At 42.5% G+C, this 211447-nt stretch overlaps 3 protein-coding genes and 1 pseudogene across 4 annotated transcripts; 1 reads left to right on the plus strand and 3 right to left on the minus strand.

Moving 5' to 3' along the window:
- Window positions 1-12190: 12190 nt before the first annotated feature.
- KCTD21 (potassium channel tetramerization domain containing 21) lies at window positions 12191-26355 on the minus strand (the record flags this gene model as incomplete). The annotated part of the gene is made up of 2 exons (XM_080911125.1): window positions 26322-26355; window positions 12191-13002 (listed from the first exon to the last, which is right to left on the minus strand). The coding sequence occupies exon 2, from the start codon at window positions 12971-12973 to the stop codon at window positions 12191-12193; it is 783 nt and encodes a 260-aa protein (XP_080767251.1). The 5' UTR covers window positions 12974-13002; window positions 26322-26355.
- A 7864-nt stretch (window positions 26356-34219) lies between these two features.
- USP35 (ubiquitin specific peptidase 35) lies at window positions 34220-49039 on the plus strand (the record flags this gene model as incomplete). The annotated part of the gene is made up of 10 exons (XM_080913091.1): window positions 34220-34892; window positions 35842-35974; window positions 38491-38620; window positions 39006-39107; window positions 40413-40571; window positions 44342-44535; window positions 45371-45464; window positions 46159-46265; window positions 46701-47973; window positions 48875-49039. The coding sequence occupies 10 exons, from the start codon at window positions 34220-34222 to the stop codon at window positions 49037-49039; spliced, it is 3030 nt and encodes a 1009-aa protein (XP_080769217.1).
- A 2111-nt stretch (window positions 49040-51150) lies between these two features.
- Window positions 51151-208632, minus strand: GAB2 (GRB2 associated binding protein 2). The gene is made up of 10 exons (XM_080911813.1): window positions 208478-208632; window positions 99719-100019; window positions 73535-73775; window positions 59712-60286; window positions 58732-58802; window positions 57526-57790; window positions 56752-56842; window positions 56086-56188; window positions 54979-55104; window positions 51151-54353 (listed from the first exon to the last, which is right to left on the minus strand). The coding sequence occupies exons 1-10, from the start codon at window positions 208553-208555 to the stop codon at window positions 54210-54212; spliced, it is 1995 nt and encodes a 664-aa protein (XP_080767939.1). The 5' UTR covers window positions 208556-208632; the 3' UTR covers window positions 51151-54209.
- LOC308416751 (large ribosomal subunit protein eL19-like) lies at window positions 149665-150222 on the minus strand (annotated as a pseudogene). Its single transcript has one exon. The product of its transcript is annotated as a large ribosomal subunit protein eL19-like (transcript).
- Window positions 208633-211447: the final 2815 nt, after the last annotated feature.

Here is a 211447-nt window from a genome sequence, read left to right on the forward strand (position 1 = left end):
CAGTCTTCAGTATATTTTGAAGAGAAGCCACATATTGAACATAGTTCTAGATTTCATACTTTTTGAAACCAGAGGAGAAAGCTCTAGTCATCTCCCACCGAGCTTGGTGGTATTTATTATTTATTTCTTTTCCTTTCCCCCTCCTTCTTCTTAATTGTCTTCCTCTTCCTCCTCTTCATCATAATCATCATCATCATCATAATCATTATTATTATTGACAGGTCTCACTTTGTAGCTCAGGATAGCCTTGGAGTCATTGAAGACCAGGATAGCATCCTCCTGCCTTAGACTTTTAAATGCTAGAATTTTAATAAACTGTTTATATCTCAAATATACCCTCTCCAGCCTTCTATTGTAACATGACACAGTCTTCCAGGGAAGCTATGGACTGAAAGTTTGTATCCCAGATCAATATTCATATTAAGACCTTAATCTACTCCCATGCTCATGGTATTTGAAAATAAGCCTTTGGAACTTCTGTGATGAGATTAGTGGAATGATGGTGTTTGCCAACACAGAAGTGGGGCTTCACTAAATATCACACATCTGTCAGCCTCCAGAACTATGAGAAATATGTATGTGTTCCTTAAGTTACCTAATCTATGTTATTTTTAGTTATATAGAAGCCAAAGTTTACTAAGACAGCATTTAGTCTCTTTCATAGATGAAAGTGGAGGTATAGCCCATGGCCCAGCATGCCATGATGTCAAAACCAGGTTCCTTTTGTTATAGTCCATCGTCTGAGTATGCAGTCTTCACAGTGGTCCCTGATTACTGCTCCTACATACACCTGACATTTCAGGTAGCAGAAGGAAGGGTGGGGCAATAAAAAGAGAGTCATATTCCTTCACAATAGAGATGTTTTCCAGAAAAGTTGGACATCCCTTCATCCATCCATCCATCCATCCATCCATCCATCCATCCATCCATCCATCTACCTAGCTACTTATCTATGACAAATGTGTGGAGATCAAAGGACAATTTGCTAGAGACAGTTCTCTTCTACCTATGTGGGTACCAGGAATAGAACTCAAGTTGTCAGACTTGGCAGCAAATGTCTTTATCTGCTGAGCTATCTTGAAAGTTCTGCACCATTCTTCAGCCATGTGGCCAGTTTGCTGTAAGAATTCAGAGGAATATGATAATCACAAATGCACATATGTAAGTTTGGGGGGAGAGTGTGATTAACTACTGGTTAAAATTTGTGCTAATACTGAAGGAGTTAGGTGGGGGATGGGCTGTCATTTTCCTTAGTTGCCTCTTATGAGTTGCCCATGTTTCAGTAAATAAACCCCATTAATGCACATGCAAGCAATCATAGTTAAGCTTAGTGGGTCCAAAACAACGAAAACCATCAAAGCAGGAGAGGCTTGTTAGGAGAAAGAAGGGCTTCAGAGGAGAGATGAGGAATGAGAAGGGCCATGGGGGTGAAAATTCCCCTACTCAGTCTATACATGCATGAAATTGTCCAAGAGTAGAAGTTCAAAAGGCAGGGGGAACAGATTGTGGAAGTATATTGCGTATTATCCCAAAGAACTGCTTATGCCAGACCAGACATTAAGGTCCCTTCCTTGTGGGCAAATGAGTCTTCTCTTGGATTCTGTGTGATGATTTTGGGAGTGCAAGAAGGAACATCAGTGTGGAACATATGCCCAAGGGAGGCAAGCGTGAAGCTACCTGTGTCTCTGGTCCTCTTTCTGGGGTCGAACTCTTGGGTGGGACCTTTGGATGATGTTTCTGACAAAAGCACAGGTGTTTGTTCCAGGCTACAGGACTTCTGCCTGTGAGGATGGTCTAGCCTGTGCTCTTTCTGGTTAGTTTGATCCCATCCTCTTTTTTGAAGAAAGGTTCTCACTGTGTGGAGAGTCTGGTCTTGAACTCTCTATGTAGTCCAAGACAGCCTTGAACTTGCAATCCTCCTGCTCCTGCCTCCTTGGGGATGGGATTACATGTGCACGCCACCATTCCAGACCTCATGTGGCCCCTCGTTTCTTTCCATTTGGCCAGCCCTGACCCCTAGGGGAAGTAGTGTGTGGATGAGTGAAGTCTGGTGACAGCTGTGTCATGTTGAATTATGAGGAGCAGAGGGCTCATCTGCTCACATCTGGATGTAGGCTCCCTCAGGCGAGTCTTCTTCCTGTTGTTGTGTAATAGCTGCACGAGGAAGGAGGATAAAACCTGAGTGCACTGGTTCCACTTCCTCTTTGCTGACTTTCCTCATTCAGCAATGGTTTAGCAGCCCAGTTGGAGGCAATTACTTAGAGACAGACTAAGGCTCCATTTTAGCAATGTGTGCCTGGTGATTGAGTTGAATTAACAAGGCACACAATCCTCTCCAGAATCTGCAACGCTGTGTGCACATCCATGCATGTGTGTACGCGTTGAATACTATTGAACTAGGGTTTCTCACATGCTAAGCACATAGTCTACCACTCAGCCAATGAGAAAATCAGGCAGAGAAGCAAAATAACTTGTAAATCCTAGAACCACATCTAGATGCAGGTGGTCTGCCCAGACGGTTTTCCATCTCTAGCACTGCTCTCCCACAACTGTTGTAAACTCGGCTTTGCTCTTTCCTTAAAGTTCAGTCCAGATCTGCCCTCCAGACCCACCTAGCTCTCCAGCCTGGCAAGGGGGCTGCTCTTCTCTCCGCTTTGCTTTCTCACTGGTTGCTGCCAACCTTGGTCTAGGATTTTTCTGGAACTGACTATATCCTAGGACCATGCCCAGCCTCCCTAGCACACATTACAGGGCTTGAATGGGGAAGAGCCTGTTTATATATATGGATGACTTACTGACCCCGCTGCTTCCCACACACAGAAACAAGTCCAGAGAGGCAAACAATGGATCTGCATTACACAGCTTGTCAGAGAAGAGCCAAGGCCAGGCCCTGAAACACCTGCCTCCTGTCCCTGCTGTCTTTCTCCTACCTGCTCATGGGCATGAGACGTTCAGGAGAGCCTACGAGCATCTTTGAGCCTTTTAGAATTCATCTTGGCATTTTATCCCTAAGAGGACTTTTTGGAGCCTGCTGGTGGGAGAATGAATTTTGCCAATCTTGTCTGGAGCCATGAGGCAACAAGGACAAACAGACAAACAATCCTGGGATGTATTTTGCTCACCCAGTCCTCAAAAACATGAGCATAAACCACTCCAGACTCAAACTGGGGACCCACCAGCAGGGCACTGAGCCAACATGGACAGAAGTCACCAAACAGATGCTCTGCTTTTCTGCCTTCCTCTTTTTTTTGGAGAGGAAGTTTTCTTCTGGCTTGTCTAGATTGATACACATTATTTTTCTTTTTGAGACAGAGTCTCTCTCTATGTAACCCTGGAGTTTGCTGTGTAGACCAGGCTGGCCTCAAACTCACAGGGATCCACCTGCCTTTGCCTCCCAAGTACTAAGACTCAAGCCCAGCTAGAAAACCTTTCAAGTAGAGCAAAAAGCATAGCCGATTTCATCAAACCGTAGAGTTTTTTTTTTTTTTTTTGTGGGGAAAAGCATGCATTAGAATTTAATCAGATTTCTGATTGGGAAAAGTAGATACATAGGGTTCTGACAAAGAGAAGCTGGGGAAAATAATGTTGGCCATAGAAGATTGGCTAGGTTTAGAACTGAAGAAAAAAAATAAGGCTTGAAACAGCACAATTACTCAATAGGATGATAGATACGTAGTCAAAAGTAATGACCAAAGAACCTGGAAGAGCAGCTATTAAACCGTAGAGTATTAATGGGAGCTCCAGGCACAGCTTTACTTGCTCTACCTCACTGTGTCCTGGGGCCTGGGCATAGTTTACAGCTCAGACAACTGAGTGCAAGATTCTCCCTCCCTCTCAGTCTCCTCCCACCTCCCTCTCCCCTCACAGGGCTTGTAGGTCCAAGTCTTTAAGGCTGGGTGGCTTAAACAAAGCAGGAGGTTTCCTTACTTTTCCGGAGTCTTGGAGCCCTTGAACAAGATATCAGCAGGGTTGATTTTTTGAAGGCCTTTCTGCTTGGCTTGCTGGTGGCCAGCTTCATGGCCCAGGTGGGAGAATGGGGAGTGATAAGACCTAGCAAATTCAGGAAGAAGTGAGCTTAGATAGCCTGGGGAACTGCGCGAGCTTGCAGTGAGTGTTTTAGCTAGCCCACGATAAATTTTACTTCATTTATGATAACTGCAAGACACAAGTTTATGGTTCTATCATATAGAAGTAGAAGCTGACAATTACTCTGATTTTACTGGCACTAGAATTTGAAGCATATGTACTAAATGATGAGAGATAGTATATCCAGTTTTCTGGCTCTTGGCAGCAAGATCTACTGAAGAAGGAACAGTTCGAGTGCTTGGGTGGGGCCTAAGATTCTGGCTGATATTCAGTACCGGGTTTCTGCGGAGAAGTAGATAGTGAAGGATCAGGCTTACTGTGGATTATCACTGGCAGAACTGTCCAGATGTGTGGCTGGCAGGGTAATCCTGCTTGTGCCCCACTTGAGTTTTGCTAGGTCCTAGGAGATGAACCTATGGCTTTGAGTTCTTGATTCAGAGCTTCTAATCACTCACTGACCAAGGGGTTGAAAAGAGAAGCCACCACAACTGAGGCAGAGGGATGAAGAGGCTTCCTTAGGGAAGTTCTGTCCTAGAGAAAAACAAAGAGAGCAGACAGGAGGCAGCCACACTCTGTGCCAGCACCGGATGGCCTCAGCCTCCTGACTGCAGGCATTTTCATGTCCATTTCTACACACCGTCTTTGGGACTGAACTGGACAGCGCTGCTGGCTCAAGGTGCATGGCAGAGCCAGCGTCCAGGTTTCTCTGCTGGACTTATGGCTACGCTCTCTCCTTGCCATCTTAAGTTGCCTGTCACAAGTTTGCTTTCAACAGTGTTTTTGATTCTGTGCCCGAAATAGCCAACGGATGTCACATTCTGGTAATTTCCCGAAGGTTCTCCTTACTGTCATTAATGAATTAAAAAAAAAAAAAAAAAAAAAAAAAAAAAAAAGAACCCATCTTGCTCAGCAAAGCTGAGTCAGGAAGCTTTGTCTACTTTGGCTTCCTGTCACAGAGGCAGGGACACCATGAGCCACACCCTTACAAAAGCTTCACATAGTCATGGGAGGGCTCCTGGTGTGACCTACCCTATGAATGACTTCACTTTGCCTGGCCACTCATCCCTTGCAGCACTTAGTACAGTCTAGTTCACACTGGGAAGTACCGTGTGAAATACAGTCCAGTTCACACTGGGGAGTACAGTGTGAAATACAGTCCAGTTCACACTGGGAAGTACAGTGTGAAATACAGTCCAGTTCACACTGGGAAGTACAGTGTGAAATACAGTCCAGTTTGCACTGGGAAGTACCATGTGAAATACAGACCAGTTCACACTGGGAAGTACCATGTGAAATACAGTCCAGTTCACACTGGGAAGTACAGTGTGAAATAGTCTTACAGTGGCTCTGCCAACTTAGCATCTTGGTTACATGCTCATACCACAAGATGAAAGGCTGACTGAAAATGTTAAGAGTCTAGTCCTCTGCCTGACAGCTCCATGAAACCAAACATGGACTTTTCTGTTCAATTTCCTGGCATTCTGTACATCTCCTCCCATATCTGATTCTGCCCCTCTTTTTCCCCTTCCCCTCCTCTCTTCCCCCCAAGTCCCTCCCACCCTCTACTTCCCTTGATTATTTTGTTTCCCCTTCTAAGAAGGGCTAAAGTACCCGCTCTTTGGTCTTCCTTCCTCTTGAGCCTCATGTAGTCTGTGAGTTGTATTGTGGGTGTTCTAAGCTCTTTGCCAGATATCCAGTTATCAGTGATACATACCATGTGTGTTCTTTTGTGACTGGGTTACCTCACTCAGGATATTTTCTAGTTCCATCCGTTTGCCAAAAAATTTCATGAAGTCATTGTTTTTAATAGCTGAGTAGTACTCCATTAGGTAAATGTACCACATTTTCTGAATCCACTACCCTGTTGAGGGACTGGGTTCTTTCCAGCTTCTGGCTATTACAAATTTGTCTGCTATAATCATATTAGAGCAGGTGTCCTTCCATGTTGGAGCTTCTCTGGGGTATATGCCCAGAGTGGAATACCTGGGTCTTCAGGAAGGACTATGTCCAATTTTCTGAGGAACTGCCAGGCTGATTTCCAGAGTGGTTGTACCAGTTTACAGTCCCACCAGCAATAAAGGAGTGTTTCTCTCTCTCCACATCCTCACCAGCATCTGCCGTCATCTGGGATTTTTTCTCTTAGCCATTCTGACTGGTGGATTTTTCTGAGCTCTCCTGGAATGTCTCTATGGGTAGGAAGGTGATATCCCATCAAGCTCTGGCTAGACAAGACTTTTAGCTCGTAGATCGGATATCTGCTATGTTGCACTTTGCTGAAGAAGTTTGCAGGCCCAGGACAGCAAAGAGACTCACTCAAAGTCATTTGGAACAGCAAAAGAAAAGCCTGGATCTGAGCCGTGACACTGGGCATCCTGTTCTGTCCTTGGCCTCATAGCTGAATGGACATAACCTTGAAGAGGGATTCAGTGTGTCTGATCAAGTCCCAGGAAGATTTCTGCCCCAACTTGGCCACTTAAATTTAATGCTACCGAATTAAATGTAATCTTAGCTAAAAGCATATTATGTGCAGGACACTGTACTTACAATGTGACCACAGGCGAGTCATTTCACCTGCCTGTACCCCAGTTTCTTCATCTATGAAATAAAATGCTGCTGGTGCAGCTTCTCCCAGGAGGGTAAATGAGGACAGAGAAGGAAAGCACGTTGTAAACAGCGAGGTGGTTATGCCCATGGGGAACACTGCCAGGTTGGCCAGCCGGCCTGTGAGGTCCCTGCTACCTCAGCCTGCCTCTCTTTCCCACCAGTCTTCCCAAAAGTGGATCTCACAGAGCACATCTCTGGGATAGATATGTTGTTTAACAAAGTGTGCAAATGTCATAGTTTGGGGGGAGAGGACATGTGTGTAGTCCTAGCACATAGGATGCTAAGGCAGGAGGATTGTCACTTGGAGGCAAGTCTAGGCTTCCATTAAATTAGAGGCCATACTGGGTTACATAGCAAGCTCTTGTCTCAAAAAAAAAAAAAAGTTTCCTTTTGAGTGTTGCCTATAGTGGGGGTAATATGTCATGGGAGAGTACACATTAGAGTAAGAAGCTACATCTCAAGTCAGGAAGGAATACAGGCAGGCAGGCAGCTATAGAGACATAGACCCACAATCCCTTTCAGTGAACTAAGGACCTCCACCACTTACCTCTCAAAGGCTCCTGCAATTAGTGGACCTTTGTGGAATGTTTATCCTCCGAGGTGGAGCTGCTCACTCCTTGGCCGATACTTGGCCATCTTTTCACTGTGCTCTCTCATCTAGAGAAAGGGCAAGGGGGTCCTCTCCAGCCTCCCTTAGAAGGTCACTCAAAGGTCACTCATGACCCAACCACCTTTTCAAAGGTCTTACCTTAGAAAGCAGACTCCTGCCCGTAAAGAGCTTGTTTTAGTTGGGGTTACTATTGCTGCAATGAAATACAATGATCAAAACAACCTGGGGAGAAAAGGGTTTGTTTGGCTCACACTTCCATATTGCTGTTCATCAACAAAGGAAGTCAGGACAGAAACTCAATTGTTAGGAACCTGAACTGAAGCCGGAGCTGATGCTGAGGCCATGGAGGGGTGCTGCTTACTGACTTGCTCATCATGGCTTGCTCAGCCTGCGTTCTATAGAACCCATGACCACCAGCCATGGGCTGGGCTCCCCCATCAACCACTAACTAAGAAATGCCACCGTGGTGTGTGTTGGTGGCACACGCCTTTAATCTCAGAACTTGGGAGGCAGAGGCAGGAGGATCTTTGAGTTTAAGGTCAGTCCGGTCTACAAAGTGAGTTCCAGGACAGTTGAAGGTAAACAGAGAAACTCTACCTCACCCTCCAATCCCCCCCCAAATGCTATACAGCCTGATCTCTGGAGGTGTTTTCTCAGTGAAGCTCCTCCTCTCTGATGACTCTGTAGAGTTGACATAGGATGAGTCAGCACAGGGCTAGCGACCAGTTTATTTTACCTGTGCTACAAGAGTTTGAGCGGACTTCTGATCTGAAAAGCAAGACATAGCTCCTTCACTTACAAAAAGTGGCAGAAATAGGGGCATCTTACTCTGGGATCCAGAACTCTGTGCGCCTCTCTTCCCCGCGTTTCAGTGACACCACATTGGTGACTTGAGATTCACCACCTGAGCACACTCGTGCCTCGGCAACTGGGGAAGGCTACAAGCCACCGATGTGGCTGTTGATGGTTTACCATCACCACACTGAAGGTGAACTGTGATGATAAACATTCCCGAGGTACAGGGTGGCTCAAGGGGGTCGGGACTCATCTAGTGGAGCCAAGAAAGTGGAGCCCATGCAGAGTGCTGGAATGAGCAAATGCTTGCTGGGAAGAAAAGGAGGTAGAGGGGCAGCCCAGACAGAAGTGCGAGATAGCACACCACGTCCCATGTTTCTGGAGGAAACTAGATATGAGGGAGCTTGGAGTTAGCAAAGGGCGTTATTACATAAATTCAATACAACCCTGGGGCTGGGGAGAGAGTGCACCCTTTGTTCTGTAGCTGGATTGATTCCCAGAGGATTTCAAATGTGGCTTAACTAGGGCTTTATCCAGCTTCTAGTACAAGGGAACCTAGACCTTGGCAGGCTGAGAGGGAACCCGGCATATGGAAAAGAATGGTTTGGAATTCTCTAGGCTGCCAGCGAATTGGAAAATGGTTAACAGAAGCTTAGAAATACTGTGGGAATTGGGAGCAGGGATGAGGGTCAGATACCCATGGTCCAGATTTGTTACCCATGTGATTGGCTGGCAGCACCCCTCTCACAGCCCAGCCATCCAGCCTTTGGGTCAGGTGGAACCTGGGAGCTCCTCTAGTGCTGACTGACCAATCTTTCTCCTCAGTGTCACCAGACTTCTGCTTGGGCTGTACCACAGTGTCCCAAAGGTTCTGAAGGAGACCATGGTACCCAGCTGTCTGGGCAGAAGGAGTGGTTAAAGCTAGGCTCTCCAGGACCTGGAAACCACCCTTTGATGGGCCTGTTATCAAGGTTCCCTCCCCCACCTCTGGGAAATGACCACAGGGCCTCCTTTCCCTGCCAATCACTGCCACCAGCCCGGAGGCCCTGGGGACCTGGGCTTCACAGATGGTCACTGTGAAGACACTAGCCATAAGCTGACCTTGGCTAACCCACCATTCACACAGCCTGTTGAGAAGAATTCATAAAAGGAAGCTGAAATGAGGTGAATTCTAATAAATGCTACTGTTCAGCCCATTTAGTGGCTAATGAAACATGGGGAAGGCTGCACCGAGGGGGAACATGGCGGTGCAAGCAAGAACCCCGACCAATACAGGACCCAACGGCAAAGTTGGGAGGCTTGGCCTCCTTAGATACAGGATCATTTGGTGGTCCTGAGGGTGTCAAGCCATAGAATGGTACCTAAGGGGGCAGCTACTGCTGTCTTCAAGCGTGCAGGAACCCTTTCTGACCACATGCTGCATGTGTGGGAACGCCCTGGGTCAGGAGCAGAGAGCCGACAAGCCTCAGAAATGGTAAAGCGAGGTTGAGTACGTGGAGCTCCCTCTGGGAGTGAGGGCTCAGAAGAGCCCAGCCCTGCTCCACGCTCACACCCACTGCACCACCCACACTCTTCCCTCTCAGGGTTTTGCCAGGCACATGGCTGAACTCAACTGTCAGGTGTGAGCCTGGAGAGACTGTTGACCTCACCGCCGTCCTCATCCCTCCCTCGGGCAGTGGCTATGTGGGAGGCCCACCATCCGCACATACCTTTCCTGCCTACCTTCGGTGCATTCCTAGCACATTCTGTCAATGGCTAACCCACGCTCCATCACCACTCAGGCTCTTTGTGGGAGGGACTGACCTCTTTCCCACAGCTTGTACAGGAAGCGGATCTCCAGGCTTGTTAGCCATATGCCTGCACCGTGGTCTACCGCGATTACTGGACAGGGCGTCAGCTGAGCTGTATTACAGGACCAGCTGGAATTCCTACCAAGTCTTAAGATGCCTGGTGCAGGGGTGTTATCCCAATGAAGAAACAAATCAGAAAAGCTCAGTGACATGGCCCAGGATCTGACAGAAAGCAATGGAGTCAGTTCAAACCTGGCTTTATGTGATTTAAGACTGGAGACTTCCTCCTTTGGAAGCAGACACAAAGTAATTGTCATTTGTCATTTATTCTCACAGACATTATTTTGTTTGATCCTCACAACAGTCCTGTGAGGTAGGTAGGGTTATGTATTACCATATGCCCATTTCACAGATGAAGAAATGGAGGTGGCTCAGTGAGGCGAGTGACTTGTATAGTCACATAGTATGTTAGTGGCTTGACAGGTTTTGTACTTGCTCTAAGGTCAAGCTATTGAATTGGGAAGCACCAAAAAAAAAAAAAAAAAAAAAAAGTTTTATGGGGAGAAAGGGGGGCAGTTCTCTGAGGAACTTTCCAGAGTACCACTGGTGCAGCTGCTCACGACAGCCACAGAACCCCCTGAGCCCCACTGCAGGGAGGGAAAGGCCTTTACTATCCCAGGACCAAGTTTTGCCTCTTTGTCAACTCCCCCTCACAGGTGTAACTATGGAAACCCTTTGCTCTGTCCACCTGTGGATGCTGGTCCCAGGCTTACCTAGCTGTGTGCTTCTCGGGTGGGGACACTGTAAGACTCTGCTATAGTCACTCCAGGAACGAATCACAGCAGTTTGGAGGCCTCCAAGGCTCCTCACCTGCGGGGGGAGTAGTGGTCTGGGGTTCGTGTACCCCAGGATGGCCCATAGGTAGTTAGGGCTGGGCAGTACGACAGGGAGGAGTGTTGGGGGCTGGGCATTTACTCAGGGGCCCTGTGATTACAGAGCACTCCTGTACTGCCTGCTGAACTGTTTCCCCAAACCCTAGATCTCCTCAGTCACTGATCGACTTCTAGCCAGGAATAAATAGGAGCAGGCTGAGCTACGCTGGTGGGGAAGGCTGATACCCAAAGCAAAGCCATGTGAAAGATGTTTGACTTACAAGGGTGGAAAGGAGCTGATTCTGCTAAAGTCAAGCTGCAAAGGGGAATCAGTTCTAAGTAATGATATTTTCAAAGTGTCTGGTCAAAGCAGGAACATATATCTGTGTTTAAAGGAAGGTCTAACAGCAAACCCTAGCCCTGGACAGATTTGGGGTCAATACTGAAAGAATTTTCTAATAGCCAGCACTGCTCAACCATAGCAGGAACTGCCTTGGGGACAGTGAACATTCTGTCACCAGGGATATGCAAGCCGGCATAAGTGACCCCTCAAGAAGAGGCACTCACCCCCATGTACTGGGGTGTCCTAGAGGAAGGGAGAGATCTAAGAAACTATCGGATTATTTTCCAACCCTGAGAGTTCATAGTGTGTTGTTGGTTTAAACTGACTGTTGTCAGTGGAGCTTGCTATCCATGGGGCAAGGATGACAGAAGTCAAGCAGCAGCTGGATCATGAAGTGTCTTCCGTCCTCTTGGCTTCACTACTAGCACATCTTTGCAGGGAAAGCAACCCATATCTGAAGCCAAGAATCCTTCAATTCAGCCTCTTCAGGAGGGGCACCCCTCTGCCTAAGCCTGGACACTCACTCCCCTAGGCCATGCCACGGCTCAGCTTTCTCCCTGAGTGGAGACACCAAGGGTTCTGGGGACATATTGCATTCTAAAACACCTGTGGGCAAAGGTCCTGGTGTCTGGGAGCGTCCTGCAGGGCAGACGGCAGGCCTGAGGGGATTTGCTGTACACGCTGTGGCCTGGGAAACTAAAAGTGGCTCTTGTTCCCATCCTGCCCGTCAGCAGCCAGGGCTCGCTCTGGAGATGGGTTAGCAGGGGGCTGACTAGTGGTGGGTGATAGCCCACAAAAAAAAACTGCTGCTCTTTGCCCTAGCCAGAGGGTCCTCCTGTGGGTTCTTCTTGTGTTTCAGCTGACTTTTAGCTTGTCATCATAAGCAACCCATCGCTGGTTCAAAATGGCAGGAAAAGGTGGTTCTGTTCAGAGGACAGGTGGATTCCAGAAGGTGGACTTTGTCATGGGGAATCAGGTCCTGCTATGCAATTAATACAGATTAGTATAGCTCCCCGCCTCGTGCCACTGGCGAGCCTTAGCTGACGCGAGCTCCTTGGGAACCCCTTCACCGGTGAGACTAGGGTCTTTTTTACCTGTACCGTATTAACCGAATGATCTTATTGTTCACGAAGTCCAGGGCATGTGGGTGGGAGGAGTCAATGCAGAAGCCATCACTCAGGGCGATCTTCAGCACCTCCTCCACAAAGACCTGGAAGCTGTTGATCTGCTTGTTGGCAGGGACCACCCACAGCCGCTTGAGGTTCTGCTTGGTGTACTCTTCCTCTGGAAGGCCTTCTACATTGGCCACCCAGTCGAGAGTCAGGTGGTTCGGGTCCTGCAGGTGGCTGCTGATGGAGGAGAGATTGCCATTGGAGCAGTAGAAGAGCTTAGAGCCAAGCAATTTAAGGAAGAGGCAGGACGTGCTGAAGATGCTGGCGTTGAAGACCTCCATGCTGGAAGACGACAGGCTGTAGATCTGGGGTGCCTCCCGCACGGTGAAGTGGACGGTCTGCACGCGCTGCTTCAGTGTGATGTTGAGCATGGCGTTCTTCTCAGCCTTGGAGAGCTCTACCTCCTTTTCCTGCAGGGCCTCAATCAGGGGCTGTACCTGGTAGAAGTCGGCTTCCCTGCGGAGCAGACCCATCTCCTGGAAGTCCTCTGGCAGATCCAGGTGAGAGGTCCGCAGGAAGTTGAGGATGTAGCGGAACACTTTGCCGTCTCGGTCAATGAAGCAGTTACCCTGGCTGTCCCTCTTGGTGGGCATCTTCCCACTGAACATGGCACCCAGCATAGAGTCAGGGAAGCTGGTCAGGGTTGCCAGGGAGGTTGTGTAGAGCTTCCCCCCAACATTCAGTGTAATGGGGTCAGACATGGTAGGAGGCTGGGTGCCTGGGAATAGTTCTAGATGGGTAAAAAGAGGAACGATTATTACTCACCATATCTACACAATCTCAGTCCTTGATTCCTAATTATAGATCAAGTCTACATAGAGGGTAAAAGGCACTAATGGCTGAGGAATGACTGACAGCCACCGTGCTATGTAAATTCACAAGGGAAGGTGCGCACACACACACACACACACACACACACACACTTGCACACACAGCCTGTGTCCTAGTCCCCAGAGGAATCTTTGAAAAGCTTCCTTGGTGATGTCAAATGTTCAGTGAGACCAGAGAGCCACTGGTCTGTGGAAGAATGGAAAATGTGTCTGGGACAGAAACGCCTTGAATTTTTAAAATGAATATTAATTTGCCTACATAACAGTCCTATCATCTTTGACACAATGTCATTATTCATTCATCGCAGATGAGGACAGCTGGGCCAGGACTTATTCCTGGCTTAAGAGAAGTGAGTGCTTTGGCAGGATTTGTACTCAAGTTCCTAGCTGGAGAATGCTAATCTTTGGAGCCCTTAACCAATGCCACATGACTGGGCTCAGTACTCTCTGCTCATCTGAAAAGGATTATTTTTCTCTTTCAAATTACAAATAATTGTAACCAGAGCCATTTCCATGTATCTGCCAGAACTGTCGGGGGTCACTTAGTTTTTGGTCTCCAAACGACAATCTTTTCTGGACACACACACCCTGTCCCACTGTACCCACCCACTTTGTCACGAAGATGCTCACCCCACCTCATTCCTCAGCTATCTGAAGCTGACTGCCCAGCACCGTTGCTTTACCCTTGGCTGGAGATGGCTCAGCAGTTAGCGCATTTATTGCTCTTGCAGAGGACCAGAGCTCAGGTCTCAGCAATCTCCGTGTAGCTGACTGCTTGGAACTTCAGTCCCAGAGGATCTAATGCCCTCTTCTGGCCTCCGAGGGTACTACATGCAGGCAGAATATTCACACATATGCAATGAAAATAAACGAAGTATTTCTGAAAGTTAGGAAAAAGACCCCTCACTGCCTCCAGAAACAAGGGCATTATCCTCCTTTAACTGGAAGCCTCGGATCTAAAGTCTTTTGAAGGTTCTAGAGAGCAAGAGCTGTATATAGCCTCCCAGCTTCTACAGGGAAGCTGTAGAATGGGTTTTTACCCTGACAGTGGAGTAGGGAGACCAAGAGAAGCAAGCCTCAGTTCTGCCCTACAGAAGAACCATGCTGGTGGGAGTGGGGGGAGGGCAGACAAGCCACAGCGAAAGTGTACTAACACAGATGTGTGAAGAGCTGGGGGGGGGGGGATGAGTCCCGGCACAGTTCCCTGCTAAGCATACTTACTGCCCAGATAGGGAACCGGCTCCATGGAGGTGTGGAAATGGGCCAGCAGCGGCAAAAAGCACTTCTCTGTATAACTCTACTTGAAGAGGCTATCTCCTTGAGACCCTTTCTCTCCCGAGATGGAGCTAGGATGGACCAAGATGCTCAGCTGCTTTGTGCATCTGGGTGGGGAATGGTCCCTTTCAAGTCCTTCTCAGTCTAATGGGGCGTTCTGAGACTGCAGAAAAGCATTAACCATCTGGAGTGTCTGAAGAGCAACCAGCCCACGGTGAAGCTACAAAACTCTTGGCAGAAACATGGAACAGATGGGCTGTGAGACATTGGGGAAGTCCAGCAGAGCTGGGTGGGCAAGCAGCCGCGGAAGGGGCGGAGGCTAGCAATGGGAAACAGCAGCTGGGAAGGGTGCTTGGGCTCACAGTTGAGTCGGACACAACCTTTACTCTGCATTAGACGAACTAACCTAGAATCTTCTTTCTCTTCTTGCCTATTCCCAAACTCTGGTCTCTTTTTCTTTTTAGACAACAACCTGCATATTTTAGTTTTTTTTTTTTTCTTATCCTTGAGAAACGTCGCTCTCTCCCCCAACCTTGCCTTTCTAAAACTGGATACAAGTCTAGGCTTTGTGAAGTAGTTCAGCTCCACAGGCTCAAGGATCAGAGGGACTGGATTCTCCTTCCAGACAATTCTGTGGTCTAAGACTCCTTATCTCCTCTAGGTGTTAGTGCGGAGCGGCAGGAGACATGGGCTCTCCTAAAGACCTATGGCTGGCGCCTAAACACTTTTCTCTGCTGCACAAAGTAGCAGAGCGTGGTTTCAGGACTATCTGTCCTGTCTGGGTAGGCAGCAGTGTTAGATGGTAGGGGCAGAGGTATATGAAGAAGGCAGGCCTCCTGCCCTAACCTAGGGAGCCCTCTATGGGGTCTGCTGCAGACCCACTGTGAATTCTTCTTGGCTACCAGCTGCTGAGGTCAAGACTTGGGAGGCTGCTTGGATTCTTCAGAACTACAACACATCTTGAAGCCACTTCTATAAGTACTGCAGGAACTTAGCCCAGGCCTGCTTCCTAGTCTACACCCTACACCTTCCCTTGGCTTTGTCTTTTGTCTATTCTCTCTGCTCCATAGGCCAGACTTTCCCGAAGCACTGTTCCTTGTCACTGTATCCTTCTTCTCTCTACATTCTGGGCTCTGGCACTCACCCCCCCTTCCCCTCCCCGTCTCCACCTGCCTTTCTCTCCCTCCATCGTCTACTGTCAATGTGTAAGGCCTGAACTAGGATCCAGTTTATCTGTAAGGCTCTGCCCAAATTCCTACGTTAAGAGTGCTCTTCTCACTGAGTGTGGTGGTCCAGGGAGGCAGAGACAGGAGGATCTCTGTGAGTTCAAGGGCAGCCTGGTCTACAAAGCAAGTTCCAGGCCAGCTAAGGTTATACAGTGAGTTCCTGTCTAAACAAAAAACCTCTCTTCTGAGGGCTTCAATCTCGCTCAGTCCTGTAATCTTTGCTAGTTGACAGCTAAAGCTGGAGAGTTGTAAGTTCAAGGCTAGGGCAGTCAGCTTAGTTAAGTCCTTGTCTTACAATAAAAAAAAGGGCCAGCATATAACTCATGATAATAAGAATGCTTTCTCAGCATGCAGAAAACCTCAGTTCAATCTCCAGAATGGAACAAAGGTCCTCTTGCCTCCCACCATGTCTAACCCGTTCTCTACCATTGCAGAATATCTGATGAGCTACAGGTTTTATTAGACCATGAAAATGATGTTCATTTTCAGAAAAGCAATTTGTTTAGGGAATTAAAGGTATTATTCCCAGGGGGTTGAAGTTGTTTGGCTAAAGATGAAAAGACACACCCAGGGTGAGGATAAGCCCTGTCTTGGCAGGCAGCCTTCCCATCCCTGTTTCCATTCATCTTTTCTCTGTCTTTAAGAAGCCCCTGGGATGGCCTATCATAATCTTCTCAAGAGTTTCAGCTCTTGAATAAACCCTGACTTCCTGCTCACCATATCCTTCTCTCACAAGTATTGGCTTTTGAGAGGTGAACATGCGTAATCTTGGAATAGAAACAACAGGACAAGCCCCAGACATGACAGCGTATGCCTGTAATCCCAGCTGTTGGGAAGTGGAAGATTACTGTTCAACACCAGCTGTTCTATGGTAATTTCCTCTGAGATAAACAATCCACCTAGGAAGGAAGGCTAGACTGGAGGGAAGCTCCCTGAGAGGCAGGATGTTAACAATGAAGATGACAAAAGGATGCTCTCAGGGGAGGTGAAACTTGTATCCTGTAGGGAAGTTTGCAAAGCCCCCAAAATAAATAATTCCAGCTCCCGGAAGTCCCTGAAACCGACTGTTCACTGGGCCTCTCCTTCTTCAACTTTACATTAACCACAAGGACCAGAGGACCAGTCAAGCTAACTGGAGCTTGGTCACCTGAGATAATTTCCAACCTACCAAGCTGTCATCAGGTTGTGCAGTGGGCTTCAGCTTTTTGTCCCATCAGGAAGGGCTTTGAATAATGCAGACTTCTGCTCCTGTAAATTACTCTAATAAAAATCACTGGCTCACCACGTGGCACTACTGTGGTTTCCTATCTGAACTGAGTAATGTTTATTCACATTCTCCCAGAAAAAGTGTCACACAACACCAGCCTAAGCTACTAGCAGGTTCTAACCCACCTCTCAAAGCAAACCCAAACCAAAGAAAAAACTATTATTCCACTACTCATTAGAATTAAAACCATAAACACCATTGTACGTCTACAAAATAAAAGTGCTCAGTTCTAAATGCCAGAGAACACGCAGCGGTGGAGTGTTTTTAAGATGTGCTGCTAAGAAGGTAAGGATGGTTCTGCTGCCACAGGACCAAGTGACTCCACTCCTGCAGAGAGGAGGTTGTATGCCCATGGAGCTCTGCATGGGATGTCTAGTGCAGTTTTACTCACGATGGCTGAAACCCGGAAACTACTAAAATATAAACAAAGTGTGCTACAGTTATATAACACAGTATGACTCAGAACTATAGATAATATAGCGCTCTCTCTCTCTCTCTCTCTCTCTCTCTCTCTCTCTCTCTCTCACACACACACACACACACACACACTCATGCTCACCACATAGATACAGATGAAAAGCATTGCCACAGGTGGAAGAAGCCAGTCTCAGAAATGTGCGCGATTCTGTTTGTATACTATTCTGACAAGGAAAACTAGAGGTAGAGCTCTGCGAGTGGCCAGGGTGGGGAGAAGGCACGGGCTATGAAGATAGGGAGATACCCGCCTGCTGAGCGCTTTAAACTAAAACCAAAGTCACAGGATGGCTGTGACTCTCAGGAAGAGACAGAGTTGAATCTGTCAGATAACTGACAGTAGATAGGTTCATAAGGGGAAAGAGATGTAAATATTCAGTTGTTCCACAAACAGACCCCAAAGAAGACTCAGATTACTAAGGTTTACACAGTGCCCCCAGTAATAAGTGAGAATTGGGACTGGGGGGGCTTCCAGCCGGAGTTGTGTGGAAGGTCATCTGGTGATCTTGTGTAATAAGAGCTTTCTAGAGCTATCCCCAGAGGAACGGGTGACAACCTGTGATGAAATTTGTTTGGGCATTGGTGTGGTGTTCTTTAGTCTCTTCTGTGACTCAGTTTATCTTCTGGGTTAAGGAGCCAAAGCTAGAGAGCTGTTAAGAGTTAGGAGCTAGAAGGGCAGGAAGTCAGAGAAGCTTTTTATTTTATTTTATTTTTTAAGTTCAAAGCATTCTGCATGCTATGCCACACTTTGGGGAATCATTTTCTGAGCCCCTAGCCTTTTAATAACAACGACAGGACTCATGTCTGCACGGTGATTGGCCAGCAAACAGTAGGTCCAGGTGGATCGTTGGAATAAGAAGCATGCTTCCTGGACATTTCTCCAGCATATTTTGTTCTAGTGTGAAAAAGCCCTGGAAGCTCCTTTGGGTGTCTATTGATCCCAGCCCCACTTCCTGATATACATGTGATGGAGCATTTCCGTTGCCCTTGACGACAGCTGCCAACAGCAGCAGGCTTTACTGGGCAGTGACTGGTTGCCAGAAACACCAGCAATTCCAAGGGTGAACTTTCACCCCTCACCTTTCAGCAGGGACAGAGTGACAATCACGATGGATAAATAGTCTAATCAGCCATGTTCACATATTGGAGCCTTCACAAACACCCAAACAGGATTATGAGCTGGCGAAACCAAAGAGGTACTGGAAGGGTGGGGCAGGTGGAGGGAATGAAGCTTCGGGCCTTTTCTCCCACCCAGCCACATGCAGTCCCTCCTCTGGCCGTTTCAGACTTGCGGAAGACCCACTGAGCAGACTGCCTCTCCATGCATTCCCTCTGCAGTGCATTCTTACATCAGCCTGGGCAGGTCCTAGACCTCTGACTACAGTGAGCTGGTTAGAAGCACACTGGCATCTGAGGAAGGAGAGCAGAGCTCTCTGAGCCTGTAGGGTCTGCACTAACTCTAGGCAGACAGTGTCAAAGAGTTACTATGTGTAGGAAAATCCAACATTTTTGCTATTGGTGTAAGTGTAAAGGGTAGGGTCTTGGGGGGAGGGGCATTGAATGATAATGAGCCAATGGGGTCATTTAGTTGAATGTTTAGTCCCCAGGGAGTAGAGCTGTTGAAAGGATCAGGAAGGATGGCCTCACTCTGGAAGTGTGCCTGTGGGAGTGGCTTTGAGTCTTTGAAAGCCCAGGCCTGTATCTTTCACTACCTGTTGTGTGTAGATGAGGATGTAAAGCTCTCAGCTCCAGGGCCTCATGCAGACATACTCCCCTGTGATGTGAACTAACCCTCTGAAGCTGGAAGCCAGCCCCCAACTAAAGGCTTTTTTGAAATGAATGTTGCATCCAGGTGGTGGTGGTGGTGCACACCTTTAATCCCAGTACTGGGAAGGCAGAGGCAGGGGGATCTCTGAGTTCAAGGCGAGCCTGGTCTACAGAGCAAGTTTTAGGATGATGACAGCCAGGGCGACACAGAGAAACCCTGTCTCAAAAAACCTCAATGAATGAATGAGTGTTGACTTGGCCATGTGTCTCTTCATAGCAGTGTAACTCAGTGGTAGAGTACTGGCACGTGAGGCCCTGGGTTCAGAAAGTGGTTTTAAAGGGTTGAGGTGTACAGCTCAGGAGCATCTGGCTTCCATTCCTAGCACTACAGACAGGCAGACAGACAAAACTGGTGATGAAAGCTATAAGCAACAGGTGTAATAGCCTTAAAAAGTCTGAAACCTCCTGGAGCAGCTTGTTCAAATACCACTCTGCAACCTAACCTGCTTGGTGGCCCAGTGCTGCCACCTGTCCCTGGGCCTCACTAACATCTGGCGACTCCTTACTCTTTTTAATTAAGCACTGAGCATGTGTGTGTGCGCGTGCGTGTGTGTGTGTGTGTGTGTGTGTGTGTGTGTGTGTGTAAAACAATGACATCTACAACTTTGGGATGTCTAGATGGTCTCTCTACCACTGTGTTCTATCTTCAGCCCTACTTTTAATAATGTGACATAGAAAAGTGCAAAGAATGATTCGGTTGTGCTAAGTGCCTTCCTTTTGGTGGTGGTCTGGACACAACACCCTCAAGTACAACTGCACGAAGCCAGGATTACCATGTCCCCTTTGGCATATCGACTGTTTAGTTATTTTGAGAAAGTGCAGACACAGGACTACAGAGGAACCTCATTCAGACCCAGAAGAGAGCAGTTGGGAGATGGCCATGGTCACTTGAGACTTTCATCTGTATGAGAAGCCAACCCATATTAACTACACGTCTCCTCCCCATTCCCCACTCTCCCATAATTCCCCACTCTCCCATAATTCCCCACTCTCCCATAATTCCCCACCTTCCTTTCATCCGCTTTGTCAGTTTAAGTTGAAGCCATCGTAGGCATCTAATAACCCATTTTTTTCTACAATACTGTTACCCTCTCCAGTTTGTAGATGAGGAAAAGTTGAGGCTCAGAGAGGGTAAGAAATAGTTGAAGATCACCTATCTAGTCAGTAAGGGATCTGCAATCTGAATCCAATGCTGAATTTCATACCTCAGTTCATTTCCGGCTATCACAAGATCCCAGTTGTAACGAAAGCAAGAGATGCCACACCCTCATGTTCTGTGTGGAACTTTGCCCAATCACATCTGAGGCCATGGGGCAAAAGTCCCAGGATAACAGAGAGCTCCTGCATAGTACAAGTCTGTGCAATTGAAACCTTTCTACTTCACCAGAAACCAAGATGTCTACTGAAAATGCAACATTCAAAGAGCAGGTCTTTAAATGTCAGATTTAACAGATGAACGCAAACCGAATCAGGACAGACAAGTTCCAAGCAGCAGCCTTGTTTGTGCGGATCAACAGTTTTCTTACGAAAGCTTTCCAAGAGGCAAATCTGAAGTTCCAGTATGCCTGTCCAGTCAAAACCCAGGGGAAAAACCCACCCTCTCAGCCTCTGAGCAAACCACACACATCAGACTAGGAGACGGTAGTACCTTGATCCGTGGGGCTAGGGCACCCTACCTGGCTCTGTGGAAAGGGGTAATTTCAGTCTAGGGCCTGAAAGTCATCATTTGCAATGTTTAATTAAGACCCTCGAAATAGAAATCTTTGAGGTGTTCTGGAACGACTGTACCCTGCAATCCTCAGTCCTCGTAGACTCCAGGAGGGTAGTCTATGCAGTCAACCTGGTTGTGGGTTTGTTAAATATAGTGGCCCCTATATAAATATATAAGCTTCATGATAGTATGTCACAGAAAGTATTACACATTGGCAGGCTATGTGTGCAGGCTACTCTACCAGCAGGATGTGCACTCTGTGGCCTTTCGAAGTGAAGACCTTTACTCCTGGGGGTATTTTCACGTCTGCCAGGGGCTGGAGAGTGAGTGAGCCTATGCCATGCTGAGGGCCTGGTGAGGCATTTCCTGAAGGTTGTTTCATTAAAATGGCAGAGCAGCAGTGTGAGAGACTGTGATTATCATCCTGATTCTAGAATGACAAGACCAAAGCCCAGAACAGTGAAGACAGCTCCTGAAGACCACACTGAGAAGAGGCTCGGCTGAATTTCTAAATGAGGATTCTTGAGCTATGCCCTGGCCAGTTCCATTAGCTATAGTATTTTATTAAGGACCATAAACAGAATTTGAATAAAGGCTCGTAATGCTTCTGAGAGGAAAATGAAAGACATTGATTAATTGATTGTTTTGCTGAAGTACTGAGTTACTGAGCCCAACCCAAAAGAAATTACTTTTGTTCTAAAATCATAAGGAATAGAGATGTAGAACCTCTAATGTGCTATCAGTAAACACCAACCATTGTGACAACTCTAAACCCATGAGTAAAAATCTCTCTTCCCTCTGGTTCTTTCACTCTGAGAGCCTAGAGATGATCTATTATATGGGCACACTTGCATGAGTCTTCATAGATAGCTCGATCAGGAAGAAACTAGAACTTTCTGGAAAAATAGATTGTTGCTGGATGTTTTTTAAGGAAAAGTTCCAGGTGGGCCTGGAACTTCTTTTGCCAGATAATAAAGAACAAAGACTAGTAAGTTCATGGTAGAAGCATATAGGAGCTGGCCTCAAGATTTAATATAACCTGAGTATCAAAAATAACAATAGATTTTAGCACATTTGAAACACTTAAGGGGTCCATACTATTACTGCAAGCAGAGAAGGGGGGGAGTGAGGAGGGAACAGGGAGAAAAAAGAAAATGTTATTCTATAAAAAGGAATACCAGGCGGTGGGCGGGCCCTGACGGTGTCTTAGCTTCTTTTCCTGTCACTGTGATAAAATATCCTAACCAAAAAAAAAAAAAAAAAAAAAAAAAAAAAAAAAAAAAAAAAAAAAAAAACCTCAAGAGAGGAGCTTGTTTTAGATCCTGTTTGAGGTGCAGCCTGTCACAGCAGGGGAGTCTGTGGCACACCACATGGCCACACTCATCTACAGACTAGAAGCAGAGGGTGACAAGCAGTTCCATTTCTCCATTTGTATAGTCAGGGAATGGTCCCATCCGCCATCAAAGTGGTCCTGTGGGTGGGTGTAGCGGCACTCGCTCTTGGTCCAGCACTCAGAGGGGAGAGGGAGGCGGATGCCCTTGAGTTTAAGGCCAGCTGGTTGAAATACTGAGTTCCAGGACAGCCAGAGCTACGGAGCTACACAGTGCGACCCTGTCTTAGAAAAACAACAACAACACACACAGACAAAAAAACTAGAAACATGGGTCTTATGGTAGTTGGGATGAGGATATGTTCGACAGGCTAAGGTGTTTGAATATCTGGTCTCCAGTTAGTGGTCTTGTTTGGGTAGATTTAGGAGGTGTGGCCTTGCTGGAGGAAGTTTGTCACTTGGGGCAGGCTTTGAGGGTTTAAAAGTTATACCTCATTCTTAGTCTGCTCTCTCTGCTTCCTGTTTGCAGTTCAAGACGTGAGCTCTCAGCTCTTCTTACTGCCAAGATGGACTCTTATCCCTCTGGATACGCTCAAACAAACTCCTTTACAAACTGCCTTGGTCAAGGTGTTTTTCATCACAGCAGGAGAAAAGTAACTAACACAGATCACCCCACACTAATTAAGACAACCACGAGGATCTCCTAGAGCATGTCCAGGAGCCTGGCTCTCAGGTGATTCTAGATTTTGTCACGTGGACAATTACCACTAACCACCATAGTGTTATAGGCCTGCTTTTCCCGTACTTGGGAGGTTTAGGTAGGGAGACTAGGAGTTCAGGGGTCACCTGAGACAGCTCAACCTATGCCTCTGCTCAAAATGAACATCAACCAATACAGACGTGTAGGGAGCTGTTTGTGCTGCACCCAAACATGGTTCCGGCTTCCCGCCGAGAACTCAGCAAACAGAGCTGTTGCCCAGCCAAGAGACTTAATGCGCATGCACCACATAAGTCACAGCCCACTCTTGGGGCACGTGATTGAGCTACAGGAGGATGCACCAATCAGGTAGCAACACGGGTCTCCTAGGCATGTATAGCAGTGCATTTTCTCCCCCACGTGAGAAGAAGAGGAAGACAGTGGAGAGATTGCGGGAGACCCCACGTGGAGGGATGGCGGAGAGAGACTCGGTAAAAGAGATTGCAGGAGGTCCCGCGTGGACAGAGACTGGACAGAGAGATCGTTCGTGGGGGACTGCGCGTGAGAGGCCGTTTAGACAGTAGAACTCGGTAGGGAGTCCCCGGCTCAGAGACAAGTTTCCTGCTCAAGAAGCCCCTGCTCAAAGTGCTGTTCAATAAAGGTTATCCGCAGAAGAAGCTGTTTGTTTTGTTGCACGCCTGTTCCTAGCGGCGGGAAGCGTGGGCGCGTGACACAGACGGAATAGTACAGTTAGAAAAATACCATTTTGTAGCCTTCCGTGTTACAATTCAGGCAAAGATCATCAGTGGTTATGGCATGGAAGGAAGACATAGGCTAGAGCAGCGTTCTCAGCCTACGCTGGGACCCTTTAACACGGTTCCTCGTGTTGTGCGGACCCCCAGCCATAAAATTACTGCATTGCTTAACTTAACTTTGCTATTGCCAGGAATTGTAATGCAAATATTGTTCCCAATGGTGACCTGTGAAAGGGTCATTTGACCCTCACAGGGTCATGACCCACAGGTTGAGAACCACTGGATACTAGAGACTGTATCACACACATTTTCCTTGTTACCAAGGAGACTTATGCTGTCATGACATTAACCCCTAACCAAATGGCTTCTTGAAGGCCCCTGATATCTGCCTTCTAAAATGATGGAATCGGAAGTCTACATTACCAAAAAGCCAGAAACAGAAATAGCCAGGATCTTGCCATTACGGAACGAATTAAATATAAACAGGTGAGAAGGCTCTTATCAGATTAAATGATTTGCTCAAAGAAATGTTAACAGATACAGTATGTGAATCTTGACTAGATCGGCTCATTAAAGGTAACAATGAAAGGTTTTTGGAGAAGGGCAATCTTGAAAAAAAATTAATACCAAGTGCTTATTTGGTAACACCAAAGGTAAGATTACAATTATGCAGGAAAACACCACTCTGATGAGTTGGATATGTATATTGGAGAGATAAGGTCTTACTATGTGCCCCAGGCTGGCGGAGAATCTTTCTGCTTACTGTGCCAAGTGCTGGGATCATGTGTCACTACGCCCGGCTGAGATATCCATGTTCTCTCCCCCGCCAGCCCACACTCTCCATTTCTCCCTCCTTTCTTTTGCATGACAGGTCTTCATAATGCTGCTCTTCCCTAGCCGGTTTGCAGCTCTCTCAAGTGATCCTCTTGCCTTGCATCCTGAGTAGCTTGGACTGTAGGGGCAAGCTATCAAGCTTGGCTTGTACGTTCAAGCAGCTGGGAGATGTGTGTGTGTGTGCCTGTGTGTGTGTAATGGGAAAATGTGTTCAAGCACGGACAGATGGATGCAGGCCGTACCTGAGATTTAGGATAGGTTTGGCATTGAGAGGCTAAGATAGTCAGCAAGGACCAAAATTGGAGAAGTCTTTTGAGTGGGAAGTTCTTCTAGATTGGACTTAGTCCAGAGGATCAGCCTGCCCATCTTCTGTTCTGGGATCCAGGGTTTGAGATATGGCTGTCTGAGCCTTGTTTCTGACGCTTCCTCCTGAGCCTAGAGTCTGCTGCTGTGAGGAGGCGGGAAGGAGACTCCCGCTGTGTAAATGGAGAGGTACCTCTGTAGCTAAGGTGCACTGAGCACGGGCAGAGAGAACTGGTGGAGTTTCTGGGGTAGAGGACAGTATATGCTCTTTGGCCAGAGTCACTGTTTGAAGTAGGTTCTCCGAGGGAAGATGATGGTGGTCACGAAAACCATGATAGTTCAAACTGTGATAGCTACTCAACATGCTAACTTCTACTCTCCTCCCTCCCACTCCCCGTCTTGGTTTTTCAACACAGGGTTTCTCTGTGTAGCCCTGGCTATCCTGGAACTCGGTAGATCAGGCTGGCCTCAAACTCAGAGATCCTCCTGCTTCTGCTGCCCAAGTACTGGGATTAAGGGTGTGAACCACAGCTGCCCATCAGGGTGTCGGGGGCGGGTGGGAGTGGGCTGGAAGAGACCAGCCCGAGGCAGTTCCTTGTTTGCACAGAAACGCTTTGTTGAAGGTGGTCCCAACACTATCCCTCATCCATAGGCCAAACTTTCCTTGGCCACCTTGGCTCACTCTCCGGCCTCATCTTGTGGTTTTCCTCGGGCACCCACACCTCCTTCCAACTTTCCCTTCTTGTGGTCTTCCCACTCGTCCCAACAGTGGTAATTATAAACAAAGGGCTTTCCAACAGCTCCAGCCTGAAGATGGCGTAGAAGGGGGTGCCTTGTAACTTGGCGTTGTAAGTGCTAGGGCACAGGTCCTGAAGCACAGCTCTGGATGGGTGGGGCATCGCAACGCTTACTTCTTTCCTATTACCCCAGACCAAACCTCTGTTTCCCCTGCGGGCAGAAGGAGGCAGGGTCTCTGAAGTCGTTTGGGGCAAGTCACTTAGCATGTGTGTTCCCCAACTGGAAACAGATCCGGCGAGGCCTTTGCAGAATGCGAGTAGAATGAGTGTGTATGTGTGTGACGCACTGAACTCCAGGGATGGGCTCTTTATTTCTAGTCACAGGGAGAGAATGGTGCTGTGTACATCCACACGCCCTGGGTTCACTAGAGCTTGTGGTCCGCCGTGCACTCCTCGGCTCTAGAACTGGTCCCCTCTGATCAGACAAGAGGCCCCCTTCTCACCTAGAGACCCCGCCCCTCTCCCTACCCACCAAAGGCTCCTCCCACAGCGACTCTTTCTACAGCCCCGCCCCTCAGATAGTTCGGTCCACCCCGCTACCCCGAAGCGCACCCCTCCCCCGCGGCCACGGGCGGGGCTACCCCACTTCACAGATGAGAACAACGAGGCTGAGAAAGATGACCTTTCACGGCAGGACAGCTGCCCCGAGAGACCCGTATGCGTCCGCTGGGTTTCGAGCACCCAGCGGTGCTCCAATCACCCACCCCGGCGCACCGCACCCACCTCCTGCCCTCGCTCAGCAGCCTCCCCTCCAGCCAGCGCAGCTTCGCTAGGGGGTGGGCCGGGCGGGGGCAGGGGCTGGTCGTCCCGGGCCGTGCGCTGGCTGCCGGGACTTGTAGTCCCCTCTGTGCTTCTTCCTGTGCCACGCGCCCCGCCCGGACTCCACCTCCCAGGAGGCTATGCGGAGAGCCAGCTCACTCCACCCGCCCCGCCGGCACAGAGACCAGCTGGTCTTAAAGGGGACGCGGCCCGACTGGGAGCTCTTAGGGTAGCCCCCGCTCTTGCTCCGCCCCATTTCCCCGCACCTCACCCCTCCCCCAGCTCCGTCCCGCAGCCCTGAGACCGCGCAGCAGAGTTACACTGCCCAGGTCCATCTAGGGTTGTGCGGAGCGGGGTGGGTGGAGTTGGACATCACAGTATCAGCAGCATCCCTGCGGTCTGGGACCCCTTAGTAGGGGACGAAGGACCCGCCCTGACCTAGCCTGGCCCAGCCTAGTCTACCCTGGCCCAAGCGCCCCGCCCAGGAGTGGGTTCTAAGGTAAGGCCCTCTGAAGTCTAAGAGGTAAGGGGGTTCTGGGTGTGAGCGCTCGTGTTAGGGATGAGGGCAGTGTCTGCACCCTGACATTTTGAGCGCCCTATACTTATCTTTAGGACTCTTGAGAGCACGAGATTGTGAGGTGGGAGATGTAGGTGCTTCTGGGCCTTGCTGTGTGACCTTGGGCTACTATCTGCCCCTCTCTGAGCTTTAACCATCTCCTTTATCAACTGAGTAGAGAGGTGGTCCAGCTCCTGTCCCCCTCAGTTCTGAGAGCACACACATCTAATACCATGAAGCCTGGCAATCTTTTTGCGGAGAACCCCCAGTCTGGGCTGAACAGGGGTGCTGTGACGGGCGTAAGGAAGGGAGAGAGGGGGCCCAACTGGAGTACACATTGAGGATTCAGAGGCAGTCTGGTCATCTTGGCATGGGGGGGGGGGTGTCTGAGGCCCTTGACAATGCTTGCAGATTGGAGAATTGAAGCTTAAGCTCTTGTCCTTCCTCACAGAAAGTCTGGGCTGGGAGTGGGGGCTGGGTCAGCAGAGGTTAGTGAGCGGTGGTTCTGTAGGCAGGGGTGAGTGTGGCCAATCCCAGAGGGGGAAACAATGTTCTGTCATCTTCCTTTGCAGCTCTCTAATTCCTCTTCAGTAACAGGGCTCTTGCCTGTCACTAGCAAAACCCCACTCCTTTCTTTCCAGGACCTGGCTTGGGGCTGGCTGAGGCCTCTTAGAGGGAAGGGTGCCATCCTAGGGCTACCTTGGTAAGACACCGAGTCAAACCTCTGCTGCCCAGAGACCTGAGGGAACCCTGGGGTCCATGAGAGTCAAGGTGTGGGGACATGAATGTGAGGGGCCGAGAGGGTCCCTCCTCCCTAATGCAGGACAGGGACCCCTGCAGACCCTCCCTCCTCCCTTTTGAGGAGATCTGGGAAGAGCTGATGGTGGGGCTAACCAGGCTAACTGGGGTTTCATGCTCCTTTTTCTGCCTTGCTTGTATCAGCCATTTCTGGAGTGGCTAAGTCCTCTTTGGCCTCCGTGAGGTGTCTCAAGATGTTCAAGGGTTGTGGATGTTAGAGACCTGGCCCAGGCTGAGGAGGGGGCAGGGACTTGACTCAAGGTTAACCCCATCTCTGGAAACTACTTTTCTGCTCATATCCTTGATTTTATCTTGGTTTGCTACTACATCTCTCATCAATATCTAGGCACACCTTCTTGGCCACCTCTGCCCCTGGGCACACCACCATCCTGGGCACTGTATACAGAACAGGATTGGATCTACTTCCTACAGAGTCAGACCCTAGCCAGGTAGGAGAGAGAGTGCTGGACCAAGTTAGACTGCAGAGGATGAAGAAGCCAAGGCAGCCAGGGAGCCAGGGCTCGGAGACTTGCTCTGCGGAGGGACAGGGAATGGCTTGCAAGCCAGGCATGGCAGGATGAGTCAGAATTAGCCAAGAGAGAAGAGGCAAGCCCTTTCCCACAGAGAGGACAGCAGGGAAATAAAACAAAAACCAAGCCCTTCTCGAATTCCCATCTATGTCCAATATCAAAGTGGCGTCACGTAGACAGCCCTGGTGGCAGGCTTTGTCTGAGGGGGTTAGTGGCCTGGAGGGTCTGAGTAGCCAGGCAAGAGAGAACTTCTTATAAATGAGGTTAATCTGATGGTGTTGCTGAGGGAGTTGGGGAGAGAGGCTGAGGAGGTGATGGAGGTTGAGCTCCCCCCAACCCCCGCCCTGCTCCCTGTGGTGATAGAGAAGAGACGGGTTCTTCCAAGCACAGCAGAGGACTGTCAACGCACAGGTGAAATGCCAAGGGTTATCCACGAGGGACAGATGAAGGCTCAGGGCCTTCTGGGAGGGGTGTTCCCTCTCTCGGGTCCCCTGAGTATACATATAGAGAATGCCTGGGCACCCAGGTTGGCAGGCTTAGGGCTTGGGCAAGGGCACCAGCCATGCTGGGGAAAGGCCAAGAGGTAAGTGGCCAGTCATCTTCCATTTGGGTTTCAGAGCTGAGTTGAAGGAGTCTCTTCCTCCGTCACCACGGCCACCATGGAGGTGGTGTCCGACTCAATTCAAAACCTGGATTACTGTCGAGAAGTAAATGATGTGGGTGAGGCTGGGGCTGGCAGGGAAAGAGTTGAACTGAAATTCCTAGGGGCAGCTGTCAGCAGGATGCTAGCTTTCTCCCCCTCACAGCACCGGTGTGTTCCCTCCATGACAGATGACCAAGTCCTAGGAGTGGCAGGTCCAGAACAGCTCCCATTTTCCTGAGCGAAAGCTGAGATGCTAGGAGGCATTAGCCCCAGGCGAGCTGGTGGTTTCTGAGCCGAAGCTCTGGACACAGGCTCTGGGAAGGGAGGAGGGCTGCTCCACTTGCTATGGAGCTGCTGGCTGGATTCAGAGCCTGTGTAGACAAGCCATCCCTGCTGGGTGACCCAGCTTCTCCTGCGGAGGGCCGGGTGGCCTACAGCTCCTTCTGGGAGGGAAGAGTGCCGGCTGCCTGCAAATGTGTCTACCCTCTCTTCCCTACTCCTGCCATCCTTCTCTGGCCTGCGATTGGAGTCAGGTGAAGTAGAAACCTCTGAAGCTCGTTTGCATAAATGCGTCCAGGATATTGCAGAGTGGGTTTACTGGTAACCATAGTGACAGCTGACCTGACGGCTTGCGTAGGCCTTGTGGCAGGTAGCAGGGCTTGTGCAGAGGCCAGAGACTGAGGAAGGCTGGCTTCTGCGGCTGGAACTTCAGGTGCTACTGATGGGCTGGGCTGCCAGCTGCCTGCTGGAGCCCGCCTGATGTACCATCGGGCAAAAGGCAGGGATTTGCAGCGTTCGGTCATTCCGATACTGGGCTTTAATCAAATGCCATTTATCTCCATTTTCAAAATGAGAAAAACAGCCAGTGCATATGCCTCACTCAAGGTCACACAGTGCAGGTCTCCATTTCTACTCTGACTTCTAAACCTGGTCTTCTAGAACCTTCCCTGGCTCCAGAATTCCATTCGTGCCTGCCCTATGCCCTGGCCCTCTATACATGATGCCAAAATCTCATTGATTAAGGTTTCTTCTTAGTGGCATGAATGCTGGGCTTTCTTGGCAGCCTGGGTTAAAAAGCATGACCCACCCACTGGTCCACGAGGCAGAGGACGTTGGTGACAGCAACTGTCTTGTCCTACGTCCTGCCTAAGAAAGGGCCAAGGCTGACAAGGGAGATGGGGCATTTTATTTCTTGTTAATTCTTTTTGTGGCGATGGGGATCCAACCTACGGCATTCTACATTCTAGGTTCTATTACTGAGCCACACCTCCAACCTTGAGACTAGTCTTTAATTGTTTTTAAAGATTTATTTATTTATTATATATAATTATACTGTAGCTGTCTCCAGACACATCAGAAGAGGGCACCAGATCCCATTACAGATGGTTGTGAGCCACCATGTGGTTGCTAGGATTTGAACTCAGGACCTCTGGAAGAGCAGTCAGTGTTCTTTTTAAAACATTTTTTTAAATTAGGTGCTCTCTGTATTTACAAATGTTATCCCCTTTGCCCACCCCGCTCCCTTCCCTCCTCCCCCTCTTCACAAAGCACTAGCTCCCAATCACCCTCTCCACCTCAGTTCCTTGGCTTCCCCTACATTGGGAAAATGTGCCCTCACTGGACCAAAGGCCTCTTCTCACATTGATGCCAGACACTGCTATTCTCTGCTGCATATGCAACTGGAGCCATGGGCCTCTCAACGTGTGCTCAATGGTTGGTGTTCTAGTCCATGGGAGCTGTGGAGGATTTGGTTGGTCGACAATGTTGTTCTTCCCATGAGGCCGCAACCCCCTTCAGCTCCTTCACCCCCCCAACCCCCAACACCCCCACTGGGGTCCTTGTGCTCAGTCTGATAGTTAGTTGCAAGCATGCTCAGCTGCATGACTCTGGCAGAGCCCCTGAGGAGGCACCCCTGTCTGGTTCCTGCCAGCAAGCACCTCCCAGCCTCAGCTATAGCGCTTGGGCCAGGCAGTGTTCTTAACCAGTGAGCCATCTCTCCAGCCCAAGACTAGTCTTTAATTGTCCCTGGGGATCACATTTTGCACTGCCTGGTGCTCTCTATAAACACATTGGTCTCTACCACCAGGCTGGCACTTCCTTGAGGACCCAGGACTTTGCTTCCAAGGCAGTGGGAATTGGTGTTTGTTCTGAGTTCCTTCTTGTTCCTCACATCAAGAACCACGTGGAGTGCTTCTTGTTCCTTTCATAGCTCATTCAAACCAGTGGGAGTTTTACCGAACCAAGTGATGCACCCAGATAAGCCTCTTTCAGAGTAAAAGGGGAGCCTTGTCCACTGTTTGAGGGGATCTGGGCATTTGACTTGTTTTCTGAGGTGAAATAATTATTCACAGAGAATAATGAACACCAGCTCTGCTGGGTCACACCTGTAATCCCAGCACTACGGAAGCTGAGTGGGGACACACAGAGACACAGGTCCACTGGTGTTGCAGAGTAAACCCTATCTAAGAACAAACAGAAAAATCAGAAGCCAGACACGGGCACTGCTGTCTGTGATTTGGGAGCGCCTGAGAGGTGGAAGCAGGAGAATCAGGAGTTCAAGACCAAGCAGTTTAGGCCAAACAACAGCTAAATGCAAAGAGCCAAAGAAGCAAGTGGCAGACTGGAAAGCTGGCTAAGCAGTGCACTTTAGAAGTAGAGAGACTGGGGTATAGCTGAGGCCAAGCTTAGCGAGCCCCTGTAGGATGCCTGAGGCTGTCGGTTCAGTACTAGCCCTACCTAACAAATGAAGCTCACAGTGAGTTGCTAAGTGCCGTGTCAAAGTCTACGGCAACCAGGCTAACACTTGGGGGGTCTGATCTGAGCTGCGATGTAACCTCCAGTCACTGAACTCCTGAGATTCTAACTTGGCACGGGTGATGCCAGCCACGGAGAAGCTTGCCCCATGAGACACACTTTTAGACAAAGGGGCCCCTGACAGGAAGACAGGCAGCAATGGGAGGTCACAGTCCAGAGGTAGGACACAGACGTGTGCATCTCCTTAGAGGCTGTGTAGTTGGTTCCAGAACAGCTCAGATCCTGAAACAATTTTGTTTTCGCCTGGTGTCCATAAATGTCTGGCTGTCTTCACCTAGCTGTAAGTGTTACCGTGGACTCTGTAAATGAAGCACCTACTATGTTGGGCTTTGCCTATTCAGATTAGCAAAGAAATGGCCCTGCCTTCTCTTAAGTGAGAGCTGGATAAGGAAGTGAGCCACCTGTCCCCGTGAAAACCAGCCTGAGACTTAAGAGTCAGAATGGATCAGTGTGGAAGTTTCCAGAGAACAGCCTATGTGGACGCTTATACCACAGGGCAGTACCTTACTCACCCAGCACATGCCTACTGTGTGCTGGGCCAGGGCAATGATGACCTCACTGAACATAGGCCTACTGTGTGCTGGTCCATGTGCTAGGTGCTGGGGAGACCGATGAGCAAAACTCAACCTTAGGAACCACATACTTAATGTGGCGGGAGGCCGATGTGAGCCAAGTAGCTGTAGGGCAGTAGAGGAGCTGGGCAGGGTGTTCTGGGTGTGGTACTCAGTCTGCAGCAGGTGAGGCATCCTTGAAGTGCCAACCAAGTCTTCGTTCCTTCTCTATTGCTGTGATAAGACACCACGACTAGGGCAACTCAGGAAAGCAAGCAGTTAATTTAAGCTCTTGGTTTCAGAGGGTTCGAGTCCTTGGTGGGTGAGCAAAGGGATTCATTCATTCTGTCAGGAAGAGCTGCGAGCTCACATTCTGTTCTGCAAGCAGGAGGCAGAGAAAGCTAACTTTTGAAACCCCAAAGCCCACCCCCAATGACACCCTCCCACAAATTCTTCCTAGTTAGAAGACCACGCCTCCTAGTTCTTCCTCAGTTGTTCTTTCTGTGGAGGCCATTCTCATTCAGACTATATAGTCGGCAAGGAGAGGAGGCGGGCAGAGGGAACACAGTGGACCGAGAGCAAGAGCCTAGGCGGGAGAAGCAGGCAGGGTCCTAGGGATGAAGGGCTGTGGAATGAAGCTGGAAGGGAGGGTTCATGAAGAGCATTGGGGTGTCCCTAGCATGGAGTGATGGCAGCTCATCAGGGTAAAAGTCGGATCCTAGTATTTTCCAGTTGCCTTGGTAGAACACAGAAGCGGCCCGAGGGAGAAAGGATTTCTCGTGCCTCCGGTCTGAGGTCTAACCCGTCAGTGTGGGACAGTCAAGGCTGCAGAACCCTGGAGCAGTTGATTGCTGCACCCAGGACTACAAGAGCAATGAATACCCCTGCTTAAGTCACTTCCCCCCCCCCCCCCACAGCCTACCACCCCGAGCATAGAATGGTGGGTGAGTCTTCCCATTTCAGGCCAATCAAGATGACCCCCCACAGATGTCCAGAGACAGGAATCCCTTACTGGTGTGCCCAGAATAGTGTCTTGCAAAATGATTCTAGATCCAACCAAATTGATAATCTGATTTCAAATGGTTTTGTTTCAACTTGACACAAGCTGGAGTTATCACAGAGAAAGGAGACTCCGTTGAGGAAATGCCTGCATGAGATCCAGCTGTAAGGCATTTTCTCAACTAGTGATCAAGGGCGGAGGGCCCAGCCCATTGTGGGTGGTTCCATCCCTGGGCTGGTAGACCTGGGTTCTATAAGAAAGCAGGCTGAGCAAGCCAGGGGAAGCAAGCCAGTAACATCCCTCCATGGCCTGTGCATCAGCTCCTGCCTCCAGGTTCCTGCCCTGTGTGAGTTCCTGTTCTGACTTCCTCTGGTGATGAACAGCAATGTGGACAGTGTAAGCTGAATAAACCCTTTCCTCCCCAACTTGCTTCTTGGTCATGTTTTGCGCAGAAATACAAACCCTGACAGCATCCAACATCCATCACAAAGCTGTGTGCGTTTGTGCGCATATGTGTGCTTTCCCCCACCCCCCTTTGCAGGACTAGGAGTGGGCTCACCTAGGACTGGTGTTTTAGGCTTTTAGGAAAAAATTTTTGCCCGGGACTGGTGGTGGCAGAGGCTTAGAGAAAGGATGAATCGGGCAATGGCACAGCTCTCACCAAAAGGAGTTTGCAAAGTGGCCGGAGTGATCTGATGAAAGGGTTATTGGGTGTGGCTTACCCAAGACTACTTACGGTGGCTCAGAGAGCCAGCCCTCACAGATTTCAGAGTGTCTGTGGTCACCAGAGAGATGAGAAGAAGGCGTCCGGCAGCCAGGGCTGGGCAGGTACCACTCGGTTCTACTTTATGATAAAGATATTGACTGGTGTTCCATTTTACAGGCAAGAAAACTGAAGTCCTTGCACAGTGTCAGCGCCCACGGATCTGGACCGGGCTGTGGGTCCTGTCTCCAGCCGCGTGAGGCCGTCATGGACAAGATCCTAGAGGCCGTGGTGACTTCGTCCTACCCTGCGAGTGTGAAGCAAGGGCTGGTGCGGCGCGTGCTGGAGGCTGCGAGGCAGCCCTTGGAGCGGGAGCAGTGCCTGGCGCTGCTGGCCCTGGGCGCGCGCCTCTACGTGGGTGGCACGGACGAGCTGCCGCGCCGCGTGGGCTGCCAGCTGCTGCACGTGGCGGGTCGCCACCACCCCGAGGTCTTCGCCGAGTTCTTCAGCGCGCGGCGCGTGCTGCGCCTGCTGCAGGGCGGCGCGGGGCCCCCGGGGGCGCGCGCGCTGGCCTGCGTGCAGCTAGGGCTGCAGCTGCTGCCCGACGGGCCTGCGGCCGACGAGGTGTTCGCGCTGCTGCGGCGCGAGGTGCTGCGCACCGTGTGCGAGCGTCCGGGCCCCGCCGCCTGCGCGCAGGTCGCCCGGCTGCTGGCGCGCCACCCTCGCTGCGTACCCGACGGCGCGCACCGCCTGCTCTTCTGCCAGCAGCTGGTGCGCTGCCTCGGCCGCTTCCGCTGCCCAGCCGAGGGCGAGGAGGGCGCGGTGGAGTTCCTGGAGCAGGCCCAGCAGGTGAGCGGGCTCCTGGCGCAGCTGTGGCGCGCACAGCCCGCCGCCATCCTGCCCTGCCTCAAGGAGCTGTTCGCGGTCATCTCCTGCACAGGTGCGTGTGCAGCCGGCGCTGGGGCGGGACCTCGGGCTGGCCCCCTGGTGGGTTGCGGACGCGATGGAGTGCGATGCTCATTTTTAGTGAGAAAGTCCGCCTTGGGTGTCTAGTGTGCTGTCATCCTGTGGTGGGGCTGGGAGTGCAGGGGGCACTCCACGTGGCCCGGAGGACACTGTCAGCCCTGGAGAGCAGAAAGGTGGGTCCTGGCCTTTGGGTCAGGTAGGCTTGATCTGGGGCGATTAGTACCTGGCGGCAGGCGATACCTAAACTCTTAAAAAATCTATCTTAAAAAAAAAAAGATTTATTTTTACTTCATGTGTGTGAATGTTCTATCTGTGTGTATGTTTGTGCACTGTGTATGTGCTTGGTGCCCGCCGAGGTCAGATTTAGGCATGGATCCTTTGAACTACGGAAGGATTGTTGTGAGCCTCCATGCTGGGATGCTGGGAACAGAACCCTGCCCTCTACAAGAACAGCGAGTGTTCTTAACCACAGAGCCATTTCTCCAGCCCCTCAACTCTGAATCTTGATATCCAGTTGCCAGCCAGCAGTGTGGATGACTGAGCTGAGACCTGTGTCTTCCCCGATGGTAGGACTCTACAGGGGAGAGGGGGGAAGAGCCAAGGCCCACTAGTGTACCAGGACCTGCTTCCTGTACACCTGCGTAAGAGTTTGATAGTAAATGTACTTTCTTATGTCTCAACCTTTGCGTGTGCAGCTGCAGCTCCAGCCCGAACTCTTCCGAAGGGTTTCTGTTCACATGCACAGTTGGGCCTTAGCACTTCCTCTTGGTGTCAGAGGATGGCCAGGGAAAGGTTGTTGAATGGATGTATTACAGTGGAATCAGACTTTGATGCTGTCAGGGGAGAGGAAGTGGCCCCACGTGCTGTTTACAGAGGCCTAGCCTGCATAGCAGTACACCAGAGCTCAATCTAGCCCATTCCAGAGGAGGAGCCACCGTCCAGCGCCTTGGCCAGTGTGGTCCAGCACCTCCCATTGGAGCTCATGGATGGTGTGGTCCGGAACCTCAGCAATGATGACAGTGTGACAGACTCCCAGATGCTGACTGCCATTAGCAGGTGGGTGCTGAGGGTCAGCTGGTGGGGATGCGTGCTATCCATGGTTAGAGGTCAGGCGCTCATGTTTACTGTGAGGTCTACAGTCCCACCCTGCTTGGCTTTGGGATAGATATCAGTAATCCCAAATCCTGTTCCAGTGACACCATCAGACTGTGTGACCCCCAAATCCTGTTCCAGTGACACCATCAGACTGTGACCCCAAATCCTGTTCCAGTGACACCATCAGACTGTGTGACCCCCAAATCCTGTTCCAGTGACACCATCAGACTGTGACCCCAAATCCTGTTCCAGCGACACCATCAGACTGTGTGACCCCCAAATCCGGTTCCAGCGACACCATCAGACTGTGTGACCCCCAAACCCTGTTTCAGCGACACCATCAGACTGTGTGACCCCCAAATCCGGTTCCAGTGACACCATCAGACTGTGTGACCCCCAAATTCGGTTCCAGTGACACTATCAGACTGTGTGACCCCCAAATCCTGTTCCAGTGACACCATCAGACTGTGTGACCCCCAAACCCTGTTTCAGTGACACCATCAGACTGTGTGACCCCCAAATCCGGTTTCAGTGACACCATCAGACTGTGTGACCCCAAAACCCTGTTTCAGTGACACCATCAGACTGTGTGACCCCTAAATCCTGTTCCAGTGACACCATCAGACTGTGTGACCCCTAAATCCTGTTCCAGTGACACCATCAGACTGTGACCCTGGAAACCCTTGTGAACTCTCAGCCTCAGTTTCTCCCTCTGCAAAAGTGGAAGTGGATGGTAGTATGAGAAAGCAAATAGGGGCAGAGGAGATGGCCCAGTGGCTAAGAGTGCTTGCCCCTGGGGGCCTGGGTTCAGATACCCACCATCTGGCATGGCCATGCGTACAAGTGACTTTAGTGTTGAGGAGGCAGAGATGGGCAGATCCTTGGAGCTCACTGGCTAGCCAGCTTCAAGCTCGGTGGGAAGGCCCTTACAAAGGTAGTAATGGGGTAGAATGTTGTCTGTCCGGTGGACTTCATTCTGTAGGTGCGTGAAAGCATGCGGGACCACGCACACGCACTCACACACATGCACACGCACAGAGTGAAGGTAGTTTTTGGTGTGGTTTATGAGTCTGTAAAAGATCATAAGCAGAGTTTGGGTACTTTTCAACTCACTGGACCTGTGTGCATCCCCTCATTTGAATGTTGTCACCTGTGAGCCAGCTTCACCTGCCTGTGACCCCGACTATGCCACCTGCACTCTTCCCCACAGGCCTTTGCCTGTGCCGACCCGTCTCCCAGCATGCCTCCCTCTCCCTTCCGGTACTCCTGCACAGACAGCATCTGATAGGGCCTTATGTGCTCCCTGTCTTAGTGGGCAAGAGTGCAGTGGGGGGTGGGCAAGAGTGCAGTGGGGGATGGGCTAGAGTGCAGTGGGGGTGGGCAAGAGTGCAGTGGGGGATGGGCAAGAGTGCAGTGGGGGATGGGCAAGAGTGCAGTGGGGGTGGGCTAGAGTGCAGTGGGGGGTGGGCTAGAGTGCAGTGGGGGTGGGCTAGAGTGCAGTGGGGGTGGGCAAGAGTGCAGTGGGGGGTGGGCTAGAGTGCTGTGGGGGGGCAAGAGTGCAGTGGGGGTGGGCTAGAGTGCAGTGGGGGGTGGGCTAGAGTGCAGTGGGGGTGGGCTAGAGTGCAGTGGGGGGTGGGCAAGAGTGTAGTGGGGGTGGGCTAGAGTGTAGTGGGGGTGGGCTAGAGTGCAGTGGGGGTGGGCTAGAGTGCAGTGGGGGGCGGGCAAGAGTGCAGTGGGGGGCGGGCAAGAGTGTAGTGGGGGGCGGGCAAGAGTGCAGTGGGGGGCGGGCAAGAGTGCAGTGGGGGGCGGGCAAGAGTGCAGTGGGGGGCGGGCAAGAGTGCAGTGGGGGGCGGGCAAGAGTGCAGTGGGGGGCGGGCAAGAGTGCAGTGGGGGGCGGGCAAGAGTGCAGTGGGGGTGAGCAAGAGTGCAGTGGGGGGTGGGCAAGAGTGCAGTGGGGGGTGGGCTAGAGTGCAGTGGGGGTGGGCTAGAGTGCAGTGGGGGTGGGCTAGAGTGCAGTGGGGGTGGGCTAGAGTGTAGTGGGGGTGGGCTAGAGTGTAGTGGGGGTGGGCTAGAGTGTAGTGGGGGTGGGCTAGAGTGCAGTGGGGGTGGGCTAGAGTGCAGTGGGGGTGGGCTAGAGTGCAGTGGGGGTGGGCTAGAGTGTAGGCAGGAGAGTTGTGTCCTCCAAGAGCCAATCCAGCCCCATGTGTCTCACCCGTGTGACTTTATTTCAGTTTTCTCAGCTCTAAAGTGGTCATCCTTGGGCCCATCAAAGAAAGCGTGGAAGATTAGGTGGAAGTGAGCGGCTGTGCGAGGGCTGTGGGAGCTTTCACAAGCAACCTCGTTCTTCCTCACTACTGTAGCACAGTCGGTCTGGTAGCCTAATGAGTGGTGCTGTTCCTCCTAGCACTTACACATCTGAGCCCCGCGCTCCTCCCAGGGCAGGCCTGGTCCCTGTGTCACTGTCACTCCCTCACCAGGATGACCGACTGGGTGTCTTGGCCCCTGGGGAAGAACATTGACAAGTGGATCATTGCTCTGCTCAAGGGCCTGGCTGCCGTTAAGAAGTTCAGCATCTTGATCGAGGTTTCGCTCGCCAAAATTGAGAAGGTTTGTGGCCCCTGTCCGAGCCTGGGCATGTGGCCTTCCCACTACTCTCTTCTGGGAGCAGTGCAGGTGTGGGATACAAGGTCCTGGGGTCCCAGTGGGGTTCACGGTGTGACAGGGATAATTCACTGCCCCTCTCTGGGCCTCGGACTCCAGCTCCATTCCTCTGACCGCTCATTCCACTGCGTGTCTGCCCACCGCCTTTCACCAAACGCCGGATGCCGGTTTCACGGTGTTCCATCCAGCTCTGGCGCCCGTGTTCTCGCTCCCACTGTTGGCCAGCTATTTCCACTGTGTCTCAGCTTCCCTTCCACCATCCATGGTGGTCACGCATGGCCCTGGGTGGCTCAGGTCCGGGGGACCCCAGATATAAACTCTTTTTTTGCAGGTTTTCTCTAAGCTGCTGTACCCCATCGTGCGGGGAGCTGCCCTGAGTGTCCTCAAGTACATGCTCCTGACCTTCCAGCACTCCCACGAGGCTTTCCACCTGGTGAGGCCCCGCTGCTCTGCTGGGGCTGGTGAAGCACAGCTCTGGATCTTAGCACAGGAAGCTCCAGGCCCCAGGGGACGTGGGACTCCCATGTGCACACTGGGTTGGTGACAGGTGTTAGGACTAGTGACTAGGGCTAAGAACAGTGCAAACGCTCAACTCCCAGACTGACCTTCCTTCTTCAGATAAAGAAGTGCAGTGAGGAGAGGGTAAGCAAGTCACTGGTCCCAGGTAGGTGGACAGGGAAGGTTCCCGCCATGTCGCTCTCTGTCTTTGCTGACCCCAGCACTCACTGATCTGACCTCTAGCCCAGGCTCCTTTGTTGTCCTCAGGGCTCTCTTGGGGGAGGGGTCCTCTGCTTGGCTGAAACCCACATGCTGGAGTTTTACTTTTCATGGCCTCTGGGCAGGGCAGTATCATTGTGCTTTCTAGTTTGTTGCAATGAGAAAAAAATCAGAAGCCAAGATGGGGACCAAGTGTCCCTATGGTGATCTTAATTTGGAATGGGGTAAACCCCAGGGATGGTAGGAGGGGAACAGATGGGCTGAGACTTGTCTAGAGCCTGCCATATATAAACACAGTTTTCTTCCTACGAATCTCAGGTTTCTGTAGCCCAACTATCCATTCTGATACAGAGATACAATGTTTCAAGGCAGTGGTTCTCAACCTGTGGGTCTCAACCCCTTTGCTGGGGATTGTTCAACCCATTTACAGAGTCACCCAAGGCTATTGTGAAAACACAAGACATTTATATTACGGTTCATAACAGTAGCAAGATTCAAGTTGTGACATAGCAAGGGAGATAATTTTATGGTTGGGGGTTCACCACATCATGAGTAACCCCTGTATTAAAGGGTCTCAGCATTCGGCATGTACAAGGCCCTGTGTTCTGTCTCCAGCATCACCAACCCCTCCCCCAGTTATGTAACAGAGGGTAGGTGTTCATGCTGCTGGGCTCGTCCAGATGACTGGTGTAGCACGAACATCTGCTGTAGGGTAGAGACGCCCATGGCTGCTCAGACCTTTGGGTCTCAAGGTGGGGGGGGGGTAAAGCTGAACAGCTGGCCTTCCTTCAGCCACGAGGGAGGCATTACTTGTCTTGCCTTGCAGATAAAAAAACTGAGGAGAGAGTCATAGATTATACATCTTGTAAAGAAAATTGCTTCTTGTGGGACTCAGCTCCATGCAGTGGGGGGTGACACTGGCTACGTGGCTGCACCTTCAGTGTTCAGAGGCCTCCCCTTTCGGCCCCAAGCTTCAGTTAGGTAACCTGACACTTGAACTAAGCTGCCTCTTCTCTTGCAGCTTCTTCCTCACATTCCCCCCATGGTGGCCTCCCTGGTTAAGGAGGACTCGAACTCTGGGACCAGCTGCCTGGAGCAGCTCGCAGAGCTGGTTCACTGCATGGTGTTCCGGTTCCCAGGCTTCCCAGACCTGTATGAACCTGTCATGGAAGCCATCAAGGTGAGTGGACAGCCTCTTTGGCACAGGTGTCAGTTCGCGCCCTCTCTGAGGTTGAACTGTGGCTTGTCTCCTCTCTGGGGGCCTCTGTGTGTATCAATTACTGGAGGTTGCCATGGCTCCCCCCAGTGTCCTCTGTTCTCCAGTGTGCCCTGGGCCTTTGTGTATGTTACTGGGTCTCTACAAGTCCCTCCTCCACCTGGCCCGTAGAGTATGCTTTATTTTATTTGAATTTTCTTGTTTTTTTTTTTTTTTTTTTTTAGTTAGCATATGGGGTAATGGGTCATGGGACCTACTTAATGTTCAGTAAGGTCTCTAGGCTCTAAAGGGTAACCTTGAGTGGCCTTCTTCCCTGCTGTCAGTGTCCCCTTCCCCAGTGTTCCTTCCCCAGCAGGGCCTCTTGATGGCTTCTGCAGTACCCTGTCACATGTTGCCACTGTGTGACCTGAACGGTCCAGAACAGGAGTGACGTCTGGCTCATAGGACTAGGCTGGAGTCCTGTAGCTTCGGAGCTGCCTTCCTGGAGGAGGCTTTGGGGTGACAGATCTGCTTACAGAAAGTGTGTCTAAGGACCACTGATACTGAGGAGGACCCACGTAGGGGTGAGGGTGCCTTTCAGAGCCTGACTGAAGTCCGTTCCCACAGCCCAGCAGACTGATTCTCCAGCACGGCGCCACAGAATATCTGGGCTTGTGTGTTGAGACATAGCAGACATCTTTTTAAAAGGTTTTACTTTTAAGTGTGTGTGTGTGTGTGTGTGTGTGTGTGTGTGTGTCTGTGTCTGTCTGTCTGTCTGTCTGCATGCATACATATATGAAGAGGCTGGAAGAGGGCATCAGGTTCTCCGGAGCTGGGTGACAGTGGTTGTGAGCTACCTGCTGGACATGCAGGAAGTGAACTCACTCCTGCAAGAGCAGCTCGTGCTCTTAACTGGTGAGTCATCTCTCCAGCCCCATGGCAGACATCTTTTAAAGTACAGAGTTGATTTTGCAAAAGAGTGAGGAGGAATCTCCAGGGATTCCCCAGAGGAATTCAAAACCAAGTTCCCAAATGGCCATGGGGGAGGGGCAGAGGCAGGAGATGATGACTTGGGTGCAGGTTAGGAGGATCGGTAACATGGCCGTCCTCAAATACAAAGGGCTTGAACTGGTGTCGACAAGCCGTGATTAATCGCCATTATGACGTGGTGCTATGAAGCCCCCTGAAAGCCAATAAAAAGGCTTCTCCGTTAATAAAAAGTATGGTTTAGAAAAAAAAATTTACATGGAAATAGAACTGGGAATTTTTTTTTTCTAGCTTGATGTAGACTTTAGGAAAAAGAAATTTGTAACTATCAGCTGGTTTAGAGGTTGAAATTCAGACCACTTGGTGGTGAAATTGCTCTCAGCACAGTATTCATTTTAAAAGTATTTAAAAACTCGTAATACCCCAGGGTTGTCTGGTAAACACAAAACCAAGCCATAACAATAAGCTTGTGTTGCAGATGAGTTAATCTAGAAACTTCTGTTGTAAAGATCCCTTCCCAGGGGAGATAAAAGCTGTATCCACTCCTCCAAAAGTCCCAGTGACAAACTCAGGCACCTGAGTTTACTCTGGGGAACCAGTGTGTTATGCTTTGTGACAGAGCATAGGAGATCAGCAACTAGCAGGATGTGGGCGCACCTCCCCCCAGCAGGCCTCACCTGGAACACCTGTACCAAGCAGGGATGAGGGCCACATAGGTAGAGCCCCTCCCTAGTTGTGCAACAGGTGGTGAGTGGTAAGGAACTTTCTGGAAAGCCTGGTAGAGCAGAGAACAGGAGTTTGGCCTTGACAGTTAGTGTCTGACAGGAGGAGGATACTTCAGATGACTGGTGGTAATATCTCTGTGGTGTGCAGGGGACATCAGAAGGACCTTGAATCCAGGCAGAGTCACTCTGCTTTATCCAGTAGATCTGAGTTGCCTAGGCTGGCCTTGAACTTGCAGTCTTCCTTCAGCAACTATCTGAGTGGCTGGGATGACAGGCAGGTTTTTTTTTTTTTTTTTTTTTTTTTTTTTTTTTTTCCATCTGTGAGATGGCTGACTTGTGATAAATGATGCTGGGAAAGGATCCAGCAGGAACGTATGGCAATGTGGTCAAGACGTCTTTAGTAGCCAGAGTGTGTGGGGAGTCGGGCTCAAAGCACCAAGCTAGTGTGAAACTATGAAGCCTTTGAATACTATAGGATTTTGTGCTCGGGAGCTGGAAGGATGCTGTCTTGTCTAGTTTTATGTCAACTTGACACAAGCTAGAATCATCAGGCGGAGGGAACCTCAATTGAGGAAATGCCTCCAGAAGATCTGGGTATAGGCAAACCTGTGCAACATTTTCTTAGTGATGTAGGAGGGCTGTCTTAGTCAGGGTTTCTATTCCTGCACAAAACATCATGACCAAGAAGCAAGTTGGGGAGGAAAAGGCTTATTTAGCTCACACTTCCACATTGCTGTTCATCACCAAAGGAAGTCAGGACTGGACCCTAAGCAGCTCAGGAAGCAGGAGCTGATGTAGAGGCCATGGAGGGATGTCACTTACTGACTTGCTTCCCTGGCTTGCTCAGCCTGCTTTCTTATAGAACCCAGGTCTACCAGCCCAGGGATGGCTCCACCCACAATGGGCTGGACCCTCCCCCCTTGATCACTAGTTGAGAAAATGCCTTACAGCTGGATCTCATGGAGGCATTTCCCCAACTGAGGCTCCTTTCTCTGATAACTCCAGCTTGTGTCACGTTGATACAAAACCAGCCAGTACAAGTGCACAGCCATTATATGTGGGGACACCTTTGGGCTGGTGGCCTCATAGTCTATAGAAAGTAGGCAGAGCAAACCATGAGGCACAAGGCAGTAAGCAGAAACCTCCATGACCTCTGCATCAGCTTTTGCCTCCTGATTCCTGCCCTGTCCTGACTCCTTCAGTGATGAACTCCAGTGTGGAAGTGTGAGCCAGATAAACCCTTTCCTTCTCCAAGTTGCTTTTGGTCATGGAGTTTCATCACAGCAATGGTACCCTAACTAGGACAGATGACTTGAGTCAGAGGAACTGTTGGTAATGTCTTGACATCCAGTCTGTAGTAGTGTGCTGTGGTTGTCTCTGATGTCATTAAAACGGATGCCACTGAGCCCTGAGCCAGTGGCAAAGGACTGACTACACCTCAGTGTCCTCAGACTGTCCTACCACAGTCGTGGGACTGGTGCCAGGGGACGTCTCATTTACCTGAAAGCTGGCTCTGCCACCTCACACTGGGAGGGACAGTGGGGTCAGAACTGTCTGCGTAGATGCCATTCCAATGGAAGGAAAGGGTGTCTTCTCTTGGCAGCTGAAGAAACTGAGGTCCAGCGAGGTCACCAGATGCACAGACAGGCCTCCTAAGCACTCACACGTGGTGAGGTAAGAGTTAGGGCTGGACCTGAAGTCTCAGAACCATCAGATCCGGCTGCTAGCTAACGGTTGTGGTTCTGCCCAGGACAGACATGTTTGTCACTTACTGTTTATGTGACTACACAGCTCCTTGCTCTGTCTGAGTCCTAGTTTTTCCATCTCTGAGATGGGGACTGTGTCAGACTTGGCACCTGAGAGATCGCATAGAAGGACACGTGTGAATGAGGCCGAGTGGGTTGTAAGCATCAGCGTGCAAACACCTTTTCTGGACTCTTCTGAGTGCTTGGGAGGGAGTGGAGGAGTGGGTTCTAGTCCAGGAGGGCTTCCTAGAGGAGGAGGCGGCTTTAGAGCTGACACTGGTGTCTGCTGTCCCCTCAGGACCTCCACATTCCCAATGAGGACCGAATCAAGCAGCTGCTGGGGCAGGATGCCTGGACGTCACAGAAGAGCGAACTGGCTGGCTTCTATCCGCGGCTCATGGCCAAGTCAGACACCGGCAAGATTGGCTTGGTCAACTTGGGCAACACATGCTATGTCAACAGTGTCCTTCAGGCCTTATTCATGGCTTCTGAGTAGGTGCTGTTCTCCATCGCCTCCCTGCCTTCTGTAGTTTCTTACTCTTAAGCAAGCTTTGGACCTAGCGGGCAAGCACAGTGTCTGTCACCTGTGGTTCCTGCTATGCCCTGTGGCACTAGTTTAGCCGAAGGCATGGGCATCAGTGTCTAAGGAGTGGTAGACCGCCTGCTGGGGGCTGAACTGTGGTGTTCTGATTTCTGGTATGCACAGCTCATAACATCCACAATCCAACAAGAGGACTTGGCAGACCATCCCTTGTGCTTGTGTGGTCACGTGATGTGCTCCAGGTCCTTTGTGCAGCTCATCTCCATTTAAGCTTGGCTGGGACCTGCTGTGGGAGGCCGAGAGCTGCGCTTCTGCTCAGCGGCTCTGGGTGGAGCGCTGTGGGACTGAGGGCCAGTCTCCCTGCAGGGTCCTGTAGTGTCGGGAAAGTCCTCATATCGAACCTGCCTGGATTGAGGCAAGGCTTGGGGCCAGGGCCCTGAGCAGGGGCTGCAGGTATGGGTTGGAGGCCTGAGGTTGGGAGTGGATGGTACTTCTTGGATGTTGTTACACAGTGTGTGCCAGCACCTCGGATGGTGATAGCACAGACTCTCGCTCACAAGTGTCCCCACCTTATAGAATTGACATGTTTGAGTCCTGGAGCCATTGGACATCACAGCTGGAAGAGAAGGCAAGGGCCACCTTGCTGTCTCGTTTTACCGAGCTCAGGCCCTCAGTTATACCAGGCTACATTGTCCTCCGTCTGCTCCTCAGTCTCTGGCATCATGTGGGGCAAATGCCAGAGGTTCTGGGGGCTCAGCTCACCCTGGACTGCTGTTTCATTTGAAGCTTTCGACACTGTGTGCTCCGCTTGACTGAGAACAACTCCCAGCCCTTGATGACCAAGCTGCAGTGGCTCTTTGCCTTCCTGGAGCACAGTCAGGTGCGTGCTGGGTGCCCTGGGGCAGGGAGAGCAGGTCATGCCAGGCCCTGCTCTGATCCCTTTCATGTCTACAGGATCTGCCTACACCGGCTCAGCGCTCCCGCTCTCTGCAATGAGCTGCTGAGCCCCAGGCATGCCCACACCAGTTCACAGCCAAAGCCTCTTTGTGGGTTGTGCTGTCCCAGTCTCCCTTCAGAGTTCAGTCCCGCACACCAGTGCACCGCCATCTGCTGATAGCGAGCCCCTCAGTAACCCCTGAGTGAACAAGACAAGCACTGCCTGTCTTTCCAGAACCCAAAGCTTGTGGCCAGGGATGTGGGTCCTGTGTACAGCCCAAGGTGGGAAGGCCTCCATCTGGTGCTTGAAAGGGGAAATAGAATGGGCTGGCATTTGTCAGCACGTGGGGGAGGGGAGCATGGGCAACTGCCAATGATGGAAGTAGAGGTAATCTTCGGGAAGGTGTCATGAAGAGGCTCTGTACCTGGGGACTCACTTTGGCAAGGGTGAGGGGTTGTCGTAGCAGAGAGACTGGATGTAGCCTCAGAGGTCAGAGTGGGCCTCCATAGGTATCACCAGGATGATGAAGCCCTGGATGTCGGGAAGAGACTTAGATGGCTCCTCAGCGTGTTACCTGCTGCTGGGTGTGTGTATGACTTGATGCTCCTGACCCCACCTTTCACCTGCCTTGTCTTAGAGGCCTGCCATCTCTCCTGAGAACTTCCTCACTGCATCCTGGACGCCCTGGTTCAGCCCTGGCACCCAGCAGGACTGCTCAGAATATCTGAAGTACCTGCTGGATCGGTAAGAAGGGCTGGTGGGTTAGGATGAGGTGTGGGTTCTAAGAACATTCTGGGGTGATAGCTTGTCCTCTGAGCTGGGTTGGATCTTTCTGGAAATAGGAACACTTCTTTGCTCTTCTGAAAGGCATAGAGGAAGGTGTGTGCCATTGGTCTCCAAAGATGCTGAAGTACATGTGAAGCCTGGGGAGGGGCTGTCAGTGTGTATGTGTGTCCACCATGCTGCCTGCGCATGCTAATCTTCATTACACAGCTGTAGGCCTATCTTTAGGTAGGCGTGTACTAGGTGCATGTATGAACACAGAAGTATGTTAGCACGCCCCTTCTATACAGGGATGGGAATTCTCTTGCCAGGCTCTTGTATTTAAGTGTGGCGGGCAGTGTGCTGGGGGTGGGCCTGCTGGTAGGCGTGTATACCTGGTCTCCCTGCTTGTTCTAGGCTTCATGAAGAAGAGAAAACGGGGACGAGGATCTGCCAGAAGCTCAAGCAGTCCAGCCTGCCATCTCCACAGGAAGAGACCCTGAGCTCCAATGCGACGTCTGTGGAGAAAATGTTCGGAGGCAAGATTGTGACCCGGATATGCTGTCTCCACTGCCTTAATGTTTCCTCAAGGGAGGAGGCCTTCACAGACCTCTCTTTGGCCTTTCCTCCTCCTGAGAGAAGTCGCCACCGCCGCCTTGGCTCCGTGATGCTCCCCACAGAGGATGTGCGAGCCCAGGAGTTGGTACTGGCTCCCAGAGCCCCAGGGCCACAGAGGCAGAGGAAACACTGCTTCACAGGGGATGCTCCTCGCACTGGGCTGGACATTGAAGGTGTGGACACCATAGGCGGTGGTGGACAGAGTGGGCAGGAGAAGGTGGAGAGGAACCAGGCTGGGATGGAGAAGGAAGTGGCAGAGGACAGGGAAGAGGAAGGAACAAGGGAAGAGGAGAAAGAAGAGGGGGAAGAGAAAGACACAGAGAAAGAGAAGAAGGAAGATGAAAAGGAAAAGGAAGCTGAGGATGGCAAGGAGAAGGAAGGGGACAGTTTGGGACCAGGGACCCGCAGGGATGCTGCCATTCCACCCAGGGAGCAGGCATGTGGCCCTGAGGGTTCCCGTTCTGTATTGGACTTGGTCAACTACTTCCTGTCCCCTGAGAGGCTGACAGCTGAGAACCGCTACTACTGTGAGTCCTGTGCCTCCCTGCAGGACGCGGAGAAGGTGGTGGAGCTGAGCCAGGGTCCACGCTACCTCATCCTCACACTACTGCGCTTCTCCTTTGACCTGCGTACCATGCGGAGGCGCAAGATCCTGGACGATGTCACCATCCCCCTTTTGCTGCGCCTGCCACTGGCTGGGGGTCAGGGCCAGGCCTATGACCTCTGTAGTGTGGTAGTACACTCCGGAGTGTCCTCAGAGAGTGGCCACTATTACTGCTATGCTCGTGAGGGTGCTGCTCGGCCAGCTCCTGCCCTGGGATCCACAGAGAGGCCTGAGCCCGAGAACCAGTGGTACCTATTTAATGATACCCGGGTGTCTTTCTCATCCTTTGAGTCTGTCAGCAATGTCACCTCCTTTTTTCCTAAGGACACTGCCTATGTGCTCTTCTACCGCCAGAGGCCCAGGGAGGGCCCTGAGGCTGAGCCTGGCTCTCCTAGAGTCCGAGCAGAGCCTATTCTCCACAAGGACCTGATGGAGGCCATTTCCAAAGACAATGTCCTCTACCTGCAGGTGAGTCATCTGCTGAGGGTTAGCAGACCCTCTGGCGCCTGATGCCACTCCTGGGTGAGGAGTTGGCTAAGCATAGCCACCTACGTAGGTCAGTTATCTGCTCTCCTTGAGTCTGCCTCAATTTTAAATCCATCACTTAAATACACTCATCACTTAGTCGGGTGTATGGTGGTAGCTGGTAAGACACACCTCTCAGCCTCAGAGGAAAGAACATTGAGTAATAAATGGAGTTGAGGAAGAGAGAGAGAGAGACAGACAGACAGACAGAGCGAGCGCAGTGGAGTTAATGGGCAGGAGATGTTTATGGGGCTCCCAGAGGGATCACCTTCCTCAGGGGCCTTCACGTCCTAATCCTCTCCTTTGACACTGCCTCATGCTCCCTTATCAGACTCAAGAAAGGCATTAAAATATTCAGCAACGGGGCAGCTACACCAGGGCTTTGAGGGTCCTGCATCTAGAGATGGTGTTTGTGTCAGAAGTGGGAGGGCATGGGCCACCAGGCTTGCTTCTCCATTTTTCCAAGCCATCTAGCTGAGATATGGCTTGGTGAAGTCTGAGAGAGGCTGATCAGGAAAGAACTTGCTCATGGGCAGAAAATAGGCCTCATGCTTCAAGAGAGGCAGTGAGTTATTTGGACAGTGGTAGCCAGGAAGCTTGGAGAGGTTTTCTTAAGGTCCCATGCCCTTGTCAGCTGGTCACTATCTAGTAGGAAAATGTCCTACAAAGGACTTGAGTTATCATTGGGAGGAAGGGACAGAGTTTGAATCTTAGACCTGAAGTCATCTAGCTTGCGTCTCAGTGGGTCCAGACCCTTGGGGGATCCGGAGATGTTGGCAGTGCTTTGCTGGGTAAGTAGGAGACCTGGACACTACTATGCCTACTACCTGTTCTTTGTTTCCAGGAGCAGGAGAAGGAGGCTCGGAGCAGGGCAGCTTATATCTCTACACTCCCTGCCCCTCCACACTGGGGTAGGGGCTTTGATGAAGATAAAGATGAAGATGAAGGCTCAGCAGGGGGCTGCAACCCTGCAGGTGGCAATGGTGATTTCCACAGACTGGTCTTCTAACGAGAACTCCCACTTGTGGGAGCATCACAGTCAACCTCAGAGTGGGCCAGGTGGGGCTCAGGGCCAAGGTAGAACACTCTGCCGTCTGGTCTTAGGGAGCTGTGGAGGCAAGCCCAAGGTGAAGCAGGTCTTTCTGAGGGCAAGGAGGATGAAGAGGGGCCATTTGGGATGTCAGTCTGTAGCTTGAAGTGCTCAGAGAAACTGAAACCCAAAGGTCCTTAGGCATCCATCCATTCTCTTAATAGGTTACAGTGCTCCTGACTGAGTACCACGAATGAGTCCATTCTGGGCGTTGCCTCTCTGCAGGTCCAATCCTGGAGAGCTCAGCCAGCTTAGCCAGGGTAATGTCCGCTTGGCATCCTGTGTTCAGTAGCACTTCTAGTTCCTCCATTCAGCTCTTCCTCAACAGGAGAAAAAGCACAGCTGAAGTCAAGCCCTTGGAACAAGAAGGGGGCTGTGTCCCCAGTGCCCACGCTTTTGTCTCTGTAAGGGGGTCCTTAAAACAAGGTATGTGGGTGTCTGCACTTGCTGTGTGTTTTTGAAGCATGTGAATAGAAGGCAGCACAGCACAGCACAGGAATAGAGACAAGAATCTTAACACATGCCCCTCGCCTACCCCAAGCAAGTGACACTGTGGGAGGGCACCTGCCCTCCCCAGCCTGCCTCAGTGCCTGAGATGCTGCCATTGCAGCCCTGTCTAGGTCAGGTCCAGAATCCTTATTTTCCTGAAGACATTAGTGTGTCAGAAAGCCATTGTCATCTGAGGAAGCTAGCTGGCTTGGCTCCTCTGATGGGATGAGGGCTGGGTAGGTATGAACCGTGTACTGCACCTGACCTCCTCATTCCCTGAGACTACTATAGCCCCTTCTCAGTGAAAAGAAGAAACCTGTGTTCTTAAATAGGAATAAAACTCGCTTCTCCGAAGGCTGTTCAGGATGCCGTTCTTCTGGCTTTAGCTGTGGTGTCTGTTGCTCTTTGGGATGTTTAATTGTGTCTAAGCATCCTGATGGTGACTTGAGCTTCTCATTGGTAAGGTGAGGATGTGTCCCTGACCTGGGGACCTTCGGTGTAGTAGTGCCTGGTGCTATGCCTTAGAGCTGGCACCCTTCTGGAGCAGCACAGAGAGAGGTGGGGTGTGTGTGTGTGTGTGTGTGTGTGTGTGTGTGTGTGTGGCTGGCTGGGGATGCTTTGTGTGATACTTTGGAGCAGTCTGGTTTGCCAAATGACTGCAGAGGCCCAACAATGATTTCAGATTCCAAGAATTCTGTGCTGACTTGAAGCACATGCCATTATTGCTTTCCTTTTTTTTTTTTCTCCTCTGCAAAGGGGGCCATAGCCTGTTCCTGCCTAGACAGGTATGGACTGGGACAGGCTGGGAGGCAGTTCTCCAGCACTCCAGAATCAACATCTAGGGCCTTAAAACCTTTTTATTGTATGACTGTGTATCTTTGTTAAGTGTATGTATACCAAGTATGTGTGGAGGCCAGTAGCGTCTCAGATCCCCTAAAACTGGAATTACAAGCTATAATCAGTAACCCAATGTGGGCGCTGGGAACCAAACAGAGAGCCATCTCTCCAGCCCCGACGTCCAGCTCTTTCAGTCCTTAGTCACAATCTTGAAGCTGAAGGGGGACATGGGAGGCTGTATATTGAGGGAGGGTCTGGAATCGGCCTGCACCCAAGATCATGCTCTTAAGAACAAAGTATCTGAAAGGTCAAAATGGTGCTGTGACAAGGGTTTTGGTCCAAGTCCCTGACTGTGGAGCTGTCAAGGACACCGGTTGTGTTATCTTCTAGAGCGCTGGGATCACAGGTATGTACTACTGCAGATGCCAGATGCTGGTCTGAGTAAAGAAGGTTCATTCCCGCCCCTGGCCTGGAAAAGTGTCCATTTGCAGCCCATCAAGATGAACAGAATTGAGCATACCAGTTCCTGGGGTTATTCATGAAATGGCCCTGAAATGAGTTTGTCAGAGAAGGTATCTATAGGACAGCATCAGTCCTAAGACGGCCCAGGATGGGACAAGAGTAAGTTTCCACGCCCCTAAAGACAGTCTCCAGCAGCTCACTCTGAGTTACACTTCTAAAGGACTTTATTGTCCCGCTTCTACACCATAATAAAAAGGGACCTGCAAGCTCCAGGCCTGTACCATTTGTTACCACTGTGAAACACGACTCAACTTGAACACATTTCCCACCCCACCCCCAGACTTCACAAGATAAATATGTTACAATTTTTTGAAAACAGAATAAATTAATAACTTAAGTGATTAGGCACCAACAATGACTTGAAAAATTAAGTGTTGATCTTAAATGGTAACAAGACACGATGTAAGACTAGGCTCTTCTATTTCATTTTTCCTTTCCAACAAATAGTAACCTTGAATGAAATGGTTCTAAATTTCAAGATACAAGGAGCCAACAGGTGATACAAGAACACACACCACCAGATACCACAACAGCACAAATAATCAGCAGGTGCCCTTGGCAAGTCTGGCTGTTCCTGCCTTTCCAAAACCCCAAATATGGGAAGTCCCAGAAATATGGCCCTCTCTGCTCAACCTGCTTCCCCACACTTTACAGCCAAAGGCCCGAGTGGAAAGGAAGAGCTACTTCCTCTCGGCGTGCAAAGCTCTGTTGCAGGAGTGAGGGGAGCCATGGCTAGGACTATAGCCACTGGCAGATAAAGGGCCCAGAGGCAGCTGGGACCTGAACCCTCGTTCCAGTAACTTCAGAAGGGTTGTGCTTCTGTTCTGGGAATGTGATTTTTTTCATGGAGTCAGTGTAGCCATCAGTAATCTCCAGAGAGAAGGAGGCAGTTAATGAGCTAACGTTCTGTGTACTGCTCTTCCCCAGTAGCCCAGACCTTCAAAGGATCATTAGGTTACAGCAGCCCCGCATCAGCTGTGATCATCCCATTTCACAGACTGCCATCCCCTTTCTTCACTGCTCCTACTTTAATCTTTGCAGAGTAGAGTGGGAAGAGTCCCTGCAGGACAGGTACTTGGAGCTAAGAGGTGATGAGTGTTCTTGGCTCTCAGTCCTTAACAGCTGACAGGGGAGGGGGAGGTGAACTTTGACTTGTGGGTAAGCCAAAATATCTTTTTCTAAATGGAATTGGCTTTTCTTATTTGGGGGTTGGAGGGTGAATGGGTACATTAGACACAGCTAGCAGTCTGGGAATTGTGAGCTAGAGCTCAGCTTTCCACAGGTTGGAACCAGAGCAAGACAGGCCTTGAGACTAACTGGAATACCTCAGCCATGGTAAATGGCAGCCAGTTCCATTCCCATGGCACACTCAACTCAGAAAATGCACTCTGGGGTCTATAGGGTGGCTGCTGAGGCCAGTGAGATCTAGACCTGCTATGAGCTCTAGCAGCATCAGTCAAAAGCTTAGCCACATGGGAGACTTACTAAGGCCTTAAAGGACACTATGAGAATGGGTAGAGCCAGTCAAGTGTCTTGTAACCCTGCTCAGTGCAACCATCCACAGTCCCGTTTCACTCAAGGTGACAGTGCACACTTCTGAGGCTGGCTTCATACCTTCAAAGACCTTCTGTTTCTGTCTCCTCCGTGGACCTACCCATGCCTACTCTTTCTGCATAACTCCCTCTGATCTCTCCCTGGGGCTTCCCCTCCCTGTAAGGCTGTCTGCTTTAGCAGTTTTCCTTTCTATGTATTTGCCAATCATCTTTGTCCTTTCCTTTTCTCACTGATTGTGACCTGTAGTTAGGGACAAGGTCTGAGTCATCTGTAGCACAGGGCTTAGCAGCCATCACTAAATGATCCATCCTAATGTGAGGAACTCATAGACAGGGCTCTCTAGAAGAGCAGTGACATGCCTTTAGTTGCTGTACAGTCCTAGTTTTTAGAGGACAACCATCTGTTCATCTAAGGCAAAATGAAATGCTGGTTTGCCCTGTTTTTCTTCTGAAATGCTTAGAAATTTAGTCAACAACTTTTAACACAAACACATTTAGATCTCCCTGCCCTATCTTAAAAGCCTTAGGTGATGACAGCTTCCCATCCCGTGTGCTCTGATGACCTCTGAAACCATGGGAGGAGAGGGTTAGTTTCTACCATTCCTGCAGCTAAGGACAACAGAGAAAAGACCTGGCCTGGTGCCTAGTGGTCAGACGTCCTTCTGTCTGGCACAAGCCATCACCCAGACCCTCATGTGCTCTCTCAAAGTACGGCTCCTTCTCATTCTGCTCCCTGATGTATTCCTGTATGTGGCCCTGGGCTCCCAATTAGACTTTTTGGACCCATGTCCCCACTTGCTACCTGTCTTGCCTGCCTCCCAGTCCCTAAGTCATCTCTGCACCCGCCTACCTACTAGAAACTTTCTTCCCATGGTGCTGTCCCCGCACTGCTCTGTGCCCAGGACACTCCTGTCCCAGGACCTTCCTGCTCCCATCCCCATATCACCTGCTCTGTCTTCCCTACTCTGTCTCATCTCTTTATCAGGGCCAGAGAAGAGGACTGCAGGTCCCAGAGTGGCAGAGTCCTCTAGCTCCAAGCTTTGTCACCCCAAAGACTGTTCTGTTCTTTGTTGTTCCTCGTTGCTTATCATTATCAGTTTTCCTTCCTGCAGGTTATCAGCTACACTCCTGTGTCTGGGGACCTAATCTCCTCCTTACTCAAGGCAACGTCCGACTTCCACTACCAACCATTTCTCTGTGGCATCTTGCCTTTTCCTTGCCAGAATAGCAGGGATAAGAAAGCCCATGTGTACTTTGGTCTGCTGGTTCTCGGCTCACTGGGTTATCGTCCTCCGCTGGGGATGGAGGAGCATCCCTGAGGTAGGGGTAGAGAGCAGTGAGCAGACATGAGGCATGAGCCTAGCTCAGAGCTTCAGCCCTCCCTCCAAGAGTCCAAGCAGCAGACAAATGGGTCCAATGCAGGAAGCTTTTTTGGCAACAGCTCCTAACTAAGGTGGTGGAGGCACAGCTAGTTTTGACAGAAGTCATAGGTGGAACCCACGTGGCAGAGGAAATGTCTCTGCCAGGCCCTTGCTTCTGATGGCAAAGGGTCAGGTCCCTGATGTTGAGTGCTTTGAAGGCTGAAAGTGGTACAGGGTCAGGAGGTATAGGAAGAAATGGAGAAGGAGGTGACAGAAGAGGCAGGTCTGGGCAGCTGCCTCATGGCTTTTGAACTGGGTGCCCCTTCATTACAGCTTGGCGCCCTTGGAAGGTTCTGAGGACTGCCGAACATCTGTCCACTCCTGCATGGTATTCTGCAGAGCCTGCGTCTTCTCCTTATCCACTTGGACATAGTCTACTTTCTCATCTGATGTGACAGATGACGTAGATGGCTGAGGAGACAAAATAAATGACTGAGTTACCTATACATGCGACCATCACTTTCCATGTCTGTGTTGAATGTGGATCTCAAAGTGAAGCATTCTTTGGTTAGAGGCATCAAGCCTGCTCACACCTCATTTCCAGCTTTCAGGATAACCTGCCAGTCCTGGGCCCTGCTACTGCCTTGGTCTTTAATTTTTAATAATGCCTCCACCCATCTTCCTTTAGCCACACTTCCAGGGAAAGGGATGTGTTGGATGCAGTAAGCAACATGCCTTACAGGGCCCTTACAACATGCTGAGGGAAAGTGTGTTGAGGTGGACTTCCCCCTTGCTGTCTGGACTGAAAGTGGTGAGGCTTTCCCAGGTCCTGAAGTCCCTTCCAAGGGATGCAGTTTCTCCATCAGGACTCTGGGTCTCATTCAGACAGTTTCTCTCTGTCTCTCTCTCAAAGGAAAGGAAAAAAGGATCGCCATGTCGTATATTGTTGATTGAAACCCTTTGCAGTCATGACTAATTCCTGTGAGTAGATCCCACGGCAAGGTCGTGAGTGGACAGGTGCTCCGCAATGACCATATAAAATGTCTTTGGAAAGGGTCTAGTGGGATGGGTTCCCTCACCCCCAACCTCCAGGTACCTTGCGGTGAGGGCTTGGGGAGCCCGGCTGGAAGTCTAGGGCTAGGTAATCCACACTGCCAGTACTCTTCTTTGGAGCTGGGCTGTTAGTGCCACTGGGAACAGGGGATGCAGATACTGGGTTTTGCTATGACAAAGAATAAAATTTGGGTAAGTTTAACAACCTAAACCACCACCTGGAAAATACCTCTGGGAGCAAGAGCTCCTCTACTGTGCTCTGCACTGAGCCAGTGCACTGTGACTCCTGTTCTTATTCAAGCCTTCATAGCAGTCCCGACAGGTGGAGCTCACCACTGTTCAAACCACGAGAGGATAAAAACTAGGTGCAGAAAGCACAGTGAGTCATCTATACTTGCATGGCTGGTGCATGAGAGGAGCCAGGGGTGTTCTCTGACTGCCAAACCTGTGCCAATCTCATCCTCTGATCCCCAGATTTGGAGCAAGTCTTAGGTACTGTCTCTCCTAAAGACAGCCTCAGTTCCCAGTTGCCTGATAAGCAACATTCTTCCACACTTGGTGATGTAAAGCTCCTATGACACTTGGCCTCAAGCAGCTCCTGCCCTTTGCCCTTCTCCAGATACCTGAACAGTCATCTTGTTTTTGGGTGACTGGCGTTCATTTCTTCAACCATTTTCCATGTGAGAGATTCTAGGTCTTTGTATTCAGCTTTCAGAGAGCAATTTATGTCTAAAACATGCCCATGGTCTGACTGTAGTAAGAAGTGATCATCCCATTTTAATGATTGATCCCCAAATCTCTGCAGCCTTGGCAGTTGTACCCTTTTCAGTGACCTCAGAGGAGAACTGTATTATGCATGCTCTGTATTTCTACTACCATCACGTTGCCCAGAGTTATATATCTATACAGCTCTCCAAAGGCACCCATCATGATGTCACTTGAATTACAGTAGTGAGAGAGACAGGCCACCTGGGGTCTTTAAGACACAGATGTCCTTGGGGGAAAAGCTATGCATTTCTCATGGCTAATAACTCCTGTTACTTGACATTCATGTGTCTAGGAAGGGTCTGCAGCAGGAGGTTGACTTCTGTGGCAATGGGCTGAGCTGGGAAGAAATGAGAAGCAGGCCAGTGGATGCTCAAGGACTCACCATAGGGACGTAGTTCTCCTCACTGTCTCCTGAGTCTGTGCTTGTGATGCTCTGTGTGGAGATAGGACGGCAGTACTGGGAGGAACTGGAGTTAAAGGTGTGGCTGCCGAACAGAAAAAAAGAGAGTGAACCCTGAGAAGCTGTGGTTCACACCCCAGACCCCAGCCTCACCTCGGAGCTTCAGACTTCCATTATCAGATTTAATAGAGGGAACTTTTTAATCATTTCCTCTTCACAGATGAGGAAAACAGTTTCCAAGAGCTCAAGAAACAGATGAATAAAACATGGAAGATAATTGGCATGTAATTTAGCAACAGATGTGGAGAGACCCACCCTAAATGTGTAAAGTCCCAGCCAAACAGGCTGGGGCTGGATGGGACAGCCAGGACAGGTACACATTTTGTTTTCTGGCTGTCGTGCTCTCCCCACCCCATGTTTCTGCTTTGCCACAGGCCTCAAGTAAGCCAAATGACCACAGACTGAAGTCATGAACCAAAACACATCTATCTATGTCTTGAGGTGCTTATGCCATTACCTTGTAGCAAAGACCAGGAAGCGAACAAAGCTCCTGACAGCATTACCATCAGCGTCCTGGTGTCCTGACTCCTAGGCCAGCTATTGTGCTGCCCAGTTCTGACCCCAAGCTTTGCTTCTACAGACACTCACTTGATCCTGGACCAAGACTTGGTGACAGGTGACTTGAAGGGGAGCTCATCGATGACAGCGTTGTTTCTCAGGTCAAGGGGTGTTGGCTTTGCTAAAGCAGGAACAGAATTGAGGAACCAGTGACTATCTGCATAGACAGACTACATGTAACACAGCACATGTACAGAGGCTGTCCACTTTATACAGGGATCTGAGACTCAGTGCGGACGTACAGGTGACTTGGTTTCAGGACTCCCACAGATAGCAAACTCCAGTTACTTAAGTCCATATCCTTTCCACTGTACCTACAGTAATCGAGACCTCTAGAATTCAAAATGGGACTCGTGGGTCTGACAATAGTCTCCCCAGGTGTGCCACTTCTCATGAAGACAGACTATTTACAATAGAGATGGCCACTGTGACTACTGATTTTTGGACAGTGGTGTACAAACAGCAAAGGAAGGCAATGGGCACAGGTCACACAGTCACAGTGCTGCTGGCCACACCCATGACTTTCATCTCTGTCCACCTTCCCTTCACCTCCTACTCGGCCAAGGCCAGCAGAAGTTCAGTTTGGACTCTAGCACCTTTTCCTGATCTTCACACAGGCTATCAGTCTACTACTGCACACCTGCAGTGGACTATGTGAAACTATAAACTATGTGATTTCCCTATAAACAAATCTGAAGTCTGAATTTACATCATCTGCACAGTCACACACCCCTAAGTCCAGTGTCCACCCAATCGCTAAGCAAATGCTGTTCAGAGACAAAATGGGGGAAAGAGCGGACTTACCTTTTCGGTCAGGCTTGAGGTTTCGGTTGACCGGGGGTGGCTGGATCTCACTTCCTCGGCTGGGGCCTCTGTGAATGGGAAGGGCTGTGGACGGGTAGCCAAGTGAGTCAAAGTGATGAGGCCCTGGGCTCATGGGGATGTAGACACTCTGGGAATTGTCCCCTGCTCGTTCCATAGCCAGCAGCGTAGAAGAACCTGGGTTCATGGGCACGTAGTTGTCATCAGAGCTGGCACTGTTTGATCGACCCACAGCAGTCTTTCCTGGCTAAAAAAAGTAAAAGACTTACCTGTAACTAGTGAAAAGAAGTAAGGGAGACTGTATACAAGCTGTCCCAGTTGGTTAGCTACACTTTGACGATACAAGAGAGACCTTGGGAAGACCAAATAAGGACATGTAGTGGGAACCAAGGAGAAATGAGTTCTACAGTTACTTGTTTTACCATCTCTTGGGCACCTTATCTTAGTGATAAGACTTAAGTACAAAATTCTGGATACTCAAATTCATGAGATATTCAGGTTCCAGATGCCTGGCTAAGGTAGAAGGTAGTCCAGGCTAGGAATAGCTCAGGATTGACCACTGATAAGTCAATCTAGGCCCTGACCAGACTCTGGAAGGTGAAGTTTACTAGCTACATTTCCCTGACCAGCATTTAGTGGGCCTGGGCTCATTCCAGGTCCCTAGGTCACATAGTAGCAAGTTGTAGGTAAAGTTTGTATAGTAAGTAATGTGGCAGTCCTATTACTTCCCAGCTTTCACCTTACTGCATAGCAGAGCACATCTACCCATACTTGTCTTTCCAGTGGGCCTGAACCTAAGCCCACTCAGCTTGTTTTGAACTTGACAACTGTGGTCAACCCCTTCCAGAGACAGCCTGCGAGCTTCATGTAAGCTGTCATCTGTCACCACTTCTGCTATGTTCCTACTGCACATGACACCTAGAGAGCAGGGCTGTTGCCTTAAAGGACCCTCTACTTTGGAGTGTGTCTGCTGCATTGTATTCTATAGGACCAGATGAGGGTACCATTTTTACTTGTCAAAAACACCTCCCTAGGACTTTGGACTGGGGCAGGAAGGCAGTTCCTGAGGGAATGCCATCATTCCTTGGGTGATGCACTTTTAGTTATATGGGGCATAGCTTCTTCCCTACAATGGCTGACCAAGGGGCCCCAATCAAACCTCAGGAAAGAGTTAAGATTCTCACTCACAGATTCAGCAGACCAGCTGGCGTTCTCTCCGCTGCCTCGTGTTGGGTACTCATAGGTCTCACAGGAAGAAGCTGTGATGAAGGAAGGAAGAGGGTTTACTCCTGCTGATCCCATGTTGACTGTCCTGTCACTGTCCATTGTGGTCACTCCCCTGATACTCATGTCTGTCACTGTGTCTGCAGTCACCCTCCTGCCTTTAGCTCAGGGCTTTCTTATTATCTCCCACTCAGCCCACTCTCACCTCTGGGAATGCGTTGGTAATGGCATTCATACTAAGTACATATGCTGGTTTTCTTTTTCCAGCAAGTGAGATTTGAAGAACAGGGATGTGTTGTTTATGTGTTATACAGTTCCAAAGCACAGGGTGACTGACTGCTCGGGCAGCCTGACTGATTGCAGAGTTCCAAACTGGGTACTTGGCCCCATAGGCCTGAGGCATCTGTGCAGTTGTCACAGCAGGGGATGAGAAAGCTCTGCAAGCTCTAAGGAGAGCTCACTGAACAGAGGGGTGATCAGCGTTGGAGTTCATCTGTGATAAGTGAGGATACAGAACTTACCGGCTTCAAAGTCCAAGTTCAGACTAGAGAGTTTTCTGTGACATGAAAATAGCATGAAGATCCCATTTTGTATTATTTTCTTTAACTTTGCTGATCTTCTAAATTTGGTTTTACATTTTTGGTTTTAGTTTTAAATAAATAAAATAATATGATTTGAGCCTCCAGACCCAAAATATCAACACCTCTAAGATAGAGTCTGCTGTACTCTTGCCATGGTGGGTGTCATATTGACAGCTAGGCAGAGGACCAACTGCTAAGGAAATTGCACAGAAGATGCTTTAACTTGTATCACTGAACTGAGTAGTCCTTAAGTTTACTTAAGGTAGTAATGCCTTAAGTATAATGGCCTAGGGGTGAGCAATACACTGAGAATGCCCAGGCCACCTCCCTGGCCCCCTGGTCTCAGCTACAGATTACACTGACCTCGGTGGAGTCGGCTGTTGTCCATTGCAGGGAGGGTGTTACGCCTGGGGATAGTGGCAGCTACAGATCTGCTATTTTCGCTGATTGGAGGTCTTTGCTGAGGGCTGCCCCAATGAGGTGTTTCTGCTTGATTTGGCTTGGGGGGCCGGGGTGGGGGAGCTATGGCTGAGTCTCCAGGAGTGGCCATTGTCATGGCATTGTGGTTCTTGTCCAGTGTGAATGTTCTAGGGATCTGGTAGGCCGAGAGAGGGGTGGTTGGAACATCCATATTGTCCACAAGGAGGTCTCCAAACTCCCGACACAGGGTGTTGCTGGGCATCTTGAAGGTGTACACTTCCTCATTATCAGTCTCAGACCCTGTGAGGCTGCTCTTGGTGTGGCCATGTGAAGCCAGGCTCCGTGGGAGGTCATAAGTACTGTCTTTGAATTCTGTATTGTGTCGGCTTGGCTTGGGAAGGCTATAGAAGCCATGGGCTTGACTGCTGACTCCGTTGATGCAGTGTCCATTGCCCTGGGCAAGTTTTTGGACGGCTGTATCGCTCTTCTGTCGGGTGCCCTGAGAGAAGCTGGCACTCCTAAGAGAGAAGAGAAGGGTTCTGTGAGCAGTGGGCAGGATGTTCAAGGCATGCAGCTCGCTGTTGTGGGAATACTGAGGACTCAGGCAGACCCCAGGTCTACCCAGTTCCTACCACATATTAACCATGCAATCTTGGGACTTTTACTTTAGCCATCTCCAAAATAGTAATTAAAATCATACTCTGAAACTCCTTAGGAAGTGAGCGCTAGTGTATCTAGTGTATCTACCATATGTTCCAACAGTGCTAACCTTTGTGGACCCCTGGACTTCTGTGGCTGTCCCTAGCAGGGAACAAGGTCATTCCTGGGCCCCAGAGATGCAAATAGTCAGTCATACTGTTTGTCCACTGCTTGATACCACCAAATACACATGCACACAGAAGCTCTGCGACAGTGGAAGTTGTGGGAGAAAGCACAAAGTCATTTTCTCTCTGAGTTTTAGTTTTTTCTCTTTGAAGTCAGTGCATGGACATTGCTGCTTGCATTAAAGAACTAATTTAAACTTAAGCTTCTCCCAGGAATCATGGTTTGTTGAGAAGAATCTGTTTTTTTCCAGGAACATGAAATTATGTAGATAAAATGACTTCCATTTGGGAACAATTTTAAAGGCTGGCAATGGGGAGTAAGGCAGGCTTTGAAGGAAGGAACAGTGAGAGGGCAGTTTACGTTCAGTCCTAGCACTGCTACTGATACGCCTGTGACCATCAGCATGGCGTTCTCCCAGGTGTGAGACCTAGTAAGTCTCAGTGACAACCGAGACTCTATAAGCCTTTCTTTTCACAAGAGTAGTTGTTAGACTGGGTTCTGCATAAGTACTGTGTTAAGCTGGAGAGTGAGGTTTGAGTGTCACAGAGCCAGGTGCTATCTCTGATGATCCTTCAGAAGATTTCATCTGAGGGGGGAGCAAAAAGAATCAGCCCCTTCAGCAGTAATTCTGTCTTTTGTAGACCAGAGGTATCTTTAAAAACCTAGTAAGCTCTTGGAGCCCTTACCAAAATAAGGTGCAGGCTCACACTCACCACTGTGTTCTCCTGGGCGATGTTTGAACTGAGGATCACTGATGGGCCTTTCCTTAGCTCCCTCGTTAGGAACTTGCTATTTGTAGATGTGGCCACCAGGTGGCAGTAAAGAACAGTACCTAGAAGTTTAGACAGATGAACCAACCAGGGGTGCTGGCCAACTTCCCCTTAACCTGGGTTATTGGTGGCCCCAACATTCAGTCCCTCAAATACTTACCAGCCCTTTCTATCTAGGTTTTTGCTCTCCCTTTCCAGTCATTTCTATACACATAACCAAGCCAACAGCTATGGCCCAGGATAGATCAACATCAGAGCTAAGGCAGGAACAATAGCAGATACAGGGTTCATATTTGTCTTTGGTATGTTGTATTATTGCTTTTGAATTTCTGACTCTCTGTCAGATGTCCTCATCTGATTATTTCATTTGACAAGCACTTGATCACGTCCTCCTCCCTATCTAGGCTAGACACAATGGACACAGAGGTGTGACCTGCTGTGTGCTTAGAAATATCACTACAGTCAAGTATGAGTCTGTCAGTGGCCACATATTAACCTTGCCTGGTGGGGTGGTGTTGGAAAGGCTTTTCCACAGACATCACATCTGCGTGAGTCTAGGAAAAAAGAGCAGCAAGACAAAATAAAGGCATTTCAGTTTGAGGTCAAAGATGTGTAAAACAACTTGGCAAGTTTAAGGATTTACACGCTGTTCAGGCTGGAGGAAGCATGCTGGAAGGTAAGGCAGACAGAAAGACAGATACTGCATAATCTCAGTCTTATGGAATCCAAATCACTTATCTCAAAGAAACAGAGTGCAGTGGTGGTTACCGGAAGCTGGTATTGTAATAAAATCACACAATAGTATCTGTTAATTTAAAAAGTTAGGTTAGTTGGGGTTTCGGGATGACTCCGAAGCAGTGGCAGAACCTCACAGGTGTGCTGCAGTAAAAATGAACATGTTCCAGAATAGAATCTGCCTTCTTCAATCCATTTCTGCCTTGACTCTGGACTTGGGAAACCAGAAGTGATAGTTACCTATACTGATTTCTCAGGACTTGTTAAGGTCTTACCCAATCTACTCCAACTTAGTTCCTTCTGCTTTTTCTTCTGGGTTAATGAGAGTATTAACAACTGATCTGACACCTACTTTTTCACACTTTTAGAAAGTTTTTTTATTTTTTAACCACATAATTTCATTTCTTTTTTATACATTTTTATATAATCTTATGACTCATACTGTACTATGATTTTGCTTTTGTTCTACTCTATTATACTCTAAGTATATTAATGATGGAAGGACCACTTTGACTTTTAATAAGTATTTCTCCCCATCCCCGTGTGTGTGTGTGTGTGTGTGTGTGTGTGTGTGTGTGTGTGTGTGTGTGTGTGTTTGAGATAGGGTTTCTCTGTGTAGTCCTAGCTGTCCTGGAACTTGCTTTGTAGACTAGGCTGCCCATGAATTCAGGAATTCTCCAGTTCCTGCTTCCTGAGTACTGTGATAAAAGGCATGTGCCACCACTCCTGGCTTGACTATATTTCTCATTTAAGGGAAAATAATGTGTACATATTTGTAAAAAGATTAGCTAGCATTTAGCATTTTAACAACGGTCACTGGCAATCTTAAGTCATTTGGACCATCTTCTAATCCCAATACCAAATGAACCCCTTCTATGAGGAAAGAAAACTGTATGTCACAGTCTTTAAATGAGATAATCCAGTGTATCTAGTTTTATGTTGAAGTTCTTGATTCACTTGGACTTGAGCTTTGTGCAAGGTGACAAATACGGATCTATTTTCATTTTTTCACATACAGACAGCCAGTTAGACCAGCACCATTTATTGAAGATGCTTTATTTTTCCCCATTGTATACTATTGGCTTCTTTGTCAAAGATCAAGCATCTGTCAGTGTGTGGTTTTATTTCTGGGTCTTCAGTTATATTCCACTGATCAACATGTTTGCCTCCGTACCAATATCATGTAGGTTTTTTTTTTTTTTTAAATCACTATTGCTCTGTAGTACAGCTTGAGGTCAGGGATGGTGATTCCCCCAGGAGTTCTTTTATTGTTAAGAATTGCTTTCACTGGGTCTTTTGTTTTTCCATATGAAATTGAGAATTTCTCTTTTTATGTCTTTGAAGAATCATGCTGGAATTTTGATGGGGATTGTATCTGTAGATTGCTTTTGGTAGGATGGTCATTTTTATTGTTAATCTTACCAATCAATGAGCATGGAAAATCTCTTCATTTTCTGAGATAGTTTTCAATTTCTTTATTGAGACTTAAAGTTATTGTCATACAGATCTTTTACTTGTTTGGTTAGAGTTACCCCAAGATATTTTATATTATTCATGACTATCGTGAAGGGTGTTGTTGCCCTATTTTCTTTATCAGCTTATTTATCAGCTTATAAAGGAAGGCTGCTGATTTGTTTGAGTTAATTTTATATCTGGCCACTTTGCTGAAGTTGTTTATCAGCTGTACAAGTTCTCTGGTGGAATTTTTGGGGTCACTTATTTATACTATGATATCATCTACAATAGTGATTTCGTGACTTCTTATTTGCCAATTTGTATCCCCTTGATCTCCTTTTGTTGTCTGATTGCTCTGCCAGCATAAAACCAGATCCATTGACTATAATAGGAGAGAAAGTGGAAAAGAACTTCTAACTCATGGGCATGAGGAGAGGGTTCCTAAATAGAACACCAGTGGCTTAAGGCTCTAAGATCAACAATTGATAAATGGGACCTTATGAAACTGAAAAGCTTCTGTAAGGCAAAAGAAAAATTGTCAACCTACAGATTGGGAAAAAACTTCACTAACCCCACATCTGATAGATGACTAATATCCAAAATATATAAAGAACTCAAAAAGCTAATCTCCCAAAAAAAGAAAAACAAAAAACAAAAAACAAAAAAACCTAATCAAAAAACGCAGTATAGAATTAAACAGAGAATGCACAACAGAGGAATCTCAAACGACCGAGAAGCACTTAACAAAATGTTCACCATCCTTAGTCATCAGGGAAATGCAAATCAAAATGACCCCTATATTTCACCTTACACCAATCAGAACGGCTAAGATCAAAGCCTCAGGTGACAGCACATGTTGGTGAGAAGGAGGAACATCCTCCCTTGCTGGTGGGATTGCAAGCTGGTACAACCACTCTGGAAATCAAACTGGAGGTTGCTTAGAAAAGTAGAAATAGATCTACCTGAAGACCCAGCTGTACCACTCCTGGGCTTATACCCAAAAGATGCCCCACCATGCCACAGGGGCATGTGCTCCACTATGTTCATAGCAGCCTTATTTGTGATAGCCAGAAGCTAGAAATAATCTAGATGTCCCATAATGAAAGAATAGATACAGAAAATGTGGGTCATTTACACAATGGAATACTACTGAGCTATTAAGAATGAGGACATCATGAGTTTTGTAGGCAAATGGATGGAACTAGAAAATATCATATGGAGTGAGGTATCTCAGACCCAAAAGGACATGCACAGTATGTACTCGTTGATAAATGGATATTAACCAAAACGTACAGAATACCTAGGATACAATCCACAGAATTCAAGAAGGTAAACAAGCTGAAGGGCCCAAGTAAGGATGCTTCAATCCCACTTGGGAGGGAGAAGAAAGCAGAGGGCAGAGGAAGGGAGGGAGGGAACTGGGTGGAAGAGGGGGAGGGGAACAGGAGTGAAGCCCTGAGGGCCAGTGGAATGAATGGAAATATACAACCTTGGGTGGTGGGAAATGGGGGGAGGGGACCCTCAAGACTATACCAGAGACCTGGGAAGTGAGGGAATCTCAAGATTCAAAGGGAGGGACCTTAGATAAAATGCCCAACAGAAGGGAGAGGGAACTTGCTGAGTCCATCTCCAGTAGAAAGACAGGGATCATATAAGGGATGGGGTTGCTATTCCACAGTCCAAAACTCTGACCCAGAATTATTCCTGTCTAAAAGAACTGCAGGGACAAAAATGGAGAAGCGACTAAGGGGGAAGTCTAGTGACTGACCCAAATTGGGACCCATCTTAAGGGAAGGCTTCAAGGCCTGACAGTATTACTGATGCTATGATGTAATTACAGACAGGAGCCTAGCATGGCTGTCCTCGGAGAGACCCAACAAGCAGCTGACTGAGACAGAAGCAGATACTTCTTGTACAATGGTCTAAAGTTGGGATCTCTGTGGTTGAATTATGGAAAGGCTGGAAGAAGTTGAGGAAGAGGGCAACAAACCTGGGCTCCTGAGATCTCTCAGACACTGAGCCACCAATCAGGCAGCATACACGATCTGGTCCAAGGCCCCTGACACATACAGCAGAGGACTGCCTGGTCTGGCCTCCATGAGAGAAGACACACCCAGCCCTTGAGAAATTTGAGGCTCCAGGGAATGGGGAGGACTGGCAGGGTGTGGAAGGTATTTGGGGGGGGGGTGTAGGACATCTTCTTGGAGATGGGGTCTGGGGAGGAATGAGATGAGAAACAGTCAGAGGGCAGAATTGGAGGGGGATAATGACTGGACTGTAAAAAAGATTAAAGATAAAACAATGAGATGATCTTTGGGGATAGATAGATCATTTGGGAGAGTGCAGGCTACCCACATCTGCACTCTGCTTTCCACAGGTGGAGGCTGGAAGATTGGGATTTCAAGATAATCCTTTGCTGCATAGTAAATTCAAGGCCAGGATATGTGAGATCTTGCTGACGGGTGGGTGGGTGGCGGGTGGAGAAAAGAAGAAAGACATAGAAGGGGTAATCAATTTATCTCTGTATCTGGAACTCTCTGGCTACAATTCTGAGCACACCTTTTCTATGTAATGAGAGAGCAATGCTGCACTTTTAAAGCTAACTGAAATGCAAGATTATGTACAATGCCTTTGGTTAATCAAAGCAACTGGGTGAAGGAGTCAAGGATGTCTTGGGAAAGATCTTGGGAGATGTGCAGACTTTACCTTTTATCCATCATTCCTGTAGACTACTGCTGCTAGGCTAATGATACTGGAATCTTATTTGAAATTTACCCCTTCAGCTTTCAACAGAATTAGGGATTCTTTGGGTATGTGACTTGCCTTAATGTATCAACCCTAACAGGTATAATAACATCTTTGAAACAGAAGACAGACACCAACTAGAATCTGTAGATTGCTCAAAAGACTAGTGGGCAAAACAAACCTTGTGGAATTAGTTTTTGTGCAAAGGCAGACAAGTTCTATCTTAACAGTTCAAAATGACTTCTTTGGCAGTAGATGCTATACTGAACATTTGCTTATTTTAGCTCAGTGAAAGACCTGGAATTTGAAAACTTGCCATTTCAGCAGAAATATATATTACTTAGTAGTTGAAGGAAGAATAGAAGCTAATACTATAGTAAAAAGTGATAAATAATGCATATTTTTATTTCCAGGAGACACCAAACTTACTATAGCTTCATGCCAGGCCACCTACAATTTAAAGAAGGAAAGGGCATAAATACAAAGCTGAACTGCTAATTTTGAAAATTTATTATTCTCTTCTCGAATAGCGGGACTCAAAAGTAACTTAAAGGAATAGAATAAGGGATCATGTGAGAGAGTAATGTAAAAGTGCTTTTTTAAAGCACAAACATCATCCCTTTCTTCTGATGATGTCATATCACACTAGTCTGTAGCAGGCTATGGCAGGATAAAAGTCTGTCCACACCCTAACCATACTCTATACATGTGGAGATCAAGCAGAACTGATTTTTCTTCTTGGAGACGGGTTTTGTTATGCAGCTGAAGCTTTTCATCTTTATGCCTTGGTCGTCTAAATCCTGGAATCATAGCATGCACATCAATGTTTGGTAGTACTGAGTGGTAGAATGTTGATTATCTTGATCTCGTCCAGGTTTTCTGCAGGCAACCTGAGCTGCTGTAAGTTTGGAAGTGCATCCATCCTGCCAGGTCTAGAACATACTGTCTTGCTCTGGTTCTTTTGACCTCTGACTCTTACCCTCTTCTGAGATGGTTCCAGCGCCTTGTTTGTTGGCTTTAGGCAGAGCCTCTTTAAGTAGCCCAGGCAGGCCCAGGACTTGCCATTTAGATCCACCTGACCTGAGATGTGTAGTGATCCTCTGGCCAGTGCTGAGATTACAGGTGTGCATGGCCATGCCCAGCCCATTTTCTTCCTCATGGGTTTATTGAAGAAGAAAAGTCATTTATTTATTGTTTGTTTGGTTTTTCAAGACAGTGTTTTCTGTGTAGCCCTGGCTGTCCTGGCCTTCCTTTGTAGACCAGGCTGGCCTTGAACTCACAGAGAAATGCCTGCTTCCTAAGTCCTGGCATGAAAGGTGTGAGCCTCAAAGCTTGGCCAAAAGTTTTAATTTTGACAGACTACTTTTTTTCCCTTTTATACTTTTTTTCCTCTTTTGCTTTTTGTATTTAATACAAAAATCCTTTTCAATGCCAATGTCAGAGAGGTTTTCTTATTAAGCTTTCAGAGGATAGAAACAGCATAACTTCCACACATAGGACTCTTGAATGCTGTTATGTAAAGTAAGAATTTGTAGTATTTAAAAATTATTTCTACATGCCATTCTAGCATCATTTCCTTTCTCCACTGGCACCTGTGTCAAAAATCATATGCCCAGTGGATGACAGTTTGACTTGAAAGTTTCATTTAGTATGAGTATTGATATTGGACCTTCTCCTCAGCTAGTGATAAAATGGCACAATCTTTCTTGTGATGTTGGGCAGCTCAGAAGAAGCCACATAATCAGCATAGTGAACAGCTAATACTCTATAGTACACTGTGTTACAAAGCTATAATATAGGCGTGTGAAATGCATTTGTCTTACAGTGTATTCAACTTATATTTAACTGTGTGTGTGCACATGTTTGTGAATTTTCCTGGACTCAACACTTCAGTGAGTATACTCACCTCCTTGCCAACCCAACCTCCTATTGGTTACCGCCGTTTAGCAGGAAGTCACGAGACCAGGCAGTTTAGATGCGTCATTGTTGTCCTTTTAGAATGTTAATATGGAACGTTTAAATTGATTTCACTTTTACACATAGTTTAGGACCAATCTAACTGTATCTATATAAAAGCTTGTTACAAGTTTTATTTGCATTGTATTGAACCTACAGATCATTCTGAAAAACTGTTATTTTATTAATATTTGATTTTCTAATTAATAACTATAGTAATTTTTTTCTTATTTAGGCCTCTCATTTCTCTCATTAATGTCTTCTCATTAATTAAGTTCTTGCTGCACAAGAAACAAGAAAAAGTAAGGCTATCAGGTTCTTCCAAATCATAACTCTTTAATTACCAAATCCAAAGAGTCAAATGGACAAAAATGTCAGATGAAGAAAACAAAAGTTTTCATATAAAAATAACCAGTGACTTCAAAATGACACAAATAAACAAATGCATGAAGATCAGTTTATGATCCAGAGACTGAGCAGCAAATAGACTGGAGCGGGAGGGACGGGTGCATATATAGAGACAGTCAGTAACAAACATCAACAAGAAACTCAACTAAGCAGAAGAGAGAGATCAGCCTTTATCATGAAAGTTTCTTTTGAATTTTATCTAATACTTTTCTATGTGATAACATGATTTTTACCATTTATTTTGCTGATGCTGTGTACTATGTTTAGTGATCCTTACATCTGCATCCTTAGGATGAAATCTTTTTGAATACAGTGAATGATCTTTTTGTAAGAATGTATAACATTCATTTTTTTTTGGTGTGTGATTGTGTGTGTGTGTGTGTGTGTGTGTGTGTGTGCTTGGGCACAGGTATGTGTGGAGGTCAGAGGACAATTTGCAGGAGTTGTTTCTCTCCTCCTACTATGTGGACTCCAGGATTAAGCCTGTCAGGTTTGGCAGTAAGCACCTTTACCTGCCGAACTATATTGCTGTCACTTAAAAACCATGCTTTGGAGAACGGGTATGTGTGATGGCAAATGACCTTTTTGATGTGCTACTGAATTTGATTAACTGATATTTTGTAGGAAAATGTTATATTTCACCTATGTTCATTAAAAAATTTTATCCATGGCCTTATTATATTTTCTTTCCTGGCAATGTTTGCTTTGGGAATAGGGCAACTGGGCTCTATAAATATGAAAACTCCTTAGAATAACTAGAGAAAATCAGCATTAGTTCTTGTAGGTTTCATAAAAGTCAGCAGTGAGACCACTTAGTTCTAGGCTTTTCTTCTTGGCAACCATTATACTGATTATAATAGCTTCTATTTGAACTCTAATTTTATTTGCATATTTTCTTTTTTCTCCTTGGTTAGCTTACTTAAAGGATTGTTAATCTTATTTGGCTTTTCAAAACCTGATTCTTTGTTTCATAATCCCCTGTGTTTTCTTTTTTCTTTTAGTTTGTGTTACAAGAAAGGTGTGAAATGACTCTGTGTCTTAATGTTTTTGTGTTTAAATACTTGGTCCTCAAATGGTAATGCTGTTTTGGAAGAGTATGGGTCCTAACTAGAGGAAGCAAATTAATGGGGGGAGAGCAGGCCTTCAGTGTGCTAAAGTCCACTTCTAGCTCCACCTGTTTCCTGACCTGCAGAGATGTGAACAATAAGGTACAAGGACAGAGCTCCTCACTACTGTGTCTTCCTATCAACGTCATGAGTTATATCCTTACAGCTTTTCAGAGATTTGGGGCTTTGTATTTTATATCTCAGACTTTGTCTGTACTTATGAGGTGTACTAAGAGAGGCACAACTCTCTTTGGTGTGGTTTGCACTTAACGTGGAACTGGGATTCCCAAAATGCTTTTCAAAGGTTCTACCTTGCTTCTAAAACTCACCTTTACTTCCTCTAGTATGCATTAAAACAACAACAACAACAATAAACTCAAAACATTTAAAGTCTTTTTAGGCTGGGTTTTAAGTCTACATTTATTTTCATCTGTTCCTACCCACTAAATTTTCTTAATTATGGGTCAATATTTTTATAGCTTCTTCCCAAGTCAAACTATACAGTCTACAAACATCTTGGGTCATATGTTATATCGGCTTCATAGGTAAAGTCAGAGACACTGAATCTCTTTTTGTCAGTTTACTATTCTTTTAAATTTCTTCTTCTTATTGCTATTAATATTAGACAATGTACAACAGGGTTTTGTTATGTAGTGTAGACCAACCTTGAATTTGCCATGAAGCACAGGCTGGCCTGAGCATCCTGTCTCACCCTCCAGAGTGTTGGTAGTACAGACAGTGTTATCATGCCCAGCCTGTTCAAGTGTTTATTTTCCATATATGACTTGCCCTATAACTTTAAAAAGCAGTAATATATTAATTTTAAAATGAACAGTACAAGGCAAAAAATTGCAAATGCTATGAGAGAAAAAAATACTAATCATGGAAGAAATGAATTCTGGCCAGGAAGACTAACAGGCTTGCAGAGGAGGCAGTGGTGGAACAGGAATACTCTAGCTGCTAATTCCAGCCAAGATTTTATGCATTGGTTCTTAAATGCTTTAGCAGCTCATGGGAGTGGAAGTCTATGGAAATGCTAATATTTTATAAAGTCTTCTACTTAAAGTGTAATCTGCAGACAAGTGTCACTGGGCAGAATTTGGTATTTATCAGAAAGGCAGGCTCTCAGGACCTAGCCTATGCACGATGAGCCAGAAAGAACATTTCAATAAGATCTATAGGTATTTCAAAATGCTAACAGTAGGCACTAAGTCTTTACTGAATAACCAGTTTGTGGTCTCTCATTCTGGGATCCCAGGCAATCATACATGCCCTAGAAGAGGACATTCTCCAAATAACTGAGTGTCTGAGTCCTAGGTATTTTATATCTTATGACCATTAGTGAGCTTCTGCATTAGCTATTCTCATATGGCAGATAAGGGAACTGAAGGTAAATGTGGTTAAAAAGTTGTTTAAGATCTCAAGGACACAGCAGAGCCTGAATTTGAGCTGAATATGGCTGATTTTTAAAGCCTATAACATTCTTTTCAGTATATAGTGCCCTGTCTATCTCTCACCTGTGATTGAAAGAAGCAAGTGATAATTACAGGCCCATCATCCACTAATTCAGTGGCCTGGGCTGCTTCACTCTATCCCTTTAGCCTTCATCTTTTAAGTTGGTAGAGGACAAACTAGTGCCTCTCTTGTATGGTGGTAACTCAGAACTGCAGCTAACTGTCATGGTATAGAGAAGATTACAGAACAGAGTCTAGACCTAACCCTGCTATATATTAATTGTATGTCTCTGTCTTATCACAGCAAGGCAGAGGTAATTCACCCACATTAGCTGTCTCTCAGTGTGTTTCACTGGTTCAAGTGACATCATGAAAACATTTCCACATATAAGAAGAATTATATTAATACTTTCATTTGAATGTATGTGTCTTATTGTTATTCTTTTATCTGTGACAAGACACCATGACCAAGGCAACTTTTATAAAAAAAATAATTTAATTGGGGGCTTGCTTACAGTTTTAGAGCATTCGTGATCACCATGGTGGAAAGTATATAGGCTTGGTGCTGAAACAGTAGCTGAGAGGTTTATTTACATCCTAATCCACAGGTAGCAGGCAGAGGGGGAGGGCGAGAAGGAGGAAGAGGAGAGGGGAAGGGAAGAGAGGATAGGAGGGGACAGGAGACTCGACTTAGCATGAGTTTCAGAAAACTCAAAGCCAACCTTCAGGGCCACACCTCCTTTAAGAAGGCTACACTTACTCCAGCAAGGCCACACCTCCTAATCTTTCCTAAACAGTTCCACTAACTGAAAATCAAACATTTAAACACATGAGCCTATCATTCAAACCACCACTGTGTGTGTGTGTGTGTGTGTGTGTGTGTGTGTGTGTCTATGTGTGCATACCACAGCACATGTATAGAGGTCAGAGAACAACTCTTGGGAGTTGGTTTTCCCGTTACCTGGTGGGATCTGGGGATTGAAATCAGGCCATTAGATTCTACTCTACTGAGGCATCTTGCTGGTCTTTTGCCTTAGTTTTAAAAACAGGAATTATACATTACTAAAGTAACTTAGAAACATGATTTGCAATCTGGCAATGGTATCAACAGAAAACTTATTCTGGTAAAACTGTGTGTGCTTGTTTCTTCTAACAATGAGAACAAAGTGAATAAAAATAGGTACAGGTTTTATACCTAGAATGTTCTCTAGAATGCCCTAAGATAATAGATACAATTTTTATCTCTGTTGTCTAGTCATAGCCACATGACACACAAGAGTAATGGGCACTTGATATAAATTGTGATGGTTAATCTTGACTGTCAACTTGACTACATCTAGAATCACGATGGCAATATATTTCTTCTGTGTGACATGATGAGGGTGTTTCTAGAAAGGTTGAATTGAAGAGGGGATCCAACCAATCTGTGTGTACGGGATCCATTCCATAGGATGGGGTCCTCGAGTAATTTAAAGTGAGAAAGCTGGCTAAGCGTTAGTATTTATCTCTGTGTTCCGATTAGTGTGCAGTGAAACTCAGCTAGCTGCCGTGAGCTCCTGTCTTTTTGCTGACACTGTACTATGAGCCAGAGCAGACCCCAGAGCAGACCTCAGAGCAGATCCCAGAGCAGATCCCAGAGCAGATCCCAGAGCAGATCCCAGAGCAGATCCCAGAGCAGACCCCAGAGCAGACCCCAGAGCAGATCCCAGAGCAGACCCTGGAGCAGACACTCCTCCTTTAAGTTGCTTCTTATCAGGAAGGAGAAAAGTAACTAATACACTGACACTGTAGTATGACTGAATCTAAACATTTTCTCATTGCTGCAAGGCTGCTCGGGCACATTTAAGGTCACAAATATTCATACACACACACACACACACACACACACACACACACACACACGAGTCGTAGTTGAGGAACAGCGCAACACTAGACTGAGATTCAAGAGTCTCTCATAGTGTTAAGGGTTTCTAGCTGAACTTGTAAAGCCATCAAGAAATTGACTGTTACGCTGTAGTTCTGAAACTTTATACCTTAATGCTTCTTAACCCCAAATCAAACAAATATTTTATAACATGATTGCTGATAATGAGATAATAATTTCTCTGGAATTCACTTTTGTAGCAACACAGATCAAATAAAAAATTATGAAGGTTATAAAAAACAATAAAGTGTTTTGTTATCTTTGTGTTTCTTTGCCTAAAAAAGTAAAAATTTTTGCTCCCTTGTCTTTAAAACTGAAACCCAGGAACTAGAAAGTAATAGGCCCCAAGTAATCACATTCCCACATGGTGGCCATGGCAGTCTCTTACCTTGCATTCTCTGTCCTTCTGCTTACGCACTGGTGCAAGTAGAGATACTCCTGAGGTGCGCTGGTGGACAAGGCAGGCTGCATGTGGCTTGACACAGGGGGCTCAAATGTGAATAAAGTGGGCTGGCTACAGTGTGAGGGGGCTGAGGACTTCCGTTCTCGGAGCAGGTGCTGACTGGAGCTGACATCAGCTGGAGAAGAGCGGGGACCATGACTGGCTGAAGAAAGGTTTCTCAGGGAGTCTGTGAAAAGAAGAAAGAGTTCTGTGAGTGAAATAAAATACAGTTGTCAGAAGGAGAGAAACTATTCTGATAAGACACAGTAATATGGCTGCCACATTCTCTCCTTCAGACATTCATTACCTTTGTCTTCCCAGGGAGGTAGGTGGGCCTCGTGGCCATCTTGGATGAACAGGAGATGAGTTATACCTCTCAAGAGCTTAGGAGTAGTCTGAAGGCCAGGTTATCATAACCTAGACCTAATTTGCTCTACCACAGTGGGTTTGTCTGTCCAATCCCAGAGTGACCCTGTCATAGACAAGACTAGACTCTGAATGGGTAAGCATCATGCTTCCTTCCTGTAGGTGGCTCCTGTGGAGAGCAGATGAAGTCTGGAGTGAAGTATACTGTTGACAAACCCATGGTTTATATCAAGGACCTCAGTAACTCTGACCCATGAGCCTTCCTTGGGTGAGGCTCAGAGGCATGGCAAGGTCTTCCTCTGGTCTAGGTAACAGTGTTTATGAATAAGTGACCACTGTGTGCAAAACTAGTCAGTGTGTGTAAAAACTAGAAACCTCACTTCTCCCTCCTGGATGACTGCAGCCTAAGACTCCTCCCCCCCACAGAGACCTCCTACCCAGACTAGCTAACTTCTCATCCTGTTATACATAACAAACAGGGGTGGGTTTCTGGTTTGTAGGTGTTCAACAGAAAGCCTGGTTCAAGATCCCAGCTTTTCTATATGTCTGTATGTTGTTTCTTGGGTGGTCTATTTAGTGTCTAACTCAGAGATCTACTAGCCTCTGCCTCCTGAATGCTGAGATTCAAGTTGTGCACATTATGCTTGGCTGGCTGTCTTTTCTTTATTCTACTGTCACCCAGTTAAGATTTCCAGGACTAAGCCATTTAAGGTCTGGTAGGTTCCTGCTGTCATTACCTCCCTCAAAGTTTCTGGCTTTGAGAAACAAGACACTGCTTACTAAAGACTCACTGACTAAGGTCCAGAACTAAGACTTTGTGCAATAATGATGAAAACACAAATAAAAGGAGACTGTCCCTTCAGTCTAGACCCCTTGGTCGTCCTGGTGCTCTTCCATATCTTCTGAGGGCAGCCTTGTTCTCTGTTTCCCACTTTTCTATTTCTACTGGTCTTTCTTTTTCTTTTTTTTCTTCTTATCTCAAACTCTCCTCTGTTGTATTAGAAAGGAAGTGAGGTATTTAAGGACAGATAAAGGTTTAGAGTACTACACCCCAAGCCCAGAGCATTATTAATTTGGCTGGCTCTCTAAGCTTAGTCCACACTTCCTTAGTCTGACATACTTCCTGCTTTCTCTCCACACATAAGCAAAGCAGATGGAAGCATCATCAGCCCCTGAGCATAGCAGCCTTTTTTGGGGGTGGGGTGGGGAGTGACTCTTTGTTTCTCCTTGTGCTGTTCCTTCATCCCAGATTTCTTCTCTAGACTTGTAGCAAGCTCATATGAAGACTTCAAGATCCTATGCAGATATTACATTCCCACAAAAATCTTTCTGAATGCGTTTTCCTTTCTGGGAGCTGAGGCCATTCTGCTCCTTTGCTCTTGGTTCCTGAGAACTGTGTCAGTGAGGTTATTGCTATGCAGCCCTATCATTTACCTAACTAAGTCCTACATAGGAGACATTAGTCCATGTTTAAATACCAAGTTTACACTTGGTATTTAAAAGGCCCAACAATGAAACTTATATTCTCAAGGAATAAAGGTATAAAGATTTAAGTTGACATAATGTGTTAGGTAGGGAAGAATATTTTGGGAGATGATGGCTTTCTAGAGTCATTCAAATACTATCAGAAGAGACAAGGCTCTTTAGCTACTCTGTTTTCTAATCTATTTCAGGAAAGGCAGGACCACCATCTTATTAATGCTTTACAGTACTAATTACACTCTAGTCACTCTAGTACTGGGAAGGACATCTTCTGTCAGGACAGGAGTCAATGAGCCTCTAGGGAGAAACTGTTCCATGATAGCTGTATTGATCTCCCAAATGAATTCCTATAACAGGTCTCATAGTGACCTGGATGTTTGTTAACAGAACCAAATGCATTTATTATTCCATTAGATTTGCAAAATGGACTCTCTAATGGTGGATGAAACAGGGTTTATACTAGGGACAGTAGTCATGGCACCAGGGGAGGAACATAAGCTCTGTCTGCGAAGACACAGGGGAGGTATAAAAAGAAACCCTTTGATGAGGTTCTATACTCTTGGTTGACTTTCTGTCTTCCTCTTGCTTTGTCTATCTCTTAATATCCCAGAATATAGTTCTGTAACTTCCCCCTGGCCCTAAAGCCTCTCTATGGAGGAACAGTGCTGATTATCCAGCTTTAAATGCCACCTGGATGATGATGACTCTCAAACTTCACTCTAGCTCAGTCCTTCCAGAGCTTCCTGCTGTACATCACTCCTTACCTGCTGGCCTCTGTCTATGTCCTATCAGCTAGTTAGGCTTAGAAACCTAAGCTTTCTAACTTCAATACTTTCTGTGTTGGCCTGCTTCAGGGAAGCACATCCAACACCTTTTCCCGCTAGTTGTCACACTCTGTGACTCTCCCCAGCTTCTCAACATCCATGGCAGTCCCCACTGCCACATGTAACAATAGCTTTTTGTTCTCCTTCAGATGACTTACAAAGTTCTGTCTCTGTTGAAAATGATCCTCTTGTTTATTTCTTTCACAGTATTTCTTACCAATTCTCTATACTTAGGAGGATTTCCAGAAACATACCAGTCTCCTCCTCATCATTTGGTTCCTCAGGCATTAGATTATAAACTCAGGAATGGAGAGAGTCCAACACTTTCATAATAATGTGGCCTTGTGTCATACCTACTGCATCATACAATAATATTTGTATTAGCAAATAAAACACACAAGATAATAAAGCACTACTTCTTCAGTAAGTTACTGATTTCTTATTGCTTTCAAAATAAAGGTTCCTTGGTTTGACAATGAACCTTTTTTTAATCTTAACCTGGAATCCCAGGAGTTCAAGGTCATGCTTGGCTAAGCCACAAGCTTGAGGCAAGTCTGGGATATAATAGTGGTATTAGTCTCAAACATCAGAACAAAACAATAGAAAACAAACCAAGACCACACATACAAATCCCTTGCAAGTTATTTAGTGTGGGCAAGAGATTAAGAATAGTGTAATAACTTGTACCTACTACGCATAGTAGCTCATGTCTATAATCCCAGCCCTTGGGAGACTGAGGCAGGAGAATAACTGTAAATTCAGAGCTAATCTGGCCATTGTAGTGGGTTCTAGGTTGGTCAAAAAAAGAAAAGGAAAAAAGGGCAGTCATGGTGGCACACCTCTTTAACCTAGGCTTAACTAAGGAGGTAGAAGGAGAAAAAAAAATCACTCACTGTCATTCACTGTGTTTAATGCCAGCCAGGATTGCATAGTGAGAACTTGCCTCCAAAAAGAAAAAAAAAAAAAAAAAAAAGAAAAAAAAAAAAAGCTCATTTGACCATTTGACCTTTATTTTATTTTTTCCTATTTCTTTCTTAAGTGAAAACTGAACACTTGGTAGCCACTTCGTCCTCACTAAAGTGGTATCTCCGTCACCCCATAATCACAACAGGGCACTATGACTTAGAGACCCAAGTGGGTTAGAAAATCTTTTCCAGACAGTGGCCTTCATGTGTGAACAGGAGTCAGTTTCTGCCATCATCTGACTGAGATCATGTTCAGTTCAGAGCTTTAGTTCCTACCTTCAGAGTTGGAAGGATAATACCTGTAAGGATGTAAGACCTGGCCTACATTCTTAACTTATGTGGCTCTGTGTGTGTGTGTGTGTATGTATGTATGTGTGTGTGGTGTGTCTAAAAATAAAATGTTAATAAAATTTGTTTTTATTGCCTAGAATCTTTTAAAATCGTTAGACAATATACAGCTGAGATGTTTTTGGGTTTTGGTATAGGATGCACGTGCTGCTGCCATGTGTCTTGCGTCATTAGAAACACAGTACCACAGAAAGAAGAAAAGGGAGGTTTCCAGACTCCTGGCCTGGCTTCTATCTCCAAGTCTAGACTAAAGATAATGGCTGCAAATGTCTGAGTCAATTTGTTTTCTTTTAAGCATGATTTTACTTTTTCCCTTTTCTTCCTGGCTTCTTTTTAGGGCTTTACAAAATCACCCCCTCTTCCTTTCTACAACCACCCCTGGGAAACTTGCCCAGCATGCAAGCACTCCTCCTACCTCCTTGCAGAACTGCAGGGTAGGAAAGCTCAGAGGGTTCAGTAGAGAAGCTGGTGATAACAGGGCAGGAAAGGAGAGCTGGCAGGGGTTTCTGGAAAAGACATTTTGCCAAAGTACAAGTAGTTCCCTTTTCAGAATTCAGAATGCCCTTTTTATCTTTATCCCACATCTCCAAATTATCCTCACCCCAAAAGTCTCAGAATCCAGATACATGGAGACCAAAACTGAAGCCTAGGCTGGACCCAAAGCTGTCTTTTCTAACTCTGAGCTCTGTGGCTTAGAGATGGAAGGATTAGAGATCACTCTAGAAAGCATTTAGCATACTACTGTGAGGTCTTGATGTGGCCAAGGAGGATGAGTTGGATGCATGGACAGCAAGACTGCCATTGTTCTATTGATTGACCTTATATGCTGCATGGGGGATTAATAAGAACAGAAAAGAACATCAGTGACCATAAGTGACAGATATTATATATTAGGCACTTACAAAGTATTTCTAGTTACCCTGTGAGAAAAAGTTCTTACTGCTTTTGCCGAGGACAGGAGTTTGATTTCCAGTACCACATTAGGCATCTTACAATCACACATAACTCTAGTTCTAGGGTGATTTGTCACCTCTGGCCTCTATAAACACCTGTAGTCATATACCTATACACTTATGTCCAAAGAGCTCAGAGTTAGAAGAAGCAGGTTTTGGGTTCATCGTAGGCTCCAGTTTTGGTCTCCCTGTGTCTAGATTCTGAGACTTACTGAGACTTTTTGGGGTAAGAATTATTTGGAGAGAAGAGATAAAATTAAAAGGGCATTCAGAGAAGGGAACTAGTCATGATTTGACTAATCCATGCACAATCTATATACATGTGTGCATGTGTGTAGGTATATATTATTATATGTGCATATATACTATTAAAATTAATAAAAATAAATCTTAGCGAACAAAAGATTCAGAAAAGTTACAGTAAAAAAGTTAGAGCCATATATTGCAGGATATTTGATCACATGGTGAATCCAGAGATTGGGTTGTTTACTGGAAAAAGATGTTTCTAGTTGTGGTGTAGCTCAGCCTTAGCACACACCTTTAATCCCAATCAATGAAGGTGAAGTTAGTTTGTAGAAGGAAGCAGCCATGTATGAAAGTGATGTCTAATAAGTGTCAGACAAAGTGATGAACCCAAGAAAGATCTGACAGAATCAGATCTGCCCAACTCTCATAAGAAACAGAGAAAAGAGGCTAGTTAAGAGAGAGCAGGCTGAGAGAAAAAAAGGAGAGAGGGCAGTTTTATTGGAACAATTGTACAGAGACAGTTGCAGAGAAGGAAGAGAGAGAGAGAGAGAGAGAGAGAGAGAGAGAGAGAGAGAGAGAGAGAGAGAGAGAGAGAGAGAGAGAGAGAGAGAGAGAATGAATTAGAAGGAGCCAGAAGATTAGAACATATAGCCAAAGTTATTATGAGGCCAAGCATAGCAGTTCAGAAGCTGAGAGACTGAATCAGTCAGCTTGAAGAAAAGTAGTTTTGGACCAGAACTGATGAGTTGACCAGCCAGCCAGAGATCAGAAAGAGTCAGAAAGGGTGAACTTATTTAGCAGTAAGTTTCAGAGGCTGAATACATTCTAGGCCTAGATTAGACTGTACAGAGGCTAGAAGCTTTCAGAACTAGGTCTAGGTTAGCAGAAGATGGCAATCAGCCTCTGAGACAACAATTATATCAGGTGTCTAAAAGTTACTTTTATGGTTATACAACTAGAAAAGCCATAGACAAGATCTGAATAAAGCTCTATTATCAAATCTCAGTCTTCCTTGCATAGGTGAATGCGTTTCACGAGAGCACAGTAGATTAACTGTATTAGCTTTGTGGGAAGCAGGGTTTAGGAACAGAATCAGAGTCTAGTCCTAGGCCTGCTATTTCATCTACTTGAGCTTTATCTTTATATTTATAAAAGGAAAGGCTGAATCAGAATAAGGGTTTACATTGATGACAGAAAACTGATCCCAGTGAAGACACAATATACCACATACCCGTGGAGATGTAGGTTATCATCCTCTGATTTGGTTTAGCAATCAAGGATTAGGACTGACTGAACGCTCAAGTGTAAGCAGCCTCTTAGAGTTAAATGAAGGAACAAATGCTCCCAACCCTTTTCTTTGTGTCACTAAAATTATAAACTGAAACTCATCTATGTTCTGACAGGCTGTTCTTAACAGCTACTCACAGCTAACTCCCGAGCAACGGCGTATAACAGAAAGAACACTGAAACAGTCTCTCTAGAAACATGAATACAGGTTCTAATGTAACTTTAGCAAAGCCTTTGATGTCACTGTGTGCCTCATTTCCCATGATATCATGCCAAATGCCAAGGAGAACACAGTCTGCAGAGTTCTTTGAAGGATTCAGTGAGAGGAAATATAGGCAAACAGCATTTTCATTTTTTATAGTGTTTAACATCAAACCCAGGGCTTCACAGATACTAGGTGAGTGCTCTACCACCCTGTCACACACCCAATCAAAAATCAAAAATCATCTAATTCTCAATAAACTGTTCAGCTTTTATTCCATGAAGTGAGATAGTAGAATTGAACTTATAAAGGTCTAATGAGAGAAAACATGGTCAATGAATTTCAAAAACAGAATGATATAGGATCTTAAGTGGTGAGTATTCCTATCATAAAGTTAACTAGAAAACCAAAAGGATAGAGGAAAAGATGCAAGATCAGTAACAAGTGTGCAGGGCAAGACTGGTTTGATAGTCCCAGTCATTTGAATTCAAAATCACAAGCCTGAGATTACTTTCAAAGGCATAATTTTCTAGTCTTTCAATAAATATCATAATCAGAAGAAGTAAATCCTAACAACAAGAGCAAACAAATATAAGAGACCCACTGTTAGCAAGAGGCAAACAGAAGACCTTCTGGGGCCTGCTTCCTCATTTACCATTGCCAGTCCTCGACAATCTTTCATCTACAATTCAAGGGATGGTGGCTCAGAGAAGGGAGACTACTTGTTAAGTATGTGTGTATCCATAAGAAGTCATATGATCTGACCATCACCAAAACTCCACTGGCTGCCTGGAGGTTTGTTTTTTTCTAAGTTTATGACATTCCTCATATTTTCACAGTAAGTAAACATATGTTAGATCAAACTTAAAATGACTATAAATAATTCTGCAAGTTTAAGATGTTTTCTAGTGTTTATAATCACGATAAAGCAGAGGAAGCTGAAAGAGGTGGCAGAGACAGGCAGCAACATGAGATCCCAAGAGACCTTCCTGTGAGCACAATTCTCCAACTGCCTCTATGAAAGAATCTGAGGAAGAGTATCTCAGCTAAGGACAGCCAAGTTCCAACAGTCCTGACCTTGACACATACGACAGAGGTATATATTATCTGAATTGACTCTGTACAATGCACAGGAGAAACACAGGGGACAGCAGTGAGTGGCTGTAGCTTAGTGCTGTGGCACTTGGCTACATATCCTTAGGGAATTCTCTTTGCCCTAGAGCCCTATTTAGAGATATGAATGTCTTACATCAGGCCTCTAGTAGGAATTAATTATGCCTTTCCCCCCATCTTTCATAGTACCTAGTTTCACTATGTATTTTAGTTGGGAATTCACAAATATGTCATCTAAAGCAAGACTATGAGCTTTAGAAGTCAGGATTTAGATCACTGTTCTATTGACAGTGCTTAGCAAGGTGTTCCAGGCATAGCAAAATCCTGGATTTAGATAAGAAGTCCGTTAAGTCACAATTTTTTTCTCCCTACATCAGTAGAATGAATAACCAGTTCCAGGCTCCAAATTCTCGTTGGCTGGAAGAAACTGTTCTTACATTGTGAAGTTTCATACATAAGTTATGAGTGTTTCTGGCTTCAGAGAAGGTCTGTATTTAATCAGGAGCTGTCCTGATTATCTGAGAGGTATCAGGTCAATAAGCTTTGCTCTCATCTTACCAGGCACACCTACCTTTTTCCTGTTCCTTTGTGTGGAGCTTGGATTGGTTAGGGGTCCCTGTTGAAAGGTAGTTCCCTCAAAGAGTTCATTCATACTTTAAATAAAACTTTTTTTTGGGGGGGGCGATATAGTGCTAGGCATGGAACCCAAGACCATATGTTTGCCGCCACTAGAATGAAATACTCTTTGTCATTTTCTGAGAGTCATGACCATTTACTGTAGTGATGTGCTAGAAATCTCAGACCAGTTTGAAAGGGTAGATCTTGCCCTTGATTTATGAGCTCATACCACAGAAGCAAAGAGCTAATTTTTATTCATGGGAGTACTTCCATCTTTCCCCTAAGGAACTCTGAGAACCCATTAGTATTCCCAGGGGAATCAGTCCATCTAGAGGGTACCATAAATTCAGATTTTAATGATGCGTTTTGAACCTGAAAACCTCTCTACAGAAGTAAAAAAAAAAAAAAAAAAAAAAAAAAAAAAAAAAAAAAAAACCCAATATTTAAGCTAATTGACTTTATGAGGGAATTTTTGTTCATTTCACAGTGACTCTCAATAAGACAGTTGGCAACTGGTGTAAAGTCCAGTGTCAGGCATAATTATGGGAGCTTACTGAGAATCATTAGCAGTAGGATAATTGAACAATACGTTCAAACTGATCAGTTTGGACATGAGGCTGGGAGTCCAAGACCTCTAACTTCTCCTAGGGAACTAAGAGGCAAGCAAAAGCATCTGAAGAAAATACTGGCTTCAGGAGAGACATTGTGATGTTGGAGAAGGAACTTGAGAGTTGGAGCCTGAATCTTGGTGTACTTGCTATGAAACCAAATGAGCCCAAAAGCTTTTTAATTTATAAAGTATGTAAAGACTACTAAATGCTTCTAGGAAGAAATATCTGTGGTCCCTGCACATAGGTGCTCTAAAGTCTCCCTCAGTACCTCACTGTAGGAGGAATCTGGAATGGGAGGAGGTCTTTAATCTTTGTTCCCAAACTTTCAGTATTTGACTAGACAGGGCCTGTTCCAGGGTGTAAATGCAGTCAACTGGCCTTTCTGTGGGAAGTCAGGGACTGCAGGCACAAGAGCTTGGTAGGACCTGACTTGCAGTCGGAAACTCTTCCTCAGTCATAGTCTCTAGTTTTGTACCCACAATAATCTTCTGTAGTAACTGCTCGAGTTTCCTGTCCACCCCTTGTCTGCTCTAGATGCTTTATTGTCTGTAGTGTCCAAACAAAGGAGAGCTGCCATTTAAATATGACCGACAGGGTAAACACATTAAGATCATATGCACTAACAGGCAGCATGGCTTGTGGAGAGCAGGGAGCTGAGTTGAGAAGCATACACTATATAAATCACAAAGGACTGATAAACAGATGCCCAGGAGAATAAAAACACAAGTATAATCTTCTGATAATCAACAGAGGCTTTTCTTCCCTTCTAGACTTGACCGGCTTTCCAGTAACTCCTTATCACATTACCAGGCCTCACTCACCACAGCATTCACTGCCATCATTTCCTCACTTTGTTCCCTTGTCTTTCTCTACGTGACTATAAGCTTTTAGAGGTTTGAGACCTACATGTCCTGTTAATCTCTGATGTCTCAAGGTGGCTGTAAAAACAGACCTTGGGTTGGCATAGTGGCACATGCCTTTAATCCCAGAAGATACAGTTGGAGTTGGAGACTAGCCTGGTATATATAGTGAGTCTCAGACTGGCCAGGGCTAAATAATGAGACCCTGTCTTAGCAATCCCACTAAAATCAGGGGCTAGACAAGGCTGCCCACTCTCTCCCTACCTATTCAATATAGTATTTTTACAGTATATTCAACATAGTGTAGTATAATCAACATAGTATAGTATATTCAATATACTATAGAGCAATTAGACAGCAAAAGGAAGTAAAAAAGATACAAATCGGAAAGGAAGAAGTTAAAATATCACTATTTGCAGATAATATGATAGTATACTTAAGTGACCCCAAAAATTCCACCAGAGAACTCTTACAGCTGATAAACAGTTTCAACAAAGTGGTTGGATATAAAATTAACTCAAACAAAATCAGTAGCCTTCCTCTACTCAAAGGATAAACAGGCTGAGAATGAAATTAGGGAAATGACACTCTTCCCAATAGTCACAAACAATGTAAAATAGTTTGGTGTGATCCTAACCAAGCAAGTGAAAGATCTGTATGACAAGAACTTCAAGTCTCTGAAGAAGAAAATTGAAGAAGATCTCAGAAGACGAAAAGATCTCCCATGCTCATGGATTGGAAGGATCAATGTAGTAATAATGGCCATCTTACCAAAAGCAATCTACAGATTCATTGCAATCCCCATCAAAATTCCAACTCAATTCTTCATAGAGTTAGAAAAAGCAATTTGCAAATTCATTTGGACTAACAAAAAATGCAGGATATCGAAAACTATTCTCAATAATAAAAGAACTTCTGGGGGAATCACCATCCTGACCTCAAACTATATTACAGATCAATTGTGATAAAAACTGCATGGTATTGGTAAAGAGACAGGCAGGTAAATCAATGGAACAGAATTGAAGACCCAGAAATGAACCCTCATACCTATGGTCACTTGATCTTTGACAAAGGAGCTAAAATCATCCAGTGGAAAAAGGACAGCCTCTTCAACAAATAGTGTTGGTTCAACAGGCAGTCAGCATGCAGAAGAATGCAAATTGATCCATTCTTATCTCCTTGTAAAAGCTCAAGTTCAAGTGGATCAAAGACCTCCACATAAAACCAGGTACACTGAAACTAATAGAACAGAAAGTGGGGAAGAGCTTAGAACACATAGGCACAGAGGAAAATTTCCTGAACAGAACACCAATGGCTTGTGCTCTAAGACCAAGGATTGAGAAATGGGACCTCATGAAATTGCGAAGTTTCTGTAAGGCAAAGGACATTGTCAAAAGGATAAAATAGCAACCAACAGATTGGGAAAGGATCTTTACCAACCCTACATCTGATAGAGGGCTAATATCTATTATATATAAAAAAACAAGTTGGACTCCAGAGAATCAAACAATCCTATTAAAAGTGGGGTACAGAGCTAAAGAAAAAATTCTCAACTGAGGAATACCGAATGACTGAGAAGCACCCAAAGAAATGCTCAATATCCCTAGTCATCAGGGAAATGCAACTAAAACAACCCTGAGATTCCACCTCACACCAGTTAAAAAGGCTAAGATCAAAAACCCACGTGATAGCAGATGCTGGTGAGGATGTGGAGAAAGTGGAACACCCCTCCATTGTTGGTGGGAATTCAAGCTGGTACAATCACTCTGGAAATCAGTCTAGCGGTTCCTCAGAAAATTGGACATAGTCCTACCTGAAGACCCAGCTATTCCACTCCTGGGCATATACCCAAAAGATGCCCCAACATATAACAAGGACACATGCTCCACCATGTTCATTGCAGGCTTATTTATAATAGCCAGAAGCTGGAAAGAAGCCAGATGTCCTTCAACAGAGGAATAGATACAAACATTGTGGTATATTTTACACAATTGAGTACTAAGCAAATTGTTCCATCCTAGGCAAATGGATCGAACTAGATGCAATCATCGTGAGTGAGGTAACCCAGTCACAAAAGAACACACATGTTATGCACTCATTGATAAGCAGATACTAGCCTATAAAGCTTGAATAACCAATCAACAATTCACAGATTTTATGAAGCTCAAAAATAAGGAAGGCCAGAATGTGGATGCCTCAGTCCTTCTTAGAAGGGATAATAAAGCTCTCATGGGAGGAAATACAGGGACAAATAGAGGAGCAGAGATTGAAGAATCTACCCCATATGCAGCCACCAAACCCAAGCAGTATTGCTGATGCCAAGATATGCTTACTGGCAGGAGCCAGATATGGATGCCTCCTTTAGAGGCTCTGCCAGAGTCATACAGATACAGTTGAGGCTGCTTCCAGCTAACCATCAGACTAAACACGGGGACCCCAATGAAGGAGCTAGAGAAAGGACTGAAGGAGCTGAAAGGGTCTGCTACCCTATAGGAAGAACAACATTATCAACCACCACCCCCCACCCCAGAACTCCCAGGGACTAAAACACCAACCATAAAGCACATATGGAGAGACCCATGGCCCCAGTTGCATGTGTAGCAGAGGATAGTATTGTCTGACATCAATGGAAGGAGAGGACTTTGGTCCAGTGAAGGTGCATTTTCCCAGTGTAGGGGAATGTCAAGGTGCTGAGGTGGGAGAGGGTGGTTGGGAGAGGGAGCACCTTCATGGAAACAAGTGGAAGGGGGAGGGGTAGTAGGGGAGGGGATAACATTTGAAATGTAAATACAGAGAATAGCTAATAAAGAATTTAAAAAAGAAAAGTATTATTACATAAGGAAACAAAAGCAAAGCAAGAAAAGAAACAATCCCTCAAACCTAAATGAAACAATCATCCCTCTGAGATCTAATACGGGCAGCATAGCTGAGTGACAATCTGGGCAGCCAGCCTTCTGTATCCCTTCCTCCATATGTTCACATGGAAGTTGAACTTGTGAACTGTTTTCATCAGTGCCAGCGCAGGCTTATTTATACGACAAATGAAACGTCATTAACAGATACCTTTGGCCGAAGAACCTGCAGGGACTGGCTGCGCAGTCCTATCTTATCCCTGTGCTGCAGCCTGGTCCTCTTTCTTCCCTTCTCCTTTACAGGTGTGTCAGGCCATCTTCCTCTAGGATCTTACCTGCTTCCTCTTGCTTTCTTCCTGAAGCCCTCACATTCATTCATCCAATAATCTTTCAGGATATCTAAACTTTTCTAAATACTGGGTGGACAAAATAGTGCTTCATGAGTAAAGGATCATCTCTTGGTGAACAGATGATTGCTTCTTATCTGCCCTTGTCCAAGTTTCCCAGATAGATACCCAACTGTGTTCATAGCAACATGAATTCTAGTGGGAGTGAAGACATCTGGCCTGAGTGTGAAGAACCTGAAACCACTGTTATGGTCCAATACAAAAGCTGGCTCAGGATGAAATCATAGGCAGCACGTATTCTCTGGGATGTCTTGAAGGGTTAAAGGGAGACCAGCCCCGACTAAGGAATGGAGATAATAATAACTCGTCCAGGTCTCCACCTGTCTGCTGAAGCCCCAGACAGGCACTATGACACTTGAGTCAAGGACCTGTATCTAGAATTTAGTAGTATGGCTTAATATTTAAAAGCACAGGTTCTAGGGCCAAATAGTTTAGGTGTAAATTTCAGCTCCTTTGTTTTGTAGTTATGTGAACTAGTGAAAATTATTTAACATCTGTGTCACTATTTCCTTATTCATAAAATAGGAGTATATAATAACAGTAATAAAAATATCCAATTCCAGTATTGTGAGGATTATAATTCGGAAGATGCTTAGAAAACTGTATTTTATACAGTAAGCTCTAGAAACTGGTTGTTTCATATTAGTAATTCATTTAAAGAGATGCTCGTGTAGCATGGGAAGGACCTGGGTTTGATCCTAAGGACTGCTAAAACATAGTAACAGATAACTTGATCTTTCAACACTTTAATAACTCAAAAGTATAATGCACTTCAAACCAAGAATCTCAGTAGTTTTTATTTGCTAAACAAACTAATCATATGCAACAAAAATTATTTCAAGTTTGAACAAAAGAGAGACGAGTTATTTAGACCACTACAGATTTCAAACATAGCAGGGTATTCAAAGGGCTGTTGTGAGAGCCAGGCAGTTGGTGGGCAACTGTAGTCCTAGCTCTTTGGAATATGCTGAGGTGGTAGCATTGCTTAAACCCAGAAGTTTGGAGACCAGCCTGAGCAACACAGTGAGACTCTGTCTCAAAAACAAATAGATAAAACAACTATAAAACCAACAAAGAAACCAGAATAAAATAAAATGAACTGCAGTAGCAACAAAACTCCATGAAAGACGTATGAAGATCATAGAGAAGGCAGCAGCAATTTACTTGCCATACATATAACAGCTATTTAATACATGCTTACTGTGTGTTTATACTATCTATCCTGGGGGGCTGGAGAGATGGCTCAGAGGTTAAAAGCACTGACTGTTCTTCAAGAGGTTCTGAATTCAACTCCCAGCAACCACATGGTGGCTCACAATCATCTGATTTGATGCCCTCTTCTGGTGTGTCTGAAGACAGCAACAATGTACTCACATACATAGTATAAATAAAAAATCTTTAAAAATTAATATCTATACTCTAGTTTTAAGAGGGTTCTTAATTTTTATAAAAATATTGCAAAGATTTTAAAATTTTACTGATGAAGATTAAAGTTAAAGAAGAGAAACAAACCAACTTATTTGATATGTTAAGACTGGAGCAACCAACATAACTTGATTCTACAGTACTGTGTATGAAGTCAGCTTTGTAAGGGCTGGGGATATAGCTCAGATATAGAGTCTTTGCTTAGCATATAACAATATGACAGGCTTACTCTCCAAAATCATGAGAAATCAATTGGCCTGGTATACTAATGTATACATATTTGTGTATATGCAGTGCCTTTTGTTTTGGGGACAGGATTCTCCTGTGTAGCTCAGGCTGGCCTTAAACTGGGACCCCCTGTGCCACCATGTCTGTTTCATATATGAGTATCTTAAGAATACAAAATGCTGTCACCATCAGCATTACTTGAGTTGTTGACTAAAAGTGTTTTCATTTTAGTTTTACTAGCCAGCAGTGTGATCTTGAACAGAATTGCTCCTCTGTCTTGACCTCTGGATGTGCTGTTATTTGAAGAGTTCAGAACTAAGTACTCTCTAAGGACCTTTTAGAATCTCATATTCCAGAAGTCTTTTATCCTATCCTATTTATTCCCCTTTGTCTTGGTTGGTTGTTCTGGATAATGAGATTTACAGCCATGAAGAATTTTGGTCATTGTCTGCATCCAGAAAAAGGGGTGAGGAGGTGGTATACATATTAAATATAATACATTTTCTTTTTTAAATTAAACTTTGGTAGCACTGTATCAATATTTAGAATTTCAGTTATTTTTGTCTAACTCCAATGAATAAAGTTAGTATTTCTTTTTCAAAATATGTGTATGAATAGTTTGCCTGAATTTTGGTATGTAGATCATATGCATGTCTCGTACATGTGAAGGTCCAAAGAGGGAGTCAGATCCCATGGAACTGGAGTTACAGAGTTCTGAACTATTATGTGGATACTGGAAATTGAACCCAGGTCCACTGGAAGAACAGACAGTGTTCTTGACTGCTGAGCTATCTCTCCAGTTCTAAAGTTAAAGTTTTTTGATGCTTCTTTCCTGTTCCAACAGTGCATTTCTCAAAACAACACTTGGGAATGAGTTAGAATTTTAAAAACATAATAGATTATACAACAACTTTCAAAGCTGAACTGTATCAAAATATTTATTTCAATTAGTGGCCAGATGGGGCTTGATATTGAAGTTAGTTCAGATATATAATTCAAAAAATTTAAAATTTCACATTTGATACTAACCTAATTAAAAAAAAAACAGCAACTGGCAGACATAATTTGGCACAGAGTTAGCTATTGTTCAATTAATAGTATGTAATCTTGCTAACAAGGAGGCAGAGCCACCAAGAAGAGTTCAAGCCAAGGGTGGAGCACAATCCTAGCACTTGAAAGGCCGAGGCAGACTAGCCTCAGGTATATGTGTCTCAAACCCAAACAATAATAAGGGTTACAAGGCAGTTTGACCGAGAGAACAAAAAAGCAGGTACTCCATGGAATAGGCTGACCAAAGAAACAGAACAGAAACTGAGGCCTCCTTATAACTGTGGCTACAGAGTCCAAGAGGAAGAGGAAATGTGCTCAGGGGAAGCAGAAGCAGATTTTCTTCAGAAATTCAGGTGGACAGACCACTGGAAACCCAGACATCTTCCAGTGGGTAGTGAGGCCTTGGGCAATGACTTAATGTCTGGAAAGACACTGATCTATGAGAAGAACCAAATTAAAAACTGGACAGGTCCATTCTAAGTGAAATTGAAGACTGTACAAAGGTTAACAGAGCAAAGAAGATGAGGCAAAAATCTCAGGGTTGATCCTAACTAGAACAGAGGAACAGGGCCAGAGCACATCCAAGGGAATGGAGGATCCTCAGAGCTAGACTGCTGTGTGCACAAGCTGAATTTCACGGTGGAGTTCAGAGGTCTGGGGCATGTCTGTTGAAGCACAAATGGAGACCAGGTGATCTTGACACTTAGCAGCACGTCTAAATCCACTGTTTCCAAATGCTTCTATTCTACTGCTGTATTAATCCATAACCTCTGTTTTATTTCTGTCTACTTCTAGAAATGGTCATTAAAAAAAAAATGAGCCTGCCATTTTTTAACAGTGTTAACAAAGAGAAGTATCATCATTTAGTACGATTGTCAATTTACATATACAGAGAGGCTCTATTGAATAAAATGAATTTCTAGAATCGGATCACACTTAGTTTTATCAAAGCAACCATATTTTCCTCACTTTAAAAATTTTATTGTTGACTGTTTTTTTTTTTTTTTTTTTTTTTTTTTTTTTTTTTTTTTAAACTTAGTACTGGCCCTAGAGGTCCCTGTTTGGGATATTTACCACAGCCAGTATTTTCACGTTGTGTTCGAGCCTCTAGAGAGAAGTATGTTAGAAAAGCATTTAGGTCTTGCTCAACTTGTAACCTTTCACCCTCTCCCCTGCAGTATTCAAACTGATTCCTATTTTCCCCCTTTGGGTATTGTGCTGCATGTAAGATTTGGTTAAAAACCAATGCTTAAAATTACTTCATGTTTAATGTTAGAGATCTCCTAAGATTTACACATTGAATCCATAACAAAGTTGAAATCTCAAATTGAGATTTTGATTCCCAATTTAGATTTTGGAGAAATGATCATATCTACAGGCTTTAAATAATTATCTATGACTGGATATTTAATCAGACTTAAGAGTTTCAGGGATCCAACTCAACCATTTAATACAAATGCCTCTTACCACTAAGCACAAAATTCTACTTCTACCTATTGTCCAAAATTAAAGTTAGACAGGACTTTGGAATGTACTCTGGTAATTTCAACAAATCATTATTGCCTTCCTTCACAATGGATAATCAGAAGTCATCTGTGAATAGCAACAAAAAAAGGAGGGGTAGAAGCAGGGATCTCAAGTCACAGCTGGGAGCTTTCCAAAGCTGAGAACTTGGGACCAGACTGCTCCTACTTCCCAGTCTGTGGGTTTTGGCAGGTAACACTAGACTTAATCTATGCTGGCTGGGGAGGTGAGGAGGAGTGTCTCATATAAATAGACAGAGCAGGAAGAAGGATCAAGGCTTAGAATGGAGAAAGGGGTCATGTTTTTCCCAGTCACCTTTTCCTCCTCCAGAGTCTGCACTTTCCTGAAGGTCAGGGCTGGGGCCTGTTCCAATGCAGAGAGTTCTATGAAGATTTATGGGGTTCATGTTCAAGTCAAGAGCTGTTCTTTGGGTGACTAGACCAAATTGTAAACACAACAACAAAAAATAATAAAGGAGATCTTAATACTTTAGATCTGCTCAGAATGACACTTTTAAAAAAAAGGCACAGGAATTTCAGATCTGGCTGGAAACTGTTCTGGATGTTTATTTTCCTCATTGTCTCAGTGGAAAAAAGGGTGGGTGATTCAGACAGCAGCCTCCACCTCTGGGCTGGGGCTTGAGTCAGTCTCCACCCTGTTCTTTGCTTTGCTCCTCAGCAGCTGGGTTGTAGTCTGGGGAGATTCTGCTTCTTGCCTCCCACACTGGCCCACAGCTTCCAAGAAGGGTCCCAAGAGAAGCTGGGAGTCTGAGTTCAGAGAAACAACACCAAAAGGTGGGAGAGGGAACAGGGAAGAGAAGGCTTCAGGGATAAGAGAAGGGAACTATTTTCTCCAATTTCCCACTCTCACACCCACTTTCAGCATGGGGTTGCAGGGAGAACAAGGTTGTCAGAGGCAGCTGTGTGGACAGCAGCTCTCCCACAGCTCTCCCGGTTGTCCGGCAGGAAGAGGGGGTCTAGAAAGGGATGAACTGTTTGAAGACCCCTTAGTGACATTCTTCCACAGGATGCTGAATATTTCCCCAAAGAATTCCTATGAGTGTTATCTGACCCCAGATGGAATCCAAGACTTGAAATATTCTGCTAGAGAGATAGTTGGGAAACTTAATGATTACTAGAAGTTTAAATATTTATAAAACATTTTGGGAAGCAGCCTCATCAATTTTTTTAGTAGGGAAAAAGTGGGAGAAGAAAACATCTACAACTCTGGTAATTTCATTCCACAGAATTAGGCTAAATACGACCACAACAGAACTCTTGCCAAAAGGAGAAAAGAATAAGGAAAAAGCTAATTCCATGGAGAGGATATGGAAGAGACTTTGGCCTTATTTCAAAATCTTTACCAGTTATAAAATGGGACTTTGGTGAGCTAAGCTCCCTGAGCTCTAATTCATTCATAGTGGCTTGCTGCTGGCTAGTTGGAGACAAACCACTTTAGTTTGCAAATTTAGCTGTCAGGGGCCACTGTTAACTTATAATAGATCTGCACTTACAAAATAATCAGTTCTCAGTGATTTATAATTGTCCTGCTCTTCCTTCAGGCTGGCTATTTTGTGACTTAGAAGCAGCTATGTGAAGAGTTTAGAACAAATGAGAAGGAGTTAGCAAACATAGCCTGAGGATGCACAGAAGCCCTGGAGCTTAGCCCCAGCACCTCTGCTTTCAGGCCACCCACTCTGTGCTCCAAAAGCTCCCTGTCCCACCTCCTGCAACTGAAATAATGTCAGTTGCCCCTTGCCACTTCTTTTTGGTTTCAAATGAGTCTACAGAAGGGTTTAATGACAGGAAAGCTCTCTAAACATGGTAGATATTTAAATCACACCCTGTTTCTCTTGTTCTATAGACACAAAGAACACCTTTCCTTTATCACCACTGTCCTCACTATGTGGAAGGCAGCACCTGGCAGCTACTGTTCCTACACATTTTCCTGATGTTTCCTGTGTGATCTGGTGTAACCTCCCCAACAATCCAGATGATAAAACCATAAGAGGTAAAAGGTTTCTTATTTGGTGTCTAACTGCAAATAAGCAGAAACCCCGTGCTTCAGCACAGATGACCCGCCAGATTCCATAGTGGCTCTAAGGGTCCTGGACAGCAACTGAAAAGTGAAGGGGGAGGGGACACAGCAAAGCAGTCCTCAGCTTTCAGGATTCCTAACACTGGCTGATTCCTCAGCACATGAATAATTCATCAAAGCCTTTTCAGCTGAAAGCTGCTTCTTTTTGTATGTGGTGCCTCTGGTGGGGACAGCTGCCTGTGCCTGGCCACCAGTGTGAGGACCCAGACATGTCTACTGGTAAACACAGATCAGAGCAGTTATCTGCTTCCTTATGTTAAGTTTTGACTCTTATAGGGAAGGAGAGTCTTAATTTTGTATATAAACACAAAACAGAAATGGGTCTTACGTACATGAGATGGAATCTTTTTGGCATTTGTTCTTTTCTTTCTGGAGCATTAGGCTGAATTTCCTTTTGGAAGGAGCTCTTTGTCAGGAGGCTGATGACTTCTCTAACCTATGTGAATATTCAGACTCAGTTTCACTCCTGGACTGGCTTGATCCTTCAGGTTTTATACTAGACGTTTGGATGGAATATGTGAGGAATTGCAGGGTAGCAGTAGAAATAAAAATCTGGAGGTGGCAAAAAATAAGTTGAAGAGATTAAAAAAAAAAAAAAAAAAGACTCCATCTGCTATAGAAATTCTTCCAGCTGAAGGTAAAAAAACCAGAAGTGTTCAATGGATCCCATCACAACCCTTAAGGCAAAGGGAGGCAGATAAAGGAGAAGGAATATCTGCTTGAATGTGGCTTCCTATATGGAAGAATCTCCACAAGGTCAGCAACAATCAGGTGATCCAGACAGGGAAAACAGTGCACAGTCCTGGGGAACATGCAGATGGAGTGCTGCTGAGCCTTGTGGTTTGCCCAGTGAATCCGCAGAGAAGCAGAAGCACTGTAAGAACAGAGCACCTTCTACAGAGGAAACTACGACTTGGGCTCACAAAGCCCAGAGCAGAGGTTTGAGGCAGACACTCTCACTACAGCTACAGACACACCAGTAGAATCTGCTCACTGACTGCAGCCCTAAAATCATTGTATGAAGAGTACTCTCACCCTCAGACTGCAACAATCTGCGGCAGTAAGGAGGGACACCTGAGCCAGCTGTGGGAACCCATGCAGAGGGGTCAAGAGTGTCTGGAGTCTCTTATTCAATGCCAAATAAGGAAACTGTGTTTACTTATGCCAGATACTTCTAGTCCAGTTCAACTAAGCTGAGCCTATATGGGCCCACAGAGACGGAACCACCAACAGAGAGCATGCATGGTATAAACCCAGGTCCTCTGCACACGTTTAACAGTTGTGCACCTAGGTCTTCCTGTGTAACTGCTGACAGCAGGAGCAGAGGCTGTCTCTGATTCTACTGCCTGCCTTTGGATCACTTTCCCTAACTGGGCTGCCTTGTCTAGCCACAATCAGAGATGTGCTTTGTCCTGCTGCCTCTTGGTTTGTCAAGGCACATTGATATCTGAGGTGAAAGGGGACTGGAGGATGGAGGTGGGTGAGTTGAGAGGGAGGAACTGGGAGGGGAAGATGCTATTGGGATATAAAGTAAATAAATAAATAAATACAAAATTTAAAAGTCAGAAAAGTTACCTGTTTCATGTAAACATTATCCATGCTCATCACTTACTTACTAATCAAACTGGGACACCGAATAGTTCCACCTGCTTATCATTCCTGTATGTTTGGAGCCCTTAGACATCCATACCACCTGGAGAACAAGCTCCTGTGGTCCTGATGTCCCCACTCTTATTTAGGCATTGATAGAATGTATATAGGCATATGCTCCATCAAACATGACTTTTTAATGTGGTTTATGGGGGATCTAAACTTGGGTTTTTACGCTTGTAAAATAATCATTCTACCAACTGAGATATCATCTCAGCACAGAAACCCATAACATTTTCACATATCAATAATGAACCAATAATAGATCAGTAATAATAATCTCACTGAGAAAGAAACTGTACAATCTCATTCATGAGCACTATAAATCCTATAAAAACAGCATCAAAGACTCTAAAAAAATAAAAAAGTAGGACACCTTAAATGAAAATTTAAAGAACACTAATGAAGAAACTGAAGAGGACACACAAAAATACAAGTACTCCTATGTTTAAAGCTTGGAAGAATTAATAGTTAAAATATTGATACCACCTAAAGAAATCTGTAGATTCAATGAAATTTCCATCAGAATAACAAGGACATTCTTTATAGAATTAGGAGAAAAATCTTAGTCAAAGCTATGCTGGAAAAATAGAAGAACAAATGAAGACATGAACCAGAGTTTCAAGCCACACTACAGAGGCATAGTAACCAAAGCTGACACAGACAGAAAACAAACGTGCAGACTGATGAAAGAGCCCAGAGATCCCAGAACCAATCCAGAGCTTTATCTACCTAACTGGCAACAAAGGCATCACAACATATACTAGAGAGAAAACAGCCTTTTCAGTAATGCACACTTGACTCGTTTAAAATGTAACCACAACATGTAAGAAGCTCCTGTATAGCAGCAGGAACAGGGAGCAGAGTTAATGACTTCAGAAGAGAGAAAACAGGGCTGGGAAGATGGCTCCTTCACTATAGTGTTTGTTTTGAAAATATGAGTTTTGAAGGCTCGAGTTTAGATTAACTATATCCATTTAAGGATCTGGGTGCAGTGGCATCTGACTATCATAGCACTGCACGGATGTTTTGTTTGCCCATGTCTGTGCACCATGAAATGCCTGTGGAGACCAGAAGAAGGTCCAGCCGAGTTAAAGACTGCTGGTTAACAGACATGGGGTGCTTGAAATGAAACCCAAGTTCTCTTGAAGAGCAACCAATGCTCTTAACTACTGAGCCATCTTTCCAGCCCTGAAAATCATATTATGTTTACCTAAAATTACATATAAGATATATGTGTGCATATGTGTATACATTAAATGAAATTATGCCACTTAGGATGACACTGCTTTCCCCCAAACCTCTGTACCTAGTAAAAGAAATCTTGTTTCTAGCTTTTGGTCAGGGGAGTCCAAGAATCTCATAAGACAATATAGACTATTGTCATTGTCCTTGGTTTCCTTCTAGAATTTGAAGATGAGCCCTTATTTCTGAAGAGTCCACATACTTTACACACAGGAATTAGAACTGAGCCAGAGCAGACCTCGAAGCCTTTTGACCAAGGAATAGCTTTTACAGTACCAGAAGGTGCCATGCAATCTGCCAAGGGGAAAACAATAGTCCTACACAGATGTGACAGGTAAGGTATCACCAAAGGTTTAATAGTGGCATCTATATCTCGAGGGTAATCAACAAGTACCTAACTGGACATAAAGCCCACTCATTAGGAGAAAATTCATGAGTTTGGTACTGTGAACATAGCCAACTGCAAATGGCGGATGAGGTCATAAAACCTAGAGGAGAACTTAATACTGCCATTTTTTTCCAAACCAGTGTGTTTGTTTTTAATTAACTACATTAAATTAAATTAATTAGTTAGTTAATTAGGTATTTTTGAGACAGAGTTTCTCTGTGCAACAGCTCTGGCTGTCCTGGAACTTGTTTTGTAGACCAGGCTGGTCTCAAACTCTCAAAAATCTGGTTGCCTCTGCCTCCTGAGTGCTGGGATTAAAGGTGTGTGCCACCACCTGGCCAAACTAGTATAATTTTAACTCATTCTCTTACCCACAGGTAAATGTAGCCTCCCTCCTTCATTTAAAAACAAAACAAAACAACAATAAAACCTTTTTTTTTTTTTAAGTAAACAAGAGGACACTGGAGAAAGCTACAACTGGTCATAAGGACAACTGACTGGGGGTAGCAGCCCTAGTTGACACATCATTTCCTCTTTCCTCCAACCCTTACTATGTCACTCTCCCCTCCTTCTCTCAAATGTATGGATCCCCCTTTCTTTAATTTTTTGTTACATGTGTGTCTATAAGTATATAAACCCATCCTGCTGAGTCCATTTAGTGTTGCTCACATGTATAGATCTTCAGGGCTGACCTCATCGAATAACTAGGCGGATCATCCCTGGTGAAGACTGGTTCTCCTTTTCTCATTATTTACCTGTGATTTTCATTTAGAGTTGGGCCTTGGGAAATTCCTCCTATCTGTGCTGGCATGTCAACCATGTGTTATCATTTTGCAGGTCTTGTTTAGATGACTATATTGTCAAGATTTTATGGTGTTAGCTTTCTTGACATATACCCTGCTTCTTCTGTGATGTTCCCTGAGCCTTGGGTTTGGGATTGTTTTGAGGCAAAACTTTTTAGGGTGTGTGTGTGTGAATTTCCCTCTCTTAATTCTGCCACTTCATCGGTCCACAGGCTATGCTAGTTAGCTCTTAGCTTCCAGATGGTTCTCATATTTGAGTCTTATTTCCCATAGGCGTGCTGTGATTATAGATGCTCCCTACAACATGCAGCTTTGGTTCTGGGGATTGGACTCATGTCATCAGGACTAATGTACTGAGCTTTGAACGGGGCCTCTTTTTGACTGAGACAGGCTGGCCAGATCTCACACAATCTTCTTGCCTTCTTGAGTGTTGGTATTATAGCCATGAGTCATTATGCCCAAATATGGTTACCCTCTTTGTGTGTGTGTGTGTGTGTGTGTGTGTGTTTTCATGTTTGTGGGCATGTTTGTACATATGTGCCTGTGTGCATACAAATGGATGTACATATTATGCCATGTGCAAACCAGAGGTTGCTGTTTGGTGTCTTCCATAGTCTTCTTAGTTTTTGAAACAGGGCCTTTCATTAATTTGGCTAGGCTTGCTAGCCAGCAAGCTTCAGGGACCTGCCTGTCTGTTTCTCCAGCATGCTACAGTGCTGCTATAGCTTCTGTATGGTGCAGTGAACTCAGGAGCTCATGCTTGTGTAGCAAATAATTTATTGACTATCTCCCTAGACCCTTAGGCTGTGAGCTGTTTTCCAGCCTTCTAAACAAGAACCTCACTGCACTGTTAACTATCCAGTCATACATTTATAACTTCTGGTTGTTATTTCACTCTCCCAAGTTATCAATTAACATCAACAGTGACATCCTCAGCATTATTTTTGTGATTTTGAGAGTGCCCGGCATGATATTTTACAATAAATTACTTGGTATGAACAGGCACTCTTTTTGATAACCATGCATGCTCTTCTTCCACTGCTAATAGGTGTTTGGCATTTAGAATACTAGACATCTAAATTCCTAACATTTCAAATTACATAGCAATGGTTTGAAACTATAACACAAACTTGTAAAATGGTCACTACTACTAGGCAGCTCAGTGATGTAAATATAACCCCATATCTTCTTGAATGGGTTACAATACATGAATGAATAAAACTGTCTTTCAGTTATTTATGAGCTATGAACTTGATTGTAACTTGTGTGTCATTTACTTAAAGAATAAGTTGTCATTTTGGAGTCTTTACTTGTCTTCACATGAAGAATTAGAACCTTCTAATTATGTCTAGCTATACGTAAATGACATTTATTGTGTAGAAGAAAATGATGAGGGCCAGGGACACAGTTCAGTAATAGAGTGCTTGCCTAAGGACAAAGGCCTTGTGTTTAGTTTCCAGCACCATCAACAAATGATAATGAAATAATTCCTGTGAGTCTGACTGAAGTCAGAGGACAGTTTTTTGACCATGAATCCTGGAGACAGAGCTCAGGTTGTCACGCTGGCAGCAAATACTTTATCTACTGAGCTATCTTGCCAGCCCAATGAACTATTTTTGACAAGAAATGCATTGTGCCCTAATTTCCTAGATGGTAAGTCATTCAAGTTAATTTAGGTCAATCTTTTATAATTTTCTATTGAGGCAACCACACTTTTTACTGCTAAAAATATTGTATGCACGAAGATGGTGCTGCATTTTAAGCTACCGAGCCTAGGAATAGTCTTGCTTTAGAGGTGATAAAACTTCTATAAATCAGTCACGACTTACAAATATGTGGTACTAGTAAGTTATAAAATAAGTAGGAAGAGTTTTAAGAAGAAACGATATTTATATATCAATAAATAAGGCAGCGAGAAAATATCCATTGTCTACCTTTGGCTGCTATATGTGCATGAATGGGTTTTCACACAACCCCACATACATAAAACAGATACTCATGCAAGTTGAGGTACATAAAGTCAGCATTTCATTCTTTCAACTGTCCTCAAGTGGATATACGGGATCTCAAGACTGTATTAACAACACAAAGTCTACCTAAGAAATAAGCAAGCAAACTGTGAGATGACCTGAAACAGATGGACTAGAAGAGAGAAATGTATCAGAGATGTGATCACAGGGAGGTCTTCCCTATGACATCTCTACAAGGCACAGTATGTAAAACAAGAGTGGGAGAAATGGTTGAGAGCTGACAAATGGTAGAAGCATCAAGGCACCTTGATAGAAGTCAGGGGGCAGCTTTCTGACCATGAATCCTAGAGACAGAGCTCAGGTTGTCAAGCATCAAGGCACCTGAAATATCTTTAGCATCATTATGACCCAACCCTTTCCTGATTCCCCATTTGAGCAGTATTAGAACCAGGAGGTTCATCTATCTCAGGCTAACTCTGTTAGACTTTCCCCATTAGCCGTTCACATTTGTAAAAGAAAAAAAAAAAAAAATCTTAACCAGAGGCAGTATTCCTGGCTAGAGGAACCTGAGGTCTCTGCAGAATCCCCTGGGAAAGAGCTATGCTTGCTCTCATACCTGTGCTCTCTTCAGCCTGATTGAAGCCGCAAATCTGGCAGATACTCTGGACCCACTTATTCATGTCAGCCTCTGTCTCAGCCACCAGGTAAAACGTGCGCTCGCTGGTCTTGATATCAAATACAAAACTGTCTTGCAGCTCTTTCTTGTTGAAGGTCAGGCCTGCATCCACCTGCTCACAGAAGTTCAGGTTAATGATCCGCAGGGGTTTCTTGGAGTGCTCATTCTTGTAGTATTCCAGAACATCTGGGTCTCCACTCATTCGGCCACTCCGGAGTATAAACCAGCGTTTCTTCCAGGCCTAAATCACCAGAGAGGCATCAGAAAGAAGGAGAAAATGCCATTAGTTACTTTTAAGTCTTTATCAGATCTTCACCTAACATCAGCTGAAGACGGTATGACAGGAGGGTAGGGCCTGGAGAGAAAGGTTCTATAGTAGATGAGGGACTCAGGATTGTTCATTGGATAAAGGTGCTTGCCAGCCTGCCGCCACACCTAATGATCTAAGATCAATCCCTGAAACCCACAAGGTATGGGAGTTATCATCCGACCTCCATGTATGCATCATGACATTTGTGCTCCATCAAATAAACGTGTAATTTCATAATTAAGATTAGCATATAAAAGAAGCCAGTTAGCAGAGAGGAAGGCAGGAAACTTCTGGCCATTAGCCCCTTTCTCCCCCCCCCACACCTTTGAATGAGGGAGAGAGTGTTATATAAATTTTTAAAATAAAGTATCCAAAATGTCAAGTCCAAAGGACTGGAACATGTTCCAGCTCTAATAAATTGTCTCTATTTTTATAACTATCCTTGTGTCCCCAGTCTAGCTTTTTATTTGGGACACAAGAACCTGGAACTTCTCAACAAGCACCCCTTGGATTCTTGCCTATTAACATAGGGACTGCTGAACCCTTTAGGCACTCATGGCCTACATTTCCCTTTTAGAGTCCTCAGTTCAAAAATGGAGGATTGTTTTTTAGAACTTTTTAGTAAAGGAGCAGTGCAGCTATTTCTTTAGACTAGATACATACTCATAAAATGTTAGGCTAGAAAGCACTTGCAAAACCATAAAAATCTTAGCATATAGGTGTGAACCCGTTAAAGCACTGTGAGTTAAAACAACAATCTCACACCAAGTTGCAGAAAAACTACTTTTCTAACTTCCTACCAAACCATAATGTCTTTGAAGAATCACTGCTGAGAAATCCTTGTGGAAATTCTCTGAGCATCTACCTTTAGGTCCTCCTTCTCCTTCAGCCTGGTTTACTGACATATGTCTCTCTAGGACCTGTATAGTGTCTTGCTCATGCCAAGCATTCCATCTGTATTCCTGGATGGATAAACGGCTTATATTATCCCATATTATAGAATTTAACACTTGGCTGCATATGCTCATATGCTGTATCTCTTCAACAAGACTGAACAAACTCTTAGCAGAACTGATATACAATAGTCAAAAAGACAAACCAACCAAAGAATAAAATAAAAAAATAAAAACCCTACATACAATTACAGAGCTTTGGGGAGTCTTCACTACTACAGACTCACTGCATGATTTTCAACTAAGTTTTTTATTTCTTTCGATATGTATCTATGTAACAAGAATTGTAGCTACCACTGCCACTTTCTGCTCTATTTAAGACATAGTTTTTAATGAAAATGAGCTCAGGGTACTATAATGTCAATAATTAATTCTTATTACTATTTTTATTATCATTATAATTTTTAAACTCTAGGGAGCTATATTAATTCTATGAACACTTTATCCTCACCCCTTATCTTTGTCTTCAATTTCTTCTGTAACCAACTCTCTTTACTCCTCCTTACAATCCTTTCCTTGCTTCTGTCTCCATTTCTCCTGTTTACCTGTCAAAACCATAACCTATAGCTAAGCTTAATGTTCTACCGACTCTGCCTGTTTTCACTTGATAGTTATGAAAGACTGGGGGAAAGTAAAATACCTAATTGCATGCATACTGGCTTCCATGGGCCTTAAAATAAAATAGATGGAATCATGGCACCATATATATATGTGTATATATATATGTATATGTATATGTATGTGTGTATATATATATTTAAAATTTCATTTATGTGTATGAGTGTTTGTGTGAGTGTGTGAGTGTGTGTGTGTGTGTGTGTGTGTGTGTGTGTATGTATGTGTAGTGCCTTCAGAGGTCAGAAAAAGGCAATGAGCATTGGAGGGCCTAGGTCTGGAGTTCTGGACGTTTGTCAATTACCGTGTGGATGTTAGGAATTGAACTTAGGTCCTCTAAATGGCCAGTGAGTCATCTCTCTAGCTCCAGTGTATGTATTTTAATGTTCTGTATCTCTGGAAATCAAGATGATGTATATTGGAGAACAGCTACAAACATACAGAACATGGTAATGGAATAGAAAACCCAGATCTATATCCCTATGATATACTCACTGACGTTTAATTATTTATTTTCGCTATTATATTAACTCATTTGGGGCAGGTGGGCATGTGTGCCACAGTGCAAGTATAGAGGTCAGAGAACAATTTGCAGGAGTTACTTTTTCCCTTTCACTATGTAGGGCCTGTACATGAATGAAATGTGGGTTGTCAGGTTTGTCAGCAAACATCTTTACCCATGAAAATATCTTGCTGGCCCCCACTGATTTTTGATAAAGGTGCAAAAGAAATTCAAAGGAACACAAACAGACTTTTCAACAAATGGTACTAGGGTAAAAAGGCCCGGGGAAGGAGTGGTGACACCTGCCTATAATACCAACTATTCAGGCCCACACACAGTCCTTCTGAAAATCAGACTGGCTAACAAAACAGTGACAAAAAATGAACCATAGGTTTGAAGGTAAAATGTCAAGGCTATAAAGTATTTAAAAGATAAATAAAGAACTGGATGGCTTAGCGTGCTCACTGCTGTTCCAGCAGACAGGAGTTAGGTTCTCAGGTACACATCAGGAGGCACAGCAGCTCCAGGGGACCTGACACCTTCTTTTGGCCCCTTTGAGCACTTTTGTGTACACATGCATTCACACATACACAGATTTCCCCCTCAAAATAAAAACAATTTTTAAGAAAAGGTAAATAGGTGGAAATTTCTGTCTTATGAAAAATTAAGTTTTAAAAGAAGTATTCAGTGAAAACAATGATGAGCCATGTTGTATGTCGTGTGGGTTTCAGAAGAGAGGCGTGACGCAAACGCTATCTTCAACAACTTAAGACATTTACAAAGTCGCAGGGAGATCAGACATTACTATATAGCCCTAAAAGGTGAAGCAGAATTTTAGAAATGTCATAAAAAGAGTCCTAGCATATCACTGAAGGTGGAACTCAGACTTTCAGGGACAAGGCAGAGAGGGAGGAGAAGGGAGAGAAAGGAAAAAACTGGGGAGAGAAAAAGGAGAGAGAAAAGAGTAAAATGACTATAACAAGTAAAGTTATAAAGAAAGGATAAAGGCTTTTCTTTAAAAAGGTCATAGGGTATGAACCAGGCCTGGGCATAGGAAAAATGACAAGACAGGTTTGGAAAATTTGGTAAGTCTCTTGAATGTGGAAAGGAGGGAAGGAAGCGCTTAGGGGTCCTGTGAGGCCTTCAGAACCACCCTTAGAAGCTGTATTTTTATTGGTAATGAAAGTTGCTGCAAAGTGCACAGCAGCAGAGAAATATTAAATAATGCTGGGTGCCTATTTGTTACAGTGTTAAAGTGATCATTTAACATTCTGTGTTCCTAGCAATGAGGAAGGTAACCTAGAGAATAACAACAAGTAAAAAAAACCTACTTAGGAAGCTGTTGTTTCAGCTGTCTATGGTCAGAGAAAATGGTACCTAAAGGAGGGTAATGTGGCAGCATAATCATTAGCTTGGGTACCACAGTGAGACCTTGCCTCAAAAACAAAACACCGAAGTCAAAACTCATCAAAACAAATACAGGGCTGGAGAGATGGCTCCGTGGTTAAGAGCACTGACTGTTCTTCCAGAGGTTCTGAGTTCAAATCCCAGCAACCATATGGTGGCTTACAACCATCTGTAATGAGATCTGATGCCCTCTTCTGGTGTGTCTGGGGACAGTGTACTTACTTATAGATAATAAATAAATAAATCTTTAAAAACAAAACCCAAAAAACCCAAATACATAAAATAAATAAGTAGAGTAGTAATAATCAAGACAGAGAGGAAGAGACAGTACATCTCACTTAAAACAGGACATAAAGAAGCTCATAAGAGTATACTGTCAAAAGAAGCCAGAACAAAGTGGAATTTGTGTCTAGAATCAAGTAGTTATCACCATTTGCTCTGATGAAACAGAAGTGACTGTTTTCCTTTTGTACCCAAATCTAGTCAGAAAACAAACCATTTCACAATTACCCAGACCACAGAGACAAGAATGTGGGAACACATGACCTGGGTTGCATCACTCATGCTGCTGAGCAGAGTACATCTCATGTGATCCTGTCTGTCCTTTAGGTTAGGTCTGTAAGTACGCACAAAACAAGGTCATGACTTCCTTCTATTGCTCTTTGGCAACCAGAAAAATAAAGTAAGCCTCAGTTGAGGCTTAGGATGACTTGACCATTGTAAGTGTTCTGTTGGTGGTGAATAGCTTACATAGAGGCTAGTTTCTATAGAGGAGTTGTCTTTTAAGGAAGAAGGAACTTTCTGAAGAGAGTTTTAGCTTCAGCCCTAAAAACTGAACACACTTCTAAAATTCTAGACTCTTCTGTTCTGCCTTAAATATTATACTAAATAAAACAACTCTTCTTGAATTACTAAGGATTTTTTTTAGATCCTCTCTGAAAACTAGAGAATCTTTAATACTAAAAATTCTGAAAAAGAAACAGCCGAAGGTATTAATCATCAGTTTCCTGTAAAAGGCAGACAGTAAACATTTTAGGGCTAATAGTCTTTCTTGCAACTATCAAATCTATAGTAGCACGAACACTGCAATTTATAAGCAAACAGATCTAGCTGTATTCACAAAACTGTTCCCAAAGTGTGTGTGTGGTGCAGGGCTGTTTGCTTAGGATGAGGTAGAAGGGCTATGAAGAAAGGTAGAGGGTGCTATAGGAATGAGTGTAGCCAATGGTTGAGAGAACAAAGTCTGTTCCAACCTAGGCAGCCCCACATGGTGTTCACTAAGGCAAGCTGATACCATGATACCTTATTTAACTAGATTACTTGGATTCTTAGAAGTGAGAAAGATGTTCTTCTAAATAACCAAGCTAGGCAGAACCTTCTATTACTTTCTTCTCTGGCAGTTTAAAACTCCACAATCTTCTGCCATGCCTTAGGTACAACAGATAACAGAATTCTTCTCTGATGACTAAAGTTTTCTCAGTGTCTCCAATCATCTTTCTCCAGATCCTGTGGCTAAAGATGTAGAAGGGGCAAGGCATTTCTTGGAAAAGAGTTTTGCATAAGTTCTAGAAATGGGTGTGGCCTTTTAACTTCCCTCTTTCTGATGATGGTTAAACCAAAAACTACCAATAAGCCAGGAGATGCCTGTCAAGGAAGGGTTATTAAAACCTAACTGAGTCTACTACATACCAATACTCCAACTCTATTAGGTATAACACAAACAAAATACTCTATTTTTAAGACTCCCCTTGCTTTCCTTTAAAAAAATTACCATAACCTACTCTAAATCTACTCCCAGCCCCAAGACTCCCAAGTAACTACACATTTGGAATTCTACTTTAAGCAAACATAGACACAGCAGGTTTAATTTGACTTCTTAATACAATTATATTCTAATTTATTTCAGTGTGAAGTACATTAGGCCAAACTTCTGTCCCATTATACCCAGTACAAGCATGGAGAGAGTACATTCCTGGAGGAGGAAGGGCTCTGTAGCTATGTTTCTTCTAGGAATCTTTGAAATGCTCTAGACTCCAAGGACTTCAAACTGAGAAAATCAAAAGTATTTCCTGAGCTCCTGCAACATGCCATGACAGACATGTTTCTTATCAAATGTAATTCTTAAATTGGAGTCACAGTAAATGCACCCCATTTGACAGATGAAAGAAAAAAGCCTAGAGAGTATACAACTAGCAAGTGTCATAGCCTCAGATCTTCTTGTCCCAAAGGTCTAGTGAGAGCCCCCCCCCAAAAAAAGAACTTGAGGAGGTAGAGATAAACTGCTGCCTAAACTTTGAGAAACACTGGCCAGAGAGTTTTATAGAAACTATTCAGGAGTTTAGTTAATTGATGGCAGGAGACAATAGCAGCACTAGAATCTAGGCTATAGCTCTTAGCACAGAGTTTAATGAAACAGGAACTGTGAATCCTCCAAGAGAAGGCAGAATAGTTACTGAGTCCTGGCTTATTTATCAGGAAGATTCTTTCAGCTCTAGATGAACACAGAATGAGCTTTATCTAATCACGAGACTGTTAAATTGAGGTCAGGGCTCTTTTTATCTCAGCATTTAGCACAGTACTTAGAACTCATAGTGTACTAGATAACTCTTCAGTGATAGTCATACTAAAGGAACAAAAGGAGAGAATATCTGTTTGCTTTTCTGTTGGTTAAACAGGAAAAATGAATAAAGCCAAAGCTCACAGACAGATGAGGGTGAGGTAGTACTACACAAACACCAGAAACACAAAGGAGATCACCTTCTATACTTAGCATACTAATTGCAGGTTGTAGTGGATGGAGAGAGCATAAAGCATGGGAAGAACTCCCAGTGAGCCCCAGAGCTCAGCAATGAACACACACACAGCCAAACCTAATCAGACGCATCAAGATCCAACTCTAGCACTGTCTTATGTGTTAACTGAAGCTCTGTCGGTGCACAGAGGGTTCTGATGATTTGTGCCTGGAATTTAGGAATTGTTGTCCGGAACCTAAAAATATTCAATCCAGGGAGAGCAAAGTTCAAAGATGAATCGCATGCCAGTATAGTGAAGAACCAGGAAGGAGGATAATCTGAAGTTCAGTTAGACTAAGCTGCATAGGGGATGGAGGTGGAGATGGGATGGGCCTGTAGGCAGAGGGAATGAGGGACCAGGGAAGGGGAGGGAGGGGGAGAGAGAGGCAAGGGGTACAGAATCAGGTATGGGGGAAAACAGGATAGAAACCCAGAGGGCCAGGAGAATGAATGGAAAGACGCAGCTTCTGGGGTTGGGGTGGAGGGTGGGGGTGGGGGTGAGGGAAACCTCTAGAAAGTCCAAGAGACCTGGGATATAAAAGGCTTCCAGGACTCAATGGTGGTGACTTTAGCCAAAATTGCCCAACAGTGGGGAGATGGAACCAGAAGAGACCACCTCCAGCAGATTACCAATCCACCTTCAAAATTTTTGACCCAGAATTGTTCCTGTCTAAAAGAAGTGCAGACAAAAATGGAGCAGAGACTGCAGGAAAGGCTGTCCAGTGACTGGTCCAACTTGTGACCCATCCCATGGGAATGGGTACCAAACTCTGTTTCTGATCCTATGTTGTGCTTAAAGACAGGAATCTTCCATGGCTGTCTTCTGAGAGGTTCTACCAGCAGCTGACTAAGACACAGGCAGATACTTAGAACCAACCATTGGACTGATCCCTGTGGAAGAGTTAGGGGAAGGATGGAAGAAGCTAGAGGGGATGGCAATCCTGTGGAAGACCAATAGGATCAACTAACCCAGACCCCTGGGAGCTCCTATTCATGGGCTAGTCTGAGGTCCCCAGCACATATGTAGCAGAGGACTGCCTTGTGGAACAGGTTGTACCTAATCCTGGAGAGACTTAATGCTCCAGCAAAGGGGATGCTGGGTGAGGAGAACACTCTCTCAGAGGCAAAGGGGGGGGGGGATGGAGTGAAGAACTTTGGGAGGGGAAACTGAGAGGAGGCAAATTATGGAATGTAAATAAATAAAATTATTAATTAAAAATCATAACAAGAAGGGGTAGTATAGAGCTTAAAGAGAACTTTGTCTTAACAATATATAAAATAATAGCAATAACACAGTAATAACTGTACTAGAATAAAATGGCAACTGAGGAAAGAAAAAGAAAGAAGAAATGACTCCTCATGAAATATGGGACCTGAATCAAGTTTATTCTTGAGCTAAGTCTCTTCTTAGGCCTGTTGGCTTAGGTAGCTATAATCTGATTTAAACTTTTTTTCCCATTGGTATCTTCTCACCTATAAAAATATTTTTAATTTCTTCTAACGGTTTACCACATCTATTAAAACCATTAGTACCAGGCTTTTTAAGATCTTACAGTCTTCAGAGAGAACAGGCAAGTGCGATACATGATGTAACTCATATACAGGCTGGTGCTGAATCAGTGACAAGAACAAAATTTGTGGGTTTTCAGAGATCTATTATGCCTGGAAAGAGTTAGGGAAACTTACAGCAGAGATGATATTTGGGATGGATTTTAAAGGACAGAACATTTTACCAGTTGAAGAAAAACAAGTTAGTTACAGGGAGAAATTTTCAAGCAAAGATAATGAGTCAAAGATAATCAGACTCTTGATACTCTAGGAATTTATGGTTAGTAAAGTCAGGGAAATGAACCAATGGCTACTAGTGGCTGGGGGAATAGAAGATTATGCTCCTGTTAGCCTGTAGATAATTTTGTTTGTTTGTTTTAGACAGGGCTTCACTAAGAAGACTTGATTGTCCTGAGGCACTCTGTGTAGACCAGGCTGGCCTGGCACTCTGATTGGCTTGCCTCTGCCTCCTAAGTTCTAGAATTAAGGCATGTACCACCATACCCAGCTCTAGTTACCTTCTTAAAAAAGCTCTTTTCAATGCTTCTGTTCATAGACACCTTATTTAATGTACATTGTTGACTTATTAGCAAAAACTCTGGGTAAAAAGCATGAAAAAAACTTATCTGACATACTTCTTTCCTTAGTAAGAAACATCTTTTCTTTTGCTTAGACATACAAGACATAACACCTCAGCATTAAAAGTTACACTTAGTGGAACCATGAACAAAAATCATTAGTGAAAAGACAAAAAACATTGTACTAAACAGACCATGAAAGGAACAGGCATTTGAAGAGAGTCAAGTAAGAAAGGAGGGTATTGTCATGTTCCACATTAGCAGAGAAAATACATATGAGTTAGCTCTAATTTTCCACTGCTTTATACGTGTGCCTGTAGTCTAGAGTTGACAATGAGAACAGTGTCATTGTCCACTTGGACTGATATAAAATAATACTTGTGATTGGATAATTTACCACATAAATTCATTGCCTGCAGTTGTGTGGGTGTGGTAGTCCAAGATCAAGGCATCAGTGGATTGGGTATTGAGAGATCTGTTTAGAATGGATAGCACTTTTACTGTAAAAGGAGCCCAATACATCATTTTAAGCCCTTTTTTAAAAATATGATATGGATATCATTCATGACTTCTCTGCCTTCTTGACCTACTTAATCACTATCTGAAGGTCCATCTCTGAATACTAACATATTGAAGATTATTAGATTTCAATATATAAAATTTCAAAGGACACAAACAGTTAGGCACCTGGTACATATTGATTTGGGAGATTAAAAAATTAGTAAGTAGGCTAATTAGTAAATATATAAAATATCTGAACATGAGAATGTATGTATATTTATAAGTTTGGTCTGCACAAAGCATAAAGTCAGATTTGGTGAAATTGATGGACAAAAGGAAATCACTTAAAGTAAGGTTTGAAAAATAGTTTGAGGCAATTTTAAGACGGGTCTTACATGCTGGCTTAGTTGTTCTCACTGTCAAATATTACTGTGCAGTAAAATATGAGGTTTCTTCTACAAAATAATGTACATTTTAGTGTTCAATAATGTACTAGTTTATATATGCTTGGCCCAAGGAGTGGTACTATTTGGAGATGTGGCCTTTTTGGAGTATGTGTGGCTTTGTTGGAATAGGTGTGTCACTGTAGGTGTGTTTGAAAGTAAGTCTTCCACTAGCAGCCTTCATATGAAGATGTAGAACTCTCAGGTCCTCCTGCATTATGCCTGCCTGGATGCTGTCATGTTCCTGTCTTGATGATAACGGACTGACCCTCTGAACCTGTAAGCCAGCCTCAATTAAATGTTGTCCTTATAAGAGTTGCCTTGGTCATGGTGTCTGTTCACAGCAGTAAAACCCTAACTAAGACAATTAATAACTAAGAAAAGCTACTATAAGCTGATTAACCCAATTATTTTATTAATCACGACAACCACATATTTTGTGGGGAAAGGGAGTACATATTCAAGGAACACAGTCCATAAACTGTTAGGCATGATAGAGGATATATGTTTGTAGGACCCAGGTCATACTAGTCCACTATACAGGAATTACTGTCATGTACCCTGGGGAACAACATGTGTAAAGGCACTGAAGAGAAAGCAAGCCTGGCTCATGGAGAAACTGACAGAAGGTCATGGCTGGAGTGCAAGTAAGCAATGGGAGAAAAGAGGAAAAGAAAAGGAAAGTGCAGAGGCCTTATATGCCATTTATGACATTTAGACCTTAATCTTAAATAGAACACAATCCCTCAATAGGGTCATAATTAATATACTGATATGTATTAAAGATGCAGGCTTGTGAACAATGCAGTATAGTTGCTCTATATATTAAATATCTCATGTTTATATGTACATGAACACATATGTTTATAACATACACACACATACACACACATTTTACAAATGCTTAGAAAAGTACTCCAAACTATTACTAATAGTTTCTGTTTAGAGGAATGAATATATAAGACAAAAATATGAGGGAACTTTCACATTTTAATACATATAATTAAAATTTCATACACAATATGAGGCCAGAATGATTTTCAATATTTTCCTATCTATAGTTGTAAAAGGTCACTCTAGCCTGTAGCAACTGAAGTAGGGTCAGGATATAAGTACACTTAGATAAGCTACTACTGGGGAAATAATAGCAGTTTGGATCAGGACAGTGACAAAATATACATAAAATACAGGATAGATTTTAGATACTGCAATGCCTAATCCTGGTAGTGAACTGAATACAGGGGGTACAGAAATATCACCCTGAGTGACATAACACACAAAAGAGCACACATGGTATGTACTACTGATAAGTGGATATTAGCCAAAAAGCTCAGAATACCCACGATACAACCCACAGCCCATACAAAGCTCAACAAGAAGGCAGACCAAAGTGTGGAGGTTTCAGTCTTACTTAGAAGGGAGAACAAAATAATCATGGGAGGCAGAAGGAGGGAGGGATTTGGAAGGCACAGAGGAGAGTAAGATAAAAAGGTGGGCAGGATCAGGTGTGGGAGGAGACAGGGAGAAGTATAGAGGGTTAGGAAATTGAACAGAGGTGTGTAGCAGTTGAAGATGGGGAACTGGAGGGTAGCCACTAGAAAGTCTGAGATGCCAGCAAGCTAGAGGTTTCCATGACCCAACAGGGATGATATTAGCCAAAATACCTAAGAAAGGGGAGGTAGAACCTGCTGAGACCATATCCAGTGAATAGGCATGGCCCCTGGTTGAGGGATTGGGCCCACCCACACATCTCAAAAGTTTTAAGCCAGAATGGTTCCTGTCTAAACTCAGAGACAAAGAGTGGAGCAAAGACTAAAGGAAAGGCCATCCAGAAATTACCCCATGTAGGGATTCATCCCATCTGCAGACACAAAACCCAGACACTATTGCTGATGCCAAGAAGCTCTTGCTGATAGGAGCCTGGTATAGCTATCCCCTGAGAGGCTCTGCCAGAGCCTGACCAATACAGATGCAGATGTTTGTAGCTAGCCATTGGACTAAGCACAGAAACCTTAATGGAAGAGTTAGGGGAAGAACTGAAAAGAAGCTGAAGGGGATTGCAACTTGTGATGGTTTGCATATGTTTGGCCCAGGGAGTGGCACTATTAGGTGTGGCCTTGTTGAAGGAAGTGTGTCACTCTGGGGGTGGGCTTTGAGACACTCCTCCTAGCTTCCTGAGGATGCTTTAGTCTGTTCCTGGCTTCCTTTGGATGAAGATGTAGAACTCTCAGCTCCTCCTGCACCATGCTTGCCTGGATGCTGCCATGCTCTTTTCTTGATGATACTATACTAGACTGCACCTCTGAACCTGTAAGTGAGCCTCAATTAAATGTTGTTATTTATAAGACTTGCCTTGGTCATGGTGTCTGTTCACAGCAATAAAACCCTAACTAAGACACAACTCCATAGGAAAAACAATATCAACCAACCAGACCCCACAGAACTCTAAACTATTAACCAAAGAGTACACATTAAACAAAGAGACCCATAGCTCCAGCTATATATATAGCAGAGGTCCAGCTATATATGTAGTAGAGGACTGCCTTAGCTGGCATCAATGGGGTGGGGAGGCCCTTGGTCCTGTGAAAGCTAAATGCCCCAGCATAGGGTGATGCTAGTGAGGTGAGGTGAGAGTGGGTGGGGGAGCACCCTCATAGAGGCAGTGGAGAGGGGGAATGGGATAGGGGGTTTTTGGAGGGGAAACCAGGAAGGGGGACAACATTTGAAATGCAAATAAATACAATAACCAATAAAAAAGGAAAAATATAGAAAACTCCAATTTCCAGTTCCAATTTGAACAACTTGGTGGTCTACATTATGACTTTCAGTATTAGCTATCTTTCTGAGACAATGCTATCATGATGCATTCTATCCACTTTTTTGTCCCTACCACATCAAAGAGTCAAGATGAATGTAACATGTGTGAGGGAGATCAGATCACACCTGAGATAACAAAGAGCCTTCTATCCACAATTATACTGAATTCTAGGAGATTGATTTCTGAAAGATCAGGTCAACTTTCTTGTAGAGGATCCAAAATCCATTAATGAAAGTACTTATCCCATTGACAAAGCAACACATGAGCTGCTGCCAGTCATTTGAGGTCATTCTGTTGAGAGACACTTTTCTTTTTTATTTTAAATAAAATGATATTTTAATTTTATTTTTTCCATTTTTATTAGATACTCTCTGTATTTACATTTTTCCTTTTTAATGAAAAAATTTTGCATTTATATTTCAGATGTTATCCCTTTCCCACAATCCCATCCTCCCTCCCCCTCCCATTGCCTCCATGAAGGTGCTCCCTCTCCCAACCACCCTCTCCCACTTCAGCACCTTGGCCTTCCCCTACACTGGGAAAATGAGCCTTTGCTAGACCAGAGGCCTCTGCTCCCACTGATGTCAGAAAATGCTATCCTTTGGTGCATATGTACCTCGGGCCCTGGGTCTTTCCATGCAAACTCACTGGTTTAGTCCCTGGGAGCTGTGGTGGGTTTGGATAGTTGATAATTTTGTTCTTCCCATGGGTTTGTAGACCCTTTCAGCTCCTTCAGTCTTTTCTCTAGCTCCTTCACTGGGGACCCCGTGTTCAATCCAATGGTTAATTGCAAGCATTCTCCTCTGTATCAGTATGGCTCTGGCAGAGCCTCTGAGGAGGCATCCATATCAGGTTCTCGCCAGGAACCACTACTTGGCATCAGCAATAGTGCTTGGGTTTATTGGGGACATATGGGGTGTATCCCCAGGTGAGGCAGTCTCTGGATGATCTTTTCTCCTATCCCTGCTCCTCCATTTGTCCCTTTATTTCCTCCCATGAACGTTTTGTTTTTCTTTTTAAGAAAGACTGAGGCTTCCACTTTCTGGCCTTCCTTCTCTTTGAGCTTCCTAAGTTCTGTGGGTGTTCCTTGGGTATTCCAAGCTTTTTGGGTTAGTTTCTCCTTTTAAATGAGTACATACTATGAATGTTCTTTTATGACTGGGTTACTTCACTCAGGATGATAGCTTCAAGTTCCATCTATTTGCCTAGGAATTTGATGAAGTCATTGTTCTAATACTGAGTAGTATTCCATTGTGTAAATGTACCACAATTTCTGTATCCATTCATCTGTTGAAGGACTTCTGGGTTCTTTCCAGCTTCTGGATAGTATAAATAGGGCTGCTATGAACATGGTTGTGCATGTGTCCTTGTTAGATATTGGAGCTTCTTTTGGGTATATGTCCAAGAGTGGTATAGCTGGGTCCTCAGGTAGCACCATGTCCAAATTTTCTGAAGAACTGCCAGACAGATTTCCAGAGTGGTTGTACCAGTTTACAGTCCCACAAGCAGTGTAGGAGTGTTCCTCTTTCTCCACATCCATGCCAGCATCTGCTGAGACGCACTTTTCATGCCCTTGAAAGATCTGATTAAAGTCATATTTTAAAAACTGAATTAAGCAAAGGTTACCAGGAAAAACCTAGGCAGAGTTAAATGAAAGGCAGACAAATCATGTTCATAAACACAGCTAAATAGTACCATGGGGATCAGAGACTTCCTGCATCACAGCCCTGCCCCCAAATCAGGCTCCATATTTTAAATACTATCTGATTATGTTCCAGCCTTTGCCAAAATCCTTTCATTAGTACACTGTCTTCAATAGTGGTATTTAAAATTTGGTGCAACTCAAGTATCAGCTTCATTCCTGGGCTGATTTTTTTCTGTGATTGTATTGTTCTGATTTCATGTACACTAGAGTAACTGATTGTTTTGTTTTGTTTTCTTGTGGAGTTAACAACAAATAAAAATTTCAAAAATGGAAAAAAATTGGTGTAAATCAGGATAAGTAAGAGACCTATTAAAAATGCAACTAGGTATGCTAGATTCTTAGTCCCTGTAGAAAGTCAGATTGAGTAGTTCTGGAGTCTATGGATACAAAACTCAAGTGAGTCTAGTAACATCTTAGTTCTGTCTGTAGAATGTGAACCTGGAAGAAAAAGTTTTATGCTCTAGCTTTTGTTTGCTCATCTATGTAAAACCCATGTTTGGTCTGTTTATCTCCTCACACTGTATTACTACAGTTAAACATGATGGGTGAATTATGCGAGAGAAATGGACTCTTAAGATGGCTAGATTGCATAAACATAAACATCACACAATCCAGTGCTTTCTGGATACCTTGTATTGCCTACCTGGATTCAGTACACAATGGAATGTTCTGGTCATGAGTAGGTAAGACAAAAAAGTGCTTTTAAGGTACACATGAATTGGGCATGGAGCTCTTCAGTAATCTGTCTTTCTTCACTGACCACACTGGTGAACATGCAGGTAGTAATTTAAATGATATCAGGAGAAACTGCATCTAATTCCAGAGATTAAGTCAGGTAATTAAGTAAATGACCCAACTCTGTGAAATCCCAATTTACTGTACTCTGATGCTGAAATGTATATATAGGTAAAACCATTCTCATCCAGGCTACTCTACAGCCCTTCTGGGAGCAGTTGAGAAGACTTTTGTTGAGTATGAAGGGAGTCAGTACTGAGAATTAGAAGAGCCCCAATCTTACTCCAGTATCCTTCCTTTCTTCCTTTCATTTTTATTAATAGATAAATAACTTGTGTTCAAAAACATTCAGTCATCTTAAGAGTTTAGATTCTTTCTTAAGTTAAAATATTTTGTCATATTACTGAATTATAAAAGTTTTTTTTTTGAGGATATGGCTATGAGCTAAAGAGATGGATCAGTGGTTAAGAGTTTATGTTGCTCTTACAGAAGACTTGGGTTTGTCTTTCAGCATCTACACAGTGACTCACAATCATCTGTAACGGCCATGGAATCTGACATCTTCTTCTGATCTGTGTATGATGCACATGCATACATGCAGGCAAAACTTACATGTAGGAAAAACTCATTTACATTTAAATCAGCCTTAAAAATAAAAAAAAAAACATGTTCTGTACAGAGTTTGGGTAAAAGCAAATTTATACATTTTTTAAGACTTCAAGGATTCATTTGTCTTCTTTGTCTTATCTAAGAACCTTGACTATCTCAGAGTCAGATGTTCTGCTTTATTTTCTTATATGTCTTAAAATTTTACAGATTATGTTGATCTGGTTTGTGTTTGTGGAGAATATAAAGAATTGTGGATATTTTTTTTGCCCTCCTTCTTTACATCCAGCTATTCCATCAGCATTTGTTGAAAAAAAATATACCTTCCTTATCAAATCACCTTTGCATTTTTGCAAAATATTAATCAAGTATATGCACATCTATATCTAGACTCCACTGTTCAGCTAATCTTTCTCTTTATGTATACTTAAGTCAGTATCACAACATCTTACTTACTGAGGTTTTATAGAAAGAATCAGATTGGGTAATGCTGGGTCTTCCTGTTTCTTCCTCCTCCTCCTCCTCATTTTATAATGCTGCTTTGTTGTTCTATTTCCTTTGCATTTATTTCCATCATTTTGAGAACCATTTCTTTCTTATGAGCTGGATAGAATTCAAAGAAGCTATACATGCTTTGAGTTTTCTTTATGGAAGTTTTAAAACTGACATTAAATTATTTTAAAGAGTGCTATTTAGATTTTTAAATAAGGCCATTCAGAGTTTTACTCTTTTGATATTCTTGTTTAACATTTAAAAATATTCTAGAGAGCTCTTCCCACTTCCAACCTTCTGAGATTGCCTGTTTCCATTCTTTCTGGTGGCCTTTAGCGCTTCAGTCCTGTTCCCCCCAATACTTGATCATGTCCCTCTCTTCCTTCCCTGTCCCCTTTCCTATTCAGGTCCTCCCACCCCAAATGATTCCTTCTCCCTCCCAAGTGGTATTGTGGCATCCTCACTTGGGGCCTTCAGCTTGTTAGCTTGTTAACCTGAGTTCTGTGAATTATATCCAAGTATTCTGTACTTTTTAAAAGAGCTAATATCCACTTATTAGTGAGTACATACCATGCATGTCTTTTTGGATATGTGTTACTCACTCAGGATGATATTTTCTAGTTCCATGCATGTGCCTGCAAAACTCATGATGTCCTCATTCTTAATAGCTGAATAGTATTCCATTATGTAAATGAACCACGTTCTTTTGTATCCATTCTTCTGTTGTGTGACTTTTGGGTTGTTTCCAGCTTTTGGCTATCACAAACAAGGCTATTATCAACATAGTGGAACATGTGCCCCTGTGGCATGGTGGGGCATCTTTTGGGTATATGCCCAAGAGTGGTTTTTCAGCTAGATCTATTTCCACTTTTCTGAGGAACCTCCAGATGATAGATGTTCAGGACTCAGAGAGAGGGACCTTAGATGAAATGCCCAACAGTGGGGAGGGAACTTGTAGAGTCCTCCTCCAGCAGAAAGACAGGGCATCAAGTGGAGGGATGGGGTTGTCATCTCACAGTCAAAAACTCTGACCCAGAACTGTTCCTGTCTGAAAGAACTTCAGGGATGGAAATGGAGAAGAGACTGAGGGAAAGAAGGCCAGTAATAGGCCCAAAGTGGAATACAGCTCAAGGGGAGGCCCCAAGGCCTGACACCATTACTGAGGCTATGTATGCTCACAAAGAGGGACCTCTCATGACTGCCCCCCAAAAGACCAACAAGCACCTGAGTCGGATGCAGATATTTGCAGCCAACCAATGGACAGAAGCTGCTGACCCCTATGGCTGAATTAGGGAAAAGCTGGAAGAAGCTGAGGAGGAGGGTGACTCTATAGAAAGATCATCAGTCTCAACTAACCTGGATTCCCGTTACGTCTCAGACATGAGCCACTAACCAGATGACTTATATCAGCTGATATGAGGCCCTCAGTACATATAGAGAAGAGGACTGCCGGGTCTAGACTCTGTCAGAGAAGATGCAACTAACCCTTGAGAGATTTGAGGTCCCAGGGAATGGGGAGGTCTTGTGGAATGGGGGTTGGAGGTGGGTGTAGGGATATTCTCTTGAAGATGGCGGTGGGATGGGAAAAGGAGGTATAGTATGTGAAACAGAGGGTGGACTGGGAGAGGGATAAAGACTGGACTATAAAAAAGATTAAGTAATAAAGAAAGAAAGAAAAGTCATGAAATGAATTTGCAGGTTCTTTGTTGGGTATTTTTAATTTTTATTGAAAGTAATGAAGATAGTTTTGCATTTTATTTGATATTTTACATATTTATATTTCAAATGCTGTCCTCTTTCCCTGTTCTCCCTTCTCTCACTCCCATCCCCCCTCTGCCCGCTTCTATGAGGATGCTCTCCCTCCCACCCACACACTCACACCTCATACCCTAGAATTCCCCTACACTGGGAAATCAAGCATTCTCAGGACCAAGGGCTTTTCCTCCTATTGATGCCAGACAATGCCATCTTCTGCTATATATGCAGAAGGACCCATGAGTCTTTCCACGTGTACTCTTTGGTGATAGTTTAATTCCTGGGAGCTCTGGGAGGGTCTGGTTGGTTGATATTGTTGTTCTTCCTATGGGATTACCCCTTCATCTCCTTCATTCCTTTCTCTAACTCCTCCATTGGGATCCCTGTGCTTAGTCTGATGGTTAGCTGCAAGCATGCTCATTTGTATCAGTAAGGCTCTGGCAGAGCCTCTCAGGAGACAACTATATCAGGCTCCTGTCAGCAAGCACTTATTGGCATCAGCAATAATGACTGGGTTTGGTGGCTGCATATGGGATGGATCCCCAGGTGAGGCAGTCTCTGGATGATCTTTTCTTCAGTCTCTGCTCCATTCTTTGTCCCTGTATTTCCTCCCATGAGTATTCTGTTCCCCCTTCTAAGAAGGACTGAAATATCCACATTTTGGTCTTCCTTCTTGAGCTTCATATGGTCTGTGAACTGTGTGTTGAGTATTCTGAGCTTTGGGGCTAATATCCACTTCTCAGTGAATACATACCATGTGTGTTCTTTTGTGACTGGGTTACCTCACTCAGGATATTTTCTAGTTCCATCCATTTGCCTAAGAATTTCATGAACTCATTGTTTTTAATAGCTGAATAGTACTCCATTGTATAAATGTGCCACATTTTCTGTATCTATTCCTCTGTTGAAGGACATATGGGCTCTTTCCAATGAGGTATTTTCTTACAATTGCTGGTACACGTTCAGTTTTATTAGAATCAGTGGACTCTGACTTCTCTTCATTAGTAGTCATTATCACATGAAAAAATTAGGCTCTAATATTCAATAAATTTTTCTTAAGACAAAAAAATACATTTATTTTGTATTTATGTGACCATAATTAGGGAGGGCACATGTGTGCCACAATGCACATGCAGGCATCACAGGACACAAGTCTTAGGAGAAGAGTCAGTTCTCTCTACCATGATGGTCCCAGGGATGGAACTACATTCATCAGTTTTGGTGGCAGGTGTTTTCCCCATTAGTCAATCTTGCTTATATTTTGTATCTTGAGATATTTTCCCTCTATACATACCAAACTGGACTTAAACTCCAATCCTCCTAATTAGAGGTGTGTTCCCATAACTGGTTAAATATGTCCTTCAAAGAATTTACTCATTTCATATGTTATCAAACTTATTTAGTTATACCTAACATTTCCTATTTTTTACAAAATGAAATAATTTAATTCATATTTCATTTCCCATAAAATTAAAGTATGTAACTTACAATTTTGGTGATCATCCATAACGTCACATAAGTGTCTCCATTATTTAACCCAGAACATTTTATCACCACTCCCCCACAAAGAAAACTCATGAATAATCATTCCCCACCCCCTTCTACTCACTGGAAACTACTTATCCATTGACTATTTAGTATCTACATGATATGCAGTGACGGGTTGACAGTTCTACAACTCTGGGTACAAAATCCAAAGAGCTAGAGTCACATCACACACCCCAAGGCTCTGGAAGGGAGAAAGAAGAAACTTACCCTAAAGTTTGTTATCCCTGTTGCCTCACAGCACTTTTCACTGACAATGTGCCAAACTATTAAATGCTTTTTATTCCTTTAGCCCTGTAGAATGTTACCTCTGGCCACCTGGTGCCTCTGGCTGACATTACAGTACGGTTTTCCTGGTGTGGTATGATACAAAGTTTGGGGAGCAATAAGCTACAGCACCAAGCCTCAGCTGTTTAGAACAGCACTCCAGGGCTTCCTTTCACTTGGCTCCAAAATGCTTCCTGGAGTTATTTTCTGTCTTTTATCGTTCTGTTTTTAAACATTCTAGACTACAGGCAAAACAAATAACATTGTAAAAACAAGACCTGCAATTTTGTGCCTTTGTATCTCTGTCAGAACCCTATTAATCCTCCAAGAGTCTAGTCATATGTCTTGCAGCTTTCCTTATTCTCCAAGAAAAGTGGGGACTGAGCCTTTCCTCTCCCAAGTTGAAAAATAGCTATTCTGATACAAATGGAGTGCTCAGCTCAGGGGTCCTCTCAATATCAATTGTTGATTTTATTTTCAAAATTGCTTTATGTCAGAGGTTAACTTCATCCTCTTGTAGATCATAGACCAGAAAATAATATGGAAGTGCATGGTAGAGATGAGGTAAGAACTGAAGTCTTGTTTTACCAGACCATGTATCATTTTGTGTGCGTGTGCATGTGTGTGTGCACGTGAGCATGTGTGCATGTGTTGAGAGAGAGAGAGAGAGAGAGAGAGAGACAGAGAGACAGAGAGAGAACGCACACTGCCCCATGTTCTCAAGCCCTCCATGCCACTTTTGAGAAAAACTCTAATTTTGAATCCCAGGTTGGCTTGGACTCACAATAATCCTTCTGTCTCAACCTCCTACATGCTGAGATTACAGATGTAAGATGTCACATCCAGCCTGACATCCCACTTAAATTGCAAAAATGTCTAGCAGTGTTCTAAATGATGTACATGGACTACAAGTTTGGTGATCTTAAAAGATCAGGATTTTAGATTAGGAGTGAATTCTGGGTTTTTAGGCAGAGAAAGAGAGTGATCCACTGAAGTGGGGAAAATTCTGAAGGTTTTGTTGGTATCTCCTTTAAAATTTGATATATGTATGGGTGTTGGGCCTGTCTATATGACTACGCATCATAGGCATGCAATGCTTGCGGAGGGCCTGTATACCCATGTGACTGAACTTACAGATGGTTGCTAGCTACCATATGGGTGCTAAGAATCAAATCTAGGTCCTCTGGAGGAGCAGTCAGTTTTAACTGCTAAGCTATTTATCCGGCCCAACTGAGGCAATCTTTATACCTTTGCTTTCCACTGTTGGCCACCTCACTGGTTCAGAGTTGTCTGTACACAAAGGAAGATACTGATAACTTCAGAAAATAACATGCTAAAACATTTTCCTTTCAAGAAATCTTCAAGCTTTCTTTAGTTATATGTGACTGCACACCGTGGCTAAATAACTATCAGAGTCTAAATTTAGTTTTTAAACAATAGTTCATTTCTAGGCATTCTGATTCTGAGATATAGAGTTCCCTCTATGTCCTTAGACATTGTAACTATAACCGAACTACCCATTGTTTTCCTGGTTTCCCATATTCTAGATGACATGTCAGAGAACTTATTATTATTGATTGTATGAGTCAATTCCTATAGTTAATTCTGTCTTACCTGCTCACCTCATCTAATCATTCATCCCATTAGTTCATTTCTTTTAAGAATCTATACTAATGCAAATAATAGTTATGTGATATTTTCAATACTTCAATAGATTTTTATGAGAAAATGAGTCAATATGCTTGGTATTTTGTCCTATTAAGCAACATAGCTGAAAAGCAATATGAGTAAGTACCAATTTCTTTCCATATATGCAGAGACAGAATCAATAAAGGAGCTACACATAAGAATCAATAAATAAGCTACACATACTTGCCAGTACGTAAGATCATATATAATAACCAGTAAAAGAATATTCCAATGGTTAAAAAGCACTGGTATTCATGTACATTATCATGTAGACTGAATTCAAAGTATGCTTCAGGGTAACACTTTAGCTTGCAAGGTAGGCTAAATTAATGAAACATTCTTTCATTTTCCAGATCTATTTATCAAATTTAGCATGCATTAGAATTACCTATACTTTTATTCAACACATATTTCTGGGTCTTTCCCCCAGTATTTCTAATTTAGAAGGTCTGATATTTAGAAGAACCTGATAATTTACACTCTTCTTTTTAAAATAATTTTTAAACATTTTATTTATTTTGTGTAAATGTATGAACATGTGTATATTCATACACTTATGTGCCATACCATATGTATAGAAGCCAGAAGATAACTTGCAGAAGTCAATTCTCTTTTCCTACTTGAGGGTTGAATATATGTCATTAGGCTTGGTGGCATGTTACCTTCCCAGTGAGCCATCTCACCAGGCAGGGCTCTTCATTCTCTAGTAAGTTTTGACGTTGTTGCAGCTAGTTATAGATTATGTTTTGATGTCTCAGTTTTTCATGTATTAAGGCATACATAGTAAGTTCTAAGTAACATTAACATTCAGGTCACAATAATACCATGACTGGACAGTGTTTTATTACTCTGGCCAAGTAAGAGACTAAGGGAGTTCTTCATTTGAAGGTAAGAAATTAAAGTATAAAAGAAGCACATGAGAAATTTACCTAGAGAATAAGCTTAGTGTCATGAGCAATGGCACAGGATTTAATAATCAAATTATATCAATCATAAAGAAACCAAGCTTCATGCCTCGACCAAAGACTGATCAGGTTACTATCTGACCCCATGACCTTGCTAATCTGAGAAAGAACTCCTTTCACTTTTTTTTTTCAGGTAAGGTTATTCTTGTGTCATTTCTCTGGGAAACTCAAATTCAAACAACTTAAATCTGGGGAAAATGACACAGTAAATGTAGTAGTACCTTAACAGAGCATAGAAAGAAGAAATAACACAGGTATTCATATTTTAGAATGAGATTAAGCATAGGACACAAATAAAATTTCAATCATTGTATTTGCATAATTGTTATTTTAAGATCTGTGAATTATTCAAGGAAATTAGCCAAACCACAATTATGCTATTTAACAAAATGTAAACAAATTTATAGTAACATTTGATTATGCAATAAAAATTGATTTTTAAAGTTTTGAAATAAAACATGAAACAAAGTATAAGCAGACAATATTCTACTAGTATAAAAGCGTTTTGGAAACACTGAACAGCTGAATAACTGCTCATGTCTGATAGAAAGACTGCAGAGGCTAACAAAGTAGTCTATATCCTTTACATTGATGCTTTAAGGCAATATGCCACCATCAAAGACTTCACCAATAGGACTGAGTATCTGTTATGCTAGGTTGAAAATAAAGAAACATGTTTGCCAATCTGGTTTGCCAAACTCAATAAACAATTTGTTATTCTAGTACAAAACATCTTGTGAAGGTTAAGAAGGAGAAAACACAAAAATCCTATTTAAAATATAGCAATAATTTTTAAAAGAACCAAACCAAAAACCAAGGGGCTGATGAGGAAGCTCAGTAAAGGAGCTTGATACTAAGATTGAAAATGAATTTGATCATGGGAACCACACAGCAGGAGAGAACCAAGTTGCTAGAAGTTGTCCTAAGACCTTTGAATGCATATGTGTCAAATAAATGAAATGTAAATAAATAAAATAACTGAGGACAGAATGGGTTCAAAGAGTGCTGAAGACAGAACAGTAACTCAACTATTCTATCTCGAGGAGAGTCAAGAAAATGCTAAAATGAAAGAATGGAAGAAAGTCTAAAATTTAAAAACCTGGAGCAATAGAAACATGTAGCTTCTTTGGAAGTGGCAGGTTTTTGATGTAATACAGGAACGAATGTGACAGAGATGCCAAAGCAATTAAGTAACCTTAAATAAAGTCAGTGAATGCTTTGATAGTACCACATCAAGATATTTTAATCTTAATGTTCTCGTGACTAGAAGAAACAGCTAAGACCTTGGTTTTAAAAAGTGAACAAAGTTACTCACAAAAGAGATAGTCAATATAAAAAATATGAAATAGAGAAAAGGAATCAAGAATGCAAATGTGACTTATTGAGAGAACATACACTAATAACTTGACAGCACACCTGAACGCTCTAGAACAAAAGCAAATAAACCTGAGAAGAGTAGACAGTAGGAAATAATCAAACTCAGAGCTGAAATCAACCAAGTAGAAAAAAAAAAAAAAAACTACACAAAGAATCAACAAAAGCAGGAGCTGGTACTTTGAGAAAATCAGTAAGTTAGATAAACCCTTAACCAGACTAACCAGAAGGCACAGAAACAATTAGCAAATTAACAAAATCAAAAATTAAAAGGAAGACATAACCACAGAAACTGAGGAAATTAAAAAAATTATCAGATCCTACTACAAAAGTCTATATTCAACAAAACTGGAAAATATGGATGCAATGGACAATTTTCTAGACAGATACCAGGTACCAAAGTTAAATCAGGATCACATAAACCATCCATCAAAACAGCCCCATAACTACTAAAGAAATAGAAGCAGTCAGTCATCCAAAGTCTCTCAATCAAAAACAAACAAACAAACAAACAAAAAACAGGACCAGATGCAGAATTCTATCAGACCTTCAAAAAAGACCTAATACTAATATTCTTCAAACTATTCCACAAAATAGAAACAGAAGGAACACTACTCAATTCTTTCTTTGAAGCCACAATTATGCTTATACCTAAACCACACAAGGACCCTACAAAGAAAGGGAACTTCAGACCAAATTCCCTCATGAATCTTGATAAAAAAAAATACTCAATAAAATGCTCCCAAACCAAATCCAAGACACAACAAAACGATCATTCACCATGATTAAGTTGGCTTCATCCCAGAGATGCAGGGCTGGTTCAATATACAGAAATCCATCAACAAAATCTACTATATAAACAAACTCAAAGAAAAAAACATATGACCATCTCATTAGATGCTGAGAAAGTCTTTGCCAATGCTCCTTCATGAAAAAAGTCTTGGAAAGATCAGGAATTCAAGGCCCATACCAAAACATAGTAAAAGCAATATTCAGCAAACCAGTAGCCAACATAAAAATAAATGGAGAGAAACTTGAAAGCAATCCCACTAAAATCAGGGACTAGATAAGGCTCCCCACTCTCTCCCCACCTATTCAATATAGTACTGGAAGTCCTAGCCAGAGCAATTAGACAACAAAAAGAGGTCAGAGGGATGCAAATTGGAAAGGAATAAGTCAAAATATTACTATTTGCAGATGATATGATAGTATAATTAGTGACTTCAAAAATTCCACCAGAGAGCTACTAAATCTGATAAAACAATTTCAGTAAAAGGGCTGGATATAAAATTAACTCAAACAAATCAGTAGCCTTCTTCTACTCAAAGGATAAATAGGCTGACAATGAAATTAGAGAAATGATGCTCTTCATAAAAGTCACAAATTATATAAAATATTTTGGTGTGACTCTAATTAAGCAAGTGAAAGATCTGTATGACAAGAACTTCAAGTCTCTGAAGAAAGAAATCAGAGAAGATCTCAGAAGATGGAAAGATCTCCCATGCTCATGGATTAACAGGATCGATATAGTAAAAAAGGCCATCTTACCAAAAACAATCTACAGATTCAGTGTAATCCCCATCAGATTTCCAACTCAATTCTTCACAGAGTTAGAAAGAACAATTTGCAAATTTATTTGGAATAACAAAAAAAAAAAAAAAAAAAAAAAAAAAAAACCCAGCATAGCAAAAACTATTCTCAACAATAAAAGAACTTCTGGGGGAATCACCATCCCTGACCTCAAACTGTATTACAGATCAATCGTGATAAAAACCTCATGGTATTAGTACAGAGACCCACAGGTAGATCAATGGAACAGAACTCAAGACCCATAAATGAACACTCATACATATGGTCACTTGATCTTTGACAAAGGAGCTAAAATCATCCAGTGGAAAAAAAAGACAGCATTTCAACAAATGATGCTGGTTTGACTGGCAGTCTGCATGTAGAAGAATGCAAACTGATCCATTCTTATCTCCTTGTATAAAGCTCAAGTCCAAGTGGATCAAGGACTTCCACATAAAACCAGGTACACTGAAACTAATAGAACAGAAAGTGGGGAAGAGCTTAAAACACATAGGCACAGGGGAAAATTTCCTAAACATAACACCAATGGCTTGTGCTCTAAGACCAAGGATTGAGAAATGGGACCTCATGAAATTGCGAAGTTTCTGTAAGGCAAAGGACATTGTCAAAAGGATAAAATAGCAACCAACAGATTGGGAAAGGATCTTTACCAACCTACATCTGATAGAGGGCTAATATCCAATATACATAAAAACTCAAGAAGTTAGACTCCAGAGAATCAAACAACCCTATTAAAAATGGGGTACAGAGCTAAAGAAAAAAAATCTCAACTGAGAAATATCAAATGGAAGAAAAGTATTTAAAGAAATGTTCAACATCCTTCAGCATCAGGGAAATGCAAATCAAAACAACCCTGATATTGGACCTCACATCAGTCAGAATGGCTAAGATCAAAAACTCAGTTGATAGCAGATGCTGGTGAGAATGTGGAGAAAAAGGAACACTTCCCCATTGCTGGTGGGATTGCATCTGGTACAACCACTTTGGAAGTCAGTTTGGTGGTTTCTCAGAAAATTGGGCATAGTGCTAGAGAACCTGAGAACCTAGCTATACCACACCTGGCCATATTTCCAGAAGATGCTCCAATATTTAACAAGGACACATGCTCCACTATGTTCATAGCAGCCTTATTTATAATAGCCAGTATGGGAAGAACCCAGATGTTCTTCAACAGAGGAGTGGATACAGAAATTGTGTTACATTTTACACAATGGAGTACTTCTCAGATATTAAGAACAGTGGCTTCTTGAAATTCTTAGGCAAATAGATGGAAACAGAAAATATCATTGAGTGAGGTGACCCAGTCACAAAAGAACACACATGGTATGCACTCACTGAGAAGTGGATATTATCCTCAAAGCTCAGAATACCCAACATACAATTCACAGACCATATGAAGCTCAAGAAGGAAGACCAAAATGTGGATGCTTCAGTTCTTAAAGGGGGAACAAAATACTCAAGGGAGGAAATACAGGGACAAAGTATGAAACAGAGACTGAAGAAAAGGTCATCCAGAGACATCCTGACCTGTGAATCCATCCCATATGCAGCCGCTTGACCTAGTCACTATTGCTGATGCCAATAAGTGCTTGCTGACAGGAGCCTGATATAGCTGTCTCCTGAGAGACTCTGCTAGAGCCTGAGAAATACAGAATCAGATGCTCTCAACCAACCATTGGACTGAGAACAGGGTCCCCAATGGAGTAGTCTGAGAAAGGACTGAAGGAGCTGAAGAGGTTTGCAACCCCATAGGAAGAACAACAATATCAACCAAACAGATTTCCCAGAGCTCCCAGGAATTAAACCATCACCAAACAGTACACATGGAGGGATCTATGGGTCCTTCTGTGTATGTAGCAGAGGATGGCATTGTCTGGCATCTATAGGAGGAGAGGCCCTTCGTCCTGTGAAGGCTCATTTCCCCAGTGTAGGGGAATTCTAGGGTGGTGAGGTGGGAGCGGGTGGCTGGGATGGGGCGCATCCTCATAGAAGCACATGGATGGGCATGGGAGAGGTGGGAACTGGGAAAGGGGATAACATTTGAAGTGTAATTACATAAAATATCCAATAAAAATGCAAAAAAGGAAATATGACTTATTTTAAACATAGTTCAAAAACAAAAAATATTGCTCACAGTTATGCTAAAACGTAAATAAAACCAAGAAAATGACCATAAAAATCATAATAACTAAATAGAAGAAGGATGGAGTACAGTAAGAATTAACTGAGAAGGTACATGCAGAGTTTCTTGGCTGCTGGTGACAGTTATGGGTCTTTCCTTTATGGCACACTATATTTTATTTTATACAATATTTTTATTTATTTATTCATTTATTTATTTATTTATTTAATTTATTTATTGTATAATAGCCTTGGCTCTCCTGGATTTAAAGACCAGGCTGGCCTTGAATTCACAGAGATCTACCTAGCTCTGAGTGTGGGGGTTCAAGTTGTGTGCCACCATACCCAGACTTTTATATAATATTTGTATCTATACTGTATTTCACTATAAAATGTGGACATAATTGAAAATACTATGGGTGTTGGAGGCCACTGTGAATAGAAAACTAAAAGCTGGTCATACAGTATTAGGGAAGGGAATGTCAGTCGCTTCAGTAAAGTAAATGGCCATAGGGCAAAGGGGAAAAAGCATATTTAAAATCACTTAGGAATTAGGTCTTACATTAGATATGGTATTTGAGGGAAAGAGGAACCTGAGCTCTTTTAAGTTTAAAGCTTGTAAAAATGAAATGATAAATGGAAAAAATACTAAAATTAGCAGATTTTTATAACTTAGAAGAAATTAAGATCTGATCCACATGACATAAACATCTACTCCGTTGACGTATATAACTGTGTGACAGTGAAATAGCTTAGCTGATAAAGACAGTTGCCACCAAGACCAAATTCAACCTCCAGAAACCACATGGTAGAGAAGGTCAACAAACATTTTCCTCTGACAATGTGCACAAACCCGACATATACATACATGCATGGTAAGCTAATAATAAGGCAAGTAAAAACTACAGTGTCTATATATGTGGCTTTTAGCATACTTATAAGGATGTGTAACCATCACTACTATCTAATTCTGCAGTATCTTTTATTATTATCAAAATACCTTATTCTCATTTACAATTACTAGATCTCAGTCCTTGTGTAATTTTACAAGAATAAAAATATTATGATTAAAACCTGCCTTGACATCATCCAGAGACTGCCTCACTAGGGGATCCACCCGTATGCAGCCACTAAACCCATGCACTATTGCTGATGCCAAGTAGTGCATACTAGCAGGAATCTGATACGGATGCCTCCTCAGAGGCTCTGCCAGAGCCATACTGATACAGAAGAGGATGCTTGCACCTAACCATCAGACTGAACACGGGGAAGGAGCTAAAGAAAGGACTCTAGGACCTGAAAGGGTCTGCAACCCCATGGGAGGAACAAAATTATCAATTAACCAAACCCACCACAGCTCCTAGGGACTAAAACACCAACCAATGAGTTCACATGGAAAGACCCATGGCCCTAGGTGCATATTTAGCAGAGGATATCATTCTCTGGCATCAGTGAGAAGAGAGGTCTTTGGTTTAGTGAAGGCTCCTTTTCCCAGTGTAGGAGTATGCCAAGGTGCTGAGGTGGGAGAGGGTGGTTGGGAGAGGGAGCACCTTCATGGAGGCAATGGGAGGGGGAGGGGGGATGGGATTGGGGAGAAAGAGGATAACATCTGAAATGTAAATACAGAAAATATCTAATAAAAAATTAAAAAATACCCTGTTTTGACAGAATGATATAGATTTTCAGTTGGTGTCACCAGGCTCAATCCTCAAGCAGATATTATTTTAGAGCTTTAATTGCTTCTTGGTTTTTACAAAGGTAGCTGCTTTAAAGCAGCTTGAAAGCATCTTTTCTCAATATGCTGACAACCTAGTTCCAGCTTAGAGAGTCGAGCTGCCAGGTTATAGTAGCTTTCAACCAGCAGCCATACTACCCAGGGAGGCTGGAAATGTGTACTGTGTTTGGGGGGTCCCACAAAAGGCACCAGTGGTCAGGGGACAAGTATACTAACAAACTCTGCAAGGAATAGTCGTTCAAAACAAAGAATTGTCACTTGGCTCCCTCAAATATCAGTGGTGCCCACCCTCCTCAGAGAAATAAAAAGACTGAGATCCTATTATCCCTGCAAGTTTAAAAAACAAAATGGAAGTTATGATCTCTTAACTATAACCAGGCCTGAGCCCAAGAATTTGTGGTTAAAGATAGCTTAGAGAACAGCAGATTTAAATTAGCTCACAGTTGAAAAGGGAGCATTAATAGAAACTTAAGGTATTTATAGCCATGACTCTCAGCTATAGAGGTTAATGGGCTTTTTCTCTCTCTCCAAATACTTGTTTGGAACTCTACCATTGACCACTTATGCAATTCTAGCATGGAATACAAAGTTGGTAATTTACTTTCAAAATTTATTAAAAGTGATAATCTAGAAAGCATGTGAAATAGTAGGAGGTCATTCTCTTTATACTTGTTGGTGGAAATCAAAATCTGGACACAACTGAAGAAAATAAGCATATTGACTAGAAAAAATTAACAGGTGTCTTAGTTTTATTTCTGTGAAGAGCCATCATGACCATGGCAATTCTTATAAAGGAAACATTTCATTGGGGCTGGCTTAAGTCTCAGAGGGTCAGTCCATTGTCATCATGGCAGGAAGCACAGCAGCATGCAGGCAGACACGGCGCTGGAGAAGGAGCTCAGAGTCTTACATCTTGATCCTCGGGCAGCAGAAGGAGACTGTTTGCCACACTGGGTGTAGCTTGAGCACAAGAGACTTTGAAACCTACTCCTCAGTGACACACTTCCTCCAAGAAGGCCACACTTTCCAATAGTGCTATTCTTTATGGGACAGGTGTTCAAACACATGAGTCTATTCAAAGTAGCACAACAACCAAAAGTAAGTTTTGGAGTTAATTTGGTGCTTAAGAATTGTCTAAATTTGGGCTTTTTAATATACCTAAGCCTCAGTTTCTCCATTATAACATAAAGATGATAATCTTGACAGGGCAATTATGGGACTCATGTAATGGAAATGAAAGGCTGTTTTTATTCCTTTACCTATTTGAAGACTATAACATAAACTTACAATGCTATATATGTTATGTTGTATATATAATATATATTAAGTTTTATATATCTATAGATTCTATTATATTTATTTATATTTTAATATTCTTTCATGTGCTAATATTATATGTTAATATTGCATGTGTGTTATATAATACATAAAATATAAAGTTAATATAAGAACAGTTCAATAAAGTAGGAAGCATTTGAACTGGGCTTCAAATTCATGCTTAAGATAGTAAATGTATTATGGGTCTGCCCGTTGCTGTGCAGTGCCGGTGGTTTGAAGGTACCCAAAGGCCTACCTACTTCCATGTGACCTGCTGCTCACTGCAGGCGCCACTGTCATGTGCAAGTCTGTGGTGGAGATATGGGAAAAAAAGAGAAGCAAAATGGTTTGAGTAATATGGAGTGAGGTGGGACTGGAGATATGAGGGTGACAAACAGTCTCATGTATGTACCTGCACTGTTCACCTGAGACCATAGTGAAGTATCAGCCCATGCTGCTGCTGAGGGCCATGTCTGGGTCTGCGGGCATGCAGCAACAGGGGTCTGTGCAGATGTCCATGCCCATGTTACCACCTAAGTCCATGTGGATGTTCCTGGTCTGGGCTGATGCCTGCGACCATGTTGATGTTCAAGAGCTTGGCAGAGTTGGCCCTAAGGGTATAAGAACCAGAGAGTATGGTCCTGTCTTTGCCAGTTATGGCCTTGAGGTGAGCTAGGAGGGGGCAGTGCTGGAGAGCTGGTCCTGGTGGTGGGGGTACAGGAGAGTTGAAGGGATGACTAGCTTAGCTACTACCTAGCCCCAGATCCAGGGCTTTGAGTTAGTCCACCCCAACATTTACCCATCTAAAAACTGCTGGAATGCCTGAAGGGTCAGTCCTGTAGATCCAAAGTTGTGGAGACTCCATGACATAGGGAAACAAAAGAATATCTGAGAGGAGTCCCAGTGAGGATCCAGAATTGATAATGTGTCAGAAGCAAGATAACTCAAAACAGACTCATTGCAATAAACATTTGCAACTAAAGATGTTTGGACAAAAGGTATAAATGTGTGACAAACTGTGACACATTTCATTGCAGCTTCCATGGTGAGATGTTTTGTTTTTTTTCATTTGTTTCCTTTTTTGTTTGTTGCATTTATTTTCTTTTAGGAAAGAGGTTACAAGGGCAGAGAGCAGATACTAAAGGACAGGGAGATGAGTGGGGTTGGGTATATAATATGAAATTCACAAAGAATCAATAAAAAGTTTTGAAAAGGTAAATGTATTACATCTAAAACAATAATTTATTCAATAAATTATCACTGAGCTACTTCACTGTGCCAGGTCCTGGGCCAGGCATGGGCATTGGTATTGTTTAAAGAAATGCTTTCATATTATCTCCATATGTTTGTTGATTCTTTCCATAAATATCTAAGACACAATATATTTATCAGGGGAGTTAGACACTTAAGCTGTGACCAGTGAACTCAGGGAGGGCTCTTAGGAAGCAGAAGTCCCCTAAAAAAGTCCCCAATCAGGTTGGGTTGAGCTGAGGCCCCAAGCTCTATAGTGGATGGGACAGTACTGGGTTTATTGATAGAAAATCAGCTGCATGTCTTACTGCAATGAGAGTCCTAACCTCCCCCATCAGCTTTAGACTTGAAAACACTTTGAGGAGGGAAAAATTATATCAAAGCATATCATACAAGATGCTCTGAGCTGAGGCCAAAGCAAACCAGATGCCTGCTGGTGTTTACAGAAAATCTTAAGTCAGACTTACCTGAGAGAAAACATCATCACCATCAACAGCTAAACCCATCTCTGACCAACTGAGCTCTGCCTCAACCAGCCATACAGTTGTCTCTCAAAGATTATTGCAACTTCCCAAGTCTGAAGTCCCTAGTCCCCCCCCCCCAAATAGAAGGAGCTGAAAATAATGAATTGTTACACTGACAGTTTCATGTTAAATATTTTGAATCAAGCACTGTTTGGGGTTCAGTCTATAATCTATGTTTTATTAGATGATCCTTTACACCTGGTAAAATCTCTCACCCAAAGATCATAAAAATTTAGCTCTGCTTATTTTAAAAGGTTGTCCTATGAATCAAATCCACATACCTAAGTTTACAAGCTTAGAATCACTGTGACATTTTTATTTTCCCTTATTTCTCTTTAAGTTCTTTATATGTTCTTCTGGATAAACCCAAATGTTAGATAGACAGTGCTCCCTTCTCAAAATAAAGAATAAGATTCACCGAATTAGAGTCCTGGGATGTTTAAATACTATTGCCCAGGTCAGCTTTATATTTTTGTCTTATGTCAAGTGTCTCATGTGATCCTAGCTTGCCTCAGACTCTGAGTAATGGTCCTTTTACTCCGTACTCCTCCCCTTAGCTTGTTGCTTCTGTGAGTAAGTGACAGAGACAACATTTGGTACTCCTGTCAGGAGGCAAAGGAATAATCCTACATGAGACAGATGCAGAATTCTCTGGTATTCCCCTATCTGAGGACCACTGAGATCATGAGACCTATAGCCTTCTAGTGATTCAGTTTCTCCATACCCCAAATAGGCTGATTCATTTATTCAGAGTATATCATGGAGCCCTGCCAAATGCAAATGTAGAGCATGTGCCAAGCTTTTCTGGGAGCCAGATCATTACTGCCATAGTCACTACAACAAATAACAACAAAAGCCTCTAGGTGCAAATTATCACACATAATAAACTTAATTTAAGAAACACTGAAGAGATCTTTAGTTGCATTTTAATTTGCACAATACCACTTATCACACAAGTGCCCCGAGGCCGCTATAAAGTGAAAACAAGACATCTATAGAGAAGAAATTTACATGTCTTGCTGATCCCTCCAATCTAAATCCCACTACCAAAGAACACAGGGAAGATTGTAAAGAACCATGGTCCAACATACAGTAAAGTTCTAGATTCTAGTCCTAGTTCTAAGCCTACATCAGTGGTTATGGTTTGGATATGAAATGTCCCTTAGAAGTTCATGTGTTGAAGGCTGGTCCAAACTAACAGTGTTAAAAAACACAGTGAGTGCCCCTTTTGGGAGAATTCTCATAGCTTAATGAGATGTTGAGAGATGGTAGAAACTTTAGAAGGTGGGACCCAGTTGAGGAAGTAGGTCACTCAGGGTGTATACCTGAAATATTTTTTGTCTACATCCTTTAACTTCCTGGTCACCAGAATATGAACAGCTCTGCTCTACCACAAATGTCATGCTTTTGTTCTACCTCACTACGGGGCCCAGAGTCAACAGTAAGTAAGCACAGACTAAAATCCCTGAACTGTGAGCCAAAACCACTCCCCCACCTTTTTATTGGATATATTATGTATTTCCATTTCAAATGTAATCCTTTCCCTGTTTCCCCATCTCTTATCCTCCCTCCCCCAGTTTCTATGAAGATGCTCCCCCTCCCACCCACTCACTCCCACCTCACCACCCTGGCATTCCTCTTCAGTGGAGAAACAAGCCTTCACAGGACCAAGGGCTTCTCCTCCTATTGATACCAGACAATGCATCCTCTGCCGCATATGCAGCTGGAGCCATGATCCCTCCATGTGTACTCTTTGGATGGTAGTTTAGTCCCTGGGAGCTCTGGGGATTCTGGTTGGTTGATATTGTTCTTCCTATGGGGTTGTAAACTTCTTCAGCTCCTTCAGTCCCTTCTCTAATTCTTTGACTTTTATTAAAGGTATTTCCTGACTCATTTGGCTTCAAGATTTAAGTATATAAAGTTCACTGTAATTCACCCACAAATGTACAAAGCTTGAATAGGGGGCAGTATTAAAGAAAACCATTCAGAATCAGGCTACTATCACATCAGGCACTGGACATAAAACTTTCAAGTAAAGCAGGCCAGTCACCAATACAGAAGTCCAGGGAAGAGACACAATGATAGTACTTGCTAGACTTTTCCCACAAAGTAATAATACCCAGAAAGTATGTTAGCACAGTTACAAAAACATGCCGTATGAACATAACCACTGGCATCTGAGAACTTCTCTGATGTGTCAATACTATACCACACTTCCCAGTGTTGGGTTTCAACACTCATGACCCTTAGAAAACATGCAGTTACCTTTATTTTACAAATGAACTAATTTAGTTGGAGCGGTTAAAGATCTTGCCTGAAGTTAGTCACCTAGGTATAAATGCCACTTTGATCTCAGGTTAGCTATGTGACTTTAGGCAAATCCCTCACTTTTTCTAGATGCTAATCCTAAAATGGAGGTAAACAAAGTTTCTCTTGTCACTCACCAAATGTTGCCAGGGATTACATGATATACAGAAAACAAAATGCGCAGAGCCTATAAAAATGTAGTATTTCAACTACACTGCAGTTGCTGGTGAGCAGAGACCATGTCATACATTTCTTTTTTAATTTCTGAAAGTAAGACTATATTGTGTGTGCTGATAAAAATTATTTAGCCATCTTTGACCCATTTACAGAGCCCCATTTCTCTTATCAAATGGCATGTGAACTTGTATGCCAACCATGAAGTCTTAGAAAGGAAGGGTATGGTGGTTAAATGAACACTTACGAGGCTTACAGTCTTAAGAGTGGGACGAGCACAGCAGCAGGAGGAAGTGGCGGCAGATAAGCCAAAGACAAGCTTCAGACAGAATAAGGTGCTGGCAAGAGTGCAGACAAGGATCAATTAAGGGATGTAGAACTCAGAAACAACAGAAAGAAGACCAAATGGAGGTAGTAACAATGGGAAATCAGAAAAAAGGCTTGTGCTTCAGCAGCTTGCAAAGTCAGGAGTGGGGTGAAGACTTCAGAAGGTTGGCTCCTATGCACTGTCGGCCTTGAGCCATGCTCTTATTTCCAAACAAGGTTTTTTTTTTTTTTTTTTTGAGACTAATTCTGAATGCTTCAGATCTAGGGTTTTCACTCAAAAGGAGTGCATAGCAGTTAATCTGTCTCAGCTGCTGTGCTGTCCTCCGCCCCATTTCAGAAATAATAGGAAGCAGCAGTAAAAAAAGGAGCATCTGGCTGCAGTGAAGATCCATTCCTCCCTGGGCTGGAGCTGTTGGCTCATTCTTGGAAATCACAACAATCAAGAATGGAAAGTCATTCTTTTCATCCCTTCTCACAGTATTATCCCAGCGACCCCGGCCCCTAACAATGGCATGGTTTGTGTTATGCCTTCTCTCCATCCCTGCCCTCTCCACTCCTGCACAATAGAGTGCTATGCCCCAGGGGCCACAGAAGTTCACGACTGACAGCCTACAAGGGTCAGGATGCTCCCCCAGAAGGAGCTGTAGGCAGATAAGATGGAAGAAGACCTAGTATTAACTAAGAGGAATGGGAAGAATTATTTCTTCTATAACCAGCAAAAGATTTTAATGACTTCCGGAGTGAAAAGTGAGATTTAAAAAGATATTCATGTTACTCGAGGCTATTTGTTGGCACACCGTGTTTGGGAAAAAATCTAGAGTTATTTCAAGATTCTTAAAGATATTCATTTCTCCTTTTACTCAGAAATTATTATTTCCAGTAACAGGTTTTAAGGATCGAATTCAAAAGAAAGAAAAGAGACATATACATAAAAATCTTGATTCTAACACATCCAGGAAGAAAATGTGGTAGTTTCTGTTCTGTATGTTTTCTTCCTCATGGGTGTCCCTCTCTAGCTTATTCTCAGGCTTTAGAATGTTTGCGGGCTGCAGAGTTGGCTGGGTCAGTAAAGTACCTGTGCTATAAGCATCAATGTCTGAGTTCAGACTCCTAGCACCCACATAAAAGCTGGGTATGGTGGCATGAGTCTGTAACCCACAAAAGGGAAGATCACTTGAGGTCACTGGCCAGCTAGACTAGCTGAATTGCTGAACCTCAAGGTTCAGTAAGAGACTATTTTAAAAAAATGTTGGGAGGTAATCAAGGAATATACCTAATATTGACTTCGGGCCTCTACATGTACCCAAACAAATGCACTGCACCCATACCTACCCCACTCCCCACAGAGAGTAAAACAAAGAACATATTGATGTTTATGCTCTTGACAGAACTGAGTATGATTAAAATTGGACACTTTCCCCCAATGTAAAGAAGATGTACTATAAATATAATTTACTTATATGATTAGTTGCACTTAGGAACTTTATATTAATTTGTCAAGAGGTATTTTTAAAATGCATTTAAATGAACTTACACATTCAGTACTCTATTGAATTCTAGGCACTATGCTGAGTGATAAAACAGCAACCAATACAAACAAGGTCTGGAGCCTCACAGGCTAATATCTATCAGTAATCAGGTAGAAACAAGTAATCATGATAAAGCATGATCCTTATTGTAATATGCTCTGAAGGAGTTAGAAAGGCCAGAAGTCAAGACATTTGGACTTTATTCTAAGGATAAACACAACAGGAGAATGCTGTAACTGGGTTTGTGTTCTGGGGTATGAAAAGCTCAAGAGCAAGACTAGGACTAGGTAAAGCAACTGTGAGGTAACTATGATCTCAGTGAAAACCCATGGTGGCTTAGGCTGCACTGGGTGCCAAGAGGAGAGAGAAGATAATGAATAGTAGATAACAGATGGTCAGGTTCTCAGTGATTACTAGAATGTGGAAGACAACACTGGCAAAGAATAACTTTAAGGCTTTTGTGAGGAAGATTGTTGAGGACTATGAGGCTTTCATAAGAACCCATCAAAAGGCTGTTTAGTATATGTGCACATAATCCCAGTACTTAAAAGCTGAGATGAAAGAATCAAGAGTTCAAGGCCAGCATGGGAAACTAAGTGAGTCTCTGTTCCAAAAAGCGGAAAGAACAATAACAAAACAAAAAACAAACAACAAAACCCCCAAACCTTTCAAAACTAAGAAGTGATGAGAGGGGAAATGTTATCAGTTATATTATGTACTTACATTCTTTAACATATCGTAATTTTAGAGATGAAGAAACTGCCCACAAGAGGGAAAGTAGTTTCTCTGAAGCCACAGAGTTAATTAGTGGTAGGGTTCAGGCTGAAGTAGTCTGACTCCTAGTCCAGTGATCTTGCCTGGAGAGCAGGGACCATGGAGTTGAATCTCTCCTGGATGTGGCTAACATCCTTATAAACAACATTTATCAACATCAAGCAGTACTAGAGTGATAACGACTACTAAACAAGAATGCTGCAAAGGGAATACAGATGCAGGGCAGGGCAAATGCCATGAACTTCTGGCTGTTGGCCCAGAATGCTTCTATCTATGTTCTGCTATGCCTTCCTTCTCACTACAGAAACAACCACATGAAGTCTGCAATTTCTAAGAATCTTACACAACTTAGCAACATTCTGATAAATATTACATTGTAAATGATTAAGTCACAAGATATACAGATTATACGATAGGGGTGATTTCATAAAAACACCATGATACCATGAATAACAATTCAAACACAATGGAAATTTGAGAACATTTCTTAAAACAAACTACCCTCAAACTATGTTTTGTTTACTTGAAAATTTTTTTCTTTAAAAATTTTTATTACATTTTACAAAAAGGGGTATTGGGGGCTGTGCACACTGCACAGAAGTCAGAAGACAACTTATTGAAGTTAGTTCTCTCCTACTCCAAGTGAGTCCAGTTATCAAATTCAGGTTGTCAGGTTTGGTGACAAATGTCTTTCCTCACTGAGCCAGCTTGCCAGTGTGATATTTCTTTTTAAAATGTTTTATTATTTGTATTTAAACACTTGTGTGTGTGTGTGTGTGTGTGTGTGTGTATACATTCATATACACAGGCATGCTTGCATAAGCTAGAAGAGGGTGTTGGACTTAGAGCTACAGATGTCTGTGAATCACCCAGTATAACTGCTGGGAACTGAATTAGTGTCTCCTGGAAGAACAGTTATTTTTATCTAGGGTCTCACTATGTTATCCAGGCTGTGCTGGACTAAAGTAGTACATCTCCCTTAACCTCCTGAATAACCGAGACTACTGGTCTAGGCCACCATATCTAGCCTAACTTTTTTTAAAAAAATAAACAACTTTGTTTTGCAAAGGATAACTCTGGATTTCTGATCTTCCTACCATTACCTCTATAGTGCTAAGATTATGTTTATGTGTCATAATATCTAATTTATGTGGTATTGGGGGGATCTCACCTTACAGGCTAGGCAAATGCACCATCAACTGAGCTGCATAAGATTCCTAAATACTGTTTTAAAAAGAAATAATTTTAAGAATCAATAGTGGGGGTGGTGGTGGAGAAGAGATGGCCTGGCAGTTAAAAGTATGCACTGCTTCTTTGCAGAGAATCTGGGTTCAGTTCCTAGCACCCATGTTGGGAAGATCACAGCTGTCTGTAATTTTCACTCCAGAGGCACCAATGCACACACACACACAAACAGAGAGAGAGAGAGAGAGAGAGAGAGAGAGAGAGAGAGAGAGAGAGAGAGAGAGATAAAAAATAAATAAAACAAATCTTAAAAATGTGAATTAATAGCAATAAGCAATGGCATGTGGGTGCATCTTTGTAATCCCAGAGCCCTGGAGGACGAGACAAGAGGGTTTTAGATTCAGCTAGCCTAGGTTACATAGTCAACAACAGGATGAGGACGTGAGCAGGAACAAGGACAACAGTGACTTGTATAGAATGGCAGATATTCATGAGTTTCCCTGACCCCAGGATTCTTTTCTGTCTTGTAGAGCTAATCACTGCCATCAGTTTCTTGTGTTTCATAGTGAGATATTTTATGTGTATGATGGTAAATATATATCATGTTTCCTTGTATGGTACATGCATCTTGCTTTTTTATTTAAATAAGTCTTGTAGGCTATTCCACATCAATATCCAAATAACTTATTTGTTACTTTTTATAAAAGATAAGAGTGTTATAGCCTCATCATCACATAAATGTCTCACTTGGAATTGAACCACAACTTGATACCAGAAGTAAATATCATTCAAACAAGAAACTAAAGTAATCTCAAAATGGCAGATGGGTGTGTAGGATAATCTTGAACTTCTGATCTTCCTACTCTAGTGCTGATATTATAGAAGTATACCACCACCCCTCGTCTAAGAGGATTTATTTTAATATTTATATGGATTTTCTTTAAAAAGGAAACAATATATAGAGATCAGGTCAATAAGAGGAATAAACAAATATCAAGTAGTTTGATATCAAATATCAATATTTATATAATGAAAACATATATTCATTATATAAAAAAGAACTAATAATTCAAAGTATGGTCATGAAAGCATCTTGAAGGGCTTTCCTACAAGAATAACCAAATTATTTCTAGCTTATGATGTGGTTTTATGTGTAAAAGATATGCTTTAAGGTACAATACTGACACTCATCCCTTGGTGGTAACCAACAGCTGTTTAATCTGGCCTATTTAATTACAGGGAAATCATGACTGGCATTGGAAACCTAGCTAACTACCTGGGGCTCGTGAGACCAGGAAGAACCTACTACCCCAACTTTACTAGACTAGTATAATTCCTAACTACATTCTGAAACAATATCAACAGACATGCTAACATAGAATGGGGAAATTTCAATGATTCCACTCACAAACAAAGAACTGCAGGCAACTAAAGACGACTAAGAGGGGAAGAATCAGCCTCTCCCAGGGTGAGCCTCTTAATTTATATCCAATATAAAGTGGTCAGCTCTGAAATCATAGACACACAAGCAACTCTAATGGACTCAGTGGTGTGTGTGTGTGTGTGTGTGTGTGTGTGTGTAATAGTAAAAATCAAAGAAAAAGAAGCCATCACTTTTGAGATGTAGTGGGGGATGGGAAGGGTTGGAGGGAGAAAAGAGAATATAAAAAAAATAAATAAAATGAAGTATAGATAAGGTGATATAATTATATTTTAATTAAAAAATTAAAAACAACAACATGAAACAACAGTGGACAACAAATGAACAGGACAGAAATAAATTAATTCTAGAAAAATAAGACTTCTGGTCAATGTGCCAATTATATTCATTATATAAAACTTGTAAGACAGAAGTGAGACAAAGGCCATTTCCTTCTTTCGTTTGGCTGTTTCTTGTTTCTGCTGGAAAACAGGGACACAGGTGTACAAAGGGTGTTCTGAGGCCGAACAAAGCTTTCCCCATGTCCCGAGTGTCTGCTTCATTGGTAGCTTCCAGTCCTAAGAACATAAGAATATGGAGGTAGCAGGATGTTGAACTGATCATTCCAGAGGCATCCTGGGCAGTCCTTCATGGGAGTCTAGAGAACAAAACTTTAACTCATCTGATCATTTGGTAAGCACCGAATTTCTAGAGTTAAATCCTTGCAGGTTTAAAATGTGTCTGGAATGGTTTCCATTTCCTAAATACTGATCCTAAAGTATGAAAATAAAGAAGTCAGTTTGAGTGATGAGAAAGAAGACGGCACAAAGATAACATTTTGGGGATTTTTATTCCAAATGCACAGTAAGTACCAAGTAAGTGCTTAATCCTCCTAATTTTACTAAGTAACGGGACAAAGTCTGACCTGAAATATAGTGGTTTGCTTTGAGATAGGACAGACAGTCGTGTTAGCAAAAGGAGGAATGGTCAAAATGAGAAACCAGATGAAAGGATAGCTTTGGAGAGAAAAGGGGTTTGCCTTTGGATAGTTACAAATAGTAACTAGTAAATACGCTTAGCATCTTATGCACATGCTCATTTATATCATTTCACACTCCTTTCCCTTTCCTTCCTCTTTGGTTGACATGTCAGTGCTTTCCATATGGCAGGTACTTTGAATGTATTTTTCTTTTAAAATTTGGAACATCCTATGAAGTGAGAACGGTTATTAGGCCCATATCTTGCCTGATATCTGAAGTCTCACAGTTATTAAAAAAGCAGCCCAGTACTCAAATACTTTTCATCTAAATAATCCATTCTTAAAGGATAAAGTCAGAATTTCAGTTCTTCTAAAGACAGTGCATATTTTCATGAACCAACTCCTTTTTAAGCTTTTGTACATGTGTATATTGTGTGTTAAGCATATTTACCTTCAAACCCTTATCATCCCCCTTTTCATCCCCTCTTCCCACTAGTCCTCTTTGTTCATTCCCTACAGTTTAATTTCATGTCATAGTAATATATATATAATTTTATCTACATAAAATCCAGAAGCTGCAAATGAGAGAAGGCATGTGTATTTGTCTTTCTAATATGGATTTAATTCACTGAATATGATTACCTTCCATTGCATCCATTTTCCTGAAAATGACATGAATTAGTTCTTTTCTATGGCTGAAAAATTCCATTATGTATATATACCACATTTTCACTATCCATTTATTGCTCTGTTGCTAGATGTCTAGTTTGCTTTCATAGTTTAGCTATTGTGAACAATGTACAATGAACAATGTGCTAAGTATCTCTGTGATATGCTGTCTTTGTATAAATGTGGATAGCTGGGTCCTGTGGTAGATCTAGCTTCTGCTGCTTCCACTGCTGTTACTGGAAATCCTCCTTATCTTCCTCTTTTTATTTCTTTCTTATTTTCCTTTTTTTTTTTTTTTTTGAGTAATCTCCATTCTGATTTCCATAATGGCTGGTCTAGTTTATCTCCTCTTGAGCAATATATAAAAGTTTCCTTTGAGTCAATACATATTTTAACATCATGCCAACATGAGGAGCTGTTGTGCTTGTCATAAAAAAAAAAAAAAAAAAAAAAAACCAAAACTTTCTTCTACGTTTAAAGTCCTTAGAAGTGTCTGAACAGTTGGAAAGGGACTATGGAGGACCTAGGCAACTTTAAAGCAAACTAGACTCACAATGGACAAAGAAGTGGGGGCAGAGGCAAAAAAGGAAATCTAGTGGCTGTCACCATAGCCTCACTGAGACAGCTCTGTGTCTCCCTGCCATTGTTTATAACTCGGAAGACACCATCCGGACCCAATAAATGAAAGTGTCCATTGGGAAGGGGAAACACACACACACACACACACACACACACAGAGCACATTTGTGTCAGGGAGCCTCAGAGATTGACACACTGAGGACTTGCCTCCCCCATTTCCCCTAGAAAGGCAACTTTACTAGTATTTCACAAAAAAAGAGAGGCTGTGGCAGAGAAGAAAACAAGCCTTTCCCAAAACTGCTGACTTGATTCATCCCCAAACTGACACAATGTGGAAAGAAAAACTTCAGGAAATGGGTAGATTATGTCCAAGAAAAGATTTCCTGCAAGCAGTTAACAGGAAGCTAACATGAAAAGCAGTGCTAAAAATACACAGGCTATTGGAAACAAGTGGCAAGGGCCTGGCATTTCAAGAAGTAGCTCAGGAAGTTACCAGGCCTCCCTGCACTTTCATCTTGTGAGGTCAACTGAACATGGGTAACCTACCTAGATAAGCTTCTTGGGGGTTCCTAGTGTGCTTTAAACGTCACTGGAGGCTTTATCAGTTCTCGATGTTTTAGGCTATTCATAGTAACTATTACAGCCCAGAGAAAAGTTAAGAGTCTCAGTGCCTCACATACACAGTTCAACTCACATGATGAGAAACATGAAGCAGTAGAACAAACAATCCCTATGTTCACCTGGATGTGGGTTCTAAAGGAATGAGCTTCATCTCTAACACAGCTAGGAAAATCTGCATAGAAGGGACAGTGAAGTGTATGATGTCTAGCTACACTTGGAGATCTGTGTAAATAGAGAAACTAACATGTGACGTTAGGAGGTCAGAAAGGAGCTGTTAGGAAGTGATTATTTATAAATTTTAAGAGAGAACCTCTCTGTGAGTGGTTAGAGGCAGATGCTTCATGCGCAGCTCTTTTATGCTCTACAGTTAGAGCAGAAACTTAAAGACAGAGCTGGTTTTCAGAGTCATCTTTTTTGCTTATACCTACAAAATCCAAAGTTTGCTAAATGTTCACTGAGCTCCAACATCTGTACTTTTCCCTGCATTACCAAACCAATTTTAAAAGGAAGGCATAGGGGCAATGTTGAACTTCATTTTAGAGTTGGCCTGGGACTGTGGAGTCCATAAATGTCCTCAACACCCACCTTCACACTAATCTGCCCCAAAAGTACATTCCTAATCTTGTATTTGCAGTTTGTATATTCAGAAGTTCTGGTTCTCAATTACAAAGTGAAAACTTACTACTAAGCATCCTGCAAACACACAGAGACATTATGTCAAATCCTTCTTCCAAGACTAAAACGAATAATTTGAGAACAAAGATTTTTCAGTGGTATATTTTTTATACCCAATAGGAGCCAGATGTGAAGGCAAAGTGGCAAACAACATGTAGGTGGTCCTGTGTGATTAGAGTCTAGGGAGACAGGGCAAGGCAAACACCAAGTTTTTCACAGTGGGTGATCTTTCTTTTGCTGTAAATCCATGGATTCTTTGTTGTTGTTGCTCTTATCTTTGCTCATTTCTTGGCAGCCTTTGAGGCAGCTGAGCACTCCTTCTTTCCTAAAGGCTTCTTCGAAATCCTTTTAATTGAGTGACATCACATTTTCTACGTCTTTCTGTTTAGCCTTCACAGGGTTCTTTTAAGGTCTGCAATCCTTGTGATTTCATCCAGCTCCCTCTTGTTTTGCTCTTCACATTCTTGGTAGTTTAGAATGCTCTCCTTGTGCAGAGCACTGCTGGGCTTCAACTCCATGCTGCCCACCACACTTTAGTACTTGATGGGCAATTGTGAGTAAAGCTAATATCCTCACTTTTATTTGTCAGAGGGAAAGGTAGTTTAAATACCCACAGCCCTGATAAACTGCTTCATGATAAAAGTAAAAAATAGGATTTTACACTTTGTTTATAAACATTTGTCTTCATTAGAGATTCTATTCCTGTGATTGAACACCATGACCAAAAGCAACTTAGGGAAGAAAGAGTTTATTTCATCTTACAGCTTTTAGTTCACCATCACAGAAGTCATGGCAGTACTCTGGTGTAAACTGATAGAGAGGTCACCATGGTTTGCTCAGTCTGCTTTCCTTACAGCCCCCAGGACCACTAGCCTAATGAAAGCACTGCCCTTTCATATCAACTTTGAATCAGGAAGATGCACCACAGGCCCATCTGGTGTGGGTATATTCTCAGTGGAGGCTTTCTCTTCCAAAATGACTCTAATTTGTGCCCATTGACATAAAACTGGCTAGCACAATATCTATGTATTATTTATTTTAAATCTTAGAAATATGAACACCACAATTGGCATTTTATTTGTTACATTAAAACAGCAAACATTATCAAACAGTGAAAAACTAATAAGAATTAAAAATATCAGAAAATTAAATGGCCAAATATATAATGGCAGGAGTCTTCATGTATAAGCAAGCATGTAATAAAAACAACTTAATTGGATTAAGATTTGATACATATCGAACCATAATATATTAGCAAGTATTCTGTTTTTATTATGTATTTATGTGTTTATTTATTTATTTTAGTTATTTGAGATAGGGTTTCTCTGTGTAGCCCTGGCTATCCTGGAATTCATTATGTAAACCAGGCTGGCCTAAAACTCAAGAGATCTGCCTGCTTCTGTTTTCTGAGTGCTAGGACTAAAGGTGTATACTACTATGCCTTGCCTCTTCTATTTTTAAAAACTCAAGGTCATGGAAAAAAGAAAAATTACTGGATTCAACTGCTCAGAAATATGGTTATGATTCCTATGGTATCTATGCGTCACAGTGGAATTTTGATAATTAGACGTAGAAGGGAACATAGTAGAGAAAACTCGGACTGGCCCACTAGATATTTACTTAATGATCTTTGATCTAATACCTATTAGTCCTGAAATTCCTAAAACAGTCTACTCTTAGCATCTAGTCTGATTTTAATGAAAGGTTATACAGTCATTTATAACTTATCATAGATTGAATCAATAGGTTTAATTTCCCATTTTTCATGGTTTGACACTGGAGTCTCCAGAAAGAAACAGAACAGTAGTAGAGTTTGCAAAAGGCAGAGGAGAAGACACTTTGTAAGGCTTTCCTTTCTGCTGCAGGCCAGAGATGGCATTGAAGGGTCAGGAGTTGGGTAAACTTCTCACGGCTAAGTCAGTCAGTTAAGATCTATTTCAGAAGCGGTTGAAATACAATAAAAATGAGAAAACGTACTTCATCTTCTTCCTTAGGGAGAAAAGATCAAGGCAGAAGTTGGAAATACAGTGGTAGAGTAATGAGCAAAAGAAACTCCTCATCAATAACAGAAGAAACACCATTGTAATTACACCCTACCTTATGCATTATGTCCAGCTAACAGTGAGTATATATGTTCTGAGTTCCTACATTCTCTATGGCACAGCCTATTACAGATCCTACAATTAAGGTTCCTTAAGAAGGCACCTATATTTTTAAAATATAAAGCAGGAGAAAAATAATATGTCAGAAGTTTAGTGGAATGAGCAGTGCTGTGGTCCTGGGTGGTCTAGGAAAGTTACATAAGCAGCAGACCTGGGGCTGGGCCAGTCAACATGAAGGCCTGGGCTTTGCTATTCTTTGTGGGTGACCTTTCTTCTTTAGAGCCACCAAATAACTTTTAAACATAAAATAACAACAATAACTACCAACAAAATACTTGCATGGGTAAACTTGATAACATACAGAATATTAAATGTGGCATCACTTCAGTTTTCTAAAAGAGCACAATAAGGGTGCTGTCTCCCTCACCATCATAAAAGCATTTAACATTAACTGAATGTTGCAGCAGATACTGAGCTGTTGTCTGGATAACAATGCCAATATACAATCCTCTTCTACTTTACTTCTGTCAGAGAGTCTAGAAAGGCAGAATATTTACCTTACCAATTTCTCTGTTAACATGTCACAGTTACACAAGTTACCAGCAGAAATCTCCTAGTGGAAATTTTGGTTTTCTTTGTACCATGAGGCTGAAAACTAGCATACTGGATGGGAGTAGAATGAATTAAGCATCCTTGATTATAATTCTGGTAAACTTAAGATAGCAGCTGTCTGTTACAGAATTTTTATAATGTCAGAGGAATAGCTATCTGTTTAAACTACTGTCAGTGTCAGCTTCTCTGTTACATAAACTGGAAACAGTCCTAAATAAATGCTAATCATGTGTTTACTCAGGGTTATAAAGTAAGGATATGGCAGAAACAGATTTCAAGCCCATATCTGACTGATCCAAAGCCCTGACTTTTAACTATTGCCCTAACAAGTATACACACTATCATAGTTGTCTCTTAATGACCAGGGTATGGTTGTGTTTTGATTAGGCAGTCTAGCTATATTGTGACACATCATTCTGGATACATTTTAATAACATCAACAACAATAATAGCACTAAATCTAGTTTTACTGGCTCTCAGACTGAAGCAAAGGAAGTCAACATCATTTATAGCTATCTCCTGATTATTTTCTTGATCTATGACCATTTTTCAGTCACAATTTCTTTTACATTTGAAATTTTAATATGTGTACAAGAAGAAAGTTTTTATTTTTGTACAAAGTTGGATATTCAAGATGGTTACAAATGAGTTCAACTCCTACTCGTACTTTCTATTAAGTGGACAAATGCTACATCAAAAGACTAAGCATCTGATAAATAGCAGAGTACTTTTGGAGGGTCACTTATGCCCGTACAATACAGTGAAGTGGAAAGATGCTCAGAAATAAAGCAGAAACAACACCAACTTGATGGTGGCAGCGATCAGCTGTAGAGTTGTTGGGGTGTTTAGGACTCACTCTCTAGAGAAATGCATTCTTCACTTATGATTGGCCATTACATAGGAGGCTAAAAGGCATACTTCCCGCTGTCATGGAAAGCTTAGCACTGACTCTTTATGTGGGTCCCTAAGAGCAGACAGCCCTTATGCAATGCCGATAGGTCACCTCCCTCAATCAATCAGCTAACTGCATGAAATCACCCCTCATAGATTAAAAAAAAAAAAAAACTGTCGTTCTAAATGAATGCAGTTCATTCAGAAAGCAAAAGTCTTTTGTTTCCTTTTGACAACCTTATTTAACTCTAAAGCTCCTCCATCTACACAAAATTCTACAAATGTTAACAATCAGCTATAATGAGCAAATCCTTCTGGCTTTAGAGTGAATACGTGCATTTTAAAAAGAGGAAGTCATATTTTAAAATGTAGTTTCTTGGTCCTATGGGATGTGAAATGGTAAATAAAGGAGCAAGGAGTTATGCTGATCATCTTTGGCCATTCCCTACAAAACTCACCACACTGATGTCATTGTTGGTGTTTTTCTATTTTGCTGACCAAAGTAGGACCTGGTGGACACATGTAGAATGACTTCTGATCAGACACAGCACTGATCTTAATAACACAGGTTCTCTAAGAGACTGGTGGCTAGTCCCAACTAATATAAGCAGTGAATGCTGTATTTCTGTAGCTAATACTAAATACTGGGGACAAGTATTTTTGTCTCTGGCCTACTGAGATAAATTGAGCAACCAAGCTGAAAAATCAATCAATCACCTTATACTGAGTGACAGGGCACCCTTATTCATACTACTTCCTTGCTGCCTCTTGCTAGCATTTAGTTTCCTGCTTCCAAATATGGGGTTATTTTGTTTAGGTTTCCATACTTTCTGTGCCATTTCCCTTACTACTTAGAACTCTTTCTTCAAAGGTCTCAAATTCCATATCAATTAGCATGTGAAGGAAAGACTGTATATCATCTGGAAGCACTGAAAATGCCTTATTAAGAGGTGATGTAAGAGCTAAATAAAGGTCAGGTAGGATTTTAATTAATAGACATAGGGGAAAGAACAAATGGAAGTTTCCAGGAAGGAGAAAAGGGTATTTGGCATGTGACAGGTAACACTCTAAGTACTTTCTTTGTAAATTCACATCTATACCTAAACATAAATGACTCTAGAAAACACAGGTGTTGTTATTATTTTCTCAAAGCTATTAACCAGTACACAAAATTTACCCAAGGTCACAGAGTAGAGAGGTGAAGCTAGTTTTAAGCTAAAATCTAAATTCTAATGATCTCTTCCTTTACTCTGGTGAGCACACACATGGAAGCAGGACAGGACAAAGCTCGTTTAAGAGAACCAAGCCTGTGTGTAGGAATTTATGTGGTAAGTATCTGTTTTGTGGAGTAAGCATTTTTTAAAAATATGGGAGCTACTTAGGCTCAATGTCATAACTCACATCCCTCAGGCAGCTCCCCAACTATGTGAAAATTATACTCTTCCTTCAAGACATGCTTTAAATGCCATCTCCTCAACAATACAGTCCTTGATCTTATAAGTGTAATGCAAATCCTTCTTTATCTAACAATTTCTATGTTTTACTTAGATCTCTTTGCACATATTACAAAAAGATTTTATAGCAGCTTCTCATCTTCTATTCTATTCCATTCAGAACAGAAAATCAGTTTGAGGACAGTACAGGGTTTGTATCACTGAGACATTTCCCATAGTTTCTATAGTAGGCCATGCACTGTATTCAACTAGGGGACTCTTAAACCCTCATGGATGTGGACAGAGACAATGCTACCTTAGTGAGATGCTTTCCAAACAGAAATTGTGTTTAAAGGTGTCCATTAATGGGTCCAGGGGTGAAGTGTTGTTGGTTAGAATATGCATGGCCCCGAAAGACTCATATGTGTGAATGCTTGGCCCATAGGGAGTGGAACTATTAGGAGGTGATCTTGTTGGAGTAGGTATAGCCTTGTTGGAGGAAGTGTGTTACTGTGGGGGTAGGCTTTGAGGTCACATATACATATATTTATATAGCACACACACACACACACACACACACACACACAGAGAGAGAGAGAGAGAGAGAGAGAGAGAGAGAGAGAGAGAGAGAGAGAGAGAGAGAGAGAGAGAGATATGCTCAAGTTATGCCTGACGTGGAAGCCAGTTTCCTCCTGGCTCCTTTGGATCAAGATGCAGAATTTTCGGCTACTTCCTCTGCACCATCTCTGCCTTCACACTGCCATGTTCCCTGCCATGATGACAATGGACTGAACCTCTGAAATTGTAAGCCAGCCCTTATTAAATGTTTTCCTTTATGTTATCAATAAAACCCTAAGACAAGTATGTAACTGTTCCTATGTTTTATTGAACAGCTCATTGAAAACAGACCATTCTCTGGGGGTAAGGGGTATAGGGGAGTAGCCTGTCAATATTTATATTATGTGCCTTAAGGAATAAATCTAGGTTTGGTGAGATGGCTCAGCAGATAAATTCTTCTGCCAAGCCTAATGATCATAGTTCAATCCTCAAAAACCACATCATGGTGATAACCAGCTTCTTAATGTTGTCCTCTGGCCTGTGCATACTTTCATGTACACACAAGAAGAAAGAAAGAAAGAAAGAAAGAAAATCAATCTAAATTAACATATGTATTTCTAGGAATACATTTTAGGAACTTTTAAAAAAGATATATGTGAGGATAACCATTATACTACTATGCAAAATAGTGAAAAAAAATAACCCACTTGCCAGTACAGAAATTAAAAATATATTTGTGTCTAAAATCTCAAAGATATGGCAAAGCAATAAATTAAGAAATAGAGCAATTACTGTGTTTAGTATAGAAAGAAGAATAAGACAAGACTAGACATTTTTTAAGGCTTGTTTTATTTTAATGACTGATCCCTGTGAGGCCACAGCCAGGCCATTATGTACAAACATGAGGGAAGCTTTATTTCTTGGTTTCATCTTCCTTGGACAGAGTCCTGATGATCTTTTCCTCCTCAGCTTGGAGGTGCTACTCCCAGTGCTTTCAAGCTTCCTTGGTCTTAGACCTGCCAGCCTCAGCCAGTAGCTTCTTGCAGGCCCTGTCCACCTTCAGTGTGTGGATGTGCTCCATGAGAATCCGCTTGGTTTTGAACACATTCCCTTTGACCTTCAGGTACAGGCTGTGACATATATGGCAGTCTATCTTCTTAGATTCCTAGTATCTCCTGAGAAGCTGGCGCCCGATCCTCATCCTTATTCAGGTTACTTCAGGCATGCAAGCGTTGTCAGTACCCTTCCTCTGCCCTACCATTGGGCCAAGGTATTTTTCTGGCAGTGAGCCCAGGAATGGACAGTCACAGGCTTCTGGATGATCATTCCATCTTTGATCAACTTACTGATCTGCTGACAGGAGCTGGCATTGGCAATTTTGTTGGTCTCATTGGGGTCCAATCAGACCTTCTATTTTACCACAGCGGAGGACAGTAGAGGCAAGCCTCTTCTGTAGTCTGAGCATACTCATGGCTGCAAGACTAGAAATTCTTAACATTTTCCAATGATTGAAAATAGATGATATTATACTAATAGTTATGTACACTATAGATTACTACAACATCCATATATCAACTCATGTGAAGGAAACATGGTTAAAGAAAATGAAGAAAGACTGCCTGTGTCTGGAGCCTGGGAAGGTATCAGGCTAGGGAACAGAATGCCTATAGAGCCTTTAAAAAATTTAGAAACGATGAGAGTCAGCAAGATAAATAAGTTTGTAAAGGTACTTGCTACCAAGCCCAACAACCTGAGTTTGAGCTTCAGAATCAATCTACATGATAAAAAGAGAGAATTCCTGGTCAATTGTCTTCAGACCTTCATATACACACGAATGTGTATGCACACACAGACACAGACATACACACAGACACAATACACAATGAATGAGAGAGAGAGAGAGAGAGAGAGAGAGAGAGAGAGAGGGAGAACATGAGAACATGTAGTATTTGTCTTCTTCCATTGCCTAGGCCTGCTCGTTACTGAGAGCCTAGGACACGAGCAAGGTCATTTCTAGAGAGGAATGAGTTATCTTCTCATATGTGCGGTTTCTGTAGTCTTTCCCAAAGGAGTCTTGAAGAGTAGCAAGCAGGATATACCTCAGTTGTGAGACCAAGGAGAGTTCTCTTGTTTGGCTCTAGCATCTGCTGGTATTTTGCTAACTCTTAGCTTCTCCAAAATTACCCGCCCACTGGTTTCCCAGAGTCAAAAAGCCAAAATATCTTGGCTAAATGGGTGATGGATCACAGATGACAGAGGTTAAAAAAAAAGTCTGTAATGTTTCTTTTTTAAAGGCCAAAACATATCACACACTTCTCATTCTTATTCTCTTTGCGTTCTGTCTTGTGAAACATTCCGTTGTCTGTATTTCCATTCATTGCAGTGGAAAAAGGCAAATAGGTCATGCTGAAAGCTTAAATAAATTCACTGTCTTCTGATTTCAGACCAGCTGTAGTCCATCTCCCCTGAAGTTGAGCCAAAAATCAAGGAGAATATGGATGAAGCTGTAGACATTGTACCCCTTAAAGAACTCCGGGAAAGGGAGCTCTAAGGGAGACCAACACTGAAGACTAGAAGAAGACTGGACTCTGGACTATCCTTTCTACTTATCCTTATTTCCTTTAACCTTAGAATCCACGAATACTGGTTTTCAGTGAAACACGTTTTTCAACTTTTTTAAAAAAAAACCTCCATTTTTAACCAAATATAATTTTCCTAAGCCTTCACATTTTCATTTACTTCCTCTGTGAGAGCGGCTCTGCTGCTTGTTTAATCCTTAGCAGCCAAGCTTCACTTTTTGAAATCTGTATTATAAAAAAGGAAGCTTTTCATTGTTTCGTTATAAATTATAATACCAAATGAAAATAATTTTAAAGTATATACAAGCATCCACTGAATTCTGTCATAATCTGAGTGTTACTCAGAATCAGGAGTAAAGCCCTTTAAAGCAAATTTTGGGTTGTTTTTTCATCTCCACTTCTGATTTAGCCTAAGCTAAGATTTTACTAAAGCTCCTTTGCTCCCATTTCCCATGCACAAAGAATTCAATATAGGGTTCTATGCTTTTGTGCTCATTTGACTAAAGCTTCCGCCCCAGAGTGTACTCTGCCAAACTGTTTCTGGTAAGCAACTTTGGAAAGTGAAAATTCCCTAGACATTTTGAATATGTCTATGAGAGGAAGACACACAGGGGCCAGGGAACTGAAACATACCCCTTCAAGTCCACTTCTGTCCTAAGAAGGTGGGGGAGGGGAGCTGCAGAACAGTTGTTAGAGGAAGCAGACTTGCAGGATTTGGGCAGCAAACAATTGGGTACTGTATCCAGTGGTTGGCTGGACAGCTGTCAGCTCAAGAACAGGTCACGATTTTGTCTAAAGTAGGAGGGCACCAAACTCTGTTCACTACAATCTCTGCACTCTTATACTTAATTGCAATGCCAGTGTTGGAAGGGTTCTTAGAGATCCTTTTGTCAGTTTAGGTCTTTCTATCTCTCCCTGCTTCCATCCTCTCTGTAGCACAGTCCCCTTTTCTGTATACTAATGTTTTCATAGACCCACAAACTGTAATTTAACACTGACCTACTCTGGCCGGAAGGGGACACAGACAAAAAGGTTTGCTTGCCAAGCTGCCACACCCCTTTAATCCTACCATTTGGGAGGCAGAGGCAGGTGGGCCTCTGAGTTAGAGTGATATGCTATCTTAAAATAAAACAACATTTGGATTTTGGTCTTCATTCTGTTGATTCCCAGCCTTGGCTCACAGTACCAAGGAGTCTCTGGCTAAAACTTAGATGGCCAGGTCTTCAGTGTTGTTCCACAGACTCACAGAGATATGCTCAACCTTTTTATATCTTCTCTTCTGATATCAGTAACTCCCAATGCTTCATTTGCTATTCTACCTAGAAGAGTCTTCACATTAGACTTAAAAAAAAGCAAAATGTATCTCTTTACTTAGCAAAGAAAGGACCTAAACTATAGCAGGAGGAAATGAAAAGGGGTGCTGACAAGTAGATGGGATCTAAAAGTCCAGCAGCAGAGTTCAAGTTCTTAGTCTGAAGATTCAGGACCAGATCTCTAGCTCTCAGAGGACCAATTAGAGAAAACAAAACAAACAAACAAACAAACAAACAAACAAAAAAAACCACAGTAGAAAATGACCATGGAACCAAAATATAAGGACTTGTACTTCATCCGGGACTTGGCCAAAAGGAATCAAGTAAGACTACATTTTAGAATTGGGGGACTCCAACACAGAGGGATCAGCCTTAAAATTCACTTGATACTGATTCCTAGAGGCCTAGATCAGGTTTTTAAATTCTATCCTCACTCACCTGAATGTCTTTATAAAGTTCACTGTAAGATAGAAAGGCAACACCCTGCAGGAGGCGTCACAGCACAATATGTCTGTGCCCTTCTTGTCTAGCAGGATGAAAGCAAGCCCGTTGCTGAATGCTGCAAACAGATGTCCCTGTTTTGAGCTCATTCACAGAGAAACCCAAAGCCATTTTCTTTCCTGTTGTAGAATATAGATTTAAGCCAGGCATGGTAGTACATATCTATAAATGCACCACCTGGGAGGTAGCAGGAGGACCTGGAGATCAAGGAAAACCTCCATTACATAGCAAGTTATGGCTAGCCTGACCCACACGAGACCTTGCCTCAAAAGCTAAAGCCAAAATTAAGAGAGGTTACAGATTTGTTTGCCACCCCTCAAGGGAAGGTAGCCTCTTTTTCTAGTTACAGGGATTGAAATACAACTGGCCTAAAGCAATTATGTAAATTCTGTCCCCACACGCCGCCCCCTCCCCACCTAGGACTGATCTAGAGAGGGACAGGTCACCTAGTTACAGCCAATAAGAAAAAAAAATCCTCAAAACTAAACATTAAAGTTTTTTTTCTGGAGCTCAGAAAGTACCAAGTTTTCTTAGCAAAATGCTTGAGCTACAAAACAGCAAACAAACTCCTTGATACCTGTTACTTTTTAGTACATTAAACACGTGTCAGTGTCCTTATGACTTAAGTCCCTACTAGTCAGATTTTGTTAACAGAGTCTGAGTTTTCCTGACCTGTTGAGATGCTTAATGAATAAATTAAAACCATAAGTATTATATCCTGTAAACCACAGAGGTATGTATTATTTGGTATTCAAGTTTGAGAGGCCCACAAATTTCAGGTCAAGAGTCTTTGCTTCAAGCTGGGCATGCTGGTACACACCTTTAATTCCAGTGCTTGAGAGGTAGAGGCAGGCAGGTCTCTGTGAGTTTGAGGCCAACCTGGTCTACATAGTGAGTTCTAGGACAGCTAGGGCTATATAGTGAGAGCTGTACAGTCTCAAAAACAGCAACAACAAAAAGATTTTTTACTTCACACTGAGGGCTCTCAGTACATGGTCCTGGACCACCATTATGAATATCACCTAAAGGCTAGATCTCTAGCCCTACATTGTACTAACAGAATCAGAAACATCAGGGATGAGTCCACATTTAAAAAAAAATTAAGTCATCTAACTGAACCAATTTATGCTAAAGTTTAAGGACTATTGATTTGAACACAGCTCTATCCAACTAAACTTTCAGTAGTGATGAAAATGATTTTACCTACAGACTGAAACAAAGGCCATCCAGAGACTGCCTCACCTGGAGATCCAGCCCCATATATAGCCACCAAACCCATACAATATTGCTTATGCCAAGAAGTACATGCTGACAGGAGCCTGATATAGCTTCTCCTGAGAGGCTCTGGCAGATCATGACAAATACAGAGGCAGATGCTCACAGCCAACCATTGAACTGACAATGGGGTCCCCAATGGAGGAGTTAGAGAAAGAACTGAAGGAACCCCGAAGGGGTTTACAACCCCATAAGAACAACAATACCAACCAACCAGAACTCCCAGGGACTAAATCATTGTCCAAAGAGTATACATGGATGGACCCATGGCTCCAACTGTATATGTAGCAGAGAATGTCCTTGTTGGGCATCAATGGGAGGAGAAGCCCATGGTCCTGCCAAGGATTGATGCTCCAGTGTTGGGGAATGTCAGGGCTGAGAGGTGGGAGGAGGTAGGTGGGCGAGTACCCTCTTAGAAGCAGGGGAGGGGGTTGGAATGGGGGGGTTATAGAGGGGAAACTGGGAAAGGGGATAACATTTGCAATGTAAATAAAATATATCCAATAAAACAAAAAGAAAAACAAAAGTATGAAAGAAATTTTAAAAAAAAGAAAGAAAATGCTTTTACCTGAGTTATCTAGTACAGTTACAACTAGGCATATACATGTACACAGCAGTTGGAGTGTGGTAGCCAAGTACAACTGAGAAAGGAAAATTTAAATTTTATTTGGTTTTTAATTTATTAAAATTTAAATACGTATTCATGACCTATGTATTAGAGAGTCTAGGTCTGAATTAAAATAGGATTCTTGCAAACCCAAATAGCTCCTGGTACTAAAGCAGAAAAACATTGACCAGGCTTAGCTTGAGTCTCTGCATTTCTAATGTACTCATATGTGACCTAGATGCTTCTAACCTCAAGCTGGCACCATGCAGAGAGCTGAAATAAGTGAAATTTTCTTGTGTTCTCCTGTGCCTTAATATTACTGAAAGAATGACAACTACTCTCTAATGGGGAAAATGTATAAGGTCTGCTGTGTTCCAGAGACTGTTAATAACGCCTCGTAATCATCAGGTAGCAGGAGCCATGCTTTCAAATAATTTTACAGGAAGGTTAAGTGATTTGCACAAGGTGCCCCATCTTTTTTATTTCACGATTCTAATTATGTATGTGGAGGTAGAGGTTGCATGTGTTGCTGATAACTAAATACTCACTAGTGTAAAGAAGACCCTAGAAAGAGAGTCAGGAAAGATAAGTGAACTGGTGGTCTGGATGGGGCTATGTCTTCTTGAATAACAACTATGCCAAAGACTGGATGGCCAGCAATACAGCTTTCAAGTATTAATGGGAAAGGCAAAATTCAAGAACAAACACACAAGGGACTTTTCTGAAGGTCAAAAAGGCAATAATAAATGCCAAGCCCAGAAAAGCTTTTAAATCTGACCTTTTCCTCTGCTGAAGCCATTCGCCTTCCAGCATCTTCAATCTAATAGACTGAAGTGGGCTCTTAGGAGAGAAGTAGGCTAGTCTTTTCCTTAATGCTGCCTCTCTACCACTACTCAAGCAGAAGCAGTATTACTGGTAATTACATCATTATACTGTAATGGAACACATGTGGTGCAAGTGAAACAGCCCAGCAGCTCTTTAGTTGAGGAGAAAAGGACTCCCCATTCACCCTTTCATTTTTTTGTTAACCCTCCAGGTTCTGGTTCATTTTCAAAGACAAAATGCCCTTAGAATATTTCACAACCACAGAATAAGAGACCACAGAGGTGGAGATTCGTTGAAGAGCAGGAGTGAACTTAATATTTTAGTGTAAGGGCAATCTCCCCTGGAACAGGAAAAGCATCCATCTATCACAGTGACAGATACTGTGAATATGTGACAATGTGGGAATAATTTGCAGCTCACAAGCTTCAGTTTCTTCATCCATAAAGTACAGCAGATTCTAAAATGCCACTGGAAACAACTGAGATGGAACCAAATGACCTAAGAGCTTACTCCTTTTGTTCTCAGCTCTATTCTTTTAGTACATAAAAAGACTCCAGTAGAAAAGAGAGTGGAGGAAAATATGGAAGACTAACTCCAATTGGATTCTTGCCTCTGCTCTATCCATAAATTAGCATTAGATCATTGTCCACAACATCCTCAACCTTTTTCTTTTTTCTTTTCTAGGCACTGCATGTAAAAATTTTTAATGTTTTAAATTTTATTTAATATTTTTTTTTACACTTCAGATTTTATCCCTCTCATGTCCACCCTCTGACTATTCCATATTCCATACCTCCTCCTCTTGTCTCCACAAGGATGCCAAATCCCCCAAGCCCCTCCCCACCAGGCCTTCCCACTCCCTGGGGTCTCCAGTCTCTTGAGGGTTAGGTGCATCTTCTCTGACTGAACCCAGATCTGGTAGTCCTCTGCTGTATATGTGTTGAAGGCCTCATACCAGCTGGTGCATGCTGCCTGGTTACTGGTCCAGTGTCTGAGAGATCTTGGGGGTTCAAGTTAGTTGAGACTGCTGGTCCTCCTACAGGGTTGTTCTCCTCCTCAGCTTCTTCTAGCTTTTCCATAATTCAATCACAGGGGTCAGCAGCTTCTGTCCATTGGTTGGGTGCAAATATCTGCATATGATTGTTCAGCTGCTTGTTAGGTCTTTCGGAGGGCAGTCATGATAGGTCCCTTTTGTGCGTGCTCCATAGCCTCAGTCATGGTGTGAGGCCTTGGGCCTTCCCTTGAGCTGGATCCCAATTTGGGCCTGTCATTGGACCTCCTTTTCCTCAGGCTCTTCTCCACTTTTGTCCCTGCAATTCCTTTAGACAGGAACATTTTTGGGTCAGAGTTTTTGACTGTGGGATAGCAACCCCATCCCTCTGTTGATGCCTGTCTTTCTGCTAGAGGTAGGCTCTACAAGTTCCCTTTCCCCACTGTAGGGCATTTCATCTAGGGTCCCTTCCTTTGAACCCTGAGAGTATCTCAACTCCCAGGTCTCTGGTGCATTCTTCAGGGTTCCCTCACCTCCTACCTCCTGAGGTTGCCTGTTTTCATTCTTTTTGCTGGTCCCCACTGTTTTGGTTCTGTTCCCCCCTACCCAATACCTGATCATGTTTCCCTCTTCCCCTCCCTTCCTCCTTTCCCACCCAGGTCCCTCCTTCCCTTCCTCCTCCTGTGATTTCTTTCTTCTCCATCCCAAGTGGGATTGAGGCATCCTCACTTGGGACCTTCAGCTTGTTAACCTTTTTGAGATCTTTGGATTGTACCCTGGGTATTTTGTACTTTTTTGGCAAACATCTACTTATTAATGAGTGCACACCATGCATGTCCTTTTGTGTCTGAGCTACCTCACTCAGGATATTTTCTAGTTTTATCCATTTGCCTGCAAGACTCAGGATGTTCTTGTTCTTAATAGCTGAGTAGTATTATTCTATTGTGTAAATGAACCACATTTTCTGTATCTATTTTTCTGTTGTGGGTCAAGTAGGTTGCTCCCAGCTTCTGGCTATCACAAACAAGGCCACTATGAACATAATGAAACACATGCCCCTGTAGTATGGTATATGCCCAAAAATGGTATAGCTGGGTCTTCATAGCTATGTACAATTTTATGAGGATTGTTGATTGAGTTCCAGAGTGGTTGTACCGGTTTGCAACCCTACCAGCAATGGAGGAGTGTTCCTCTTTCTCCACATCCTCTTTAACATGTGCTGTCACCTGAGTTTTGATCTTAGCCATTCTGACTGGTGTGAGGTGGAATCTCAGGGTCATTTTGATTTGCATTTCCCTGATAACTAAGGACTTTGAACATTTTTTTTTTTAGGTGCTACTCAACCATTTGAGATTCCTCTGTCGTGAATTCTGTTTAGTTCTATACCCCATTTTTTGATTGGGTTGTTTGGTCTTTTGGTGGTTAGATTCTTGAGTTCTTTATATATTTTGGATATTAATCCTCTATAAAATGTGAGGTTAGTGAAAAAGTTTTTTCCCAATCTGTAGGTTGTCAGTTTGTCCTATTGACTATGGCCTTTGCCTTATAGAAGCTTTCTAGTTTCATGAGGTCCCATTTATCAATTCTTGATCTTAGAGCCTAAGCCACTGGAGTTCTGTTTAGAAAATTTCTCCCTGTGCCAATGATTTCAAGGGTCTTTTTCACTTTCTCTTTTATTAGATTCAGTGTATCTCATTTTATGTTGAGGTCTACTTGGACTTGAGCTTTGTGCAAGGTGACAAATATGTATCTATTTTGTCAGTAAGACTAGCACTATTTATTGAAGATGCTTAATTTTTTTCTTTGTATATTTTTTACTTCTTTGGCAAAGATCAAGTATCCCTACATGTGTGGTTTTATTTCTGGGTCTTCAATTCGTTTCTTTTTAAAGATTTATTTATTTGTTTTACATATTTGAGTACACTGTCACTCTATTCTTACACACCAAAAGAGGGCATCAGATGCCATTACAGATGGTTGTAAGCCACCATGTGGTTGTTGAGAATTGAACTCAGAACCCCTGGAAGAGTAGTCATTGCTCTTAACTGCTGAGCCATCTCTCTGGGTCTTCAATTCCATTCCATTGATCAACCTATCTGTCTCTATACCAACACCATGACGTTATTTTTAAATCACTATTGCTCTGTAGTACAGCTTTAGGTTAGGGATGCGGATGCCCCAGAAGTTTTTTCATTGTGAAGAATTATTTTTGCTATTCTGTGTTTTTTGCTTTTCTAGATAAATTTGAGAATTGCTCTTTCCATGGCTTTGAAGAATTGTGTTGGGATTTTGATGGGAAATGTGTTGAATTTGTAGATTACCTTTGGTAAAATGGCCATTTTTACTATGTTAATTCTGCCAATCCATGAGCATGGGAGATCACTTCATTTTCTGAGATATTCTTCAATTTATTTCTTTAAAAGCCTGAAGTTATTGTCATACAAATCTTTCACTTGTTTGGTTAAAGTTACCCTCAGATATTTTATATTATTTGTGGTTACTGTGAAGTGAGTTGTTCCCTAGTTTCTTTCTCACCCTGCTTATCATTTGTATAGAGGAAGACTACTGATTTGTTTGAGTTAATTTTATATTTGGCCCATTTGCTGAAGTTGTTTATCAGCTGTAAAAGTTCTCTTGTTGAGTTTTTGAGGTCATTTATGCATACTATCATATCATCTGCAATAGCAATACCTTTATTTCTTCTTTGCCAATTTGTATCCCCTTGATCTCTTTTTGTTGTCTTATTGCTCTAAATAGTACTTTGAGCACTATATTGAATAGATATGGGGAGAGTGGGCATCCTGAGAGGAGTGTAAGTGCTTAAACAATATTTTGAACTTATGCTATATAAGAAACACTAATGACAACTATGATAACCATTTGAAATCTGGGAAAGAAATGATGAAACCTAAGATACCCGTTACAGCAATTTTGGGAAATAAGTACAGAGATTAAATATATTACCTTATGCCATATATACATATACATATACATACACACACACACACACACACACACACACATATATATATATATATATATATATATATATATATATATATATATATATATAGAGAGAGAGAGAGAGAGAGAGAGAGAGAGAGAGAGCCCCTAGTTGACTAAACTATTTGGGAGTTAGAATTATGGCCTTGTTGGAGAAAAGATGTAATTGCAGGTGGGTTTTGAGTTTTTAAAGACTCCTGCCATTTGGAGTTAGTTCCATCTACTTTGTGTTTTTGATTCAATTGGGTGGGGGAAAAGGACTGAAGCCCTAAGGACAACAGAAAGAATGGAAACAGGCAGCTTCAGGAGGTAGGAGGTGTGGGGGGTAACCCTCTAGAATGTACCAGAGACCTGGGAGGTGAGAGACCCTCAGAACTGAAAGGGAGGGACCTTAGATGAAACGCCCAACAGTGGGGAGGGAACTGTAGAGTCCACCTCCAGTAGAAAGACAGGGCATCAAGTGGAGGGATGGAGTAGCCATCCAACAGTCAAAACTCTGACCCAGAACTGTTCCTGTCTGAAAGAACTGCAGGGATGGAAATGGAGAAGAGACTGAGGGAAAGAAGGTCAGTAATAGGCCCAAAGTGGAATCCAGCTCAAAAGGAGGCCCCAAGACCTGACACTATTACTGAGGCTATGGAGTGCTCACAAAAGACCTACCATGACTGTCCCCTGAAAGACCCAACAAGCACCTGAAAGAGTCAGATGCAGATATTTGCAGCCAACCAATGAACAGAAGCTGCTGACCCCTGTGGTTGAATTATGGAAAAGCTAGAAGACGCTGAGGAGGGTGACCCTGTAGGAGGACCAGCAGTCTCAATTAACCTGGACTCCCAAGATCTCTCAGACACTGGATCACCAACCAGGCAGCATACACCGGCTGATATGAGGCCCCAAGCACACATATACAGCAGAGGCCTTCCAGATCTGGGTTCAGTCAGAGAAGATGCATCTTACCCTCAAGAGACTGGAAGCCCCAGGGAGTTTAGAGGTCTGGTGGGGTAGGTGCGGTTGGGGCATCCTCAGGAAGACAGGGCTGTGGGGAGGAGGTATGGGAGTTAGAGGGTGGAACAGGAGGGGACCAGAATCTGGAGTGTAAGAAAAAGAAAAAAGATGTTAGCCCTTAACATCTACAGTAGCCATGCCAGCAGCCTGCTGCTGCGTCTACTCTGCTATCGTGGACTCTAGCACTCTGAGCGTTAAAGACAAATGAATTATTTCTCCTACATCTTACCTTAGTCATGGTGCTTTATCACAACAAAAAAACTTAACTAATATAATCCCTAAGAGAATTTATTAATTTAATTAATTTATTTAATTATTAAATTAATTAATTTAATATAATTAATACATATTAAAATTAGAAGGCAATTTTAAAATTCATATAAAAATAAGTAAGAACATTAGTAAAGAAAGACCACTGCAACATATGATAAAAATACACTATAAAGTCTTATTAATAAAAAGAACATATATTACCATATATACAATTCAACCCATAGAATTTAGTTTTTTAATAACTCTAGCAATGTTTAGTAATATATCAAATACTTAGATTATGATAGAAGTAAAATCTCAAATCCATGGGTAAAAGACTTGAGGTAGTATTTAAATGTAAATGTATTGAAAACTAAAAGAGACTAGGCAGAGCTAAGAATTCTGGCTCATATCTGTGGTTTGGGATCTAAGATAGGACTGAGAGTTCGAGGCCTGGTGGGTAACAGTGGAGAGAAGAGGGAGAAAGAAGGGAAGGGAGCAAAAAGGAGGGAGTAAGGGAAGAAAACAGACATACAGAAAACAGTATGATATATTTTTTTTATAAGCACCACCTGGGAATATATTTCTTATATATCTGATATCCAGAGCTAATAAAAGTCTCACAGTGAATATAAAAATTTATAGATCTTTTGATGATATAAATGTACACACAAATACACAAACATGCAAATCCCTATAAACAAATTATAAACTGTGTTTTTAAAAAAATCACATAATATTTCATAATTCCTGTTATAAAATATTTATCTTATATAAAAATATCTACTATTAATGAGACCAGGAAACCCAGAAAAATGAGAAAAAATCTAGAAATTCAATTATGTTGGGAAGACTGTGGGAAAACAAATATTCTTTACCAGAAGGAGTGTTATTATCTTCTGAGGGCAAGATGACACAATGAGATGAAATAAATCAGAATTGTAATAGTATGTATATTTTCTAATCAGGTTAATATATTAATATATATATATATATACATATATATATATTTACCAGCCAATTCCTTTCTGAAAAATTATCTTAGAGAAAACACATGTATAAAATGACATCCATACACTTTACAGTCTATTTTTAAGTCACTGGATTATAGCCTTCTGCAACTGTAAGTTTTTAAGTGAGATAGAGAACAATGTAAATATTTATAAACAAATTTAAGAGAGGTGCGCATCATGGCATGGACTCATATTCCTAGTTACTCAGTATGCTATGGTAACAGAACTTCTTGAGTCCAGAAGTTTTGAATGACCCAGATAGATAGATAGATAGACAGACAGACAGACAGACAGACAGACAGATAGACAAACAGATACTAAGAATCAGTTATGACTCCACTAATTGTTATAATTACACCCAAGTATTTTAATGAAAGTTATGGGGAAGGAAAATCTCAACATTAATATGTAAAGATTATCAAGATGTGTTAAGTGACAAGTATATTTTCACTTTGTGCTTTGCGGTATTACATAAAATAAGTAACTAGAATATTATACATTTGTATTTATAACTATGATCTGCATTAAAATGTATAGGTCAATATGTATTATAGAGATGTGTTTACCAAGGGATTATAATTGAGCAGATTGAGGCAGAAGAATCAAGGGAAGACTCTTCACATATATTTCTTAAATAATTTATAGTTAAGCCATGTGCTTGTATTTTATACTAAAATTTAAAAATTAGTAAGCATTTTTTAGGTGTCAGACTGCAAAACAATGCTTATATGGATCATTTATAAAGAATAAAGTTGTTTTATTTTTACAGTTCTTGATACAGGTAAAGTTCAAGGTCAAGGAGCTCACTTCTAGCAAAGGTCTTCTTGATGCATCACCTTCTCATGGAGGGCAGAAGAGCAAGGTAAGCAGAAACAAACAAAGAGGACCTGAACTCACAGATATTCAGGGCAACATCGATCTATTCGTGAAAGAAGACCACTAATGACTTAATCACTTTTTAAAGGTCCCTCTTACCAACACCGTCACATTATGAATTGTTTACAACACAAGAATCTTTAGTATATGCTTTCAAACCATAACAGGTGTGTATAAGAAAACATCTAGGAAAACTAATAAAGTACATAAAAAACAAGGTCCACATTAATAGAGGAGCAAAAACAAAGTAAGAAAAGGCAAAATATTCAGTACAAAGATTAAAAGAGGAAATAGAAAATTTCTGATAAGTCTAAATAGTTTCACAATCATAACAAATATAAATCAGTTAGGCTCATCAGTAAAAGAGTCAATTACTTTACTGTTTTAATCACAAAAGTAATTAGACAAATCCACAAATTCAAAAAGAGCCCCAGACTAAATAAAAACAGTACTTGGTAAGTAGCAAACTGTTTTCAAAAGGTACCGCTAAATTTAACAATCCAGGAATGTTAAAGTGAAGAAATGGAAAAACTTAATATGATTTATTTCTCTAGAGAAATGCTGTTATATCTATGTGGATAGTCAGCTAAAAAGATGTTAATACTAAAGGGTAACGAGATTTAATTTCATAGATAGAAGGTTCAAAGTCCAGGCAAATATATTATTCCAAAAGAGTGTGTACTTAAAAAGCACAGCACAGAGTATATTACAGCAATAACTGCTGTCTCTTCCAGCAGAAACCTACAGCCATATTCCTGTTATGGGAGATACTAAGAAACCTCTTACTTGTTATAAAAAGGGTGAGACCTCTCTTATGTCCTCCAATTAATCTTTTTTAGGACTTCTTGGTCCTTATATCAGAAAAAAAAGATAGATGCCTATATTCCTGAGAAAATTAATTAAGATGGATAGAGAACATTTTCCTGTCTGGTTCTGATGACTAATATTCAAAACAGAAATGGGAACTTACACATTGGCTGTATAAACAACTAGGCAGCTACACGTGAGCATGATGTCTGTGTCAGCAATCCTGTGAGCTTATAGTTCCATGTTCTCAGAAGACAGTGCTTTTCTAAACATATCAGTACCCATCCCCACACCAGCCACCACCCCAACATACAGTAAGTGTTCATCAGGTGTTTTATTGAGTAATCTGTTATATATTTTTCTTAAAGATATTCATGCTAAAGTTTCTGAGGCACCTATCTTGTACTAGATATAAAGTACTAAGACATATAGATGAATAAAGGCGTTTGCTGTCCAGAAGCTCATAATCTAGAAGTAAAACAGAATTTTTTAAGTAGAAAGAAACAACCCTTACCTCAAAAAACAAAATAAAACAAAGCAAAACAAAAACCAAAAACACAACCTATTACCAAAGGAGAAGGTAAAGGTGAAGATGCTCAAAGAATGAATATGAATGGTTGAAGAAAAGGTTCTAAAGTATATGACAAACATAGTAAGCACCATTGAAGCCAGAATCAGGGAGGTGTTAAGAAAACTGTCTTTAAACCAGCCTTCAGAAGCAAATGGGCAAAGTCCACAGAGGACATGCAGGTGATGAGAAAGAAGAATGTGAGGCAGAGAGGAAAATGTAATTGCTCAGTCAAAAGGCATGGACGATGAACACAGCCTATAATCTAGCATTTTCTAGAAATCTCTTATTCTAATACCATCCCTGTCTAGTTTAAGGGATTTGACAACAAACTAATCAAATGCTATTTAAATTGTAGCACAGTATTTAGAAATGAACTGTACTTTAAAGTTTGAAAGTTTTCTTATTTACTTATTTGTTTGTATTTTTGTTTAGAGACATGGCCTCTCTGTGTAACCCTTGCTGTCCTGGAACTCACTTTGTTGATCAAGTCGACTTTGAACTCACAGAGATCCACTTGCCTCTGCCTCCCAAGTACTGGGATTAAAGAAGACATGCACCACTAGGCTGAGCTTGAACTTCAAAGTTTTATGAATAGCTTTACAATGTATGCAACTTAAAAAATATTTTATTTGCATTGGTGTTTTACGTTTACATGTGTTTGTATGAGGGTGTTGGATCCCCCTGAAACTGTTACAGTTGTGAGCTGCCATGTGGTGCTGGGAATTGAACCCAGGTCTCTTGAGGAGCAGTCAATATTCTTAACTACTAAGTCATCTCTCTAGTACCCTGCATGCTACTCTTTCTATCTATTTCATTCTTTAAAAATTGACACAGTAAACCACGGGTGGTGGTGCATGACTTTAATTCAAGTACTTCAGACACAAAAGCAGGCGCATCTCTATGAGCTTGAGGCCATCCTGGTCTACAAAGTGAATTCCAGGACAGCCAAGGCAATACAGAGAAACCCTATCTTGAAAAAACCAACCAACACCATCCCTGACCTCAAGCTGTATTACAGATCAATTGTGATAAAAATTATATGGTACTAGTACAGAGACAGGCAGGTAGATCAATAGAAAAGAATTATGAACACACACACCTATGGTCATTTGATCTTTGACAAAGGAGCTAAACACATTCATTAAAAAACAGACAGCCTCTTCAACAAATGGTGCTGGTTCAACTGGCAGTCAGCATGCAGAAGAATGCAAATCAATCCATTCTTTTTTTTTCTTGTTTTGTAAATATATATATATATATATTGTTTTCTTTATTTCTTGGACTTCATACAGTCTGTGAGTTGTTTCTGGGGGAGTGCAAGCCTCTGGGGTTAGCATCCCAATATCAGTGACTGCATATTATGTCTGTTCTTTTGTGACTGGGTTATCTCACTCAGGATGATATTCTCTAGATGCAGCCATTTTCTTAAGAATTTGGTTAAGTCATTGTTTCTGGTGGCTGAGTAGTACTCCATTGTGTAAATGTACCACAATTTTTGTATCCATTCATCTTCTGAAGGACATCTGGGTTCTTTCCAGCTTCTGGCTATTATAAATAGAGCTGCTATGAACATTGTGGTGCATATATCTTTGTTGTGTATTAAAGTGTCTCTGGGGTATATGCCCAGAAGTGGAATAGCTGGGTCTTCAGGTAGTACTATATCCAATTTTCTGAGGTATCGCCAGACTGATTTCCAGAGTGGTTGTATTAGTTTGCAACCCCACCAACAGTGGAGAAGTGTTCCTCTTTCTCCGCAGCCTCTCCAGCATCTGCTGTCATCTGATTTTTGGATCTTGGCCAATCTGACTGGTGTGAGGTGGAATCTCAGGTACAGAGCTCAAGTCCAAGTGGATCAAAGACCTCCACATAAAACCAGGTACACTGAAACTATTAGAAGAGAAAGTGGGGAAGAGCTTAGAACACATAGGCACAGGGGAAATTTTCCTGAACAGAACACCAATGGCTTATGCTCTAAGATCAAGCATCAACACAAACGAGACCTCATAAAATTGCAAAGTTTCTGTAAGGGAAAGGACACTGTCAAGAAAACAAAATGGCAGCCAATAGATTGGGAAAGGATCTTTACTAATCCTAAATCTGATAGAGGGCTAATATCCAATATATACAAAGAACTCAAGAAGTTAGACTCTGGAGAACCAAATAATTGTATTAAAAATGGGGTATAGAGCTAAACAAAGCATTCTCAACTGAGGAATATAGAATGGCTGAGAAATGCCTAAAGAAGTGCTCAACATCCCTAGTCATCAGGAAAATGCAAATCAAAACAACCCTGAGATTCCACCTCACACCAGTCAGAATGACTAAGATCAGAAACTCAGGTGACAGCAGATGCTGGCAAGGATGTGGAGAAAGAGGAACACTCTACTTTGGACTCTATTCTTTCTCTACAAACACTCCCTACCCTGTGGCTGTCTGGCACCACAGGAATGATCCCTATAAGGATTCACACCAGCAGGACACGTTTCTCTCTTCCAGATAGCTGCTAGTTACCAGCTTACAGTTTGCCAGTACTGGTTTTTTTTCTTTTAAAATCTAATAAAATTGTCTTCTTTGAATAAACATTGGCCTTTTCTGTCTTTTAATTCTTTAATCAACAGAGAAAAGGAACCCATTCTCGCATTCCTAGATGGTATTAAAAGGATGATACCATTAACTTTACTATTCATTAATAGCTCTCAAGCACCATTGTGAAAAATGTTTATTGTGTATCATTATAATCACCTAGAATTTCACGTCTAGGTCTTTTAGTAAATTTCCTTATTTTGTGTATATGAATGCCTAAATGTGTATCTGTGCATCATGTATAGGTCTAATGCCCAGGAAAACCAGGAGAGGGCATCAGATCCTCTGGTACTGGAACAACAGATGTTATGAGCAGCCATGTGGGTGCAGGGAATCAAACCTGGGTCCTCTGCAAGAGCAGCCAGCCAGTGCTCTTAACCACTGAGTCATCTCTAAACACTCAAAGTTCTTTCTTAATTCATAAAAAGACCACACGCATACCCTGGACAAACATAATATCTTGAACAAACATTGTGCTGAGCTTTACTGAGCTCTCTATAATTACACTTTTAAAAGCATAAACAGATTTTCATTAAAAATTCCCAGAAAATCTTTCCCTAAATGCATTTTACAACCAAGCTAATTAATAAATCTTATGGTTTAGCAGATACAAGTATGATCTGTACACAGGAATGTTGGGGAGAGCTTACCAGGTGAAAGTGTCTGGATGACTTGAGGTTCCTTCCCTCTTAACCAAATAAATATTTATTTAGTAAGTGGGACCTAGGAAAGGCCTAGAGACAGACAAGAAAGGAAAAAAATATGAATTGCACAGATGGCCAGAGTCAGATGAGAGCAGAGACTGGAAGCCAGCTCATCTGATTCTCAGACCATTTCAGGAAGTTCCCACCATGAAGAAAAATGAAGTCTTTCTATTAGTGTTCCTTCTTTTGCACTGACCTTTATTTTAAATCAGAAATTCCCCCCAAGAGATCGTGGAATACTGAATGCCAATTAGATATCGTCCACCTGCTCTGGGATTTAAAGGGCAGTGCTAATTCAGTGCCCTCCTAGTTAACAAAGCCACTGGCATTCCTGGTATGCAGGGGCTGGTCCCTGATTCTTTTTTTTTTTTTAAGTCTAGAGCAATTAAAGGGCTCCTGTCCAAGACCTTAAGGAGGAAGTGGAGAGAGAAGGGGTATTAGTTGGTCCAAAAGAAATGAAGTTTAGCCACAGATTGATTGTTGTTGCAGAGCTGGGTGGGAACAAGGAAATTCTGGGAGGAGGTAGGAATGGAATCAGAGTAAGGCAAACAAACTAAAGATTATTCACAATCCTTATGCCTCTAAGGAATGCTATTGTCCTTCTGATTGAAGGGATGAGGACTTGGACAGCAAAGGAAAAAACCCCATCCAAAAATAATTCATCAAAAAACATTTCTCTTTTTCTCCTTGCTTTCATGTGTATTGTCCAGCCAAAATAATAAGCCTTCTATAATCCAATTGCTCTCTATATAGGTAGGATTATTCTGTGGATACTCAGTCTGGATACTCAATCATTTGTACTTTCTCTATTCTTTGACTCTATTATTACAGCTTTCAGAGTTGACTTCAAGATCAAATGAACAATAACTATACAAATGTGTGTAAGCAACAACATGGTGTAGAGCCTTATTTAACAAACTCCAATTGCATTTATTTGCTAAGTCTCTAGAAGAGTACTTATATAAAATTGACATAAAAATATAAACATTAGTTTTTAGACACACAAAAAAAGCAAATCCTATATAATTATATCCAATGTGCCAATCATAGCCTAGTTTGGGAGATAAGATTGTAAAATAATATAATGAGCACTGGAGTATGCACAAAATTTAGAAGAAGTTGCTAATTTACTCTGCTACTGAAGAGCAAGGGTAGGGAATAACCTTCTGTCTTAGTCAGGGTTTCTATTCCTGCACAAAACATCATGACCAAGAAGCAAGTTGGGGAGGAAAGGGTTTATTCAGCTCACACTTCCACATTGCTGTTTATCACTAAAGGAAGTCAGGACTGGAGCTCAAGCAGCTCAGGAAGCAGGACTTGATGCAGAGGACATGGAGGGATGTTACTTACTGGCTTGCTTCCCTGGCTTCCTCAGCCTGCTTTCTTATAGAACCCAAGTCTACCAGCCCAGGGATGGCACCACCCACAAAGGGCTGGGCCCTCCCTCCTTAATCACTAGTTGAGAAAATGCCTTACAACTGGATTTCATAGAGGCATTTCCTTAACTGAAGCCACTTTCTGTGCATAACTCCAGCTTGTGTAAAGTTGACACAAAACCAGTCAGTACACTTTCTATAACCTCAATGGTGAACAAATATGAATAGAGTGTGTACACAGGAAAATAGGTGTGAGAAAGCAACTAAATCAACCATCTTGTAATCTTCCACCACAGCTTCTATATTTTTATTTTCCTGCCTTCACTTAAAAATTTTAAAGGTTTATTTTATGTATATGAGTATTTTGCCAACATGCTTGGTGCCAATGGAGGTCAAAAGAGGGCATCTATGGAGGCCAGAAGAGGGAGATTGGATCCCATAAAATTGTGAATACAAATAGTTGTGAGCTGCACATGGGTGCTGGGAATTGAACTCATGTACTCTGGATGAGTAGCAAGTGCTTTTAATTGTCAAGTCTTCTCTATAGCATTGAGTTTTAAGTTTCTTGTGAGAAATTATTTAAAAAATATTTCAGCATCTCTTATGTGCAAAGTATCCTTTTTTTCTTTCCGTTTTAAAAATTAGATACTCTGTATTTACATTTGAAATGTTATCCCCTTCCCCCACCCTGTTCACATCCTCCCTCCCCCTCTACTTGTTTCCACCAAGGTGCACTCTCTCCTTATCACCCTCTCCACCTCAGTGCCTTGGCATTCCCTTATATTGGGAAAATGCACCCTCACTGGACCAAAGGCCTCTTCTCACATTGATGCCAGACACTGATATTTTCTGCTACATATGCAACTGGAGCCATAGGTCTCTCATTGTGTGCTCAATAGTTGGTGTTTTAGTCCATGAAAGTTGTAGAGGGTTTGGTTGGTTGATAATGTTGTTCTTCCCATGAGGTTGCAACCTCTTTCAGTTAGTTCCTTCAGTCCTTTCTTTAGCACTTTCATTGGGGTCCCCTGTTCAGTCCGATGGTTAGCTGCATGAGTGCTCAGTTGTATCTGTATGACTCTGGCAGAGCCCCTGAGGAGGCATTCCTACCTGGTTCCTGTCAATAAGTACTTCTTGGCATCAGCGATAGTTCTTGGGTTTGGTGACTGCATATGGGGTGGATCCCAAGGTAAGGCAGCCTCTGAATGATATTTTCTTCAATCCTTGCTCCTCTATTAGACCTTGTATTTCCTCCTGTGAGTGTTTTGTTCTCCCTTCTGAGAAGGACTGGAACATCCACATTTTGGCCTTCCTTCTTTTGATCTTAATAAGGCCTGTGAATTGTTTCTTGGGTATTCAGAGCTTTCTGTGGCTAGTATCCGCTTATCAGTGAGTCCATACCATGTGTGTTCCTTTGTGACTGGGTTACCTCACTCAGGATGATAGTTTCTAGTTCCATCCACTTGCCAAGGAATTTCATAAAGTCATTGTTTCTAATAGCTGAGTAGTACTCCATTGTGTAAATGTGCCACAATTTCTGTCTCTATTCCTTTGTTGAAGGACATCTGGGTTCTTTCCAGCTTCTGGCTATTATAAATAAGGCTGCTATGAACATGGTAGAGCACATGTCCTTGGTATATGTTCGAGCATCTTTGGGATATATGCCTAGGAGTGGAATACCTGGGTCTTCAGGTAGTACTATGTGCAATTTTCTGAGGAACTGCCAGACTGATTTCCAGAGTGGTTGTACCAGTTTACAGTCCCACCAGCAGTGGAGGAGTGTTACTCTTTCTCCACATCCTCGCCAGTTGTCACCTGGGTTTCTAATCTTAGCCATTTTGATTAGTGTGAGGTGGAATCTCACAGTTGTTTTGATTTGCATTTCCCTGATGACTAGGGATGTTGAGTATTCCTCAGTTGAGAATTTTTTGTTTAGCTCTGTACCCCATTTTTTTAATAGGATTGCTTGATTCTCTGAATCTGAAGTCCAATTTCTTGAGGTCTTTGTATATATTAGATATTAGCCCTCTATCAGATTTAGGATTAGTAAAGATCCTTTCCCAATCTATTGGCTGCCATTTTGTCTTCTTGACAGTGTCCTTTCCCTTACAGAAACTTTGCAATTTTATGAGGTCTCGTTTGTGTTGATGCTTGATCTTAGAGCATAAGCCATTGGTGTTCTGTTCAGGAAAATTTCCCCTGTGCCTATGTGTTCTAAGCTCTTCCCCACTTTCTCTTCTAATAGTTTCAGTGTACCTGGTTTTATTTGGAGGTCTTTGATCCACTTGGACTTGAACTTTATACAAGGAGATAAGAATGGATTGATTTGCATTCTTCTGCATGCTGACTGCCAGTTGAACCAGCACCATTTGTTGAAGAGGCTGTCTGTTTTCCAATGAATGTGTTTAGCTCCTTTGTCAAAGATCAAATGACCATAGGTGTGTGTGTTCATTTCTGAGTTTTCAATTCTTTTCTATTGATCTACCTGCCTATCTCTGTACCAATACCATTTGGTTTTTATCATGATTGATTTGTAATATAGCTTGAGGTCAGGAATGGTGATTCCCCCAGTAGGTTTTTATTGTTGAGAATTTCTTTGCTATCCTGGGTTTTTTGCTATTCCAGATGAATTTGCAAATTGCTCTTTTTCTTTTTAACTCTATGAAGAATTGAACTGGAATTTTGATGGAAATTGCATTGAATCTGTAGACTGCGTTTGACAAGATGGCCATTTTTATAATGTTGATCCTTCCAATCCATGAGCATGGGAGATGTTTACATCTTCTGAGATCTTCTTCAAATTCCTTCTTCAGAGACTTGAAGTTCTTGTCATACAGATGTTTCACTTCTTAGGGTCACATCAAGGTGTGCAAGATATTCTTAAGCATATAAAACACTACAAAGCAGATCCTTGAGGGATGGGAATATTGCTCATGTGTAAAGTGCTTGCTGAGTAGGCAATGAGTTTAGACCATTAGCATAAACATAAATGCTAGGGGCATTTCTGTAACCTCAGCACTAGGAGGCACAGACAAGTGAATCCTAATCTGGTGGTATTTTTGGGGTATTTGATGGCCAGCCAATCTAGTGAAAAGGGCAAGCTAGAAGTGCAGTGAGAGACTCTGGCTTGAAATATGTGAGGAATTGATCCCTACAATGACCATTGCCTCTCTATATGCACACAGGAACAAACATACATATCAGACACAAAACCAAACAAGCAGATCTTTGAACCCAGTCAATTTGCCATCTAGTAATTGATAAAGTAATATATGAAAAGTTATCTGGCAGACATTTGTAGGGTCTAGATATCTCTGCCATGTGTATTGCCTGTTTGTATCTCTTAGAGAATCATATTTCCTTTTCTTTCTTTCTCTCCTTTCTTCCCCTGATAATGACCAAAGCCCAGTCTTTCCAAGGCACACAACTTTCTTATTGGTTCCCTAACACCCCTTTACTCCTATTCTGCCATGATGCTCTTTACTGATTTCCATTGTTAAACATGTCAACCTAACTGAAAAGGTATTTTCTCCTTTCCTTTCCCCTCATCCCAGTGGATGCCATAATTCACAGCCTTAATTCCCTATTATTGTTCTCTCAGACTTAAATTATCCACAAGTTCAAGAAAGAGAGACAGAGAGATAGAGGCAGATTCAGAGAGACAGTCAAAGACAGAAAGACAGACAGATAGGCAGACAGAGGATCCTAAGTCATATTAGCTTCTTAAGGGTAAAGGAGAATCCAACACCCAACTCTAAAAGGATTCAAAACTGAAAGTTCTATCTCATCCACCTCCTGCATAAACTTAAACCAAGAGTTTCAAATCCATTTTTTCACAACCACCACTACTTACCATTAATTACCAGTACTTAATATACTATGTGTCCAAACATATTCTCGTCATGAGAAAAAACAATGAACAAAATAGATTAAAAGTCTTGCTTTATGGGATACACACACACACACACACACACACACACACACACACACACACACACACTAGGGGGGGATTAAAGAGAGAAGTCAAACAAACAGGAAAAGTTATAGCCAAAATAGATACCTGCCCCCTAATTTCAGCTAACTGTTCCTATGCAAAAATTTTTGTCCAGGGTTCTCAGATCTATTATGTAAATAGCTCAATTTTTAATACTTGGCAATTAATTAAAACTTTAGAAAATTCTGTAGGCAAAGAAAAAATACTTCTTGGAATTCTGGCTAAAGATGTTTATTTATGACATGTCAGGATACATTTCTGTCTATTTGTTTAGTCACTACCAAGAGAAGTCCTTGGTAAATACAGTGCTATAAACTAAGATCTCCTAGATTCAAAAAAGTGGTGCTAGAGGCACCACTTCTAGCAGAGGTAGACTGGATAAGCATCAAGCAGCCAAGGGCATTTAGTCTGAGCCTCCTTTCTACAAAACATATGTTAGAGCATTTCCAGTTATTAATTTCTTATTGATTTTTCATTTCTCATTGTTCTCAGAGCTCACCAAGGTACTACTTCTTGCTTAGGAATGTTCTTGCTAAGAATGGCAAAACCACTTTGTTCAACCAGAAACTCTATAAACAAATATCAATACTATCAAAGCAGCTACCTTTCTGTTCTACAGGCTAGTACTATTCATTAACATGATTAATTACCATCTGCTCTGTAATAGGTTTGTTATGTGGAAAAATTTCTGAGGAAGGTTCTATAACTTCAAGTTTTCAATGAAGAAATATTTTCCAAATTATTTTGAGCAAAACAAAAATTTCCTACAACTAAATCATGTCTTCTTCAAAGTCACTGATGCATAATGCTGGTAATTAAAATGTAAGCAGAGTTTCATAAATCGTTATATAGTTGGAGTAAGGATATTGTAACAAAATTTAAAACAAAGTATACTCTAAAAAGCAAGAGTTCTACTAACTAGTATATAACAAGAGAAGAGAGACGGACTCCAATAAAAAGGTGGGATTTCAGTGAATAATAACTATATCATCTCTATAATTGTACAACATAATTCAAAGTTCAAGATCAGGGGACAAAAATAAATTGCATAGGTTTAAATCTCCAAACTTGGATGCTGAGCAAACATCTTTCAATTCAGCTAAATTACAATGTCAGGAAAATTCCTCATCCCTTGAGGTCTCTAGATGAATCTGTTAAGTCACCAGTATTGGCTGAATTAGAAACTCAGCCAAGATCTTCCAAAACTAAAGTTTTGAGGCCTTTCAACTGGGTTGGCTTGTTGTTTATGAACTGAATGATAACCCAGTGAGTACTTCTACTACATTTGAGCCATGATTCAGGGTAGTAAACCCTAAATTTATAATGTAATGGGTGATGATATATACCTGTAATCCCAGAATTTGGGAGGTAGAGGCAGAGAAGATTAGGAGTTCAAGGTTATCTTCAGCTCATCAATGAGTTCAAGATCAAGACCAACCTAGACTATATGATAGATTCCGCTTAAAACAAACAAACCTCTGCTCTTCACTTCATCTCTGTATTTCCTCCTGTGAGTATTTTGTTCCCCCTTCTAAGAAGGACTGGAACATCCACATTTTGGTCTTCCTTCTTCTTGAGTTTCACGTGGTCCGTGGATTGTATCTTGAGTATTCTGAGCTTTTGGGCTAATATCCACTATTCAGTGAGTGCATACCATGTATAGTTTTTTTGTGATTGGGTCACCTCACTCAGGATAATATTTTCTAGTTCCATTCATTTGTCTAAGAATTTAATGAAGTCATTGTTTTTAATAACTGAATAGTACTCCATTGTGTAAATGTGTCACATTTTCTGCATCCATTCCTCTACTGAGGGTTGTTTCCTGCTTTTGGATATTATAAATAAGGCTGATATGAACATAGTAGAACAAGTGCCCTTGTTATATGTTGGATCATCTTTTGGGTGTATGCCCAGGGATGGTATAGCCATCCAGAGACTGCCTTACCTGGAGATCCATCCCAGATACAGCCACCAGACCCAGACAATATTTCGGATGCCAAGATGTATATGCTGATAGGATCCTGATATAGCTGTCTCCTGAGAGGCTCTGCCAGAGTCTGACAAATACAGAGGCAGATGCTTACAGCCAACCATTGGATTGAGAACAAGGTCCCCAATAGAGGAATTAGAGAAAGGACTGAAGGAGCTGAAGGGGTTTTCAACACCACAGGAAGAACAATATCAACCAACCAGACCCCCCAGAGCTCCCAGGAACTAAACCACCATCCAAAGAGTATACACATTGACAGACCCTTGGCTTCAGCTGCATATGTAGTAGAGGATGACCTTGTTGGGCATCAATGGGAGAGGTCCTTGGTACTGTGAAAGCTCGATGCTCCAGTGTAGGGGAATGCCAGGGCAGAGAAGCAGGAGGGAGTGGTTGCGTGGGTAGGCATCCTCATAGAAGCAGGGGTAGAGGGAATGGGATAGGGGGTTACTAGAGGGGAAACCAGGAAAGGGGATAATATTTAAAATGAAAACAAAAAATACCCAATAAGAAGAAAACTTAAGTAAAGCAATCTAGCTAAGAACATTCTTAACTACATATCAAGTTCTAGGCCATATTGGATTACACAAGACTCCATTTTGAAAACAAAATGATACTCAAAACATAATGGAACAGCTCAAAATGCACCTCTGACCAGCTATGTGGCCTATGGCTTCTTTTGGTTACTAAACTGTAGGATGTGAAACTTGCATCTCTGTTGTACTTTCTGTTTCTATTCTACTCTGATCGAGGAGTCATGTCAGGGCAAATCATTTTGTTTGAGTTTTGCCTTGGTCCAGAGCTTTCATATGCCAAACAGTTGTATTTGACACATGCCAATACCTATATAAAAAATTTCAAAGCCAGACATATGCCATGTTTTCAGGTAATTACAGAAACACAAAGGCATTTATAATGACTCACTTAAGTGTTAAAAAATAATGCAAAGAAAGTATTGTAAATGTTTATTGTTATGATTCAGATCCATTTCAAAGTTTACATGTTGGGAAATTTAATCCCCAAATTTCTATGTTGGTTGTATTTGAACATAAAATTTTTATTTTATTTTTGGAGGCAATTATGGTTAAGTAATAAGGGTGGGACTCCAACAATGAGATTAGTGGCTTTCTCAGAGACATTCTACCACTGTACTGATAAAATAAGGCTACCTTGGATGTCCTAGTCTCCAGAACTATAAGAAATAAATTCATTTTCTTCAAGAGTTACAGTTTATGGTGGTATGTTACAGAACACTAAAATTACACCAAAACATTTATCATCTAAATACAGATTAAATCTATTTATTCATACAATACTAAAGAGGTACTGAAAAAAACTTGAAAGTCCCATTAAAGTGGTAATGTTTGTGAATGGTTATTTTTAGATGTTAAAAATATGTAACAAGGGGCTAGAGAGATGACTCATTGGTTAAGAATGTTTGGAGGCTGGAAAAATGGCTCAGCAGTTAAGAGCACTGACTGGAAGCAGAGGTCCTGAGTTCAATTCTCAGCAATCACATGGTGGTTCACAACCATCTGTAATAGGACTCAGTGCTCTCTTCTGGTGTGTCTGAAGACAGAGACCGTGTACTCACAAAATTAAAATTAAACAATTAAAAAAAATTGTTCTTCACCGAATTAGGAAACCTAAAAGATATGGATAAAAAAAAAAAAAAAAGAGCTCTTGTTTTTACAGAAGACCTGAATTCAGTTCCCAGCTTTGGTGCAAGAAGGCTCACAACTACTTTGTAATTCCAGCTGCTGGGGATCAAACACATTCTTCTCTATATGTACCTGTGCATGTACACATATGTACACACACACACACACACACACACACACACACACACACACAAATAAATGTAAAATGAGTTTCGATTTCTTTGAATTTTTCAGCATGTCCTATTTATAGTGAACATGTCATTTTAGTAAGAGTGAGAATCACTCCTATAAAAATATAACTAATCTATGTCTACTACTATGATTACCATGATTTGTCTTATCTCACAGGGTTTTGGTACACATTAAGTAGCAGGACAGCTAGGTAAGGTAGCACATACCTGTAATAACAACTCTAGGGAGGCTGAATCTGAAAGCCTACCCGGGCTACAGAGTGAGAATCTGCCAAAACCAACCAAACACCCCCCTAAAGCAACCAACAGATAAAAAACACCAACAAAACAAAACAAAACAAATCAGTGTAAAGACACTGAACAGTGACATATAAACACTCAAAATGCTGTCAGAGAAAAACATAATGCACATTAGGGTGAGTTTGTAGTTCAAAGCAGATTATTTTTCACTGAATATAACCTGTCTAGGCCCCCTAAAAAAGCAACCCTGGGCAAAGTTTACTTGCTTTATCAGATATTGCAATAGCTGATAAAATGAAGAAAAAATTAGTATGGCAGAGTATGAAGCAAAGGAGTATACTCTTAACTGCCTACAGTTAATGTTAAATAATGTTAAATAACATAAACAACAGAATGTTTGAAAATAGGCTGTATCTAAAGGGGAGAGATGGAGGGAGGGGAAGAAAGGAGGGTGTAGATGGATAGAGAAAGTTTATGAATGAGCAGGAAGATGAAGGCAGAGAGGAGTAACTTTTCTGTTAGCTCCTTCACATTTTTGGCCTCCTACTGCATTACTCAGAGTAGTGATTCCCTTTTGGCTGTCAGCTGAACCTAGAAGTGGTGAGAGAAACTATGATTTAGCTAGTTGGGACACACAGGCATTGGTGACACTATTGCTGTCCACAATGGGTACAGAGACCAAATAAGAGCTCAGCCTTCACCCAGAGGGAGGGTGAGAGACAGCAATATCAAGAACAAAAGCAGCAGCAATTCAAGACTCATCTTTTAGAAAGCAGACTAAGGGTCTAGAATGCAGAGGAATAAAGGGATATGGGCAGATATGCCAAATCCCATGCTATACAAGTACTTAATATTAAAATGGAATTTTATTGTAATACATGTGCTATTTCTTAAAATATAAGTGGGAAAAACAAACCTCAATACCTAGTCTTTAGCTTGTAGTTTAAATAGTTACTGTAGCCAGAAGCTTCTGACTCTGAAAATTTATATCTGCCTGTCACTTGTGAAATGTTGGGTACATTGTTCATTTCCATAATCAAAATTCATCGTGACTACTGTGAAGCCTGAATGAGCTTAGTTGGCTGAAGAGATGTGAGTGAGGCTCTGTGTCTTCCAGAAAAAATGCTGACCTTCCAGCATTCAATCTTTCATCTCTGTTCTTTCAGACAACTTCGAGCATTATCCTGCCCAGGATTATTTATATTTATGAGTATTCTCTACACAGGGATATATATATCCCTGTATCCATATATATATGGAGGATTATTACTTCATTTTTTGGTGCCTAGCACAGCTCACACATATGGCTATGAGCATGTTTACTGAATGCAATAAGAAATTCTAACAGGGCTAGAGAGATGGCTCAGTGGTTAAGAGCACTAACTGCTCTTCCAGAGGTCCTGAGTTCAAGTCCTAGCAACCACATGGTGGCTCACAACCATCTGTAATAAGATCTGATGTCCTCTTATGGTATATCTGTACTTATAATAAATTATATATAATATATAAAAATATAATATAAAAAGCTATAGTGTACTTATATATAATAAATTAATATAAAAAAAGAAATTCAAACAATACTCAGGACAACTTGCCATATGATCAAGGGCTGCAGGAGACTTCGAATTAAGCCAAGGTTTCACTCAGTAGTGCTGGCTGGCCTGAAACTCATTATGCAGAACAGACTGGCCTCAATTTTATGGCAACCCTCCAGCCTAAAGGCCTCTTGAGTGCTAGGATTAAAGGTGTGAACCATTGCCTCCCCTTTATGAGATGTCTTAAATATGGTCTGGCAGGCAATTTTCCAGAAAGGTGTATGTATGTTTGAGGTGGGGGGGGGGTGAGGTAATTAAAGGTTTTAAGGCTACACAGATTTGTGTGCCAATCCTAGTAGCAATTGGTTAAGTCACATAAACTCTAAAGATTAATAAAGAACTTTAAATATAGATAGGAATAATGTTGTATTTGATAGCACTGCTTTAGGGAGTGGAATTAAATAATAAGAACTATAAACTGTCAACAATAATCTTAGCACTTTGGAAGCAGAGGCAGGAGAACCACTGAGATAAAGGCTAATCTGGACTACATAGCAATACCCTGTCTCAAAAACAAACAACAAAAACTTAGAAGTGGTAGGGCCCCGCTGGGCCTGGCCCTGCCTCTCTCCATTATCCCACCCATGCTGCAGGGCACCAAAACAGTGCTAATCCCAAACTCTGACTAAAACCAATACAAGTGCCTCCCCTAATTCTTTATTATGAAGATACCACTATCTTGATTTTTATGTTTCTACTTTATTCAGACCATCAGATAGATAAAAGTAGAGTCCTAGAAGTACACAAGGAATAAGAATCTTCCCACCTTAGAAGCCAGGTTTGAAAACAGGAGGAAACAGTTAAAATGAATTATTCATGCATAAACAATTATGAGGTAAATTAGTTTTCTTTGTTATTGCTTTTAAGATCTGTTTACTTTTGTTTTATGTATAAGCATTCTTTCTCGAGTGTGTGTGTGTGTGTGTGTGTGTGTGTGTGTGTGTGTGTGTGTGTGTGTATGCACGTGCTCATGGATGTCAGAAGAAGGCTCTGATTCTTTGGAAATGGAGTTATGGATATTTGTAAGCTTCAATGTAGGTTCTGGGAACTGAATTTGGGTCCTTTGAAAAGTGGAGTACAGAACTAGATAGAGAATTCTCAACCAAGGAATCTTGAATGGCAAAGAAGCACTTAAAGAAAAATTTAGCCCTTCCAGTCTGAACTTTAGCCCTGAGCAGACTTTGGGTGCTGCTTCCACACCCAATCCCACAACACCCAGCGGAAGTTTATCACCTAGGTGCTCTAAAATGCTCAGGATGACAGAACACAGGATCGCAGGATCACAGGTATGCTCACAGGTCCAGGATCACAGAAGAAGCTCGATTCCCAGGAGATTGAACACACCCAGGAGCACTGGAGCTCTGACACACTCAAGGACATCAGGAACTTGGTCACACTGGGACTTCAGTATCTCAGAGGCAGCTTGACTCCCAGGATCTCTGACACACTTAGGATCCCAGGATCTCAGAGACACCTAAACTCTGAGGAGTTCTGGCACAATCAGGATCTCAAGAAGCACAGGTTCCAGTCAGAGACAGCTAGGGCAGGTAGCACTAGAGATAACCAGATGGTGAGAGGCAAGCACAAGAACATAAACATCAGAAATCAAGGCTACTTGGCATCATCAGAACCCAGTTTTCCCACTACAGCTAGTCCTAGATATCCCATCACACTTGAAAAGCAAGATTCAGATCTAAAATCACATCTCATGATGATGACAGAGGACTTGAGGAAGGACATGAATAACTCCTTTAAAGAAATACAGGAGAACACTACCAAACAGGAGAAGGAAACCATCCAAGATCTAAAAATGAAAATAGAAACAACTGAAATCACAAAGGGAGACAACCCCAGAGATAGAAAACCTAGGAAAGAAATCAGGAGTCATAGATGCAAGCATAGCCAACAGAATACAATAAATAGAAGAGAGAAAGAATCTCAGGTGCAGAAGATACCATAGAAAACATTGACACATTAGTTTAAAAAATGCAAAAATGCAAAAAGCTCCTAACACAAAACATCCAGGAAATCCAGGACACAATGAGAAGACCAAACCTAAGGATAATAGGTATAGAAGAGAATGAAGATTCCCAACTTAAAGGACCAGCAAATACCTTCAATAAATTATAGAAGAAAACTTCCCTAAGCTAAAGAAAGAGAGGACCATGAACATACAAGAAGCCTACAGAACTCCAAATAGACTGGACCAGAAAAGGAATTCTTCCTGATACATAATAGTCAAAACACCAAATGAACAAAACAAAGAAAGAATATTAAAATCAGTATGTGAAAAGGGTCAAGTAACATATAAAGGCAGACCTATCAGAATTACACCAGTGGGGGGAAAATAGCATTTTCAACAAATGGTGCTGGTTCAACAGGCAGTCAGCATGCAGAAGAATGCAAATTGACCCATTCTTATCTCCTTGTACAAAGCTCAAGTCCAAGTGGATCAAAGACCTCCACATAAAACCAGATACACTGAAACTATTAGAGGAGAAAGTGGGGAAGAGCTTAGAACACATAAGCACAGGGGAAATTTTCCTGAACAGAATACCAATGGCTTATGCTCTAAGATCAAACATCGACACAAATGGGACCTCATAAAATTGCAAAGCTTCTGTAAGGGAAAGGACACTGGGAAAGAACAGCAACTAACAGAATGGGAAAAGATATTTGCCAATACTACATCCAATAGAGGGTTAATATCCAATATATACAAAAGAACTAAAACAGACTCCAGAGAACAAATAACCCCATTAAAATGGGGTACAGAGCTAAACAAAGAATTCTCAACTGAAGAATACTGAATGGCTGAGAAGCACCGAAAGAAATGTTCAACATCCTTAGTCATCAGGGAAATGCAAATCAAAACAACCCTGAGATTCCATCTCACACCATTTAGAATGGTTAAGATCAAAAACTCAGGGAACAGCAGATGTGAATGTGGAGAAAGGAGGAACACTCCTCCATTGCTGGTGGGTACAACCACTCTGGAAATCAGTCTGGTGGTTCCTCAGAAAACTGGACATAGCATTATTTGAGGACCCAGCTCTACCTCTCATGGGTATAACAAGAACACATGCTCCACTATGCTCATAGCAGACTTATTTATAATAGCCTGGAGCTGGAAAGAAACCATATTTCTCTCAACAAAGCAATAGATGCAGAAAATGTGGTACATTTACACAATGGAGTACCAGTCAGCTATTAAAAACAATGACTTCATGAAATTCTCAGGCAAATGTATGGAACTAGAAACTATCATCCTGAGTGAGATAACCCAGAAACAAAAGAACACACATGGTATGTACTCCCTAATAAGTAGATATTAGCTCGCAATGCCCATAATACAACTCATAGACCACATGGAACATAGAAGGAAGGAACGATATGGATGCTTCAGACTTGCATTGAGGAGGGAACAGGATGATTGTGGGAGGTGTAGGAAGAGGGAGATCAGTAGGAGAAAGGAGGTGGGGAGGAAATAAGGGTGGTAGTATCAGGAACTGAAGGAGACATGAGAGAGGTACAGAGAGTCAGGAAATTGAACAAAAATATGTATAGGGGGATGAAGAACTGGGGATAGCCACTGGACTGTCCCAGACACCAGGAAAACATGAGGCTCCCAGGACCCAACGAAGATGACTTTAGCTGAAATGTGCAGAGAAGGGGAGATAGAACCTGTTGAGATCACAAGTAGATAGGTGTGGCCCCTGTTCGAGGGATGGGGCCACTCACCCATCTCAAAATTTTTAACCCAGAAATGTTCTTGTCCAAAGGAAGAACAGGGGCAAAAAATGGAACAGAGACTGAAGGAAGTGCCAGCCAGGGATGGCCCCACCTGCGGATCCATGACGTTGGCAGAAACCAAACCCAACACTGTTGTCATGGTCAAGAGACTTGCTGACAGGAACTTAGTGTGGTGGTTCCTAAGGAAATCTAGCCAGCAACTGACCAATGCAGATATGGATGCTTAGAGCCAACCATCAGACTCAGCTCAGGGAACCTTATGGGGCTGGAGGCAGAAGGACTAGAGAGTGAAGGGGCATTGCAACACCATTGGAAGAACAACATAGGCTGGCCTGGCTACCCAGTTCTCCCAGTGTGTAGACCACCAACCAAGGAGTGTACCTGGAGAGAGCCATGGCTCCAGATACATATGTAGCAGAGGATGGCCTTGCCTGACAGCAATGGCAGGGAAGACCTTTGGTCTCTGGGAGGTTTGATGCCCCAGTGTAGGGGAATGCTGGAGTGGTGGGGCAGGAGAGTGTGGGTGGGTGGGGGAGCACTCTCATACAGACAAAGGGGAGGGGGAGGGCAGATGTGGAATGGGGTATTGGTGGAGGGATAACTAGGAAGTGGGATATCATTTGAGCTGTAAATGAATGGAATGATTAACACACACACACACACACACACACACACACACACACACACACACACACACACACAAAGGGCAGCAGGAAAATTTTAAGTACAGCCATCTCTCAGCTCCACTCCCTTTGTTCTATACGTATATAAGTAAATAGCCAGCTCTAAAGCCAGGTGATTACAATGACTCTTACTAACTAAACAGGAGAGAAGCCAAAAAAAAGATCAAGGTTCTAAATGTAAAGCTAAAATTTTTGATTATATTTAAGAGACTTAGGATAAGAGAAACTTCACAAAATGTAGGCAAATGCTGTCTACAAAATACTTATTACACTGCCTGGCCTTGGAACTGAGTTGATATAGCAAATGTTATTATTGACTATACTCTTTTCATTCCTAGCTTTGGTGTGATTGGGTATCATATATATGGCAGAATTCACTTAAATTTGTGAAAAAGAAATTTACCTAATAATTTCTCTAAAGCAGAACATTTTTATATTTTATCTATTTCTTATTTTTTAATTCTTGTTTGCTCTAGTCTGCCCTGGGAAGTGATACACGACTAAGACAGACAAGAACTTCTTGAAGAAACTAGTTGCTCCAGATTTATTCTGAAGGCCTGAGACTTCTGCATTTAAAAGAATTCAAGTCCCAGTTAATCTTCTGTGACCCCACTTTTAGCAGGAATAGGATAAATCAGAAGACTTGACTGAACCTACATCATATTATTACATACAATAAACAGACTAACTAGTCACATCATCCAAAAAGTAATTTTAAAAAATCAAGTTGATACCAGTTTATTTTTGTACTAAAAATACCACTTCCTCAATAAACATTTCCCATACAGTTGACTATTTACTTGTGTTTCTCCAATCTTATGACCACTTCATCAACTCTCAAAGAAAAAACAGAACTTTAAAACACCCACGCTGGAGAGATGGCTCCAGGATAAAAGTGCATGTTAACAAACATGAAGACCCAAGTTTAGGTTCCCAGCAGCCATGTAAAAAGCTGAGCACAGTGGGGTACAATGTGAAAATAGAGACAGAAATATCCAGCTTCTGTGAACAACTCAAAATATAAGGTAGAGAGAAATTGAGGAGGACACTGGGATCAGCCACGTACTTGTATGAACTCACTCATCCATCCCAGGTTGCTATGCTTTACCTGGAATCATTATAAATTTAAAGTTATATCTATGTAAGGCTTTACCATCTAAGTCAATAAACATGTACTGTAATGGATGTACATGGATATTTCTAGACCTAGTCTGTAGTTTTAATTCTGCTATTGCCTAGACAAGTTGCTGTACCTCACTGATCCTCTGCTGTGTATACAGGTATCTGTGTGTACAAGTATGAATATGAATGAAAGGGTAGACAGATGTACTTATCAGATGCTGCTCAGGTACTGTGTCTTTTTGTTTTTTGAAACAGGGTTTCTTACTGACCTTGATTGAGCACCAAGAAGGCTAAATGGCTGGCTAGTGAATCCCAGGTCTCCTCTGTCTCTGCTTCCTCAGTGCTAGGATTACAGGTACATATACCTAGTTTTTGTATTTTTAATGGGTCTTTGGGATTGAGGTCAGATCTTCAAATTTGTGTGACAAGTACTTACTATTTACTCAGCACTAATCATCAATTTCTTGATGTATTGTTGATTCACTCAAATGTTTATTGATTGCTTACTATATAGGAGGTATTACACTGAATGCTAGAAATGCTAAGAATATAGAAGTCAGTAAGATTACCCCTATCTTGCCAGCTAGTGGTGGCAGCAGCACCTTTGATCTCAGAACATGGGAGGCCGAGGCAAGCAGATTTCTGTTTAAGGCCAGGCTGGTCTACAGAGTGAATTCCAGGACAGCCAGGGCTACACAGAAACACCCTATCTTCAAACAAACAAACAAACAAACAAACAAACATCTCCAAAACAAAAAGCAAAACCCCAAAATAAATGGATGAATAGATAGATAGACAGACAGACTACCCCATCTTAAGGTTCTGATATTCCATTGGACTTGAAGTGTATAAAGAGTGGGAAGCACACAACAAAAGCAATTCTAAAAAGTATAAAGATTGATTATTCTTCCTGGAACAGTATAGGTAGATACACCAGGGAACTAATAATTAAGAGAACCTGCTAGGAATGTATTAATTCTAAGCATAACATAAAGCAGAGTCTTCAGGATGAAAGAAATATCAGAACTAGTTACTAAACAGCACCTTCCAATCAGTAATAACATAATCTAATTAAATAACATAAGGGCTTGGGGTGGGCAGGGAGTAAGTTAGGGCTTCACACTGTCTAGACTGGCCTCAGATCTGTTATGCAGAAGGGCCTTAAGCTCCTGATACTTTCCCCTCCATCTTCTAAGTGTTGTTCTAAGTGCATTTATCATAATACCTAGCTTACATATGGCTTTAACTGTATCATGCAATAAAAACGTGCAACAAAAAAAAAAAAAAAAAAAGACTACAAACTGTGTATTTTACAATATTTAGGTAACTGAATTAAGCTACTACTGCTAAAAACTGTTCCTGGTCCATTTTAAGAGGATTTTGAAAGCAAAGACTGAAACTATTTATTTTCATCTTGAAATAGTTTTTCTTCATGGAAGAATTAGTTGTAAAATATCGAATATAAAAATCATTTAACAGTATAACAAATATATAGTTACATCACCAACAGATCCATAATCATACCAGTAATTACTAAAGAGCTTAACATTTAAAGATATAGTTTCCATATGCCCATGGGTAAAAGCAAAAATCTCGAGTTTTTGTCAACATTCAATTCTTCCTTTATTTTCCTCACTCTAAACCCTCTCATTTATCTCTCCTTGTTCTCTTTCAAGTTCAAGGCCTTTTAAAAATTATGTTTTAATTTTTATTTTTATAATTATAAAGTAATCCTGCCTTTTATTTTTGTTTTGTTTTCATTTTATTTCTGTGCTGAGCAGTGAACCAGAGGCCTTGTGCATGACAAGCAAGCATTCTAGCTTTGAGCTATACCCCAATCTAGCACTCTTGTTCAGAAGAATACTTCCTTTGTACACTGTGGGATGGGGCAAAAATGATCTAATAACTCTGGAAAAGCCTAGTATTCAATTTATTTCTATTAATTAATGTGTGTTATATATGTGTATGTATGTGTTCACAAGACCTATTTTATTTTTATGTTATGTGTTCATACATACACGCATGTGCCCAAAGAGGGTTTTAGATCCTCTGAAGCTAGAGTTACAGGCAGCTGTGAGCTCTAGCCATCTGAAAGAGTAGCTAAACCATCTCTCCAGCCCTCCCTATCTTATTTGTCTAGACTAGCTGATCAATGAACTTCAGACTCTGCCTGTCCCTGCCTTGCTAACACTGGCATTATAAGTGCACACCAATGTTCTTAGTTTTTTGTGTTGGTGTTGGGAATACAAACTCAAGTCATCATGATTGTGCAGCAAGCACTTTCGACTACTTCATCTCCACAGCCTTCATTTCAAGTTCTTTAAATATTTAAGTTCCATTTTTATTTTATGTGTAGGTGTTTTGCTTACATCTATGTCTCTGCAATATGTACATGCAAGCAAAACCCTCATAGGACCTGGAGTTAGAGTTGGTTGTGAGTTGCCATGTGGGTGCTGAGAATTGAACCCAGGGCCTCCAGTAGCAGCGCCAGTGCTCTTAACTGATGAGCAATCTCTTCAACCCCTCATTTCAAATACTAATTAGAGTTTGAGATAATAGGTCAGGCTAAGCTGATTTTATGTTGAAGAATATGGTACAAAAATGTCCAATGAGCTTTGAGGATAAGTGGATCCAGTGTTTTAGACTTTATCACTTGTATGGCCCTGGGGTAAGTTTCTTAGTCTGAGCTACCTTCTGGATAAAGTGAGTACATTAGCTCCCTCACAGAATTCTAATAAATATTATATGAGATATAATAAAAATGCACAGAATTTACTTACTACACATAAGCATGCAATAATATACTTTATTCTCCCCTACTTTTTAACTTTTACTTCCCCCAGTCTTTTAGAAAGATAAAACGGAATGAACACATTTAGGACAAAAAGCAAAACTGTAGACACATGCTTTGTCATTAGCAATATTCCCGCTTCCTTGTGGAAACTACTCAGTATGCCATCATCATGGCAATCAGGTGGATACATGCAGCTCTGTGCTGACTCACACAGTTCTCCAATCCTTGGCCATAGTTATTAGTCAAGCAGTAAAAGTATGACCTAGGCTATTTCCAGGCTTTTCAATTAGAGTTCTAAGAACAAAGACCTTGTCTTGTGAGTTGCAGACCTAGGATAACTGGGGTTGGGGAGTGTGTGTGGGGGTATGGTACAAGCTGATAGCAAACTTCTTCCCTATCATCTGGAGAAAGCTTGTCTATAGGGAAAAAGCAAACCAACCATGGCTAAACAGTCAGAAAGGTAGTATGGAAGCACCTTAAGTCTGACTGTATGCCCATTAGAGTTGTCCTAGCATCTGAAACACTCCTTTCAGTTTTATGAGCTTTCTTACTATCATTCAAACACATTTCTATTTCTTTCTTAGGTTAGTTTATCTGAGTTGGGTTTTATCATTATGTAATTAAAAATTATTTAAAACCCAAATTTATATTTTCCCTAGACTTTCTGTAAACTGCTTTGTAATCAAGATCCCATTTAGTCGTCACTGCAGGCCTTGTGGGAAAAGCACCACTGCATATCATAATAATGTGTACTCCTTTGTAAGCCCAAAGTCAGGACGGTCACTTCATATATCAATCACACTGGTAGCAGAATGAAGGCTTGACATCCACCTATCCCACTAACTAAAATACATTCAGACTGTACCTGTTTAGGGTACAATTAGTTAAAAATCATGGAGGACAGGGGATGGAATGTACTGTCTAGTCACACTGAAACACAGGGTAGATGAAGCCAGTTTCTCAAGAAGCACACAGAAATGAACAGAAATTAGGTGCTACCAAGGAGAAAGCAAGAAAAGACTTCAGGGGAAGCATTCAGTAAGTGTTCACTGCATATTCAATGAGGAAAATTAGAATGGACAATTTTTAGACTGTCCAGTTTTCTGACTCATCTGATCAAGGACTCCTGTTTGCATCATTTCCTGCTATAAGCTAGCATGTCTTTAGTCTAATTTGAGACCACTGCTCTCCAGGGAGTAGGAATGTCCACTGGGAAGTCAGATGGTATGTCGCTCTCTAAGCACTCATTCTGAGCACCCAACTGAAGTGTTCATATGGCAAAGAGCAAGTTTAAAGATACTTTCTAGAAACAGCAACTACCAAGATCTGATTAAAAGCAAGTCTCTTTTGACTTAATTAAGATATCCCTGGTTGTCTCATTGCCTTAGCTTCTACGTTACTAAGTGTAAGCACAAGAGCTCAAGAAAATAATGCAAAGCTCATTAGGGAAGAATTTTGACCACCACTCAACAAATTTCTCTCTGGTTGTACTGTTAAGAGTGAGCAAGTAAGCTTTCTTTTTTAAAAAGTAGGAATTCTTCTAATGCAATATCATCATCTAGCACTGGCCTGGGACACAGGAGACCTCGGTCTGTCAGTTATCAGCTGCTTATTGTTTACCTTCAGAGTAAATGATGGATGACCTCTCATCTTGAATAGTAACAGCATAAGCATCATTTCCTGATTATAAAAACAATGGCGCCATAACTCTACTTCATTTAACTTGTAGTAAAATGGAACAGGACTAGCAAGGTTTCTCAGTGGGTAAAGGCACCTGTCACCAATCTGATGACTTGAGTTCAATCACTAACATCTACATGGTGGCTAGGAGAGAACTCCTACAAATTATCCTCTAACTGTCACATGCACACACACTATGGCATGAATGTATCACCTAACACAGAAACACATACACACAGAGATATGTACAGACACAGAAAGAAAGACTGGGAAAAGGAGAGGAAAAGAGGGAAATAAAATATAAAATAAACTTTTATTTTCAATGTTTTCCAGGTTTGGTTATTAAAAATAACAGTGGTATAAACATTATTATATGAGCCTTTTCTTAAAATGTTAAGGTGCACTTACTGTATGATAAAAGGCTTTGGGTAAGATTCAGAAGGGTTCTAAGAACTATTTATATACATTTAACCACTATTTACAAAAAATTGTACTATTCCTATGGCGTTCCTTCACCCTTACTTCTTTTTAATAAAATCTGATTAAGATCTCTAGTGATTCCAATATTATACAGGAATACAGAGACTGGGGAAGTACAGACAGGGAAGTTGGCCACTGATGACTTCATATCCACAAGCTGTGACCTCTGAGTAATATCCACACCATCTCCATAAAGAGGAGAAGAGTCTGGTTCTCCAGGCCTGGACCCACCAACATCCCAGTGATGGGAGGGAAAGGGTGACACAAGAGTGAGGTGTAGCCACCATCCCAGGTGAAATCCAACTTATCTATACCTACCATGTTGATCTGTGCAAGCTTGTTTAGTTCAAGTTTCCATTGCTGGAAAGAGATACCATGACCAAGGCAGAAACTCTTACTAAGGACATTTAATTGGGGCTGGCTTACTGGTTCTGAGGTTCAGTCCGTTATCATCATGTTGGGAAGCATGGCAATGTCCAGGCAGGCAAGGCACTGGAGGAGATGAGAGATTCTACATCTTGTTCTGAAGGCAAACAGAAGAATACTCTCTTCCAGGCACTTAGGAGGGGGGGGTCTCAAAACCCACCCCACAGTGAAATATTTCCTCCCACAAGGCCACACCTACTCCAACAACATCACACCTCCTAATAGTGCCACTCCCTGGGCCAAGCATATTCAAACTACCACAAAGCTCATCAAGATAATTAGAAGAGATTGTATACAGCTCAATACTAACCACCCTTTCTCCTGGTGAGAAGCGCTGTGTCCATGACCACCTGCAAGGTGTACCAGAGAATAAGATGAAGACACATTACTGGACGTATGTCTCCCAGGCTCAGAATTTAACTGTATAAGATTAGACTGGTACATCTAAGGTTTTTAAAGACCTTACAAAGGGTGAAAATGAATGTTATTAGCTAAGATGGATAGCAATTCATTAACTCACAAATGAGCAGATGGCAATCCTTCCAGTTAGGTATTTTAGGGTTGATTTTGTATTTTAGACAGATAATCTGAGCTCTAAATGAGCATAATCAGATTTGGAAAATGATATCATTTAACATAAGCTATCTTGCGTTTGTACTTCAGAATGTTAAAAATAAAGCACTTTGAATCCTTTAAAAACTACAGACAACATTTCCTCACTCTTGATCTTAAACCAACACATTTAATTTTTTCATAAGAATGTTAGCTATAGGCATTTATAAATGACAAGATCAAGGATATTTCCTTATACAACTATAACTAGTATTCTAAGATTTTCTTATTTTGTTTTGAGATAGTTTCATGCATCTCAGGCTGGCTTCAAATTTTCTTTGTAGCTGAGGATGACCCTACACTTCTTATCCTCTTTGCCTTTACCTCTCCAGTACAGAAATTAAATTAGAATTTAAAGATTTTTAAAATTTCCAAATGCCTGTTTTGTATCTATTCAGATGATTTGTCTTCATTTTTCTCTTAATTTGATGACTCTTACTGAACTGTGTCTAAATGTTAATCTAATATTGTGTTCCTTGTACAAATGCCTTACAGTGAGGCAGAATCAGACTCTGACCCCAGGCAGTCTGACTTCAGAGTGTCCCCTCCCAATAACACCATGCATTTGACTACATGAATAATGAAGAGGTTGGATAGTGGATGAGAGGGGACAGTGCTGGGGGAACCCTAGTGTGACAGAGGTGTGTAGAAAACATAATAGAATTTCCTAATCTACTACAGTCTTCATCTTCCAAATTACTCTCTTAAATTATTAAATATTTTCTTGATGCAACTCTGTTTTTGCTTTGTTTTGATACAAGGTCTCACTGTGTAGACCAGATTGGCTTAAAACACAGAGATCTGTTTTTGCTTTGTTTTGATACAAGGTCTCACTGTGTAGACCAGATTGGTTTAAAACACAGAGATCTACCAGCTTCTATCTCTTGAGTGCTGGAACTAAAGGTGTGCATCATCACATCTGACTGAGGGAGCTCTCTATCCATACATCTAAAGGTACACTCTGCTTTAATGTTTACTTTAACATTTCTTATATTGTGGATTTTCTGTAATAACATTCTTAGCTTTAAAAATTTTAACAATGTATTTACTTTGTTTTTAGTATCTAAAAAGAAATGTTCACTAGATATGGAGTCTAGAATGATGGCACTACTTACTGTTGTCACAGTCTACACACATTATGCTTTTATTTCCTCAACTGAACAATGAGAACAGTAACATGCTTATGCTATTAATATGTCCTGAGGACATAAAATAACATAAATAAGAGCTTCAGCACCATGTCTTACATCTAGCAAGTATGCAAGGAACACTTAGAAGAGAAACAAATACAAGCATACATGATATTATGCTAGCCATACAAGTCAAAAAGAATAGATTCCAGATTCAAGGAACCCAAAGTATTTCTTATATATGGAGGTATCTGAAAGTATATTTTTCTCCTGCCTAATTGGTAGGATTACATTGTTCTAAGGTGGTGGGGGAAGTAAGGGAGGTTGAAGGAAGGAAGTGGGGAATAGAAGGGAAGAGGAAAAGAGAAACATATTAAATATGTATTTGCCTAAAATACACAGAACCAAATTCAAGCCAGGTGGGTCCAATTCTAGAAGCTTTGGCTATAACCACTGAAGATGTCCAGTCAAATCAAATATAATCAGTTGTCCAAGAATAGTCTCCATCAGCATCTTAGTGAGGCATAGAACTATAAACAGAAAATTCATCAATGGGGCTAAGAGATTTTGCTGAGGAAAGCAGCTTGGAGAGAAATGTTTAATGCTCTCGAATCTCAAACCAGGACTACCTCATCTCTGTAATTCTTCCAGTAAAGCCAGAGTTTCTGGTTTACTTCTTGTCTTTGTCTAGCCCCTTAACTCTGCAACTGTATCTTTATTTTAGAATCATGACTATGTGTCCTATGTGTTCACAATGAAAATTTCCTTTCAGGGCCTCAGTTGAGTACTGTTGGAAAGTATCTTCTTTCTCTAAATCAAGGATCCTAATAAAGAGACAATGAAGAGTGAAATATAGCAAATGCAGAAAGGGTAGAGAGGAAAAGGAAGATGGCTATAAAAACTAACTTATTCAGAGAAGCATGTAAGAGCTAAGCGTGAACTGAAGGATAAGACAAAAGCTTCTTCTATGTATCTTGCTTTTCCAGGGAAGTTTGTCCTGACTCTTCCATCTTTTCCTCTCTGCTTACAGGGAAAGACAAGCAGAATATTAATAGTTAACCATAGGCATATGTGGAGAAAGGTAATGGAGTTTTAATATGTTTGACAAGGAGAAAGCTACAGTAGCTTTTTCAGAGAGGGAACAGGTCCTGTCATGCTCCAAACTTCAGCTCACAGGGTCCACCCAAGTCTGATGTGGAATATCAGATACAACTTCCATACTATATTTTAACATGAGTGAGTAAAAGCATCCCCATCAGGTGAATAATGTCTGTGTATTAAGTTCAGTCCAGAAAACTAGTGATCGCCAAAAATATGAATCAGGTCCAATCTTTAGTAGACAGTATTATAGACAGAATTGTTCTGGCACCCTCCAACATGTAGACATAACAAAAATGAAAAGATCAGTATTCATTCTAATTGGAGGTTAGCACTAGGAAACAGCAGCCACAACTCTCTGTCCATGTTCCTGATGTAATCACAGGAGTGGGGACAACATAAAACAATGGCAAGAACCAGAAGCCCCAAGTTCCAGGTCTGCTGTGGAGTAGCTATAAGGCTGTGAGGGAACGATCTCTGTGTTCCTAGTTACTATCTACTAAATAGGTCTGAAGATGTACTGAAATGTTCTACAGATGGTAATTCTATGTAAATAGGTATATACAGATAAGATAGGGAAAAAGCACTAATAGGTATTAGACACTATTTTAAGTACTTTGTAGCCATTCTTCTCAACAACTCCACAAAACAAGTGTAATTATCCAAATCTTCCAGATGAGGAACTAGAGGTGAAGAAACTTTCCAAAGTCACAAACTTATAAATGAATGGGCTGGGCATGTAAAGTAAATAGTTTGGTTCCAAAAATCTATATTCCTTACTTCTAAGTTCTGGTCCTGAGAATCCCACCACTGTGGGGTCTCCAATGCTACCTCATAATGGACATTAATAAAAAAAACCCTTAATATCAAAATTAGAATGTTTCTTCCTGCCAGTGTTATCTTCTAAGTCAGGGCAAACTGTCACTATCTCCACATGGATATAACTGGTTGTCATCTCTGGTAATGCAGCTACACAAATACAACCTTGAAAAATTAAGGCCATTTCAGGGAAGAAGATGAATCTCTATAGACATCAAGATCTTCTATTAAGATAAAGAAAGTAGAATTAAAAGTATAGAGTATGTGATTAACTTAGAAGAAGAAACTTCTGAAGACTCCAATGAGCCACCTTGCCTGGTGAGACAACTCAGTGGTAAGGGCAATCTCTGACAAGCCTGAAAACCTGAGTTTGATCCCTAGGGCCCACAAAATAGACAGAGCTGACTCCTACAAGCTGTCCTCTGACTTCCACATCCATGCTGCATGCTCCTACACCTTAAAACAAATATACAACATGTTTTAAAGAAATGTAATATCAGCAACACTTCTCATAGCATAGAATATACTTTATTTATACAGATGAAAATGAGCAATAAGTCAAAAGGTGATTAAAAGATGGAATTGAATATTGTTAGCCTATTCACCCTGATTCAAGTGGTAGAGACTCCCTTTGTAAACTTTGCATGCTATGTAAACTTTGTAAACCCTTAAATCAGGAAAGTGGCCAAACTAGCCTGAGGAGCTCCAGCAGCCCCAGACAGCTGTAACTATCATAACAGTGTTTCCATTCTCTGCAACTGTCACAAAGTCATCTCCAGCCCCTCAATAGGACTCTTCCTAGATTATGCTAATTTTAGGTAAAAATTCTGAACAAAATTCCACCAATCTCTGAACAAGATAATCCACCAATTCCTGAGTTTACTCAGAAACAGACAAATCCCTGAGCTCCCCCAAATTCAGGACTTGGAAGTCCTACCAATCCTCATCCTGGAAAGCTCTACCCCAAAGAAATCCTATATAAGTTGTGTCTGCTCAATTCCCTGCTGTCCTCTTCCAGGAGCAGAGGCAGCCACCTCTAAATCTGGCCTTCCAATAAATTCCTTTTATAAGATTTGCTGTCTGGTGTGACTCTCTCATTAGAAGAAGCTAAGAAGCAATGAAGTAAAGAAGGGAAGAAGCAAAGAAATGTAGCAGGGATAAGGTTCCTGAGCTCCTCTCCTGGGATACCCTCCCCTGGGAGCTGAAAGCTGGGACAATTACACTGTAGCACTCCAGCTCAGCTAGGAATGTCCTCCCTCAGGGCTGCAATGCCTCTGCTCCTCAAGAGAAGAAGCTTCCTTCCAGAGCTGTGTGGTTCCTGACCTCCTGAGTCCCAGGATGCTCGTCCACTGGGACACTGTCCCACCTCAGAGCTACGTGGTTCCTGGGCTCCCCCACGTCCCAGGACACCTTGTCATCCAAGTAGAACGGTCAACAAATAGGGAGACATTTTAGAAATATATTACCAGTTTGTTTTGAAACAGGGTTCATTCTGTGGCCTAAGCTGATTTTCAACTCATGGTCTCTTGTCACTGACTGCTGGATTGTAAATGAGCCATCATTTATAGTAGCCAGTTTTTACTTGTATTTCCCTTATTGTGAATGTATATATGTAACAAACAACAAATCTATGCCAAGTAAAGTAAAAAATGTTCTTTCAAAAATGGACATAATGCTAATAAATTCCTATAATCCCTAAACCTGGGAAAGGCAGAAGGTTCAAGATTTATGTCAAGGCTATAAATCTGGGCTACATTATGAAACCAAGACTTTTCTTTTAGGTTTATGTTTATTACTCTAAGTGTGTGTGTGTGTGTGTGTGTGTGTGTGTGTGTGTGTGTGTGTGTGTAGCACATAGGTATATGGGTGTGAGTGCAGGTACCCACTGAAGTAGAAAATTTGAAATCCTGTAAAAGTTGGAGTAATAGGCAGTTGTGAGCTACCTAATGTAGCTGATAACCAAAGTTGGGTCCTTTGCAAGACCAGTAAGTGATCTTAGCCACTGAGCCATCTTTCCAGTCCTAAAATGAGATTTTTGTTGTTTTTCTTGTATAGTAGCATAGTATGTATTGGTGCATGCTTAAATATATTTCATTCTATAGACTTGATGAACACTGAGTAAGAACATTTGTAAGGTTTCATTTGAAAATTGGATAATGATTCCGTAATAGCTACAGAGTACAATGTAAATAAAACATGGCATTCCAAGTTCTACAATCTGATTTTAAAAACAGTACCCTTTTCTCTTGTGTTCCAAATACTAGATGTCTGTGCTTTTAAGTAATTTCTTCTGAACATGTTCCATTTTAAACATCTCATTACTAGAATATAACCATCAATATTTTACTTAGTCTTTCTATTTCTCAATTTTCTTATCTCTAAAAGGTATTTAATAAGTAAATGGATGCTTTTCTTAGCATAGACTCCAGCTACCTTGTGGTCAAACAGACACAGAATAAAATCTTCAACTTTCTTACCTGGGGTATAGGGGCCGCTTATGGAATTAAGACATATTCTCCCACCTTGACTAATATTGACAGATTGTTGAGCAAGCTTCTCATCTAATATCCCTATAAACTTATTTTTCATTCCTCTTCCTTTCCCTGTTTCAGTATGCTACTAAAAGACTAAAGAAACATGTCTGAACACACATGACTACATTAAGCACATTAATTTACCATTCAAAAGTCTTCAATGTATTTTTGTGCACACAGTCCCCAAACACCTAATATTTAGCTTGTGATCCCACTTTTCCTCCATGTGTCAGCTTCATCCCTCTCATTCAGCATGCTGCAACCAGTTTTACAGGACACATTCTCTTGTCAAGTTCTTCCCTCCCTTTTGCTAGTTCAACTTTTACTGGTCCTTCTAGATCTAGTTCCCATTACATCTATCAAACCCACTGATAAATCTATTCATTAACTCTTGTGGTTCTTATGTCAACATTATAGCACTTTCTCAGTGGCTTCCTGTTTGGTAACCATAATTGATTCTAGTCTAGGCTCCAGAAGGCCAAGGACTGTAGAATTTACATATCCAGTGAGAGGCATGTTGACTGTAGTAAGACTCAGTATTTTATTAGCACTCTTCTGCTGGCCCAGTTTTCCAAAATGAAGTTTCTCTGGATCCTCAAAAGGGAAGATTTATACATAATGGTCTTTCCAGAACATACCAACTATATAAGTCTGTGTGTATTGCAGAGTCTTCTATACAAAGTCACTATGCATAGAAAGTCATTGATTTTTCTTTTCAAAGTTAACTGTAATTATAAGCCTCTTTAGACTTAGCCACAATAAAGTCTATTTCCCTAAATGCTCACAGCACTGAAAAGTTGTTGCCCCAACTCTAATAAATTCTCTGAAGGTTTTAGGATAAAAAATACTTATTTGTGTTTATGAATAATAAGAACCTCCAAAAGAATCAACTCTGTAAAAAACTCTGATTTCATAGAGTTAAACATACCATATAACCTAGAAACTCTACTTTAGGCATATAGGCAAAAGAACTGAACATATATCCATCCAAAAACTAATATGACAGATGTAGCATTATTCATAATAGGCAAGGAAAGAAAACAACCCAAAGCTCATCAACTGATAAGAATGCATAAAGTAAACATGATATACAGATTGATATCTAATAGAACATTATTCAGTCATAAAAATGACCACCTTGAGAGCAAGAGTTTGAGATCAGCCTGAACACAAAGGGGAAAGAAAACTAAAACTTTGGAGTTTAACCATCTCTCCTTTACAAAGCCTTACAGTCACCACTATAAGTTTCACTGTTTAGTGAAACTTCCAATTATAATACTTTTCTCCCTCACAATGTCAACCCAATGTTGTTACTTTCACGTAAAAATAGGTGTTTTAGGTATTTCTTAACAAATACTTACTTTGTTGTTTTCAGGATGGTCTAAATCCTTTTGTACTTTTCATTACACAAATTCAACAGTTTAAAGTAAGCGTCTTTAGATGTACATTGTACATTAACAACACTTACACCATACACAGTGACAAAAAAAAACAGTACTCTATGGCATGAATCTCAACAACCACAACTCTAGTTAATGGAAAACTTTTAGACAGACGTTCATACAAATGAGGAAATACTTAGTACCTTTCTCCTTGTTTTAAAAACCAGTGGTAAAACATCTTACACATTAGTGTCTACAATAGCAAGCTAAAAACAGTGCTTTCTATTAGTCAAGTCCAATTTAAACAGCCACCTTAGGTCGTCTCATAAAAGGATTCATTTCCAGAACACCATGACATTTGTATCTCCATTTTTTCCCTATGTATAAATGATTTTAGTCAGAAGGTAGGCAAAGTGATTTGAACAACACATATCCTAAGTCCGATCCCTCACTTAAGATAAAACTAAATCAATGTTTATATTTAAAAATATTTTTGTAGCTGAGTATAGTACTGTACAACTTTAATCCCAACACTCAGGAGAAAAAGGCAGATCCATGGATCCCTGTGAATTCAAGACCAGCTCGGTCTATATAGTAAGTTCCAGATCAGGCAAGGCTACACAGTGAGACCCTATCTCAAAAGAACTGGAAAAAATTACAGCAGGGTATAATGTCACATACCTTTAATCCCAGTACTCAGGAGGCAGGAGCAGATGGCTTTCTGAGTTTAGGGACAGTTAACAATACATAGTGATATTTTTTTTCTTACAAATTTATTTTTAAAAAAAGAGAGAGATGCATGTACAGACTTTAAAAAGCATTTTGGCATAAAACTATATGAATATATTTTTGTCAATACTTGATTTTTTAAAGGTTTGATAGTATGCATTGAAATCTTACTAGTGACTAAGCATAAAGTACATGTAAAATAAAATGTAACATGGAAATAGTCAAAGTTTTCTTGGGGTGAAAGATTAAACATAATGCTTTTTAAATACCAAAAATTGCCACAAGGCTATCTTCTTAGCTCTTGAGTTATTAATGATTTAAGGTCTAGGTGTACCCCACTCTGAGTGGGTGCTAAACACTTGTTGTTGTTGTTGTTTTCTCTGTGAAGGATTAATGCTTCTACTTTTTGGCCTTTCTTTTTTTGTGCTTCATATGATCTGTGAGTTGTTTCTTGGGTATTCAGAGCTTTCTGGGGCTAGTATCCAATTATCAGTGACTGCATATTATGTTTGTTTTTTTTTTGTGATTGGGTTACCTCACTCAGGATGATATTCTCTAGGTACATTCATTTTCCTAGGAATTTCATAAAGTCATTGTTTCTAATAGCTGAGTAGTACTCCATTGTATCCATTCATCTACTGAAGAACATCTGGGTTCTTTCCAGGTTCTGGCTATTATAAATAAGGCTACTACGAACAGAGTGGAGCATATGTCCTTATTGTATATTGGAGCACCTTTGGGGTATATGCCCAGAAGTAGAATAACTGGGTCTTCAGGAAGTACTACGTCCAATTTTCTGAGGAACCGCCAGACTGATTTCCAGAGTGGTTGTACCAGCTTACAACTGTACCAACAATGGAGGAGTGTTTCTCTTTCTCCACATCCTCACCAGCATCTGCTGTCATCTGAATTTTTTGATCTTAGCCATTCTGACTGGTGTGAGGTAGAATCTCAGGGTTGTTTTGATTTGCATTTCGATGATGACTAGGGATGTCGAGCACTTCCTTAGATGCTTCTCAGCCATTCGATATTTCTCAATTGAAAATTCTTTGTTTAGCTCTGTACCCCATTTTTAAATAGGGTTGTTTGATTCTCTGGAGTCTAACTTCTTGAGTTCTTTGTATATATTGGATATTAGACCTCTATCAGATGTGGGATTGTTAAAGATCTTTCCCCAATCTGTTGGCTGCCATTTTGTTTTCTTGACAGTGTCCTTAGCCTTACAGAAACTTTGCAATCTCATTAAGTCCCATTTCTCGATCCTTAGTCTTAGAGCACAAGCCATTGGTGTTCTGTTCAGGAAAATTTCCCCTGTACCTATGTGTTCTAAGGCTTTCCCCACTTTCTCTTCTAATAGTTTCAGTGTACCTGGTTTAATGTGGAGATCTTTGATCCACTTGTACTTGAGCTTTGTACAAGGAGATAAGAAAGGGTCTATTTTCATTCTTCTGCATGCTGACTGCCAGTTGAGCCAAAACCATTTGTTGAAGAGGCTGTCCTTATTCCATTGAATGTTTTCAGCTCCTTTGTCAAAAATCAAGTGACCATATGTGTGAGACTTCATTTCTGTATCTTCTATTCTGTTCCATTGATTGACCTGACTATCTCTGTACCAGTACCATGTGGTTTTTAACACAATTGCCTTAGTAATATAGCTTGATGGTGATTCCCACAGATGTTTTCTTGTTGTTGAGAATATATTTCGATATTCTAGGTTTTTTGTTATTCCAGATGAATTTGCAAATTTCTCTTTCCAACTCTATGAAAAATTGAGTTGGAATTTTGATGGGAATTGCATTGAATCTATAGATTGCTTTTGGTAACATGGGCATTTTTTACAATGTTGATCCTTCCAATCCATGAGCATGGGAGATCTTTCCATCTTCTAAGATCTTCTTCAATTTCCTTCTTCAGAGATTTGAAGTTCTTGTCATACAGGTCCTTCACTTGCTTAGTTACAGTCACACCAAGGTATTTCATATTGTTCGTGACTATTGTGAATGGTATCTTTCTGCTAATTTCTTTCTCAGCATGTTTGTCCTTTGAGTAGAGGAAGGCTACTGATGATTTGTTTGAGTTAATTTTATATCCAGCCACTTTGCTGAACTTGTTTATCAGCTGTAAAAGTTCTCTGGTGGACTTTTTGTGGTCACTTAAGTATACTATCATATCATCCCCAAATAGTGATATTTTTACTTCTACCTTTTATATCCCTTTGATTACTTTTTGCTGTCTAATTGATCCAGCCAGGACTTATAATACTATGTTAAATAGATAGGGGGAGAGTGGGCAGCCTTGTCTAGTCCCTGATTTTTGTGGGATTGCTTCAAGTTTCTCACCATTAAGTTTGATGTTGGCTATTGGTTTGCTGTATATTCTTTTATTATGGTTAGGTATGGGCTTTGGATTCCTGTTCTTTCCAAGACTTTTAACATGAAGGGGTGTTCAATTTTGTCAAATGCTTTCTCAGCATCTAGTGAGATGACCATGTGGTTTTTTTTTTTCTTAGAGTTTGTTTATATGGTGGATTACGTTGATGAATTTCCATATAGACTAAACCATCCCTGCATCCCAGGGATGAAGCCTACTTGATCATGGTGAATGATCATTTTGATGTGTTCTTGGATTTGGTTTGCAAGAATTTTGTTGAGTATTTTTACATCAATATTTATAAATGAGATTGGTCTGAAGTTCTCTTGTAGGGTCTTTGTGTGGATTAGGAATGAGAGTTATGGTAGCTTCAAAGAATTAATTGGGTAGTGTTCCATCTGACTCTATTTTGTGGAATAGTTTTGAGAGTATTAGTGTTAGGCTGTCAATAAATGTCTGATAGAATTCTGCACTGAACCCATCTGGTCCTAGGCTTTTTTTGGTTGGGAGGCTTTTGATGACTGCTTCTATTTCTTTTGGTGTTATGGGATTATTTAGATGGTTTATCTGGTTCTGGTTTAACTTTGGTATCTGGTATCTGTCCAGGAATTTAACCATTTCCTCCAGATTTTCCAGTTTTGTTGAGTATAGGCTTTTGTAGTAGGATCTTATGATTTCTTCAATTTCCTCAGTTTCAGTTGTTATATCTCCACTTTCATTTCTGATTTTGTTAATTTGGACACTTTCTCTTTGTCCTGTAGTTTGGCTAAGGGTTTATCAATGTTGTTAATTTTCTCAAAGAACCAGCTCTTGGTTTTGTTGATTCTTTGAATGGTTCTTTTTGTTTCTATTTGATCAATTTCTGCTCTGAGTTTCATTATTTCTTACTGTCTACTCCTCTTGGGTGTATCTGCTTCTTTTTGTTTTAGAACTTTCAACTGTGCTGTCAAGTTGCTAGTGTATGCTCTCTCCAGTTTCTTTTTGGAGGCACTCAGAGCTATGAGTTTTCATCTTAGTACTGCTTTCGTTCCATCCCATAGGTTTAGGTATGTAGTGTTTTCATTTTCATTAAATTCTAGAAAATCTTTAATTTCTTTCTTTATTTCTTCTTTGACCATGCTATCACTGAGTAGAGCATTATTTAGTTTCCATGTGTATATGGGCTTTTTGTTGTCTTTGTTGTTATTAAAGACCAGCCTTAGTCCATGGTGATCTGATAGGATGCATGGGAATATTTCAATCTTCTTATATCTATTGAGGCTTGTTTTGTGACCGACTATATGGTCAATTTTGGAAAAGGTTCTGTTAGGTGCTGAGAAGAAGGTGTATTCTTTTGTTATAGGATGAAATGTTCCAATTGGTTCATAACCTCTGCTAGTTTCACTGCATCTCTGTTCAGTTTCTGTTTCCATGATCTGTCCATTGATGAGAGTGGGGTGTTGAAGTCTCCCACTATTATTGTGTGTGGTGAAATGTATGTTTTGAGCTGTAGTAGGGTTTCTTTTATGAATATGGGTGCTCTTGTATTTGGAGCATATATGTTAAGGATTGAGAATTTATCCTGATAAATTTTCCCTGTAATGAGTAAAAAGTGTCCTTCCTTATCTTTTTTGATAACTTTTGGTTGAAAAATCTACTTTATTCGATATTAGAATGGCTACTCCAGCTTGTTTCTTGGGGCCATTTACTTGGAAGGATTTTCCCCAGTCTTTTACTCTGAGATAGTGTCTGTCTTTGTCTCTGAGATGAGTTTCCTATATGCAGAAAAATGCTGGATTCTGTTTATCTATCTAGTCTGATAGTCTATATCTCTTTATTGGGGAATTGAGTCCATTTATGTTAACTGATATTAAGGAATACTGATTGCTGTTTCCTGTTATTTTTGCTTTTAGAGCTAGAATTATGTCTGTGTGTCTTTCTTCTTTTGGATTTCTTGCTTAGTTATTTTCTTGCTTTTTCTAGGATGTAGTTTCCCTCCTTGTATTGGGTTTTCCATCAATTATTTTTTGTAGGGCTGGATTTGTGTTCAGATATTGTATAAATTTAGTTTTGTCTTGGAATATCTTTGTCTCTCCATCTACGGTGATTGAGAGTTTTGCTGGATATAGTAACCTGGGCTGACATTTGTGTTCTCTTAGTGTCTGTATGATGTCTGTTCAGGATCTTCTAGCTTTCATAGTTTCTGTTGAGAAGTCAGGTGTAATTCTGATTGGTCTGCCTTTATATGTTACATGTCCTTTTTCCCTTACTGATTTTAGTATTCTTTCTTTGTTTTGAATACTTGTTGTTTTGATTAGTATGTGTAGGGAAGAGTTTCTTTTCTGGTCCAATCTATTTGGGGTTCTGTAGGCTTGTTTTGTCCTCATGGTCATCTCATTCTTAAGGGTAGGGAAGTTTTCTTCTACGATTTTGTTGCTAATATTTACTGTGCCTTTTAGTTGATATTCTTCGCCTTCTTCTATTCCTATTATCCTTAGGTTTGGTCTTCTCATTGTGTCCTGGATCTCCTGTATGTTTTGGGTTAGGAGCTTTTTAGTTTTTGCATCTTCTCTGACTGTTTTATCTATATTTTCTATGTTGTCTTCGGCCCCTGAGATTCTCTCTTCCATCTCTTAAAGTCTGTTGGTAATGCTTGCATCTGTGACTCCTGATTTCTTTTTTAGGTTTTCCATCTCCAGGGTTGTCTCTTTTTGTGTTTTCTTTAATGTTTCTATTTCCATTTTCAATTCCTTCATCTGTTTGGTTGTGTTTTCCTGTAGTTCTTTGAGTGATTTTTGTGTTTCCTCTTTAAAAGCTTCTATTTGCTTATGTGTGTCCTCCCGTGCTTGTGTAAAGGAGTTATTTACGCTTTTCTTGAATATCTCCATCATTATTGTGAGGTATAATTTCAAGTCTGAGTCTTCTTTTTCTGGAGTCTTTGGCAATCCACTGCTTGCTGTGGTGGGAGAGCTGGATTCTGATGTTACCAGATTGTCTTGGTTTCCATATAATAATATTGGTGACAACAAGATTAGGAGATTCAAGAGCAACATGGACTACACAATACACTCAAGACTATCATGGGCTGCATGAGCTCCTAATCTCTAAAATAAAATATAATAAAACTCAGAGGGCCAGAGCGATGGCTTGGCAGGTTAAGAGCCTGCTATTCTTTCAGAGGACCTAGGTTCAGCTCCAGTTCTCATGGTGATTTACAACCATCTAGAACTAACTCCAGTTCTAGGAGCTCCAGTGTCCACTAATGGTATTCACAAGCACTAGAACACACATGCATGCAAAACAATTATACAAGTGAAGCTCAGGAGAATGTCCTCAGTTAAAGTGATTTTTTTCTTTGGAGAAAGTCCCTTGCTATATAGTCAACCCAAGCTCATAATGCTCCCACTTTATCAACTCAAAGTGCTAGGATTACGAACATTGACCCCCATGCCTTGTCTAATTGGCATTTATAGAGTACTTTCTACAAATGATAGCAGAATAAATATCATTTCAAGTACCCAAGGAACATGAAGGAAGAATCATATTTTGGGTCATAAATCTCAGCAAACTTAAAATAATTTTTATTATACAGAATGTATTTTATTCCCACAGTGGAGCCAACCAAAAAATTGGGAACAGAGAAATAACAAAAAAATCTTTAAACATTTGGAAACTAAACAACATACCTCTAAATAATCAAAGAAAGTTTCAAAAGAAGTTAAAAATACATGGAAATAAATGAAAATACAACTTAGTAAAATTTTACAATAAACTAATACAATCATCAGAGGGAATTTATAGCACTAAATGATATATTAATATTAGAGGAAAAGTCTCAAATCAGTAATTTAAGCTCCCACATTAAAAAAGAAACTTAGAAATATATTGTAAATCTAATGCTACTAGAAAAGGTTACCATAAAGAACAGGAAACCAATTAAACTGTAAACTGAAAAGCAACAGATAAAAATCAGTGAAGTGAACATCTAGTCCTTTAAAAATATCAGTAAGGGGGGCAGGGTGGCACCCTTTAATCCTGGCCCTTGGTGGGTTGAACATGTTGCAGTGTCAGGCCACACACCCAAGATTATATGGGTAACATAAGTTAGGTTTGATGGGTTTGGGGGAGAATAGGACAGAAAGTTGAGTGGGTAGGGAAAGGGCTGCATCTGGGAAGAGATGGGGAAAGAGTGAATATGATCAAAGTACATTGTATAAAATTCTCAAAGAACTAAGTTTTAAAAATTTCCAAAACTGGAAAGAATTTTCTGAGCAGGTGGAGAGAATAGAAGCCCAAGTACAGGCAGTAGGGTTAGCTCTGACCATGCAGCGCCTTATCTACTTCGAGAAGAGGGAAAAGGAAGAGGATCAGAAACACTGAGTAAATTTGGAAAACTGACTGGGATTTGTGCAGATAGCTATACCCCGATCAATTTTCTTTATGACAGAAAGGAAGGTCATCAGCAAACAGTGAAGGGACGAGTCAGTTAACTAATCCAAAGCCTGCAACACACATTTAACAAAGATAATAAAGAAACAGTTTACTGTTTGCTTCCTGCAGCTGTTCATTAGAACCAATACAACTTTCTTCATATAAACCACCAGGGGGCAGTGCTGCAACCAATCTTTTTTCCTCTCAAATCCTTAACACTGAAATTATAATGAACTATAATGCATTGTATCTTGTTTTCCTCCACAAAATCCTGCTTAATATTTAAATACATGTATTTGTGTGATATCATGCATGTATGGACTCACATGTATGTATGGACACACATGAGGCTGTTTCTTTTGTCAACCTCTCAGCACAACCACATGATACATAAAGAGTAATACTCAATATATTCCTTCTCTTTCCCACCCAATGTCTTTAGGACACACAACAAATTCCCTCTAGATCATTTGTTATTTTATATGTCTAATCAATTAGAAAACCCAATGAGGAAAAAATTCCTAAAAACAAAACTCAGTTGCTGGATGTGGTGGCATAGGCCTTCAATACCAGCACTTGGGAGGCAGAATCAGGAGATTACCTCAAATTGCAGGCTAGTGTGGGCTACACAGTGAGTTCTAGGCAAGCTGGACTATGAGTGAAACCTTATTACAAAATAAAACAACACTGCCCTGACAACACAGCTTCTCCCAAGTTGGATTTTCCCCTATTATCTACCTACCTTTCCCCACAAATTAAAGAGTTGCGTTTTCAAAATAGCCTTTAACTATATTGTATTTAATAAGCTACTTTCCCCCTTATTTCTGATGCTTGATGCATCCTTACAATAAAGAAATGTCAATCTACAATACCACATGACTATTATGTATACCAGTTACAACAGCAATTTAGGGGTTCTGTATGTAGCTATCAGACTGGGAAATACCACTAAGTTTGAGTTTAATTAATTTTGGCTTCTAAGAAACCAAAGGCAGGGACCTAACTTAAAACAGTTGGCAGAGATTTTCAAAGTAATATGTAAATCTAAAGGTTTGAGATTCAGTGATAGACCTTTTGTACAGAAACCGCAGGACTGAAGTTCAATCCCTGGCTCGCACGTGTGTGTGTGTGTGTGTGTGTGTGTGTGTGTGTGTGTATGTGTGTGTGTGTGTGTGTGTGTATGTAAAAACCAACTCTTTCCTCCAGAGTGTAGTGGATATAGAAGGAGGATAGAGAAGGAAGCTTAAGTTATTTCAGTTGGCTGTTTCAAGTAGGAGGGCTTAACTTCTCTCTACAGCAGGAGAGGCTTCCAGTCAAGCTGTTGCATGATGTGTCAGATGCCTTAGGGCTGGAGCCAAAGGGAATGTGTGTGAGAGGGAGGCTGAGGTCACCAGAGGACCCAAGACTGCTAAGGAGTTTAAATGAGTAAAATCTGTGTTTGACACAAGCCTCCAAACAGCTAGTTGTTCTAAAAAATACCCAATGCTAGGTCATAAAGAGAATCTTCATGGTAAGGGTTGATGCAGTCATGAGTCAAAGTAGCAACAGTAGCAACTTTTCTACAAGATATTTCAAAAACAAAGTTCCAAAGATCTTTAAAGTCCTATTATTTTTATTTTCTCAAATTCAAGGATGACCTGAACTTCTAATCCTCCTTCTCCTCCGCCTTGGAATGCTGGGATTACAGGCTTGTGCCACCCAGCAATGTTTATGATGTACTTGGATAAAAACCAGGACATCTTGTATGCTAAGCAAGCATTCTACCAACTATGCTACATTCCTTTCTGATCTGAAATTATTTTATTTTTAAAAACTGGACGCTATTTCAGTGGCTGGTCATGCAGCCTGGGTTGGCCTTGAGCTCATTAAGCAGTCAAGGATGATCTTGAACTCTAGATACTCCTGCCTCCATCTTCCAGATGCTGGATGCATGTTCTTGCCTGTAGGCATGAACAACCCCAACAAAACTCCCCCCCCCCAAATTTTCTTAACTATTATGTGTATGTGAGAGAGACTGTGAGTACATACAACATGGGTGTGTAGGTTAGAACTCTTCCATCTTTCTATAGGTTCCAGGGGATCAAAGTCGACAGGCTTGAGGGCACCGCTTTTACCCATTAAGCAATCTTGAAATTGTGGCATGATTTGTGTGTGTGTGTGTGTGTGTGTGTGTGTGTGTGTGTTGTTCAGTATGCAAACAGGGTCTCCATGTAGCTTAAGCTGGCTTAAAAAGAGAACTAGGCTGGCTTTGAACCTCTGATCCTCCTTTCTCTTGCTTCCCAAATGTAAGTGCTGGCAGTACAAGCATAGGCTACAGCAACAGGCAACAGAACAGAACAAAACAAAAAGCTCTTAGTAATTAAAATATTTACTCACATCGAAATCCCTCAAATGAGCTTTAATGAGTTTTAAAGCTTAAACACCCCCTACTATATTACTGTATGCCAAATCTCTGTTCACTTTCAAAAACCATGCACTAAATCCTTAGATTCCCTGCTCCCCCCACCCCCAGCAAGTGACCTAAGTCAGAGCCTGGTTTCATTGACACACTTGCACTCCCCCACAACAACACTTCCTTTGAAAAACAGAATGTCACTTCCTCAGTCCAGAGGCCAGAAGTCCCTTGATTCTGATCTGGGGAGCAGAGACAGGAAACTCTGGTAAGCTTCTGTCCCCTATGGCCAGCCACTAGTGCAGCTGACAGAGGGCAGGGTCTGTTGGAAGCTCCCTTGATGCACTGCAGCTGGAAGCAACCGCTCACTTCCAGGCTGTGGGAGTGCTTTCTCAGAGTCCAGCACTCCCAGTCAGCACAACAAGGACGTTTCTTGGCAGGCGAAGAGTGAGAAGATGGGAGAACCTGCACTCCTTTAGCCGACTTTCCATTTCTAAACTCCTCAGACTACCCCAGTCTCCGATCCTGGCACCATTTTGTTCTCTGACCTCGCTACACACGGGGTTACCCCCGACCCCAATTTCCAGTTTCTCACCTAAAAGGGGACAGCCCGTCCCACCAATTTCAGTAAACACAGTCAGCTAGCACCACCTAGCAATTCAGAATCATGTCTTCAGACCCCAGACACCAAGGGGCTGCACGACACAAAACTCTGGCCAGTTATAGAGGACCAAACTGCATTGTCACCCCATGGGGCGGAGGACCACGGTGTGTGTGTGTGTGTGTGTGTGTGTGTGTGTGTGTGTGTGTGTGTGTTGCGGGGGTATGTGAGAGACATTCGGAATAATGGGAAAGAAGGGGGACAAACAAATGAGTCACTTAATACAAGCGCTGCACATGCCGCTGACGCTGCCCGTGATGCAGTGGCCGCGGACTGGAAGGAAGCCGGCAGCCACCGGGGAGGGGCGGACAGAGAAAGGGACCCGGAGAGGGGCGCGGCGCCTCGCCCTTTGTGGGCCCGGGGCCGCGCGGCCCCTCAGCCTCCCCTTCCGCTCGGGGCGACTCGGCCCCTCCAGCCCCGGGCGCTTGCTCTCCGGATGGCCGGAACGGTCGCTACAAACTTCGGCACCTCGAGGAGTTCCCGGGGAGGCAGGCGGCTCGCCCGCAGCCCCGACCTGCGCCCCGCCCCTCGGCGGCGCACCTGTGACAGGTGTGAGGCGCCCCACTCGCGGCCCGCCGCTCTCGCCCTCAGGGCCGCGGGGCCGTGGCTCGCCGCGCCCGGCCTCTCTCAGCGCCCCCACCTCAGAGGCCGCGGGACAGCCCCCGGCCGCCCGCCCGCCGGGCCGCGCCCGCTCGCCTCACTCACATAGCGCCTCAACTTCTTCTCGGGAGGCGATTTCCTCAGCCAGCCGGTACACACCACGTCGTCGCCGCCGCCGCTCATGTCGCCGGCTGACTGGAGCCCGCCGCCGGCTCGCGCGGACAAGGGCGCGGGCTGCTGGGTCAGCCGGCTGCCGGTGCGCAGCTCGCGGGGGAGGGGAGGGGCCGGGCAGCCCCGGGCGAGGACGAGGCGGCGAGGCGCGCGGGCCCGGCTGCCTGCGCGCGCTCGACTCCCCCCCCCCGCCCTCCGGCCGCGCGCGCGCGCGCGCACACAGCCCCACCAGGGCGCCTCAGCGGGCGGGCGCTCGCCCAGCCCACAGCCCCGCGCGGTCCCTGAGGGCAGCCGGCTTCGGACCCCACGGGCAAAGAGGCCGTGAGGCGAGGAGAGCTGCCGCCATCCAGTGCGCCCTCAGGATCTTGGTGGTGGTGGTGGTTTTTTATGTTTTTTTGTTTTGTTTTTTGTTTTCCCCCTCTAAGCTCGGAGCTGCAGGCAGGGTCGGGAAGACCTCTGGGTGGTGCTGGTGCTAGGGTGAGGGAAGGCTAGAGGCTGCCCACCCTAGATCCAACGCCCGGCCTGTTCTCATCCCCGCCCCCTCCCTCCACCTCCTCAGGGTCGTGTAAGAAAGAGTAGGAAAGAGATCCAAGGGCTGCTCCAGTTTCCTGTCCATTCCCACAGTTTCAGGTTTCAGTGAGTCCGATTCTGGCTGAAATGAGCGTCCTGATTCACTGTAAGTTAACTCTCACATCTCTAGACCAGAGAAGCAACAAACAGACCTACTGTGTGCTGGGAGCTTTTGCATTCGACTTTTACAGTGATTAGCTCCACAACTCTACAAACCGGGTAGGCAGTAATTATGCCCATTTTACAGATAGCCTGAAGTCCCACAGCTGACACAATGCAGTCCTTTCTAATCCAGGTGTTCTGGGAGGAGGGGAGGCGATCCTCTCACCTGCCTTTTCAGAATGATGGACTGCTGTAATGTCTGTAGATCAAAGTGGGGGTGGGGGACTGGACCTTATGGCCGAGAAACAAAATCCAGCTGGCGCTCTCCCACATTGCCTCTGGAATAAACGAATCCAGTAAAAGGAAAATTTAAGTTTTGCAGAACACAGTGAATTAGAAAACAAGGAGGTATAGAAGGACAAGAAATTGTGATGAAAATTTCCAGTTTCCACTCACTGACTCCTATGAGATCTCTCCTATATAAATTGACTACAGAGCTCTCTTTCTCACTGCTTGGTGTTGAGAGGGTTGAGATAAAGGACCAGGAAGCATACACCTAACACAAGGGCTCCAGGGGGAAGGTGGAGGAAAAAGAAAACCAAAACCTTTGGTAAGAGGTTTTTTTTTTGTTTTTTTTTTAAACTCACAAAGCGCCTTTCCAAACAGCATTAAAAGGCAGGTTCCCTCTAGTTTCTCTGGGAAGCTGCTTAGTAAACCCACTTTATGCACTGGGAATGGTGTGGTTGATGCATGAACTGTAGAGGGAGCATCTTGCAATGCCTCAGCATAACCTTTGTTTCTGGGTACTTTGGTCTTTGGGTGCAGCAAAGCTAGTTATTTTAGATGGTTGGACATCCTGTAGTTCCACAGATTTTGGTTGGATTGGGGATTCTTTAGCCATTTCCATTGTAAAAGCTGATTCCTACCCCGTGCTTAGCTTTCATAGGCACCCTGGGAGATGCAGAGACCTTTGCCCTCCTATTCCACTGACCTTTGAGTAGCCAGAGTAGCCCGATGGAAGCTAGAATGCTTAGGCTGTATCTAGGACCATAATCACCCTTTTTTTAAATTTAGGGATTCTTAAGCCACCACTAGAATTATGACCATTTTAAACCTCTGGCTCCCAGGACCTTCAACCCTTTGTGAGACATAAATATCAAAATACTTAGTCTGCCAAGTCAACCAGGAGGCAGCGACTCCCAGTCAAAATAAAGCAACCCTGATTCCATTCACATTTGAGCCCTGGTGCCAAGTCTCCAGGATTGCAGCCTGAGAAATCTGCAAAGATTGGCTGCCTCTAGGGTTTGTGATGGAAGTCAAGCAGAAATATGCTCTACCCTTTACTAGGAGGATGGGAAAACTAATCTGAGAACTATGAGATTTATGACACAGGCTGGGAGATGTATCAACTATTACACTGGGTAGGTTAGCAAAGACCAGGTTGTTTTTAAGTCCATGTGAAATTGGCAGCCTGGTGTTTTGTGATCAGAGACATAAAGGGTCTTGAAATACAAGTTACAGAGCATGGGCTTTGGTAAGTTTCTGAACTTCCAGATCCTTCTCCAAAACTTAGGCAGGGGCTACACTTAGTGCCCTTGCTCTCCTGCCCAGACTTTACTGTCTGTCCGCATCAATGGTTGCCCGGATGAGCTAGCTGCACACAGGAAGCGTGATTGTTGTTGGGCTCCCTGGCTCTGTCCTCAAAGTCTCAAAAGTGTGTTAGGCCTGGAAACAGCCCTTGGACAGAATGTTCCTGTCTGGACCTTCACTACGTCCTCTCCACTTGCTGTTGTGTCCCCTGCCCCCCATCTCCCTGGAAAAAAAAAAGGAAAACAAATTAAGTGAATGATTTATTTATATGAAGATGGGCGCCATCTATTGGAAATAGTTGGAGTGGCACCGACCCCTAAGCCCTGCAAGGACATGCTTCACTGATTGTAATTTAGGCGATTTTGATTAAAGACCACTGGTATTTCTTAAGGGGAATTAATAGCCAGCCCCAAGAGTTCTTTGGGACATTAATCCTATATTCCCATTAAGTTTCCAGGAAATGAACATTTTAGGGGAGGTTGCCATGCAAAGAGTAAAGACACGCACAGGTTGTGTGTGCGTGCCTGTGTGTTGGGGGTGGGCAGACACCACCTATGCCTTGTTGCCATCTCCTCCACAAAGCCTGGGCTCTAAAGGGTGCAGTGTGGCTTTGGGTGTTATGGGTGGCAGCCTGCATGCGTG

The sequence above is a fragment of the Micromys minutus genome, assembly GCF_963924665.1.
Source record: "Micromys minutus genome assembly, chromosome: 2".
Classification (NCBI taxonomy): domain Eukaryota; kingdom Metazoa; phylum Chordata; class Mammalia; order Rodentia; family Muridae; genus Micromys; species Micromys minutus.

Coding starts and splice junctions, on each gene's coding strand:
- GAB2 (XM_080911813.1), bottom strand. CDS start 208,555: ATGAGCGGCGGCGGCGACGACGTGGTGTGTACCGGCTGGCTGAGGAAA. Junction 100,020..208,477: donor AGAAGAAGTTGAGGCGCTAT/GTGAGTGAGGCG, acceptor CTGGTGATTTAG/GCCTGGAAGAAACGCTGGTT. Junction 73,776..99,718: donor TCAGGCTGAAGAGAGCACAG/GTATGAGAGCAA, acceptor TTCTTTTCACAG/ACTCCCTGAGAAACCTTTCT.